General features: G+C 46.2%; 3 protein-coding genes and 2 long non-coding RNA genes across 5 annotated transcripts; 2 read left to right on the top strand and 3 right to left on the bottom strand.

The window, feature by feature from the left end:
* Window positions 1-2,575: 2,575 nt before the first annotated feature.
* On the bottom strand, window positions 2,576-13,483 carry SLC1A5 (solute carrier family 1 member 5). The gene is given in 8 exon segments (NM_001284450.1): window positions 2,576-3,162; window positions 5,095-5,229; window positions 5,368-5,562; window positions 6,330-6,563; window positions 8,720-8,886; window positions 9,792-9,839; window positions 10,294-10,336; window positions 12,813-13,483. Coding segments are annotated over 8 exon segments (1,626 nt in total). The 5' UTR covers window positions 13,382-13,483; the 3' UTR covers window positions 2,576-2,927.
* A 13,237-nt stretch (window positions 13,484-26,720) lies between these two features.
* LOC111090832 lies at window positions 26,721-35,126 on the top strand. Its single transcript, XR_005354556.1, has 3 exons — window positions 26,721-27,250; window positions 29,345-29,429; window positions 34,985-35,126. It is a non-coding gene; the product is annotated as an uncharacterized LOC111090832 (long non-coding RNA).
* A 24,028-nt stretch (window positions 35,127-59,154) lies between these two features.
* Window positions 59,155-70,519, bottom strand: AP2S1 (adaptor related protein complex 2 subunit sigma 1). Its single transcript, XM_038528488.1, has 5 exons — window positions 70,361-70,519; window positions 66,312-66,461; window positions 60,136-60,249; window positions 59,664-59,723; window positions 59,155-59,518 (listed from the first exon to the last, which is right to left on the bottom strand). The coding sequence occupies exons 1-5, from the start codon at window positions 70,361-70,363 to the stop codon at window positions 59,417-59,419; spliced, it is 429 nt and encodes a 142-aa protein (XP_038384416.1). The 5' UTR covers window positions 70,364-70,519; the 3' UTR covers window positions 59,155-59,416.
* Window positions 70,520-83,226: 12,707 nt separating this feature from the next.
* Window positions 83,227-212,180, top strand: ARHGAP35 (Rho GTPase activating protein 35). Its single transcript, NM_001003022.1, is given in 8 exon segments — window positions 83,227-83,318; window positions 130,596-131,400; window positions 131,402-134,473; window positions 147,341-147,485; window positions 200,198-200,275; window positions 202,316-202,447; window positions 210,156-210,261; window positions 211,060-212,180. Coding segments are annotated over 7 exon segments (4,503 nt in total). The 5' UTR covers window positions 83,227-83,318; window positions 130,596-130,788; the 3' UTR covers window positions 211,418-212,180.
* Window positions 192,052-198,962, bottom strand: LOC111097719. Its single transcript, XR_005354555.1, has 3 exons — window positions 198,856-198,962; window positions 193,135-193,309; window positions 192,052-193,011 (listed from the first exon to the last, which is right to left on the bottom strand). It is a non-coding gene; the product is annotated as an uncharacterized LOC111097719 (long non-coding RNA).
* Window positions 212,181-212,480: the final 300 nt, after the last annotated feature.

Below are 212,480 nucleotides of genomic sequence, written 5' to 3'. Positions count from 1 at the left end.
CTAGTGTGAGCACAACCCCCAAGCCAGGCTCTTTTGAAAAAGATAGAAGGGGAGAGGGCTCAAAAAACGGGTGGATGGAGCAATGAAGAAAGGGAGAGAAAGGTGGGAGGAGGGCCCCAGAGGGTGCCATCCAGGTGCTTTTCCTCTTTTTTTTTTTTTTTTTTTTTTTTAAGATTTTATTCATCAATACGTGAGAGAGGCAGAGATATAGGCAGAAGGAGAAGCAGGCTCCCTGTGGGGAGCTGGATACAGACTTGATCCCAGGATCACAACCTGAGCCAAAGGCAGATGATCAACCACTGAGCCACCCAGGTACCCCTCCTTCTGCTCTTATGTAATCTTCACCAGTGGCCTTTGGGTGAGGCATAACAGAGCCATTGTCATGAGACTCCATAGTGCTTATACAAGGCGACATAGCCGGCAGGTAGCAGAAGCAAGATCTCAACCAGGGGAACAACCTCTTCTAGCCAGGCAGCTCTGTGGCTGGAGCTCAGTTCATTCATTCTGCAAATATTTATTGAATGCTTACCCTGTGCTGGGCCCCATGCTGTGCTCTGGGCTTACAGTGGTGAAAAGGACAGACGTGGCTCCCTCATGGGAGTGCGCATCCCAGTGGGGACTGGGTCTGGGAGCCCCTGTCCACACTCATGAGACTTGAAATGGTTCCAGACTATTAATATCACCCAGATCAGCATCTTAGGCAAATTAGTGATATGTACCCAGCAACTTTTAAAAATGAAGTAGAAAAAAAAAGCAGAAATACTGTTCTGTGGAACTTGGCCGAGTTATGGATTTCCTCATATGTATACATTGTGTAATAGCATATGCAATATATTAGATGCGTGTGTGTATCTCCTTAAATAGGCATCCTTCATTATCCAAATCTAATCCATTTCCCAAAAGCATTAAATAGAAAATTTGAGGATAAACAACTATTTTAAGTGGGGAAAATAATGCATTCCCAGCTCCTTCCAAAAATCCCAACCAATATCCCCAAATAACATTAAAACTCTTCAACACTTTTATAACCACCCACCAAGGATTTTGGCATAATAGAAAGCATTGAAAACGCCAATTACTTCATTATTCAACACTTAATGAACTCATTAGTGGTTATGTTTGTGTGCAATACACAACAATTTTACACAGAACCCGATATGAATGATTTCCCCTCCACGCTGCAATGATCATGAGATGGAACTAAACAAACCAAAAAAAAAAAGATGCTGAAGATACTCAAGATATCATCTAGAATTGTGGACTCAGATTGGTGGTGCCTCCAGGCACCTGGCAGTCTACATAGAGCCCTGGGAAGGGCGAGATAATGATCAGTAATGTGCAACATGTCTCAGCAATGTACAGGACAGGATCTAGAGCAGGTGAGCCGCAATTGGTGTCACCCACATCCTGGACTCAAACAGGACTTAGAAGAGGTCATACAGCGTATTTTTATGAAACAGCAAATTCTGGGTTTAAAAGGGGGGAGGGGCAGCCCAGGTGGCTCAGCAGTTTAGCGCCGCCTTCTGCCCAGGGCATGATCCCGGAGACCCAGGTTCGAGTCCCACGTTGGGCTCCCTGCAAGGAGCCTGCTTCTCCCTCTGCCTGTGTCTCCGCTTCTGTCTCTCATGAATAAAAGAGAAGAAATGGAACATTCGCTAGTTCGTGAAGTTTCCCTGTGCTCCTTCCCGGGGAAACTTCCCAGTTTCCCTAAGCCCCCACCCCCCCAGGTCATCTGTTTGGATTTCTCACTATAAACCAGTTTTGCCCATTCCAGACCATCATATAAATGGAACTGTACAGCATGAGCAGTTTCCAGCAACTTTCACTCAAAATATTATCTGTGGGATGCATCCAGATTGAAAGATCAGATTTTTTTTTCCTGAATGGCCATCCATCACAGGAAGGATATATCATCCATCCTGATATATCAATTGACTCATTTCCAAATTTTGGCAATTTGTGGAAAGTGCAGCTATAGACATTTGTGTAGCGGGCTTTGGGTGAGCAGTTTTCTTTTCTTTGGTAAGTGGGACTCTTGAAGCTGTTTAGTAAGTGTAACTATGGTAACTTGATAAAAAACTGCCCAGGGACTTCCCAAAGGGTCTGGACCGTTAAGTATTCCCATCAGCGGTGCATGGGGCTCTGTTCCGCTGCTTGGCTTCCCCGGCCACGCTTTTGTACTTCCTTTTTGCCACTCCAACAGATGGGCGCAGGGCTATCTCATCACGGATTTTTCCCAATGGTGTTTTGGATGAACATTTTATCTCAATGCAGTCCTATTTATCATGTTTGTTTTTTCTGTGTAGCTCATGCTGTTTGTCTTAAAAACATCTGATGAGATATACTTGACAATTTTATTGCTCAAAAATGTCCTTTGGAGTGACAGCAGTCTTTGTCCTTGCGCCTCCACCCCCACCCCAACAGGGTCCCCTGGAGTGTTTGTTACTGTAGAGGGAACAGAGGTCCTGGGGACAGGGTGGGATTACCGTAGAGTCACCAGACACACACACACATACACACACACACACACACACACACACACACTCAGCCACAAAAATGACCAGCAAAGGAGCCAGCTACCCATTGGAATATCCTTTCCCTCAAAGAGGGCAGAAATCCACGTGGTGACCTGTGCCCTGTGCCCTGTAATAATGTCCAGAAGGACATTACTACACTATTTCTCCATCTTTGTTTCCTAGCCTTGGGTGGGAATGGGAATTGAGAACTGGGGAAGATTCGGTGAGAGACACACACATACACATATACCCCAGCACTGAGGCCTCCCAGATCTGATGTTGGTGGAGGGGGCAGGGGGAGAGGCTGGAGCCTCTGGATGTCCTGAGTGTGCAGCAGGGCCTCCAGAGCCCCAGTTTGTGATTGCAATATCCAGAGTGCCCCAATCAGGGTAGGGAAAGTCCCTGTGGGGTTTACATAACTGATTCCTTCTCGCAGGGGTCCGCATCCCCAGCAGGTCTTGGACACTGTTTGAGGAGGGGGTTCCCCTCTTCAGTGGGGACAGGCAGTGGAGACAGGGGTGTCTCACTCTTCACTTGGATCAGCTCTGGCACCGAGCTCCGCAATTCTGTGCGATCCACATAGTTTTGGAGGAGTCCTGCACCAAAGGCATCACCTTCCACGTTGAGGACAGTACAGGACCGGTCTCTGAAGGGGCAGGAGTGACAGGGAAGTGAGTGGGAGGGGAGAAGGTAGTGTCCAATCCCCTACTTCTCCCCCCACAAAACTAGGAGTCCCCATTGCATCTTCCTTCATGGGACGTTGTTCTACTCCTAGACTCAGCTTATCCCTCCATCCTTCCAGGATGCCAGATAACCCTTCTTCTTAGAATCTCAAAGATGGGGATGTCTGGTGGCTCAGTGGTTGAGCGTCTGCCTTTGGCTCAGGTCATGATCCCAGGGTCCTGGGATCGAGACCTGCATCAGGCTTCCCAGAGGGAGCCTGCTTCTCCATCTGCCTATGTCTCTGCCTCTGTCTCATGAATAAAAATAAATAAATAAAATCTTAAAAAAATAAAAACAACACCTCAAAGATCTTTTCACCCAGAATCCAATGAGCCTCCTACCTCTCTTCTTTCCCATGGAATCCCAAAGTATCCCATTATACTCTCTCTTTCTCAGAACCCCAAAGATTTTCTGCTCCAACCTCCCAGGAACCCAAACAATTCTTCCAATAAGACAGAAAATTTGCTTCTCCTGGAACATCAAAAAGTCACTCCACCCTTTTCTTGGGGACTCAGAAGACCTATCCCACTTCTCCTCTTCCCCTCGAAATACTTTCTCACTCGGGCCTTTCTCTTTATAATACAAGATCTCTTTTTGCTTTCTCCTTATACTTTGTGTGTGCCATTTGAGAAAATTGAGCTATAGGGCACATACCATAAAATTCACCCTTTAAAAGTATACAATCCAGAGGCACCTGGGTGGCTCAGTCAGTTGAGCGTCCAACTCTTGATTTCGGCTCAGGTCATGATCTCAGGGTTGTTAGATCGAGCCTGCCTTGGGCTCTGTGCTGGGCGTGGAGCCCGCTTACAATTCTCTCGCCCTCTCCCTCTTCTCCTCCCCCTCCACTCCCCTCCACCCCAGTGGTTTTTAGTATATTCAGAGTTGTACGACCATCACTGCTATTTAATTCCAGGATGTTTTCATCACTCTAAAAACACTCCCACACCCACCAAGCAGTTATCTCCCATTCCCTCCTCTCCAGCCCCTGGCAACTGCTAATCTACTGTCTGTCGATTTGCCTATTCTGGGCATCACATAAAAATGGATTCATATGATATGTGGTCTTTTGTGTCCACATTCTTTCACTTAGCATGAGGTTTTCAAGGGCTCACCATGTGGTAGCGTCTATATATGTGTCTGTGCTTCATTTCACTTTATGGCTGAATAATATTCCATTGTTCTGGATATATGATATTTTATGTATCCATTCATCAGTTGATGGACATTGGGTTGTTTCTACCTTTTTGCTATCACGAATAACACCACTAAGAATGTTCATGTACAAGTTTTTGTGAATATGTTTTCAACTCTCTTGGCATTATACCTAGGAGTGATGTGGCTGAGAAACAGTAACTCTTGTTTTAAACTTGTGAGACCAAACTTTTCCAATCGTTAATGCTCTTAATAGCACAACGGTGATTGCCAACAATGACAGCATTAACTGCTTACCAGGGGCTCTTATAATGGAGTTACATGTTTATGTCATCTGATCCTCAAGGAGAGGCTAGTCCCTCCCCTTTACAGATGGAGAAACTGAGATAAGAGAGATGAAGTACTCAAGCAGGGTCATACGGGCTAGCAGAGGTGGCCCTGGGATTTGAACACAAGCAGCCTGGCCTCCTCCTAAGAGTCTACTCTTCACCTCTAGGGCACACTCTCTCTGGGATTTTTCTTAGATTAAAAAAAAAAAAAAGAGAGAGACCCCCCCAAGATCCCTTCCTTCCCTCTGACTAGAAGGATCAAGATATCACCCCTTCTTCCTCTCCTCTTCTGACTCCCTCTCAATGACCCTCTTGCTCAATCCCCTTTTCCCAGGGATACCATTAGGCTCCCAAAGCCCCAGACCCACACTTACACTAGCCAATCCACAGCCAGGATCAAGGAGATGTCCTGAACGGGCAGACTGACTGCCTCCAGGATGATGGCCAGAGTGAGGACCCCTCCAGCGGGAATGCCGGCGGCACCCACACTGGACGCCGTGGCGGTGACCCTGGGGGAAGCGAGGGGAGGTCAGGGTCAGAAGCCTTGGTAGCTAGCGGGAGAAGCTGTCACGGGAGCCCGGCGTGCACTCTCAGGAGAGGGGGTCAGACGGGCCGGGGGTCCCTATGGCCGCCGCACCCACACTCACAGGATGGTGATGATCTTCACAAAGTCCAGGGATCGCTGGTTGAGCTGTGCAATGAACACTGCGGCCACACACTGGAAGAGCGCCGCACCATCCATGTTGACGGTGGCACCGATGGGTAGGATGAAGCGGCTGATGTGCTTGGCGACACCATTCCTCTCCTCCACGCACTTCATCATCAGAGGCAGCGTGGCCGAGCTGGGGCGGGAGGGGGGTGTGGTGTCAGCGCAGCCCCACCCCCATGAAGCCCGCCCAGCCCACACCCACAGGCCAATCAATGCATGCCCAGGCCCCGCCCACTATCACAAACCCCGCCCCGTGCCGAAGCCCCGCCCAACCACACCCACTGGCTCCACCCACAGCTCTCCCCAGCTCTCCATGCCCTTCTCCTCCCAGAGCCAGGGGCACCCAGGGTCCTGCAGAATGCCTGCATTCCATAATTTATGAGTCTTGGGCCCCTTGGGAGAGTACAGACTGCTGTCCTTCAAAATACACACAAAAATCCCAACCTAATTTCTACAATGCTTAGGAGCTCACTGACCCACACCCCCTCCCTGCTCTACCAATAATGGACCTCCACCAGTAACAGGCTTCTATGGGATGCTGCTGTGCGGGAGGGCCGGGTTCTGAGGACACAGTGGACAAAATACCTAGAAGAGGGTGGAAAGGGCTCCCAGAGGTTGGGTCCAGGGAGCGCTAGACCACTACCCCCGCTCCCCCAAGGCCAGGCCTTGTCGGGGAGGAGAAATTCTCAGGAAGGGAAGAAGAAATCTCTAACCCAGTGGTTTTCTAATGGGAGAGGTGGGGGGATGTTGCTGGACCTTATCAGAAACTCACAAAAGTATGGCCTCTGTATCCAGATCCAGTGTCCCCAAACACAACATTTCAAGGGTCTACAGATATCTGATGCCCACTTCAGGCCCCTTGGTTTAAAAATCCTGGACTAGTCTGCCCCAAGGCCATACCTAGAAGAGGTGCCGAAGGCAGTGGCCAGCGCTGTCATGATGCCCCACAGAAAGCGGTAGGGGTTTTTGCGGGTGAAGAGGAAGTAGATGAGGGGCAGCACGAGGAGCCCATGGATGGCATGGCCCAGCAGGCAGCACAGGATGTATTTGCCGAGACTAGCGAAGAGCATCCCCACATCCTCCATCTCCACAATCTTGCCAGCCACCAGGAACAAGATGCCCACAGGGGCATACCTAATTGCAGGAGACAGATTACAGCCTCTGACCATGTGCCATCCGGGAGGACCAGGCTTTGTGCTCAGTACACAGCCTGATCACAGCCTCCCTCGAGGGCAGGAAACACCCAGACCAGTGTGTGCTGAAGCTCTGGCACATTCCCTGCCACCGTCTCAGCTCTTTCCCCTTGAAAATAGTACAGCAGGGATAAAAGAAGCCTGGAGGCTTCTATCGCCATTTGTCAGATTTGGACTTAACACCTGACCTCCAGGGGCACCTAGGTGGCTCAGTGATTGAGTGTCTGCCTTCAGCTCAGGTCATGATCCTGGGATCGAGTCCCGCATCAGGTTCCCCGCAGAGAGCCTGCTTTTCCCTTTGCCTATGTCTCTGCCTCTCATGAATAAATAAATAAAATCTTAAAAAAAACAAAACAAAATAACCTGACCTCCATGAGTGAGTCATTTACATTTCCCGGGTTTGTTTGTTAAAGCAGCTAGGATGATTTAAACCAATACAATCTCTCACCACATCATGAGAAATGAAGTCTGTGGCTCATGTCTTAATAACAGCCCACAGATATGAAGCATTTATGATGGGCCGAGTGAGCCCTTGAACATGAATGAATCTTTACCACAGTCCCACAAAAGCTCCTCTGTAGCTATAGTTGAATTAAAATCTAATAGGTCTGTAAAACAGGGACTTTAAGGCTACTGGCTTCATAGGAATGTTGGAGGAAATGAAGTGCCAGGTAAAGTGACTTGAAAGCTCTTTGTACACAATAAGTGATTTATAAACTTCTGCTGGAATTATTATCACCCTTTCCTGGAGTAAAGCTCCCAGGGGTGCTCATGTCTCCCAGCTAGGGGGCCTCCCCAGACTGCCTCTCGGTTTGATCATGATGGCTGTCTCCCAAATCCCTTCATCTCTTTGGGTAACAGAAGAAAGGGCCCATTTCCCAGCCACCTGTGCAGCTAGTTTTGGCCAAATGCCCAAGCTCTGGCCAGTGGGTTGTGCCTAGAAGTTATACAAGTGACATACTTGATAAATATTAGCTGATACTATTTATTATAGGCATGCTATAGGTCAGGTGGTGTCCCAAGAACTTTACACTCATTTGTGGCTGGTACTATCAGTCCCATTTTCCAGGTAGGGAAACCAAGGCAGACTGAGATAAGTAACTTGTTCTAGGGCACACAAGTGGGAAGAGGCAAGGGGCCTGCTCTTAACCACTACCCTGACTCTCTGGCAGAGTGCACTCAATTCTGCACAGAAGTTTCTTAGATGTCAGTGACACCAGAACTGGGATGGGGAGGGGGGATAGGATTGGTCAAAAACGCAGCAAAGCTGGCATCTCTCTGACTTCCCACCTTCTAGAACTATGGTAGGTCCTGAGAATCAGCATGGGATGATGTGAAGAGGAGGCTGGGAAAGAGCAGGGTGGAAGCCAGAGGTCTGTGTGTGTGTGTGTGTATGTCCTCGTTATCTGAGGTTTAACAAAACTCTTAATGATAATCAGCTAACATTAAGTAAATGCTCAGGAGGTGCTAAGCATTTAAAACACTTTCTTTACAAGTGCTTTACCTAGACCTCCTATTACTCATGTCATCTTCATGATAACTCAGATGTTTGATCACATGCAAATTTCTTCAATGGAAAAAAAAATAATAATAAAAAATTTTTTTTCTTCAATGGAGATGCATTTGTTAAGCTGTGGCCAAAGCTCAGCTGGCTTCTTGTTACCTTCTAAGAGGACTGAGAGGGGATCCCTGGGTGGCTCAGCAGTTGAGCATCTGCCTTCAGCTCAGGGCATGATCCTGGAGTCCCAGGATCAAGTCCCATGTCGGGCTCCTGCATGGAGCCTGCTTCTCCCTCTGCCTGGGTCTCTCTCTCTCTCTTTCTGTCTCTCATTAATAAATAAATAAAATCTTAAAAAAAAAAAAGAGGATTGAGAAGGTGCTCAATTGGTCTCTGTTCCCCTGTAATACAGCACTGTCCTAGCCTCATCTTCTAATGAAGAAACTGAGGCACAGACAGGGTAGGTCACTTGCTCAAAGTCACACAGCTGGCAATGGGCAACGCTTGGTGTGAATCTAGGCCGTGTGGCTCTGAGGAACAGATGGAGGGTTGTCCTATCCCACATCCTACTGCTCCCCCGCACCCCTCCCACCACCTACCACATGATCCAGGAGACCAGCACCATGGTGGCATCATTAAAGGAGTTGAAGAAGCGGATGAGCAGCTCTCCCTCAGGCCCCAGCTTCCGCAGGGCCACACCAAGGACAATGGCAAATACCACCAGGCCCAGAATGTTCATACTCTCCACCTCCTCCCCAATGGGCACCTTTGGGCAAGGAACAGAGTGGGAAGGAAGGGAGGATGCTCAGTCAACTCGCACAGTCTCTAAGGGTCTGTCTGGGGCCTTGCTGGGACCCTACGCAGACAAGACAGCTCCTGGAGCTCATTTGTCTCTTCCTCCAAAGGCTCTCAGTCTGGGTCCAGGAGAAATAGACCTGTCACCAGAGGCCAGCCAGAGTGACTGGAGAATGGGGAAACCCAGGGGAGTGTGGGAACTGAGGGCGAATGCCAGCTTCGGGGAAGGGGCCAGGAGGAAGGAGTCGGGGAGGGCTTTGCGGAGGAAGAGGCCGAGAGATCTAGAGAACAAGAGGACTGACCAGGCAAAGACAGGTGGCAGAAGGTTCAGGAGAAGGGAAACAATGTGCATCAGTCTGGAAATGAGAGAGCCTTGGGCACTCAAGGGACAGAGAGAAATCCACTGTGGCTGGGATAGGCCAGCCAGAGCTAAAACACGAGGCTGGGTGGGCAGCTGGGCAGAAGCCTGACATCGCAAGGCCTCACGGATTGGAGCAAGGAGCCTGGGCCTTCTTCTGAGGGCTGTGGGGAGCATAAAGGGGCCCTGGGTAGGGGGCGAGACAGGGTCAGGTTTGTGCTTTGGAAAGAATACATTGTGCCAGGTTGAGGGTAGGTGGGTGAGAGGGAGCTGCGGGGGGAAGGTAACTGGACAGGGGGCAGGGGCAGGTGGGGTGGGAGCAGAAGAAAAGCCTGGACCAGGGAGCAGGGGGCAAAACAGAGAAACCAGAAACCAGGCGGTGGCTACTGAGAGTATAAAATAGGTACCACCAAGTGTCAGAAGCCCCAGGGAGCAAACCCAGGCTGGGGTGGGAACAGAATGGAAAAACCCCAAATGGGCCAATGGATGGGGCCCCACCCCCGTTCCCCTGCTCTCACCTTCACCATGGTTCCGTTGATCCATCTGTGTTCGTAGGTGGTACTGTACTGTAGGTGGGGGTGGACAAGAGTCAGTATCAATTGCCACCAAGGCTCCCCCACTCCATCCTGGCACTAACAGTGCTCAAAGCCGGCCCTAAGCACCCCCCAAATACAACCAATCACCTTGCATCCTGCCTGCAACCCTGCTGAGGTAGGATGTTCATACCATATGCCTGTTTTCCAGAGGCGGAAACTGAGGCTCAGAGAGGAAAAGGCACTTGCCCAGGATCACAAAGCCTGAATTAGAACCCGGATGGGGCTCAGAAACCATAGTCTCCTTTCTCAATTAGGGGCATGGATGGTTTCAGAGGCTACCCTAGAACCCTATAATCCCATTCATAAATGCAGGGGCACATCTGCTTTTCCAGGCACCACCCAAAAGCAGGTGCCTAGGGGCTGCCAGGGGCTGTGTCCCTCCCTGCCCGCCCCCACCCCTCGGGACATACCCCCAAGGACTCACTGAGCGGAAGGCTGCGGACACCAGGTTGGAGGGGAAGATATTTCTGTAGAGACAGACAGGGAGGGGGGCATGTTATTAAAAACCACAGGGGGGAGTTGGGGTGTGTGTGTGAGGGACTGAATTGGCCTCTTGGGATGGAAGCAAACTTGGGAGGCCCCATTGGCACCCAAATGTGGTCCCCACCTATACCTCAGGCCAGGTGTGTTCAGGTAGACCTAAGCCCTGACCTGCACACTTTTCCAGGAGGTAGAGAGGCTGGCATGCTAGGCCCAAGGGATTGTGGATTGAAGGTGAGGAATGCTGGCCTCCCAAGGCAGGCTGGGGCAGTCACCGGGGCCTCAGCTCCACCCCAGGGAGCAAACTTAATACCCAGAGCATCTTGCATCAGCCACTTCCTCCTGCAGGGCTGAGAAACCCTTTGGCCCTGGGGGCCTTGGGGCCGGTCTGAGTGGGTCAGAGGGTTTGGGGAAGGTCTGGGTGCCTCCGAAAGAGGTAGAGAGAGAGACAAGGGATGGCTGTGTGTGTCATGAATGTGTATCTGTGCAGCAGCACACATTAAACCCCACTGAGCCGGTCAGGGAGCTGAACAACAGCCTCTTGTGTCTCAACAGCCTCTTGTGTCTGAGTGGGATGAAAGTTACAGCAAATGGGTGTGTAGTCTCCCCTGTGGTACGTGACATAAATCCACTCACTTATTTTTATTTTGTATTTTTTAAATAGGCTCCATGCCCAGCTTGGAGCCCAGAGCAGGGCTTGAACTCACAACCCTGAGATCGAGACCTGACAGATCAACACCAAGGCAGGCGCCCCTAAATCCACCCATTTAATCCTCCTGACAACACCCTTTCCTCCCCATTTTCTAGAAAAGAGAACCAAGGCACAAAAAGGGAAAGAAACTTGCCCAGCCAGGAGATAGCCACCTGGGATTTGAACCCAGCCAGCTGTCTGCGTGGTTCTAACCACGCCGTGTTCTGGTGTCCTCCCTCCCTAGTGATGTGGTGAACAACTGTGTTGTGGGCCTGTATACAGTTTCTCAAGCATTGGTATCCGGTTGGGGGTGCAGGTTCGTGTTCAGATATGTGGGACAGAGTTGGGTATGTTCGTGGTCTTGAGCATGAATGTTTAGGCAACTCTCGCTGCACTGGTGTAGTTATTGGCATCAGTGAGTGGCTGTGTAAAGGGATGTTAGTATACCGCGTGCGTGTGTGTGTGTGTGTGTGTGTGTGTGTGAGAGAGAGAGAGAGAGAGAGAGGTCCCATCTGTGGCTGAGTGTCTGAGTGCCTGTGTCCAGCTGTGTGTCAACTGGCTATAAAGTTGTGTGGCTCTGAGATGTTCCAGCTAAGTCTCCGAGGAGCTGGCCCAGTGTGCGTGTTACTTCTATTTTGGCACAAGGGGAAGCCTGTGCACATAAACAGCCTCCCAGTGGGTGTGTCCATTGGCCAGTAGGCCTGTACCCACCCAGGCCCGGCAGCGCTGGATCAGAACCCAGCTAATCTCCCCCAGCCAACAGGCACCCACCCACTGCAGCTTCTGGACACCAAGCCCTCCCCGAGGGCTCTCATCTCAGCATCTCCGCGGGCACAGATACCCCAGACGGCTGGGAGAACCCAGTTCCGTGACTCATCATTTCCTCTCCCCACTTCCAGGAAGTCCCCTACCAACCTGGAGGCATTGAATCAGCAGGTCCCAAAGGCCAGGCCATGTAAACCCAGGGGTCTGCCCTCCTCAAAATGGGGGGTGGGGGTGTGTGCCATTCTTGGGCAGAGAGCAAAGATCAGAAGAAAAGGAGACTGCTCCTTTTTTAACTGGCCCCCTTCTGTGCAGCCTAGAGGGGTTGTGGGGTGGATGGAGGGAAAGCCCAGACAGGAGGAAATGGAATGGAAAGTCCTTGGAGGTGGTAGGGTTTAGCAGGAACATATAAAAGGGAAGCTGCCAGGGCCCCGCTGAACTGGGCGGGGATGGGAGGCTGAGAAAAGAACCTCGTTAAAACAGGGTGACACGTAGCCTGGGGAGCACTGGGGCTGGGAAATGGGGCCTGTGGAGGTCACCCAGATCTCCTCAGGTCCCCCAGGGGCTCCTTACACAAGGAAACCAAGCCCTCTGACCCTGGATCCAGAACCACCATCCTGAGGCCCTTAACAGCCCCCAAATCCCCTTCCAAGCGCCCTCCCTCCCCCACTCATCCTCTGTCCTCACAGCAGACCCTCTTATGTCCCCTCCCTGCCCCCAAACTCCCCAAGCATAAGACTTCTTGGCCTCTCACCCTCTTTAGGGTACCCACTCATGTCCCCAGGCGCCCACATTAGAAGGCTCCTTCCCCAGGGCTCTGTCCTCACGCGCTGGACTCTGACAAAGGGCCACCATCAGCATCCCTCACCATCCGATCCGGTCTCTCTCAGGCCCTGGGGATGCCCTCCCGCCCTCCCTAACACGTGTCCCCTCCCCACGTGGCTGAGGCACCCCCTTTCCTCCCGCCAACCACCATCCCCGACTCCACCGGGCGGGGAGGGGGCTCTGACCTCACGAGATCCAGGAACGAATCGAGGACTTCCTTGCCGGGGGCCTCTTCCACGCCGCCCGTGGCGGCGGCCGAGGCGTTGATGGCGGCGAAGGCGGCGCCGGGCTGTAGGGCCAGCGCCAAGACCACGCCGAGCGCAGACGCCAGCAGCGTGGTGACCAGGAAAAAGAGCAGCGCCCAGGCGCCCAGGCGGCCGAGCGCGCTCGAGTCCAGGCTGGCGGCGCCCCCGATCAGGCTACACACCACCAGCGGCAAGATGATCATCTTCAGCAGGCGCAGCAGCAGCTCCCCGGGGAAGGCGAAGGCTGCCAGGCGCGCGGGACCCAGAGCGAGCGCACCGCCGGCCCCCGACACCCCCATACCCAGCGCCACGCCGGCCACCACGGCCACCACCGTCAGCAGCACCAGCAGGTTGGCGCGAAGGCAGCGGCGCACCCGGTCCCGGGAGCCGCAGCGGCCGCCTCGGGTCGCGCCAGGGTCCTCCAGGGGGGCCAACGTCGGGGCACCGTTCGCGGTGGGCTCAGCCGCCGCGAGCCCCTTGGGGTCTCCCCGGGGCGGATCGGCCACCATGATGAGCGCCCCGGGGCTCCTGAGCGCCTGGAAGCGGGGCGCGCGCTCGGGGCTCCTTCCCGGCGCGCGGACGTGCGTTCCTTAGAACCGAGAGTTTTGTAACAGGCCTGGAGCCTGGAACTCTGGAGGGTTCCCGGGAGCCGGGAGTTCACGCGCCTTGGTTCCTGGAGAGTCTGAGATCCCAGCCCTTCCAGATTGCGCCCGGCGCCCGGAATCTGGAGCCGCTGGGTTCCTCGGCCCTAGGGATGGGAAAGCAGGAGTTTATCAGGCTGGGACCTGGGGTCCTCGGCTCTGAGGGCTCAAGGCGTGCAAGCGGCAGGGGTCCTCAGGAAGCCAGGTCCTGGTAGCGCAGATCCGGGGGGCGAGGGATCTCGGGGTGCCGGGGTCCTGGAAACGGAGGCTGAATCGGGGGGGCGGGAGACGGAGCTCCGGGAAGAGGAGAGCCGGGCTCTTGAGTCCGGGACGGAGGGGAGATCCAGGCCCCCGGGCGCGCGCGGAAGGCGGCGACGGGGGAGCCCGGGATGGATTAAGAGCCGCGGGTCCGGGGGAAGCTCGCGGGCGCGCCGCGTGGCTCTGAGCCCGCCTGGCGGAAGCTGCCGGGATTAGGGGCAGGGGCGAGGCTTGAGAAGGCGGGGAGCGGACCACGGGCGCCCATTGGCGGAGGCGCGCCCGGAGCCCTCCCGCGAGCGAGAGGTGGGGCTGAGGCCAGAGCCCGGCCCGGTCACCCGTAGAAGGGCCGACTCGCAGTCGGCTACCTCGGGAGCCCCCGGCGCCGAGGGGCGGGGGCGGGGGCGGGGGCGGGGGCGGGGGCGGGGCCCGCTGGGGGCGGGGCGTTGACGGGCCGCGCTTTTTTTCCTTCCCGCCGAAGGAATCCGGACGTGAGTGGGAGCCGGTAACCCACGGCGGTTCTTGACCGTGGGGGTCTCGAGAGTGCAAGGGAGCCGCAGGTGGCTCCCCCGGCCTGCAGCGCCTCCGCCCGGAGTTTGGTCTTTTGCCGCCTCTCGAAACTCACGTAAAATGCAGATTGTTAAAGCCCATCCCACACGTGGTTGGTGTAAGATTTAAATGAGATGGAGCTATTTATTTAATAGTGTTAATAATTTAAAAACTAAATGTTCCCGGGGCGCCTGGCTGGCTCAGTGGGTGGAGAGCGCGACTCTTGATCTCCGGGCTGTAGGTTGGAGCCAGACGGTGGGTGTAGAGGTTACTTAAAAATAAGATCTTAAAAAAAGGGCAGCCAGGGTGGCTCAGCGGTTTGGCGCCGCCTTCGGCCCAGGGCGTGATCCTGGAGACCCGGGATCGAGAGTCCCACGTCGGGCTCCCTGCTTGGAGCCTGCTTCTCCTTCTGCCTGTGTCTCTGCCTGTGTGTGTGTGTGTGTGTGTGTGTGTGTATCTGTCATGAGTAAATAAATAAATCTTAAAAAAAATTTTTTTAGGGTTGCATGTGTGGCTCAGTCGGTTAAGGATCTGCCTTGGGCTCAGGTCATGATCCCAGGGTCCTGGGACTGACCCCAGTGTGGGGGAGGGGGGAGTCCCTGCTCAGTGGGGGGTCTGCTCTTCCCTTTCCCTCCGCCCCTCCCCCATGCTCATGCTCACTCATGCTCTCTCTCAAATAAATAATTCTGAAAAGATTTTATTTACTTATTTGACACAGAGAGCACAAGAAGGCGGAGCAGCAGGCAGAGGGAGACAGACGAGCAGACTCCTCGCTGAGCAAGGAGCTGGATGCGGGGCTCAATCCCAGGACCCTGGAATCATGATCTGAGCCAAAGGCAGACATTTAACCCACTGAGCCACCCAGAAGACCCTCAAATAAATAAAATCTTAAAAAAAATTTTTTTAAATAAATGTTCACTGTCCAGAACCCAACACTCATCCATAACGTCTGTTTTTTTTCTTTTAAAGATTTTTATTTATTTATTCTTGAGAGACACAGAGAGAGAGGCAGAGACATAGGCAAAGGGAGAAGCAAGGCTCCCTGTGGGGAGCCCGATACCGGGACTGGATCCCAGGATCCCGGGATCAGAACCTGAACCAAAGGCAGATGCTCAACTACTGAGCCATCCAGGTACCCCAAAAACAGCTGTTCTTAGGGACCCCTGGTTGGCTCAGTGGTTGAGTGTCTGCCTTCAGTTCAGGGGGCTCAGGGTGTGATCTCAGGGTCCAGGATAGAGTCCCGCATGGGGCTCCTTGCAGGAAGCTGGCTTCTCCTTCTGCCTATGTTTCTGCCTCTCTCTCTCTCTCTCTCTCTCTCTCTCTCTCATGAATAAATAAATAAAATCTTTTAAAAAATAATAATAACAGGCTGTTCTTAGGATTATAATCCACTTACCCTGGTATGTAACTCACAATTCGCCCATTAAAAATTAGAATTCAGTCTAACAACTGTGCTAATGATTTTTTTTTAAGACTTTACCCTTCCATTCATGAGAGACAGAGAGAGAGGCAGAGACACAGGCAGAGGGAGAAGCAGGCTTTCCTCGGGAGCCTGATGTGGGACTCGATCCCTGACCCTGGGATCAAGCCCTGAGCCAAAGGCAGACGCCGAGCCACCTAGGTGTCCCTGTGCTAATAATTTTAGAAATGTTTTCACCAAATACTTACCCATATGTATTTTTTAAGTAGGCTCCACGACTCTGAGATCAAGACCTGAGCTAAGATCAAGAGCCAGTAGCTTAACCAACTGAGCCATCTAGGCACCCCGTTTTTTTTTCTCTTTTAAGGTAAAATGTACCTACGATGAAATGCATAGATTGCAAGTGCATTCACTGATTTTTGACAAATGCATAGCCTGATTTCACTGGAATCCTCATAACTGCTTGGTGAGGTAGGTCTCACTATTATACACATTCTTCAGATGCACAAAATTGGGGCTTACGGCCAAAGGAAGTCATTCACCTTAAGGCTACACCTGGGAAGGCTGGGAGTTGCATGCCTGCCTCCCAAGTTCCTAACCCTACCCATTGGGTTGCCTCCCAGAATTTCTTATTGGAGTTGTTTCCAGTGAATCCCTCACGATTCCCTACTCCTCACAGCAGTGTTGAAATCCTAATTCCTTGGGGCGCCTGGGTGGCGCAGTTGGTTGAGCAACTGACTCTTGGTTTCCACTCAGGTCACGATCTCGGGGTTGTGAGATCGAGTGCTGAGTTGGGCTCTGCACTCAGTATGGAGTCTGATTGAGATTCTCTTTTCCTCTGGCCCTCCTGCTCGTGCTCATGCTCTCTCTCTCTCTCAAATAAATAAATCTTCAAAAAGGAAAAAAAAAAAAAAAGGAAATCCTAATTCCTTCCCCAGCTGTCGTGTTCTCTGAGGACATTTCAGGCATTCACATTTGCTCAAAGACTGTGATAAGCTCAGAAACTTCCTTGTGAGGCAGCTGTGAGGCTCCAGGCAAGTCACAACATCTGTGAGCCTCAGTCCTACAACTATAAAATGGAAGAAGAATAGATCACACCTCCTTGGGTGCCATGAGGATCAAATGTGATCACATGTTTAAAGCATTTAGACAGGATGCAGATTAGCCCTTTAAAAAGTTAACTGGAGCTATTCCTATAATTGCTATTTTTATTATTAAAGAACATGGTTTGGGCTTGGACCAGGTGTGGGTGCTGCTGAACCCCAGTAGTGAGCTCTCTCTCCTGGTCACTGCCAGCCCTAGGCCCAGACTCACTTGGGAAGGAGCTTTGGGAACTTCCAATGACATCCTGCAGGATCTCAGGCATCGGTGCCAGGAGAGCCCAGATCTGCCCAGGCTCTGAAGTCGTGTCACCCAGGCGCCTGTCCACCTGTGTAGACCTCCTTCCTGTGTCTCTCAAACAGTCTCCCCTCGTATATCCTCCCATCCTCAGCTACTTCCAAAAGCCCCAACCCCACCTCACCCTTGTAGGCTGAAGTCGTATTCATTTAACAAACTCCTGCTCAGCTCCTGTGTGCTTGGCTGTGTGGTACAGAGTGTGGGCACTAAAGCTACAGGAGCATGGGTTCAAATCCCGACTCCACCACTTATCAGCTGAGTATTGGGTTTCTCACTTGTCTTGGAGCCCGTGAGCATAAATTTGAGTGTGCACACAGTGACCCTTGATTCAAAACATTTCCTGATGGTCAGCCCCAGTGGCCCAGTGGTTTAGCGCCGCCTTTGGCCCAGGGTGTGATCCTGGAGACCCGGGATCGAGTGCCGCATCAGGCTCCCTGCATGGAGCCTGCTTCTCCCTCTGCCTGTGTCTCTGCCTCTCTCTCTCTCTCTCTCTCTCGTTCTCTGTCATGAATAAATAAATAAAATCTTTAAAAACATTTCCTGAGCCCTTACTAAGGGCCAAGTGCTGTTCAAGTGTGGGGATTTGGCAGTGAGAAAAAGAGAGGAAGGAAGGAAGGAAGGAAGGAAGGAAGGAAGGAAGGAAGGAAGGAAGGAAGGAAGGAAGGAAGGAAACAGAAGACACAACTCCTTGCAAACATTCAAGTGAGGGGAGACAGGAAAATAATCCTGGCCTACCAGAGGGTAGATTCTAGAGAAAACTGAAGCATTGTATGGCAGAGAGGTGGAGTGGTCAGGAGTGGCCACTCTGAGGTGGTGACATTTGCAATGGGACCTGAATGACAAGAAAGAGCCTTCAATCGGGAAAGAACATCTAGAAAAAAGGAAGAACAGGTGCAAAGCCCTGAGGTGGCAGGAGGAGTGGCTTCCACTCTGTTTGAAGTGCTATCAGACCTTATCTTAGCTCCACTAATCCTCAAGACCTCATGGCTCTAGTTTTACTGATTGGGAAGCGGCTGGGGTATTGAGACTTCTTGTGGCCCAAACCCCCTACCTGGACAGGGAATTTGAACTCAGGTGTCTCCGACCCCAGCCTGTGCCCTCAACCCCTATCGGATACCATGACTACCCTTGCAGTTGGCTCCTCCCCAAGCAGAGGCATGTCTTTCAAGGGACCCCCCCATCCATCCTGAGCGCAATGGTTGGCCCTGTGATGAATGGTGCCAGGGACCAATACCTTCCTGGCCCTGTCCTCTGGGGACTCACAGGACAATGGGGTAGAGACCACCCATCCCCAAAAGGTGATGACACAGAGTGAGCAGTGCAGAGATGGGGAGCCCAGAATGGATGCTTGACCCAACCTGGAGGTCAGGGAGGGCTTCCTGGGGGAGGGACATCCCAGCTGGGTAGCAAAGGATTGGACCAAGCCCAAGGAGACACTATTCCAGGCAAAGGAACCCGTACATGCAAAGCCTCGGTGTTGAAAGAGCCTAGAATGTCCTCAAGCATGGATGTAACCTGGGCACCCCACCCTCTGAGTGGCCGCAGTGGCTTCCCTTGGAATAAAGTCCAAATTCTTCAGCTGGAACATCTGTCTATCCAGTAACTCCTTGATTTAGTCAGTCGACAAACACATCCACAGAACGGAATACAGACGTCAAACAGAATGAGGCGGATGAGGAACTGGGTGGAGGGCCAGTTTCAGTAATAAATCAAGTGTCAAGAAAGACCATTAAGGAGAAAACACAAGACGTGGGAGAAGTGTATGAGACAGGGCATACATCCTCTATGGGGTAAAGCAAATATTGAACAGCCTCTGTCTCAAATGTATTGATTATCTCTGCAAGAATCCACACGAGAGCACTCCCTCCCTTTCTCTCTCTCTCTCTCTCTCATCTCTCTATCTCAAATAAATAAATAAATAAAATCTTAAAAAAAAAGAAAAGAAAAGAATCCACAGAAGGTGCTCAAAGTGGTTGCTTTCAGAAACAAAAGCGTGGCTTTGTGGCTCCAGTGTGAGCCCTGTGGTTTGTTCAGCTTCAAAATGGAAATGGTATCTGGCCTCCGAGATCATGGAGGGATGAACCAAGTTCATGTGCACAAAGTGCTTTGGTTCATAGCTGACAAATGACAGCCTCCTGGTATCTTAAGCTGTGGTGACTTCCTGAGATCAATGTGTTATCTAAAGTGAAAGCAAAAAAAGGCTTCAGGGCGCCTGGGTAGCTCAGTGGTTGAGCGTCTCTCTGCCTTCAGCTCAGGTGATCCCAGGGTCCTGGAATAGAGTCCCCCATTGGGGTCCCCGCGGGGAGCCTGCTTCTCCCTCTGCCTGTGTCTCTGCCTCTCTGTGTCTCTCATGAATAAATAAATAAAATATTTTTTTTAAAGGCTTTTTCTGTACTTTCCCCTCAGACACAGACTCACGGGCTGGTGCTCCCACCTCCCCACCTGCCTCCCCCGAAGTGTTCATGCCTTGGGACCACTGGGCAAAGGGAGACTGAGAGGCAGCGGGTGCAACCCTGGCAGCTGGATTTCAGGTGCTGTGGCAGCAGGTGGCCAGGCTGGGGGCAGGGAAGCTTCTGGCAGCCCTCCCAAGAATCAGGGCCCTCAGTATAGAGAAGTGGCCCAGGCTCGTTGGGCCGCAGGGGCCTCTGCAACCAGCCTTCACCTAGTTGCTGCTCTCACATTTCAAGGGGGGGGGGTGCCAGATGGGGAGGCAAGATGGAGGGAGGAGTCTCCAGGTCTCAGGGGAGCTGGGATCCCAGAACTTTCGGGAAGTGTGGTGTGAGTCTGGGCCAAGAGGGGAAGGTTTCAGGGTTTGGTCCAGGATTGGCCAGGAGTGTCCCACCCCCTTCCCTCCTCTGGCTTAGAGAGGCAAGTATACCAACTAGTCTCAGCCAGCCTGCCTTCTGCGGAGCCAAACCTCCTACCCAGATTCAAATTTCATCGTTAGAGAAGAAAAGGCCTGGGGCTCTGGGAAGGAGACGACAGGGGCCAGGAGGAGGCTGGCTGAGCAGTGTGGAATGTGGACAGCACAGAGCAGGGAGGACCTTGGTGGCCTCAGTCCACCATCTATGAAATGGGTATTGTTTGGAATGGTGTCCTCCGTGGGAGGACCGGGTATCAGACAGCAGGTGGGACTAAGTTAACTTCAGGGTGTCAGCCTTCTCCATCAGACCTGTGATCAGAGTTCTCGGAGGACACAGCCTCTGCTCCTCCCTCAGATTTACATTTGTGGGCTCAGCAAACTTCTTCTGGGCACCTACTGTGTGCCTGGCCCTGTACTGAGTGGCACTGGGGTCCCAGCAATGACTGGGACAGGCCTCACTCCTGCCCTCCTGGGCTCCTAGTCCAATGGGCGAGGCAGACCATGATGACCCCAAGTGAGAAGTCCCAGGACACAGGAGCCCAGGACAGAAGCCCAGTCTGGGAACTGAGTTCAGGGAGGGTTTCCTGGAGGAGGGGCCTCTGAGCTGAATTTTGAAAGATGTTAGAGCAAACCAGCAAAGGAAAGAGGGAGCCCGCATAGGCAGAGGACACAGGAAGGGCAAAGGCCTGGAGGTGGGAATTTATGAAACCAAGAACAGTCCCATTGGTTAGAGTGGAAAATTCAAGGAAGAAAGTGCCAAGAAATGACGTGGAGGGGCACTTGGCTGGCTCAGTTGGTCATGAGACTCTCGGTCTTGGGGTCCTGAGTTCGAGTCCCAAGTTGGGTGTAGTGATTAGTTAAAAATAAAATATCCAGGGGGTGCCTGGGTGATTGGGTAAGCACCCATCTTGATCTCAGGGTCATGAGTTCAAGCCCCCACACTTGGGAGTCCCCAAGCAGGGGTGTCCATGCCCAGCATGGAGCCTACTTACAAAGAAATAAAAAAAAATAAAAAAAAAACAGAATAAAATAAAATCTTCAGAAAAAAAAACAACACAGCTTTCATTAAAATCATGCATTTAACAGGGTTTACCCCAAGCTGGGTCCTGCCACAGTCACTGTGGTGGCCAAAGGGGCTCTGTCCTGTCTTATCAGGGGTAACTTGATAAGACTCAAGTTCATCACATGCTTCCTTTGCGTGTTAACATACAGATTCCTGGGCTCTGAGGCAAAAAGGGAAGGAAGTAAAATCCTACCACATACCCCAGAAGGAGAGGGCAACAGGAATATCAGTGACCAGCCAGCCCTGAAGATGATCATACTTGCTGCTTCTAGAATTCTACTCCTCCGGATGCCTGGGTGGCTCAGCAGTTGAGCGCCTGCCTTCAACCCAGGGCTCAATCCTAGGGTCCCGGGATTGAGTCCCCACATCGGGCTCCTGCAGAGAGCCTGCCTCTCCCTCTGCCTGTGTCTCTGACTCTCTCTCTCTCTCTCTCTCTCTGTCTCTCATGAATAAATAAATAAAATCTTAAAAAAAAAATTCCATTCCTCTGATGGGAGCGCATGGCTTCTTAGCAGTCTATACATCTATATTTTCAAACCTCAGGTGTCAACCTATTAGTAAGGTATAAAATAGGGCGTCTCAAGCAGTTAATCAAGGAATATTAAGTAAGAGCAGGGGTGCCTGGGTAGCTCAGTTGGTTAAGCGTCTGCCTTGGGCTCAGACCATGATCCTGGGGTCCTGGGATCAAGCTCCACACCAGGCTCCCTGCCACTCCCTCCCCCTCTGCTACTCTCCCCGCTTGTGCTCTCTGGCTCTATCTCTCTGTTAAATAAAACCTTGAAAAAGAAAAATCAGAGCATAGTGTATAAGTAATTATTGTGTAATTATTGTGTCGTGGCATTTTACTTTATCTGTGTGTGCACACCTGTTCATACACATGCTGGGTTGCAAGTAAAATACGCCTTCTGTTGTGCCTCGAGTGTGTTAAAATTCGAAACATTTTGAAAAACCCTGGTCTGCAGAGATCCTACTCAGTCTGCTCCTTCCTGACCTCAGTGGTCTTTACCCAACTTTTCCTTTTTTTTAGATTTTATTTATTTATTCATGAAACACAGAGATAGACAGGCAGAGACACAGGCAGAGGGAGAAGCAGGCTCCATGCACCGGGAGCCCGACGTGGGATTCAATCCCCGGTCTCCAGGATCGCGCCCTGGGCCAAAGGCAGGCGCCAAACCGCTGCACCACCCAGAGATCCCCCCACCATATTTTTCTCACACGACCTTCTCTTTGTTTAACCTAGATTTTCAGATTTCCACTCAGGGAGTCTTCCAGACGCTCAGGCTGGGTCAGGTGTCCCTCCAAGCTCCTTCAGCTCCTGCCCATTTGGATGGTCATTGCCTAGGGATGGGTGTGTCTGCTCCACCTGGCTGGAGGTGGGGGGCCATCCTGAGTACATCTGAGTCCCCACCATCACCCTGTGGGGGGGGGGGCACAGTAGGGACTCTGGGAATGTGGGTTGACTCCTTCCAGAACAGAAAAGAAAGGAGGAGGTGGGACACTTGGGTACATCAGAACCAAGAGACTCGGGGCTTTAGACATTCAGGCCTGGCTGGGAAGCTGCACCCTGAGACTGGCCCAGACCTTCCCTTCCTACCTTTCTAATTATTTATTTAAGAGCTGGCTGTCGGGGCTGCTCTGTCCCGCCTCCCCCAGCTGCAGGCGGTCAGGCCTCTGCCTGCCGTTTGTGGTACAAGAGTAACTCAGGTTTCTGAGCCTTGAGGCCCCAAGCAGGGGTGCAGGCTCTGCTCTCCTCACCTCTCCTCAGATGCTGTCAAGATCCTGGGAGCTGTTTCCTGGGGCAGCTGCCCCTGCCACCACCCCAGGCCCTGTACCCGGGACCCCACGGCTGCCTCAGGGCCTGGGTGGCCTGGATGGAAAGACATTTGATGCTCCCAGGGAGTCAGAATAGGATAATGGTCAAGGGAAGGTGGGAAGCAGAGAGATAGCCCTTCCGCTTCTTAGCTGACCTTTTATCCCAGAGGTGGCAGGACAATTAAATAAGTCTGCATGACTGAAGCCCCTGCAAGGCACAGGCCTTGGTGATGTAATAAGAGATGAGTTGGGGCACCTGAGTGGCCCAGTAGCTTAGAAGGCTCAGGTCCTGATCCAAGCATCCGGCCATCCAGTCCCAGGTGACCAGATCCCTGCTCATGGGGAGGCTGCTCCTCCCTCTCCTTCTGCCCCTCCCCACCACTCTTGCTCTCTCGCACTCTCTCTCAAATAAACTAATAAAATCTTTCAAAAGGGGGGCTGGGACACCTGGATGGCTCAGTGGTTGAACATCTGCCTTTGGCTCAGGGCCTGATCCTGGGGTCCTCGGATCCAGTCCCACATCAGGCTCCCTACACGGACCCTGCTTCTCCCTCTGCCTGTGTCTCTCAGGAATAAATAAATAAAATCCTTAAAAAAAAAAAAAAAAAAAAAAAGGTTGGGGAGGGGCATCTGAGTGGCTCAGTTGGTTAAGTATCTGCTTTCAGCTCAGGGTCCTGGGACCAAGCCCGCAAGGGGATCCCTGCTCAGTGGGGAGTCTGCTTCTCCCCCTGCCTCCCCTCTCCCCCCAGCTCATGCTCTCACTCACTCTCTCAAATAAATAAATAAAATCTTTAAAAAGAAAAAGATGAGCCTATGAGGTGAGGGGGAGGTATTATTGTGCTTATTAGCTTTTCCCTTTAGAGAGCCCTGGTCGGGTAAGCCAAGCCATCCACACCCTGGGGTGTGCATGCGGGTGAGGGGTGGGTATCTGGAGGGACACAGCCTTGTCAGGAGCCAGTTCTGAGTAAATGATCACACTGCCTGTTCAGGGTGACTCTGTGAGCATCATCTCTGGAGGCAGCCAGCCTGAAGGACCAGGACATTGTGAGTCTGGAGAAACTGCCACCCCAGGGCACCTGAGGCTAGGGGAGCCCTTGAGTAAGGAGTCATTCCCCCCGCCCCCCTCTGCAGCTTGCTGGATCCCAGGAGAAAAGTCCGAAGAGTCACTGCTTTGCTTTCTGAGTGGAGTGTGAGGCCAGCGACCTGGCTTTGAGGGGTGTGAGGATTTGCACTTGAGCCTGAGATGAGGGGACATCTGAGTTAATCTGGTTAACAGGCCCTGGCCAAAGTCCCCAGGGAGCTGGGAAGACAGGCAGCAGTTGTGGGGGGGCTGGATGGATGGGGAAAAGGCATTGCCACCTTGAGCTCAAATAATGTTTCAGGATACAACATATGAGGGCACGTCAGGAACCTATGGGTCCGATCCCCTCTTGGTACATACAAGGAAACTGAGTCACAAATTTCCACGGAAAATTACTGAGTGGGCCAGGGGAGAAGCTGTGAGTGGGGATGGAGATGGAGGTATCAGGCCAGGAAGTGGGGAGGGCATGAAGCATCCAGAACAACAAGAGAAGCCTGAGAAGGACATCAAGACACATTCTACCCAAATTTTTCCCCCAAAGTGCGATTTTTTAAAAAAATTATGTTTGAGGGATCTCTGGGTGGCGCAGCGGTTTGGCGCCTGCCTTTGGCCCAGGGCGCGATCCTGGAGACCCGGGATCGAATCCCACATCAGGCTCCCGGTGCATGGAGCCTGCTTCTCCCTCTGCCTATGTCTCTGCCTCTCTCTCTCTCTCTCTCTCTGTGACTATCATAAATAAATAAAAATTTAAAAAAAATTATGTTTGAGGTGAAATTGACATAACATGAAGATGAATCATTTCCTTTTTTTTTTTTTTAAGATTTTTAAATTTACTCATGAGAGACACAGAGAGGCAGAGACATAGGCAGAGGGAGAAGCAGGCTCCCTGTGGAGAGCCTGATCCAGGGCCCCCGGGACCACTACCTGAGCGGAGGGCAGACACTCAACCACTGAGCCACCCAGGCGTCCTGAAGATGAATCATTTCAAAGCATTTTTGAGCGGTGGCATTTTGGACAATGCTGTGCAACCACCACCTCTGTCAAGTTCCAAAACATTTTCATCACCCCCTGCCAAAGGAAACCCTGTGCCCATTAAGCAGTGACTCCCCATCCCTTTGCCTGGGTGATAGCTGCCACTAACCTGCTTTCTGCCTCTATGGGTTTGCCTCTTCTGGAAAGTTCACATAAATGGAATCCTACAATGTGTGATTGCGAAGGTCCCCCCAAGTTTATATGTTGAAACCTGACCCCCCCCCAGGTGGTGCTATTAGAAGGTGGGGCCTTTGGGAGGGTGAGGCAATCACAGGGTGGAGCCCACAGGAATGGGATCAGTGGCCTTATAAAAGAGGCCCTACGAAAACAAAAGCAAACAAACAAAAGAGGCCCCAGAGAGCACCCTCACCCTTTCTGCTGTGAGAGGATACAAGTCTGTGACCAGAATAGGGCCCTTGGCCGACCATGCTGGCATCTTGACCTCCAATATCCAGCCTCCAGAACTGTGAGCAATACATTTCTATGGTTTCCAAGCCACCCTGTCTGTGGTATTTTGTTAAGGCAGCCCGACCAGACTATGACAGTGACCTCTTGCATTTGACTTCTCTCAATTAGCAATCCACCCAGTGTTTCGCTGTAATTATGCCAACTATTGAACACTTACTAGATCCTGGGTGCTGTTTTCAGCGCTGTGCATGTCTTCACCTGTTTGAGCCTCTCCACGAGCCAGCGAGGTCATCCTACCATCACCCTCATTTCATAGTCCAGGAAACAGGTACAGAGAGGTGACCTGACCTACCCAAGGCCACGCAGCTGGTAAGCAGTAGAGCCAGGATGGTCTTCCTTCTCCTCTTAATTTACATCTCGTTTTATTATATTTTTAGCATCTTCAATCTTACTATTTCTCTACTGGGGCAAAATATACATCTTTTTTAAGATTTTATTTAGGGGCACCTGTGTGGCTCATGGTTGAGCTTCTGCCTTCGGCTCAGGTCATGATCCCAGAGTCCTGGGATCGAGTGTCGCATCAGGCTCCCCAGAGGGAGCCTGCTTCTCCCTCTGCCTATGTCTCTGCCTCTCTCTGTGTGTCTCTCATGAATAAATAAATAAAACTGTTTTGTTGTTGTTGTTTTTAAAGATTTTATTTATTTATTCATGAGAGACACAGAGAGAGAGAGAGAGTGGCAGAGAGATAAGCAGGCTCCCTGCAGGGAGCCCGACGTGGGACTCGATCCCGGGTCTCCAGGATCAGGCAGCGCTAAACCACTGAGACCTGGGCTGCCCAATAAAACCATTTTATTATTTTATTATAATAAATTAAATAAATAATATAATAAAATAAATATTTTATTTATTTAAAATAATAAATAAAAATAAAAATAAATAAATAAAAAATAAATATTTTATTTATTTAAAATAATAAAACGAATATTTTATTATAATAATAATAAAATAAATAATAATATATTATTATTATTTATTATTATTATTTATTTATTTTTATTTTAGAGAGAGAGCCTGGAGGGAGGGGCCAGGGGTAGGGAGGGGCAGGGGGAGAGGGAGTATCTCAAGCATATTCCACACTGAGCTTGGAGCCCGAGGCAAGGTTCGATTCCATGACCCTGAGATCACAACCTGAGCCGAAACCAAGAGTCAACACTTAACTGAGCCATCCAGGTGCCCCTATTTCGATCATTTTAAAGAATACAATCCGGTGGCACTGAGCACATCCACAGCATAACCATAGCACTACCTAGTTCCAAACCTGTTTTCATGCTGCCAAAGACCAGAGGCAGGATTTAAATGCCGATTTTCTGCCTCCAGAGCAGGAACAGCTATTCCCACTCTGCCTCTCAACTGAGGAATTTAGCGAGTGGGCAAGGACTTGTCATCTCTTTGGAGTTAGGCCTGCAGAGTGATATGTAGCTAGTGGGCCGGTCGCCAGGCCCAGCTAGGATCTGGGTTCTGGCACCGGGTCTGGCACACACCAGGGCAGGCTCTCCTCTCTGCCTGGAACCTTATGTCCACCTCTAGCTCTCTCCCTCCCATGACCACGGGAGGATGGGTGTGGGGGGACTTCTAAAGGGCGAGTCTGCCAAAGGGTGCCAGCGTGGAAGAGAACAGATCTGACAGGCCCAGACTGGCCTCATGTGCATCATTCAAGCTCCTGAAGCCAGCTCTGCCTGAAGCCAGCCAACAGGACAATTTTTCACTCCGCTGAGTTCATCAATTCCGATGTTGCTGAAGACAGTTACAGGAAGGATTTCGGTCACCTGAAATAGAAAGGAAGCGAGCAGATCCAGGTGTGTGTGTGGGGGGGAGTTAGTCTGGTGATGGGGCCCTGGGAGTAAGTTCCTGGAGGAGGGCAAGGTAGGAGCAAACACGAGTGGGTGGGAACATGGCCCGTTTCAGGGGACAGCAGATTGTGAAGTGGCTGGTATGTGACTTTTTTTTTTTTTTTTTTGAGGGATCATGGTGCCACTTTTGGTAGCAAGACAAAGGGACCACCTGAGTCAGACTCAGACTTTGACACCCGAGGCCACCACTGAAGGATCTGGGCCTTGGGAGAATCTTGGGGGGTCGGTGGGGAAGGGGCATCAAAGAGCTTAAACAGCAGAACAGCACAGCGAAGTTCACATCTTCAGAAGTCTTTGCACTCTGACCCATTTGCTAGTGGGTGTGGAAATTGGTACAGCCTTCATGGAGAGGCATTAGGCAACAGTCATTAACGTTAGAACTCCCACACCTCTTGCTTTGTTCAAAGAACACAGAAGTTCTTTTTGAGGGGATTTATTATATGGCTACAGCCGCACACACGTGGGAAATCACTGATGTTGTTTGCGTTAGCCTGACACTAGAAACCAGCTAAGGGCCCAGCAGGAAGAGGAAGAGGACAGCAAAATCTCTCACGGCCCATCCATGCAACAAGAAACACTACACAGCCTTACAGGGAGAAAAAAATAACACAAGTAAAAAGAGCCAAATCTCTATGCGTTACAGGGGTGTGTGTGCTGGTAAATATTTAACCACCAGCTCTTTGGGGGAGGAGACAGCCCTGATTTGTAGTGTTGGCCAGTGTCTGTGGTGTAACTACTCCCACCAGGATGGATTTTAAGCCACCAGTTGACACTGTTGAATTGCAACATTGTTGAATGCAGAATATAGAAAAAAAAAAAAAAAAAACAGCCCACCATTAGGTAGTGTTTCTACCAGGCCGAAGAAATAGGTGTAAGGAACCCCTGGAGAAGAGCTAGTGGTTAAATGTAGTACAAGAATTAAGAAGTGATCTTTTCTTCTTTTTTTTTTTTTTTTTTAAGATTTTATTTAGGGACGCCTGGGTGGCTCAGTGGTTGAGTGTCTGCCTTCAGCTCAGGGCGTGATCCTGGAGTCCCGGGCTCCCTGCATGGAGCCTGCTTCTGTCTCTGCCTCTCTGTTTCTGTATCTCTCATGGATAAATGAATAAAATATTTTTAAAGACAGAGGCAGAGACACAGGCAGAAGGAGAAGCAGGCTCCACTCAGGGAGCCCGATGCGGAACTCGATCCCGGGACCCTGGGATCATGCCTTAAGCCAAAGGCAGACACTCAACTGCTGAGCCACCCAGGCGTCCCTGCAAGCGATAAATTTTGACTACTTGCCATCTTTGTGTTTAATGATTTATTTTACTGTAAGTGTGTATAATTTCATTTTTAGTAATGGCCACGTGTAACAGCTGAATTGCAAAATCCCCGAAAGTTTAGCAATCAGCTCTCACAAACTGTTACAAGCCACCCCTCTCACACCAGTGAGACAGCTCCCAGATGAGAAAGCAAAAGCCAACTTTTGGACATGTCTCTAAAAGCTTGGGTCTAGGGCCCACTGTTCTCACACACTCCTCTTCAGCTTCACTGCTCCTTCCTGGATTGGGAGCATTTCAGAGCCTCTCCTACCTCATGGCCTTTGCACTTGCTGTTCCCTCTGCTGTTTGCACCCAGGCCCCCAGATAATCATGTGACGCACTTCCTTAGCTCCTTTGGGGCTTTGCTCAAATATCATCTTTTACTGGGGCCTCCTCTGACCACTTTGAAAAAAAAAAAAAAAACCCGCTTCCTCAATATTCCACCTTCTTTGCCTGCTTTATGGGGTTTTTTTGTTTTGTTTTGTTTTAAGATTTTGTTTATTTACTTGAGAGAGAGAACACAAGCAGGGGGAACAGCAGAGGAAGTAGGGAGCCCGATATGGGCTCAATCCCAAGGCCTTAAGATCATGACTTGAGCAAAAGGCAGGCACTTAAACAACTGAGCCACCCAGGCCCCCCCACCTGCTTAATGTTTTATCAAAAGCACTTACCATGCATTCAACCTACTATGTAATGTTAAAATGTACTTATTTTATGTATCTGTCTATCTCCCCCCTAGAATGTCAGCTCCAAGAGGGCAGAGAATTGTGTCTGTTTTCTTTTCTGCTGTATCCCCAGGGCTGAGAATGCTGCCGGGCATACAGGTAGGTGCTCAACAAAAATGTGTTGAATAAATGAATATACTCTTTTTTTTTTTTTTTTAAGATTTCTTTATTTATTCATGGGAGACACAGACTGAGAGAGAGAGGCAGAGACATAGACAAAGGGAGAAGCAGGCTCCTTGCACAGAGCCCGATGCAGGTCTTGATCCCAGATCCCAGGATCACGACCTGAGCCAAAGGCGGGCACCCAACCGCTGAGCCTCCGAGGCGTCCCGCATATATTCTTTTTTTAAAAGTAGGCTCTATACGGAACGTGGGGCTTGAACTCACAACCCTGAGATCAAGAGTCACAAGCTCCATCGGCTGAGCCGTCCAGGCATCCCTGAATATACTCTTAAATTTTTTTTAAGATTTTATTTATTTATTCATGAGAGAGAGAGAGAGAGAGAGAGAGAGAGAGGCAGAGACACAGGCAGAGAGAGAAGCAGGCTCCATGCAGGAAGCCCGACATGGGACTCGATCCCGAGTCTCCAGGATCAGGCTCTGGGCTGAAGGCGGCACTAAACCACTGAGCCACCTGGGCTGCCCTATACTCTTAAATTAAAAAAAAAAAAAAAAAAAAAAGTGCAGAATCATGTGAATAACCTGAGGAACACTTCGCCATCTGTGCTTCCAGATGATAGACTATCTCCGGGGGAAAACCCAAGAAACTGGTGGCCCCCGTGCCTCCTTTGAGGGGCCCCAGGGGGGCAGGAAGAAGGAAGGCTTTCACTGTGTCCCCTCCTGTGCTTTTAGAAGTCCATGCCATGTGCCTTTAATTACCTATTAATATTTTTTTCAAGTGTTCTATAAAAAGTCCTGCCTCAGGCTGCTGTGGCGAGCAGGGTCTGGAGGAGGGTGAGGAGGCCGGGGCAGTGACCCGAGCACAGGGACTGGACAGGGCTGCCAAGGCATCATGGTCTGTTCCAAAAGGTCCCGCCATGGAATGTTCTGCACGAAGCCCTTAGAGGCTCTGGGAGGCGAGGCCTAACCCTCAGACCCAGCCCTCCGGCCTGGACTCCCCAAGCCACCAACAGAGATCTCCCAAAAGGCCCTTTGGCCACCTCCGTCCCTACACAGAAGGATCCTGACATGATCCCGCCACCCCCAACTGTCCAGTGGCTCAAAGCTCTGGATCCTTCATACCCCATCTGGAAGGGGAGGAGCGGACTCACATCCCTTCCTACTCCTCGGTACTCCTCCTTCCCTCTGACATTCCTCCCTCCTTTGCTCTTTCCTCCCCAGGGCCTGTGAAACGCCCCCAGCGCCCTCTCTGTTCCACGCCTTTGCCCATGCTGTTCCCTCTGCCTGGAACTCCCACCCCCCACTGCTTCACCAGACCGAGGTTTATCCGGGAGACATTGGCTTCCCTCCTTCACAGAACAAAGATTTGACGGGCATCAGCTCTTTGTCCGGCACCCTGCAAGGGACTAGGGCGCAGGAGCTGAGGGGAGGCTACATCCTAGCTGGCAAGGCAGAAAATGAAGGAGTCAACAGAAAGTAAAACAGGGGAATTTCATTTTATTTTATTTTATTATTATTATTTTTAAAGATTTTATTTATTTCCTCATAGAGACAGAGAGAGAGAGGCAGAGACACAGGCAGAGGGAGAAACAGGCCCCATGCAGAGAGCCTGACGTGGGACTCGATCCAGGGTCTCCAGGATCACGCCCTGGGCTGCAGGCGCCACCGGGGCTACCCCTATTTTATTATTTTTTAAAGATTTATTTATTCCTGAGAGACACACACACAGAGAGACAGAAACACAGGCAGAGAAAGAAGCAGACTTTCTGCAGGGAGCCCTATATGGGACTTGATCCCAGGACCCCGGGACCACCACCTGAGCCAAAGGCAGATGCTCAACCACTGAGCCACCCAGCCCCCGAAAGGGGAATTTTAAAGAACAGTTATATGCTGCAAGAACAGTATGTCTGCAGTCTGACTGGGGAGGAGCCCTCCAAGTGAGGAAGCAAAGAGAAGAGAGAAGCAGGCGGGAGGAACACCAAGTACAATGGTTCAGGCTGCACACGAGCTCAGAGAGTTCAGGAATCAGAAAGGAGGCCAGTGCAGCTGGATTTAAGGGAATGAGGGAAAGTGTCACCAGCTGCAGCCAAAAAGATAGGTCTCCATGGATGTCATAGACTCCTCAAGGAGTTTGGTATTCCCTCCTCCGGGAAGCCCTCCTTGACTGCATCAGGCACCCCCACCCCTGCTTCCAACCCTGTTCATTCTAGGACTGTCACTTCCTAGTCACTGGCCTGCCACTGCAATGCCAGGGCAGGACAGGTCACTACTGTGTCCCCAACACTGGGGACACAATAGGTGCTTAGTAAATGCCCCGGGGGGTTACCTTCTCTGCCTCCCAGTCTCCTCTGAGTATTGCCACATCCTGACCCAGCCCTGCATTCCTGAGCTGCCCATCGGGCTACTTTCTTTCATCCCATCCTCAAAGGCTCATCTGGGGAGGGTTCCCAGCTCTAGTGGCCTCTCACAGGGGCTGCAGGCCTGAGGTGAAGGCTCTGAAGTGGTCAGATCAAACACTTGTAGGGCTGGCCTTGGGCTGGGCCAGCGTGGGGAGGCTCAGAGGAGATGGAGGTTCCGAGGCATGGGTGTTCAGGGGAGGAGGATGGACGGGGGATGGGCAGGGTGAGCCCCCATCATCATGACAACACGTGACTTTCAGCTGCTGACTCATTTTGTGCCAGATGCTGGACTAATCTTTAAAAATAATATAATTTGGGATCCCTGGGTGGCGCAGGGGTTTGGCGCCTGCCTTTGGCCCAGGGCGCGATCCTGGAGACCCGGGATCGAATCCTACGTCGGGGTCCGGGTGCATGGAGCCTGCTTCTCCCTCTGCCTGTCTCTGCCTCTCTCTCTCTCTCTCTCTCTGTGTGACTATCATAAATAAAAAAAAATTTTTTTAAATAATATAATTTATTTATTTAAATGAGTAAGATGTAGTCAGAGTGCATCACTCAGATGACTCAAAGGCCTATAGGGAAAAGTAAGTATTTCTATTTTTTTGTTTTATTTTATTTTGAAAGATTTAGTTATTTATTGGGGGGGGTAGGGACAGAGGGAGAGAGAGAATCTCAAGCGGACTCCCCACTGAGTGCAGAGCCTGACCTGGGGCTCTATTTCAGGACTCTGAGAGCATGACCCCGAGATCGAGATTGAGATCGTAACCCGAGCTGAAATCAAGAACCAGACACTTAACCAACTGAGCCACCCAGGTGCCTCTCTATTTTACAATTTTAAAGGGGTGGGAAAAAGCACCTCTCACATTGGGTGCGAGCAGCTCACATTTTTAAAGACTGTATATCTGCTGCCCACACAGTTCTCCTTCCTGGAGGCAACTGTTGTTACCAGTCTTCCTGGAAATACTTGCTTAAAAAGGGCACCTGGGTGGCTTAGTGGTTGAGGGTCTGCCTTTGGCTCAGGTCGTGATCCTGGGGTCCTGGGATTGAGTCCTGTGTCGGGCTCCCTGCAGGGAGCCTGCTTCTCCCTCTGCCTGTGTCTCTGCCTCTCTCTGTCTGTCTCTCATGAATAAATAAACAAAATCTTTAAAAGCAATATTTGCTAAAAAAAATTTTCACTAGGTACCTTCAATGCCAGGCACTGTTCTAAGGACTAAGGATATAACGGTGAGCAACAGATGGGGACTGGGGACTCCGTATTTTTTATAGTAAGGTCAGAGAAGATCAAACAGCAGTTTTGTGCTGGTGGGGTTGATCCAGATTCCTAGATTTCAGAGGAGAAACAGGAGAGAAAGGCTGGAATGCTTTCCACACCTAGGCAACATGGGAAGAGTCCCCAGGCTCAAGAGCATAGTTCACATTAGTAAGGAAGGTGTGTTTTCCAAAGACAGCCACAACAATCTCTCCCAGCCCACAGGCTCTCACAGTGTGACCTTGGCATTCCTCCCATTGGGTATGTTTTGTGTGAGGGTACATTCCCTGCCTCTTGAACCTCAATCAGTAGAACATGCAACTTTGAACAAAATGTTGTGACTGTGTGGACCAATAAAGCACAATGGAGGTGAGGCTTCCAAGGCTCATCATCAGTGTCAGGCACTTCCCACTTCCTGTTAGGGGACTTGCTCTTGGAACCCAGCCACCATGCTCTGATCAAGTAGCCTACTCAGAGAGATCCCATAAAGGTACTCTCGCTGTCAGCTCAGCTGACATCCCAGCCAGCAACTGCCAGCACCAACTGCTGGACAGGAATGAAGACTCCTCCAGCAGATCCCAGCTCCCAGCCTGGAGTCACCCCCCCCCCCCCCCGCCGCTGTCCTTGCTGTGCCTTATTCAAATGCCTGTCCTATGGAATCCATGGATATAATACAGGAGTGTTTAACACTGCTAAGTTTGGGGGTTGTTTGTTACACAGCAGTAGCAGATAACTGGTACACCAAGTAAGAGGAGGAAAGAGGTAGATGGGTGGTGGGGGTCTGGGGAAGTTTTCTTCTGGTGGGTTCTCTTCTTTCAGTGATAGAGGAAGCAACGTCGCCACTGAGAGTGGGTAAGAAGGGAGGAGATGTAGGAGTTCAAGTTGTCTAGGAAACAACTCTAGTCCATCCATGAATGAATGGATAAACCAAATGTGGTATATCCACGCAATGGGACATTTCTCAGCCTCTATCTTTCCACGCCTCCATCAAGCTGGCATGAATGTCCTGGCCGACGCTCTCAAATGCTCAAGAGCATTAACAATGCCAACAAGAGAGGCACCTGCCAAGTTCTTATTAGGCCACGCTCCAAAGTTATTTTCCAGCTTCTAATTGCGATGATGAAGCCTGATTACACTGAAATCGCTGATGATCACGGAGCTGGGGAAATTGCAGTGAAGCTTACAGACCCATCTCATTAGCTTGGTTTCATCGCACTGACAACCACAGCTGGCATCGTGGACCAAGAGAAAGTAGGGCAAAAACATGCAGGAAGGATAGTCCTGGGAGTTTTTTTTTTCTGGGGATGGAATACATACATACAAATAAAATACCTTAATGGGGGAAAAAAGTCAAATGAAATTCTGACACATTGTATGACATGGATGAATCTTGAAAGCACATGCTGGGGATCCCTGGGTGGCTCAGCAGTTTAGCGCCTACCTTCAGCCCAGGGTGTGATCCTGGAGACCCGAGATCGAGTCCCACATGGAGTCCCTGCGTGGAGCCTGCTTCTGTCTCTGCCTCTCTCTCTCTCTCTCTGTGTCTTCATGAATAAATAAATAAAATCAGAAAGAAAGAAAGAAAGAAAGAAAGAAAGAAAGAAAGAAAGAAAGAAAGAAAGAAAGAAAGAAAGAATCATGCTAAGTGAGAGAAACCAGACACCAGAGGCTAAGTATTGTATGGTTCCACGTACGTGAACTACCCAGAATAGACAAACCTGTAGAGACCGAACAATAGTAGGGATGGTTGCACAGCATTGTGAACATGCTTCATGACTTTGAATTTTACACTTTTCAATGGTTAAAGTGATAAATTTTATGTTTGTTTGTTTTTTTGTTTTTTTGGTAACTTCTATACCCAACATGGGGCTTGAACTCATGACCTCAAGAGCAAGAGTTGCATGATCTACCAAAGGAGCCAACCAGGAGCCCCTACATTATATGTCTTTTACCGCAATTTGGAAACATTTTAGGAGTTTTGGAAGAGCAAAGGGACTAAGGCCAGACAACGTTAGAGCCACCTCGAGGTCCAAGGTTTGTTGTTGTTTAAAGATTTTATTTATTTAGGGATCCCTGGGTGGCGCAGCGGTTTGGCGCCTGCCTTTGGCCCAGGGCGCGATCCTGGAGACCCGGTATCGAATCCCATGTCGGGCTCCCGGTGCATGGAGCCTGCTTCTCCCTCTGCCTGTGTCTCTGCCTCTCTCTCTCTCTCTCTCTCTCTGTGACTATCATAAAAATTAAGATTTTATTTATTTATTCATGAAAGACACACAGAGAGAGGCAAAGACATAGGCAGAGGGAGAAGCAGGCTCCCTCCCGGCAAGGAGCCCAATGCAGGACTCCATCCCGAATCCTGGGATCACGCCCCGAGCCTAAGGCAGACCCTCAACCGCTGAGCCACCCAGGCGTCCCTTGGGTCCAAGGTTTGGAAGTTAATGTGAGACCTGGTGTCGTGGTTCTAGATTTTTCTCCAGCCGATCAGCAGAGCAGTTGCAGCCCACGGTAGGCAGATAGCTGGGTGTCTTTCCTATGAGACTAGTGAGTGAGAGGGAGCAAGGGAGTTGAGGGGGGGGACACTGGTTGGCCACAGGCCCTAAGCTGGGTGAGGGCTGGGTGGTCATGAAGGGGCTCAAGTTGGGGCAAAGCAGTCAGGATGATGCAATGGAGGTTCTGGTGAGATTGAAGGAGTTGGGACACTGGATGAAGCGAGACGGAAAGGTCCAAATGGGGGTGCTGGTGTGGGCTGCTAGAAATCAGAATGGTTGAAGAAGCATATGGTTGTCAGTTGTGACAGGTGTCTGCTCTGGCCACAGGATAGAGGGGGGAATGAGGGGTCTGGATGGAAGGCAAGGTCTTTGGAAGAGATGAGGTCAAGGCACTGAGGAGCCAGTGCACTGCAACAGCCATCTCTGTGCATTTTGAATTCAGGACAGGAAGAGTGACAGAAGCCAGAGGACTAAGGGCCAAGGAGCTGCGGGTCTGCTATTGATTGTAACCAGTCGGCATCACGGGTGTGACAGTGCGATTCGTGAGCTTTGACATAGAACGCTTAGCCCTTTCCTGAGCTGCTATTTTTATTCCACATTACTCTAATTCCACCCAAAGGGCATCTGGCTGGAACAGACCTTGCCATCCTGAGGATATCCAGTTGTCATGGCAACCATATCTCCATCACTTTGGGCCAGGGGGTGGGGCCTGAATCCATCTCCATGGAAACAGCCAGACTCACATTCTGAGGCCAGAGTGTCATCATCTGTAAGACCTTTACTGGCCTGGGATTCATTCCTTCTCTTACCAGCCTTGCTCCCTCCTCTAGGAAACCATCCAGGATTGTTTCAACTCTCTCCTCCCCTGCCCAATCTGGCCTCTACCTTGGATCCCTGATCTTGGGAGAGGAGGAGGAAGCCATAGGTTTGGAAGTAGGGGTGTCTGAGGTCATCAGGAAAATCATTCATCATATTTACTCCATTAACAAATATTTACTGAGGGCCCACTATGTGCCAGGAACTGCGCCAGCCCCGGGGACACAGCGGTAAAGAAAATGGAATCCCAGTCTTCTTGGAGCAGACTTCTGCCTGTAGGAGGACACGTGAGGGCACGTTCATCTATCACTGATGACAAGAGAACTGTTACAGCCTTTTTGAAAGGGAATCTGGCACCATCTACCACAATCTATAATCTATGTCCATTAAAAGAAATGCATCTTGCCCTTGACTCAGCAGCCCTACTGCTGGGAAAGCCTCCCATAGAAATCAAATCTCCAGGGACGCCTGGGTGGCTCAGGGGTTGAGTGTCTGCCTTCAGCTCAGGTGGTGATCCCGGGGTCCTGGGATCGAGTCCTGTATTGGGCTCCCCACAGGGAGCCTGTTCTCCTCTCTGTGTCTCTGTCTCTCTCTGTGTGGGTCTGTCATGAATAGATAAATAAAGTCAAAGGAAAGAAAGAAAGAAGAAAGAAGAAAGAAAGAAAGAAAGAAAGAAGAAAGAAAGAAAGAAAGAAAGAGAAAGAAAGAAAGAAAGAAAGAAAGAAAGAAAGAAAGAAAGAAAGAAAGAAAGAAAGAAAGAAAGAAAGAATCTCCAGAGTGATCTGGGCATGTATGGATAGGTCGCTCACTGCATTACTGGAATAGCAAGAAACTGGGAATCAAAGATGAAAAACTATCTTTGGGAGGGTCCTGGATGGCTCAGCGGTTCAGCAGTTCAGCGGTTCAGGGTTAGCCTTTGGCTTAGGGCATGATCCCAGTATTCGGAATCGAGTCCCACATCCGGCTCCCTGTGAGGAGCCTGCCTCTCCCTCTGGCTGTGTCTCTGCCTGTCTCTGTCTCTCATGAATAAATAAATCTTCTTAAAAATTAAAAAAAAAAAGAAAAACTATTTTTAGGTTGAAAAAGTGATGACCCTCCTATGTTGTGAATTCTTTTTTTAAAAAAAGATTTTAGGGAGCACCCTCTCCCCATCGAGTACGTAGGCAAAAAAAAAAAAAAAAAAAGATTTTAGGGCAGCCCGGGTGGCCCAGAGGTTTGGCGCCGCCTTCAGCCTGGGGTGTGATCCTGGAGACCTGGGATTGAGTCCTGCGTGGGGCTCCCTGCATGGAGCCTGCTTCTCCCTCTGCCTGTGTCTCTGCCTCTCTCTCTCTGTGTGTCTCTCATGAATAAATAAATAAAATCTTAAAAAAAAAAAGATTTTATTGGACAGCCCGGTGGCTCAACGGTTTAGTGCCACCTTCAGCCCAGGGCCTGATCCTGGAGACACGGGATAGAGTCCCACGTGGGGCTCCCTGCATAGAACCTCTCTCTCTCTCTCTCTCTCTCTCTCTCATAAATAAATAAAATCTTTAAAAAAAATTAAAAAGAATTTATTTATCTATTTATTTCAGAGAGCACATGCACATGCGTGTGCACCCAAGATGGGGGAGGGGCAAGAGGGAGTCTCCAGCGGACTCCACGCTAGGTGCAGAGCCTGCTGGGGGGCTTCATCTCACGACCGAGACCATGACCCCGAGATCATGATCTGAGCTGAAACCAAGTGTCGGAGGCCTAACCTCCAGAGCCACCCAGTTGTCCCAACTGTGTAAACTCTCTGTACACATACAGCCATTCCATATGGCAAGCCGGGATCGTTCTGGTGGGCTTGCTCCAGTGCTCCGTAACCTCAGCTGTAGGAGGGTTTAAAAACTCTGATCTTCAAGGTGCCTGGGTGGCTCACTTGGTTAAGTGTCTGTCTTCGGTTCAAGTCAGATTCCCGGGTCCTGGGGTTGAGCCCCCCATCAGGCTCCCTGCTCAGCATGGAGTCTGCTTCTTCCTCTGCAGCTTCCCCTGCGTGTCTTCGGTCAAACAAACAAAATCTTTTTAAAAAATTAATAAATAGCGATGCCTGGGTGGCTCAGTCTTTGAGCATCTGCCTTCAGCTCAGGGCATGATCCCAGAACCCCCGGATCGAAGCCCACATCGGGTTCCCTGCAGGGAGCCTGCTTCTCCCTCTGCCTGTGTCTCTGCCTCTCTCTTGTGTGTCTCTTATGAATAAATAAATAAAATCTTTTTAAAAATAAATAAAAATTCCAATCTTCAGATCACACCCCAGAACAGCCAAATCAGAGTCCCTGGAACCAGATCAGTATTTTGTAAAGCTCCCATAAGTGATGCCAAGGTATAGCCACAGTGGAACCTCTGTCTTAGAGGGATTTCCCCATAGCATAAAGTTGAAAAGGAAGATGCAGGGCTGTGAGTATAGTGAGGCCAAAGGAAAAACAACCCCCTATGTGTTGGTTTTTTTTTGTTTTGTTTTGTTTTTTTTTAAGATTTTAAGTTATCTCTATACCCAAAGTGGGGCTTGAACCTACAACCCCAAGATCAAAAGTCACCCAGTCCACCAACTGAGCCAGCCAGGTGCCCCTGTATTCGTTTATTAAGCTACATGCCAGGCACTCTTGGAAGCATGTAATACTTGTAACAACTCAATGACGTGGGACTCTTATCCCCATCCTACAGACAGGAAAACTGAGTCACAGAATAGTTCAGGCATTTGCCCAAAGCCACAGGATATTAAGTGGCAGAGCTGGGATTTGTACTCAGGCTATCTGGCCCCAGAAGCCATGTTGTGCTTTTCCAGTGAAAAGCTAAACTTTCTATGCAGGGGCACCTGGGTGGCTCAGCGGTTGAGCGTCTGCCTTCGGCTCAGGGTGTGATCCCAGGATCCAGCATCAAGTCCCGCATCAGGCTCCCTGCATGGAGCCTGCTTCTCCCTCTGCCTGTGTCTCTGTCTCTCTCTCTGTGTCTCTCATGAATAAATAAATAAAATCTTTGGAAAAAAAACTTTCTATACATATATCTGTATTCAAATATATACCCCTACATTCATGTTTGTAATATTCCTATGTGTGTATTCCTATAACTCTAGTCTTTGTATATTTTCTCTATTTAGTATTTACATAAAATACTCATATATTTTACATATAATATTCTATATATAATATTCGTGTGTATTACTATAATACAGTATTCTTAAATATAATATTCCTGTTTGTTCTTATTAAGTAGAATACTCCTTTTTTTAAAAAAAGATTTTATTTATTTACCCATGAAAGACAAACAGAGAGAGAGGTAGAGACACAGGCAGAGGGAGAAGCAGGCTCCTTGAGGAGAGCCCGATGCAGGACTCGATCCCAGGACCCTGGGATCACGACTCAAACCAAAGGCAGACGCTCCACCACTGAGCCACCCAGATGCCTCTAGGTACCATACTCCTATGTATTTTTTAACCAAATTTATTTACTTATTTGATTTTTAAAAAATATTTTATTTATTTATTCATGAGAGAGAGAGAAAGAGAGAGAGAGAGGCAGAGACACAGGCAGAGGGAGGAGCAGGCTCCATGCAGGGAGCCTGATGTAGGCCTTGATCCTGGGACTCCAGGATCACACCCTGGGCCGAAGGCAGGCACTAAACTGCTGAGCCACCCAGGGATCCCTATTTACTTATTTTAAAGCTTTATTTATTTAAGTAATCTCTATACCCAACATGGAGCATATGACTCATGATCTCAGGGTTGTGGATTCAAGCCCCACATTGGGTGTAGAAATTACTTTTTAAAAAATCTTATTAAAGATACAGATGAACAGCCAGATGAAGAGGTAGAGAGGGAAAGTTCTGGAAGGATCCGGAGCACAGAAGCTTCTATCCCTGTGGACCTGGGTTGAGGTACCCAGAAGGTGGATGGGTTTACCAACCCAGAAGGCTATTGGGTGCCTGGGTGGCTCAGTGGGTTAAGCATCTGCTTTCGGCTCAGGTCATGATCCCAGGGTCCTGGGATGGAGGCCGAAACTGGGCTCCCTGCTCAGTGGGGACTCTGCTTCTCCCTCTCCCTCTACCTCTCTCCACCCTGCTTATGCACTCTCTCTCAAATAAACAAGTAAAGTCTTTTTTTAAAGAAGCCTATCAAATCTTATCATTTGAGAATTTTTTTATAGAAAAGAGGAGAATTTGAGATGAAGAAAATAGAACACATAAAAGGAGCTTTGGATTAAGATGTCACCACATACCTGAAGTGAATAAACGGGCTACAGTTAGATGCAAAATTTTTGTGGCAGAAAAGTCACACAGGGCAACGCACAGGGTCACACCCCTTTTACCATCCAATAAAATTAAACAAGCAAAAGTCCTCGCCAAGAATTTCGGAATCAAAATTCAAGATGCAATTCATCACATGGCTCTCACATAAAGAGCACCGGGAAATAGAGTGGTTGGCAAAACCGCTTTGCCTCCTGGGAAAGAGAAGCCTCCAAGAAGGTGAAAGTTAATGATTTAAATTAACCTTCTACTGCAGCCTTTAGCCATGCTGCGAACAAAATAGAAATCTTTCTGAAGATGCGCCTATAGATCCATAAAGAAGGAAGAATTAAAATTTTAGTTAAATAACCAAAATCACAAGGATGCCTGGGTGGCTCAGTGGTTGAGCATTTGCCTTTGGCTCAGGTAGTGATCCCAGGGTCCTGGGATGGAGTCCCCTGTCGGGCTCCCTGCAGGGAGCCTGCTTCTCCCTCTGCCTGTGTCTCTGTCTCTCTCTGTCTCGCATGAATAAATAAAATCTTTTAAAAAATGACTGAAATCTCCAAAAACTTCGTTACTTTTTAAAAAAAATTTTTAAAGATTTTATTTATTTATTGAGACAGAAAGAGAGAGAGAGGCAGAGACACAGGGAGAGGGAGAAGCAGGCTCCATGCAGGGAGCCCCCACGTGGGACTTGATCCTGGAATTCCAGGATCACACCCTGGGCTGCAGGCGGCGCTAAACCGCTGCACCGTTGGGGCTGCCCTATTTTTTTTTTTATTTACTTTTTTTAATTTTTATTTTTTTTAAGATTTATTCATTCAGAGAGAGCGCGCGAGAGAGGCAGAGACACAGGCAGAGATAGAAGCAGGCATCATACAGCCTGATGTGGGACTCGATCCAGGGTCTCCAGGATCACAACCCGGGCTGCAGGCGGCGTCAAACCGCTGCGCCACCGGGGCTGCCCTGCCCTTTTTTTTTTTTTTTTTTTTTTAATTTTTAAGTCATCTCTACATCCAACGTGGGGTTCAAACTCAAAACCCCGAGATCAAGAGTCAGGCGCTCCACTGACTGAGTCAGCCAGGGGTTCCTACTTTGTTTCTATTTTAAACTCCATGTAATGCTCCACTAATATTGAAATTACTCATTTCTCCTAGACAATGAAAATGAATTCATAATTTTAGTCATGAGATTACTGCCGGCTTTTTTCCCCCAAAATCCTCGGTATAAAATTTTAGAGTATGTTATTTGTGATTAAAAAGGGAAAGCTGGAGCGCCTGGCTGGTTCAGTCGGTGGAGCATGCGACTCTTGATCTGGGGGTCATGAGTTCAAACTTCATGTTGGGCATGGAGCCTACTTAAAAATAATAATAATTAAAAAATTAAAAATAAAAAAGCAGAAACTACCTGATGTAAACTTTGCTTAAATTAAAATGGGAAAGCAGGCGCCTGGCTGTCTCAGTCCTTGGAGGGTGAGACTCTTGATCTTGGAGATCATGAGTTCAACCCTCACGTGGGGTGTAGGGATTATTTAAAAATAAGAATTTCTTTTTAAGATTTTATTTATTTATTCATGAGAGACACACAGAGAGATCCAGACACATAGGCAGGCTCTCCCCCAGGGAGCTCAATGCCGGACTTGATCCCAGGACTCCGGAATCACGACCTGAGCTGAATGCAGATGCTCAACCACTGAGCCACCCGGGCGCCCCTATTTCTTTTCTTTCTTTTTTTTTTTTTTAAGACTTTATTTATTCATAGAGACACACATAGAGAGAGAGAGGGAGGCAGAGACACAGGCAGAGGGAGAAGCAGGCACCATGCAGGGAGCCTGATGTGGGACTTGATCCCAGGACTCCAGGATTGCGCCCTGGGCTGCAAGAGGCGCTAAACCGCTGCGCCACCGGGGCTGCCCTCTTTTTTAAAGTTTATTTATTTAAGCAATCTCTGCACTCAACATGGGGCTCAAACTCAGGACCCCGAGATCAACAGCCGCATGCTCTACTGACTGAGCCTGCCAGGCACCTCCCAAATATACTTATTATACTACAAGGCCCCTCCCTTGTGGGTAGGGGCAGCCTTGAGATGCAGTAAGCCTTCCGCAAGGAGTAGAATATAGCCGAACTAAAGGAACGTCACTTCTGAGGTTGGGTTTATAAAAAGATTTCGCTTTCCATCTTGGGTTCTCCCTCTCTCCCTCATCACTTGTTCTGGAGGAATCCAGCTGCCGCGTGTTAAAAGATAAACTGGGACATATTCAAAATCTTAAGAGTTTACGTGAGCAAAAACAAATGCCAATCAGGCAGTGCCAAACCAGAAGGGGTTAGGAGCCCTCTGGGGACAGGAGCTAGGGAAGGAATTTTGTAGAGAAGACCTGGAAGCTAAGCAAGCAAAGTATGTGACTGGCTGTAGCTGGGCTTTCCCCTTATTTGGAAAAGCAAGCGGTGATTGGGTGTCTTCACCTTGAGGCTTAGGTTTGGGTTCCCTCATCCGGGCTGCTTAGGTGCTCGGGCTGCTAAGGTGCTCGAGCCACTCTAGTCCAATGGCCTCCTTGTGTGATTAAGTGGACACGTGTCATGAGGACCCTAGGAGACGACCAGCGGGCCAGCCAACGGCCACTGAAGAACTGAGCCTCCTGCCCTTAATCACCTGAGTGAACTTGGAAGCAGGTGCTCCAGACTGAGCTGAGTCTTCAAATGATGGTCCCAGCAAACAGCTTCACCTATAACCTCATGACAGACTCTAAGTCCCAAGTGCCAGGCTGAGTCCCTCCTAGGTTCCTTGCCCCCAGAAATGATGTGGGATAGACGTTTATTGTTTTAGGGGCGCCCGGGTGGTAGTTCAGTCAGTTGAGCCACTGCGTCCCGAGATCAGCTCAGGTCTTGATCTCAGGGCTGTGAGTTCAAGCCGCGCATTGAGCTCCACGCTGGGCAGAGAGCCTACTGAAAAATAAGTTTTCGGGGAATCCCTGGGTAGCTCAGCGGTTTAGCAGCTGCCTTTGGCCCAGGGCGTGATCCTGGAGTCCCGGGATCAAGTCCCACATCGGGCTCCCTGCATGGAGCCTGCCTCTCTCTCCTCTGTGTCTTTCATGAATAAATAAAAAATATTAAAAAAAAAAGAAAAAAGTTTTCATTGTTCTAAATTGCTAAATGTGGGGTGCCTGGGTGGCTCAGTGGTTGAGCATCTGCCTTAGGCTCAGGTTATGATTCCGGGATGCCAGGTCCTGGGATGGAGTTCCACATGGGGCTGCCGGCAGGGAGCCTGCTTCTCCCTCAGCCTGCATCTGTGTCTCTCATGAATAAATAAATAGAATTTATATGAAAAAAAGAAAAACAAATTGCCTTGTGTAAGGGTAATTTGTTATGTGGCAGCAGATAACTCATAGGCACCTTCGTGAAAGTTTATTAGGGCAAAAAAACTTTCGGTAGCTCCCCAATTCCTTGGGACAAAGCTCTCGCCTATGGTCTAGGACTCTGCACCCCCCCCGATCCTTCCAGCCCTGCCTCTTCACACATTATTTTTCTATTTTCTTTTCTTTTTTAATTTTGTTTGCTTGACAGAGAGACAGAGCCAGAGAGCACAAGCAGAGGGGCAGAGGGAGAGGGAGAAGCAGGCTCCCCCACCGAACAGGGAGCCCGAGGCAGGCTCCATCCCATGTGCCCCGGGATCATGACCTGAGCCAAAGGCACCGTCCAACCGTCCAACCGACTGAGCCCCCCGGGCGGACCTCCTTAGTGCTTTCTGGAGCCCACGATACTTCAAGGCCAGACTCAAGAGTCAGACGCCTGGGTGTGATTCCATCTGTGACGGGGCGGGGTGGGGGGGTGGGGGGGTCCTGCATGTGTGAACGGAGGTCTCCGGGCCCTGGATTCCCCAAGGGGATTAACGTGGGAAGGAAAAGAGCGAGCACAAAGCAGTTTATTAAAGCGAAAGTGCACCTCGAGGTGGGCGGGCGGGCGGGCAGGTGCTGCGGGTGGAAGCCGCCCCTAGGCTGTTCTGGAACTGGATGTTACTGGGTCTCTCCGCCCGGGAGGAGCTGTGCCGTCCCGCGCGCTGGTCTCTAACCCAGGCTGCTTCCAATCCTTTGGGAAACACTTCCCACAGGTTGGGACGGGGAGGGTTTGACCGAAAGAGGTGTGTCCCGGAGCAGGTCCCGGCAGCCTGGCTCCAGGGGGCGGGGCTGTGCCGCTATGCAAATGTATTATAATGAGCCTAGGGGTTACCCTGGGGCAGCGGTGGGAGAGAAGAGCGCATGCTCTGCACCTGTGGCTCTAGCTGTGTCCGCCCCAAGGTCTTGGGAGGCACGAGGGCAGGATGTGGAGCACCAGGCTCAGAGTGTGTAGCTTCCTTATCACGGGCCTGGCCTCCGGCTCGTGTCTCTAGCACTCCCCTTCTTCAGAGACTTGGGAATCTGCCCCCAGGCGTTCCTTCGCCTGCTCCCCATCTGGCATCTTCTACCCAACAAATCCACTGCGCACAGCGGTGTGACCTTGGTGGTCATTTGCCCTCCCCTGTGTCTCCTATAAACCAGGCCCTCCTCCTAGGGTGATGCGACGGAAGGTTACATCACAGGGTGATGGTGAGGAGCGAATGAGCTGGCTCGTGCAAAGTGCTTCGAAAGCCTGGGACATAGATGCTTTTTAAAAGTCTTGTCTAGGGATCCCTGGGTGGCGCAGTGGTTTAGCGCCTGCCTTTGGCCCAGGGCGCGATCCTGGAGACCTGGGATCGAATCCCATGTCGGCTCCCGGTGCATGGAGCCTGCTTCTCCCTCTGCCTCTCTCTCTCTCTCTCTCTCTCTGTGACTATCATAAATAAATAAAAATTTAAAAATAAAAGTCTTGTCTATTATTGTTCCCATAATGCTCTAGCCACAGAAATATTGTCATTTCCCCCGGGTAGTGTCACTTGACCTTTTCTTCCTGGCCTTTGCACATCTGCTTTCCTCTCCTGTGACTCATGCCTTATCCCTCTTCCTTTTGGCTTGTGTTTATTGATCCTTTTTAGCTCAGATCTCCTCCTGCAGGAAGCCCTCTCTGATTTCTCCCTCTAGGCCAGGTCGATTGCCCACTCTGGGATCCCTCAGCCTTCTGGGATCCCCTCGCCCCTCTCCCTGTCCTACCCAATCCAGGTCATCTCTGTCCAGGGAGGGGTCCATCTCCACCACTGGACTAGGAGCCCCCATGAGGGCAGGGCTTAGAAGTATCTTGGTCACTTCTGTGTCCCACCACTGCCCAGCACAGGGTTAGGCCCAGGGCAAGTACTCAGGAAGCATTTGTTGAAAAATAAATAATCTCCATAATCAGGGTATGTGGGTATGTGTGTGGTTGAGCGATAACAAAAGCTGTTTTCAATATTCAAGGACAGCATGTTTTTTTTTTTATCACCAAAATACTGATATTTTTGTGCCGTGATAATTTTTTGGTAATGTGCCATTAGAATCATTTGGATCATTTTTCTTGAGCTTTCACCCAAAGAGTTACAGACTACCTCATAATTTCATATGGAACCAGGCTCATTCATTCAGAAAGATTTCTGACCACATTTCCTCACCGCTGAAAACCTTACAGGTACCTTACTGGTGAATAGTGCCTCCTCTCTGGCTCACCAGGGGGCCAAGCATTGCTTCCTGTATTTTTTTAAAATTTTTTTATTTTTATTTATTTATGATAGTCACACACACACAGAGAGAGAGAGGCAGAGACATAGGCAGAGGGAGAAGCAGGCTCCATGCACCGGGAGCCCGACGTGGGATTCGATCCCGGGTCTCCAGCATCGTGCCCTGGGCCAAAGGCAGGCGCTAAGTGGCTGAGCCACCCAGGCTGCCCACAGGGTTAGGTTCTGACAGCTTCCGGTTACAACATGTTGATGAAACCATTAATACATAACTTTGTTTCATATATGTTTCCGGTTAAAAACACCTTACATGATATCCCTTGTTGATTCCCTCACATTGAACTCAGGCCAACAGCTCTGTATAACTGGAGCCTGAAAGGAAGCTCATCGTGCACATGTAAAAATCTTACCTACTTTCTCCATAGAGCACATCCCAGCCTTCTTGCGCATTGAGACTCTGGACAGCACTTTGGCACTCCGTTTGGGGGCTATTTGAAACAGCAAAATCACCAACAAAAAGCACAAAAATGTGAAAAATGTGGCACTAAGTAGACCGTGAAAAGGACACTTGTTTACAGCGTGGGAGCTGCAAGGAGAAGGCTGAGCGCTGCCCTGTTCAAACCTCAGCTGGGAATGTGTGTGTCCGGAGAGACAAGTTTTTGGCTGTTCTGTAGGCCTGGGAATGATCAAGAAAGCGCCACCAGTATTGACTTGGGGGTTTTTCCGTATTTGCATTCACAAATACGAAATCAAACGTCCAGTATCACAACCAGGGGTACTGACACGGATAGAGTCAAGATACAGAACATTCCATCACAAGGGTGCCCCCCTCCCCTGCCCTGGTGCATGCATCCTGTTTTTCTCTGCCCACCCCCTTCTGAACCCTTGGTGACCACTGCTCTGTTCTACATTTCTAGAATTTTGTCACATCAAGAATGTTATATAAAGGCAATCACATGACATAACTTTTGAGACAAAAGGGTACAAGTCCGTGGCTTTTAACATATTCAGAGTGTGCAACCGTCATCATGATCAATTTTAGAAAAAATTTCATCACCCCAGAAAGCAGCCCCACGCCCCTTAGCCATCACTCCCCAATCTCTCCATCCTTCCCAGCCCCTGGCAATCGCTGATCTACTTCCTGTCTTTATAGATTTGCTTCTTCCGGAGATTTCGTATAAATGGAATCATACACTATGTGGCTTCTGTGTCTGGCTTTTTTCACTCGGTGAAATGTTTTCAAGGCTCAGCCACGCTGTAGCATGCAGCACTGCTTCACTCCTTGTGGCTGAATGATATTCTGCTGGGTGGACAGACCACATCTCGTTCATCTGTCCACCTGTCGATGGATCAGGGTTGATTCTTAAGGTCTGAAACAGAGGAGAGAAGATGGAGATCAAACACAATAATATAGATATATATTATATATTATATATATATTTATAATATTTATATATTTATATAAACATATTATATATTATATGGTATGTATAATATATATATTATACATATATTGTACTGATAATGGCATTTTGGGATTTTCAAAATACATACCAAAATACTGGTTTAGTAGCACCACTGCCAGATGTGCTCTCTGTGTTAAATGATCACCAGGAGTTTATAGCTCAAGCAAGCAAGGATTTGAAATTTCAAAGATGAATACTAACTACTGGCATTAAGTACAGGTGCTGTTCTAAGTGCCTGACACATCATAACTCATGCAAGCCTCCCTAAGGCTTTGTGAAGCGGGGGGCTGTTTTATCACTCCCCATTTGACAGATGAGTAAACCAAGGCACTCTCTGGAGGCTACGTGGCCCAGGAGCAGGGAAGCTGGATTCAAACCAGGGCCGTTTGGCCTCAGTGGCCTCCCTGTTGGTCAGGACTGTAAGAAATCCCAGAGTGAGTTAGCATCAAGGAGGTCACCTCCAGAGGTCAGCAAGTCTGTAATTTTAAGATTTTTAATTTTTTTAAGATTTTATTTATTTATTCATGAAAGACACAGAGAGAGATAGAGGCAGAGACAAGGCAGAGGGAGAAGCAGGCTGCATGCAGGGAGCCCGATGTGGGACTCGATCCTGGGTCTCCAGGATCATGCCCTGGGTGCTAAACCGCTGAGCCACCCGGGCTGCCCCAATATTTTTAATGTTTATTTTTTTTTAATTTTTTATTTATTTTATGATAGAGAGAGAGAGAGAGGCAGAGACATAGGCAGAGGGAGAAGCAGGCTCCATGCACCGGGAGCCCGACGTGGGATTCGATCCCGGGTCTCCAGGATCGCGCCCTGGGCCCAAGGCAGGCGCCAAACCGCTGCGCCACCCAGGGATCCCTATTTTTAATGTTTAAAGATCCGGAGATTCCAAGGCTGCCAGGCTACCAAGGGATGTGTGGCTGCACGATACAATACGACACCTGGGATTTGCTTCAAAATAAATGCAGGTGTGGGCGCTGGGTGGGGCATGAGGGTACAGGGTTACCCGAGAAGTCGAAGAGGAACAACAAGCAACAACAAATGGAATGAGGATGTTCCGTCTTTTGGCTCAGCTTCTCACACTGACTTGGCAGCAGCTAAAGGTAAAAGGATGGCTCTGACCCCAGACAGCCTTTGATCCCGGACCTGCCACTTCCTGGCTGTGTGCCCCAGCTGTGTTCACCTTTCTGAGTATTGTGGCCTGGCCCTCACCTGCCCAGCGAGGGAGACAATCCAGACCCCCTCGGGGAACCTCCACATCCAGGCCTGGGCACAGAGCCTGCCCGGCAGCACAAACTCAACTCAACTGGATGGTCTTTGCCTCTCTGTGCCTCAGTCTCCTCATCTGCAAAATGGGATAGTCAGAGTCCCTATGTTTTAGAGTTGTGGAGAGGATTCACAAGTTCATTCACGTAATAGTTCTTGAGCATCTACTATATATGATTATTGAGCAACTTACTTTTTAGACATGGGAAGGCCTAAAGCAGCAAACAAGGCAGTTCTCCTTGCCCTATGGAGCTGACAGTCTAGGAGCGAGGTGATACACACACACAATGTGTCAAGGGAGAGAGTACGAGGGGGGTGGGGGAGTGGGGGGGAGAGGGAGAAACAGGCTCCCTGCTGAGCAGGGAGCCAGATGCAGGCCTTGATCCCAGGACCCTGGAACTGTGGCCTGAGCACCCCAGGCACCCCAAGAAATAAACAGATTATGAGACAGAGGCATCTGGGCGGCTCAGTGGTTGAGCATCTGCCTGGAGCATCCTGGAGACGGGGGATCGAGTCCCACATCAGGCTCCCTGCATGAAGCCTGCTTCTCCTTCTGCCTCTGTCTCTGTCTCTGCCTCTGTCTCTCTGTCTCTGTCTCTCTCTCTCTCTCTGTCTCTCATGCATAAACAAATAAAATCTTTTAAAAATAAATAAATAAATCTTTAGAAAAAAGATTATGAGACAGATGGTGATATGTTCTATGAAAAGAAAGATGACTATCTTTTTTTTTTGAAGGATGACTATCTTTTTTTTTTTTTCTTCAGTAGGCTCCAATACGGGAGGCTTGAACTCACAACACAAGACCAAGAATCGGGGATCCCTGGGTGGCGCAGCGGTTTGGCGCCTGCCTTTGGCCCAGGGCGCGATCCTGGAGACCCGGGATCGGGTCCCGCGTCGGGCTCCCGGTGCATGGAGCCTGCTTCTCCCTCTCCCTCTGCCTGTGTCTCTGCCTCTCTCTCTCACTGTGTGCCTATCATAAAAAAAAAAAAAAAAAAAGACCAAGAATCACACGCTCTACTGACTGAACCAGCCAGGCACCCCAGGGATAACTATTTTCTATGGTGAGGTCAGAAAGGCCCTGACTGAGGAGGTGACATTTGAGCAGAGACCTGAGAGAGTGAGAGAATGAGCCACACAAATATCTGGGGGAAGGGGCGCCTGGGTGGCTCATCCGATTGGGCATCTGACTTCAGCTTGGGTCATGATCTTGGAGTTGGGGGATCAAGCCCCTCTCAGGCTCCATACTCCCCAGGGGGTCTGCTTGTCCCTCTTCCTCTGCCTGTCCCCCCCACCCCCACATGCTCTCTGTATCTGTCTCAAATAAATAAATAAGGGCTTAAAAAAATTTACCTGGGGGAAGCGTGTCCCAGGTCAACAGAACAAGTGCAAAGGCCCTGAGGCAGGACAATCCCCATGACGAGGAACAGCAAAGGGGCCAGTGTGCATGGAACAGAGTGAGCAGGTAAGGCAAGAGAGGGGACCAGGGTGTCGTGGGTCACAGAAGGATCCAAAGAGGGAAGTAACATGGGGCACTTACGGTGAACGGATTCTGCTGCCGGGTGAGGACCTTTCTGTTGGGGACTCTCAGCAGCAGCCAGAGAGTGCTTGCAATAGCTAAGTGGGAGGATGAGGGCGCTGGGGGCCAGGGTGGAAGCTGTGGGGGTCAGACTTGGATACATTCTGAAGGTCAAGCCAACAGGATTTCCTGCTGGCAGGGATGCGAGATGTGAGAAGCAGAGATGAGTCATGAATCTCTTCAAAGCTTCCAGCTTGTGTGCCTAGAAGGTTGGTGGTTTCTACGCTGGCCAAGGAAGCAGGCCACCGCATGCAGCCGCACACCACAAGTGCCCTGTCTGCACTATGTTGATCAGAGAGGACGTGTTCGGCCACGTGCAGGCATCACCGGGAAGGAGAGAAAGGCCAACCCGTCCTGGCTAACCTTGACAAGACTCAGGCAATGCCGGGCATGGAGGCAGCCTGGTCCATTGACCACCTCATATTTTCCCCCTTGGGCTGGGCTGGCGTCTCCCTTCTTCGGGTCAGAAAAAAAGGATTTCTCCCATCTTTACCTCGAACTCACTCTCAACCAGGCTAATGAAGCTCCCACACCCTCTAGCCAGGCCTGTCTTCACTCTGGTGGCTGATAGGCTACCTCTCAGATGCTCTGTGTATGGTGTGAGGTAGAGATCTCCCACCTCATGTGCATAGCCTGCCTCCTTTCCCCATCTTCCAGGACTTCTGGAGCCACTTTCCCCTTTCTCTTCTGCCCATTTTTTTTTCCCACTCAGCTGTCTCATTCTTATTGATTGGTAAGAGTTCTTTATATATATTGTGGACATGAATCCCTCTGTCAGTCACCTGGGTTGCAGATACCTTCTCACCATTTGTGGCTCATCTTTTCATTTTGTTTATATAAGGTCTTTTGATTTCCAGAGGGTTTACTTTCTTTTTCTTTTTTTTAAGACTTTATTTATTTATTCATGAGAGACAGAGGGAGAGGCAGAGACATAGGCAGAGGGAGAAGCAGGCTCCCTGTGGGGAGCTTAATGCAGGACTCAATCCGAGGACCCTGGGATCACGACCTGAGCCAAAGGCAGATGCTCAACCACGGAGCCCCCAGGTGCCCCTAGAGGTTTTACCCTCAATGCAGTCTTTTCCAGACAGCCCCATGTGAACAACCCACATCCTTCCCCCACGATCTGAAAGGCGGCTTCTGTCTCCTATGAAATCCCTATGAATATATGGGTCTGTTCTGGGCTGTCTGTCCTTTTTTGTCTGCTTGTCTAATCTTGGGCAGATACCATGGTCTCTTAGTGGGCTAAGGGTGAATAATGATGATCATGATTTCTGGTTAGGCAAGCTCTCCCACACTCCTCCTCAAAACGATCTTGCCTCTTCTTGTAGATTTGTCTTCCCATTAATTTCCTGGGCCTGCTTTATTTTATTTTATTTTATTTTATTTTATTTTATTTTATTTTATTTTATTTTATTTTATTATTTTATTATTTTAGATAGTCACACAGAGAGAGAGGGAGAGAGGCAGAGACATAGGCAGAGGGAGAAGCGGGCTCCATGCACCGGGAGTGGGCCTGCTTTAAGAAAGGCTCATGGAGGGGCACCTGGGTGGCTCCATCCATTAAGCAGCTGACTCTTGGTTTCAGCTCGGGTCATGTTCTCAAGGTGGTGAGTTCTAGTCCCCACATCGGCTATGCGATCAGCCAGGAGTCTGCTTGTCCTTTCTCTCTCTGCTCCTCCTCGCTCCGCCTCCCTACTAGTGCATGTTCTCCCTCTCTTTCAAATAAATAAGTAAAATATTTCTTTAAAGATTTTTATTTATTTATTCATGAGAGACACAGGCAGAGGGAGAAGCAGGCTCCCTGCAGGGAACCCCACGTGGGACTCCATCCCGGGTCTCCAGGATCACACCCTGGGCCAAAGGCGGTGCTAAACCGCTGAGCCACCTGGGCTGCCCCATAAGTAAAATCTTAAAAAAAAAAAAAGGAAAGAAAGAAAAGCCCATAAACCAGGTGGCAGAAACTTAATGTCCTGCGGTTCAGGAGGTCTGAAGTCCAAGATCAAGGTTTTGCAGGATTGGTTCCCTCTGAAGACTGGGAAGAATCTGTTTCAAGCCTTTCTCCTTGGCTTGTAGATGTCTCTCTTCTTCCTGTGTCCTCACTTCATCTTTCTTCTGAGCCTGTCTCTGGATCCAAATTTCCCCTTATTATTTTGTTTTAGATTTTTATTTATTTATTCATGAGAGACACAGAGAGAGAGGCAGAGACACAGGCAGAGGGAGAAGCAGGCTCCATGCAGGGAGCCCGACGCGGGACTTGATCCTGCGATTCCAGGACCACACCCAGTCCAAAGGCAGGCACCAAACCGCTTAGCCATCCAAGGATCCCCCCCTTCCTTTTTTTAAAAGTGAGCTCCACATTCAGCCAACTCAGAGCTCAAACTCACATCCCTGAGATTAAGACCTGAGCTGAGATCAAGAGTCAGACGCTTGAGTAACTGAGCCAACCAGGCACAAACTCCATTTAAAAAATAATCCCTGGGAGGACAGGGTGGCTCAGCGGTTTAGCGCCGCCGTCAGCCCAGGGCGTGATCCTGGAGACCCGGGATCGAGTCCCACGTCAGGTTCCCTGTGTGGAGCCTGCTTCTCCCTTTGCCTGTGTCTCTGCCTCTCTCTCTGTGCGTCTCTCATGATTAAATAAATAAAACCTTTTTAAAAAATAAAAAATAATCCCTGGGAGGATGGGGTGACTCAGTGGTTGAGCATCTGCCTTTGGCTCAGGTAGTGATACTGGGGACCTGGGATAGAGTCCTGCAACGGGCTCCTTGCAAGGAGCCTGCTTCTTCCTCTGCCTGTGTCTCTGCCTCTCTCTTTGTGTCTCTCATGAATGAATAAAATCTTTAAGAAAAAATAATAATCCCCATCTCCCTAATATCACATTCCCCTCCAGCTACCGCACTGTTTTCCTTTATAGCAACACTTCCTCCAAGTGGTTTCTAGCAGCTTTGCCCTGTTCCTCTTTTACAGGCTCTCCAGAAGCCACTCTGATGGGTCTGTGGATCTGGCTTAATCCTCGCCTCCCGCCCCCCCCAACCCCGTTCCCGCTGACTCCACTTTACCAAATCCATCAGCTGAGTCTCTGATCTCCTCTGATGTGACCACTCAGAAGCTTTTCTTCCTTCCTTTTCTTTCTTTCTTTCTTTCTTTCTTTCTTTCTTTCTTTCTTTCTTTCTTTCTTTCTTTCTTTCTTTTTTCTTTCTTTCTCTTTCTTTCTTTCTTCTTTCTTCCTTCCTTCCTTCTCTTTCTTCCTTCCTTTTCTTTCTTTCTCTTTCTTTCTTTTTCTTTCTTTTCCTCATCTTTCCTTCCTTTTAGAAGATTTTACTTTTGAGTATTCTCTACACCGAACGTGGAGCTTGAACTCACAACCCTGAGATCAAGAGTTGTGTGCACTACCAACTGAGCCAGCTGGGCACCCTTCTTTTTTTACTTTTTAAAATTAAGATATATATTCACATACACTAAAATTCACCCTTTTTAAGTGTGCAATTCAGGGGTGTCTGGGTGGTACAGTCAGTTAAGTGTCTGCCTGTGGCTCAGGTCATGATCCCAGAGTTCTGGGATCCAGTCCCGTGTTGGGCTCCCTGCAGGGAGCCTGCTTCTCCCTCTGCCCGTGTCTCTGCCTCTCCCTGTATGTCTTTCATGAATACATAAAATCTTTTTTAAGTTTAAAAAATAAAGGCACAATTCAGTCATTTTTCATATATTCACTAGAGTGTGCAACTACCATTATCACATAGCTCCAGAACATTCCATCACCCCCCAAAAGGAAACCCCCTATGCACTGAGCAGTGACTCTCATTTCTCCCTCCCCCTAGTCTCTGGCAACCACTAATCCACTTTCTATCTCTGTGCACCTGCCTTTTCTGGACATTTCACATACATGGAATCCTACATTCTGTGCTCTTCTCTGGCTTCTCTCACGCAGCGTATTTTCAAGGTTCATCCATGTCATAGCATGTGTTGGGATTTCTTTCTTTTCTGTGGCTGAATAACATTCCATTGTAGGGATACAGGTTTTGTTTGTCCAATCATCAGTTGGCCAACATTTGGCCTTCGGGAGCATCTTTTTTTTTATTTTAGGAGCATTTTTAAAAGTCAGATTAATGAGGTAAGTTGCATACTCTAGAATTCATCCTTTTTAGGGCTATCTGAATGGCACAGTCAATTAAATATCTGACTTTTGTTTTTAACTTTTATTTATTTGAGAGAGAGAGAGAGAGAGAGAAAGAGTAAGAATGAGTGGGGGAGGGGCAGAGGGAGAAGCAGGCTCCCCACTGAGCAGGAAGCCCAACTTGGGGCTCTATCCCAGGACCTTGAGATCATGACCTGAGCCAAAGGCAGACGCTTCACTGACTGAGCCACCCGGGTGCCCCTAAATCTCTGACTCTTGATTTCTGTTTAGGTCATAATTTTAGGGTCCTGGGATAGAGCCCTGCATCGGGCTCTGAGTAGTGGAATCTGCTTCGAATTCTCCATGCTTGCTCTCTCTCTCTCTCTCTCTCTCTTTCTCTCCCCTTCTCTAAAATAAATAAATCTTTTTAAAACTTATTTATTTATTTATTCATGAGAGACACAGAGAGAGGCAGAGACACAGAGGGAGAAGCAGGCTCCATGCAGGGAGTCCAATGCAGGACTTGATCCCAGGACTCCGGGGTCACGACCTGAGCCAAAGGCAGACGCTCCACCACTGAGCCCCCCAGGCGCCCCGGCAGTAGGTATTTTTCCATGAGCCATTCCAATGCTCGCTTGGGCAGCACATATACTAGAAGTGGAATGAAACAGAGATTAGTGTGGCCCCGGCGCAAGGATGACCCGAAAATGAGCCAATCTGATAAGGGTGTAGTGATCTGAACAGCTCTGAACTCAAGGGTACCGTCTCCTCCTGAGGCCCCTTTTCCTTTGATTCAATCACGCTGCACTGGATGGTTTTCCTTCCTTCTCACTGGCTGTTCCTTCTGTTATACTTTGATCTCTGCCTCCCCCACCCCCGCCCATGGCCACCCCCAGTCTGCAAATCTCTTCCCTCTCTCCATGCCGACCCCTTGGTGACCTCAGACCTCCCGGCAGTAAGTAGTATCAGTGTTCCAGAGACTTTCAAATGTCCATCTCCGACCGGGACCTCTCTCCTAAGCTCCAGACCCACATAACCACTGCCCCTCAGTGGAGACCCAAGATCGCAGACTTGACATGTCCTTCCCACTGTCTCTGCGCCCCTGGAAAAGGAGATTCGGGTGGTCCAGATGCTCAGGCTGTAATGGGGAGAGATCCTTGGTTTCTCCCCCAGATTACGTCACATTGTCAGCAGTCCTGATTCTGCCTTCAAAACATGCCCAGAGGGCAGCCCGGGTGGCACAGCGGTTTGGCGCCGCCTTCCGCCCGGGGCCTGATCCTGGAGACCTGGGATCGAGTCCCGTGTTGGGCTCCCTGCATGGAGCTTGCTTCTCCCTCTGCCTGTCTCTGCCTCTCTCTCTCTCTCTCTGTGTCTCTCAAGAATAAATAAATAAAATCTTTAAAAAGAATAAAAAAGGATATTCTACAATCGATAGTGGTGATGGTAACACAAGCCTGTGAATATATCGGAAACTGCTGAATTGTACGTTTTAAGGGGGTGAATTGTATGGTATGTGAATTGTATCTCAGCAAAGCTGTTACTGCCCTCTCCCCAAACCCTCCAAACAAAAACTCCTTCCTGTGGTTCACACAGAACAAACCCAGTGTCCCTACCATGGCTGTTGGCTTGCTGCCGTCTGCCTCCTCCCACCCCCTCACCACAAACCCTCTATTTTCTGAACACATCACCTCTACTCTCCATTTGCTCACTCTGTTCCCGCCAAGCTGGCCTCCTTGCATGTTCTGCCTCAGGGCCTTTGCACCTGCTATTCCTTCTACTTGGAACAGACTTCTTCCCCTAAAATCTCCCACAGTTCATTCATTCCTTCACCCCTTTCACCCTCAGCTCAGTGTCACCTGCTCCAGAGAGGCTTTCCTTTTTTTTTTTTTTTTAAGATTTTATTTATTCATGAGAGACACACACACACACACAGAGAGAGAGAGAGAGAGGCAGAGACACAGGCAGAGGGAGAAGCAGGCTCCATGCAGGGAGCCCGACGTGGGACTCGATCCTCAGTCTCCAGGATCAGGCCCTGGGCTGAAGGTGGTGCTAAACCGCTGAGCCACCCGGGCTGCCCCCAGAGAGGCTTTCCTGACCATCATCTAGAACAGGAGTGCCACCTGCTTCTCTGCCCCCTCGCTGTCTTATTTGCCTCCACAGCAGTCCTTACTTTGTGACATACCAGCTATCGATTTGCTTACTTATCCATCGCCCCATCACCCTCAGGAGACCTGTCCTGCTCACTGTGGTACCCTCCCCGAGGGTTGGGGCGACAGTGCCAACCAGTGTCTGGCACATAGTAGGTGCCCAAGAAACATTTGTCGAATACACAACAAGCAAATGTTCCTTGCATCCCTCCCTCTCTGAACCTCAGGTCTGTGTGTGCAAAAGGGTCCTGATCACCTTTCCTGGATGACCCCGCAGTATCTTCAGACTCTCTAGTGATGGAGGGCGGCCCCCTCCCAAAATATGTCCACGTCCTGGAGCCCGTGATCGTGACCCTTTGGGAAAAAGGACCTTTGCAGATACAGTTAAAGGATCTTGGGATGAGATCATGTGGATTATCCTGGTGGACCCTAAATCCAATGACATGTGGTAAGAAGGCAAGGAGAGGGTGCAGGCACAGAGGAAAGCGCACGTGACAATGAATGCAGAGACTTGGGGGGACGTGGCCCCATTCAGGGCATGTCAGCAGCCTTGAGAAACTGAAAGAGATAAAGGATGATCCTCCCCTAGGGCGTGTGGAGGGACTGTGGCCCTGCTGGCACCTTGATTTCAGACTTCTGGCCCCCAGAAGTGTGAGGGGCTCGATTTCTCGTTTTATGACACCCAGTTTGTGGTCACGTGCTGCTGGGGCTCCAGGACACACACTCACGTGTCCTGATAACCTCAGCACCCTCCCCCTCAAAGCCACCACCGACCTGCCTGTTCCCCATCTCAGGGAGGGCTTTGCCTCCCACCCCCTCGCCCTGGCTGCAAATCCACCCGAGCCTCACTCAAATCTGCCTCCTCCACCCTCACCCCTCCACCACTGGTCACTCAGGTACCTCCTAAACTTTCCTAGGATTAACTTAATTCTCAAGCACACCCTGTGGGATCAAGACTATGATTGGGGACGCCAGGGTGGCTCAGTTGGTTAAATGGCCGACTCTTGGATCTCAGCTCAGATCTTGATCTCAAGGTTGTGAGTTCAAGCCTCGTGTTGGGATCCACATTGGGTGCAGAGTGTAGTTAAAAAACAACAACAATAACAACTATTGTCAACCCATTTTCAAGATGAAGAACTGAGGCAAAAGGTTAAGGGACTTGCCCAAAGGTTACACAGCATGCATATGGCTGAGCTGGGCCAGGGCCACCTCTTGTCATTGGGACGCTGGCACGGGGCTGTGTGATGTTGATAAGAGCAGACCCTGATGCCTGGCGACGTTCTCAGCTTGGCACAAGTGCTGACAAGTGCTGATTGTGGGTGCGGCCAGCAGCCATCCTCAGCTCTCGGTGCAGGGCAGGGGGCAGGAAGGCACTGCCACTCCGGGGGGGCCTAGAAACACGCCATGGCCGTGGCCACGTTGTTACGGTGGCCAGAGGGCTGTTGCTGGTACGTGGTAGGTGGAGGCCAACAGTCCAGGGGCCGCTGGGACAGTGTCACTCAGTGGAAAATGGTCCGACCCCAAGGCCAGCAGGGCTGTTGCTGAGAACCACGAACCATGAGGCCCAGAGCCTGTGGTCCTGACAGCCACCCAGTCTGGGGGTTAAAAATGAGGATTCTGGAGCCAACTGCCTGGGCTTAGGACAAACCTGGCTTAGCCACACTAGTGACATGACCTTGGCCAAGCCTTTTCATGGTCCTGGGATGAGTGATCTCACCTGGAAAATGGGCAGACACTGGTTGTTTCCTCAGGATCTTACGATGAGGGAAGATAATACTTGGGACACTTTGAACAGCACATGGGAGACGCCTGACACTATTAGGTGTTGGCCAGGAGGATTATTATTTTAGTAGCAGGTGCCTGGGGTCTAAATCTATCTCCCCGGGATCCCTGGGTGGCTCAGTGGTTTCGCGCCTGCCTTTGGCCCGGGGCGCGATCCTGGAAATCCGGGATCGAGTCCCACGTCGGGTTCCCGGTGCATGGAGCCTGCTTCTCCCTCTGCCTGTGTCTCTGCCTCTCTCTCTCTCTGTGTCTACCATAAATAAATAAAAATAAATCTTTTAAATAAATAAATAAATAAATAAATAAATAAATAAATAAATAAATAAATAAATCTATCTATCTATCTATCTATCTATCTATCTATCTATCTATCTATCTATCTATCTCCCCTTCCACTCTCAGGAGCCCTCTGTGGGCAGTGGCCTAGATGAACGCATCTGGGCCAACTGCCGCTCTCAGGCCAAGGAGTGTTTGCTGTCAGCCTTGCACACTGATGGGAGGGTGTCCCAAGTGTCCGGGGTCCCCAGGGCAGACCGGCAAGGGCTCCAAGACACAGGCCAGGCGAGACCATGGGTTTATTGGGGGCTCCACACACACGCACTCACAGCGTCACACGACAACGTCACGGTTACTCAGAACACGCGAGATGGCCTCCGCCCCTGGCTGGGCCCAGAGGCAGTGGGGTGCAGTCTCCTCCCTGGTGGCCCAGGCCCAGCTGTGGGCCTTCCTCCTGGGCAGGTGAGGGAGGGCGCCGGGCAGCCCCGGCCTGGAGAGGGGCGAGCAGGGAGTGAGGGGCCGGGGCGCAGGGGCCGGCTGCCCTCACTCCAGTGACTGGAGCATCAGCAATTGTTTCAGCACCTTCGTCTGGCTGGTCTCTCGGATCTCGCCGGCCAGGAACATCTCGTCCACGACCGTGTAAACCTGAGCGAAGGGAGGGCAGGAGACCCCACTGTGAGGGGAGGGCTCTTCCTCTCTCCCCCTCCCTCAACAGGTGCTCGTCTGAACCTCCGATGGAAGCTGGGGGCTCTGACCCCCCCTTACACCCTCATCTTCACCAGGAGCCCACCTTGTAGAAATTGAACACCAGGTCCAGTTCACAGACATTGTGGAAATACTCATTTAAGACCTGGGGGAGAAGGCAGAGATGGTGAGAGCTGGGCAGAGGGAGGCACACAGGGCCACACAGGGCTGCACATGGGAGCCAAGGTCACCCCTCCCCCCGAAAAAGACATGGTAAAAGAGAGACCAAGAGGAAGTGTGGAAGGGGAGGGAAGGAGGGAGGAGGAAGAGACACCAGGACAAAGACAGTTAGAGCCAGAAACAACAAGGACGATCACATAGCAACAGAAAAGGATGGCAGGGAAGACTGACCGGACACATGCGGAGGGAGAAAGAGGAATCACGTGGGCAGAGAGGGGCAGAGGGAGGCTGGCTGTCCACCCGGGGATGTGGGGAGAGGGTTTGTGCACCCCGCCTGGGGAGACCAGGGCTGGTTCTAGGGGCTCCAGGGCCCCTGGGGCCGCAGCCCACCCTCGCACCTCCACGAAGTTGTGGATGGCTTCCAGGTAGGCCAGGTTGTTGTCGTTGACATCCACGCAGATGCAGAAGTAGAGGCCGGCGTAGCGTCGGTAAATGATCTTGAAGTTCCGGAACTGTGGGGCAGAGAGGCTGTCAGCAACTGGGCGGCCCAGAACCCAACAGTGCGGGACAGCTCGGGGCCAGAAGTCAGTCCTTCACCCCATGCCTGGTCCCTGAAGCCCTGCTCTGTCCGGCCCGGTGCGGGGGACACAGCGGTGACTGAGACGGGACCCAGCCCCCGCCACTGGGGCTCACAGTCCACTGCAGAGAGATTCCTCCTCAGTACTCCCCATCGTGGGCAGCTAACCCAGTCTGGAGACCCAGGAGGGCTTCTGGGAGGAGGGGGCATCTGGACCTAGACCTGGAATATGAGCAGGAGTGCTCTGGGCAGAGGGAACAGCTTGTGAGAAAAAGCCCAGAGCCGAGAGGGAGGCTGGGGTGTCCCACGACGTCTACCTCACCTTTCCATGGCTCCCTGCCTGTCGCCTCTGGAGAAAGTCGAATTCCTTAGCCTGGAACTAACTCATGCCATCATTCCACAAACACTACTTGGGGGCGGGCTCTGTGCGGGGCAGTGCAGTCACTGCTTATAACCAACCAAGACCACCCCAGCCTTACCCTGAACTGTAATGTAAAATATAAATATTTCTACGCTAACACATACATACAGCCCAGGAATAAATACATGTGGACCAAGGATACAGACTGTAATCTTATGTGAGGGAAATACAATAAAGAGACAGGTTTAGAGACCAGCGAACTGGTTTGCTAAGCACAAGATCCTTGGGCAAAATTTGGAAAAGTCCCAGCCCTGGGTCTGGTGTGTTCTGTCGCCACCTGCTGGCAACTGCAAAAGCCAACATTAGCCCCTGATTTTTAAACTTTTTTTTAAATAAGATTTTATTTATTCACGAGAGACACAGACAGCGGAAGAAGCAGGCTCCATGCAGGGAGCCCGATGTGGGACTCGATCCGGGGACCCAGGGATCATGACCCGAACCAAAGGCAGATGCTCAACCACTGAGCCACCCAGGCATCCCCTAGACTTTTTCTCCCCCCAGCTAATTCTTTTGTTAATTTCTATACTTTGAGTACATTTTCTAACATCACTGTAGTAATTCCTGCACATAATCCACGGATTAATAAGCACACATCAGGGTAAAACTCTAAACTCTACTTTTTTCTTTTCTTTTCTTTCTTTTTTTTTTTTTTTTTTTCAAAGATTTTATTTTTTTTTATTTTTATTTATTTATGATAGTCACACAGAGAGAGAGAGAGAGAGGCAGAGACACAGGCAGAGGGAGAAGCAGGCTCCATGCACCGGGAGCCCGATGTGGGATTCGATCCCGGGTCTCCAGGATCGCGCCCTGGGCCAAAAGCAGGCGCCAAACCACTGCGCCACCCAGGGATCCCTTTTTTTTTTTTTTTTTTTTTTTAGGTAGTTCCACACCTAACACGGAGCTCAAACTCAGGACCCAGAGGTCAAGAGTTGCACATTCTGCTGACAGAGCCAACCAGGAGCCCCTACTTTTTTTCTTTTTAAACTTGGTATAGGGGCAACCCTGGTGGCTTAGCGATTTAGTGCCGCTTGCAGCCCGGGGTGTGATCCTGGAGACCTGGGATCGAGTCTCACATTGAGCTCCCTGCATGGAGCCTGCTTCTCCCTCTGCCTGTGTCTCTGCCCCCCCCCTCCGTGTGTGTCTCTATGCATAAATAAATAAAATCTTAAAAAAAATAAAAATAGGGAACCCTGGGTGGCGCAGCGGTTTGGTGCCTGCCTTTGGCCCAGGGCGCAATCCTGGAGTCCGGGGATCGAGTTCCACATCAGGCTCCCTACATGGAGCCTGCTTCTCCCTCTGCCTGTGTCTCTGCCTCTCTCTGTGTCTCTCTCATGAATAAATAAATAAAATCTTTTAAAAAAAAAAAGTTAAAAAAAATAAATTTGCAGGCTTCTCAGGGATCTGGCACAGGCCCTCATGGCTTCTCCCCCTATACACTCTCAGATAAGTCTCTTCCTGAAGGCTGGGGTGAGTCACCTGTCTGTACTCCCCTACCCATTGGGCTCCCATCCCCCACCTGACCACTCTGGGCATCACTGTCTGGGACAGGTCTGTCTCATTTGACCCTGAGCTGGTGCTGTGCCTGCTGTGTCCCCAGCATGGCCCTTCACATGAAGAGGTCCACATCCTGACCCCCGGAACCTGTGAACGGGTGACCTTACACGGCAAAAGGGACTGTGGAGGTGTGATTACACTAAGGATCTTGAGCTGGGGGATCCTGGATGATCCAGATGGGCCCAGAGTAATCACAGGGGTCCTTATCAGGGAAAGAGGAGGACAGAAGTGTACGAGTCAGATGGAGTGATTTTAAGGTGAGATGTGGTTGGCTTTGAGGCTGGTGAAGGGGCCACTCTCTGGGGCACGCAGGCTGCCTCCAGAAGCCGGTAAAGGCAAGCAAATGGATTCTCCCCAGGGCCTGCAGAGGGAACCCAGCCCTCCTGACCCGTTTTGGACACCTGACCTCAAGAACTGTTTAAAAAAAAAAAAAGGGATCCCTGGGTGGCGCAGCGGTTTGGCGCCTGCCTTTGGCCCAGGGCGCGATCCTGGAGACCCGGGATCGAATCCCACATCGGGCTCCCAGTGCATGGAGCCTGCTTCTCCCTCTGCCTGTGTCTCTGCCTCTCTCTCTCTCACTGTGTGCCTATCATAAATACATAAATAAATAAATTAATTAAAAAAAAAAGAACTGTTTAAAACAACAAATCATGTTGTTTTGAGCCACTATATTTGTAGGATTTGTTGCCACGGCAATAAGAAACTAACAGAGGTTAAAAAAAAAAACACATACACACACAAAAAAAAGAATGAACATTAATGAACAAACAAGAGGAAGAAAGTTTGGGAGGCCTGGACCTTCTTCACTGGCTATTCAGCTTTTGGTTTTACTCTTACAAGTCCTCCTCCAGGAAGGACTCCTCCTCCTCCTCCTCCTCCTCCTCCAGGACTTGCCCTGACCTCAATCTCATAGGAGAGACATTATTTAGTGTCTCCTCCCCTAGACCCTCCCCAGTGTGTTGGGGGAGGGACCAATTCTCTCTTGTTCCCTACAGCACTCCCTCCTCTGGGAAGTCCTCTCTGACCCCGGTCTGAGGCAGGTGCCCTTGTCCTACTGGGCTGCTCCGTCCCAGCCCTGCAGCCCTGACCCCTCTGGGTAGTCCTCATCTGGGGACAGGTCTGTGTTGCTCACAGGGCTGTCTCAGTCCCCACAGTGCACAGTGGGAGATAAGATGCTGTGCTGGTGGCAGGACAGCCCAGGGGAGTGGGCGTGTGCCCCCTCATTCTGTCCTGCACCTGCTCTGGCCCCATCGCCCTGCTCTCCGCAAGGCCCCCCTCCTGGAAACCCTTTGTTTAAGGCTGCCGGCCTCCCCCCATATCTCCTGGTTCTCCTCTACCTCCTCATCTCCCACCTCTAGATATGGCTTCTCTTCTCTCCTGTGTTCCCCTCTGTCACTCATCCCTCCTCTGGTAAGTCCCGCAGGCTTCCTTGCCCTCTGTGTGCAGAACCTTCCACATTGTGGCATCCTGCCCTCTCTGCACACTGACTCATCACTCCCTCCTGGATTCTCTGTGGGGGTGTGAACAGATACCTCACTCCTGGTCTTCACTCTCAACCTGCTCTTTGCTAAGTTGGCCCACACCTGCCCCCCTCTGCTCAAAACCCTCTCCAGGCTGCCACCTTGGAAGAGGCCCTGCGCCATTTGTCCCTGTTATCTCTCTCCTCTCCTCGGCCCTCCACCCCCCTCGCTGGCTTACATTCCCTCAGAATGCTGGCCTTCTTGCTATTCCAGGAATGTCCCAGCATGTCCTCGCCTCAGGGCCTTTGCACTTGCCATTTCCTGGGTGTGGAGTTCTCCCTTTCAGATATCCTCTCCTTCCACTCTTTCAACTCTTTTAGGTCTTGGTTCCAAAGCTACCTTTTCCAGACTTCCTAAATCATTTACACCTGCATTCCAACCCCCAACGTACACACCCCAGCACTCTCATCTCCTACAGTGGCTGCTTCTTCCCCCTGGCACCTCTCACCTCCTGCTATGCTCTGTCTTTACTATCTGTCTCCCTCCCACCAGAACATCAGCTCTCCCAGGGCAGGGACTCGGGTCTGTCCTGTTCCTGCTCCTAGAATAGTGCCTCCATACAGCAAACCCCTGATAAATATGTGTTGAATTTATAGGACAACTAGCCCAGCTGATGCCATGGAAATTAAAGACAGAGCCTTCTCAATTTAAGGAGACCAAAGAGGGGCACCTGGCTGGCTCAGGCGGTAGAGCGTGTGACCCTTGATCTCAGGGATGTGAGTTAAGGCCCCATGTTGGGTGTGGAGCTGACTTAAAAATAAAAACTTATGGGGCAGCCTGGGTGGCTCAGCGGTTTAGCGCCACCTTCAGCCCAGGGCCTGATCCTGGAGACCCAGGATCGAGTCCTGCATTGGGCTCCCTGCATGGAATCTGCTTCTCCCTCTGCCTGTGTTTCTGCCTCTCTCTCTCTCTCTCTCATGAATAAATAAATACATAAAATCTTTTTAAAAAGTTTAAATAGGTATTTACCCCAAGGATACAAGTGTAGTGATCCAAAGGGGCACCTGCACCCCAACGTGTATAGCAGCAATGTCCACAATAGCCAAACTATGGAAAGAGCCCATGTTGATGGATGAATGGATAAAGAAGATGTGGTGTATATATATATATATACACACACACACACACACACACACACACACACACACGCACACAATGGAATACTACTCAGCCATCAAAAAAATGAAATATTGCCATTTGCAATGATGTGGATGAAACCAGAGGGTATTATGCTAAGTGAAATAGTCAATCAAAGAAAGACAATTATTATACGATCTCACTCATTTGTGGAATTTAAGAAACAAAACAGAGGATCATAGGGGAAGGGAGGAAAAAATAAAACAAGATGAAATCAGAGGGATCCCTGGGTGGCGCAGCGGTTTGGCGCCTGCCTTTGGCCCAGGGCGCGATCCTGGAGACCTGGGATCGATTCCCACATCAGGCTCCCGGTGCATGGAGCCTGCTTCTCTCTCTGCCTGTGTCTCTGCCTCTCTTTCTCTCTCTGTGACTATCATAAATAAATAAAAAAAAAAAAAAAAAAAAAAAAAAGATGAAATCAGAGAGGGAGATAAACCATAAAAGACTCTTAAAACAAACTGAGGGTTGCTAGAGGGAAGTGGGGGGATGGGTAACTGGGTGATGGGTATTAAAGAGAGCACATGGTGTAATGAGCACTGGGTGTTACATAAGATTGACGAACCTCTGACCTCTACCTCTGAAACCAGTAATACAGTATACGTTAATTAACTGAATTTAAATTTAAAAAAAGTTAAATCATAATAAGAGTTAATGTCTAATAAATATCTTCTTTCATAGCTAAATATCCATTAAATTTTTTCTAACCTGTCCAGTTCCTTTAGTTTTTATTACTAAAATGGAAGCTTTTTGAAAGAAAGAAATTTCCAAGGTTGCAAATTCACTAAGAACACGATTATACTATTCTTGTTCTTGTTCTATTCTTGTATAATTCAAGGATTATACTATTCTTGTTCTTAATACAATCCCAATACTAAACATATATAGCTGACACACTGAAGGTTCTAAAGAGGTAGTGACTGTATACAAATTTGTGTCCGTGTGGAATTACATGTTTAAGGAGTATCTTGTATGTTTGAAGGATGTTTCACAAAATAGTGGCTGTTGAATAAATATCACCTGGGTGGTTCGATGGTTGAGCTTCTGCCTTTGGCTCAGGGCGTGATCCCACGGTACTGGGTTCAAGTCCTGCATCAGGCCCCCCACAGGGAGCCTACTTTTCTGTCTGCCTATGTCTCTGCCTCTATCTCTTATAAATAAATAAATAACATATTAAAAAAAAAAAAAAGAAAATGATCACAACGAAAAGGTCTCCCCCTCCCCTCAAAGGAAGGAAGACAGCAGGCCAAAAGCAGGCTGAGGATATGAACATAGGAAGGAAACAGGTCTGGGGGTTACTGCAGTTGGCGGCTGGGCAGGATGGGCAGAGGAACAAGGTGAGTGTGGCAAGCGTGAGGGGAGTATCACCTCCACAAAGTTGGTGTGTTTGGCATCTCGGACGGTGACCACAGCATGCACCTCTTCGATCAACTTCTGTTTCTCATCGTCATCGAACTGCATGTACCACTTGGCCAGGCGCGTCTTGCCCGCCCGGTTCTGGATGAGGATGAAGCGGATCTGCGTAGGGGGAGAGGAGGAGGTGGAGGAGGTGAGGGGGGGGAGGGAGAGCTGGCCAGCACTGGATGGCCCGCCCAACAGCCCCACCCATCCCCACTGGGTAGGGTCCACACCTCCTGCAGCTGTTTAGGCTGCAGCCTGGTCTGGCTGGCCTGGCCACACACTCCCACCCCAGGTCCCAACACCCTAGAGGAATGACTGCTTCCACCGGCCAACTCCCCCGTCAGCCCAAGGATCCACTCCCTTCTCTGCTTGACCTTGGAGCAAGGATCCCCCTGCCCCCCCTCCCCCCTGCAGCCTGTTTCCCCACCCGCAGAATCAGTTTCTTTAGAGGACCCATCTCGTCAGAGTGTTCTGCACTTAAATGTTTTAAACTTAATTCAGTAGCTGGCACACAACAGGCATTCAATAAATGTTTGCGTTGCAGGGCTCCTGGCGGGCACAATGGGAGGCACAGGGCTCAACGGGAGGCGCAGGGACTCTTGATCTTAGGGTTGTGAGTTCAAGCCCCATGTTTGGTGGAGAGAGGACTTAAATAAATAAATACAAATTTCTAAGAAATTTTTGAGTTCCAGACTTCTTTGGTCTGAATCCCAGAGATCTCCCCAATGTTCCTTTTTTCTTTTTACTTACCAAGCCTTAAAAATTCACCCATTTAAGATGTGTACAGTTCGGTGGTTTTTATTTTTTTATTATTTTTTTCATAAAGTTCAGTGGTTTTTAGTATATTCGTATATAATGTTGCCAAAATCACTACTATCTAATTCTACAATATTTTCATCACCCCAAGAAGAAATCTCCACAGGTTAGCAGCCACTGCCCTGCTCCCGGCAACAGATAATCTCCTGTCTCTATGGCTACGCCTCTTCTGGAGGTTTCATATAAACAGAATCATACAATACATGCATGGTCTTTTTGTATTTGGCCTCTTCCCCTTGGCGATGTTTTCTTTTTTGTTTTTAATTTTATTTATTAATGAGAGATACACAGAGGCAGAGACAGGCAGAGGGGAGAAGCAGGCTCTATGCAGGGGCCCCAATGTGGGATTTGATCCCAGGACCCCTGGATATGCCCTGAGGCAAGGCAGACGCTCAACCACTGAGCCACCCAGGCGTCCCTCGGCAATGTTTTCAAAGTTCATCCACACTGTAGTGTGTGTTCACAAGTCCTTTCTTTTTAATGCTGAACTATGTTCCGTTCCACTGTATGGATATATCTTGTTTTGTTGATCCATCCATCAGTTGATGGACATTTGGGTCATTTCCGCTTTTTGGTGATTACAAATAAGGCTGCTATGAACATTCGCACACGAGCTTTTACGTGGACATTTGTTTGGACTGATGTTTCCCCTGGCTATCCCTATACCTAGGAGGGGAATCGCTGGGTTATATGGTAATGCTATGCCTAACTTTTTTGGCCAATGCTGTTTTCCAAAGCATCTGCCACTTCTCAAGTGATGTAACTGCTTGGTGCCTCAGCTTATCCACCTGGAAAATGTATGATGAGATGTAAACAATATATGAAAAGTATCTACGGACACCTGGGTGGCTCAGTGGTTGAGCATCTGCCTTTGGCTCAGGGTGTGATTCTGGGGTCCTGAGATCAAGTTCCGTCATCTGGCTCCCTGAGGGGAATCTGCTTCTCCCTCTGCCTAGGTCTCTGCCACTCTCTCTGTGTTTCTCATGAATAAATAAATAAAATATTAAAAAAAAAAAAAAAGAAAAGAATCTAGAAGAGTGCCTGGCTCAGATCACATGCTTTGTGTCAGCTATGATTATCATCAGTGAGGGCTAGGAAATTTGTTTTTAAGATTCTGAAAGGCCAGGTCAATCCTCCTAGGGCTACTATGAAAACAGAACAAGTTAATGCCAGAAGTGCTTAGCACAGTGCCTATTACATACGGAGCACTCACTACAATGAGCTATGATGATGGAGACAGCTTCATCCAAGTGGCTAAGCACAGACTCCAGAGCCTGAATGAATGCTGGCCCTCTTAGCTGTATGTCCATGGGCAAGTAACCTAGCCTTTCTGGGCCTCAGTTTCTCCTTCTGTCTATTATACAGAGAGCACCTCCCACATAAGACAATCTACGGGTTAATAAACAAAAGGGGTGTAGCACTGTGGCTAGCACATACTAAATGTTACAAAAGTATTAGTTCTTAAATGGTATTATAATTCACCATCATTTGACTTTAAGAAAACCAAGGCCCAAGTTTACCCAGGCAGGAAGCCTGCCTTCAGCCCAGGTCTGTTTGAGATGGGCAGGTGTACACCATTTTATAGATGAAGAAACCAAAGCTCAGAGAAAAGAAGTCTCACAGCCACAAAGCACAGCTGGAAGTCCAAAAGCTTTGCTGTGGACCCCCTGACCCCAGCTTACCCTGTGGGAGCCCCTACTCATTCCAGGGAGTCCATTCTCTTTCCTAAGTCTCATTCTCTGATAGTCTATTCCTCCCTCCCCCAACCAATCAAGCTGTAAAGGAACAGGATATTACACTCTCCTTCCAAGAACTCCATCTGCTGAGCCAGGGAAAACCACTTCCTAGCGCTAGGGGTCCTGAGTAGGAAGGGAAAGGCCATGGGCTTGGCAGGAGGTTGGGAGGAGGGAATTCACTAGGCAGCCACAACCTAGGGGCAGAGCCAGAGATATATGGGGCACGTGGGAGGAGAGCTAAAAGGGCTGAGGGAGAGCCCAGCCTCTTATCCCCAAATTCCCTTATAACACCTCTTCCTGTTTCTCCTCCCAGTCAGAATCTCTCCACCTCTGGGAATCTTTCCTGAGAGGTCCTTTCCCTCCTGCCTCCTCACCCCTCTGACATTCTCTCCAGGTGCCCCCCCCCCATCTTTCCTGTCTCCAAGCCCCCTCCCCTGGAGTTGTTCCCTTTAGACTTCGAATTTCTTCTGGGTTTCAATTCCCTCTCTCAGGCTTCAGAAGGCCTTTTACTTGGGACATCACTTCTCTGATGCCAGGGCCTCCTCCCCAAGTTCCAAACCACACATGTTGCCTCCAAGGACGCTCTTTGTGGAGGAGGCTTCCTCCTCATTCTGACACCCACCTCCATTCATCTTTTTCCGGCTCCCTGCCCAAAGGATCCTTGCTTAAGGTCCAAAGACCCACCCTGAGGGAGGGTAGGCAAATCCAAAGCCCAGTCCTTGCTCCAAAAGCTCCTTCCCCATCTCTCAACACTTCCCTGCCTGCTCCCACTCAAGACCTCTCCTTCTTGGAAAGATCTGGTCCACTCCTCCCCATCCATTTCTAATATTCGCTCCCACCTTCTAAGCCTCCTCCCGCTTTGCAGCACACTTCCCTGGACTCGAAAGCCCCATTCTGCACAGTAGCCGACTTCCCATCTCCAGAGCCCAGTCTCCTCCCCTAGAGATTCTCGCTCTCATCAGGAGTACCCCTCCCGTTTCAACACCCTCTCTGCCTTCATTGTCAGCTTCCGGCTTCTAAAGACTCCTTCTCTCCCATCCCAGTGTCTCCCATTCCCCAACTATCCTGCCACACTCCCAGAGCGCCCTCCTCGTAAGACGCCCCCACCCCACCTCCAATCCCGTCTCCCCACCTCCGAGATCCCGCTTCGCGAGTTCCCTCCCCATTTCAACCTCCACCTCCTCAGTCATCTCCAATGTCTCCCTCCCGCACAGCCCTCTCCCCTCGGCACCCGGCCTCTAATGTCCCCTGGCGTCGAGCCCTCCGGCGCACTCCCGCGCCCAGAATCGCCGCGCAGCTGCCCCCTTGCCCCGGGCCTCGGGTCGGCCCCAATCCCGAGAGCCCGCGCCCGGCCCAAACCAACGCACCGCGGCAGGGGAGGCTTGTCAGTACCCGACCGAGCCTCGAGTACCTGCACGTGGACCCACCCTCCGCCCGGCCCCAACGTGGGCGCGCCGCCGTTACCATGGCGACCCCCGTCCGGACCCCAGCGGCCCCGGTCCCGCGGCTCCTGGGCAGCTCCGGCTCTCGCAGCAGTTAGGGGACCCGGGGCTAGAGCGGACTTCCGGCAGAAGAACTCGCCCGCCCTCTCGCGCACAGCCCACTGGGAAGTGTAGTCTCAAGAATGCCTTCGCTCAGCCAGGCTGCAAACCTGGGAAAAAGGGCCGATCCCGCTTCCCAAAAGGCCGCGCGACTGTCCTTTTCCCACCACGTAGTACTGACCCCGAATGTATACCGGGAGTTGCGGGCGAATGTCTCTGCCGAGGACTACAATTCACGACCTGCGTGTCTGCCAGCAATGGGGACTTGCATTCTGGGGAATGTAGTTCTGGTAGCCCTGCGTCCACCCCCATCCTCCCAAGGCAAGAAGAAGTGCATGCTGGAAATAGTAGTTTTAAGTAAGGAACTCCGCTGTGGGAGCTCGAAATGTAACTCTTTCCGCGCTCACCTAGTGCTTTGTTTAAAATATCTCGAATGTTTCCCTATGGGAGATGGACAGTGGTTTAAGATAATTATTTTGAGAGTCAGAACTGTGTACAAATCCTGTCACTGCATTTCCTACCAGGGGACTTTGGGAGAATGACTTCACCTCTAAATTCAGTTTCTTCATCTGTAAACAGGAGTGATCAAGAGGTCACCACAGTATGGTTGTTTTAAAGCCTCAGTAAGGGGGCACCTGGGTGGCTCAGTGGTTGGGCGTCTACCTTTGACTCAGGTCATGAACCCGGGGTCCTGGAATCGAGTCTGCATCAGGCTCCTCAGAGGGAGCTTGTTTTACCCTCTGCCTATGTCTCTGCCTCTCTGTGTGTCTCTCTTGAATAAATAAAAATCTTTATAAAGCCTCAGTAAGTTTCCAAAGTACTTATCACTGTGTTTGACACCTCGTAAGCGCTCAATACATGCTAGTTAACATCATGAAGGCTCATTGTTAACATATATCGGGTAATAGGGTACAGTTGTCTCCTTTCAGTTACTCAAATGGGTCAAGTTCTTTCCTAACTAAGCGACTTTCCTTTACGCTTGCTATTCCCTACATGGCCTTCCCTCATTCATTCTGTGGTTGGCCTTTTTTCTTCTTTTACCTTAAACACCACTTCCACAGACCTGCATAGAGGACCCTGGGTACAAAGGTCCCCTTCTCCTATCCCCAACAATTCTATAGGTTAGTTTGATTTTTTTTTAGTAATGTCACTGGGGAGACCCCATGGTCCCCTGTAGTTCAGGAAACTCCTAGAAGCTTCTGCCTCTCACTTTCATCCTTAAGAAACTAACTATAGAGGAATCCCTGGGTGGCTCAGCGGTTTGGCACCTGCCTTTGGCCCAGGGCATGATCCTGGAGTCCCGGGATCGAGTCCCATATCGGGCTCCCTGCATGGAGCCTGCTTCTCCCTCTGCCTGTGTCTCTGCCTCTCTCTGTGTGTGTCTCTCATGAATGAATAAATAGAATCTTAAAAAGAAACAAACAGAAAGAAAAGATTCACCCAGTTATTTAAAAAAAAAAAAAAAGAAAGAAAGAAAGAAAAGAAACTAACTATAATGAATTGCTGGAACAGGAAAAGAAATATTGGAGGATAAGATGCCTGTGCAGATGAGTCAAAAAATGCCCAATAGTTACCTCAGCTTCATTATAACGTTAAAATTCCTCTCTGAGTATCTTTTTAAAGATTTTATTTATTTATTCATGAAAGACACACAGATAGGCAGAGACATAGGCAGAGGGAGAAGCAGGATCCCTGCAGGGAGCCTGATTTGGGACCTGATCCAGGACCCAGGGTTCACAACCTGAGCTAAAGGCAGATGCTCAACCACTAAGCCACCCAGGTGCCCCCCTCTCTGAGGGATGAGGAATATTCATCCCAAGCCCCTCATGAAAGGAGGCTGCTTACCCTTGTTTGTGGAGTCACACCTTTGGAAATTATTCCCGTAATCTCCTTATTTGTACAAACAGTGATGACTTTGTGTGGTAACTCCACCTGGTGTAATCTCTGTCTATAACTCACAGAGGAGGGGACCTGCTTTGATCTGGTAACAATAGCCTTTATTACAATTTTTAATGATTTCACTGGGAGCCGTGTTGTCTACATCTCCCGTTAGGTGGTTGAGGGCAGGGACGCTATTAACGTATCTACATCATCTAGAATATGGTGACACTTGGTAAGCACTCAATAAAGTATTACTATAGATACTGAAGAAAGACTCAATCCTAATAGAAACAAAACATATAATAGAACAATGTAAATTAAAAGTATAGTATCAGCAGAAGAACCAACACACCACTATGGAATTATTGCAAGGGCAAAAAAAGGTTAAGGATTGGGATCCCTGGGTGGCTCAGTGGTTTAGCGTCTGCCTGCAGCCCAGGGCATGATCCTGGAGTCCCAGGATCAAATTCTATATCGGACTCCTTGCATGGAGCCTGCTTCTCCCTCTGCCTGTGTCTCTGCTTCGCTCCCTCTCTGTGTGTCTCTCATGAATAAATAAATAAAAATCTTTAAAAAAAAAGGTTAAGGATCATTTCTATCTTGTGCTCTGCTCTATCTCTAATAGAACTGGGACTGAGGGATCCCTGGGTGGCGCAGCGGTTTGGCGCCTGCCTTTGGCCCAGGGCGCGATCCTGGAGACCCGGGATCGAATCCCACGTCGGGCTCCCGGTGCATGGAGCCTGCTTCTCCCTCTGCCTATGTCTCTGCCTCTCTCTCTCTCTCTCTCTCTGTGACTATCATAAAAAAAATAAAAAAAAAAAAAAGGACTGAGATAAGGTAAACAAGGTGCCCAGGGTGTAAATTTTTTTTTTTTTTTTTTTTTATGATAGTCACACAGAGAGAGAGAGAGAGGCAGAGGCATAGGCAGAGGGAGAAGCAGGCTCCATGCACCGGGAGCCCGACGTGGGATTGGATCCCGGGTCTCCAGGATCGTGCCCTGGGCCAAAGGCAGACGCCAAACTGCTGCGCCACCCAGGGATCCCCAGGGTGTAAAATTTAAAAGAGCACTCACTCTTAGGTGTTGACCCAGCCCTTGCACAAGCCTGAAAGTAAGCATCTCCTTGAAGTTTGTACCCTGGATACCTTGCTTGCCTCACCTTATTCCAGCCCTGATTTCCAGGGTTCAGCTCAGAGCCTAGTACAAGTCTGGTGTTAAGTAAACATTTGTCGAATGAATGAATGAACAGGTATCAAGAAAACAGACACTGTCCCCACCCAGACAACATTCATGGTCTGGCAGGGAAAACAGACTTAAAGGACATTATGCAAGTAAATTTTATTTAAAACTCCTTCGCAGGGACGCCTGGGTGGGTCAGGTTGCGTGATCCCAGGGTCCTGGGATCGAGTCCCGCATCAGACTTCCCACAGGGAGCCTGCTTTTCCCTCTGCCTATGTCTCTGCCTTCTCCCTGTGTCTCTCATGAATAAATATATAAAAATCTTTTTAAAAAATCTACTTCGCAAACAATATTTCTTATCTCACTCAGTTTCTGTGGGTCAGTAATTTGGGAGTAGTTTAACTGGGTGGTTCTAGTTTGGAGTCTCTCATGAGGTTGCAATCAAGGCATCAGCTGGTGGGGGTGGGGGCACCTCGGTGGCTCAGACAGTTAAACATCTGCCTTTGCCTCAGGTCATGATCTCAGGGTCCTGGGATGGAGCTGCATTGGGCTCCCTACTCAGCAGGGAGTCTGCTTCTTCCTGTCCCTCTGCCCCTCCCCCTGCTGTCCTCTGGCTCTCTCTCAAAATCTTTAAAAACTAAAATGAAATAAAACCTTAAAAAAAAAAAAAAGACATCAGCTAGGAATGCAGTCATTTGAAAGCTCGATTGGATTCATCCAGATGGGTCACTCCTAGGATTGCCCAATTAATGCTGTCTTTTTTTTTTTTTTTTTTTTTTTTTTTACATTTTATTCATTTATTGACAGAGAGAGTGCCCTAAATGCTGGCTCTTGACAGGAGGACTCAGTTCCTCACCAGATGGACCTTCCCACAAGGACACATGAGTATCCTCATATGGCAGCTATTTTTCCCCTAGAGTGAATGATCCAAGAAAGGGCAAGGCCAAAGCAGCAATGTCTTTTATGACCTTGCCTCAGCCGTCACGCCCTTTCACTTGTGCCATATCTTGTTGGTACACAGATCAACCATATCTTACATAGCAAGGGACAATAATACGTAGTGAGAATTATTGCAATTCATCTGAGGGGCCTGGCTGTCACAACTGCTTATAGCTGAGGCACCTGGCCTAGCTGAAATGTTAGAGACAGCTTCCACAGAGGGAGTGACATTTGAGCTGAGATCAGAAAATGAGTGCATGTTAACCAACCATTGATTAATGTTGCAGGGGCGAGGGTTGGGGGCAGAGTGCATTTACTTTCTGTGTATTTATTTATTGGAGCCAGTTTTTAAAAGATTTTATTTATTGATTTGAGATAGAGAGCATGAGCATGGAGTGGGGGGGCAAAGGGAGAGTGAGAAGCAGGGAACCCCACTCAGGGCTCAATCTCCCCTAGATCATGACCTGAGCCAAAGGCACATGCTTCATTGACTGAGCCACCCAGGTGCCCTGGAACCATTTTTTTTTTTTTAATTTTTAAAATTTATTTTATTATTATTATTATTTTTAAGGTTTTATTTATTTATTCATGAGAGACACACAGAGAGACTGGCAGAGACATAGGCAGAGGGAGAAGCCGGCTCCACACAGGGAGCCCCACGTGGGACTGGATCCCAATCCCTATCCCAATACTGATCCCGGGTCTTCAGGATCACACCCTGGGCCAAAGGCCGCGCTAAACCACTGAGCCACCAGGGCTGCCCCAATATGTTCCTTTCATAAAAGAGGACATCTCCTTAGCCTTCTCCATAACGACACAAAGATCACATGTAGGGAATTTTTACATTAATACTACACTATAATCTAATATAGGCCTATATTAAAATATCCCTTAAAAAATAAAATATCCCTGATCATCCCAGTAATATGCCTTACAGATTTTTACTTTTTTTCTTTTCTTTATTTTTTTTTAAGTAGACTCCATGCTGGGCCTTCAACTCATGACCTTGATATCAAAAACTGAATTAAGATCGAGAGTTGGGGGCAAGCCCCGGCGTCGCAGCGGTTTAGCGCCGCCTGCAGCCCGGGGTGTGATTCTGGGGACCAAGGATCGAGTCCCACATCGGGCTTCCTGCATGGTGCCTGCTTCTCCCTCTGCCTGTGTCTCTGCCCCTCTCTTCGCTCTCTCTGAATGAATAAATAAATAAATCTTAAAAAAAAGGGGGGGAGGGGATCCCTGGGTGGCGCAGCGGTTTAGCGCCTGCCTTTGGCCCAGGACGCGATCCTGGAGACCCGGAATCGAATCCCACATCGGGTTCCCGGTGCATGGAGCCTGCTTCTCCCTCTGCCTATGTCTCTGCCTCTCTCTCTCTCTCTCTCTCTCTCTCTCTCTCTCTCTCTCTCTCTCTCTCTGTGTGACTATAATAAATTAAAAAAAAAAATCAAGAGTTGTACGCTAACCCTCTGAGCCACTCAGGCACCCCTAGGTTTTTTGTTTTGTTTTTTGTTTTATGTTCCAGAATCCAATCCAGGATTTCAGGTGGCATTTTTTTTAAGATTTTATTAATTTATCTACTCATGAAAAACAAACAGAGAGAGGCAGAGACACAGGCAGAGGGAGCCGGATGTGGGACTGGATCCCAGGACTCAGGATCATGACCTGAGCCAAAGGCAGATGCTCAACCACTGAGCCACCCAGGTGCTCCTGAAGGTGGCATTTAATTGTCATGTTCCTTTAGCTTTCTTTGATCCTTAACCAGTTTCCTTGCTTTGTCAGTATTTCAAGACATTTACATTTTTGAATAGTCCACATCAATTATATTGCAAAATGTCCCTTCATTTGGGTTTGTCTGATGTTTCTTCATGATTAGATTCAGGTTTGACATTTTGGGGCAGGAATATCACAGAGAGATCCTGTGTACTTCTCAGAGTATCCCGTGATGGATATGTGATGCTGGTTTGTCTCTTCCTTCGTGTGTGTGATCATTTGGCTAAGGTAATGTCTGCCACATTTTTCTTTTTTAAAAGCTATGCGATCCATCTGATACCAAACTCATAAGCAACATAAGGGAAAAAAACCCTGTGCATCAAAATTAAAAGCTTTTGTGCATCAAAGGACGCTATCAAGAGAGTGCAAAGACAACTCACAGAATGGAAGAAAATTTTTGCAAATCATATATCTGATAAGGGCTTGCTATCCAGAGTATATGGAGAACTCCTACTACTCAACAACCACAAACCTCAATTCAAAAATGGGCAAAGGACTCAAATAGACATTTCTCCAAAGAAGCTATACAAATGGCAAATAAGCATAGCGAAATATGCTCAGCATCGCTAGTGTCTGGAGGAAATGCAAATGAAAGCCACAATGAGATACCACTTCACAACCTTTATGATGGCTACTATCAAAAACAAAAGAAAACAACCACCCATAGCAGTAAGTGTTGGCAAAGATGTAGGAAAACTGGAACCCTTGTACATTGCTGGTAGAAATGGAGAATGGTGCAGCCACTGTGGAAAACAGTTTGGTGGTTCCACAAAAAAGTTAAATGTAGAATTACCACATGATACAGCAGTTTTATGTTTGACCATATATTCCAGGTAACTGAAAACAGGGATTCAAATTCCTGTACGCTAATGTTCCTAGCAGCATTATTCACAGTACCCAAAAGTCCAAATGTCCCTTAACTGATGAATGGCTAAACAAGATGTAATATATACAATGCAATGTTCTTCAACCTTAATAAGAAATTCAATTCAGGGGACATCTGGGTGGCTCAATGGTTGAGCATCTGGCTTCAGCTCAGGTCATGATCCCAGGATCCTGGGATCAAGTCCCACGTCGGGCTCCCTGCATGGAGCCTGCTTCTCCCTCTGCCTGTGTCTCTGCCTCTCTCTCTCTCTCCTGTCTGTGTATTCTAAAGAATAAATAAAAAATCTTTAAAAAAAAAAACCAAAATCTTTAAAAACTAGAAACCTCAAAACAGCCCTGTGATGTAGGTATTAATATTGTCAATCCCATTTTAAATATGAGGAAATTGGGCAGCCCAGGTGGCTCAGCGGTTTAGCACCGCCTTCAGCCCAAGGCCTGATCCTGGACACCTGGGATCGAGTCCCACGTTGGGTTCCCTGCATGGAGCCTGCTTCTCCCTCTGCCTGGGTCTCTGCCTCTTTCTCTCTCTTTGTGTCTCTCATGAATAAATGAATAAAATCTTTAAAAAAATAAATATGAGGAAATTGAGGTACACAGAAGTTGAGCAACTTGCCCCAGTCACGCAACTATTGTAAATGATGGAGTTGAGATTCTAGGCCAAGCATTCTGGTTCCAGAGTCAATGCCTCAAGGCACTATACTATGCTGCATTCATGTAGTGTATAGAGAGGTATAGAAGAAAACACATTTCTGGGGAGGCAAGTATGATGAGTTTGGATTTTCCATGGAGACTGGATTTTATCTGGAGTATTTTCATTTCTTGCAAGGACAAGAAATTCATGTAGTATTACATAACTTAAAATAGTTAAAGAGAGTAATGTATAACAATGGGAAAAATGGGCAAAAGATTTGAACAGACTTCACAAAAGCTGCTATTCAGATGGCTTTCACATCCATGAAAAGATGCTCAACCTCAGGAATCATTGGGGAAAGACAAATTAAGACTACAAAAGATACAACTACACAATCATTAGAATGGCCAAAATTAAATTTAAAAGATAGAAAAGGTGGATCAGCTGAAATTCTTACACATGACTCCTGGGATGAAAATTAGTATATCCGCTTTGGGGAAGGTGAACACACGTGCACTCTGTGACCAGCAGTTTCACTCAGGTACTTAGCTAGCAGAAATGAATACATATGTTTACCAAAAGTCTTTTTAAAAATCAATCTTTCTTTCTTTCTTTCTTTCTTTCTTTCTTTCTTTCTTTCTTTCTTTCTCCCTCTCTCTCTCTTTCTCTTTCTTTCTTTCTTTCTTTCTTTCTTTCTTTCTTTCTTTCTTTCTTTCTTTCTTTCTTTCTTCCTTTCTTCTTTCTTTTCTTTCTTTCTTTCTTCTTTCCTTCCTGAGAGTGAGCATGAGCAGGAGGGACAGAGAGAGAGGGAGAGAGACTCTCAAGCAGACTCCTACTGGGAGCTCCATCTGATAAGATGGAGTCTCCCTGAGACTATGACCAGAGCCAAAACCCAGAGTCATATCCTTAACTGACTACACCACCCACGTGCGCCACTAAAAAACATATTCTATTTTTTTTTTTTTTTTTTTTTTTTTTTTTAAATTTTTATTTATTTATGATAGTCACACACAGAGAGAGAGAGAGAGAGGCAGAGGGAGAAGCAGGCTCCATGCACTGGGAGCCCGACATGGGATTTGATCCTGGGTCTCCAGGATCGCGCCCTGGGCCAAAGGCAGGCGCCAAACCGCTGCGCCACCCAGGGATCCCATATTCTATTTTTTTTTAAAGATTTGATTTATTCATGAGACACAAAGAGAGGGAGGAAGAGGGAGAAGCAGGCTCCATGCAGGGAGCCTGATGCGGGACTCGATCCCAGGACTCCAGGATCACCCCCTGGGCCGGAGGCAGGCGCTAAACCGCTGAGCCACCCAGGGATCCCAAAAAGACATATTCTAGACTGTCATAACAGCAGTGTTCTTAATAGCCCCAAGGTGGAAATTACCCAGATGCTCGCCGAAACTAGAATGGATCAATACATTTTATTTCATTCACATAGTGAAATACTACGCAGCATTGAGAGTGAAAGATCTAGCTATACACAGTAACGTGGATAAGTCTAACAACGTGGATTAAAAGAGTCCACTTGCACACTTTCATTTATATAAGGTATAAAAACGGGCAAAACTAATCTACAGCCCTAGAAATTGGGATAGAGGTTTTCATCGTGAAGGGGAGGAAGTGACTAGAACGGGTTGGGGGGGTTCCTGAGCGATTGGTCACATTCTGTGTTTTTATCTGGGTACAGGTTACGGGGGGGGTGTTTTTGTGAATTATTCATCGGGCTGTACAGTTGTCATTTGTGTCCTTCTCCGTTCCATATTTCAATTTTCAAATCCTATAGAAATGGAGAGATTCGTCATCCATCCTTCCATCAGATATGTAGTCCATGCCCACTGTGTGTCCAATCACTGGCGGGGCGGCGGGATCCAGCAGTGCATCCGAGCATCCCCGCCTTCCGTTCCTTCCCCGCGATTGGCTGCCCTTTCGACCAATGGCGAGAGAGTTCACCTCTCTTTGACATTCCCCCGCGGCCTCAGCTAGACGCAGCTTCCCGGCTTCGGATTGTAGGAGGCGCTGTGAGCTCACTGACTTTTGGACGAGCGCAGACCTGGTCCCCACCCTCTGTCAGATTCTTTTCACGCTCTGAGAAATGTAGAGAGAATTTGCTCCAGCACATTCACCCTCTTTGCAAAACTCTTTTGGGGATTTTTTCTGGCTGTGCGTTTCTCCAATTAGGGTCCAGAACCCCAGGCCCTGCCTTGTACCTACGCTGCTACTTTGGGTGGTGTGACGTCCAGTCCTCGGGGCCTTTCAGGGTGATGCTTGGGAAATCTTGACAGCGGCCCAGGCCAGCAGTCGGCACTTTTCTCTGTCAGCTAATTGTTTACTCGGTTGTTTATTTATCCTGGAGTGGAAGCTAGCCGGGTGTGCGGGGGCGGCTGCCCCCAGGGAAGCCTGCTTCCTGTGGTTGGCTTGCTCAGCTAACACTGGCCCTCCAGCGCACAGGAAAGAATTGGAGAGCTGGGAAGGCGCTCCTTGAGAGTTCTGAACGAACGTTCACTCAAGGAAACACTGCATGAGCCCTTGCCTCGTGCCTGGACCTGTGCTGGACGCATCAACATTGACTCAGCCCCTGCTCTGCGCTCACTGGGTTCGCAGTCTGCTGGGACAGAAGGACCCGTCACTAGACAGGGACAGCCCAGGATGGTCAGGGATTGTATGGAGGATCCAACAGGGCTATGGGAACGTAGAGGGCGTGCCTGACCCAGCCTGTGGATTAGGAGGGCCTCCTGGAAGAGGGGTCATATGAACTAGCGTCTCAAAGATAGGTAGGAGTTACTCATTAGACAAGAACTGTCTTTTCAGCCATCTCCTTTGTTTAGCATGGGATTTATTCATTTATTTATTAATAAGTATTTATTGTGGGCTATTTGCCAGACTGAAGAACTAGCCAGACAGAACTCCTGCCTTCAGAGGGCTCACACACAAAATGGTGATACCAATAGAGAATTTCAAGCCCTGGTGGAGTGCCATGAAGAAGCAATAAGTGTGTAGTCATCTGACCTCCACTGCCTGAGGTTTAATTTCAAATCTGCCACTGACTAGCTGTGTAACTCTGTGCCTTAGTAGAACCATAACCACTATAATCTACTCATAAGATGTTGAGAATTAAGTGAGTTAATATGTTTAAAGTGTTTAAAATGTCGCCTAGCATAAAATACTGTTTTCATCAAATAAGGACTCCAGCCAAATCTGGGAAGCCACTTTGAGGAAGTGATGTTAAGCTGAGCCTTGAAGGACAGGGTAGAGTTGACAGGCTCCAAAAGACAGAGAGGGACATCTAGGTCCAGCGGGAAACCAGTCTTCTTTATTCTAGGTGCTGCCAGTTCACAGTCTTTCTAAGAATTGGATGACCTGAACATGGCATTAGAGTTATAAAGACATATTAATTTGAGGTGGGGAATCCCTCAAGTGTTCCCTTGTTCCCTCAAGTGATCTAAAAATCATTTACAAACTAAGGTTTGTGGTGACAGCCTAAAGAAAACCTGGGCCACACACTTGATTGGTTTGGCTCACAGTACTTAAAAAACAACAACAAAAATACACAACTAAAAACCGGATTATGTACATAAAAAAATGTTAAGTCGGAAAAGTCAAGGGAAAGGACTCTGATCAGTAAAAAAAAAAAAAAAAACTTTATTTAATGGGATACTTTAAAACTTGAGGGCATAAAGGGTACCTGGATGGCTGTCAGTAGAGCATGCGACTTGATCTCTGGGTTGAGTTTGAACCCCACATTGGGTGTAGAGATTATTTTTTAAAGGATTTATTTTTATTTATGATAGACACACACACACACAGAGAGAGAGAGAGGCAGAGACACAGGAGGAGGGAGAAGTAGGCTCCATGCCAGGAGCCGACGTGGGACTCGATCCCAGGACTCCAGGATCGCGCCCTGGGCCAAAGGCAGGCGCCAAACCGCTGAGCCACCCAGGGATCCCCAGTTTTTTTTTTTTTTTAAGATTTATTTATTTTTATTTATGATAGACACAGAGACAGAGATTACTTTAAAAGAATAAATAAAACGTCAGTATTTGTAATTGTGCCTATCAACTTTTCTAAAGTAATACTTTTTAGCACTTTACAAATCTATCTCATTTAATCCTCTCAGCAACCCTAAGAGGGAGGTGCGACGATTATTCCATTTTGTGGATGAAGAGACTGAGAAAAAAAAACACGCAAAATGCAATAGAAAACAGCCTTTCTTCATGCATTCCGTAAATATTGACTCCATGCCCAGAACGCTCATCTTCCACCATGCATACTTCCGGAGGGGTCCCAGAGGAACCCCTCCTCAGTTCAGAAGAACTCAAGGGTTACAGCAGTGCCCCTTCCCATCATTACTGTTTACCCTGCACGGGCCAAAACTGACATTTGATTTGCAGTCATTTGCACAATGCTGACTCGGAGGTCAGGGCTGCGTACAGGAGCGGACCCCTGTCTCGCTCCCGGGCCTGGGCGATCACCGAATCCAGAACAAGTCGTATCAACCGGCGCGCTGCCTGCACATTTTCTTCCCTGCGGAGGGAAAGAGCACGCGCTTCCGAGCCCTGCCCCTCCTTCCGGAACGACAAATTACTAGGCTTGGATTGGGCTGGGGAGGGCCACGCCTCCTCGTGTCCTCCAATCAACTCCCTCGCTGGGTGTTCTCCCTTCCCTTCAGCCCCGCCCCACCGCCCCACGTTACGTCGCTCCATCTCACCTCCTCCGTTATCCCAGGGGCTGAGGCTCGCGCGGCAAACCCACCTCCCCTTACCTCCCATTGGCTGGTCAGGTCCCGCGCGAGCGGGATCGCGCCCTTCGCCCCCGCCCCCAAAGCCGGGCCATGCCTCTCCCCTCCCGCTTTCTCCACGAACCCCCACAAGGAGGGGTCGGCTGCTTCTGGCGCGCGCAAGAGCGCGCGCGACTCCCGCGGGCCACTCCCTCCGCCTTGCGCCAGGCAGTCCCTCCCGCGCACGCGCACTTGCCCGCCCCATTCCCTTTGCCTGCTCGCAGGCTGCCTGGTGCCGTCTCGCGCCGCAGCCACCGCAGTAGCGGCATTTCTTTGGGGCGCACGCGCATTATGGTCTCCGCGCTCGTTCCCAGCCAGAGGCCGCGGTAGTGGCACTGAGCCCCTTGGGCGCATAGCCGCCCTCACTTCGTCTCCTGCCCGGCGCCGGTCATCCTCTGGCGGCGCGCACCCCGGGGCCGTTATCCTCTCGCAACGGTCCGCACGCCACGCACGCGCAGTAGCGAGGAGCGCGCGCGCGCGGGAGCGGCGGCCGCAGGAAGGAGGTGCCGCCGTCGCCATTGCGAAGGAGGGAGGGAGCGAGCGAGCGAGGCTGGTCCGCCCTCCCCTGGTTCCCGCCCCTCCCCCCTTCCCCTCCCCGCCCCCCCGCCCCGAGGGAGAGCCGCGGCGCGGCGGGAGGAGGAGGTGGAGGAGGCGGAGGAGGGAGCCTGCGAGGGAGGGTCCGCCCGGCCCCCCGCCGCCGGAGCCGCCGCCGCCGCCGCCGCCGCCTCAGCCGCCGCTGGACGAGGAGCAGCAGAACATGGCGCCGGGGCCGCCGTCGTCGCTGCTGGGATCCTGGAGGCCGGAGCCGCGCTGAGAGCGCCCAGCTGGTGAGTGCGCGAGCTCGCGGGCCCCGGCGGCGAGGCCGGGCGCCGCCCCGCTGCGGGGTCCAAGGGGAGGCGGGGACCGCGGGGCCCGGAGCCCGCGAACAATGGAGGAGCCGGAGGGGGAGGGGAGGGAGCGGCCCCCCAGGCCCCCCGGGCCCCGCCGTCCCCGCTGCTTCGCGCTGCGGCCCGGCCCGCGGGGCCCGCCCGCCCTTTTGGACCTGTCCCTGCTCGCCCCAGGCCTGCTGTCCCCGCGTCTGCCCCCACCTTCCGACCCCTTTGGGATCTCGGTGTCTGTCGCGGCCACCCCCTCCTCACTTAAGCCACTCTGCTCCCAATTCTGCACCTCCCCCTTCCCTCTTCCGCCCTCGTTAATGCCCTTCGCCCCTCCAGGACTCTGCAGTGCTCTTGGGACCCACCTCCTCAGTGACCCTTCTGCATCCCTGAATTCTGGACCTTCACTTTGGGATTCGTGACCCTCCTGCCCCTCTTCGATTCTACTCTCACCACCTTCCAGATCTGTTGCCTTTTTTGACCCGTTTACTGTTATCCGCCGCCCTCTGTTGCACCCCCAGGAACTGTCCCTTTAGGACCTGCAGTTCCACCTCCTTGGAGATCCATCTGAGACCTTGTTCGTCTTGGCACTGCTTGCCCTTAGGTCTCCTTGGAGTTAATTCCACCTCCCTCTTGGGCTCTACTGCCCACTTGGGGGGCCTGCTGCACCCTAGGGATATTCCTCAGCTCTCCGACCCTTCCATGCCTCAGTTCGGCCCCTTGCCCCCTCTCGGACTCAGATGCACCATGCTTGCCTCCTCCGCTTCTCAGATCTTGCTCCCATTTGCCATTCAGACCTTTATTTCTCTTCCAAACCTTTCTACCTTTCCGATCTGCCCTTTGCCCAATCTCAGATCTTGCTGTGCCCCTAACCTGATTGCTTTTCGACTCTGCCTTCCATGAAGCAGCCTCCTCCCCTCCCGAAACCCTGCAGCTCTCATTTCTGCCATTCACTTCTCTGACCTCCCTAACTCAGCCTGCCCGCAGCCTCCGTGCTGCCCTGCAGGCCCCAGTTCTGCCCAGTGTTCTTGAGGTTTCCTCTTCTCCACCTCCTCGTTGGCACTGTAGAGCTGCCTCATTCATTCGCTCCCCCTTTCTTTGACCTGTTTCCCCTTCACTTGTTCTCTGCTTGAGATCTGCTTCTAGCCTCCTCTTTGCTCTGAGTCCTCTCCTCTCTATTTTGGCTCTTCTTAAACTTGCCCTATACCTCGGTAAATCTTTGATAACTTCCCTGACCCATCACCCCTTTCCTTCCCATTTTGCTGCATCTCACAGACCTGCCCCAGATCCTTTTTTGCATCTGCTCAGCTCTGTCTCATCCGCTCTAACGTTTTCCTCCCAGCTCTGCCCTTTTTGGAGCTGTCCACTTGCCCACCTATCTTTTTGACCCATTTTAACTTTACTATTGCTGTTCCCTCTTGGAATGGCTTCTTTAATCCTGGTCTTCCTGTAATTGCATCCCACCTGTGTTGTCTCTTAATTCTGGTTTTCCACCTGGACCTCCTTCTCCCCCCACCATTTTGATTCAGATCTCAACCTCCACTCTTTCCTTTCTTGTATTTGTTCTCCCTCCTTTGTCCTTTTACCTCCTTTTTGAGTTCTCCTTCTCCCAGTTCTGCCCAATAGTAAAGAGATCTTCTCAACCATTCTTTCCTATCACTGGCTGCCTCCCCACTCCCCAGCTCCCTCTTGGAGCCATCTCAGTTCTTGGATAGATTTTCCCTCTGCTTTTGGTAACCATTTCCCAATTCTGTTCCTTGTTGACTTGTTTCCTCACCTTTTCTTTCCCTTTGTATCCTGTCAAGCATCTTCTTTCCTGTTTGGTTCCTGTCAGGCTTGTTTCTCCCAGCTCCCTACCCTTGACCCGCCCATTCCCACTGAGTGCTTCCCCTCTTGAGGCTTGTGTTCCTCTAGCATCCAGTCTTCAGCATTCAGAGGGGAAGGGTCTGAGTTGAGCCTAGGGTTCTCTAGGCTCTGGTGTAGACTGCAGATTCACTTGGCACCCTCACCCTCAGGGTTTTATTCCCAGAGATCCTGTGAGATCTGGGTAGATAGGTGGGGGTTGGTTGGCTGGTTATTGCTCTCTGGAGTCTTGGGAGTGTCTCCCCCATTTTCCCTACTTCTACCAAGGTTAGTGGTGGTGAGGGGGGTAGATTTCTTTCCATTGCCCCAATTTTTTTTTTTTTCTCCTCTTTTCTATCTTGCTCCCCAGCCCGTTTCAGATCCCTGGACTTTGCATCTTTGTGTCCTTCGAGACAGGAGAGTGCAGCTGCTCACAGGTCATTCTTTTAATTCCCTCCCTCCTTCTCTGAGCTATTGTAAAGAGACAGTTGTACCCTCTCTCTCCTTCCACCTCCAAGGCCTTGGGAGAACTTAGAAGTGTGCTTTTTCCCCCTTCTCCCCCACCCCCACCCCATGACAATCTTATTTTTGTTTTATCTCTGGCTGGGGAAATGCTAGTTCTCAAGTTCTCCCCAATCCCACTGGGGGTTATGGCCACATTTGGTGTTTACTGCTCTGGGGCTGCAAAAGCTGCAGTGTTGCCTTCCCTAATGGCCTCTGGTTTGTAGTGTGATCTTTGGGAGGGTGGGCTTATTTCTTTTCACCTCTGCCCCAGGAAGGCTCCAGCTTCCTGGTCTTAAATAATTAGGGCCTGAGTTTGGAAAGCCCGTTGCGGTTGTTTGTGGAAAGAGAGAGTGCCAAGTGTCACTCAGATTTCTGCCCTCTGGTATTGCAGGCGCTCTCCACCAGGGGAGTTGAATGCCTCTGGGCAGATCCTTGCTGGAGTTGGGGGTGGGGGCGCTCTTTGGTGTAGGAGTATGTGGGTGGGCCCTGACACTCTCCAAGCCTTGTGAGTGACCTGATTTGGTAGAGTGAGGAAAGGGTGCCAGGAACTGGCTGATACGATGAGATTTTTTGGTTTTATTACCTGAGAAATGTACCTTAGCTGTGGAGCTTTTTCTTCAGTGATCTTATGATAGGGGTGGGGTTTAGGAAATTTATTCAGAGAAAGAGGTGTTTTTTTTGCAGAAAAGCCATCTAACCATTTTTTGTCCTTAACTTGGGAAAGAGAACCTTTGTATGTTCTAGGTTTATTTATTTTATTTCTTAAGTAAATCAAAAGCCTGATTCCCTCCCCCCCCCTTTCGCGTGGCCCAGGGCAATTGCATATTAAAACAGCCATCCAGCTGTGAAGGAACATTTACTGGAAGGACTTTATTTCTTAACTGAGCTATGATCAAACTTTGTTTACTTCAGCACTTATTTAGAAATAGTTTTGTGTGAACACTTGAAATAAAAAAGCGTTAACTGTTATCTACAGAATTGGACCATTGACTCCTCAAATGTTAGGGTATTTGTATATGATATAGTAAAAGAGGGACTAGATCATAGATCTAGTAATTCCCGTAGCTTCTGAGTTCTTAGGACTTTAAATTTTTTTTTTGAGATAATATTTATGAGAGAGAGAGAGAGAGAGAGAGAGAGAGGCAGAGACAGAGATACAGGCAGAGAGAGAAGCAGGCTCCATGCAGGGAGCCCAATGTGGGACTCATCCCGGGACTCCAGGATCACGCTCCCAGCCGAAGGCAGGAGCCAAACTGCTGAGCCACTGAGGGATCCCCAGGACTTTAAATTTTCTGACAAGCAGAGTCTGGTGATTTTAATTACCTATAGTGTGTGTCTTCATCATTATTGACTTAAGAATTTCAGTTCATCTGGTCCATTCATTTTTGAATTTTGGCCTTGTGAATCATTATTCATTCTATGAATTTATTTTAGAGTTTATGTTTTCCATGTTGGTATAAATAATTTTCTTCTTTTTTAAAAAAATATTTATTTATTCATGAGAGACATACGGAGAGAGAGAGTCAGAAACACAGGCAGAGAGAGAAGCAGACTCCATACTGGGAGCCCCATGCAGGACTGGATCCCAGTCCTGATCCTGGGACTCCAGGTCATGCCCTTGGCCAAAGGCAGAGACGCTCAACTGCTGAGCCACCCAGGATCCTTTGTTTTTTATTCTTAATGGGGAAGTAATAGCTAATTAAGAAGACAACTGTGTGTGCAGCACTGCTGAAATTTGTGTTTTAGAGTTTTTTAACATCATTGGCAGCATAGAAAGTTTCTTCATAGCCAAAGCCAAAGTTTATATAATTTGAAGAGAGGAGACAGAACAACAAAGGACTGAGTTTTCTTCCTAAACTGGTAATTGCTGTTACAAAGATTGTCATGTTTCTCTAATGGTAGCTGAGACTCCAACCTCAGTGTCAACATTTGCTTTCATGATGGAATTGGGTGCTACAGAAATCTGAGGTGGTAGCCTTGGCCTTCTGGAACAGTTAACATGCCAGTTGGGGGTGGGGTGTGGAGCAGGAGATAGTAGTAGATGACTCTTCAACCAAGTAGCAGATCTTCAGGGGCTCCTGCAGTGCCTAGAAAATCTCTGTAATACTAGTCTGATCAAAGTTTTTCTCTTCCTTTTTTTTTTTTTTTTTTAATTTTTATTTACTTATGATAGTCACACACAGAGAGAGAGAGAGGCAGAGACACAGGCAGAGGGAGAAGCAGGCTCCATGCACTGGGAGCCCGACGTGGGATTCGATCCCGGGTCTCCAGGATCGCGCCCTGGGCCAAAGGCAGGCGCCAAACCGCTGCGCCACCCAGGGATCCCCCTTTTTTTTTTTTTAAACTATTCTTTTGACCATATCCCCCTTTTCTTTTTCTTTTTTCTTTTTCTTTTTTTATATCCCCCTTTTCTTTTCCATCTTCTTGGCACAATAAGGCCAAAGCATTTAGGATAGTTAAAAAATAATCAGAAAATAGTCATTCTTCTCAATACATGTTACTTGGAAGAAGTTGTCCGCGTGTAAATCCATGGGCCTGATGGTAACTTTTGGCAAAGGACAGTCTAGGAGAAGTGAGGGATTCACAGATGACTGTAAAACTGCAGCCTCATAGGTGTTTCTTCAGACTTTGTGTGATAGGGAGATACAGCAGGTCAATATAGAGATTGACATGGTGAGAGAGTGTTTGTCCATCTCCCTCTAGTCTCTTCTGTTTTCACATCTTCAGTTTGTGGGGGCCTTCTGAGAGGTGGTAAGCTTCCTGCAGGGCCTTCCTGTGATCCACTATGACTATTGTCATTCACCACCTGGGTGCCTTAATTTACCCAGTCTGTGTGACATTTTATTGACCATCTAGTCTAGTTGTTTAAAATTTCCTTTTTACACTATATGAAATACATAAGCTTGGAGAGTCTTGAAGAGGAAAGGTGACTAGCAGAAATCCCTTGGATTTGGAGCAACACAGCTTGAAAACCTGTGCCTAGTCTAGCCTCCTGATTTAAGCTGGGAAAATGAACTTGCACGGAGCATGGTAACAGTTTTCCTGTCATAATTGAAGGAATATTGGAAGTAGAGGCAGAAGGCCTTCTGGTCTAGGCCTTAACCTAATTCGTGGGAACCTTGAACAAATCACTTCACCTCTCTGGGTTTCACATTCCTAGTATGAAGTCTAGTGTGCTGTCCAGCTCTGGTTGTAGAGTATTGTCCTGGACCACATACCAAGTTAGAGCTGGGACTGGGACTAGACTCCTGGTCCTGCTCTTTACCCCTCCATCGCCTCCACCCCTCCCCCTCATCTCCACATCGATCCTGTGGCCCAGAATTGGCTCTTTCTCTGGGCTCTTTCTCTGAGGGATGCAGTAAATTGAACTGGATTGCCTTTGTTGTATACTTTTTTCAAACATAAACACCGTCTCTTTTTCAGCCATTCATGTGAAAATTAGTTTATAATTTTTGGGGAAAGGGGCACCCAGATTGTATTCACTACCTAAGTAAAACCATATACCTCTTTTAAAAGCAATATGGAATCTTTCAAGCTGAGTCATTGTTGACCTACACTCTCAAATAGCTGTGTCTGAATAGCACTTGAATTGCTAGTATTAAGAAATGCAAACAAATCATTCATGTTCATCTTCCTGGAAGTTTATTTCTATTTAATTTTTGATACAATGCTTTAATGAGGTTTTGTCTATGAAGAATTCTTGAAAATAACTTTTGGCATCTGTCAGTCGGATTTTCATTTATTTGCTTCTATGGTGCTAAGAAGCACCATTAAGTTGATATATTAGCAGAAAACCAGGTGCTTTCAGCCATGAACCATCATCACAGGAAAGTAATATTTACTTTAGTTGAAAATAGCCAGACTTGCCTATCTCCTTCATCTTCCTTTATTGAAATGAACATTTTCTTTTTTTTCTTTTTTAAATTTTTAAAAAATTTTTTATTTATTTGTGATAGTCACACAGAGAGAGAGAGAGAGAGGCAGAGACATAGGCAGAGGGAGAAGCAGGCTCCATGCACTGGGAGCCCGACGTGGGATTCGATCCTGGGTCTCCAGGATCCCGCCCTGGGCCAAAGGCAGGCGCTAAACCGCTGCGCCACCCAGGGTTCCCTGAACATTTTCATTTATGAAATTTGTGGCAGTTGTGACTGTTGCATTATGCATCTGTGATATTTCATACCTTTTTTGCTCTCCTAGTGTGCATTCTTACCTGGAAAATGTCCTTTTGCTGGTCACTATGGTAATATTTGCACTTAGAAATCAAATTTGAACAACTGAGAGGCAGCTTCCTATGGTGTAAAGAATATTGAATTGATAATGAAGAACCTCTGGTCTAGCTCCAGCTCTGCTGCTTACTAGCTGTATGACTTTGGCCAAATCATTTTCACTTCCCTGGGCTACAGTTTCTTTATTTGAAAACTGAAGGGATTATACTAGTTGGTTCCCATTCTGCCTTATTTTATAGATGATAATACTTGATTGTTTCCACTTTCCAGGTAGTAAACTCCTTGAGGGTGTTTCTTTTATATCTTGTTACACCTAGCAAAATACCTTATATATAGTAGGCCCTACTACATATATGTTGATTGAACCCAAACAAGTGCCAAAGCCCTTTTTTCTCTTTTGTTGGGGTAGGTGGGTGGAGAGATGTGCACCAACGATAATGGCCATTTTTAGGCTTTAAACTCTCAGAGGGCATGCCCTCCTGGTCATCATTTAATTCTCATATATACATAAGAGAAGTATCCTAACCAGGGTTACACAGCTGAGAGTTTGAGAGCTGTGTTATAAATCCGTGTCTGTCTTATTTCAAGATCTGTGTTTATTTTATTAGTGCCTTGTTTCTTTGGGATATAAGAATAAGCTATAGGTTCATCCTCTTAAAGAATTTATAGTCAGTTGTGAATGATTAGCTATATGTAATGTAGGGTGGGTTGAGGGGAGTAAATATTGAATAGAGTATTCTGATGAATTTGTGTTTTTTTGTTTTTTGTTTTTTTTTTAAGATTTTATTTATTCATGAGAGACAGAGAGAGATAGAGGCAGAGACATGGGCAGAGGGAGAAGCAGGCTCCCTGTAAGGAACCCAATGCAGAGGACTCAATCCCAGGGCCTGGGATCATGCCCTAAGTCAAAGGCAGATGCTCAACCGCTGAGCCACACAAGTGTCCCTCAATTGAGAAAACTTTGGGCAACTAGGAATGTATAGGCAAAACTACACCTAGCCCCTTGACTTATTTGTGTAGAACTTACTACAATGCTTTTTTCAAAAACTGGGAATCAGAAAGTTGTTAAATAATGTTAGGGTGAAAATATGCTGGGCAGCTACAGCTAACAGCCCCTTGAAGTATAAAAAACTTAAAAAAAGTTTTTTCCATTTAAAAGAAAGGTCAGAATCATGGCTTCATCTATTGTATGAAGTACTGCAGTACTTAGGAATAAGACAAAAGAAAATGATTACCATTAATTGCCGTGGGCAATTAAAAAGGATTCTTTGTTCGGTAACAAATTGATTGTGTACAAATGGAAGCCAGTACTGCATTAATACAAGATTATTAGATTCTCAAAATCTGTATCTTTAACTAGAGTGGCTTTCACTTCAAGGGAATTATTTCACTGGGAGTAGTATACTTTTAAATGTTTGATGATAAAAGTATCACTAGGTCTTTATTTTCCAAAAATGTTAGGTTTGTAGGTAGAAGCCTGGTGGATGCTACTTTTGTGATATAATTTTTTCTCTCTCTCTCTCTTTTTTTTTAAAGATTTTATTTATCCATGAGAGACCCCCAGAGAGAGGTAGAGACATAGAGAAGCAAGCTCCCTCTGGGTAGCCCAAAGTGGGACTTGATCCTGGAACCCCGGGATCATTCCCTGAGCTGAAGCCAGACACTCAACCACTGAGCCACCCACGTGCCCCTGTGATATCATTTCTTTTTCTTTTTTTTAATATTTTATTTATTTATGATAGACATAGAAACAGAGAGAGAGGGGCAGAGACACAGGCGAAAGGAGAAGCAGGCTCCATGCCGGGAGCCCGACGCGGGACTTGATCCCGGGACTCCAGAATCACCCCTGGGCCAAAGGCAGGCACTAAACCGCTGAGCCACTCAGGGATCCCTGTGATATCATTTCTAATGGCCTGAAATAATTAAATACTTTTTGAATGCTGCTGACTTCTCAGAGATTTTTTTCCTCTGATTGATAAGTCACTAGAGGAATGCAGATAAAACCTTTGGTAAATGAGGAAAAAGGGGAAAGGGCTTCTCAGGGCTTAGTCAGTGAGTGAGTCTCTGCCAGTTGGTGTATGCCCAGCATTAGCCAACATCCATAAAGGCTTAAATGGCAACATTAGCTAACATACTTGTGATTGTGATTTCTTTTTTTTTTTTCCTCCATAGCTGTGATTTCATGTTTTGTGTGAATACAAGGAATACATATAGGGATCCCTGGGTGGCTATATGCGGTTTGGCGCCTGCCTTTGGCCCAGGGCGCGATCCTGGAGACCTGGGATCGAATCCCACATCGGGCTCCCGGTGCATGGAGCCTGCTTCTCCCTCTGCCTGTGTCTCTGCCTCTCTCTCTCTCTGTGACTATCATAAATAAATAAAAATTAAAGAAAAAAAAGTCAACATTTAAAAAAAAAAAGGAATACATATATTTTCTCCCGTACAGATCCTCTTTAAATTTTTTTTTTCAACAATTTTTTTTCAGATTTTTAAAAACTTATTCATGAGAGACACAGAAAGGCATAGAAACAGGCAGAGGGAGAAGCAGGCTCCCTATGGAGAGCCCCATGCAGGACTCGACCCCAGGACCCGGGATCGTGACCTGAGCCAAAAGCAGACGCTTAACCAACTGAGCCACCCAGGCATCCCAAATTTTTAATTTTTATTAAAAAAAAATTAAGGTGCAACTTACATGTAGAAAAGTACATAAATCTGAAAGTGTACCTTTCTGAATTTTCTACATATTGTCCAGACCTCTTTTTTGTATGGGGCATCACTTCCTTTTCTACACACTCCTTAAGTTGAAATTTATTTGAGCATCTCCATGTGTGAGGCATTTTAAGTCTTGATTTTACTAAAGGAATGTGAATTGTATAGAGTGATGTTTGTAACTTTTCCAAGTTTGTTAAGGTTACATATCTGATAAAGAATGGGATTATAGTGGAACACCTGGGTGGCCCAGCAGTTGAGCGTCTGCCTTCAGCTTAGGGTGTGATCCTTGGAGTTTCGGGATCGAGTCCCATATCAGGCTCCATGCATGGAAGCTGCTTCTCCCTCTGCCTGTGTCTCTGCCTTTCTCTATGTCTTTCATGAATAAATAAATAAAATCTTAAAAAAAAAAGAATCGGATAATAGTGATCTGGTACAAATTACCACAAGTGACAAAAGCATTCTTTTAATAACAAATCTTCCCTATTTGTGTTGTAATTCCAGAGTTTTTGGGTCTCTGTTTGCTGGGAATTAAAAGGAAATAGGTAGTGGTCACTGCTGGTGGTATATGATCAGGACTGTCAGGCACAAAAACTTGGTGTGAACTTTCTGGAAAGCATTTTGGCAAGGTTTTATTTAAAATTTTTAAAATATTTTATTTATTCATGAGAGACACACAGAGAGAGAGAAAGAGAGAGGCAGAGACACAGGCAGAGGGAGAAGCAGGCTCCACGCAGGGAGCCTGACATGGGACTCCATCCCTGGTCTCCAGGATCAGGCCCTAGGCTGAAGGTGGTGCTTAAACTGCTGAGCTACCCGGGCTGTCCTTAGCAGGATTTTAAGACATAAAATCCTTGATCAACTTATAGGAATCTAGATGGACCAAGAAATCGAGATGAGGACCAAGATTATATACAAAGATCTTAACTATAGTGATGTGTATAAAAAATAAACAATTTAAATCTTTTAACCTTAGAGGAATGATTGCTTTATTGAAAAGTATGGAGTCATTTTTAAAAAGGATGTTTTTTGGAGAATTCTTGACGTGGGAAAGTACACACAAAATAAAATTAAGTATGAGAAAAAAGCAGGATATAGAACTATAAACAGTATGATTCCAGTTGTTTTAAAATATATATGGGAAAAAGCAAAAGCAACATGCTAAAGTGCTGTTTGTATTTATCTTTGTGTTGTAGAATTTTGAGTGAAATTTTTTCCTGAGTTTTCCACAATGATTTTACTATTTTTTAAACAAAGGTTTTTTTTTTTTTTTCTTTCCTCCCTGTATGGTTATGTTATGTTTGGTGTTTATTATAAACACATGAAGAAAAAATTGAGCTGAAAAGCAAGAAATTAGTCGTTATGAGATCTGGTGGACTCTAGTACCTTTGAAGGTTAAGGCAGTCTCCCTTTCTTAGAACAATAATTGATTATTAGCAGCATTACCAGTTAATAGCAACAGCATGCTCATTGTGTACCAGGAGACTACCAAGTGTTCCCTCTATCCTCCTCACAATAACCCTCTGAGGTAGGTGGTATTTCATTTTGTAGCCAGGGAACTGGGGCTTCCATAGGGGACTTGCCCAAGGTCACGCAGCTGGTATAGCTGAGGCACTGTGGTTCAGAGCCTTGGCTCTATACTGACTCCTGCGGTGTGCTATCCACTTCATAGAATTGAGTGCACCCCAGAGATGAGAAGAACTTTTAAAGTCTGCTTTGTGGCTGATAGGAGAGCTGACCCATCTGTTCTCTTTTCTGAAAGGTGCCCCCCTCCACATGGCTTGTTTTAAGAGAGAGAATCTATTCGTATATTACTTTCTCTTTTCTCAATCAAAATCAAGAATGGACATGGCATACATTAGTTTTATCTTCCCTTTTATGAAACCAAGATTCTTTTAAGATGTAAATAATTTAGGGCTATTAAGCCAAAGAGGGAACAGACTACTTTGTAGTTCCAGAGGATAGAGATCCAGGGAGACAAGTTTCCTTTTTCCTCCCTGTTCAACCAATATTTGGGCGTCTACACTGCTGAAAGTCCTAGTTATATGGAATATGCCTCCTTCTCCCTCAGAGAGTTTATTTATTTATTTTTAATATTTATTTATTTATGATAGTCACAGAGAGAGAGAGAGAGAGGCAGAGACACAGGCAGAGGGAGAAGCAGGCTCCACGCACCGGGAGCCCGACATGGGATTTGATCCCGGGTCTCCAGGATCGCGCCCTGGGCCAAAGACAGGCGCTAAACCACTGCCGCCACCCAGGGATCCCCCTCAGAGAGTTTATATGCCATTTATTAAAACAAAAGCAGGGACACCTGGGTGGCTCAGCAGTTTAGTGCTTGCCTTTGGCCCAGGGCATGATCCTGGAGTCTGGGGATCGAGTCCCACATCAGGCTCCCTGCATGGAGCCTGCTTCTCCCTCTGCCTGTATCTTTGCCTCTCTCTCTCTCTCTGTCTCTCATGAATAAATAAATAAATAAAATAAAAAACAAAAAACAAAAGCAGTTCTTCCCTTACAGGTAACACAAGGAACACCCTGTTTTGGTACCAGAACTTTAAAAATTTAGAAGGCCTATGGCCTGATATATACCCCCCCCCCCCCCCGATCTTATCTTAAAAAATTAGGTGTGACCAAACATTTCAATACAAGAGAGCACGGACGTTTACTTGGAAGATAGATTTCATCTTGTTATGAGAACTTTTTAATAACGTGGTCCAAGTTCATGTTTTATTTCGAATAAGAAGTAATTTGGGAGATGTAAAATTTTACTGTTTTTATTATTGTTAATTAACAAGACGTTCTGCACACACACACAGGCACACACACACAGACACTTATTTATATACTGGTCATTCTTTCCTGAAAGAGAATACCAAAAGACCTGATGTTTAGTTGACATATGAGGGGGTTTACATTCACACATCAGGAAGAAATTGCAAAATAGCTTTGGATTTTTTTTTTTTCTGTTTTGTTCTCCCATTTCTTCTGTGAACCTGCTACATTTATCCTAGAACATGTCCAGAGGAACATAATATTTGTTGAATTAAAGGTATATACATTTGGGCAGTCCGGGTGGCTCAGCAGTTTAGCTGCCGCCTTCAGCCCAGGATGTGATCCTGGAGACCCAGGATCCCGTCCCACGTCAGGCTCCCTGCGCCTGTGTCTCTCACGAATAAATAAATAAAATCTTAAAAATATATATACATGATTTTATTTATTTATTCGTGAGAGACACAGACATAGGCAGAGGGAGAAGCACACACTCCACAGGGAGCCTGATGTGGTACTGGATCCCAGGACCCCAGGATCACACCCTGAGCCGAAGGCAGACGCTCCACTGCTCAACCGCTGAGCCACCCAGGCGTCCCTAAAGGTACACATTTTAGAGAGAAACCGGGGTGTGTGTGTGTATGTGTGTGTTTATGTGTGTGCGTGGGGGGGGGGCAGTCTTTCAGTTCTTTGATTCTTGGGATTCCTCAAGCTATGTAAAGAACCCTTTCTCCTGTCGGTTTTCATTTTGATTCATACCAACTTTGTTACCTTGGACAAGTCATGTATTTTAATTTAAATTCTTGTCCATAAAATGAGCCTCAATACCTGCTCTTGTGTTGTGATTCTAGATTTTTTTGAGAAGTAAATGCCAAGAATGAACGTGGAAGCCCCATAAGGTTGGAAGGCCTTTCAGTTTTCTGGGAGAATGGAAGAGAACAATTTGGTTAATTAAACCGTTTAAGTAACCAGAGTATTATAGCACTACAAAGGCAGCACGCTGGTATTTTGACTCAGCAGAGCAGTGCATGCTATTGATGTGTTATCTTGTAACTTGCCCCCAGGTAGCAGTCAGTTTTAGGGTCTTATCAGTAAGTGTCTCACACGTCTAAATGTTATAGGTCATAGGCCAAATAGCAGTGGTTGAGGTCTGTTTGCTTTCACAATGTTAGGACTGAGGCCTCAGGTATTCTCATCAAGGCACATGGGCCTCCCCTAGAGTCCCCGTCCTACCTCTTCCCAGCTCTGTGCTCTTAGACAAGACACTTAAACTTTAGTGCCTCAGGCACCTCATCTATAAAAAGGGGAATATAGTGGTGTCTACTCTCAGACTCACTGTGCAATTAAAATGGGTGGTATATTTAAGAAGCTTAAAATAATGCCTGGGTCATGGTAAATGCTATGTTAATGTCATTATTAGTGTAGTGGTTCCTGGACTTGGGTTTTATAGACTAGTTGAATACAGTAGTGGGAAAACACATACAAATTTACTAATTTGTAGTTTTTCCAAGGAGGGCATTAAAAAATAAATGAGAAACTCTCCTTTTATTAAAAATGAGATCCATTGTCAGAATAAAAGGTAGTAGCCTTTCTCAAGGAAGTTGGCAACTGTATATGGACATATGTAGGTATATATTTTTATTATTTTTGTTATTTGATTTTTTTAAATTTATTTTTATTTAATTTTTATTTATTTGTGATAGTCACACAGAGAGAGGCAGAGACACAGGCAGAGGGAGAAGCAGGCTCCATGCTTAAAGCAGGAGCCCGACATGGGATTCGATCCCAGGTCCCCAAGATCGCGCCCTGGGCCAAAGGCAGGCGCCAAACCGCTGCGCCACCCAGGGATCCCTGTTATTTTATTTTTAAATATTTATTTATTTATTATTCATGAGAGGCACAGAGAGAGAGAGGCAGAGACACAGGCAGAGGGAGAAGTAGGCTCCATGCAGGGAGCCCGATGTGGGACTGGATCCTGGGTCTCCGGGATCACACCCTGGGCCGAAGGCTGTACTAAACTGCTGAGCCACCCATATATATTTTTAGATCTCATTTTTATGTAGATTGAGGAAAACTTTGCCACAGGCCAGCACCAATAATGTATGATTAGGTATTTAGGCAGACAGACATAAATTCATGACCCACTCCTCCTTTTATTTTGTCACCTTAAATGAGCTGTTGGACTTCCTGAGTTTTCTCCTGTGTAAAATAAAGATACTAATATCTGCTTCACTGGGTTGTTGTGAGAAACTGAGGTAATGAATGATATGTTTGGCATATAATAAGTGCTAAATTGATAGGCATTGTTATTCTCACATAGGAAGTTAAATATTCATTGGGATCCAGTTGAGTGATATCCACAGTGCTGGGTGCCATTGGGAAATTCAAGAAATTAGGTGTTGTGCTTGATTGCAGAAGTCTCTTACAAGGTATCCTCTGCATCTTTTCCTCTCATTTATTCTCTCAACGAGTCATGAAATGAAAACCTGACTGTTGCATTCCCTTGGTTAAAAACCTTTAGTGCTTTTCTATTGCCTTCTAAAGTGCTTGACTTGGGATCCCTGGGTGGCGCAGCGGTTTGGCGCCTGCCTTTGGCCCAGGGCGCGATCCTGGAGACCCGGGATCGAATCCCACGTCGGGCTCACGGTACATGGAGCCTGCTTCTCCCTTTGCCTATGTCTCTGCCTCTCTCTCTCTCTCTCTGTGACTATCATAAATAAATAAAAATTAAAAAAAAAAATAAAGTGCTTGACTTGTCATGGGTGCCTAATTAATGCCTGAATGAAGGATAGAGTAATCTAGCTGTGCAGACCAGAGAGATTTTTTTGGGGAAAAAAAACAAAACAAAACACTGATACACTAAGTAAGCATATTGGGGGTCCACAGCTAGATTAGATCCTGGAACTTGAAGTTCTAGCAGCTGTCCTCTATGGCTTTGGGCATTTGAATAGCCTGTAGGACCGGGTTGGAAGGTGTCTGCAAAAGCTTGCTCAACCTGGAACAGATCAGACTTTTCAAACCGCCCCTCCTCATCATATGACAGTCTGCACAACATCCCTCTTCCCTGTGAGCTCACCCCTAGGGAAATCCTTTTCCTTTCCACCAAGTGAAGCTAGGTCCTCAGAGACTCCTGCAGTAATAACCAGTGTTTCCTTAGTCCTTTCCATACGCCAGGCATTGTTTATGCACCTTATATATAGTAACTCAAGTATCAAGGAATACACATAAATAGCCCTCAGAAATAGGTACTTTCCTTGTATCCATTTTATGGATAAGGAAACTGAGGCAGCACATGTTAGGTAGTGTAGTTAGATCAGAAAATAGAACGTTACACCTCCCCCTTCCACCTGCAAAGGACCAAATTTTTTTTTTTAATTTTATTTATTTATTTGAGAAACAGAGAGACAGAGGGAGAAGTAGGCTCCATGCAGGAAGCCCGACATGGGACTCAATCCTGGGTCTCCAGGATCATGCCCTGGCTGAAGGTGGCGCTAAACTGCTGAGCCACCTGGGCTGCCCTTTTTTTTTTTTTTTTTTTTTTTAAATATTTTATTCATACATTCATGATAGACACACAGAGAGAGGCAGAGACAGGCAGAGGGAGAAGCAGGTTCCATGCAGGGAGCCTGATGTGGAACTTGATCCCGGGACCCCAGGATCACACCCTGGGCCCAAGGCAGGTGCTTAACTGCTGAGCCACCCAGGGATCCCCAGGACCAAATTTTTATACAGTTCTCTACTGGGTTGGTTTTGTGTGTGTGCTTTCTTTTCTCTTTCTCTCTCTTTGGGAGTTAATCACCTTCAATTCACATATTGACCTCGATTATTGGGAAATGTTTCTCCCAATGAAAGTTATTTGGATGAGCATAGTGCATTCTTTGGTTTGTCCCCTGATCCTTAGTTTAGCTTACCTGTTAAAGATTTCCAGGATGATCTGGCAGTGAATTCCAGTTCTGTTTTCCCTTTTCCTTTTTTAGTGAGATCCTAATTGGGCTTCATCATCTGTTTTTCTCATTTTACGGTATTTGCATCTAAGTTTATCTCAGCAAAATACAGATCAAAGCCTATCACCCAATTCATTTTTATAGTGTCTCCTTTAAAGTATCTTGCTTTTGGTTTTTGGGGAATTGCCCTGGAAATTTTGGTATTGCATGATGCAGGGAATGGTCAGTGTCATCTGCTGTCTGTTACCAGCCAGCCCGGAATGCTCACTTTAATACCCATTTCAATATATACGTGTCTTTCTGGAAACCTTCCCCAGATCCTCCCTCTCTGTTTCCCAGGTCTGAATTAGCATTAGGGCTTCTTTGTAGATCAGCCTTAATAGAACCTTCTGCACCATTCTTTATGTATCTACTTGAACTGAGCTAGTGGGACTGAGAAACTGAATTTTAAATATTACTTAATTTTTAAAAAAATATTTTTAAAGATTTATTTTATTTTTATTTATTCATGGAGACAGAGAGAGAGGCAGAGACACAGGCAGAGGGAGAAGCAGGCTCCATGCAGGGAGCCTGATGTGGGACTTGATCTCAGGTCCCCATGATCATGCCCTGGGCTGTAAGGCAGCGCTAAACCTCTGAGCCACCGGGCTGCCCTTAAAAAATATTTTATTTGAGAGAGAACATGAGTGAAAAGGGAGAGGGAGAAGCAGACTCCCCACTGAGCAGGGAGCTGACATGGGGCTCGATCCCAGGACCTGGGGATTATGACCTGAGCTGAAGCTGCCTTCCCTTAACCCACTGAGCTACCCAGGTGCCCCTACTTAATTTTTTAAAAATATATTTTTAAAAATATTTTATTTATTTATCCATGAGAGACCTGGAGAGAGGCAGAGACATAGGCAGAGGGAGAAGCAGGTTCCCTGTGGGGAGCTCAATGCAGAACTTGATCCCAGGACTCTGGGATCATGACCTGAGCCAAAGGCACATGCTCAACCAGTGAGCCACCCAGGTGCCCCTCCTATGTATTTGATGAATGCTTGACAGGCAGCCCTCACTGGCTGAAATAATAAGGAAAATTAAAATATTCCTTAAATTCTTTTTTTTAATTTTTAAAATTTATTTATGATAGAGAGAGAGAGGCAGGCTCCATGCACCGGGAGCCCGACGTGGGATTCGATCCTGGGTCTCCAAGATCTCGCCCTGGGCCAAAGGCAGGCGCCAAACCGCTGCGCCACCCAGGGGTCCCTATTCCTTAAATTCTACCTTCCAGGGATAACCATTGTTTAAAAAAAAAAAAAAGACAACAAACACAATTGTTAAGATCAACTTTTTAAATTTTTATTTGACAGCACAAGCAGAGGGAATGGCAGGCAGAGGGAGAGGGAGCCTGACGTGGGGCTCAATCCCAGGACTCTGGGATTATGACCTGATCCAAAGGCAGATGCTTAACCGACGGAGCCACCCAGGCACCCCCAATTGTGTTTTAATTGTAGAAAAAATTGTCAATTTCATTGACATTGCAGTGATTTCTGCACAGGATTCATCTTTGATTCTAAAAATCAACTTTTTAAAAAAGTTTATTTATTTTAGTAATCTCTACATCCAGTGTGAGGCTTGAGCTCATGACCCTGAGATCAAGAATCGCATGTTCTTCTGACTTAGCTAGCCAGGTCCCCATCTAGAAATCAACTTTAATTAAGGTTGTTGCAGGTTTGGGAATTTTAGGAGATGGAGGCTTAGAATGCAGGTCAGAAACGTAACAGAAATAAGTATGACTAATTTTGGTTAAGTGCCTTTATAAAGACTGTTGTGACATAATGGAATTCTGTCCGGACTCTTAGAGTTCTTAGTGAAAATCTAGGAAAGAGGATGAATCATCCTTCTTTCCTCTTCCATAGCCCAGATGATTTTGCCAGCATTTTGTTTTGAGGATGAGTTGAACGTTCAGGGGATTTTGGCTTGACTCCTTGAGTTGATTAGGGTATCTGGAGCAAAGAAATTAAAGGGATTTATTACTTGCTAGCAAGATTGAAGAAGTAGAAACGGATCTGCTTGAATTTATTTTCCATTGTAAAAGCATTTCCTTAAGACAAATTCTAAATCTAAAGTCATTTCAAAATAAGTTGTTGTTGTTGTGTTATTTAGTTGTGTGTGTGTGTGTGTGTGTGTGTTTTAAGCTAAGAAGAGCAAAAGCATTTGAGGGCTGTGACTTTAGGAAGGGGTAAGCATACATAAATTCGGCTTATATAAGGGCCCTCCAGGAGTTCTGCCTGTCTCTGTCTACTTCCCTCCTTAAATTCAGTGTTCCACCCACATCAAGTGACTGTAGCTCTCCCAGATATCCTGCTTCTGGGCCTTTTGCATATACTGTTTCCTTTTATCTGGGATGTTCTCCTGCTACTCCCATCCCAACCAAACCAACAAAAAAAAAAGCTTAACTAATTTCTTTTAAGTGTTTAGATCTGGCTTAGATTTTATTTCTCTCAGAAAGCCTTCCCTGACTGACCTTTAGTCTAAGTTTGCCCCTGATGTCATGGTACTTATTCTTTTTTTTTTTTTTTTTTAGAGAGAGAGAGAGAGAGAGAGAGAGATAGAGAGAGAGAGACAGGCGGAGGGAGAAGCAGACGCCATGCTGGGAGCCTGACCTGGGACTTGATCCCAGGTCTCCAGGATCATACCCCGGGCTGAAGGCGGCGCTAAACCGCTAAGCCACCAAGGCCGCCCGGTACTTATTATTCTGATTGAATTGCCTGTTTTCTCTTTCTCCAACTACATCTGAAGCTCCTTGAAAGTAGATGCTGTGCTTTTCATTATTTTATCTCTAAGCATGTAATCCACAGGGCACCTGGGTGGCTCAGTCGGTTAAGCATCTGACTTTTGATTTTGACTCAGGGACCTGAACCTGTGTTGAGTTCTGCACTGGGCATGAAATTGGCTTAAGATTCTCTCTCTCCACCTCGCCCACTCTCTTTCTCAAAAACCCCTCCCAAAACAAAAAACCACATATAACCTAGAGATTTAAGTATCTTTGATGTTCAGATGTTCTGTTCTGTTCTTTTCTTTCTTTTCTTTTTCTTTTTTTTTAAGATTTTATTTATTTATTCATGAGACAGAGAGAGGCAGAGACCAGGCAGAGGGAAAAGCAGGCTCCATGCAGGGAGCCCAATCGGGACCCGATCCTGGGACCCCAGGATCATGCCCCGGGCCGAAGGCAGGAGCCAATCGGCTGAGCCACCCAGGGATCCCCTGGAGATGTTTCTTTCTTTATTTTTTAAAAATATTTTATTTATTCATAAGAGACACAGGCAGAGGAAGAACCAGGCTCCTCGAGGGGAGGCTGATGTGGGACTTGATCCTGATCTTTAGTTCTATACCCTGAGCCAAAGGCAGACACTCAACCACTGAGCCACCCAGGTGTCCCCAGGAGATGTTTAAGTAAATAGCTCCACAGTAAGGGCATCTTGCTGGCTCACAGTTGGGGGAGCATGAGACTCTTGATCTCAGGGTTGTGAGTTTGAGTTTCAGCCCCACATTGGGTGTTAAGATTACTTAGAAAAAAAAATCTTTATAAAAAAAAAGCTCCACAACTTTTAAAAGCTTTTTAAAAAGCTTCCACAAGAAGCAAGACTTCTCACATCCTCTCAGGCTCCACTGGCAGTTTTGCTCATGCTTTTAAGGAATGGTGGCTGTCTGTAGTTTACTATAAACCAATATATGTGCCATAGATGGCCAAATCCCTGCCATAAAGAAGACTACAGAGATGAGAAAGCACATTTTTTTTACAGGCTTATTCTTGTATATCAAGCTCCAGGAATCCAATTTAGGTAAATATTTTATTTATTTATTCTTTAAAGATTTTATTTATTCATGAGAGACAGAGAGGCAGAGACACAGGCAGAGGGAGGAGAAGTAGGTTCCATGCAAGGAGCTTGATGCGGCACTCGATCCCAGGAATCCGGGGATCAGGCCCTGAGCCAAAGGCAGGCACTCAACCGCTGAGCCACCCAGGTGTTCCATTAGGTCAATATTTTAAAGTCTGCTAGTTATATAGCATTATCTTTTCCTGTGCTATGTGAATCTATCTCATTTTATCTTAAGTGGTAATGTATAGGTTGTTTTAAATCTATTCATTAGTAAACCAATCAACAATTATATAGAATGTGTACAGCCCTAGGCAGAATACATGATACTATCAGATATGGTCCCTGCTTTTGAATTTTTCTTTTTTTTTTTTTAAGATTTTATTTATTTATTCATAGAGACAGAGAGAGAGGGAGAGGCAGAGAAACAGGCAGAGGGAGAAGCAGGCTCCATGCAGAGAGCCTGACGTGGGACTTGATCCCAGGTCTCCAGGATCACGCCCTGGGCTGCAGGCGGCGCTAAATCACTGCGCCCCCAGGGCTGCCCTGAATTTATTATATTCTAGTTGGGAGAGAGAGAATATCCTCATCCCACAGTTTGTTACTGTGGCTTAATAACATGAATCAGGTAGCAAGAGGAATAGGGGCCCTTGTGGGTCGTAAGATGTTGCAAGTGCTAAAGCTATCACCTGTCTTCAGTTTCCCTTAATGTCAGTATGACCTCTAAAAAGCAAAATGGTGGACAGCCCAGGTGGCTCAGCGGTTTAGCGCTGTCTTTGCCCCAGGGTGTGATCCTGGAGACCCGGGGTCCTAAGTCGGGCTCCCTGCATAGAGCCTGCTTCTCCCTCTGCCTGTGTGTGTGTGTGTGTGTGTGTGTGTGTGTGTGTGTGTGTGTGTCTCAGTGTCTCAGTCTCTGTATGTCTCTGTCTCTCTCTCTGTCTCTCATAATGAATACATAAAATCTTTTAAAAATTTTTTTAAAAGGGCAGCCCCGGGGATCCCTGGGTGGCGCAGCGGTTTGGCGCCTGCCTTTGGCCCAGGGCGCGATCCTGGAGACCCGGGATCGAATCCCACGTCGGGCTCCCGGTGCATGGAGCCTGCTTCTCCCTCTGCCTGTGTCTCTGCCTCTCTCTCTCTCTGTGACATAAATAAAAAAAAAAAAAAAAAACGGCAGCCCCGGTGGCGCAGCAGTTTGGTGCTGCCTGCAGCCCAGGGTGTGATCCTGGAGACCCGGGATCAAGTTCCATATCAGGCTCCTTGCATGGAACCTGCTTCTCCCTCTGCCTGTGTCTCTGCCTCTCTCTCTGTGTGTGTGTCTCTCATGAATAAATAAATAAAATCTTGGGCAGCCCCTGTGGCGCAGCGGTTTAGTGCCGCCTGCAGCCTGGGGTGTGATCCTGGAGACCTGGGATCGAGTCCCACGTCGGGCTCCCTGCATGGAGCCTGCTTCTCCCTCTGCCTGTGTCTCTGAGGCCTCTCCCTGCTTCTCCCTCTGCCTGTGTCTCTGAGGCCTCTCTCTCTCTCTCTCTGCCTCTATGAATAAATAAATAAAAAATCTTAAAAAATAAATAAATAAATAAAATCTTTAAAAAAAATAAAATAAATTTTTAAAAAGTTAAAAGCAAAATGGTGAATTTGGATCCCTTCTAGTTAGATGTGGCTAAAAAATGCAGATTCTAGGCAAAGGCTATGAACTGAGGGTCTGTGGATCCTTAAGGGATTGGGTTGGGGGGAGTATCATGATGCCCTCAAAAGTATATGCTACATTTTGGTTCTGTTTATTTTTTGTGGGGAAAGGATCTGTAGCTTTCACTAAATTCTCAAAGGAATCCATGACCCAAAAAAGATTAGAACCACTGGCTTAGAGTAACACTGAGACTCATGGCCTCCTTTTGTCTTCCTTTATTTCACCGTTTTGTTTTTGTTTTTAAAGATTTTATCTATTCATGAGAAAGAGAGCGAGGCAGAGACACAGGCAGAAGGAGAAGCAGGCTCCCTCCGGGGAGCCTGATGCGGGACTTGATCCCAGGACCCCAGTATCACGACCTGAGCTAAAGGCAGATGCTCAGCCTCTGAGCCCCTATTTCATCGTTTTAGATTGGGCACTGCGTTTTGTTTTTCTGTGATACTTACTTTGAGGACTCCTTATTGCAAGGTACTGTACTGTTGAATATCTAAAGGCAGAATTGTGTAAAATGTTCTTTTTTTGAAGCTTGGTATTGTGACTCTTAAGCTTTCATCTGTTCTCTTATTGTTTAATAAAAACTTCTTCATATTTAAAATCATAATCACTGCTTTCCTAGGTCTAAGTAACTGAATAGTGGTCACATAAAGATGAGGATGACTAGGCCCTGGCCCCAAATAAGTAGGTTTTTGGTAATACACAATGTAAATACTCAGAAATGGTTGCTAGTAGTTTTATGGGAACAACTACCATATTGAATCATGGCTATAGCCTTGAAGGATGTGCAGGATAGGATGTACAGGATGGAAACACAGGGGAAAGATTATATAAACTTTATGTTTTAGTGAAATTCTACTGTTACCTCATTACTTCATTGATATGTTGCAAAACTTTGCATGTGAGGGTGTAACAGATTATGTGCTTAAGGCCATTGCCAAGTGGAGAGGTCCAGTTGGAAACAGTGAGGCCCAAGCTGTGACACATGTATTCTCATGGAACTCTTTTTTTTTTTTTAATATTGTTTATTTATTCATGAGAGAGACACAGAGATAGGCAGAGGTATAGACAGAGGGAGAAGCAGGCTCCTCACAGGGGAGCCTGATGCAGGGCTGGATCTCAGGACTCTGGGATCATGCCCTGAGCCAAAGGCAGACACTCAACTGCTGAGCCACCCAGGCGTCCCTCACATGGAACTCTTAAAAGTCTGTTGGTGTGGGGCACCTGGGTGGTCAAATGGTTAAGGGTCTGCTTTTAGCGCAGGTCATCATCTCTGGGTCCTGGGATCTAACCCCACGTCAGGTTCCTGGTTCAGCGGGGAACCTGCCCATATCTCTCCCCTTGCTCATGTTTTCTCTCTGTATCTGTCTGTCTCAAATGCATAAATAAAATCTTAAAAAAAAAAAAAAAAAAAAAAGACTGTTGGCACCATCTTCCCCCCTCTGGTCAATAGGGTTCTCTTTGCCCTAGTCACTTAACAAGTATTCATTGGACACCCAGAGGGTGTAATTCTGGACTGGACCCTTGGACTTCACTGTTTACATACTAGGAGATGGCAGTATCTTTTGATCTCTTCTACCAATCAATATGGTGACAAGGTCACCTCTGCTTGGAGGCATATAGATGGGCTCCCCCCCCCCCCCCCCCCCCCCGCCAAGATTTTATTTATTCATGAGAGAGAGAAAGGCAGAGATGCATGCAGAGGGAGAAGCAAGCTCCATGCAGGGAGCCCGATGTGGGACTCTATCGTGGGTTCCCAGGATCCACGCCCTGGGCTGAAGGCGGTGCTAAACCGCTAAGCCACCTGGACTGCCCTAGATGAGCTTTGAAAGTCAAAACGCCAGAGTTCCAAACCCAGCTGTTCCGTTTTCCAGCTGGGTCACCTTGAGTCAGGTCAAGGTTGACCCCTCTGAGCTTCGGTTTTCTCTTTTCCCTTCCCCTTCCCCTTCCTCTTTTCTTTTCTTTTTTTCTTTTCTTTCTTTTCTTTCTTTTTTCTTCTTTTTTTTTTATTTCTCTCTCTCTCTTTTTAAAGATTTTATTTATTTATTCATGAGAGACAGAGAGAGAGAGAGGCAGAGACACCGGCAGAGGGAGAAGCAGGCTCCATGCAGGGAGCCTGACGTGGGTCTCCAGGGTCAGGTCCTGGGCTGAAGGCAGCACTAAACTGCTGAGCCACCCGGGCTGTCCCGAGCTTCAGTTTTCTTTTCTTAGGTGTAAACCGGGATATTCATTGCATATAGGACTTTCACATTATATACTACGTATCCACTGCTTTGCAGAGGGCCTGTCACATAGTGGGGCCCAGTAAATGGAAGCTGTATTGTTACTAGTGGGCAAGGATTAGAAGTCTTGGAGAAATTCCCTCATTTTATTTATTCACTAAGGGTAATCACTCAGAAGAAAGAATTCTACTTATGTGAATGGGAAAGTTGTGTACTATTAGTAGTAGAAATAGTAACTGAGTCTCTCTCTTTTTTTTTTTTTGCCGGTCCTATAATTTTTGCTAGGGCAAGAAAGTTCTTAATCTGGGGTTCCTGATTTTTTTTTTGTGTAAGTGCATTTTTCTGAGGGAGAGGGTCCAAATTTCATCAGATTGTCAAAAGGATCCTTAACTGTTAAAGATTGCTTGGTTAATTGACCCATTGAGTGGGTGTAGAGCTATATAGCTGGTACCCTTGATCTTGAAATTGTCCGTCATATAATATAATAAGATACTGCTGAGAAAACTTTTCCAAATAAAAAGAACATAATAAGGATATAGAGTACTCCAAATCTTTTGTGTGCTTTTTCCCCTCCTTTGGCAAAGAGGAAGTGGGACAAATAGAAAAGAAATAGGTGTCAGGAAGGAGTGAGAAACTGCCTGTGGAATGACATGGCAGTTTCTTGTCCTCAAGTTCAGCTCTTTACGCAGGTTGATTCCAGATCATCACTTGGCCTCCTCATCCTGCACTGCAGCTTCCAGTCAGATGCATCACTTACTTTCGCCTAACACAACATGTTCAGGTTTTGTCAGCTCACATTGGTCCCTCTGCTGAGATTGTCTCTTCTCCTGTAATTTGCAGGTCCAGGTCTCCTTCCTGGTATTGCCTATCTTAATTGTCATCAACTTGTAAATCCCTTAGAGCACTGATCCTCATTCATCTTTATCCTCCATAGGCACTGTCCTTTGAATAAACACTGCCTATATACCTAATACGGGGCATGTTATACATAGTAAAGGGTTGTGAAACAAAAGTGAAGACTGATGTATAAGAAGGAACTAAATGCTTGCTTACAAGAGGAATAGGGTATAGATTTATAGAGGAAAAGGGTATAGATTGAAAACGTAAAAAATGATGAGATGCCAGTGTGAATTCTGAGTTCTGAGAGAGAGTTTGGGAAACCCCTAAATAGTCTCAGTAACAACCTGGTTAGGGGGAAGAACCCTCCATGACTTAGGAAATAGGAGTGTAGGGAACAGGTGGCTAGCATTATGGCCCTGGCTGTACCGTAGTACTTCTGGACTGGGGTTATCTCTCTGCAAAGTGGATTGGACTTTTTTTTTTTTTTTTAAGATTTTATTTATTTATTCATGAGAGAGACAGAGACACAGGCAGAGGGAGAAGCAGGCTCAATGCAGGGAGCCTGATGTGGGACTCGATCCCAGGATCTGGGATCACGCCCTGAGCCAAAGGCAAACGCTCAACTGCTGAGCCACCCAGGCGTCCCTTTTTTTTTTTTAAGATTTTATTTTTAAGTAATCACCCAACGTGGGGCTTGAACTCAAAACCCTGAGATCAAGAGTCACATGCTCCACCAACTGAGCCAGGTAGACGCCCCTGGATTGGACTTTTTGAACATGTGATAAAAGTATTGATGAGCATCTGCCATGTACCAGGTGCTCTTCTGGGTCCTGAGGATATAATAGTGAACAACTGGACAAGACCCCCTGCTATTCTAGTGCCGTATATTGGGTGGGATGTTAGTCCCTTCACCAGCATGAAAATTCTGTGATCTGGGCAGTGGGCACCAGTGTCTGCTTGGGATTGTTGTGAGGATTAAATGAGAAAGCACTTTGAAGATTATAAAGTGCTCTTCTCTTATTTATTATGAGTACCGCCCCCACCCTGCCTTTGACCTATAATTTAAATAGATTAAAAATGTTTAAAATGTATGCCAAGGTCACTGCCAGCATTTTTACATTATCCAATCCCCAGTGACGCTTTCAGATCATATTGCAAGCAAATTAGTGTAGGAAGAGGTGAAGCTTTTTGCACCAATAGGAGTATGATCCCGGGGTTTAGGTAGATTCAGGGACTTGATTCCTTCCATTATAAGTGAACCCATTCAACAGGATTGGGATATAGATTTTTGTTTTGTTTTGGTTTTTGTTTTATTTTTTTTTTTAAGATTTTATTTATTCATGAGAGATACACAGAGGGGCAGAGAAGCAGGCCCCATGCAGTGAGCCCGACATGGGACTCGATCCCAGGTCTCCAGGATCATGGCATGGACCGAAGGTGGTGCTAAACCGCTGAGCCACCCAGGCTGCCCTTGTTTTGTTTTTTAAAGGGATATAGATTTGTAATGCCATCTTCAACTGTGAGTGTATTTGAGGAGAGCACGTTTATTTACAAATATTTTTGAAGTGTTTCTGTATTGGGTTTGTTTCTGCTTTACTACTGAGTTCTCCCCCCCCCTTTTTAAAAGATTTTATTTATTTGAGTGAGAGAAAGCATGTGAGAGGGAGAGCACGAGCAGGGGGAGGGGTAGAGGGAGAAGCAGACTCCCTGCTGAGCAGAGAGCCTGATGTGGAGATTGATCCCAGGATGCTGGGACCCAAAGGCAGATGCTTAACTGATGAGCCACCCAGGTGCCCCAAGTTCTTCCCATTTTTTTTTAAATGTTTTTATTTTTTTTTAATGTTTTATTTATTTATTCATGATAGTCACACAGAGAGAGACAGAGAGGCAGAGACACAGGCAGAGGGAGAAGCAGGCTCCATGCAGGGAGCCTGATGTGGGATTCGATCCCGGGTCTCTAGGATCGCGCCCCAGGCCAAAGGCAGGCGCCAAACCGCTGCGCCACCCAGGGATCCCCTCTTCCCATTTTTTTTAAAAAGATTTCAGACTGATCGGCTCTTAAATTTTTACGTACAATTTCACATTGGTGAAGACTGCATGTTGGGAAAAAACAAACTTCTCTACTGATTTGGGCTTTTTTGACCATATAAAGTCAGGATGCGGTTGTTTTCCGTGTGCTTCTACTTTTGATTAGGCTGAGTATTTTTTTTTTAATATTTAAACATTTTTTAGAAGTTTTAATTCCATTTTTTAAAGTAAGCCCAACATTGGGCTTGAACTCATGACCTTAAGATCAGGAGTTTAATGTTCTACTGACTGAGCCAGCCAGGCCCCCCAGGTTGAGTATTTTTAGATACAGCTCCCTTGCCCTTCAGATTTGTCCCCAGCACCCTCAAAACAAAGAGCAAATGATGCAATTAGGATGCAATCTGTTGCCTCTGGATTTCAAGGAAGATTATTTCCACACAACTCAGAAGCTCATGGACAAAGTCAGGTTTTCTTTTAGATTTAACAAATTTATCAAAAATGACCTGAAGTGGGATGCCTGTGGCTCAGCAGTTGAGCATCTGCCTTTGGCTCAGGGCATGATCCCAGAGTCCCGGGATCGAGTCCCACATCGGGCTCCCTGCATGAAGCCTGCTTCTCCCTCTGCCTATGTCTTTGCCTCTCTCTGTGTCTCTCATGAATAAATAAATAAAATCTTAAAAAGAAAAAAAAAACTCCTACTGAAAAGAAATGCTAATTAAAAAAAAAAAAATGACCTGAAGTGAATTTCTTATGCTGAGGTTAGAGATTTTGAGTGTGAAACAGTGATGTGAAATTTCTAAAGCAGCTTTGATTTATGAATAAAATGTCACTTCTGATTCATTCTTTGAGCTCTTGTAGTTTTTTCTTTTACTTTCTTTCTTTTTGAAGATTTTATTTGTTTATTTATGAGAGACACAGAGGGAGGGAGGCCGAGACACAAGCAGAGGGAGAAACAGGCTCCATGCAGGGAACCTGCCATGGGATCACGCCCTGAGCTGAAGGCGGGCTAAACCGCTGAGCCACCTGGGCTGCCCGTAATTTATTCTTTGAAACTTTTTTTTTTTAAAGACTTTATTTATTCATGAGAGACAGAGAGAGAGAGAGAGAGAGAGGCAGAGACACAGGCAGAGGGAGAAGCAGGCTCCATGCAGGGTGCCCGATGTGGGACTCGATCCCAGGATTCCAGGATCACGCCCTGGGCCAAAGGCAGGCACTCAACCGCTGAGCCACCCAGGCATCCCTTCTTTGAAACTTTTAATGGACTTGACTGTTTATACTGTATTCTGGTGATTTTCACTTTTAGTGAATGAAGTCAGGGAGGGGTCTTTTTTCACTGTGTGCTGCATCACATTTTACTCTTTTTCATGAGTTCTTGAGATTGAGATAAAAATACTCAGCCTAATCAAAAGTGGAAGCGCATGGCTCCGGTTGTGATCTCGAGATCCCAGGTCAAGTCCCGCATTGGGCTCCCTGAGAGGAGCCTGCTTCTTCCTCTACCAGTGTCTCTGCCTCACTCTCTCAGTCTGTGTCCTTCATGAATAAATAAGTGAATCTTAAAAAAAAAAAAGGAAAAAAGAGAGAGGTTTTCTGGAGTCCTGAAAGAGTGTTTCAAGAATAGTGAAGTCACATAATTACTTCTTTGGTGATTTCTCAGGCGTACTTTCTCTGTGAGTAGAAATGAATTTTTTGCAAGGGGTGAGGGAAAAAATGAGGTTAAGACTTTACCACATCTTTTCCCTTCCATGATTGGAGAAATGAAAGGTGCAAGTTAGTATTTTCTCATAATTTAATGCATAGACAACTAAAGCTCTATTGATTCTCAATTGTGGATTATACTGGAGTTTAAAGACAACCATTTTCCATTCAGTGCCACTTTGGAAATGGTCTTTGTGTTTCAGACTAAGGCCACATTCTGGTTTCTCTTGTGAGTCTTGGGTGACATCACTGTTCCCATTGAGGAGACAGCATATTGAATCCTTCTGACCTTGGGTGAAGCATATAATCTCTAGAGCTCAGTGTTCTTATCTAGAGAATGAAGGGGATACCTATCCTTCCCAGGTGCGTTTCAGGCATTATAAGGCAAGATATATAATAGTACTTTGAGCAACATAAGGTAATTACATCATTGTTGGGAGTATATTATTCAAGTTTTGTTCCTAGGTAAGGAAGAACCTGCCCCCTCACCCTGCCCTGGAGAGCTGTCCTAGAGCAAATGGATTCTAGCACTAGTATCTTCAATTTTTCTTCAGAAAGTTCAAGCTGCTCAGCTGTTTTTGTCCATCCTGTCTTTGTAGCAGTGCAGTTGGGGTCAAGCTAGGTGTGCCATCTTCAGAAGCAGGCAGGAAGCGTCACATGAAGCTGAGTGGTCTAGAATGAGTCACTTCACCTCTCTGAGCCTATTTTCTCATTTGTAAAATGGGGGGTGTAATAGTACCTACTGCATTGGATTATTGTGAAAAATGAAAGGAAACCACATGTGCAGGGATCCCTGGGTGGCTCAGCGGTTTAGTGCCTGCCTTCAGCCCAGGGTGTGATCCTGGAGTCCCAGGATCGAGTCCCACATCAGGCTTCCTGCATGGAGCCTGCTTCTCTCTCTGCCTGTCTCTGCCTCTCTCTTTCATGAATAAACAAAATCTTGAAAGAAAGGAAGGAAGGAAAGAAAGAAAGCACATGCATATTGTTTATTCGGTGCTGTGCCTGGCTTGTGAGTATTTGTTGGTATTACTTGAATAAAAAAGAGGTGAGAAAACTGGAGGTGTCTGTGTGCACATGTGTGCATGTTTTGTGTGTGTGTATGAAGCCAGTTGTAGGGCATCTTCTTTTCCTTCCCCTTCCCCCACTTAACTGTGTTGGGAGAGGACTTCACACTCACATACCTGCTAGTGTCACTGGCCTTTTATTTCTCATCTGGCCCCAGGAAGGCTCTCAGTTGTCAAATAAGTGATGAACTCCAAGCCCCTCATTGTGAATCACTGGCTTAAGTATCAAATAATATCATTGTCTATAGTAATTGATAGACTTATTTTTCATATATTCCAATTTGTTGAGAGTTTTTTTTTTTTTTTTTTTTTTTGAGAGTCAGTTGTCTATGAAGCATTCAGTAAATTCCATTTTACCGGAACTTTTCATTTACGAGTCTCTGAAAAGAATTTATTCTGCTTAATACTGGGAAAATGCTTGTATTGGGTTGTACGAACTGGCTGAAAATGTTCAAGCATTTGTCTATTAGGCATGTTGGTAAATGAAGTATGAAAGTGACAACAGCTGATGGCTCAGTTCTGGAAATCTTTTTTTTTTAAAGATTTATTTATTTATTTATGATAGACCTAGAGAGAGAGGCAGAGACACAGGAGGAGGGAGAAGCAGGCTCCATGCGGGGAGCCCAGCAGATAATGTGATGAAGGGCCATAGGTATGGTTTTAGTAGTTGATAGCCTCCGGAGTTAGAGTTAGCAGTTCTTACTTAAGCTTTATTATTATTTTTTTAAGATTTTATTTATTTATTCATGAGAGACACAGGCAGAGGGAGAAGCAGGCTCCACTTAGGGAGTCCAATGTGGGACTCGATCCTGGGTCCCCAGGATCACGCCCTGGGCTGAAGGCAGGCACCAAACCACTGAGCCACCAAGGCGTCCCAAATAAATAAAATCTTCAAAAAAAAATAATAATTTGCTGTTCTACAGAATAAGGATTGTAGAAAACAAGCATAGATGTGGGAAGGAGTGCTTGAGGCTGAGGGGATCCAGGTGATCTAGCTACCCTGGCAGCAGATGTATTCTCTCTCTCAGCTGTTGAATTTGAGTGTTTGTTCCAAGGGTAGGGATTGATTGTTATCAGTCTGATTATAATTGTTTGCACTTGGGTTATCATTAGCTCCAAGAGACCTACCTGTCTCCTTGAAGAACATCATTGTCCAGTGATCCCGCTGACGGATGAAAGCTGTCAAGATAACTTGGCTGTGAGATGCCATTTAACTAGTATGTATCTGTGTGTGCCTCCCTGCCACCTCCCTGCAAGATTTAATGACCTAGTTAGGGAGAAAGTCCAGGCCTCTTGGCTTCTCTCCAAGTGTTCTACCACTAAAATGTTAATATTACCTTTTTCAGAATTCTTCTGAATCATTTGCTGGCACTGTAAGTGGCCTTTTAAACTTTGATTTTGCCACTTTTCAGACTGTTTGTACCAGTACTTTCCACTGTAGGAATTTGAGTTGCTTTGGTTACTTGAAGAAGGCCTTTTCACTTGCCTTTGCTTTTTAAAATGGGAGTAGCCTGTGATCGGAATGTTACTGCCTCTTGACATGTTAGTTGGCAAAGTTGTAGAGGCAGCCCTTAATAAAGGTCACTTTGGAAGAATATTAGTTGGTTACTTACCATTCTTCGCATTCTTGTAGAATGATACAGGTTTATGGCCTTTTTATTAAGTTCTTGAAATCCAATGGTCTTTAATTAGAAGCAAGCACATATAAAACTTACTCCAGACAACACTGGCCTTACTGTATTAGATTATAGAGTGAGGTTTGCACCCGTAGGAATATGAGTTTTGGAGGAGGAATGGAGAACGGGTGTGAGAAGGCTATATCGAACACATTCCAGTTCCATCCATGCCATCTGCTCATGGCAGCCTTAACTGTGTGGAATGTGGACATACAGCTTTCAAGCTCAGTTGCCTTTTGATTGTTCCTAACTAGGTTTTTACCTCTCATGATTTAACTGGTTGAATTGGGCTTTCTGTTACATAGTCCGTATGGAAAATGGAGTGGGTAGCCTAAGTTTTGAACTCACGTAATTGTAACACTTGACAAGCCATAATACATAAATTTTAACTGCTGTCTTTGAAATGGCCCACTCTGATATATTAAATGAGACAATGGAGGAATATGTAAATTCAAGGACTACTAGCAAGTTAACAGGAAAAAAAAAAACAAACCAGCAGCAGCAAAAGAACTCCCCACCTTATTGTGTATGATTCTTCACTGGGCAAAAGGGCTCAGGAAAGTGTGTATCATCTCTTCATCTGAGTGTAACCCGGGACATCCCCAATGGAGAAGACAAAAAGAAGCGTTGGTGGTTTGGATAGGGCACTATGATGCAAATAAATTCTTTTTTTTTTTTTTGCAAATAAATTCTTTATGTTTACCAGCTGACACCTGTACTCTTTGAGAGTATTTGATTGCCAGAGGGATTGTGCTCGTATAGAAAAGGGGCAAAATAAATCCCTTTATAGCTCTCTTACACAGTGGGCTGAGCAGAAAGTCAAAATAACAGATAGAGGGATCCCTGGGTGGCGCAGCGGTTTGGCGCCTGCCTTTGGCCCAGGGCGCAATCCTGGAGACCCAGGATCGAGTCCCACGTCGGGCTCCCGGTGCATGGAGCCTGCTTCTCCCTCTGCCTATGTCTCTGCCTCTCTCTCTCTCTGTGTGACTATCATAAATAAATAAAAATTTAAAAAACCCCAAAATAACAGAGTCAGGAGCAGGTCAGTGGTCTGAGGAGTTGAGAAGATGTCCGCAGAAGTGAAGGAGCTGAGTTGAATCATGTTTGTTCATCACCAAATCAATTCTTCTCTTCCTCCTGCAGACTGTAGTAGTCATATCAGCCATGTGATAAAAATTTTCTTTGAATATTTTAATATAGTCAGTGCTGCGGGTAGTCAAAATCAGTCTACTGATAAGGTTTTATAATGCTGGGGTATTTCTCTATTCCACTCTTTCTAATGTGATTTAGAAAGCAGCAGCAATTATTTGTTGTACTTTGCTTTTAAGACTTTTCAAAAGAATGTACCTGCATTATGTTCCCAGGACCGTGTGTTTACCTGGGGAGTGGAAGAGAGGTCACCAAGGAAGACATTTATTGGGTTTATGTTGAGATGAAATAGGACAGGCATTCTGTGCATATGTAACTGAGAAAGGTATGCTGTTTCCTAATATGAATGTATTTGGGGGAATTTTAACTCAGAGACATGGTTTTCTGAACAGTGGCCAAATACATGAGGTCAAGGTGATTTCCTCCAGTAGGAAAACTGTCATGGAAGAGTAGCCTGGGCCTGTTTCCCTTCTTAAGTGTGAGGGCTAAAGTAGTGATAAGAGGTGACTCATTGATCTTCATGAAAATTACTGGCTAATGACTTTCAAGGAATGGTGGTTGATAAGGTGGAACTAGTTACTATTCTGGTCTGTTATCTAAGGGAAAATCATGAAGCTAGCATTTTATAGAAAATGCCATTTATTAAATTCCTTAGATGATCACGAGTGTTTTCTTAGTTATTTTTGGACTCCCCAACAGGACATGTTACTTTTATAGTTTGAAGTTTATCTTGAAGTAATGGGTGGTAGAGAGGTACTATATAGAACATGAAGCAGAAGCTGTTGAAAATATACGTATGGCAAGGGGTGGAACCTGTAGCTGTAATACATGGTACTGGCTGAATGTTACTCCTTTTTGTCCCCTTCCCATTTTGACTTTAGAATTTTTTTTTTTAAGATTTTATTTATTCATGAGAGAAACACACAGAGAGGCAGAGGGAGAGAACCAGGCTCCCTGCAAGGAGCCGGATGCGGTACTGAATCCACAGACCCCAGGATCATGCCCTGAGCTGAAGGCAGACATTCAACCACTGAGCCACCCAAGCATCCTTATTTTATTTTATTTTATTTTATTTTATTTTATTTTATTTTATTTTATTTATTTTATTTTATTTATTTTATTTTATTTTATTTTATTTTATTTTATTTTATTTTATTTTATTTTATTTTTTTTGCATTCCTTGATTTTAGAATCTTGATTAATCTTACCATCTTACGGCTGAGAGTGGTATGTAAAAACCACTCTGGGGTGGGGGGTTTGGGGGTAACGGGGGAGGCCTTGCTTAGTGCATAGGTCTGACAGCAGCTTCTGTGACTTACTTCCTTTCTCTTCCTCAGCTTCCGCATCTGTCACCTGAAAGGGATGGCTGCCAGCTTTCCCCAGCTCTGCCCTTGAGGGGGCTTTCATTTGGAGAAACAGATCAATTAGTTGTCTAGAAGTCCTTTTATTGTTAATCCTCAAAAAGAATCTTAGGAATTTTTTTCAAATTGGCCAGTTTTCTTTAGCTTTTGCTGCTTATTTATCTGCCCTTTCCCTTTGGCAGACTCCCTTGACAGTGAGACACAGGGTCATCGGTTTAAGTATGGGAAGGAAATTATGGCCTTGAGCACAGTCAGAAAGAATCTGGCTCTCAGGCACTTCCTGTGAGCCACCACTAAATTACAAAGACTGGGCCCTGACAAGGCTTTTCAAAGGAGCATCTTACACCACCACTGTGTCAGCGTTTCCATCGTGAGCAGTTGTTTTTCACAGTGCTTATTATGACCAGGTTTGAAGTGGCCTTTACACGGGAAGCATTTACCCACTGGGATGACTGTAAAACGGCAGACAGAAGTATCAGAAGTATGGAGGAAGGGTGAAGAGTATACGGATTGCTCTCAGAATACCCCCTTTTCAACCCAGACCTGACTGTGCTATTCTTGCCCAGAATCCTGGGACTCCCTCAGGATAAAGTCCAGACTCTCTTTAGTGTGAAAATACCCTCAACAGATTGGCTCCCAGCCTCTCCCATCATATATGCCTTATGCCTTCCGATCTTAGGTCCTCTAGCCAGGACAGCATGATACCATGGGAAGACAGGACCTGGTTGGGGAAGGGGTGGGACAGTGTTGGGAGACCTGGGCTGTGGACCAGGCTCCATCTCTCACTAAGTTGTATGTTTATTATTTTTTTAAAGATTATTTATTCATGAGAGAGAGACACAGAGAAAGAAAGAGGCAGAGACACAGGCCGAGGGAGAAGCAGGCTCCCTGCAAGGAGCCCGGTGTGGGACTCGATCCCAGATCCTGGGATCACGCCATGGGCCAAAGACAGACGCTCACCTGCTGAGCCAGCCAAGCATCCCAGTTGTTTCTTTTTCCATGATCTTATTAGTCACTAACCTGGATGAGTTTCCTGAATGAGAAAAAGCAAAGAACAGGTTTGGGGGACAGATCAGGAAGCTCTTTTTGACTGTTGTCTCTTGGCAAAAATCTTGGGAATCAGACCACCAGATACGTGATCGTTATTTTTTTATAGTATTTTATAATAGTATTTACGTTTATTTAATGTATACAGTTTATAGACTCACTATTGAACAAAGTTGGAATGCAAACAAATATATAAATCATTACCAAATAAACTAACTGGCACTAGTTTTTTTTTTTTTTTTTAAAGATTTTATTTATTTATTCATGAGAGACACACAGAGAGAGGGAGAGGCAGAGACACAGGCAGAGGGAGAAGCTGGCTCCATGCAGGGACCCCAACATGGGACTCGATCCCGGGTCTCCAGGATCACGCCCTGGGCTGAAGGCGGCGCTAAACCGCTGAACCACCCAGGCTGCCCCGGCACTAGTGTTATAAGCATATTATTGGACCTGGTGAGAAAAAGTGGTGGAAGAAGACTGTAGCCCATGGCATTTTTCTTTTTCTATTGATTGATTGATTGATTGATTTTATTAATTTATTCATGAGAGACACACAGAGAGACAGAGAGAGGCAGAGACACAGGCCCTCCATACAGGGCCTGACGTGGGACTCGATCCTGGGTCTCCAGAATCACACCCTGGGCTGAAAGCGGCACTAAACCACTGAGCCACCAGGGCTGCCCATCATTTTTCTTTTTATAAGAGAAAACGCTCAGTACTACCATATGATAAAACTTAACAGAAACACATAAGATGGAACATTTCAACTGTCATCATTGAGGTTAACCTGTTTTATTTAAGTGATTTATACAGGAAATTAACAGGACAGGCAGTATTTTGGCCAACTTCTGTTTATGTCAGCTGAACACCTTCCATAAACAAGCAAAAGAAAATAAAGCCAGCCAGCCAAACGTGGGCCCCTTTGTGGGCCCCTTCGCCCCTTCACCCGTCAGTAGTACTTGGTACAAACTCTGCACTGTGCTTTGATTTCATGATTGGAGAAGATACACATGTGTTAAAACTGAAGTTATGTATTCACTACAGCCAGTTGTTTTGGTAGGCAGATACTTTTTCAGCATTTTATGTTATTATTAACATATTTATGTTTATCTATTTTGTATCTGTCTACATAATCTAAGGTGGCTAGAGAGGATCTTATGAAAAAAAATATAGCAAAATCCTCAAGTAGGGCCTTAAAATCCAGTCTATTCCAGAGGCACCAAGAATCAATGGGGTGCAAACTTTCCCTTGGTGGAAGGTGACTCTTTTTTTTTTTTTTTTTTTTTTTATTCATGAGAGAGACACACACACAGAGAGAGGCAGAGACACAGGCAGAGGAAGAAGCAAGCTCTATGCAGGGAGCCTGATGTGGGACTGGATCCTGGGTCTCCAGGATCTCGCCCTGGGCCGAAGGTGGTGCTAAACTGCTGTGAGCCACCCGGGCTGCCCAGGTAACTCTTTTGTAATACTTAAAAATTGATGGAATTTTATTTTGTAGTTTTTTTATTTTTTATTTTTTATTTTTTTATTTTTTATTTTTTTTTTTTGTAGTTTTATCTTATTTGGTGCTTTAAGTATACTTAATCATCTACCTTTTTTTTTTTTTAAAGATTTTTTTTTTTTTTAATTTATATATTCATGATAGAGAGAGAGAGGCAGAGACACAGGCAGAGGGAGAGGCAGGCTCCACGCAGGGAGCCCGACGTGGGACTCGATCCCTCCCCGGACTCCAAGACCACGCCCTGGCCCAAAGGCAGGCGCTAAACCGCCGAGCCACCCAGGGATTCCCCCCTTAATCATCTACCTTTATATTTTGTGTCTAAGATGGCATCAACGATATACAAGACATACAGAGTACCAGGTATTTCTTTTTCAAAATTGTGCAAAAACTGCCACAAACAGATCAAATTTAATTCCTCTGTTTTAAGGCTGAAAGGTCTGATGTGTCACCTGTTCAGCCTTCTCTGTAGCACTGCAGAACTGCCTCTACAGCACTGCTGGTTATATCTGGGGCCCGCCAGGGCTCTGTTTCTCATTTCTTCTGACCTGCTACAGTGAGGATTAGAGTCACCTGTTTGACATGATCCCCGGCAGAGGCCTAGTGCAGAAGGGGAAGAGTGTATTGCAGAGGTTGCTCATAGTGGTTGAGAGAAGGCCATGTTCAAATTGCAGATCAACTTGCTAGCTCGGTGCACTTGTGCTTCTTCATTTCTCTGATTTGTGTACTTTTAAAAAAACTGTAGAGAAAAGTGTATAATGCATGCACAGTATGGACAATTATGAAGTGACTACCCATGTAAGCAACCCAAGTCAAGAAATAGAAGCTCCACTTGTATTCTTTTTCTGCCATATCTCCTCAAAGTAGGCCCTGAAATATGCTTTTCAAATATTGAGGTGATAAATATTTGAATAGGAAGTACTATTTTCCTTAATAACTTTTTGTTATTAAGTGCCTACATGTAACATCTTTCTCCATTCAGCAAATCCAGTTTGTTTTACACATATGAACTCAAATATTCATCTCTTCTAGAAAAAGACAGGGATAAACACCTCAGTTTAGCAGGTTTTTGAATATGAATAATAGACCTAAAAAAAAAAATGGACCTTAGGGCACAAATTAAATTTGTACTGATTCCAGGCTCTTTTGCATGTGTTAATTTGCAAATTGTGTTAATTTTTTTCATCTCCCTTAGACCTCTGTTTCTGGCTTCATTTGAAATAAGGCAAGTGTGTAAGTAAATGTAGAGACCAGAAAGTGGAAAATATGAGTATTGGTCTTGCTAGTGTGAGTCCTAAATTCTTTAATCTGTGGATCCAAATTGTTCATTACTAAAATTTGCTGGATTTAGAAGTTGGTTTTGTTTCTTTGTGAACACTGTCTTTATCTTCAATACAGATGCATTAAGTAAAATAAAACCATTCTTCTTTAAAAATTTTATGCATGTAGTGTGACTTTTGTTACTTCCAGTAGCCGGTTTTAGGACTGGCAATTTATAGAATAATGCAAATGAGTAGTGAGGAATAATTAGAAATAATGGGCTGAAATCCTCATGTCATCTTAGAATGCTACCAAGGGAATAGAAGAGTAAGGCTTACTGTGGACTTGAAAAAAAGCTGACCTATTTTCCCCAATTGACAGAAATGCCTGTTTCTTCAGCACTGTCCTTTGTTTTCAAGGCACATTTGGCTGGACAGTGCCTCATTCTTGCATATTCAGAGAAATTTTTATGGAAACATGGTTTTAAATTTTTTTTTTTTTTTTTTTGCTGAGAAGTTTATAAAAAATGCAGAACACTTGAATAGACCATAAGTGCTCAGAAGCAACTGCTGAAATAATTTTACAGGTTTTTTTTTTTGTTTGTTTTTTTACCATTATAAAACAGTATAAAATTGATTTGATACCAGGAAATTCAAAGGTAAGATTTGGCTGTGTTTTTATTTCTTGGTTTGCTAAGAATCTCCACTTACCACATTAATGGTAAATAGGCTGTGATCCCGAGGCTTATTGGAGTGCATTGGCCTTGGTTTTGCATTTCCTTTGGGTTGGATTATTTTTACAGCTTATCAGAAATCCTGTTTCGTTGTTGTTGTTTTTCTTAGTCTAAGTAACCCAGAGAAATCGTGCTGCATCAGTGAGAAAGATTTCTCAGCCTTGGGTTTTGTCTTTGTTTATTTATAGTTGCTTTGATCAGATAGCTTGATTAGAACTCCAGAGCTACCTGGTAGAAACCTGCTGAGGATAAAGTTTAAGGAAGTTCTTTTGCTGAAAGCAACCCCCTTCATTCACCAGGGGAATCTGATTTCATCCTGTGAATAACTTGGCTTAGAAATTTTATTTCTTTGGGACCTGCTTGTAGAGTTCTGCACACCTCAAAGCATGAGAACTGTGTCAGGATGAAAAGTGGGCTGCTTGCTTTATTCAGTGTGGGCCAGCTAGATGGTAAAGTAGCAGCATAGTTCTGTTTTGTTTTACTGTGGAATTCAGAGATACCTTTACCTGGGCTTGGGGAGAAAATGAATCAAGAGGAATAGGAAGAGAAGTTTGCAAAAATTATAAATGCAGTGGCAAAGAATCTTTCATAGCTGCTCTTCTAAAAGTTACTTTTGGGTCTAAAATATCAGTCCTTTAGAATGACGTTTGATTTTTTTCATCGGGCTCTCTGAAGAGTGCTGTCTATTGGGTTTGCACAGCATATAGTGAGAACTGAATGCCTGTACATACCCAGTGTCCAAGAATAGCCCATCTGTTGCATGAGATTACATGTTTTAAGACCAGATGGTTAAACACTTAAATCAGTCTTTCCAAAGGTCCAGATGACCCATTTCAGAGATTTCCTGTACCCAGAGCCCTGGGGATGTAGCGAGATTTCATTCCACGGCTATGAGGAAATCCTCCTCCTACATTAAACAGAAGTAGGTGTGTGTAGCCTGTACTAGTGGGAGCAACCTCCAGTGCTATTCTAGGTAAATATTTGTTCTTTGGTTCCTTTATAAATCTATGATTTTCTGCCCCCCTGCCCCATTTTATTGTTTGAATTTTGATTGGACTGAATAGAAATAGAATTTGCTATATTCAAATGGAGTTTTCTTTGTTAGATGATCAGCTCCTTAGCCTGTTAGTTTGTTGGATGAGGAATTAAAGTAGTGGTATTACCCACAGTAAATAACATTGGTGAGGTCAAAGATTGTTGTCATACTAGATCCTCACAAGTGAAAATACAGTCTGTTCATAGTCTGAGCCCTGGCCGCCCTTCTCATTTTTCACCTCCCATGCATGAAAATTATTCTAGTTAGTCAGTCCCAGAATGTGTTCGGTGCTTTTCCGTTTGGTCACCATTATTCTTGTCTTTACAACGCCTGGGTCATCTCCAAGCCCTGCTGGTCTTCCATGTAACAATTCACATCTCGCTTCTGCTTTGATGCCTTCCCTTAGCCACCCTAGATCTAAATGATCTCCTCTTCCTTTCTTTGGAACCCAGGAAATGATCTATGCCCTCAGTTGTCTTGTGGCTTCGTTTTTCTTTTTTCTAAGTAAAAATACTATCTGAGGTAAATTATAAGCTTCTCATCAGGAAGGACAGTGATCCATTTCTTCTTTGTTTCTTTGTATTGTGTCAGCTCTATAAATAAGTGATTTGATTGATATGCATAGTTTAGTTCTCAGGTCTAAAGATTAGAGACTAGAGTAATAAAATGGTTAACCCCTCTGAAATACTATGAAGGGAGGAGAGAATTTAGCTGCTCTTGTCACTGGGGCTGTGAAGTGGCTATTTTTCTCTTGCATTTTTTTTTAAGATTTTATTTATTTATTCATCACACACACACACACACACACACACACACACAGACAGGCAGAGAGAGAAGCAGGCTCCTTGCAGGGAGACCGATGTGGGACTCGATCCCAGATTCTGGGATCACGCCCTGCGCTGAAGGCAGACACTCAACTGCTGAGCCATCCAGGTGTCCCTTCTCTTGTATTTTGTATCAGAGGTTGTGTTGTGCTTGTTGGGTTTGATGTAGTCATTTCATAAGGTGCTTCCTCATGTGGTAAAAAGATGAGCAGAATTAAGGGCATTGCTTCACTTTCCAACAGAAATCACAGAGGAAACAAAGACTCCCTCTTGTGTCAGTCACATTCATAAAGTTACATTTCCTGTGTGTAGCTAAATAACCCTGACATATCTTTTGTGTGCATCACTGACTTTTAAGGTTCTGTAAGTTTATCTGGGTTTCACAGATAAATGAATTGGTTGAATAAGGACCTTGGACTTCACTTCCAGCTTTTCTTCCCTGGTTTGTCTAAAGCTTTTCTTTATTTTCTTTATTTTTAAAGTAGACTCTATGCCTGATATGGAGCCCAACGCAGGGCTTGAACTCATGATGCTGAGCTCAAGAGTCAGATGCTTAACCAGCTGAGCCACTCAGGCAGTCTTGTTAAAAGTCTTTTTTTTTTTTTTTTTAAGATTTTATTTATTCGTAAAAGACGCAAAGAGAGAGGCAGAGACCTAGGCAGGCTCCCTGTGGCCTGATGCCGACTCAATCCCAGGACTCCAGGATCACACCTTGAGCCAAAGACAGATGCTCAACCACTGAGCCACCAGGCATGCCTGTCTAAAGCTTTTATTTATTTATTTGTTTGTTTGTTTGTTTGTTTATAGATCTTATTCATGAGGACACAGAGAGAAAGGCAAGAGACACAGGCAGAGGGAGAAGCAGGCTCCATGCACCGGGAGCCCGATGTAGGATTCGATCCCGGGTCTCCAGGATCGCACCCTGGGCCAAAGGCAGGCGCCAAACCACTGCGCCACCCAGGGATCCCTGTCTAAAGCTTTTATTTATTTATTTATTTTTATTTTTATTTTTTTTTGTCTAAAGCTTTTAAAGGAAAAATAAAAACCTTCTGAAAATTCACTCTAACATCTATTAATATAAAAATGGAAACATTTGGGTTTCTAAAGACTACCTTAGATTTTAAAAATCATTTTGTTTTATTTCATCATGCTAAGTGTGTACTTTTTTTTTTTTTTTAAGATTTATTTATTTATTTGAGAGGGGGAAAGGGATCATGAGTGTGAAGAGCAGAAGGAGAGGGAGAAAGAATCTCAAGCAGATTCCATGCTGAATGCAGAGCCTGACACACGGTTCGATCTCATGACCCTGAAATCATGACCCTAGTGGAAAAAGAGTTGGATGCTCGGCTGACTGAGCCATCTGGGTGCCCCTATAAGTGTGTAGTCTTTAATCCCTATCCCCTATTTCCCTTATCCCCCACCCACTTCCTCTCTGGTAACAATTATTCCTTCTCTAGTTAAAAGTCTGTTTCTTGGTTTGTCTCTCTCTTCTTTTTATTTATTTATTTATTTATTTTTTATTTTTTATTTTTTCTCTCTCTTCTTTTTCCTTTGCTCTTTTGTTTCTTAAATTCCACATATGAATGAGATCATAATGTTATTTATCTTTCTCTGACATATTTTGCTAGCATTATACTCTCTAGCTCTATCCATGTTGTTGCAAATGGCAAGATTTCATTATTTTTTATGGCCGAATGTTATTCCATTATGTATATATACCACATCTTTATCCATTCATCTATTGATGGACACTTGGACTGTTCCATTATTTTTCTTAAAAGATTTTATTTATTTATTTGAGAGAGAGATGGAGAGAGCACGAGTGGGGTGCAGGGAGAGGGAGAAGCAGGCTTCTTGCTGAGGAGAGAACCTGATGACGATGACGATGATGATGATGATGGTGATGTGGGGCTCAAATCCAGGACCCTGGCGTCATGACCTGAGCCAGCGGTAGATGCTTACCCAAGTGAGCCACCCAGGCACCCCAGGTTCCATTATTTTGCAATTGTAAATAATATGTGATAAACATAGGGGTGCATATATCCCTTGAATTGATGTTTTTGTAGTTTTCGGGTAAATATTCCAGTAGTGTGATTGCTAGATTGCAGGGTAGTTCTATGTTTAATTTTTTGAGGAACCTCTGTACTGTTTTCCACAATGGCTACACCAGTTTGCATTCCAACCAGCAGTGTGAGAGGGAGCCTTTTTTTCCACATCCTCACTAACACGTATTGTGTCTTGTGTTTTTGTTTTTGTTTTTTTTTTTTTTTTTTTTTTTTTTTGTCTTGTGTTTTTGATTTCAGTTAGTCATTCTGACAGGTATGAAGTGATAGCTCATTGTAGTTTTGAAAGACTGTCTTGTTCAAGTTCAGTAGTTCAGTAGACCATAGATTTGTGTTTTCTTGGGACGCCTGGATGGCTCAGTGGTTGAGTGCCTTCTTTGGCTCAGGGCATGAATCCCAGATCCTGAGATCGAGTCTCACATCGGACTCTCTGTGGAGAGCCTGCTTCTCCCTCTGCTTGAGTCTCTGACTCTCTCTGTGTGTCTCTCATGAATAAATAAATAAATCTTTAAAAAAAGATTTGTATTTTCTTCTAACTGGAGCTTTTATATTCCATCCTTCCTCGTTTGTTTGGAAAAATCTATTCCTCTAGAAAAATTCTCCTTTTGGAGTCTTCTCTTACAGGAAAAATGTTTCCCAGTTAGATCCCTCCCTTTTGCTCTTCCTCTCTCCTGTAGATAGGAGTCTTATCATTTACTTATTTACTTAATGCAAACATCTTAACCAGCTGCTGATGGTAATTCATAGCTTTCAAAACTCATTCAGAAATTTAAGGTGTTCAGAAGTATGAAGTATTAAGGAGGTTTAGAAAATGCTCTTTGCTTTGTTAGTTACAGTGCATATTTCCATTCACTTCCTCTATTGGGATTAAGAAAAATACTGGTCACAAGTACTTTACTTCCTTTTTGCTAGCAGCTCCGTATGAAATTATTTCCTTACTTTATTATTATATATCATAGTGGTGTTAGTTTGGTGGTATTCTCTACATGGTTGTTTGAAACCAAATGCATTTTCAGAATTTGTTGACTGTTGTCAGAGGTAGAGACAGTAGCTTCAGTTATAGGTCACAGTGGTGGATCCATATCTTCCAGGGACATTCCAGATCACAGAGCTCAGAAACATTTCCTTCTAGGAGTGTGATGGGAGGGTGAGACTTAACTGACAGAGCTGGTGACAGTATGAACTTAAGCAGTCATAATAGTGCTGGGTCTCAACGGCATTTCTGTGTCCTGCAAAATGTCTACTATCATGGGAATGTTGCCACTTCTTGCCCTGGGTTTTGTAGAGGTGTTAAAAAGAAAATACCCTCCTACCTTCCAGTTGAAGCACTCTTTGGGGAGCTGGTATGGTGGTTAAGCAAGTCAAATAAACAACTCCGGAAGCTTGGTGACAGGTTCTGAAAAAGCTCTCAGTTGTTGGCATTATGTTGTAGTAAGTACAGCATATATTTGTAGAAAAGAACCGAAGATGTTCCTCAAGTATTTCCTTTCTGAAGGAATTCACTTGTGATGTAAAACTACTAAATATTGAGGTTCAGTTTTTCTAATACAACTAGCTAGGTAAAGCTCAAAGATAAAAGTAGTTACTGTTTAAAGAATTCTTTTTCCCCCTCCATTGTAACTCTTCAGTTTTAAAAGGATTAATATTGGCAAATTATCCGAATGGGCATTCAGATTTTGCTGTTTGAGTTGCTTGGTTGCCCACTAAGAACACCGGTTCCTGTCAGATTTAAACCAAAGGTACTGCAAAGTCTTGGACGTGACTTGCCTTCTACTTTCTCTTTCTTTGTGGTCTTGAGATCATTAAATTTAGTGACTCAGCTAATTTTTTTTTACCCACCTCTTAGAAAAGTTGAACGTGTTTGTGACCAAGCACTTAGGGTTATTTCCTTTAAGCCAAGTGTTTGCAGCGTTTTTAGATTTATAACAGTCTTTGTTTACCATGTAATTCAGTCCAATTGAGGAACTAGCAAAACTGCATTATCCAGACATCAAAGACAGGCATGTAAGAAGAGTGTACTCATACCAGGGAACTGATTAGGTTTCTAACAAGTGGAAAGTTACCAGGTGTCCCCAAATTAACCATTCCCATGCCAGCTAATTCTCATTTTTTTGTAGCTTTTTTTAGTTTAGTCAGTTAGGATTCTGGGTTTAAAATACCAGTTGCTGTGTTCTTGAGAGTTGAGAGTATTGTTTTCTTCAGCATCCTTCAGATTGCTGAGACTTTGACTTGAATACTATGTGTTTAAAAAACTGGGGATGGGGGACGCCTGGTGGCAGTTAAGCTCTGCCTGTGATCCCGGGGTCCTGGGATTGAGCCCTGCATCAGGCTCTCTGCTCAGCAGGGAGTCTGGTTCTTCCTCTCCCCTCCTCCCTGCTTGTGCTTGCACACGCTCTCTCCCTCTCTTTCTCATAAATAAATAAACAAATAAAATCAATCTGAAATTTTTTAAAGTACTTTAAAAAACTGGGGAAACTGTTGAATGGAGAATACATTTTAGCTTATTTCAAAGTTGAGCTGCTGTCTTTATTTCTTGAGGTTGAAGAGCAGGTTGGTGTTTTGTTTTCCTGAGATTTCTGTGAAGAATCGATTATTCAACCCACTTTACAGAGAAGAGGTGGAACAATTTGCTAGCTGCATGCAGCAGTCACTGGAAGTGGGACCTATGTCACCAAGTTGCATTTCAAGATTGGTCAAGTAGGTGGCCTTGAGTCCTGCCAGCCCTGGATTGGGGAATTGATAGAGATGGGCTCTGTTATGAGAGCACCCTTGACTTAAACTTCCATCAACATTCACCTGAGACTCTTGTTAAACCTGAGTCTCCTCAGATGTGGAAACAAAATTGTATGTGTGTACTATAAGTAATGTGCAAAAGCATTTTGATTTTGTACAAATCTTTGCTATTTGGTATTTCAGAGGCTGTATGTTAGTTAGCATTTTATAATTTTTCCTAAGTAAGCAATCACCTAGGGAAGTGGAAGTTGAGGAAGGGTTTTTTTTTTTCTCTTTCCCACGGGTGCCTGCTTGTTTCCTGCTGAAGTCTGGAACTTGGCTTCTTTAGGAGCATGCCAGTAGGTTATCTGGAGTTGATTGCTTATAATCGTTGAGATTTCTCTTTTGAAAATGGTCAAACAATTTTTACATACCACATGTAGCCACATTTTGTTTCCATAGAGGGTTTGGCTTTTTGGGTTATCAAAGAAGATATGGATGTTTGGGTGACCTTTTGAGGTTATCATCAGAGGGGACAACTTTCCTCTCCCATTAGTCTTCCCTTCTTCTTAGAATAATTTGTGGTGGTCTGACTTCCTGTGTTGTTTCTTAGGAGACAGGCTCACAAAACATTAAGGTTGTGAAAATGCTGGTTTCCTACCAGGCATGACTGAGATTCAAGAATAAATTGTTCTCTTTATTTTGAATTCTGAGTTATCTTAGGAGACTTCATTTAGCTACAGGTTGACCAATTGCATGGTCTTATTTGCAAGTGTGAATAGATAGCAGTGCAGTATAAACACTAGTAGCCAGAAGTACTTAGGTAGCCAAAGCCTACATATTTCACTTATGTCAACCGGGAAGTTGCAAAAGATATTGTAAGACATTATCATAACATTTCATTACTTCAGCTCTTTAAACTTTATGTCCTGTAAGGTGCCACTTTTCAGCCACATTCTGTGGTTCCCCATAGCCTTTGGGAAAGAATCCAAGCTCCTTGAAAGTGGCTTAATCCGATCTCTGCATACTTGCTAACACATCTCACCCACCTCCTCCCCACACACACTTGAGGAGCAGGGGAAGGAACCCTGCTTCAGGTTTTCCCTGAGATGGAACTTCCTCCAGACGGGCTTTCTTGAATCAGAAGACTGGGTTTGGGGACTCTTTTATATGCTTTCATAGTCATTCACTTACTAATTCCTTCAGTAGTGTATCAAGCGCTGTTTGTCATAGACTGAGGTTACAGAAGTAAAGAAGGGGTGGCCCTTACCCACATAGAACTTATGTTCTTGTCGGGGAAACCACTCCATACTCACACTTTTTTAAAAAAGGTTTTTATTTGGAAATAATCACAAATCTATAGAAAATTGCAAAAATTAAAATAATACAAAGGAGTATCCTGTACAGATAATGCTTGTTAATATTTAACCTCATTTGCATTCTTCCTCTCCATACATACACATGTTCTTTTTTTTCTGGACCAGTCACATACATCATCTTACACCCTGCCCAATTACTTCAGTGTGTATTTCATAAGAGTAGGGCTATTTGCTCACATGTTGGTTATTAACTTCCTAAATTTACATTAATAAAATACTTCTATCTAGTACTCCATTCAAAGTAGGGTGTGCACTACTTCTCCACCCCACCCCCATAATAGAATATTGCTCATTTTTTGTTTATCTGATGTTTTCTTGTTAACAAGTTAAGGTAATGCATTCTAGGCCATCACACTGGTATCCCCTTGGGGGTACCATATCTGGAGGACCACAGTGTCCTTCTGTCCCTCTTTGGTGGTGATAATTTCCAAAGTGTTAACTCCTTTTCTCTAGTGTATTATTAGTGGGTAGTGGGTTTTTTGTTCCTGTTCCCTTTGAACTAATAAGTAGCATATGAAGAGACACCTCAATTCCATGCAAATATCTTGATCTCATAAAAATCTCCCCCCTAATCTTATCATTGAGCAATGATTCTTTTCTGATCCAGTAGTATGAACTCAAGTTCCTGTTTCTTGCAGTGGGATATAATTCATTCCTGTATTTAATTATCCTGGTGCTCAAACTGCCAGATTTGTCCAGTGGGAGCCCCTTCAAGCTGGCTCCTGTGTCTTTGTGAGGTGCCATATCATTTTTTTCCAAGCACTTTTTTCCTTTCCTGCATTACAGGATGTTCCAGGCTCATCTTGTACCAACTCTGCTCTAGCCCTGGAATCAGCTGCTTGTCCAGGGTGCCCTCAGACCCTTGTTCTAGCACTTAGCACACCACTTGCTTATACATCTTCCTCCATTAGATGTATTGTACCTCCTGAGGGCACATAGATGTCAATCTTACTCTTATATCTTCACTCAGCATAAGGCCTGGCACATTTGATGCTTACTCTTAAGTATTTGTTGAATAATAAAATTGGTTTTTGCTGTATTCAGTGATTATAATTAGATTCCAAAATTACAATGCTGATGGATTTTCTTTTTCTCCCCTCCATCTAGGAAGAAATGTTTACTATTTGGCGATGAGACGTGGTGAAAACTGACCTCGTACTGGTATACAGACACTATGGGACCTGACACCTTAGCTGCGTGGGCAGCTGGCCCCCACTGATGATGTGGGGAAACCATCAGGTCCACTGGAAAACACTAATCTGATCTTGGAAGTGGCTGATTGTGGCAGGATGTGTCGACGATGATGATGGCAAGAAAGCAAGATGTCCGCATTCCCACCTACAACATCAGTGTGGTGGGATTGTCTGGGACCGAGAAGGAGAAGGGCCAGTGCGGCATTGGGAAGTCTTGTCTGTGCAACCGCTTCGTGCGCCCGAGTGCTGATGAGTTTCACTTGGACCATACCTCTGTCCTTAGCACCAGTGACTTTGGTGGGCGAGTGGTCAATAATGACCACTTTCTCTACTGGGGAGAAGTTAGCCGTTCCCTGGAGGATTGTGTGGAATGTAAGATGCACATTGTGGAGCAGACTGAGTTCATTGATGATCAGACTTTTCAACCTCATCGAAGCACGGCCCTGCAGCCCTATATTAAGAGAGCTGCTGCAACCAAGCTCGCATCAGCTGAAAAACTCATGTACTTTTGCACTGACCAGCTGGGGCTGGAGCAGGACTTTGAGCAGAAACAAATGCCAGATGGAAAGCTGCTGATTGATGGTTTTCTTCTTGGTATTGACGTTAGCAGGGGCATGAATAGGAACTTTGATGACCAGCTTAAGTTTGTGTCCAATCTCTACAATCAGCTTGCAAAAACAAAAAAGCCCATAGTGGTGGTCCTGACTAAGTGTGATGAGAGGTGTCGAGCGGTACATTAGAGATGCACATACTTTTGCCTTAAGCAAAAAGAACCTCCAGGTTGTGGAGACCTCAGCAAGATCCAATGTAAATGTGGACTTGGCTTTCAGCACCTTAGTGCAACTCATTGATAAAAGTCGGGGAAAGACAAAAATCATTCCTTATTTTGAGGCTCTCAAGCAGCAGAGTCAGCAGATAGCTACAGCAAAAGACAAATATGAGTGGCTGGTGAGTCGCATCGTGAAGAACCACAATGAGAACTGGCTGAGTGTCAGCCGAAAGATGCAGGCCTCTCCTGAGTACCAGGACTACGTCTATCTGGAAGGGACTCAGAAAGCCAAGAAGCTCTTTCTCCAGCACATTCACCGCCTGAAGCATGAGCACATTGAGCGCAGGAGAAAGCTGTACCTGGCAGCCCTTCCATTAGCTTTTGAAGCTCTTATACCCAATCTAGATGAAATAGACCACCTAAGCTGCATAAAAACCAAAAAGCTCTTGGAGACCAAGCCAGAATTCCTGAAGTGGTTTGTTGTGCTCGAAGAAACACCATGGGATGCCACCAGCCACATTGACAACATGGAGAATGAACGGATTCCCTTTGACTTGATGGATACAGTTCCTGCTGAGCAGCTGTACGAGGCCCACTTAGAGAAGCTGCGGAATGAGAGGAAAAGAGCTGAGATGAGAAGGGCATTTAAAGAAAACCTGGAGACCTCTCCCTTCATAACTCCTGGAAAGCCTTGGGAAGAGGCCCGTAGTTTTATTATGAATGAAGATTTCTACCAGTGGCTAGAAGAATCTGTATACATGGATATTTATGGCAAACACCAAAAGCAAATCATAGACAAAGCAAAGGAAGAGTTTCAGGAGCTGCTTTTGGAATATTCAGAATTGTTTTATGAGCTGGAGCTGGATGCTAAGCCCAGCAAGGAGAAGATGGGTGTCATTCAAGATGTTCTGGGGGAGGAACAGCGATTTAAAGCATTACAGAAGCTCCAAGCGGAGCGTGATGCTCTTATCCTGAAACACATTCATTTTGTGTATCACCCAACAAAGGAGACATGCCCTAGCTGCCCAGCTTGTGTGGATGCTAAGATTGAGCACTTGATTAGTTCTCGGTTTATCCGGCCATCTGACCGGAATCAGAAAAATTCACTCTCTGACCCCAACATTGATAGGATCAACTTGGTTATCTTGGGCAAAGATGGCCTCGCACGTGAGTTGGCTAATGAGATTCGAGCTCTCTGTACAAATGATGACAAGTATGTGATAGATGGTAAAATGTATGAGCTTTCCCTGAGGCCAATAGAAGGGAATGTCAGGCTTCCTGTGAACTCCTTCCAAACACCAACATTTCAGCCCCATGGCTGTCTCTGCCTTTACAATTCAAAGGAATCTCTATCCTATGTGGTAGAGAGTATAGAGAAGAGTAGAGAGTCCACACTTGGCAGGCGAGATAATCATTTAGTCCATCTTCCCCTGACGTTAATCTTGGTTAACAAGAGAGGAGATACCAGTGGAGAGACCCTGCATAGCTTAATACAGCAAGGTCAGCAGATTGCCAGCAAACTGCAGTGTGTCTTTCTTGACCCTGCCTCTGCTGGCATCGGTTATGGACGCAACATTAATGAAAAGCAAATCAGTCAAGTTTTGAAAGGACTCCTGGACTCCAAGCGTAACTTAAACCTGGTCAGTTCTACTGCGAGCATCAAAGATCTGGCTGATGTTGACCTGCGAATTGTCATGTGTCTAATGTGTGGAGATCCTTTCAGTGCAGATGACATACTCTTTCCTGTCCTTCAGTCCCAAACCTGTAAGTCTTCCCATTGTGGAAGCAACAACTCTGTTTTACTTGAACTACCAATCGGACTCCACAAGAAGCGCATTGAACTGTCTATTCTTTCGTACCATTCCTCATTTAGTATCAGAAAAAGCCGGTTGGTCCATGGGTACATTGTTTTTTATTCAGCCAAACGTAAGGCCTCCTTGGCTATGTTACGTGCCTTTCTTTGTGAAGTGCAAGATATTATCCCCATTCAGCTGGTTGCACTCACTGACGGCGCTATAGATGTCCTGGACAATGACTTAAGTCGGGAACAGCTGAGTGAGGGGGAGGAGATTGCTCAAGAGATTGATGGAAGATTCACAAGCATCCCCTGTAGCCAACCCCAGCATAAACTTGAGATCTTCCACCCATTTTTTAAAGATGTGGTGGATAAAAAGAACATAATTGAGGCTACTCATATGTACGATAATGCTGCCGAGGCCTGTAGCACCACGGAAGAAGTGTTTAATTCCCCCCGAGCGGGCTCTCCACTCTGCAACTCAAACCTGCAGGATTCAGAAGAGGATATCGAGCCCCCTTCTTACAGCTTGTTTCGAGAAGACACATCACTGCCCTCTCTGTCCAAAGACCATTCTAAGCTCTCTATGGAACTGGAGGGAAATGATGGGCTGTCTTTCATCATGAGCAATTTTGAGAGTAAACTGAACAACAAAGTACCTCCACCAGTCAAACCAAAGCCTCCTGTCCAATTTGATATTACAAAGGGGGATCTGTCTTATTTAGACCAAGGCCATAGAGATGGACAGAGGAAGTCTGTGTCTTCTAGCACCTGGCTACCTCCGGATGGGTTCGATCCTTCTGATTACGCTGAACCCATGGATGCTGTGGTAAAGCCAAGGAATGAAGAAGAAAACATATACTCAGTGCCCCACGACAGCACCCAAGGCAAAATCATTACCATTCGGAATATCAACAAAGCCCAGTCCAACGGCAGTGGCAATGGCTCTGACAGTGAAATGGACACCAGCTCTCTGGAGCGAGGCCGCAAGGTCTCCATCGTGAGCAAGCCAGTGCTGTACAGGACAAGATGCAGCCGGCTAGGGAGGTTTGCCAGTTACAGAACCAGCTTCAGTGTGGGGAGTGATGATGAGCTGGGGCCCATCCGGAAAAAAGAGGAGGATCAGGCATCTCAAGGTTATAAAGGGGACAATGCTGTCATTCCCTATGAGACAGATGAAGATCCAAGGAGGAGGAATATTCTTCGCAGTCTAAGGAGGAACACTAAGGTAAGAAGCCAGTTTAGGAATGAGTCAGAGCAGTGGCTCGCAGTTTCTCGGTGAGAGCTGATTGATGATGATGATTTTCAAGGACAGCTTATTCTGGTAAAAAAGAAATTGATCTGTGTGTGTATTTATTCTCTGACTTAGCATAAAGTAAGGAGTGTCTCAGATTGCTGCTACTAGCAGCTTACAGGTAGTAAGGACCCTGGATAGACAGCCGGGTTTGAATTGTCTTTGTCTAAAACAATAGTTAGGTAATTACCAAAATGAGCAGATCGTGTAGAACTTGTCGGTATCTGACAAGTTGCCAAGCCAGTGACTATATGCTTGTTCTTCCTTTACGTAAACACCAGAATCTAAAATTGCATGTCAGTCTCTGACTGCTAAACAAACATTTCATCTATACAGCTTGTAAAAGCTCCTGCTTCCCCACACTTCTCCTCACTGACCTTCCCTTTACTTCCCCTTATTTTGTTTTTTAAAGATTTTATTCATTTATTTATTTGAGAGTGAGAGAGCACTCATTCACACAAGCTGGGGAGAGGGGTGGACAGAGGGAGAGGAAGAAGCAGACTCCCTACTGAGCAGGGAGCCCAACATGGGCTTGATTCTGGGATCATGACCTGAGCCAAAGGGAGATGCCTAACCCACTGAGCCACCCAGGCACCCTAAGTTGCTGCATTTTAGATTAGGAAAAATTGAATAATTATTTTATTTGCACACACAAATCAGTGAAGGGACTTAAGTACATAAATGAAAAGTAAGAACCTTGCCACTGCGAGCTATACACTTGTCCCACTAAAAATAAAACAAAATAAAATATACTTGTTCCCTGTTTGTAAAATTGGAGTGCCCTCCAACTGCATTATTTTAAGTGAAATGCTGCTCTTGTCAGTGAGGGCTTCAGATTTGATTTAGGGACCGAAGAGGGATAGGGAGAAAGTAAACCTCATGTATTATGAATGTCAGGCCTGCCATCAGATGTAGGGGAAACGGTCCCAAATGCAACAGCAGATTAAACATCTTTATCTTGTGTAGAATTGCAGTGTACAGAGTAGAGTGCCCTGTCCCCTTGGGCTTAGGTTTTGAGATAGAACAGGAATTTCTCAACTCCCCCACCCCCACCCCCACGAGTAGAAGGAAATATTCTGTTTTTCAGAGAAAGACATCTTGGCGAGACCTGACAACAGAACTGCGTTATGCTAGCCCACAACCAGCCTTGTGATACACAGAATGATTTCTCTGCATTGAAAGCTTTTCCTTTGCTCCCAACCATGAAACAGCAGTGAACAAAGTGACTTGTCTGAAAATGTTTCAGGGAACTTAAGAAGAAAGCTTGCCAAAAGCTTGTGTTATTACAAGACATACCAAATCAGAAGGATCTGGAGTCCAAGCTGTTTTAAGAGTTGACAATTTATTGTAAAATATCACCTGGAGGCTAGTTCTGCAGCTCTTACTGCTTAAGAGGGCCCTTGGAGATGGAAGAACATGGCCCTCACAAGGAAAATGTATTCATTTTGCATTCCCTGATAACATACAGAGTGCTCCCCAATCACCGTTGGCTGAAGCTTCCAGAATTTTTTACCTGTGTAGTTTCAGAAAGGCCAGGGCAGTATCGTTGTGTGTTCTGTTTCCCTCCCACTCTGAATTGAATGTTAGTAAATATCATAGGCATTTGATTTTCTCTTGTTTTGTTTTTCCACTTGGATTCCTTCATCTGCCTTCAATATTTTGTTCTGGAAGGGTTAGTAATGGGCAGACCCATAGAAAACTGTTCTTAGGAAGTCAGAAAGTAGCCTCACCTGGCTCCTAGTATTTCCTCAAAGCTCTCCTGTTTAACGATACTGGAATCCAAACATTTTGAACATTTTGACTTTCTTCTCTTCCTCCTCCACCTCTGATGAAGACTGTTACCAGAATAGCTTATCTAAATGCTGACAGTCTTAATTTGTGGGGGTGTTCACACACCTGGGAATTAGGAAGGTGGTATAATAGCACATTGAGTTATAACTAATTTTCTGGCTTCTAGCTACATTTTTAATACTTGTTGAAGACAGTGCTTTTAAAACACATTCCCAAACAAGCCATGCTTTAAAGAACACACAAGGTAGGCTCAGCAGAACACAGCTGGTGTCCATGTTTTTAAGGAGACACTTCCTAACTTAGAACTTCCTTACACTGGGTTGCTGGGTCAGCATGCAAGAAGTGATCAACTTCCTGTCTGTTAGTTATGTGGGCCACACCTCTGCAAGTCAAATAAAAATGATCTCTGGCCCAAGAGCAATAGCGTGCCAGAAGTAAGTCAGTAGTATCCTTTGGAAAGTGTGAGTAAAAGGTGAAACTGTCTTCCTGCCTTGGAAAATGGTGCTTTGAAATGAATGTAGCTGTTTTATCATCCTAGTGCAGAGATAAGCAGAGCCTTTTATTCTCTTCTCTGTTGAGGCAAACCTCCTATTAAAATTGCTGCCTTAAGAAAGCAGACTAACACTTGTTTTACTGGAAAAGCAAGATACCATGGGGCAGAGAATGCCAAGCCAACCTCTATGTGGGGGATTTGGCCTTTGATTTTTATTGGCATGACAAAGCAATACAGTATTTATTTGAAGTGAGGGGGGAGCCAGTTGGTAATGGAAAACACAGTGCCTCCTGCATGCCAGATACCACTGGGGAAATGGCACAGATCCTTGCCCAGACCATAGCTCCTAGTTGAGGCAGCAAGGCCTGCACAGCTGCTGAAAATAGTTGGTCCGCCCAGGGGGCGCTGTGTCTGGGCAGAATGGAAATCCCATGCCATGGGCACTTAAGGTAGTGTAGTGTGTGGCATGATTAGCAGCTCAGGTTCTGGGAATGGGCGAGGGTGAGGGGCGCTTAAAGTCAAATCCCAACTCCTCTGCTCCCTCACTGGGACTGGGGGCACATGATTCACTTCAAAGAGTAAGTAGGACTGAAGAAGTGGCCGAGGGAAGGAAAAATGTGTATGTCATATTGAAGGAGAGGAGAGTGCTGGCCTGGTCTAGCTGAGGGCTTGGGGGATCAACATTGTCCCTCCCTTTTGTGTAAGTTTTTAACTATGTATATTACTTAGCTGCTCTCAGTACTTACCCTAGCAACAGCCCTAACAACGACAACAAAAGCTATGCTCTGGGTACCAGTGTGATGTGGAGAAAGAGAAATTGCCCGTCTCCCTGGGCTGATTTGCTAGATTAGCTCTTTACTGTAAAATTGGAGCTGGAGTGAGGGAATCGCTTTCATTTCTGTTAATGAAAGTGCAGACTGTAAAGCTTACTGTCAGTCTGGGTCCTTTTCCCAGCTGAACCATTTAGCAACCCACCCTCATAGTGGGAGCCTTCCGCACTCAACTGAATGAAATTGAAAATCTACGATTGCACTTCAGTGGGGCCCATGAATAGATGCTTTGTCTGTAAAGAGTTGGTGTTGCACATGGTCTCTGTCTTTCAGTACCATGCGTTTGCAAAGATGAGATCAGGACCGGCAGGGTCTTATTTTAAAACCAAAAAAACAAGCTGGGGAGTCTTGCTCCACAAAATGTGCCTTTTGGGCAAACTCGAGTTGCTGAATTTAGTGTGTTTGACCATGGATTTAAAGAGAAGACATTATTGGCTATTCACCCATCTATCTGATGTGCTCTTATCTTTGTGTTAAAAAAAAAAAAGACAAAACAGAATAATAAAGAAAATCTTTCACTCACTGTAGCTACCACATGACAAGACAACCTATTGAAAAGCAAACCAATTCAATCACGCATTGTTTGGTCTATAAGGCACCAAGTAACCAGTTTGACAGTTTGTGTCCCCCCCCTAGTGAATTGGCTTATTTCATTGGATTCAGTGAATCGGCTGGTTGTTGTGGCTTTGTGTGGACACAGCTCTCATTTTGTGAGGCCTAGAACGGAGTTAAAGTTTCTAGTGTGAATAAAAACCAGCTGGGGAATTGGACTGCTAGCTCCCTAGGGAGAGATGTTGCATTTTGACAGACAAGCTGAATGGTATGAAATATGAGCTCTTTGTAATCTGCTCAGGAAAGACTCTCAGTGTGTGCTTCAGAAAAGGCTAGTCCTACTCAGTGAGCTATAAGGCCAGATAAATACCGTGGCCTTAAAAATGGGGCAGGGGTGCCTACTTGACCTTGGATTTTCTGATTCCTGAAATAATTGTATGTATGTATGTATTTATTTATTTATCTACCTATTTATTTATTTATTTATTTAAAATATTTTATTTATTTATTCTTGAGAGACACACAGAGAGAGAGGCAGAGACACAGGCAGAGGGAAAAGCAGGCTCCATGCAGGGAGCCCGATGCAGGACTGGATCCCGGGACTCCAGGATCACGCGCTGGGCCAAAAGCAGGCACTAAACCGCTGAGCCACTCAGGGATCCCCCGATTGTTATCTTTTAAAAAGAAGTCCTTTTGCTCCAAAAGCATATGCTCATTCATCCATTTTTGGAAAGAAACGTTCTTTGCACGGGTATGGGCATTTAGAGCATTTGTGCACCTACCTGGCTTTGTGCTGAGTACCGTGTGTGTGTGTGTGTGTGTGTGTGTGTGTGTGTGTGTTTGTTTATCTAGTTTACCACCGTAGGGATGATGGATTTTAGAGGTTTTATTTATTTATTTGACAGAGCGAGCACAAGCAGGGGGAGGAGCAGAAGGGGAGAGGGAGAAGCAGGCTCCCCTCTGAGCAGGGAGCCCAACAAGGGACTTGATCCCAGGACTTTGAGATCATGACATGAGCCAAAGGGAGATGGTTAATGGACTGAGCCCCCCAGGTGCCCCAGGATGATGGATTTTAAACATGTGTTGACATCCATTTTGGATACTGCCAGAGGGGAGGTGCAGAGTACTAAGGCATTGTAGAGCAAGGAGTTTTAACTTCAGCCAGGATAGCTGGGAAAGGTCCCCAAGGAAATAGTATTTGAATAGAGACTTACAGGGTGAGGAGGACAAAGGCAGTGAAGATGGAGGTTTTGTGGGGAGAGCTCTTGAGAAAACAGTATGGAACCTGGAGCATGAGGGAAGAAAAAACTTGAAAGAAATCTAGAGGAGCTACTGCAGAGAGTGAGGTCTGCGAATACCATGGGAAGGGCCTTGTACTTCCCTAAATGTACTGAATACTTACTACTTGCCAGGTATAGTACCATGCATTGTCCTGTTGCCACTGCCCACGTTAGTTGCTAAATGGAGGAGTGGAGATTTTTTAATCTGCTCTTCTGATTTCGACTTCCAGTGGGCTTTTAAAGTCCAGCCTGCAAGAAAGATGGTAATATTCAATAGCCAGGGACACATTTGGACCACTCAATCAATCTAGTTAATTTGTTTTACAGACAAAGGACTGTGATTATTATCTTTAAAAAAATCCATTTCCCCCAGTACCCCCTAAGAATAGCCTGGTGCTGTTTGTTTTTGGCTTCAGAGTCTAGTTGAGTAAAGGACAAAAAAGGCATGGAGACACTGAAATAGCAACTGGAACTTTGAGAAATTGTTTTGAACTGGTGTCACGCATTTTCTCAGTTTATTTAAAGCCCAAAGAGCTGCTGTAGTGTGTTTTTGGTGACAAAAATAGACTATCTTTAACTATGGGCCCTAGCTTATAGCACACCTGTTCTTAAAAAAAGAAAAAAAATTACAATAGGCAACCCATATCTATTTTTCAAAGAGCAGAGAATTGCTCTGATCATCATTGAACCAACTTGTTCTCATCCACCACCTAGTGCTACTGAAATATCTTGCTAGGGACCCAAATTATTTCAGTCAGAGTGAAGAATCACCTCCGCTTCCATAGAAAAAGGTCTTCTGAATGCATTTTTATTCAGTATTTGAGAGGAGGCAAGCAGATAAAAACTGACCTATAACTCTGGGAAATCCAAATCCAGTGAGTGAGTGTTGGATCACGCAGGACGTTTGTAAAAAACTTTCCTAGAACTAGTGGACCCTCCTTTCTAGCTAGCCCCCATGTTCATTTTGAGATAGTGGCAGAGATTGACCCAGATTTGCCAGGCTTCATACCTTTCAAGAGCAAAAAGTTGTGGTCTTACTTTATTTGGGGCCTGTGAGGAGATGACATATCTTTCTTTTCCCATATCATGGCAGAGGATTAGGGATGCTGGGAAGGCCAAGACTTTATGCTATTTCCTGTTCAATCCCTAAATAAAGATGCTCCAGGATGACCCAGTCATAATACATATACTGACTGCCAGTGTAAAGGAGACCGAGTCTAATAAGCATTTGTGCTTTCATAGACTTTGACAGTGAGAACAAGTCCACTCAGGTTTTCTCTTAAACTTGGGCTTAAATTTTTTTTCAGAGCCAGAAGGGGAGCACCAATTAACCAAGAATACATTTGGGGCATGAATGAAGAACTTGATTGAAAAGGTTGTTTTGAAGCTCTGTTGGAAATTATGAGACAATCGTTGCTAATCAGAGAGCTGTAATGTTGAATATAGAATGCAAGAAGGTGCTTGGGGGAAACCTATAGTAATGTACTGTATGGATCTTTTGGTTTTCCTAAAAATCCTACCAGTTATATTTAGTCCAGGGTCTCCCACTACACAATATGACGAACCGTGTGTGTGTGTGTGTGTGTGTGTGTGTGTGACTGACTCTCTGGGGCACTGCTAAGAATTACTCTAGAGAGAGAGAATTGTCCTCATTCAGAGGACACTGTTCCTGTTCTAGACTATATTCAGTATATGACATTCGTCCTTTTGGGGGAGATAGGAGAGGAATCCAATAGCCTGAGTTCTGTTTATTTCCTTTATTAGATGGGTTACCATGCATTTAAAAGATTGTGCTAGGACAGCCCGGTGGCTTAGCGGTTTAGCACTGCCTTCGGCCCAGGGTGTAGTCCTGGAGGCCTGGGATCGAGTCCCACATTAGGCTCCCTGCATGGAGTGGAGCCTGCTTCTCCCCCTGCCCGTGTCTCTGCTTCTCTCTCTCTCTCTCTCTTTCTCTCTTTCATGAATAAATAAAATATTTTTAATAAATAAAAGACTGTGCTAGGTGGTACAACTGTAGTGATCATATTTTCTAACTCTAAAATCTGGATAAGTAATTTTATATGTATTAAGGGTATTTTATAGAGACCAGGAGAGGATATTTTAAGGTTGTCAGCCCAGGGTCACCAAATAAGTACCTGCTCTTCCCACAAAAGATAAAATGTTCTTCATCTGGAAAGAATAGCTGACCTCTCCATTGAAGCTGTGGGAGACTCTTTTTCTTTGTGGCTCAGTTATTACCCATCTCTAGATTGGCTTTGTTTGCTAGGGATGTATCTCTTCGCTTACAAGTTAGAGTGTAAGTTTGTTGAGGGTGAGAGATGACTTTGGTTGCAATATTGGTTCTGCTGCTAGTTTGCTATTTGAGTTTGGACATAATTCGTTAAAAAAGAAAAATGCTAAAAAAAATGCTAAGATGCTTGTTCTCTAGGAACTGAGTCCAATAATAACATAGTTGTATGTGTAATAAATAACTATTCTTTATTCATGGCCACGAAGTGATATAAGGAATTGATCACCTCAGCTGTTTTTTTAAAAGGGAGTCTGGGATGGTCCTGTCAGTATGAATGGTCCTCCTGAGCCTCACCTCCTCACATCTTCCCAAGAGCAGCACTATGTTAGGAGAAGAAAAAGCCTCTGCACATACAGAGATAGTCCTCATCTCAGCTAAACTTGAAAGAATATAAAGAAGTATTGGCCCTCTGCATTGCTGAAAATTGTTTTTGTTCAGGAAATTTATTGAGTGTCTGCTACATGCCAGGCCTTAGAACCCAATCATCTTGCAGCCTGATGAAAAGGGTCCTGCTCTGGGATGCTTCTCATTCTTTGGCTGGCATTCTAACCTTTTTCTTGCCCCTGGACTTGGAGGGGCCATGGACTGGGCTTACCACCCCACAGGCAGGTAACAGATGTTTTTCCAGTCCACCGAAGTTGGGAGTTTCCCTTGATGCTCTCTTTTCCTTGTTTCAAAAGCCAAGGGGCCAGCGGCAAATTCCAGTCACCTTTTCTTTACAGTGACACACTGGTGTAAACTTTGGTTCATTTCTTTGTTTCCTTTGCCACCTGTTATTATCAAAACTAAGAATCAGGCATGTTTTTAAGGAAATTGAAGTAAGGAACAATGGATTATGGTATTCATTCAAAGAATATATCTATCCAAAGGACAAAATGAAGGTGGTTCAAACTGACCCAGTGCTTTGTTTCTGTCATGGCATTTCATCATAGAGTTCACAGTGCTTGCTTCGGCAGCACATATACATTATAGAGTTCACATAGGGAAAAGAGGCCCTTTGGTGTTCACAGATCACTAGTGTCTGGATCCTGGCTCTCCCGGTGCTAGGTGTGAATCTCTCTGAGCCTGTTTTCTCACCTTGAAATGGTGCTAGCTAATAACCGTTACCTAGAAGGTGGTTGTGAGGTTTCAGATAATTGTGCAGAGCACCTAGCAGTGTCCTGCACATGACCACTACTAATTAATCACTGTTTTCCATTTTTAACCCAGTAAGACTCTAAACTTAGAGCCACAGATGTGTGGATTATTCTCAGGGTTTGGTTTCCTCTGGCTAGATGCCTTTTTCAATTCAGCCTGCTATGTGAGTGCCCTCAAAAGAAGATTGATGTTGGGGTGGTGTTACTTTCTCCTCTCCAAGGGCCTGCTGCTCTGAGTGCCCCAGGGACTCCATAATGAGCGACCCATGTCTGACCGGAGACTGAGACAGCTGGCAGGCCACTCACCAGAGTGGCTTTTCCATCTGACATGTGCCTAGTAACCCTTCAGGTGCCTGATGTGTTGCTTGTTATATCAGCAATCTGGCCCACTTCTTGGCATGCACCACAAAGTCTGATTTCCTTACTAGCAAAGTTTAGTATTAGTTGTGCAAGAATGCCTATCCCAATTTTGTGACACTCTACAGACCAATGAGTTACTTATTGGGAGGTGTTTTGACATTAGGTAACCCAGAGTTTGTTTAAATCTGAGAGAGAGAATCCATGTCATTTAGCAAGGGAGATTGATGCTATTGCCACAGTTTACTTTCATTCCCACATCTTGCAAGTTGAAGCACTGAACTAGATCTTGGATTCTTTGGGGTGAAAGGGATAAGGGCAGTTGTCTAATTTAGCCTTCCATCAAGTGACAGAAACTCCTTGACAATGGCTATGGCAGATAGTTTGCTGTCTCCGCTTTGAATATTTACAGAGCAGTCTCTTCCTTTTTAAACAGCTGGGGATTTTTTTTTTTTTTCCTCTTTATATTGGCCGAAATTGTCGGTGTTCTCCTCATCTCTCCCAACATAACCCTTTGGAACCATATAAAATAATCTTTCTTTCCGTGAGATAGTCCTATAGCAATTTGAATTAATTGTCAGAGTGCTCTGTTCTTTCTTTTTCCAGCTTAAAGATCCCTGGTAATTTTATGAGTGGGTCTTCATTACCTTAGAAATTCTCCAGGTTGTCAGTATACCCTTCATCATTTGTACCGTTATCCATTTATTCATTCCGCCTCTCTTGGGAACTTTTCAGAGGAAGGCAATGAATCACAGTGGTAAGAGCACAGGTTTTGCAGTCAGAACTGACCTGGGCAAGTAACTGAATGTTTTTAGGACTCAGCTTCTTCATCTGTAAAATAGGGTTTACACACAGATCTATTGTAAATCTGAAATGAAATAATATATCTGAAGACCTTAAGCAAGGGTCCAGTGCATAGTACTCATCAGTTGATGAAGGGGTAAATTTTCTGGCTAACTTAGGTTGTTAGAACACACATCATCATCATTGAGAAGGTGGAGGAAGTATAAGATTAAAATTTATTATGTCTTTATTAGAACTATGGTTAGAAGGCTTTATGGTGATTAGAAAAGCTGCTTCCTTGCAGCTTCTCTTAAAGTTCCATTTTTTAATTCCTTAAAACTTTATTTAGGAGCATCAGTTTTATCAAAGAACAGTGCTGTTGTTGTGTTAGTTTTGACAGGCAAATTCTGCAGGATTGATAAAAAGAATGTCGCTGAAACCCGGATGGGCTTCCTTCTATATTCAGATTCTGTAGCTAATAATTTGAACTATATGGCATTTTTAAGGGAGAGCATAGCTTGACTCGATGATTATCCAGTTGCAACAATGTGTGACAACAGAAGCACTCCCCCCTCTCTTTCCTGGAATCACTGGATTGCTACTGTATGCTAGGTACTGAGACCACCTTGTGAGGAGGTGCCATCCCAGAAACGTTGCCACTTACCCAGAGTCACAGGACTTGTCTGTCAGGATTCAAACACAGGTCTGTTAAGATATCAACCCTTAGGGAATCCCTGGGTGGCTCAATGGTTTGGTGCCTGCCTTCAGCCCAGGGTGTGATTGTGGGGACCCGGGATCGAGTCCCACATTGGGCTCCCTGCGTGGAGCCTGTTTCTCCCTCTGCCTGTGTCCCTGCCTCTCTGTCTCTCTGTGTCTCTCATGAATAAATAAAATCTTTAAAAAAAAAAAAAAAAAAAAGATTTCAACCCTTAAATTCTTTTTTTTAAAATTTTATTTATTTATTTATTTATTTATTTATTTATTTATTTATTTATTTATTTATTTATGATAGTCACACACACACAGAGAGAGAGAGGCAGAGACATAGGCAGAGGCAGAAGCAGGCTCCATGCACCGGGAGCCCAACGTGGGATTCGATCCTGGGTCTCCAGGATCGCGCCCTGGGCCATAGGCAGGGGCCAAACTGCTGCGCCACCCAGGGATCCCCCTTAAATTCTTTATGTTGTACTTCATGTAAGTAGAAGATGCCAGCAAGAGAGTCTAGATTGGTTAAATTATCTCATGTAAAGACGCATCATAAATTATTACTTTCCTTTTCCTTATTTCTTTGGTGAAAAGTCTAGGTCAGAGCCTAGACATAGCAACAGACACTCCCTGCAACCTGAGAGGCTGTATGGCTAGTTTTATGAGAGGCAGGACAGGGACAAGGGTAAGCTTTGTGGAGGACATGGTTCTCTGGGACCCCAAGATCAATTCACATTGCATTAGAGTCTTTCTGACTAAATCAGTTAGCAGGCTCTATTAAAATTGGATTGTCTGTGCCTTTGGGTGATCATTACAGGTAATATCTGCCAGTAGCCCAGATGGGCTCATTCCTTCTTTGGTGTACATTTTATTCTCAGCTGTTCTTTTTTTTGCCACTTGTTTGCACAGGAAGTCCTCAAAAAATCTCAGACTAAACAGGAAGTGATTTGTTCCCATATAAGTAGAGGTACCAGAAGGAATGAGGATGGGCAGGATAAGGAAAGGAGAATGGTTGACCCTGACCTAGCTAGTTAGTTATCCCCTTTAGTGGATTTTATGCAAAGATCCCTTAAATGCGTTTTAAAAATTATTTATTTGAGAGAGTGCGTGGGTGCCAGCAGGGGAGAGGGGAGGAGCAGAAGGAGAAGGGAAGCAGACCTCCCCTCTGAACGCAAAACCTGCTGATGGGGCTCGATCCCACAACCCCAAGATCACAACCCAAGCCAAAACCAAGAGTCGTTGCCAAACTGACTGAGCCACCCAGGTGCCCCATCCCTAAATACCTTTAAGTATATAGATTGGTACATTTGTAATAAATCTGCCCTGTTAATTTGGTCTCGTTAACTTGGAAATGAAACTGAAATGCTGGAGCTACCCCTGAGTCCATTTACCTTGATTCTCTTTGGTTACCCTCATCCTGAGTAGCTATTTTACCAAAAGGCCACGATTTCAGGTGTATTTTTGTGGCTTTTAGGAAATGTACCATTTGTTTAGAGCATTTTTTCTTCGTGTGAGCATCAAAAGGATTGAATAATTTTGGAGCAGAGTATCTCAGTAGCATTTATGAGGTGAGTTTTGGAGACAAACTCTCCTGGGTTTGAATCCCAGCACTGTCACTTACTAGTTGTGTCATTGAGGCACATGGGACATTTTTCCTTGGTAAAGTGGAATGTCATGAGGTTTAAAAGAAATAATATTTGGGACTTGCTTGGTACCTAGCAAGAGCCCTCAACTAGTTGTTACTCTGCTGCTGCTGCTCCTACTGATGAAGGAGACTGCTGGGAAAGAGAAAGTATTATCTTTTTTGTCCCATTTGATTAGTTTGTTTTACCCTTTCCCAATTCTGAAGCCACTGGAGGATTAACCCCAGGCCAATACAGTGAAGGAAATTCTCACTTGGAGCTTTCAGCCCTAGCAGAATGTATACTCTGTTTCTTTTCTGGAAAGGAGGAAATTACTCATTCTCAATTCTATCTTTTTTTTTTTTTAATTTTTATTTATTTATGATAGTCACACAGAGAGAGGGAGAGAGAGGTAGAGACACAGGCAGAGGGAGAAGCAGGCTCCATGCACCGGGAGCCTGATGTGGGACTCGATCCCGGGTCTCCAGGATCACGCCCTGGGCCAAAGGCAGGCGCCAAACCGCTGCGCCACCCAGGGATCCCCAATTCTGTCTTTTATCTTTTTAAAGATTTTAGCCATCTTTGAGTATATAACATTCATTATCCTTATGGGATATTTGGAAAACTTCCTGTTTACTCCAGGGCACCCCGATAAAGGATGTGGATAGTCATCTCATTGTTATTAATTACACACAGCCTGCTTCTTATAAACACCTTTGTTTTGGTAGTGTAGTCTCACACTCGAGGTGTGACTGTGTGTCAGCTTGCTGGCATGTTGTGTGATATTTGGAGGTTAGAAAATAAAAAATTAGTGAGATGAACAAGTGGGTCTCTATCCTGCTTGGAGTCTTTCCAGCAGTTTCCACACCACCGTGAGTTCCCTTCTGGAAGCCTTACTGATGTTTGAGTTGCATGTTGATACTTACTTTTTTTGTGTGCTTTCTTTTCTCTTTCCTGTGCAGAAACCAAAGCCCAAACCCCGGCCATCCATCACAAAGGCAACCTGGGAGAGTAACTATTTTGGGGTGCCTTTGACAACTGTCGTGACTCCAGAGAAGCCCATCCCTGTTTTTATTGAGAGATGTATTGAGTACATTGAAGCCACAGGTAAGAGTGCTACCTCAGAGTGAACGACCACTTTCACTATATATGGGTTATCTTCCAGCAGGCTGAGTCATCTGGAGACTCTAGGATCATTTCTTCTTAAATGTGAGATGCTTTCTGAGAAGGAGCTGAGCAATCTGGACAGCTGTCAGACTTAGGATCCTCCATCTGTGCGTAGTTTTGAGGCTGTCATATGGGATCTATTAGACCTTACAGTGTATGGAGCATCCTGTTCCCAGGATTGCAGCTATGGCTGGTGTTAGGTGCCTCCTCCGTGCTCCCTCAGACCCCTGTCATGATGTGCAGTCTGTTTGTGTCCTTGTCAGCTGCTTGAGGGCAGGGGAAGGGTCCTATTATCATTGTGTCTGCCACACTGTACTGGACACAAACGGTAGTGTAGTTTGGCTTAATGCAATGAAGGAGTGGTTGTGACTGTTAAGCCCTTGGCCATTGAGCAGGTACCTGAGATTCATTATTGACAATTTTTTTCCTGAGGTTAAAAAACCAGTGAGGATCCTTGGATATTTTCTGGTCAGGCAGCCATATTTCAACTCCACTGTCAACTTGATGTTGTCACAAAGACCAGCAGTCTTAATATTTTCCATATTTTTTTTTTTTTAAGATTTTATTTGTTTGAGATAAAGAGCATGAGCTCTCTCAACAAAAGCTGATGAGTTTGAGGAGAAGGTAGTATAGGAGGCATATGATTGTCCGTTCTTGAGCATTAACAGTTGAGCTCAAGAATATAGGCTTAAACTAATTTAAAACCAAGGTAAGGATTAGAGCCTTCCTCTGTGTTCTTTCGATTCCGGTGTTATCTGTGATGATATTAAGTATTGTGTGGTGTGCACAGCCTACCAGGCTCTACTGATAATTTCAATAGCATCCTATTAAGCTGCGTGACAGTGTTAATATTTACTTAAGATGTGCCAAATCAGGGAAAATAGGTTTCAAGTTGAAGCCTGCTAAAGACTTTGTAGTTATTTCCAGGGTTTTCTCTGCAGCACACCAGGGTTGAATCACGGTAAGCACTTTGCGCAATCATAACAGATCTGTAGCTTTGTTTAGTCCATTCTGTCCCCAAAGCCTTTTCTCAATGTCCATCTCTTTGACACTGGTTTTATATCCGTTTCTTTCTGGCACCTCCCTTGGGCAAGGAGAAAATCTGCACAAAGATTCAATTCAGGTGACTGAAGCCTCTACTTAATGACCTAGCACTCCAGAGAGACAGTTTGTGTTATCTCACAAAGGGGAAGGACACTTTTTCCTGGACTTTTTGTTTTGACATTATTTTAGATTTATTGGAAAGGTACAAAAATTGTAAGTTTAAGCAAATTGAAAGTTACAAAAAGTTCCAGGTTCCTTAAATGCCAGTATTTTACCAGTTTTCCCATACCATTCTTTCTTTGTGTGTGTGTGTGTGTGTGTGTGTGTATCTTTTTTCTGAAATGTTTGAAAGTTTGCAGATCTGATGCACCTTTACTTCTAACTACTTCGGTGGGTATTTTCTTTATTTTTTATTTTCAGTGGGTATTTTCTAAAAATATTCCCTTACATACTACTGAGCAGTTATGAAAATTAAGATGTTAAACACTGACCTACCTAATCTGTGGATGTTTTTATTTCATCAGTTGTCCCAGTAATGTCCTTTATAGGAAAACATAAAAATTGTTTTGGTCTAGGAGCTAACCCTGGACCACATGATAGATTTTTTTTTTGGTCAAGTCTCTAGTCTCTTTTAATCTAGAACAGTTTAGTTGATCTGTTTTTCATGGCCTTGATGGTCTTTTGTTTTTTAAAGATTTTATTTATTTGACAGAGAGAGCAAGCACAAGCAGAGGGTGCAGTAGAGAGAGAGAGAGAGAGAAAAAAAGATTCCCCTCTGAGCAGGAAGCCCAACATGGGGCTCTATCATAGGACCCTGGGATCATGATCTGAGCCTAAGACAGACACTTAACTGATTGAGCCACCCAGGTGCCCCACAGCCTTGATAATTTTAAAGAATACAGATCAGCTATTTTGTAGGAGGTCCCTCCTCAGTTTTGGTGTTTTTGGTTGGTTGGTTGGAGGTTTCCTCATGATTAGGTTCATATTTGCACCTTGGGCAGAGACAGAAGGCAAGTGATGCTGTGTCCTCAGTGCATCACACCATGTGGCACATGATGTCAGTTTGGCCCATCACTGGCAGTGTTCACTTTGATCCTTCTGTTAAGGTGGTGGTGTGTACTAGGCTTTGCCACTGCAAAGCTACTCTTTCCCCGTAGTTTTACTCCTTGATTCCTTCAGCATTTATTAGTTGATTTTCTCTTGTCAGGGAGAGCTTTCTCTTTTCAGGGGACCCTTGTATGAATGGTCTCCTCAAGTGGCTCACCTAGGGTAGCCTGAGGTGCCCAGATGTTACCCACATGCCCTCTAGCTGAGCACGTCAGTGGTCTTGACCTACCCCACCCACCTTGCTTCTGTCACACTTGGACTGTGATGCACTTTTTAATCTCCACTAACAAAATCAAAACTCTCCTTGCCCTTCTACTTGTGAATTCTTTGGGGTATAAGGCTTTACCACCAGCTACTACCAACCTGCTGCTTTCCTTAAAGCTCTGTGAGAATGGACCACTGTCTGCCCTGTCACCAAAAAGCTTGGAGCTTCAGGGTCATCTCCAGTCAGTTCCTAAGTCTGTCACTTCTACTTTGTCATCTCTTGTCTCTCCCCTCCCATCTCATTTCCACTTCCCCACCATCACCCTCCAGAGTCTTATCCTTTTTTTTTTTTTTTAAAGATTTTATTTATTTATTCATGGTAGACCGAGAGAGAGAGAGGCAGAGACACAGGCAGAGAGAGAAGCAGGCTCCATGCCGGGAGCCCGACGTGGGACTCGATCCCGGGACTCCAGGATTGCGCCCTGGGCCAAAGGCAGGTGCTAAACCGCTGAGCCCAGGGATCCCCAGTCCACAGTCTTTCCTGATTACATGATAGTTCCTCTGTTGTAAACCTCCTCTTACTGCCTCATTGCCTACCAACTATGGCCCACAGTCTTGCCTCCTCCCATATGCAGTATCATTATGGCTGTCTGCCTGCTTTCCTGCCTCTGTCCTCTCTCCCTTCGTTCTTTTTCTCTTTCCCCATTTTCTGTTTTATACTACAACAAGCATTAACTTAAATTGTTTTACAAGAATACAAGCAGAACTTCTTTGTATTTCTCTGCTTTTCATGCACCCTTCGTGTGGTGTGAAATGTATCCCACATTCTTCCTTGCTTTTGGAACTTGTCCTTGTTCTTCAAGACTCCCCCACCCCCAGTAGCCCTTTGAATGCAACCTCCCTGGTGGTTCTCAGGCACATTTCAACTTGCTGGGAACAGGATTCTTGGTTCTTGGTCTCCTGAGTGTGGCACACAATATATATTACTTGTTGATTAAATGAGTGGTCTTCATCCTGGAATACCTTAATTCCATTGCTTACTTGCTTCTCTCTCTCCTTCCCTCCAACCCTCCTTCCTTCCTCCTTTTAAATTTTGCTTATATACTTGTTGGCATTAGTTTGTACTTTTGTAGAATTTCAGGAAAAACATTAAACCTTGTATCTATGAATTTAGCGTGTGTCGGGGGGCATTCTGTACTCTTTTCCCTAAAATAATATTTTTCTTCCTCATAAGATTTAGGCATGTTCATTATAGAGGTGACAAAAACTATGAAAACAAATTTAAAGATTCATTGATCTTCCTCTTAGTGAATACCACTATTAATGGTCTGCTGTATTTCCTTATAGCCTTATTCTCTGCATATGTGTGTTGGTTTTTACTTTTACATAATTCAGAGTATGCAGTATGATAGTTCTCGAAAGATTTTTAGTATAACTTAGATGAGGCAAAAGACCCCTGAGTTTACCAGCTTACCTACTCCTGTTTTCCTACAGAAAAAGAATTCAGTAACCAAGAGGTGGATTGGAGGACTATTTTTTGAGAATTACTGTTTTGTTTTTGTTTTTTTGAGACACAGAACACGCAGGCACATATGAGCTGGGGGAGGGGCAGAGAGAGAAGCAGATTCCTCACTGATCAGGGAGCCAGACATGGGGCTCCATCCCAGGACCCCAGGATCATGACCTGAGCTGAAGTCAGATGCTCGACTGACTGAGCACCCAGGTGCCCTGAGAATCACTGCTTTTTTAACCAGAAATTGTTACATGAGTATGCTCCCTGTCATTAAATACTTGTGAAAATAGGACTTTTTTTTTTTAATTTGAAGATCTAACTGGTTTTATTAAGTATTCATGAATCGTGCAGAATCCCACCTAGCAAGCAGAGGGCTCTGCCTCAAAGAATAGGACATTTAATTGCTGCATAATGTTCCAGGAAATAGCTGGATCACAGATTATTTAACCATTCCCCTGTTTGGGGGCTCATGTAGCATTTTCTCCTGATGTACTTAAAGAAGAAGATTAGCTAGGACAGGCATTTTGGAATAGTGATACAGAGCCTCAGATCTGCAGTTAGACCAGGTTTAGCAGTTCTTTTTTTTTTTTTTTTTTAATTTTAATTTATTTATTTATGATAGTCACAGAGAGAGAGAGAGGCAGAGACACAGGCAGAGGGAGAAGCAGGCTCCATGCACCGGGAGCCTGACGTGGGATTCGATCCCGGGTCTCCAGGATCGCACCCTGGGCCAAAGGCAGGCGCCATACCGCTGCACCACCCAGGGATCCCTAGACCAGGTTTAGAATCGTTTTTTTTCCTCATCCATAAACTGAGAGTGGTGATAGGACCTGCCTGCACTGGCTGCCACCCAGATTCCAGGGGACTTGCACCAAGGTGCTGAGTGTGGCACATGTCTTAGGTTCATTGTGTGCTGGTTGTGGCTTTAGCTTCAGCAGTCATACATTTGGTTCTTTCTGCTACCCATTAGACTCTACATTAAATGTAAATATCCATGACTTGACTTTTCTCCCCAGCTTCCTTTAAAAAAAAAAAAAAAGATTTTATTTATTTATTCATGAGAGACAGAGAGACAGGCAGAGACACAGGCAAAGGGAGAAGCAGGCTCCATGCAGGAGCCGGATGTGGGACCCGATCCTGGGACTCTAGGATCACGCCCTGGGCCAAAGGCAGGCGCTAAACCGTTGAGCTACCCAGGGATCCCCTTCTCCCCAGCTTCTAAATTAAATACAGTAAAACCCATTAAAGAGTTAGAAGAGTGGTATGATGATCAGCCAGAATTCACCAGGTGTTAACATTTTGCCACTTTTGCCCTTTCTTACCGTAATTTTTATTGTTATTAAACCATTTGAGAATAAGCCACAGATGCCACATCAGTTCACTCCTAAAAATCTCAGCATATATCCCTAAGCTTTAGGAGTTTCTCTTCCATAACTGCAATAACATTATCACTTTTAAGAATAATAGCATTAATTCAGTAGTATTTTACATATGTTGCATGTTTAAATTTACTCAGTTGACTTATCTCTCATAGCCAAGATTTTGTTCTAAGATCCAAGCAGTATACACAGCACATTTGACTATTGCCTCCTTTGTCTCTTTCAATCCAGAACAGTTCTTTCTGCCTTTGTTTTGTTCTGTTTTGAATGATGACTTTATTTGAAAAGTCTAGACAATTGTCCTGTAGAATGGTCCCCTTCTGTGGCATGCTGTCTGTACCTCTCTATCATCCTCAGCCCCCTTCTGACACCACCCATGGCTACCTCATAGTGTGACTTCTATCCAAGCAGAGGTCTGAGACTAATGAGATTTTGTTGAATGATTGAATGAATTACGGATTAGGTGTTCTCCCAGGTCTAACTTTTACTGAACTTGCACTTGAGGAGAGCCTCTGCTGCCACCTGACTTCTCTATCCGCTTGCTCGCTCGCTCAATATAGAAATCGTCCTATGAGTCGTGTCCATGTGATCATTCAGGCAGTCAGTCTAGCTGATTGGAGAGGACGCTCCAAATGAATTGTGTTTGCCAGGTCTGCCCCAAGTCTCAAAGTCAAAATCCATAGTTTTGTTTTGTTTTGTTTTGTTTTTTTATTTATGATAGTCACACACAGAGAGAGAGAGAGGCAGAGACATAGGCAGAGGGAGAAGCAGGCTCCATGCACCGGAAGCCCGACGTGGGACTCGATCCCGGGTCTCCAGGATCGTGCCCTGGGCCAAAGGCCGGCGCTAAACTGCTGCGCCACCCAGGGATCCCCAAAATCCATAGTTTTTGTATCTGTCTCATACACTTTGGCACTTGGCTTGTCCTGGCAAATAAAATATTGTATCATCACCTTCAAAGACAATGTGCTTAGAAGCTCACACTCCTGCCTACTGTGGTGGGAGAGAAATCCAGTGAGAAACCCAGAAAGCAGCCTCTGTCCTTGTGTGCCTCAGGAACTGGGTTGTTCCCCACCTGCCACTTCACAGCCAGTGTCCCAGGCAGCTGTAGTGCTGAAAACCTACCAATTGAGACCTTGTGTTGGAGAAGCAGTAGCATGACCATTGCGACAACTTGAACCATCCCGTCACCTTACTGTTTTTTCTGATTCCAAGAGTAATAAGCTTGCTTGCAGTAAAAATTATTACAAATACAGATATATCACAGAAAGTGAAAGTCCTTTACAGTCCCAATCTCCGGCAGTAATCTGCATTAATAGTTGGATTATGTTTTCTGTTAATATTACCCCCTCCCCCAAAATGCTTAAAAACAGGAGATCATCTGCATACTGTTCTGCAGCTTATTTTTTAATTTAACACTGTATACACCTTGGGCATTATTATTTTAATTCCATCTTCAGGCCAACTGCATTTTAATCTTTGACCTGAGAAGAGGGTGGCAGGAGTTGGAGGTGAGGTCTAGAGGAGTTTATGGAGAGAAGCTTTGTTTGTAGGCAGCTCCACATTCCAGAGGTGGCCCGTGGCGGGTTCCTGTGACTGCCTTGTTTCCTCCTCCTAGTTTGTGAGTAAATTGCCAGGCCAGCTTCTCTTAGACATAGACCATAGGGAAAGGATCACTGCCTTCTCTCCTCAAAATTTGCTTCCTCTGCTGTCTGTTTCCAGGAGCTCTTCTCCCAAATTCTTAAATCTTCTCCTAACATTCTGCGTTGCACTTGTCATTTTTTTCCCTAGCTTTCTGACCAGTTCACTTATCCTCGTTTCATATTTCCTAAAATTGGAATGTGTTTAAGAAGTGGTCAATAGGGATCCCTGGGTGGCGCAGCGGTTTGGCGCCTGCCTTTGGCCCAGGGCGTGATCCTGGGGACCCGGGATCGAGTCCCACGTCGGGCTCCCGGTGCATGGAGCCTGCTTCTCCCTCTGCCTGTGTCTCTGTCTCTCTCTCTCTCTCTCTCTCTCTCTGTGACTATCATAAATAAATAAAAATTAAAAAAAAAAAAAAAAAAAAAAAGAAGTGGTCAATAAGTAGAATAGCTTTTGGGTTGATTTGCAGATGCTTTGAACCCAACCCAGGCTCAGAGACCACCTCTGTGCTAATAGGATCGCAGCTTTTCACTTTCTGCTATAGTTACATGATCAGGCTGGAAAGGGGCATGGATCTTCTGCAGCTGCTCTGGGGTCACCGCTAGAAGTCAGTAATATTTCTGCCTAGAACACTTAACACTCCCCCTCTTTTTTCCTCTATGTGGAAAATTGTCGGGGGATTGGAGCCTCTACTCCCCTGCTACAGCAGTGTGATTCCTGAGTGAAGAGAGAACATTGGCCAAGCTGATCTGAACTCTCCAGTGCACAACAGGAAGTAGAAATATTCAGTCCTGTCCAGAGTTCATCTTGCTGGAGTTGGGGGTAGTATTTAATTTAGAGCCTACTCACAGTCCTCCTGAGAAGAAATTCTCAAGCTAAGTATGTTCTCTGTACACCTCATTGTAGTCACTAAGTAAGGTTTTAAATCCCAGGTCTCTGGCCCAATTTAGAGCCAAAGTATAGGAAGGGGGAAACATCCATGTCCTACAGTATAGAAACCCCCTGAGGGAGCTTCCAAGCATCACTGTCCCCCACCCCAGAAGGCCTAGTATCCTGGAGGGTGAATGCCTCGTCTTTTAATAAACTGCCAAAAAGTTTTCCAAAGGGAGTCTACCTTTTCATATTCCCATCAGCAGGGCGTGAGGGATCTAACTGTTCCATATCCTCACTTGGTCATCTCATCTAGGCGCTCATCTGGGCGCTGCTGGATGTATTCACCAGGCCGGGGTCTCACTTATCAGCCACTGAACTAAAAATATCATTCTTTAGGAATGATTTTTCTGAATAATGTGTGATACTAGACCTCCTTGCCCCTTCTTTCTGTGATCTTTAACCTTTTTGTTTTGGCAGTGGGAGGGGGTAGGGTGGCAGTAGCAAAAATTATTTCCTATCTAATAGTCCTTTTCTTAATTGCTTTGCTTACTACTACTCTAGCAAGTATCACAGTGGGCTGAGAAAAGAAATTGTCCCAGGGAGAAGCAGTTTCATGTGGGCAGAAAGCCCCTGTTCTACATCTTGAATTCTAATACATTCAGACCATACCATATAAATAACTGGTAGGCCATGCTTTCATTAGTGCATCTTCATTTCAGTTTGTCTCAGTGGAACAAAAAAGTCCCTGCAGTCAAGGAAGCCTGGCAGCTGTTTAAAATAATGACGCCAAAGATGGTCGGCTATCCCATTAACTCTCCCCATTTTCTAATACGCGTTATTGAGTGCCTGCTTGATCCAGGTGTTGCACTGGGTACTTGGCATTTGTGACCTCATTTCACCAGAGATTGTTTTGTTGCTCCAAGAACCCAAATGTGGCAGGAAGCTGGCCATTGGGAGGGGTCAGTGTCTTTTATCAACCATAGGACGACCCTATGGTATCAATAAAGTATAAGGTTAGCTTGGCTGGAGAGACATTGACAATCCACTACTCTCTTGGAAGGACTCTTACCTGGTGACCAGACCAGGGCTTAGCCTTTCAAGGTAACACCTACCTGGGCCCAGTATTGCAGCTGAAATTCTTTTTTTTTTTTTTTTCAAATCTTTATTTAAATTCTAGTTAATTAACATATTTATTTTTTTAAAATTTTTTATTTATTTATGATAGTCACACACAGAGAGAGGCAGAGACACAGGCAGAGGGAGAAGCAGGCTCCATGCACTGGGAGCCCGACGTGGGATTCGATCCAGGGTCTCCCGGATCGCGCCCTGGGCCAAAGGCAGGCGCCAAACCGCTGCGCCACCCAGGGATCCCAACATATTTATTTTCAAACCCCTTTCCTACAGGCCTGGAATTGAACCATAGAGCAGAGCCTTGGGGTTTCAGTGCCTATACTGAGGGGCCTCTTTATTTGCCTTTCCTACAGGGCCTGGAATTGAGCCACACAGCAGAGCCTTGGGGTTTCAGTGCCTACACTGAGGGGCCTCTTTATTTGCTTTCGGGGGCACTGCTTCTCCGTGGGCAGCAGAGATCAGGTCAAGCTTGACCTCTCTGGTTCAGTGGGAGAATGCAGGATATGGCACCAAGTGGTTATAGAAAGATAGAAACTTCCTGATAAGTTATTAGTAGGTCTAAAAATTTTTAGCTTACTGACTTTTTTGTTGGAGTTAGGGAGAAATCTGCAGGTTTCATTTATTCAACAGATATATATCTATAGATATAGATATATATAGATGTATCTATATATATACGTATTTTAAGATTTTATTTATTTATTCATGAGAGATACAGAGAGAGGCAGAGACACACAGAGGGAGAAACAGGCCCCATGCAGTGAGCCCGACGTGGGACTCGATCCCAGGTCTCCAGGATCACACCCTGGGCCGAAGGCGGCATTAAACTGCTGAGCTACCGGGGCTCCCCTTATTCAACAGATATTTATTGACGTGTGTGTGTGTGTGTGTGTGTGTGTGTGTGTGTGTACACATAATTCATTCAACAGATATATACTGACATATATATAATTTTAAAAAAATATTTATTCATGAGAGACACAGAGGGACAGAGACATAGGCAGAGGGAGAAGTAGGCTCCCTGCAGGGAGCCCAATGTAGGACTTGATCCCTGGGATCACGACAGTCAACCACTAAGCCACCCAGGTGCCCCTTTACTGACTATATTAATGAAGCTAGGACCTGGGTTAAACTAAAAGTGTCCCCCATGATGTCCAAGGGTGGGAGAGATAGACATAATCACATAAATGCATAATTGATTCAGGCAAGAAACATTATTGGATTTTAAAATCACTGGGGAAGGGGATCCCTGGGTGGCTCAATGGTTTAACGCCTGCCTTTGGCCCAGGGCGCAATCCTGGAGTCCCGGGATCGAGTCCCACGACAGGCTCCTGGCATGGAGCCTGTCTCTGCCTCTCTCTCTCTCTCTCTGTGTCTATCATAAATAAATGAATCTTAAAAAAAAAAAAAAAAAAAAAAAAAAAGCTAAAATGTACATTTACCATCCTGCTCTTAGGTATTTGCCCAAGAGAAAGGAAAATATATTCACACAAAGACTTCTATTCAGCTCTTTCTAGCAGCTTGGTTCATGAGAGCCAAACTGGAAACCACCCAGTGTCCATCAAAAGGTGAATAAACAAACTGGTCCATCCATCTACTGGAATACTACTCAGGGGCCAAAAGGAAGAATTATAGCTACACACAGCAGCATGGTTGAATCTCAAAAGCATTATATGTTGACAGTGATTCAAGCCAGACACAAAAGACTACCAATTCTGATTCCATTTTTATAAAGCTCTGTAAATGCGAACTAATCTTTAGTAATAGCAAGCAGATTAGTGGTTGCCTGGGTGCAAGGAGGGGCAAGAACTGATTGCAAGGAGGCATGGGAAGAACTTGGGGATGACGGAAATATTCTAGATCTTGATTTTGGTGATAACTTTATTCATGTACACATTCAAAACTATCAAATTGTACACTTTAAATGGATAGAGTTTATCATATAAATTACATATATATCTATATAAATTATATGGCAGTAGTTAATTTTTAAAAACTAAAAAGAAAAAAAAAATCACTAGGGAACAGTCCTAAAGGAACTTGATATTTACAGTCTCAAAATACAACCCAACACATTAATCACCAAGAGGAAATATACCTTTATACTGAAGAGATCTGAGGGTTACCACCTTAACAAAGTGACAAGACCTGGCTTCCCGGCTGGTAGTTCAACTAAACTTTGTATCTCTTTGCTGAAAATATTTAACCTGAATCTTACATGAAGAAGTAATTAGACAAATCCAGAATGTGATAGCTTTCTTTTTTTTTTTAATGTGATAGCTTTTAGAAGACAATTGGCATGGACTCAGTAAAAAGGTTTGTATCACAAAAAAAGAAAGCAGTTTGAGAGCCTAATGCAACTTCTGTGTTTATAACATAAACTTCAGCTTAAATTGGCTAAGCCTTATTTTTCTATTCCTTCTACTTGGGAATAAAAACAGTAGTTCCTTCAGAAAGAGTATTTGAGAATTAAGTGCACTCCGTTTGATATGTTCTTACATTTTGCCTGGTACACAGTAATCATTCAGTTGATGTTAACCATTGTTTTGGTGGCTTCTGTCACTGACTTGCCATGGTTGCAGAAATCCAAACAAGACATCTCCCCCAAAACAGTAATGAATGAGATTGGACAGCATCTATTGGCAGTTTTTAAAACTTCTCATTGGTGCAGCCCCAGTGGCGCAGTGGTTTGGCGCAGCCTGGGGTGTGATCCTGGAGACCCGGAATCGAGGCCCACGTCGGGCTCCCTGCATGGAGTCTGCTTCTCCCTCTGTCTGTGTCTCTGCCTCTCTCTCTCTGTGTCTATGAATAAATAAATAAATCTTTATTAATAAATAAATAAATAAATAAATAAATAAATAAATAAATAAATAAATCTTCTCCTTGAAGTATAGCATCCATTAAAGAAAAGTACTCCCATCATTAAAATACAGCTCAGTAAACCACCACAAACTGAACACAACTGCCTGACCAGTTTAGGAAAGATGAAGATGAGCAGTTCCCCCAGAAACTTTTCACCAGGGATTATCACTATTCTAGCTTCTAACATTATAGAATAATTTTATTTAAAAAAAAAAAAGAAGAATTTTGTTTGTTTTTATGCGTTAACTCATACCACATGTGCAGTTTTGTGCCTGGCTTCTTTTCTCAATGTGATATCTGTGAGATTCATCCCATGGTTGAATTCATAAATTCACCCATGTGATTGGAGATCATTCTCATTGCTGTATACTCTTCCATCACATGAATAATCCACTATTTATTTATTCATTCTGCTCTGCATGGACATTTGGGTACTTTCCAGTTTGGGGCGATTGGAAATAGTGCTGCTGTGAACATTCTTGTACATTAATTTGGGTGCATTTGTGTGTACTCGTGTGCTTCAAGTATATACCCAAGAGTGAAGCAGCTTTTAATAATTAATTTTAGCATGTTGAAGATGATTTAAAAGACCTCTATCAGTCCCTGAAGTGATGATAATATGTGAAGCTTGTGAGCTAAAGCATTAAGGGTTTCTCTTTGCTACATATTCATGGCTTTGTGTTTTGTGTCTTTTAAGGAGTAAGGAGTGGTTCTGGTAAGGGGGTGTGTGGGTACACAAAACAGCCTCACATATTCTTTTAGCAGCTGGATCATTCCTGTTTACAAAGTGTGCCTGGCTGAAAGAATCTTGAATTCTTCCAATACCTTGTGATATAACTGTTTTCTTTGCTGGGGTTCTGTCTGTGGTGTTGAGATTGTGGTTAGCACAGATCTTTATAACCCAATGGTTTTTACTTGTCCATTGTAGGCCATTGCTCTCTGATTAAATTTTGGCTATTTTGCAGCACAGATAAGTAGGTGTTCTTATTAATACCTGCCAGTGAGATTCTAAAATGAAAGGTTCAGCCCCGGGGAGGCTCAGTTGGTGAGGGGAGGAAGGGTGAAGCTTCAGAAGCAGGGGTGTCTTGAGGGTGAGCACCAGGCCCTGTAGCCATGGCTTGAGGGCTGTGGCTGTAATTCAGCTTGTCTGCATCATTCGCAGGTCAGAGGTGGCCCTCATCTCCTCTGTGCAAATGGAAGCCCTCTATAAAAATGGTCTTTGACAGATACTTAGAGCTGTGACCTTCCTCCTGATTTAGCTCATTTGCCTGGGTAAATGAGCAGAGTGCTTTCTGCGTGGCAGATTTAAATTTCACCACTAATTGAGGGTAGTCATCTTTAGGGAGAAATGCTTGCCATTAGATCAGAGGCCTTTGGGAGACAGCCTGGCAACAAACACATCAGGGCAGATTAAGGCAGGAGGTGGAGATGGGTGAGTACAGAGCACAACTGTTAGTAACTGTGGGACAGGCCACAGAGAAGCCGACTGAGGATTTCTGCTACATGCTTGGGAGGACCACACGCACTCACACACATGCACATGCCACATACATGTCATGGAGGTTTTGGTAGCCTTCTTTCCCTATTTGTCTTGCTACTGGATAAATCTGTACAGGATGAACCCAGAGCAAAGTGCCTGGATTCATATCTCACTCTGCTCCTTGTGAACAAATGTTTAACCTGGACATGACTCCGTTTCCTTGACGGTAAAATGGGGATGGTAGTACCTTGAATCATTGAGATGGTTCAGTATGTTCAAGATCTTATGAGAGGGAGGAAAGAAAGAAAGAAAGAAAGAAAGAAAGAAAGAAAGAAAGAAAGAAAGAAAGAAAGAAAGAAAGAAAGAAAGAGAGAGAGAGAGAGAGAGAGAGAGAGAGAGAGAGAGAGAGAGAGAAAGAAAGAAAAGAAAAGAAAAAAGAAAAGAAAAGAAAAGAAAAGAAAAGAAAAGAAAAGATCTTATGAGAGTACTTGGCAGGGTCATCAGGGATAATTAGCGTTTGCTGCGGCTGCTTCTGATGCCACTGTAGATACTGTCCAAGGGGCACCTAGGTGCACTTTCCACTCTAGGTGGACCTCGAGCCTCGCAGGAGTCCTCATTTTCCAAGCCCCTGCTGCCCACTGGGCATTGTGCCCTTCACTAGCAAGGTCTGGTTCAGGCTTCTCTTCTCCTTCAGGGAGAACAGCCCAAGTGACTCACTCTCCCTTCTCAGATCCTGAGGGCCAGAGAGCAGAGCAGCTCAAGCATGGACTTTGGAACCCATCACACTCATTTTAAAATTTCAGCTCTGCTACTTCTCTTGGCTCAACTGCCTCAGCCTTTGAGTTCTGTGCCTTCTGCGTAAAATGCAGCTAATGGTAATACCTACCTTATTAGGATTGTGAGAATTGAATGGAATCATGACATTAGCTGCTTGGCCTGGTACATAGTAAACACTCGGCAAAGGGGAGCCCTTGTTCTTTTGTGGTGAAATTGTCAGTGCTGACTTCTTGTCTTACTTGTCCTCTGATTATTTCATGGGCTGGTTTTGAATCCTAGTTTACATGTTCACACTTCACAGGCAGCCTGTTGTTTTAGATCTTCTCCATGCTTACTTGACCTGTGATAAAGACTTGGGAATCTTTTTTTTCCCACAGAGCTCTCCTTAGCTCCATTTTATCTCATTCTTTAGGTAGGTAGTACTCCTGTGTATTTATTTCTCTGCCTGGTTCCAGAGTTCCAGGAACCTGGGGTACCTAGAATTGTGAGGATGCTATCCTTATTTCATTCATTCAGCTCTTATATACTATGTGTCATGAGCTATTCAAGTTGCTAAGGATGCAGTATTGGACTAAACAGATAAAAATCCTTGTTCTCGGGCAGCCCCGGTGGCGCAGCGGTTTAGCACCGCCTGCAGCCCAGGGCATGATCCTGGAGTCCCGGGATCGAGTCCCGCGTCGGGCTCTCTGCATGGAGACTGCTTCTCCCTTTCCCTGTGTCTCTGCCTCTCTCTCTCTCTCTGCATCTCTATGAATAAATAAATAAAATCTTTAAAAAAAAAAAATCCTTGTTCTCATGCAGCAGACATTTTAATCTAACAGGGGAGGCAGACTGTAATAAATAAAATATATATAAAGAATCTTGGTGATTAGTGCTCAAGAGGATAAAAATGGAGCAGGAAAGTGGGATGTGAAATGTCTGGAGTAAGTGTTAAAATTTTAGATATAGGGAGCGGTGGGGAGAGTCGCTTTTGATGACAGCCTGATGGAAATGAGGGAGGGAACCATTCCATTACCTAGGGAAGAACCTTCCAGACAGAAGAGCCAATGTGAAATTCCTAAGAGTGGAACATTTCTGGTAAGGGCCTTGGCTTTTACTGAGTTGAGGTAAGGAGTCACTGGAGGGTTTTAAGTGGAGGGACTGTATTTGGCCTTTGCTCAATAAAATAACTCTGGCCACTGTATAGAGAATAGTCCTGACCCTTAGGGACTTGAATGCTCTTGATCTCCTTGCATTTCTGCGAATCTTCCTCCATTCTGCCCTTCCTTTCTTTGGATGTGTTACCAGTCCCCCCATATTGCTGGCATGGGTTGACCTAGACCCTTAGTTAAGACCTGAAGCATAGAGGGGTATAACAGAGCAGGGGGTGCCGGAGGAAGCCTGGGTTAGAGCCCAGAACTGGGAGAATGCAAGAAACGGTAAGCAGGTGGGTCAGCCACCAAACCTGGCTTGCCTTGCCTACCTCCTCTTCACAATTTCCAGTTTCACACATCCCCCCACCCCCTGCACCTGGCAAATCCCCACTCTTTCTAAAGCCTTCATACTCTAGATATGCCTCTCTTACAGCACATTTTACTTCGTATTAGGGTTAATAAGGCCATAAAGGTGGGGCCCTTGATCCAAATCGATTCATGTCCTAAGAAGAGACACAAAAGAGCTCTCCCCAGAAACTGAATTGGCCAGTACCTTGATCATCTTGGACTTCCCAGCCTTCAGAACTGTGAGAAAACCTATTTCTGATGTTTAAGCCCTCTACTTTTTGTATGGTATTTTGTCATGGCAGCCTGAGCAGATGCATACCGATGGCTAGGTGTTTGATAGAGGCATCAGAACTCTTAAGATCCTTGAGGTGGGGGCCAGTTCTTTCTTGATTTATGCATCCCGTGGGGCCTGGCTCCCCATGACCTCAGTCAGGGATCTTTGTGTTCACATGGCCAGAAGAAAGCAATTGGGTCAGTAAGAATGGGAATTGAGGCAACAGAAAGTCAGAAGGCCTAAGACTGGTAGAAGGAGACATGGAAGAATGCCACTTGAGAATCCTGGTCTGAAAAGATAAGCTTGCTCTTTTGTGTAGGGCCTGGCTCTCAGGTGGTTTATTTGTTTGAAATGTAAGCTGACTTGGGTATCAGGCAATTGAATCCCACTTTTTCAAACAGAGATGGTGTAAAGGCCCTATGATTTCACCCCTGTTTGCCTTCTTTCACTCCTGGCTGGAATCCTTTGGCTATTTGAATTTGGTGGCCTCCCAGCAGTTTGAAGAAAAACAAACTCACACAATTTATCTTTTCACATAAGCTGCAATTTGGTTGAAATAAGACCTTTCTAGTACGTAGTCCCGAGCTTCTGATAACTGCAACTACAACCAGTGTTTCTGTTTTGTGATCTGGTTCTTTTTTGTGTTTCAAAAGCCACAACAGAAAACTCTTTCTTCTGTTGTGGTTGTCAGGAGTCAGCATTTGGGCCATAGCAGCAAGAGAGTGTTTATGTAGAAACTTGGTCTAGGATGGAGGATTTCATTTCCTAGCCAAAGAATGTGTAAAGGACCCCAAATCTGGGTAAATGCAAAATTCTTCTGAGTCTTGAAAATGTAGGTTATGTATTTGTTGTTGTTGTTTTTAATATCCTTAAGACTAGGATGAGGAAAAAATAAGGTGAAAATACCTGGCCCGAAGTGAACTAAATATAAAAGCCCTTGATTCTAAGAAGCCCTTGATTCTCAGCTGCCCTTCTCCATCCAATACCAGCTTTAGGGGAGGGTCATAGACGGCACATTAAGTAAGGTTTGGGTTTTTTTGTGTTTTTTTGTTTATTTGTTTGTTTTTTAGGATTTTATTTATCCATGAGGGGGACACAGAGAGAGGTAGAGACACAGGCAGAGGGAGAAGCAGGCTCCACACAGGGAGCCTGATGTGGGACTTGATCCCAGGTCTCCAGGATCACTCCCTGGGCTGAATGCGGCGCTAAACCGCTGAGCCACCAGAGCTGCCCACATTAAGTAAGGTTTTTTTTTTTTTTTTTTTTTAAGATTTATTTATTTATTCAGAGAGAGAGAGAGGCAGAGACACAGGCAGAGACACAGGCAGAGGGAGAAGCAGACTCCATGCAGGGAGCCCGATGAGGGATTCGATCCCGGGTCTCCAGGATCACGCCCTGGGCTGCAGGCAGCGCTAAACTGCTGCGCCACCAGGGCTGCCCTAAGTAAGGTATTAATGAAACGTCAATCAGGTCATGATCCCAGTGTCCTAGGATCCAGCCCCGCATTGGACTGCTGCTCTCTTTCTCAAATAAAGCCTTTAAAAAAAATAAGAAAAGTCAGCCTAGTTTGGGAAACATAGTAATGGTCTGAGAAGCACATCATCTGATGGCAAGAATGTGGTAGTAGCAGTTTTTAACAACAATAATGATGAGGATAATTAATATCTCAGAGGCCCAGTCCTGAGCTTTGTGAGTGTGACTTCATTGCATCCTTGCCGGGAGGGTAGATAGAGCCCCAGAGGAGAGCCCTTGCCCACACACAGCTAGCCTTTCAGCAGCCTTCTTAGCAACATTTATTTAAGGTCAACAATATCCTCCTAATCTGAACATCTCTATTTCACATTTCCTGTATTTTAGGTAAGGAAGCTTTATCTTCTGCATGATCTTGGAAGGGAAGGACATATGTATCATTTAAATTATACAAGCAAGATTACAGGGGAGAACCTCTTAAACCATCTGAAAAAATGGTTATCTTTTTTACAAAATGGAAATTGCTGTATTGCTGTCAGACTTTTGTTCTTGAACAATCTGAAGAACAAAGTAAAAATGAGCCTTAATGCTGCCACCCAGTTATAACCATCATTTAACAAGAAAGAGAATAAACAGCAGAGCAGTCAAGAACAACCCACTGAAACCATTCTGCTTAGTGCCAGGCCTGGTTCTGCCACCTCATCAGCTCTGTGACTTGCAGCAAGTAACAACCCTGTCTAAGCCTCAGCTTCCTAGTCTTTTAAATGGGGTTGATGATAAAAACAGTATTTTAATATATTCACATAGCCTTCTAGATTTGACCAGCTATTTCTACGCATTTGACAAATATAGTACTTGTGGATCACTCTCAACACACTAATTACAAAAGATTTTTAGTTCTTAAAAGCAGACCTTTTAATACTGTTGTTCAGATGGTACTGTCCCTCATCTTTTTTTTTTTAAGTCTGATTTAAACTATTAAATGTATGGCTTAGATGATTTGTTCATCCAAATAGATTTTCTCCATTTCTTCAAATTTGTGTGGCAAGGTAATAGATGCAGGTATCAGAACATCTCACTTTCACTTCTGATCTATCATTCACTCAAAAGACAATGAGTGAGCATCTTCGGGACTCCAGAAGTCAGTAAACAGGACATAGTCCCTGCCCTTAGGAGTTAAGAAGTGAGAATGGGTGAATATGTCTGTGTACAAAAGACTGTGAAAACGCAAAAGAGAGATCTAGAGTCATTTCATCTCTCTTAATTCTTCAATGCAGAATAGAGCTAGTGTCTGCCTTACCTAAGCTACATGATGGGTGATATTGAAGATCAAAAGAGACATATGGAGGGGCACCTGGTTGGCTCAGTAGGTAGAACATGTGACTGTTGATCTCAGGGCCATGAGTTCCAACCCTGTATGTGTGGGCTACTTTAAAAAAAAAGATAGAGACTTGTGGACATGTTTATAAATTATAAAACTTTGTAGCTATTCTTGTCTTGAGGTCTGTTGGTCTCCTCTAATTTTAGAAGGAGTAAGGCCTTCATCTGTTCTTGAACAGGTATGTGCTAGGTGCTATAGCTCATCTAATCGTTACAACAGCCCTGTGAGGTAAACCCTGTAATGATGCCATGAAGATAAGAGGTGATTGACAGCCATGCTTTCCCAAGTAAGAAGCTGGATTTACCACAGCTTTGGTCTTATTTCTTGCATATCTTGCCTATTAAGAGGTTGGCAATGTAATCATTACCTGTACTACAGTGGCTCCCAGACTTTTTGATTTAGTGAGCTAGTACAGTCACCCTCAGCATTTTGGGGGTAATATAGGGTTGCCAAGCATACTCCATTCTGCCAGACAAAGATATTAAATTTTGTAAATTATTTATTAAACAAATCACTTGAAACTAATATTATTCTGTATGTTAGCTAACTAGAATTTAAACAAAAACTCAGGGGTACCTGGGTGGATTAGGTGGTGGGGCGTCTGCCTTTGGCTCAGGTCATGATCAGGTCCTGGGATTGAGCCTTGTATCAGGCTCCCTGCTCAGTGGAGAGCCTGCTTCTCCCTCTCTTTCTGCTGCTCCCCCTGCTTGTGTGTGCACACACACTCTCTCTTTCTCTGTGAAATAAATAAAATCTTTTAAATGAATAAAAACTTTTCAAAAACCCACTCTGTGGGATCCCTGGGTGGCTCAGTGGTTTAGCGCCTGCCTTCTGCCCAGGGCGTGATCCTGGAGTCCTGGGATGGAGTCCCACATCAGGCCCTGGATGGAGCCTGCTTCTCCCTCTGCCTGTGTCTCTGCCTCTCTCTCTTTGTGTGTCTCTCATGAATAAATAAATAAAAATCTTTGGGGGAGAAAAAACCCCACTCTATTCGACAATTATTTTGTAAAAGTGAGAATATCAACCCCAAAGTAGTAGAAAAGATGATTTTAGAATACGTGCAAGTACACTTTTAATTTTTTTTATCATATGTTTGGTATGAAATGCAGGACAGTATGCAATGAAAAAACAAGTCTCTGTCTTAGTCTTCTAACTCAGGCCCCCTAAACTAGCACATTCCCTTTCTTTATGTAAGTTACAGGTGGCCCCTGTTCCTTGCTGAACTTTATATTTCTTCCCTACAGAATCTATTCCTATGTTTGTTTTACAGCTGAATTTTCTCTTGTTTCTTTTGGGTTCTGGGCTTTTGATATATTTAGGAAGGGTTACTCCACAAAGGATTATTTTTGAAAGTCTGCCATCATTTTTTCCTATATTTTATGGTATTATTTTTACCTAAAATTTATTTCGTGGAAGATGCAACGTTATTTCATTTGTGACAGCATTGTTGATTACATCATGCATCATCTTTCTTCCTGCCACTGATTTGAAAACCACTTGTAGTTTTCAATATACTTGTAGTATATACCAAATTCTTAATTTATTGGGGGTGTCTTTCTGAACCTGCTCATCTCACTGATCTAACTAGCTAGTTCTTATCCAGTCCATGTGCCAGAAATACATTATTTTATTTACTGTAGTTTTATAGGAAGCCACTTTGGGATTTTCTTGGCTTTTATTGCTTTTGTTTATTTTTCCATATGAACTTTAGAACCTGTTTATTTAGTTTTAAAAATAAACCTTTTGTAATCCTACTGGGATTTTATTAGGTCATACATTAACTGGTTTTGTTTTGTTTTTTTTAAGATTTTGTTTATTTATTTGACAGCACAAGCAGGGGGAGAAGCAGCAAGAGGGAGAGGCAGGTGAGCAGAGAGCAACAATGCACAGCTCCATCCCAGGACCATGGAATCATGACCTGAGCTGAGGGCAGACCCTTAACCACCTGAGCCACCCAGTTGCCCCTGTACATTAACTGTTGATAACTTTATGTTCTGTTGTCTTTCGTGTTCTCAGTTTTAAGTTTTCTTCATATAGTTCTTGCACATTTCTTTTTTGATGCATGTTTAAAAAGGAACTTAAAGGGGGATCCCTGGGTGGCGCAGCGGTTTGGCGCCTGCCTTTGGCCCAGGGTGCGATCCTGGAGACCCGGGATCCAATCCCACGTCGGGCTCCCGGTGCATGGAGCCTGCTTCTCCCTCTGCCTGTGTCTCTGCCTCTTTCTCTCTGACTATCATAAATAAATAGAAATTTTTAAAAAGGAACTTAATAAGTGGGTATTTTAATAGATGAAGGTTTTGAATCTTGCATATTAACTTTGTACCCAAACTCTCTGCTGAGCTTTTTATTGCTTGTAATAATATTTCAAATGATTGATCCTGTTTTATTGAAATATAATTTACATACAATAAAACTCACCTATTTTGGGATGCCTGGGTGGCTCAGCATTTGGGCATTTGCCTTTGGCTCAGGGCATGATCCTGGGACCCCAGGATCAAATCCCGCATCGGGCTCCCTGCATGGAGCCTGCCTGTCCCTCTGCTTGTGTCTCTGCCTCTCTCTGTGTGTCTCTCATGAATAAATAAATAAAATCTTTAAAAAAAAAAAAAAAAACTCACTTTATTTTGAGTATGACTCATAGTGAGTTTTGACAAGTGTATATAGTTATTTAACGATAATTACAATCAAGATAAAGAACTTCTTGGGTTTTTTAGGAAAATAATTTATAACATCTGTAAATAATTATCCTCTGCCTCCTTTTCCCTCTATTCCTCTTATTTTTCCTCCCACTGGACTAATTATAATGACCAAAAGTACCTCAGGACAATATTAAATAATACTAGTAATAGTGGATATTCTTACATTGTTCCTTGTTGATTTTTGGGATGAGATAAATGTGAGAGCTTGTGATCAAATGGGGGCCACCAAATGTGGGGTGACTCGACCAGGCAGTGGTGCAAGTAGTTGAAAGAATTCTCTTCAACAGAGCAAAGGAGATAGAAGTTTATTGAATACACCACAAAAGAGACTGTCTGCCACAGGGCGGGGGTGCGGGCAGTGTTGTAGTGAAAGGGGGGAGATGAGGAAGTATGGGAACATATGGACATGTAGAATTTTCCTTTGTTGGTACCTGTGTCCAGGTTTAAGTAGCCCATTGGTCAGCTGGGGCTTATGGATATTTCGCCTAATGGGCCTGTTTATATTCAGCTGGGGCTTTGGGGCTCACTCTGGGCCCTTTTGCCTTACTTGGGTTTCCATTTGTTTAGGTTGGTTATCTTAAAGCAGCCCCTACAATAAATAAATATTTTTTTTTCTCATTTTGAGGGATTTATTCGTCCACCCTTTTTTTTTCTTTTTTTTTTTAATTTTTATTTATTTATGATAGAAAGAGAGAGAGAGAGAGAGAGAGAGAGAGGCAGACATAGGCAGAGGGAGAAGCAGGCTCCATGCACCAGGAGCCCGACGTGGGATTCGATCCCGGGTCTCCAGGATCGCGCCCTGGGCCAAAGGCAGGTACCAAACCGCTGCGCCACCCAGGGATCCCTCGTCCACCCTTTTTAAAAAGATTATTTATTTGTTTGTTTGTTTATTATTTGAGAGAACAGAGGGAGAATGAGGAGGAGAAGCAGACTACCTGCTGAGCAGAGAGCCCAAAGCTAGGCCCGAGCCCAGGACCTTGAGATCATGAACAGAGCCAAAGGCAGATGCCCAACCAACAGAGCCACCCAGGTGCCCCCATCCATCCTTTTTTATTAATTCTTTGGTTTTATTTTTATCAAGAGTGGAGTTAGATTATATTAAATGCCCTTTGAGCTCTTAAGAAATGGCAGTCATTACCATTTTTCTCCTTTGATCTATTTAGGAATATATTAGGGACGCCTGGGTGATTCAGTGGTTGGGTGTCTGCCTTCGGCTCAGGGCATGATCCCAGAGTCCCAGGATCGAGTCCCACATTGGGCTCCCCGCTAGGAGCCTGCCTCTCCCTCTGTGTCTGTGCTTCTGTGTCTCTTGTGAATAAATAAATAAATTTTTAAAGGAATATATTAAATTAATTTCTGCTTTTGACCCACCCCAGCAGTCCTAGAATCATACTTGTGATATAATGGGAAATAGATGTTTGTTCTCTGTCCCCAGATTCCTGTCACTTAGATCCAAAAACCTTTGGAACTTGGGAGTGATTAATGTCTTTTGTATGTTAATGAGATGACCAGTCACTGGGGTCCCTAGATAGCTTGAAGAAGGAGGCTGGTCACCTGGAAAACCCTATCCTCACCCTCTGGCGAGGAACAAGTAACTGGAGAATGAGTCCACTCACCAGTGGGTGGGTGATTTAATCAGAATTACCAATGTAATGAAGCATCTGAAAAAAAATCTCTAAATGCTGGGATTCATAGAGCTTCCTGGTTAAGATATTGGGAGGGTGGTGCCCTCAGAGAGGTAAGGAAGCTCCATCCGTCTTCCCATATACCTTGGCTTCTCTTCCTTTCAGCAGTTCCTGAGTTGTAGGCTTTATAATAAACCAGTAGTAGTAAAAGGTGTTCCTGAGTTCTCAGAGTTGTTCGCGCAAATTATCAAACTACAGAAGGGGCTGTGGTTTATTTAGAGCTGTCGGTCATAAGTACAGGAGGGCCCCAAGACCTGTGGATGGCCCCTGAAACAAAGGCCGGGCTTGTGGGACTGACCCCTTAACCAGTGGAGTCTCTACTGACTAAGTAGTTAGTGTCAGAATTGAAGTGAACTGTACACCAGCTGGTGTCCAGAGAATTGGTCCCTGTGAGAAAAAACCCACACACGTTTGGTGTTGGAGGTGTTACGAGGAAAAGCAGATCATTTGGTCATTCATGGCATATTATTTTTAATGTGCTGCTGAATGCTATTTGCTAAAAGTTTTTGCATCCGTTTTCATAAATGCAGTTACTCTGTGGAGATTTTTGTTTCCTTTCGAATCGTCAGAAACATTTCTTGTCTTTATATTTCAAATGACAGTTTTATTGGATCTGAAATAATTGAGTTATTCTTTCTTTTGTTGATGACTTCATAGGCACAGTGCTGCTGTCTTCTAGTGTGAACCACGCATTGGGGAAATCTGAGGGAAGCCTCTTTTTTACCTGAACACCTTTTTTTTTTAAAGTTCATTAAATTTATTAGGACGTACCTTACTAATTGAACTAAATCACTTTTTCCTGGAACTTGGTGAGCCCTTTTAATCTGTGGGTTTGAGTCATCTTAACTTCTGTATGTATGTCCCTTACTGGGTTTTCAGCAATGTCTTTTCCTTGTGTTTTTTATTTCTATCATGGAAAAATATTTATATTTCTCTTCTACTTCTTTGAGTTCTGCCTATAAATATTCTATCTACTTTTGTTGCGTCATATCTTTTCTAAGTACTTGTAGCTTTGGTTTATACACTTTCACAGAGGGGATTGCATTTTTCATTTCTTTACAATTCATTGGAATATATTTTTATTTACTATATGGCAACATTTTGTGATCTATATTCTTTGCAGTTTTTCTTTTTTTTTCTTTCTTTCTTTTTTTTTAAGATTTATTTATTTATTCATGAGAGACAGAGAGAGAGAGAGGCAGAGACACAGGCAGAGGGAGAAGCAGGCTCCATGCAGGGAGCCTGATGTGGGACTCGATCCTGGGACTCCAGGATTAGGCCCCGGGGTGAAGGCATTGCTTAAACCGCTGAGCCACCCAGGCTGCCCACTTTGCAGTTTTTCTAGTAACTTCTTTCTGCTGGTAGTCTTTCTGGAGATCTTGGGTACTTTTTTATTTTTTTTTAATTGTGGTAAAATACACATAAAATTTTCTGTCTTGACCATTTTTTTTTTAATTTTTATTTATTTATGATAGTCACAGAGAGCGAGAGAGAGGCGCAGAGACACAGGCAGAGGGAGAAGCAGGCTCCATGCACCGGGAGCCCGATGTGGGATTTGATCCCAGGTCTCCAGGATCGTGCCCTGGGCCAAAGGCAGGCGCCAAACCGCTGCACCACCCAGGGATCCCTGTCTTGACCATTTTTAAATGTACCGTTCATGTATCATCAATGTGCTGGATCCTTTTTTGATTGTCATTCATCTTTGAATGAGGTGATTCCTTTCTTATGTAGAAATTTGTTAAAAAAAAAAAAATCTTTGGAGAGAAGGGCTGGCTTAGCTGGAGTTTTCCTTAAATATTCTGTATGTGAACTCTGCTACTAGCCTTCCTCCCCCTCGATGCCCTCCACATCTGGAATCAGTGGTTGTGATGCCCCAGGCAGATGCCCCAGGCATCTCTCTGTTGCCCTGCCTCCCTAATAGACTGCTTCCTGTAGGTTTGACTTGTGTTACGTGAGTCTTCATGCCAGATGGATCTGCCTCAGTCACCCCATCCCTGAGCCAGTTCCCACTCGTTGAAACAATGGATTGCTGGTTTTGCCCCCTTAGAATGAAGCGATTACTTTTCAGAAATAGGCTTGCACGCTTTGTCCAACATCTGTAACAACAGGCTTTCTCTTTCATCACTTTCCCACACCCTCATCTAACCTTTACAACATTTGGCAGTTCTTACTCCTGTATTGGGGTTTGGGGTCACACATGTCTCTAGTTTTGTCAAAGATGTGATGTTTCTGTTACTCTTCTCCTGGTTGCTTTGTGTGATTCTCTGGTGAAGAAAGGGGTAAAGTCGTCTTTTTCTGCCGTCTTAAGATGAAGTACAGTCTTCTAACTGAAAACAGTTTTAAACTTTTTAGGGGGGACGCCTAGGTGGCTCAGCAGTTGAGCATCTGCCTTTGGCCCAGGGCATGATCCTGGAGTCCCGGGATGGAGTCCCACATTGTGCTGCCTGCATGGGGTTATAGAAGTAAACTTTTGTAAACTTTTGAAAAAGATTTTATTTATTTATTCATGAGTGACACACAGAGAGAGCAAGAGGCAGAGACAGAGAGGAAGCAGGCTCCTTACAGGGAACCTGATGTGGGACTCCACAGGACTCCATCCCAGAACCCCGAGATCACCACTCGAGCCAAAGGCAGACAGACGCTCAACCAGTGAGCCATCTAGGCGTCCCTGAAATCAGTTTAGCATTCTGAAAAACTCATTTTTTTTAAAGATACTTATTTATTTATTCATGAGAGACACACAGAGAGAGGGAGAGGCAGAGACACAGGCATAGGGAGAAGCAGGCTCCATGCAGGGAGCCTGACGCAGGACTCGATCCCGGGTCCTCAGGATCAGGCCCTGGGCCCAAGGTGACGCTAAACCGCTGAGCCACCTGGGCTGCCCTGAAAAACTCATTTTTTAATGGTCTTTATTTTTGCCTACTGATGAGAACTTCCTCAGTACCACTGGTTGGGAAATTGCTGCTTTTGTGTATTGAAAAGTAACCTGATCTTGTTGAGGGAGTGGCTTCGGGGTTTACTGAGAGGGTTATGTTTAGACCCTTTCCTGACTTCTCTCCATTAGCCTGGCTATTTCTGTCTTCCTCTGATTTTATTAGCATTTCAGTTGGATCTTTGTCCTCAAGCACTCATTTCTTCTGTATATATCACTCTGCTGAGAAACTTGAGGAACATGGATCTCCTCTACTACCAGGTGATTCGTTCTGCAGGAGTAAATGCAGACCATTCTCATCACCAAAAGAGGAAGTACTTTGTGAGCTTGTAGGTAACAGACCTGCAGGCCCCTGTGGCTTCCTCAGGTCTTGTAGTATGGAGAAATTCATAGCTTTTCTAAGATTTTATGTATGTATGTATGTATGTATGTGAGAAGAGGAGCAGAGAGAGGGGCAGAGGAAGAAGCAGGGGCTCAATCCCAGGATCCTGGCTGGCGTCATGACCTGAGCTGAAGGCAGATGCTTAATTGCCTGAGCCATCTAGCCACCCCTCTTTTCTTTTTTTAATGCCCCCTTTTTTGTTTGTTTGTTTGTTTGTTTTAAAGACGTATTTGGTTGTTTTAGAGAGAGAGACTGAGCGAGAGCAGGAGCAAGAGAAGGAGAGAGGAAGAGAGAGAGAGAGAGAAGCATATTCCCCCCCACTGAACGTGGAGCCTGAGGCTGGGCTCAATCTCAGGACCCTGAGATCACAACCTGACCCAAAATCAAGAGTCAGACACTCAACCAACTGAGCCACCCAGGCTCCCCTTGTTTGCTTATTTTAAAGTAAATTGCCCCTACTGTGGGCCTCAAACCCATGACCCCAAGGTCAAGGGTCCCACACTCCACCAACTTAGCCAGCCAGACACCCCCGTAGATTCATTCTTTACATAAAGAGAACAAAGTTCCTTTTGAAAGAATAGATTTTCTTTTTTACCACAGCCTTAATTATTACCATTTCTGTAGCTAATTTTTCTTTTGCAGTTGTCCACTAAGTATCAGTTGGGTCAGGCCAGGTTAAAATTTCAGTGGCTTAAAGGAGCAGGCTTTTTTTCTTGCCCATATTTGTCCTGGAGGCTCTGCTCTGCATTTTGTTCACTCAGGGACCCAGATGATAGAGCAGCCACACTCTTGCTGGGTACAAGAAGAAAAGAAACTTGTGGAGGATCTCATTCCAGCCATTAGTGCTTCACTTCTACTCACCTACTCTTAGGGCATTGATCAGAACTGGTCACATGGCTTTGCTCACTACAGAGGGACAAAGGAGTTCACTATTCTTGTTCCCAGGAGAGTGGGATCTTGGGAGAAGCACTAGTGATGATCACAGACACCTGTTAGGTTTTTTTTGTTTTTTGTTTTTTGTTTTTTGTTTTGACACCTGTCAGTTGTATCAGTAGAGTTGGCAGATGTTCCGTTTAGAATTTCTAGTGTTTGGATTTGTACATTTTTCTTTTAGCACAGCAATAGAGTGTAATGTCTTCCCAGTTCTGCATAGAACTTCCTGGGTGATCATGCAGAGTGAAAATATTCTGAGCTAATCTCTTTGCTCTTTTCTGCATGATCTTACTTAATCCTCCTACAGTCCTATGAGGTAGAAACTACTATTTTCATATTGTAATGATGAGCTGGTATTGAGGAAAATTAAATCATTTGCCCAGAAGTGGGTTAACTAATAAGTAGCAGATTCATCTCAATCTTTTTTTTTTTTTTTTTAATTTTTTTTAATTTTTATTTATTTATGATAGTCACACAGAGAGAGAGAGAGAGAGAGAGAGAGGCAGAGACACAGGCAGAGGGAGAAGCAGGCTCCATGCACCGGGAGCCTGATGTGGGATTCGATCCCGGGTCTCCAGGATCACGCCCTGGGCCAAAGGCAGGCGCCAAACCGCTGCGCCACCCAGGGATCCCAGATTCATCTCAATCTTGATCTAATGATCTAATTCCAGAGCTCAAGCTTTTAATCTTATTTATTTGTATCTTAAGGCTTGAGTGTCCCCAACTTTAAAATGAGAGGTTTATTAGACTAGCTCTCTAGACAAGGGGCTTGCTGACTTAAAAATTTGCCCACCTTCTGATAACTAGTGTAGCAGTTGTTTGTCTGTGCTTTGAAATGCTAGCCCTAACAAGATTTGGCCTTTCCTGGAAGCAGGGAACCAGAACCTACTACTGAATAATTTTAAAATGGAGATCTTGATATGGCAGGGAAACATGATATATGGCAATACAAGTTATATTTCTTTGCCCAGTTGTAGCATGGACCTTGACAACCAGACCTCCTGGTAGCTTGTTTCTGATCAAAATGTTCAGAACCAGCATGCTTTGTGAGTGGAGGATATATGCACAGTAATAAATCAGGTGCTTTCTTTGGTCTTCTAAATAAATTCAACAGTTAGGAGACCAGCTTTTTTTTTTTTAAGATTTTATTTATTTATTCATGAGAATACACAGAGAGGAGAGAGAGAAGCAGAGACACAGGTAGAGGGAGAAGTAGGCTCCATGCAGGGAGCCTGATGTGAGACTCGATCCCAGGTCTCCAGGATCACACCCTGGGCTGCAGGCAGAGCTAAACCGCTGAGCCACAGGGGCTGCCCAGGAGACCAGCTTTTAAAATAGGTTAAACTTTGTGGCCCCTGGGTAGCTCAGGCATCTGCCTTTGGCTCAGGTCGTGAGCCTGGGGCCCTGGGATCGAGTTCCACATCGGGTTCCCTGCAAGGAGCCTGTTTCCCCCTCTCCCTCTGCCTATGTCTTTGCCTCTCTCTGTGTCTCTCATGAATAAATAAATCTTTTTTTTTTAAGTGGATTTTTTGCTAGATTTTTATATTCTTTTTAAAGCTTGTGTTGTTTTTGTCGTAAAATGGGTATTCCTTATTAAAAATAATCACAGGTGTATGCGTGTCTAGAAATTGTGTATTCATGTACTGTTGGTAGGTATATAAATAGATATGTCTATTTAAAAAGATAATTTGATAGTAACTGTTAACAATTTTAAATTCTTATGTTCTTGGTCCTAGCCATTGGCCCTTCTGGGAATTTGTCCTATGGAAATGTTTGCCACTGTCCACAGAGTTATGTACAAGAATATCTGTTAACAGCGGAGAATGGTGCTTCCATCTACTGGAGTCTGAGTAGATGTTGAAAAGATGAGACTTAAAAAAAAAAAAAAAAAAAAAAAGATGAGACTTAAAAAAAAAGATACAACTTATATGTATGTACAGTATGGAATTATGTCCACAGTTTGTTGTAAAGTGAGAAAAGCAGGTTATAAAATAAAGTATGTAGGGGTATCCCCGGTGGCTCAGCAGTTTAGTGCCGCATTCGGCCCGGGGTATGGTTCTGGAGTCCCGGGATCGAGTCTCACGTCGGGCTCCCTGCGTGGAGCCTGCTTCTCCCTCTGCCTGTGTCTCTGCCTTTCTCTCTCTGTGTCTCTCATGAATAAATAAATAAAATCTTTAAAAAATAATAATAAAAGAAGTGTGTAGTATGATCCCACGCATAAGGTAGAAGAAACCTTTATGTATGTGTTTATGACATGATGGGAAAATGTGAAGGTGCCTGGCTGGCTCAGTTGGAGGAACATGTGACTTTTTTTTTTTTTTTTTTTTTTTTAAGATTTTTATTTATTTATGAGAGAGAGAGGCAGAGACACAGGCAGAGGGAGAAGCAGGCTCCATGCAGGGAGCCTGATGTGGAACTCGATCCTGGGTCTCCAGGATCAGGCCCTGGGCTGAAGGCAGTGCTAAACCGCTGAGCCACCCGGGCTGCCCCCTGGAATATGTGACTCTTGATCTCAGGGTCGTGAGTTCAAACTTCGGGTTGGGTGTAGAGATCACTAAAAAAGGAAAAGAAAAATGTCTGAAAATAGCAAAGATTTCGAGGGTGTCTTTCCAGGTGCCACTGGCAGAGTTTTGATAGGGATAGTAGTGGAAAATAGGACTTTCGGTATTTATGTATAATTTCTGCTCAGTGGGGAGTCTGTTTCTCCCTCTGCCCTCCCCCCTGCTCGTGCTCTCTCAATCTTTTAAAAAAAAAAAACTGTAAAGTCACTTTCTCATTCCTCAGTGTTATCTGTTGTTAGGAGTTTGAATTGTTCCTTTGTAGAGATTTATTTTCTCTGCATATACATACACATAATATATTGCATATGCTACTTGTTTTGCCACAAAGGGAACAACACCAAATATCACGTTCTATGCCTTGTTTTTTTTCCTCACCTAAAAATACATTGTGGACATTTCCCATAATGGTAGGGAAAATGTCCTTCCTCCTTCTCCTCCTCCATTTCCTCTTCCCCCTTGCCTTCCTCCTCTTGTTCACTGAATGGTGTTTCTTGGTCTGGACAATACGTAATTTATTTACTCAGTCTCCTGTTGAAAAACATGGTTTCCAGCCTTGTGTTCTAAACAGTGGTGGCTGTCTACAGGTGTGTATATACACATATGCACACAGGTGTGCAAATGTGTCTGTAGAATAAATACCTCAGAATAGACTGATGTGTGTACACTTTGTATTTTGATGGACATTGCCAGAATGCTGTCCAGTATGTCACCCCCGTCTGCATCATATAAAGGCAACACCGTGGTTTTATTTATTTATTTTTTAAGGATTTTATTTATTCATGAGAGACACAAAGAGAGAGGCAGAGATACAGGCAGAGGGAGAAGCAGGCTCCATGCAGGGAGCCCGACACAGGACTCGATCCTGGGTCTCCAGGATCACACCCTGGGCTGAAGGCGGCGCTAAACCACTGAGACACCCGGGCTGCCCAAAAATAAAATCTCTTTTTAAAAAAACCTTAGAAATGTGTATTCTACTTCAGTAAAAGGCTGTTTAAAGCATCTAGTCCAACTCTTTCATATTAGATAAAACCCTAAGAGTTGAAAGGTTCTCCTCTCTCTCCCACTATATGCAGCTGAGGCTTCTTGAGAGCCTTGTGTTAAAAGCCAGAGCCCTTGCCTGTCTTGCCAAGACTGGACTAGTGATGCTCTTGGCACCCAGAAGTGCTGTGAATGTGTGATCATGTTTCTCACCCTGAGGCCCTTGAAGAATAGCATGTGTCTGAGCGGCTGCTGATGTTCAAATGGAGTTTCTGGTTTGATAGCTCATACCACTGTGTTTAGGGAAAATCCGCCGCACACTAAGTCTATAGACAGACACCAGAAAGGTTTGCTGACTGCTGAGAAAGGTTGTCTGTTATGCCAGGCCTGCCTTGCACTCGTGATTTCTCCTACTCACTCCATCTTCTCACTGCATCTTAATCTGTACTCTCTGCTGCTGCTTTCTTTCCTTTTTTTTTTTTAAAGATTTATTTATTTATTCATTTATAATAGAGAGAAAGAGAGGCAGAGACACAGGAGGAGGGAGAAGCAGGCTCCATGCCAGGAGCCCGATGCAGGACTTGATCCCGAGACTCCAGGATCACGCCCTGGGCCAGAGGCAGGCGCCAAACTGCTGAGCCACCCAGGGATCCCCTCTGCTGCTGCTTTCTGATCGTTTTTAGGCCAGTCCCTGTTTCACATAATTGTATCCTCTTCAAAATTATTTGCTAACAGTGAAAAGGAAACCGATTTCAATTTAACCTTCCTGGTCTGCTTTGGGAGGATGGTAGAGTGGTGAATTCCAAGGAATTATTTGCATGGTGTGTGGCTCCAAGATGGGAGATTTTCAGCATCCAAGATTCCTTTATTTTGCTGTGGAGATTGTATCTGGAAACCTTCTGGAAGTCAAAGCATAGTTGGATATTTGAACATTTCCTGTGGTCAAAAATTGTTGCCTTTGACTGGAGATTAAGATCTATTCTGAGCATTGCATACACACACTGTTGACTTTGCTAGTGCTGGTGGTAGCACATCTTTGTGGATGCCCTGTTTGATCATGAGTTAAAAATAATGGCTAAATTACAAGAGCCAATCCTCTTAATATAAGATGACCTCATGAACATGGTGTGTTCTGTGTCCTGATAATACCAAGAGATTTGTGTAAACCTCACCTGAGGTAAGTGTGTGAAGTCCAGACTGGCTTCCCCTTAAATCCTAAACATCTCTGACACATGGAGGAAGTGTTAAAGAAAGCTCTTGATCCATTCATTCTAAAGGGACACTGGTAAGTACAGCTCTGGGGGAGGGTTCCCAACATTCCAGATAGAATGTTGGAGTAAGTCCTTATTTTGAACTAGACAGGGCCTCCTGTAGGTGGGCTCTCTTTCCCTAGGGAATTCCCATGTTAGATCTTACTGCAGGGCGCTAGCCCACCTTACCACTTTCTTCCCTTTTGTTTTCCTTTATCCTGTGCCTGCCGCCCTCCCCTCTGGTCTCAGTACATCCATCTGTTATCAGAGGCCCAGTGTGAATCCTGCCTTCTTGCTGACCAACTGTCCTTATTATCTTTAAGTGTGATTTCACTTCTCACGTCTTTACCTTGTCTCCCTAAGGTACCATCACCCAAAAAGACACGGCAGCCCCACTGTACGTGGAATTCAGTAGAGTGTGACCTAGTAGTATGCTTTTGATAATGATTGATTGCTGTGGTACTCTATTGTTCTCATCATGCTATGTCATACCATATCACCAGAGATGAGATTATTACAGATTGAAAATTCAATTTCTGACTTACTTTGTGAACTTGAGCAGGTGACATCTTTGTCTTCTTTATACCATAGGCCACCCTCCACTGAAAAACTGGGATACAACAATTTTCAAGTTCTGACTGACTCAGCTGGTTGTGTCTGCATTTGGGATCGTATTTGCATGACAGGGCAGTTTCATTTCAGCAGAGGGCTTGATGTGGCTTGTTGGAGCTTAGAGGGATAAGATTTTACCTTGGGTTTTAAGGTCAATATGTGAATTGTGTAAGAAGAAAGAATAGGCCTGAGCCAATGTGGACCCATGGTAAGACAGTCTCAAAAACTTGCAGAAATGGACAATCCCGGTGAATCTTTGGTGGCCTGTCCCAATATAAAACATGGATTTAAAGGGATTTATTTCCCCTTCATATTTTCATCCAGTTACCATAATGCCATCTTTTGATATCCTTCCCTTATATTTTGTGTCATTCACTTTACTATTAAATCCTATAAATTCTTTTTAAAGAGTTTTGTTTTATAGATTAATTTTTTTTACCAAAATCGTATTTCCTAAGTTGTTAGTTTATAATGTGTATAGTTAGTCTTTTTCAACTCCACTTCTTATCCCCTCTCCCCCATAGCTCTTTTAACTAGTAAATTCTATAGCTTCGTAATGTTTAGTTTTTCCTATCCTAAGAGAGTAATCAAGGCCTGCCAATTCCCTTAGGTGCTTGGAGGTTCAGAAATGAATAGGACAGTTCAAATTGCCCTAGAAGGGCTCTCAGTCTAGCAAAGATTATAGTCAAGGCCAAGTCAGTAAAGGGAGTAGTTGGTTGGAAACCTTCCATCTTTCTCCAGCCCCCGTGCCCAGCTTCATTTATATACCCAGGAGCCCCCAGGGTCCACCGGGCAATCTTCCAACCTGCCCCTGTGTGATATTTTCTTTTAGATCTTTCAAGGATAGTTTTACTTTTTTTCTTTTTTTTGCCAAATAATCTATGTGGGGTTTTGTGGTGGGTTTTGTTGTTGTTGTTGTTGTTGTTGTTGTTTGTTCAGTGTATTTTAACCATTCCATTGAGATTTTTATTTGGTTTATGTTTAAAATGCAGTTGAACATCTTTGTGATATATGGTCTTTCAATTCAAGATCATGCTATTTGCTTTCTTTCTTTTTCTTTCTTTCTTGAGGATTTATTTATTGATTTGAGAGAGAAGGAGCATATGCATGAGAGGGTGAGGGAGAGAGAGAATCTCCAGTAGATTCCACACTGAGCACAGAGCCCAACATGAGGCTTGATCCTACGACCCTGAGATCACGACCTGAGCAGAAACGAAGAGTTGTTCTATTAATCGACTGAGCCACCCAGGCACCCCCATATTTTCATATTTAGTATCATTGCAATTGTTTGTCTTTACTTTCTAGGGTTGATGGGGTGGAGTGTACACAAATAAGTTAGTTTATCAATTGATAAATATTTGGGGGCCTGTCGAGTACAGGCATTGTTAATGCTGAGGAGATCCTGCAGGAATTAAAGGCTGGGTCCCATTGGAGAGATAACTGCATGGAAGAGAACATTTACAGTAACTAGTTCATGGCAGTGAGTCTGCCCAATGTCCACGAGGCTGAGGCATTAGACAGAAACTAGGGAAAGAAGAAAATATATCCCTCCAGCTGGCTTGGTACATGTCAGGGATGGTGGCCAGACCTGAAAGGTTTCTTGGATCCTGTAACAGACACTGGATGAGGGAGAAATCCTCCAGGCAGGGGACGTGGGCTGCACAAGGGTGTTGGAGTTGAGAGGTGCTGCTGACCATAGAGCTCTGTTGCCCTCGAGTCCTTTGAATGTCAGGCTCTGGCGTTTGGACTTGGCCGGGCCTCTTTGGACCCTCTGTCTGGGATCCCTAGGATCCCAAGGAAGTGCTTCTACGTGGCAGTAGGGGAAGGCAGGCCACCAGGTTTAGTTTCAGATTTCATTTGCAACAGAGATTTTGTTGTTCCCAAGAAAGCTTATCAACCCTTGCTATCACCAATGGGAAGGCAGGGTTTGAAGGTTTTCATCTTAGAGAACTTGCTGAACTGAAACAGCATGGAGCTCTCGGAGTCCTCTCTGTATTGTCCTCTCTGTATTTACCTTCCCGTATGAGTCACTGATTAGTCGGTCCTCAGGGGCTAGATTCTGGTCCCACCTCTGCATTTAGTCTGCCTTCTGGCTGGCTGATGGGTGTGGCCTCTCAGTAACTGGACTTGAAGCTTCTCCGCTTATGTCCTTCTTGGTCCTTTATCCCCACGCTGCTACAAATGGTTGTCAATAATAAATGAGATTGTGTTATCTTGCCCTGTTTAAAATTCTTCAGTCGCTCTCCATTACCTCCTCAACAAAGTTTTAATGCTGTTGCCATCAGGATCCAGTCGTCCCCCACCCCCCATTATCTAGCCTCACCTCTGGCCATTTCTTTCATCTGCAAAGATAAAATTCAGCTGTTCACATTAGAACTATCTGCATTCCTTAAGCTTTTGTGATACCCCTCACGTGCAGTGTCTTCACTTGCCATTCCATTTCAGGAGTCCCTTCCTGGAGTCCTTCTGTGACCTCCCCGCTGAGCCAGGACCCCCCAGCCCACCCACGTTCTATAGGGATCTGTGCAGTCCTCTGTGACCACTCAATCACACTGAACTCCAATTGTTTTCCTTCCTCAATAGATCCTAAGTTCCTTGAGGGAAGGGACTGGGTCTTCATCATTGTATCCAACAACTAAGGACACAGGGCTGTAATACATGGCTATGAATGACTGACTGGTATAAAGACATTCAAAAGACCTCTTTCCTCGGGCAGCCCTGGTGGCTCAGCGGGTTTAGTGCCATCTTTAGTCCAGGGCATGATCCCGGGGACCTGGGATCGAGTCCCACATCGGGCTCCCTGCATGGAGCCTGCTTCTCCCTCTGCCTGTGTCTCTGCATCTCTCTCTCTCTGTGTCTCTATGAATAAATAAATAAAATATTTAAAAAAAAAAAGACCTCTTTCCTCAAAGTTTCCATTCAGTGGAAACACAGAATTGTATGCAATAAGTAGTAAAAAGATGCATAGAATACGAACCTTGAACAAGGTTGTAGTATCGGAGAAGAAACCTGTATTCTTAATGTAAGGGGTGGAGGGGGTACTGCTGAAAGTCCAGGGAACATGGGAAACTTCCGAGTTAAGGTATTTAAGTGGACAGAAAAGGAAGAAAGGGGACTGAGAGTCGGAACAGGGCAAGAAAGCAAACGAATCTGGCTGCCAGGATTAGTAGGAGACGTAGTGTCCTGAGTTCAGGTGCTGGTCATGGAGACTCAGACACATCTTTCCTGGGTTTGGGGAAATGTCTGAAAATCATTTTAGAATTAGGGTTTGAAATAATACGAAGAAGGCAGCATTACTCATTATAGGCAAAGAATGCTAACCACTCAGATGTCTAGTTGACGAATAGATAAAGAAAACACAGGCTCTTCATACAGTGGAATATTATTCGGCCATAAAAAGGAACAGAGTATTCATGCACACTACAACAAGGGTAACTCTTAAAAACAATACGCTAAATCAAAGAAACCAGTCACAGGGACACATATCTGAGGACTCTGCTCTATGATAATGTTCCAAACAGGCGGATCTGTAAACACAAGAGAGTAGACTAGTGGTTACCATGGGCTTTGAGGACAGAGAAATTTGTAGTGACTGCTAAAGGTTGTGGAATTTATTTTTGGGGTTGATGAAAATGTTCTAAAATTGATTGTGATGTTGGTTACACAATTCTGTACATTTACTTAAAAACCTTTCAACAGGGGCACATTGTATGGTATGTGAAATGTACCTCAATAAAGTTGTTATAATATTATAATAACAGTACATGGAGAGGGGCACCTGGGTTGGCTCAGTCTGAAGCATCTGCCTTTGGTTCACGTCCTAGTCCCCAGGTCCTGGGATCAAGCCACGCATTAGGCTCCCTGCTCAGTAGGGAGTCTACTTCTCCCTCTGCCTCTGTTGTTCCCCCCACTTGTTCTCTTTCTCCCTCCGCCCCCCCCTCTCTTTTTAAGATTTTATTTATTCATGAGTGACAAAGAGAGAGACATAGAGAGGCAGAGACACAGGCAGAGGGAGAAGCAGGCTCCATGCAGGGAGCCCAATGTGGGACTCCATCCTGGGTCTCTAGGATCATGCCCTGGGCCAAAGGTGGCACGAAACCGCTGAGCCACCCAGGCTGCCCTCTCACACTCTCTCTCTGTCAAATAAATAAATAAGATCATTAAAAAAAAAAAAGCAATACACAGAGGATAGATGGATGAATAGATGCTCCACTCCAGGTTTGTACTTAACATTCTCAGTCCATAGTGGCCAGTATTAATTTAAAGGTGGGTCCTTGGGCAGCCCTGGTGGCGCAGAGGTTTGGCGCCGCCAGCAGCCTGGGGTGTGATCCTGGGGACCTGGGATCGAGTCCCACATCGGGCTCCCTGCATGGAGCCTGCTTCTCCCTCTGCCTGTGTCTCTGCCTCTCTCTGTGTCTATGAATAAATAAATAAAAATCTAGAAAGAAAGAAAGAAAGAAAGAAAGAAAGAAAGAAAGAAAGAAAGAAAGAAAGAAAGAAAGAAAGAAAGAAAGAAAGAAAGAAAGAAAGAAAGAAAGAAAGAGAAAAAGAAAGAGAGAGAGAGAGAGAAAGAAAGAGAGAGAAACGACCTCCTCTCTCTCCCCTCTCTCTACTCTCTCCCTCTCTCGCATCCCTCCCGTCCCTCCCCTACCTCACTACCTCCGCAAGAAAGAAAGAAAGAAAGAAGAAAAAAAAAAAGAAGAAGAAGGTGGGTCCTTAAAGAAGAGACCTAAAAAAAAAGAAGAAGAAGAAGAGACCTGCCTGACAAAGCTTCCTCACTGCTTGATAATATTTCTGAGTCTCAAGTGCCCTGGTGCTGCTGCTCCATTGTTCTGCCAGTCTAGCAAGCAGGGGCTGAGATGGCATTGGAATCCCTCGCAGTGACTCTGAGTATTTACATGAGCGGCAACATGCAGACCGTTAAAGAACACTCTTCCTTCAAGGATCTAAAGACAGAGAGTTTGACCATCCCATCCTAAATAAGTGCTGGATGAATTGTTTCTGTGGGTGTCCTCTACCTGAGAGAAGCAGTGGATTTTCTATCCTAGCCCTTGGTCTCTGAGCTCATGCCATTGTTAGATCTCTCTTACATCTATTCCTGGGTTGGATCCAGCTTCTGAGATTACCTCCATCCTTGTTTCTCTTTCTGTCCTCTCCATCTTCAGGAATCCTTCCCTGAATACCCATTCTCTCACCTGTTCAAGGCAAGGTGAAGTGTTACTACCAGTAGAACCAGTAGGTTCTCTGCCGCTTCGCTTCTGTGTCCTGCAACACTGCTACCCTGTATGGAACCTTAAGGGCAGGAACTGTCTCTTCTTTGCCATCACGTAGCATAGCACCTGACATGTAGTAGGCACTCGGGTATTTACCAGAGGAGTAAGTGTCTTCCTCCTGTGCACTAAGTTGGCTAGATTAGGGCAGTTAAGGAAATTAAGTCACTAGATGCAACATGAATGCTGGAGGGGATTGATAACTTGAAGATCTCTTACTGGCTAGAGTCGGTGTACACCTTTGGTTTTCTTTCTTTCTTTTTTTTTTTTTTTTTTTAAGATTTTATTTATTTATTCATGAAAGAGAGAGACAGAGAGAGACAGGCAGAGGGAAAAGCAGGCTCCATGCAGGGAGCCGGATGTGGGACTCCATCCTGAGACTCCAGGATCACGTCCTGGGCTGAAGGTGGCACTAAACCGCTGAGCCACCCAGGGATCCCAACTTTTGCTTTTCTTTTTCCTTGCCCAGGCTCTTATAGTGCTTACAAGTTTTGTTTCACCTTTGAAGGCTGTAGGAAGCTCCTACCACAAAGGGCTATCTTTGGAGTTTGCTGAAATATTTGTTGTTGAAGGACTTAGTGCTATTAGAGCAATAACTTCGTAAAATGCAAATCTTCAGATCCCTGGATTCTCTAACTTGAAGGACTGTGTGGGCAGGTGTGTTTTTTACTTAAAGATGCTTAACCTGGGATCTGTGGGTAGGCTCCTGGAGGTCTGTGAACCCCTGAAAATCAGTGCAGAGATTGTGTGTGTGTGCACGCATGCATACTGTGGATAGACCAGAACCTATAGCCTTCTTCATTGGGTTAGCAAAGTGAGGAGAGTCTCCTCCCAAGAGGTTAAAAACAGCTATGCAGCCAAGTGTTTGTGGAATACCTACTATATGACCCAGAGTAAGCAAGGATGACGGCACATCCTTGTCCTCAAGGAGTTTATGGTCCAATAAAAGTAAAAAGATTTGGCCCTAAAGCAGAGCTGACAAAAGAGAGCTTTGTGAAGGCTGGGGAGGTAGAGTTCTGGGACTTAAAGGATAGCAGAAGTAAACTGATTGAGCCTAGACCAAATAGTTTTCTCTTCACAGGGATCCAGGGCAGGAGACTTCATAACTTCCCAGTGATTCCATGCACCCTGGTATCCAAAGTAGGTGTAGTCCACCTCCAGCTCTACTGTGTGCCTGTCCCCTCCCACTGGATCCTTTCCGAATGGAGAGTCACTCACTGATCACATACATATACAGTATGTTCATGACACAATAGCAGTAATGGCAGCTAATAACAGTGTTTTTATGTGGTAAGGTTAACTCCTGGCTTTATTTCCAGTGTCTCACCTCCATGTTGTAGGTTGAAGTAGACAACCGTCAGGAGTTTTATTCCTCCCTGCAGAGAGATGGCCTAGCATGCATCTCTCTGTTGTGTCTTCATAGTGACCATGAGAAAGTCTCCCAGTATTAGAGAGCACTTTGATACATGGTTCCCAGTTCTTCCGAACACACCAACCACATCTTTCCTGGAACTGCCGTGCAAAAAACCCCAACAGGGGCAACCTGGGTGGCTCAGCGGTTTAGCACCACCTTCAGCCCAGGGTGTGATTCTGAAGACCCGGGATCGAGTCCCGCGTCAGACTCCCTGCATGGAGCCTGCTTCTCCTTCTGCCTGTGTCTCTGCTCTCTCTGTGTCTCTCATGAATAAATAAATAAATCTTAAAAAAAAAAAAAATTCACACATGGAAAATGGCTGCTGAGTGTTTGAAATAAGTAATATGCATAGAGTTTTCAGCTTTATAACTGAGAGCAAATTACAGTGTTGCTCTGATGAGAGACAGCAGGACAAAAGGCCAAACTATTACTTGAGCTGATTTCCTACCGCTATTGGTGAACTCTCAGGTTACTTAATCTAATTGGGAAATGCTCTTCATGCAGCGCAGAGATTTTGACAGAGAGGGACCATCTGTAGGTAGTGTGGCAGGTGTGACCCTGAGCAAGCCTCCTCAACTTCTAAGGCTCAGTTTCCTTGACTGTAAAATGAAGATAGAAACCACTCCCTTGCAGGGTGGTTGGTGGGTATTTAGGGAGATAATATGTACGGAGTGCCAATTTGGAGCTTACATTGCCAGGTCCAGTGCTAAGTGCTTCGATGAGTCTTATTTAATTCTCATAGCGGTCCTCTGAGATGAATGTGATATCCAATTTTCTGATCAGGGAAATGAGATTCAGAAAGATGAAGGGGTGCTGGAATTCTCACCCAGAGCCATTACCTTCTTGGCCATATTGCCTCCCTGTACTGGGATAATTTGAAGCCCAAAGAAGACAGTACCCTAGCAACTCCTGGAGCAATGGAGTCAGGCCAACTAATATTGGACTCTGCCGCCCACATCAAATATTCTTCTTCCTCTCTAACTGCATGAGAGGTGTTGTTTTCCTCTCTTTTCCAACACCACTTCTCCAGCTCTCTGACACCAAGTAGATGTTCTCCAATTCAGTTCTGACACTGACTACCTACCCAGAGTTAGTTACTGTCAGACTCTGTAGGTTTAAGGACGTAGTCTCACAAGATTGTCCTCACTTCAGACACCAGTTCCAAGTATTAGATCCTCAAGTTACCCACACTTCTTTCTGACTTAGCCAGAGTCCCTTAATCTCTCCCCAGATTCAATAATTTGGTGGAATGGCTCACAGAACTCTGGACAAAGCTATACTTTTACAGTTGGTTATAAGGGATACAACTCGAGAACAAATGGAAGAGATGCTAAGGCAAGGTATGGGGGATGGGGCATGTGCCCTCTCTGAGCGAGCCACTGCCCCAGCACCTTGATGTGTTCCCCAACCCAGAAGCTTTCCAAATCCTCTTGTTAGGGGTGTTATGGAGGTTCCATTAGTTAGGCATGGTTGATTAAATCATTGGCTGTCGGTGATTGGGCTCCATCTCTAGCCCCTCTCTTGGGGAGGAGGGCTGAAAGTTCTATCTCTTTAATCAAAATTTGATCTTTGTGGAACCAGCTCCTACCCTGAAGTTATATACCACCCGCACCCAGCAAAGTCACCTCATTGTCATAAATTTAGGTAAGGCTGGAAAGGACTTATGAGTAACAAAAGACATTCTTATTTATCTTTAAGGAAATTCCAAGGGTTTTAGGAGTTCTGGGCCAGGAACTGGGGACCAACTCTATATTTCCTATTATCCCACACTGCTCCTGCCTTTCGCACAGAGTTCCTAAATTTCAGAAATTACCAATGGGCTTCCTTTGCCCTTCTGAGGGCACCAAGCACTGAGGAGGCAGCTGTCCTCTGAGACTGGGAAGGAACAACCAGAAGAGCACAGCCCTGGGCCAGCGTGCTTCTTGTCAGTGTGGGGAGAACCCTTTGCTCAGGCTTTTTCTTCCCAGATCACCTTATATACTTTATATAGTATAAATGTCAAAGTACCGCTGATTGCTCTTTATAAGAAAGGAAACAAATCTCGGAATCTTCTGCACAGAGGCCACTCACAGCCCTTTGGAATAGAAAGGACCCACATTCTGCCTCTTTCTTCTGTGCTTCAGGCTGCTGAAGCTGTGAACTTTGTAGCATCTGAACAGATTTGGAATTTTAACCAAGTTCTTAAACACTTGGGAAGCAACTACCCTCCAAAAACCTCCATAGTTCCATCCACATTCATCATAGCCATTTTCTAGAGCTGTCGTGGAGACTTGGTGGGACCAGAGCTGTTAAATCCAGTCAGCTATTTCCCTGCCATCAGCCCAGATCTCTGTGATTCTGTCTTTCAGGGAAGGCAGCTAATTTCAGTATAGATACTCCCATCTATCACTGTAACAATTTAATAGGTGCAGTTACGGCTGGAATACACCAACAGGCTTTATGTGAGTAATTGCCATATTTATACTGCTTTGAATTGATGATAAAGTGCTGAAATAGGTGTGCAGTCTAATCTGCTGTGATTTTTATGGGGGTTTTGTGTTACTTAATCTCTCCCTCCCTCTATAATTCTAGGTTTGTTAGCGAGTTGCTTTCTCATAATCTAAATAGTTGTAAAACAAAGGTTTCTCCACTTCTTTTTTGACTGCTTCCCATGTGTCCATTTCTCACCACCCTCCTATTTTCTGCTCAATTATAAGTCAGACACCAGGGCAGCCCAGGTGGCTCAGCGGTTTAGCACCGCCTTCAGCCCAGGGTGTGGTCTTGGAGTCCCGGGATCAAGTCCCACATCAGGCTCCCTGCATGGAGCCTGCTTCTCCCTCTGCCTGTGTCTCTGCCTCTCTCTTTGTGTCTCTCATGAATAAATAAATAAATAATCTTAAAAAAAAAAAAAAGACACCAGCTGCTTGCATCCTAAAAATGCCCCCCTTGCCACAAAAGCAGGCAGTCAGCTCTACTTTGGCCTGTTGCAGATAAGCAGAATTTGTGTAGCTTGTGACTCGGCATTGCTAGCGGATTTCCTCAGGACCCAGTGCCCTGATCAGAACAGCATGCCCTGGCAAGTTGCCTGGAGCGCCCAGCAGCCAAAAGGAGTAAAGCTTGTTTCACAGAGTAATCCTGCCCTTCCATCCAAGACAGAAATAGTTTGGGTGGAAGCCCAAATCCCCGAGACAGTTCCTGCCAGTCCCTGCCTGGCCTGGTTGTGCTTTCCCTCTCTGAAATGGTGAACTCAGTTAGTAGCCAGGCTGCTCTGCCCTTGGCGAGCTGAGAGAGAAGGGGCTACGCTTGCTCCTACAAGCCTGTCCCTAAGAGCAGCCCTGGGACCTCTGTCTCCACTCTGTGCCTCCCTGGAGCCCGCTCACCTGTGCCGATGAACAGTTCTGAGGGGAGCTCCTTTGGCCCTCACTCACACTCTCTCCTTCATGCACATGTGTGTGCGCGTGTTTTTCTGTCCGGCTTCTGGCAGGGGTGCAGCCCGCTTTGCAGGGGATCCCAGTCAAAGCTGAACTATGGCCATGCCCTGCTAAAGTGAACAACCCAGAGCGAAGCCTCACACAGAACAGCAAATGACTGACCCCAGTGAAATAATGACTTATTACTAAGTCCCCAAGACCTCTGCAGGGAGCATGGACCCTCATCCAGTGCATAAAGGAAGGTAGGAGTTGGGCAAGGTTGTTTCTGAAACCCTTACTCTCTGCCGGTCACCCCTAAGGCTTTCAATCCCCTACATGCCAGGGCCTGGGAAGGCCTGCCAGGATGCCTGGAGGCATGAGGCTAGTTGAGAACACACAACTCCAGTCCATTTCCTCCCTCTCTTCAACAAGAGAAACTGCACTTTTCCTTTTAGGCATTTATTTCTCCTCCCCTCCTTTCCAAGGTAGTTGCTGAAAGACTCCTTCAGGTATGAGCTACTGTAGCAAATCCAGGTACCTAGATGGGTCACCGGAAAATCTTGCCCACTCCCGCGGCCTACTAGGGGGCCAGCATGCAGCAGATAACTTCACAGCTGTCTGGGAACTTTGCAGTGTGCTGGTGCTATGTGAGAACACGCAGAGCCAAAGGAGTGTGGGGATTTGGGGCCAGGCCGCCTGGGTTCAGGTAGAGCCCTGCCTTTCATTAGCCATTCGTCAGCCGTGTGACTCAGTCTCTCCCACTGTAAAATGGGAATTATAATAGTGGTAGTGCACAACTCACAGGTGCTTGTGAGGCCTTGCTGAGATGGTGCATGTCAGATGCCTGGCCCTGAGCCTGGCCCGTGGTAGAAGCACTACATAAATAGAAACAGTTAACCATAACACACTTAACTTAGATCCAGGGGTCAGGGAAGCCCTCACTGAGGGAGTGAGGTTTCACCAGCTAGAAAAATGGAGATAAAAGTAGAAGGAACAACCTGTAAGAAGGCCCTGAGGCAAGAAAGTGCCCCCACTTCCAAGCCAGTGTGATGGAGGTGCGGGGGAGCAGGCTCCGGTGGTGACGCAGGCCACCCCAGGCCATGTGTAGTAGCATTTGTATGTTATCCTAGATTTGGAGCAGAAGGATTGTCAGCCTATGGGGATCACAACTCCTTTTCCTATCTGAGGATTATAGGCCTCTGACCTATGAAAAATGCCCTTCTTAGTGAGGAGAAGGAAGCCAGGAAAGGAAGGATGCTCCACTGTGATTGTGACATCTTTGTTCCTTTTATGGTTCATTAGGAATCAGGAACCTGAGAGAAGTTAACCTCTGCCCTCATTAATGCTTGGGAGGAATCTGCCTTGACCTCAAGGGCCTTTCTACTTGAGAGTATGTTGGAAAGGCAGTTGGCATTATACACACTGGGCTGGTGGTAACACATTGTACCTGTGTGCTATCTGGGGCTGTTTCTTTGTTGGTAGCTCTTTGTTTAACCACTGAGACCCCTCACTATGGCACCATCAACTCGCCTCAGAGTCACACTGCTATCACCCCTGTGCCACTGGGCTTGTGTGAGTGCTGACAAAGTCATGCCCGGAGCCCCAAGGATGCTCGGATTCTTGGCAGAAGGGTCTCCCAGCTGCTCCTGGCTTTGAACAGTGAATGCCGCTCTGCTGGGTACAGTCTGCTCACCTCGATCATGGGTCACACTCTCCTCTCCCTACCATCCCGGCCTGCCCGGAACAGCAACATCAGCTCTACCTGACCTAAAGTTCACTTCACTATGGTTTCCTAAAAACATCTGTTAGGGTATGCATTTTCTTGAAAATCGGGAAAAATACAGAGCCCTTTGTTTGGCTGAGAGCGGAGTCCAGAAGCCCTCTTTCACAGTTAATGGCATTAAATAATGGGTAGCTTATAAGGATCAGCCAGATGCTAGAGCCATATGATGTCCCAGACCTGGTGTGATATTTTCATCTCTTCCCTCCAGATCTCTTCCCTCCCTTCCTCCTCAGCCTCAAGATTCATGACATGACTCTGTGTATATACAATAGCGTTGGAAATTTATAAAGCTACAGTGCCTACTTGTGGGGCTAACACCCGGTCAAGCAGTCATAATAGAGTGTTAGTGGCATTCTGTCATGGGGAGAAAGGAGGTCTGGCATTGCCAGAAACAGATCTTGATTGACGAGGGAATTACCAAGGGAAGACAGCTAACAAAGGGGCACTGGCGGGGCCAAAGTGACCCTAGTGTTCGGGTAATAGAAAAACCAGAAAATCATTCCAGGCACATCCAAAACAGGAAGGCAACAGGGAGATTTGGTGGGGGCTCTTTCAGGTCGTCAATAGTAGAACCACATCATAGGAATAAAGCAAGGATACTTGCCATTGGCTGCTTTTTCTCTGGCAAGGAGGCAGCATTTTTTCTTGAAGCTCTTCCTCCTCGCCCCCCCCCCCCCAATTGACAGAGGAGACCGCTGAATGGGGTGTGAATGAAGAGATGAATGCATAAGACTGCACAAGGGGAACGTTCTCAGAGCCCATACTGGATCTGGCATTTGCAGGATGTATGCTACACACCACAGACAAGAAGGGACAGAGTTAACAGCCAAGGTGGTAGGACTCCTTGTGCAGTCATCTGGGACGGAGCCTGAGAGAGCCGCTTCAGGTCCTGCCTCCACTACTCCCCCAGCTCTGTGGCCTTGGGCAAATGGCTTAGCCTTGCTGAGCCTCCATTCGCTCTCTGTAAAGGGGGAATAAAAACAGTATTTACCTCAAATAATTACTTGGTGGAGTCACTGTGACAGTTCTAATGAAAAGCTAAGAGTGCCTGGCACAGAGTCAGCCCTCAACAAAAGTTACCTACCATCGTTATTTTATCATTGTCACTATTCTTTCAGCATGCCACCTGGCTGGCTTTTCTATGTGCAGCCTCACTCTTTGCAGCATCTCGACAGGAGTCTTTAATACACAACCCCATTTTTGATGAGGAACCCAAGACTCCGAGAGGTAGAGTGATTTGTCCTCAGTCACCCAGCCAGCTGTGAGACAAGAGTCAGCATCAGAATCAAGGTCACTTTAGTGTCAAAGCCCGTGCATGTTTTAAACTATTTTTCTGTCAACTGGCTTGTTTTGGCTGAGCCCTCAAAACAAGCCATGCCTTCAGGCAGGCACTGCTGTTGAGGCTTGTTGAGAGTATGGAGAGGGTGGGGGCGGGTGGCAAGCATTAGACTGTGGGCTTTATTTTGGGTAGATTTCTCAGCTATCCTTCGCAGCAGCCTAAGAAAGTAGGTGTTCATCCATTCTGTGATCAGGTGTACCGCAGTCAGGGGCGGGATTTGAACCTGTGTCACCCGGACAGCAAAACTCAGGTGCTCTTCCACTTGCCAGCTTGCTTTCCACTCAGATCATGTGGGTAAGGGGATCCCTGGGTGGCTCAGCGGTTCAGCGCCTGCCTTCAGCCCAGGGCATGATCCTGAAGTCCCAGGATCGAGTCCCGCATCAGGCTCCCTGCGTGGAGCCTGCTTCTCCCTCTGCCTGTGTCTCTGCCTCTCTCTCTCTCTCTCTCTCTCTCTCTCACTTTCTAATTCTCTCATTCTCTGTGTCTCTCATGAATAAATAAATAAATAAAATCTTTAAAAAGGGGGGAGGAATCCTTGGGTGGCTCAGTGGTTTAACACCTGCCTTTGGCCCAAGGTGTGATCCTGGAGTCCCAGGATCGAGTCCCACATCGGGCTCCCTGCATGGAGCCTGCTTCTCTCTCTGCCTGTGTCTCTGTCTGCGTCTTTCTCTCTGTGTCTCTCATGAATAAATAAATAAAATCTTTAAAAAAAAAAAAAAAAAGATCATGCAGGTGAGAGCAACTCCCTTAGCCCTGTGCTCTGGTTTCCTGAAAGATGCACCACTAGACCATGGAGCGGGGACTGTTCTGTCATGAGAGGGAAACCCAGCTGCACAGGGTCTTAGAGCTAACAAGTAAGTAGCTTCTGCTTCTGACCTCAGCACCCTACTGCCCCCGAGCCCTTTCATCCTGCGTTGAGGTGGGAGTGCCGTACTACAGGGCTCAAAAGGAGAGCCTACATGTACTGCTGCTGGCCTTTGACTCCTCCCCAGAGGTCAACTCTCTTCAAGACAGTTTCAATTTTATGGTGGAGGGAGTTTCTTCTCTCCCTGAGTTCTCGGCACCCCTCTGGCCTTGAAATGTAGCCCACCTGAGACTTCTTAGATGAATAAAAGAGAAGAATGCTCTATTAGATTTCAGCCCCCAGAAAAGTCAACAAAAGTTGTTTCATAGTTAAGACCTATCTGGTGTGGGCCATTTTAGAGCACCGGCACCAATTATGTTTTTTTTTTTTTTTTTAAAGGACTAAAGTGCTGAGTTTTTATATCTAAATATAGAATATAAAAACTAAACAAGTCAGTTTGTCTTGGAAGAGGTATCGATGTGTTGCTAAAAGGAAACTGAGGAGGAACGAGTCCTGGTGTGAATGAGCAGAGGCCAAGCCTGACTGACCCAGGCTGACTGTGGAAAGGCTCCTGGCCACAAACACTGGTGCTGAGAAGTGGTGTTTGGGATCCAGGAATAAAAACGTGTTTGGACATTTCAGAAAATCAGACACATGCCCCAGCAGGAGGTGATTCTCCTTGGTTTCCAAGCTCCCAGGGCCCCTAGTGTGCCAAGTGCTGGGGAGGCGCCGGGGTGGTAGGCAGCAGCAGCTCTTACAGGGAAGTCAGGACTCACATGTGCCAGTTTTTGGCCCATGGGGAATGGCTCAGGGCCAGTGGCAGTGGGCCATCTAGCCTTCTGAGATCATCAAAAGAGGTTTGAGGAAGACAACACCTGAAAGGCTCTGGAAAGGCACTTATCTGCCATGTAGGGGCTCGGTAACATGTAGTGAAGGAAAGAATGAGGCCTTGAAAATGCTTTATTCCTGACATATCTGGTATCTGTTTCTCCTAGTATGTATCTTCCCCCTCCCACCATTCCAATTGTATTAAACACAGAACTTAGGAATCAGAGATCTGAGAAGTCTGGTCCATCGCTTCTCGGCCTTTTGGCTAAGATCAAGTGTGGAGAAGTCTGGTCCATCTTCTAGAATAGCAGTTATTAAAAAGTATGGTTGGTTCTCTGGTCAGTGGCATTGGGGGCATCTGGGAATATGCTGGAAATGCACATCCTTGGGCCTCACTCCAAACTGACAGTATCAGAATTCTCTGCAGGTAGAACCCTAGCACCTGTATTACAGTAGCAAGCCTTGGTGAGTCCAACACATGCTCGGGCTTGAGAGCTGATCTAGAACATAGTAAAAGAACAGACTCTAAAGTCAGATGGAGTTCAAGTCATAACTGCGCAGCTCTCTGACCTTGTGCCTCTTACTTTGCCTCTCTATCTCTGCATTCCTATCCGAAAAGTGGGGTTAATAATAACCTCTCTAAAGAGGCTGTTGTGAGACCTAATGTAAAAACGCATAGTAAGCACTTGTCATTATGTGCCTCTCACATGGTAAGCATTCCATGATTTATAATTGTTGTTAGCCATCTTCCTAGACCAGGTAGTAATATTTTTAAACAGCAACCCTTAACAAATGGGAATCTGGCGAAGAGGGAGTTCTGAAGCTCTGCTCCCATGCAAGGAGTGACAGCTGAGGCTACTGATAGGTCACATATTGAGGGAATGCTGCCTTTCTTACAGATTCTGTTCTTTGTCACAGCTCTGTTTTCTAGAGCCATTGGAACAAGACTGTTCTACATGGTAGTTGTTCGGGTATTTGAAGAGTGTGACCTTGGCCGTGCTAAACTTTTTCTTGTTCTATTCCAAAAGATTAACATAGAAGATATTTGAAGGGCTTTTACAGATAGGGCTTTTTGAAAAAAGGAAAGGAAAAAAGGCTTAGAGCCAAGGCTCTGCTTTGGTAGTGGGTCATTGGTGTGTAGAGATGCCTCAGAGTTTGGTTGAAGTTTCTTCAGTGGACTTGTGGACATGGAATAGATCTGTAGTCACAGGGCAGTGGCGCTACTGGCAAGGCCTTTATGTTAGGCTGGCAGGTGTGAGCCAGAGTCACTCCTGGGGTGCTTCTGTGTGGGTCCCAGGATGCATAGCCCTTGGAAGCCAGTCTTGCTCTGTCAGGCACCCTAGTTCTCAGCTCTGTTGCTATCCCTCTGCCCTGCTTCAGCAACAGTCTTCGTGGTGTTTGCAGTCTGCTGTAATGTAAGGCTTTTGTTTTTTTTTAATTGATGTCTGATTAGTAGCTGTGAAAAATGGTACTGGCCTAGCAAATGATACCTTTCCCAAATTATGCCATGGCGTTGTGTAGGGCAGCAGCAGAATTGCTATTTTAAAATGGAATTTCGTAAAATAAACATGTGTCCCGATTACAGGAAATACTAAGTTGATGATTAATTAATGCTATGGAACTGGCCTTGTGCTTTTAAATGCTTTGACTCTTGTGATCATCCATCTAGTGAAGTTTCAGTAGGCCCACGCCTCAGATAATTTCCAGAGAGCTGATTTGCAGCTTGTATTCTGCTCTCTGGTACTGCTGGGACAGGTGGCCACGAAGAGAAGGTGCAGAGGACTCCTCCTCTCCAAGCTGCAGGTCAGAGTTGCAAAAGGCTGGTGAATGACCTGAGGCTGTCAAGATCTTCTACCTGTCGGTCACTCAGGGTCTCTCCACACTGGGACTCAGACATTGCAGCCATTGCTACATTCTAAGGACTTAAACTCCTGCCATTTGTGCCTTTGTTATCTCTGTGCTGGAGGGGACCAATACTCAGATAAAGGGAAGGCTATGTTTATTTCCAGGCCAGAGGGTGAAGCTTTGCGCCTGCTAACACATACCCACGGCTTGCCAAAATGGGAATGATTTCGTGTGTGTGATATGTGTTACCTGGGATATCAAATAGGTGGAAAGTTTAAATATGTCTGAGCCCAATTTGGAAAAGTCACTGAGAAAAGAGACCATTATAAAATTACTAGGTCCGTTCCTGACCTCCTACTTTTGGGGGTTGGCAGCAACCAGCAGCAGTGTCATCTCAGAAGCAACCTAAAATGCTGAGTGCCAGGGGGCTTCACTCAAGTGTGGCATTTCTTCTGGGGGCAGCCTGTGGTCCTGATCCCACCCTGTAGGGTAGATGTCAGACATCTTCCAGAACAACACTGAGGCACGAGAGCGTCCAAGGCCCTAGACTTAGAATTTAACGTCTGTGGACAGCCCCTGTGGCCCAGCGGTTTAGTGCCACCTTCAGCCTGGGGTGTGATCCTGGAGACCCTGGAACGAGTCCCACGTCAGGCTTCCTGCATGGAGCCTGCTTCTCCCTCTGCCTATGTGCCTGCCTCTCTCTCTCTCTGTGTGTATCTATCATGAATAAATAAATTTTTAAAAATTTAAAAAAGAATTTAACGTCTGTGCAGTTTGGGGTAAGGGTTGCACCTTTCAGATACTTGCTTTTTCTCATCTGTGTCCTCTCTACCCTGGAGCTCCTCACAAACAAGGCTGAGGAGGGCAAGCCCCGGTGGCACAGCGGTTTAGTGCCGCCTGCAGCCCAGGGCGTGATCCTGAAGACCCTGGATCGAGTCCCACATCGGGCTCCCTGCATGGAGCCTGCTTCTCCCTCTGCCTGTGTCTCTGCCTCTCATTCTCTCTCTGTGTCTCTATGAATAAATAAATAAATAAAATCTTTAAAAAAAAAAAACAAGGCTGAGGATTCAGTGGCATCATCATTCATTTGATGAGTGAATGAGTGGTAGGTGGCTGTGGGAAAGCACCTAGCTCAGTGCACAGCATAGACACACTCAGGAAATGTTAACTCCAAAACAGAAGCAGGGCGCATCCGGGGCCTCAGATTTGGCAAGTATACGCACTTCTCCCTTCTTCCACATGAAGTGAGGGCAGCTCCTTTGTAGCTGGGCATTACCCCATAAGGTGTCCTCGGGGCTGTCCTGTTAAACCCTTGTCTTGGGGGCAAAAGGCCCATGTGCAGTTAACAGCTTTTAAGCAGAAGAATTGATGACTTTGGCTTAGATGTTCTTTAAAGGTTCACCTGCCACTATTCTGGGGCCCCAGAAATAGACTGCTTTGATCATGCCATGCCTTATGGGTGCCTCTCCAGAGGCACTAATCACAGTGATAACGGACAATGAGACACTGGGCTCCAGGATACAACCTCGGTGGCCCTTCAGCTAGCCAGGGTTGGTTTGGCCCGGAGATCCCACGCTGAGCTTCAGTGTGAACTTCATCGTCCTTTATTTTTTAAGATTTTTTTTAAAATTTATTTATTTATGATAGTCACAGAGAGAGAGAGAGAAAGAGGCAGAGACACAGGCAGAGGGAGAAGCAGGCTCCATGCACCGGGAGCCCAATGTGGGATTGGATCCCGGGTCTCCAGGATCGCGCCCTGGGCCAAAGGCAGGCGCCAAACCACTGCGCCACCCAGGGATCCCTCATCATCCTTTAGAAGTGGGATCTTAGGGGCACAGCCATAGACTGTGCTGAGGGTGAAGGGGGATGGCCAGTATCTCACCTGATACTGTATTATTTTGTATTACTTAAATTTTAATATTGTTTTTAAGTGTTATTTTTTTACTTACCTACCACTGTATGCCAAATCTGTTACGGAAGGATCACAGAGCTAAGAAGGGGAAAAATTTGTAAAAGAACAAGAAAGAAGTGGAATGTATCTGTTCTAAGAATAGGAAAATCTGTTCAAAGATAAAAACAAAGGGTGACATCATAAAGAAACTGACTGGGGCTCCTGGGTGGCTCAGTCAGTTAAATGTGTGCCTTCAGCTCGGGTCATGATTTCAGGGTCCTGGAAAGAACCCCCACATCATCGGGTTCCCTACTCAGCAGAGAGTCTGTTTCTCCCTCTCTCCCTTCTCCCTACACCATGCATGCTCACTCTCTATTAAGATTCTATTTATTTGACAGACAAGAAAGAACACAGGTAGCTGGAGGAGCAGAGGGAGGGAAAGAAGCAGACTTCCTGCTGAGCAGGGAGCCCAGCGAGACAGGGCTCCTTCCCAGGACCCTGAGATCATGACCTCAGCCAAAGGCAGATGCTTAACCAACTGAGCCACCCAGGTACCCCGTTGCCCTGCTCTCTCTTAAATAAATACATAAAAATCTTTAAAACAAACAAAAAAACTAGTCTTGAAAACCTAAAATTTTTAAATTATGTGCTTCACAAAATTCAATAACCAGAATTAGAAGGCAGATAACAAAAAAGGGAAAAATGTAAACGTACATAATGTTAACATAGTGAGATCCTTACTATTCAGAGGCCTCTTTCAAGTATACAATGAGAGGGACCACTCATAGGGAAATGAACAAGAATGACAAGAAAATGAAAAGGAAATTCACAGAGTAAGAAACACACACTGCCAAGAATCTGTTAAACTTACAAGCTATCCAAAAAACCTAAGAAACGTAATTGTGGGGTACTTTAACAGAGAAAACTCAGGGAAACCTAAATGATTAACAATAGGACTATTTTTAAAGTTATTATATACTTTGATGTCTCTAAAATCGTGTTGTAAAGAATATTTAATGATTAGAATAAGTGCAGAACATACTTTGTAAGTGAAAAGGGCGCGTTAAAACACAGTATTATATCCATTAAAAAACAAAATTTAAAATTCAAGGAGCCCCTGGCTGGCTCAGTCTGTAGAACAAGTGGCATGGGGTCGTGGGCTCAAACCCTTTGTTGGTCATGGAGCTACAATTCAAAAGTGTACAGTAAAATGTAGGCAAAAATTAACTGAGGTACTTACTTAATACATTATTTTAATTTTTACCAAAAAAAAATATTTTAAAATATTGAAGTGGAAAAGAAAACGGGGGGAGAGTGGGTTGAAGCACACAGAAAAGTCAAGAGTGCTTCACCCTGCTCTGCAGTCCCTTCTCCTAAGAAACCTGCTTGTTTCTCCTCAGGATTGAGCACTGAAGGCATCTACCGGGTCAGCGGGAATAAGTCTGAGATGGAGAGTCTGCAGAGACAGTTCGATCAAGGTGAGGTTATAGGCTGGCTGAGCGTTGGAGGCTGGAGCTGGTCGAGGCGGTCAGGCCAACCAAATTGCTGGGGCTGCCCCTTAATGGAGCTGCACTTCTGGCCGGTGGGGCCCTAGGGTGCTGCTGCCACACACAGCCCCAGAGCTAAGAGGTGCTGACCTGATGACTAAGAAAGGGAAAGCATGGGATCCCTGGGTGGCTCAGCGGTTTGGCACCTGCCTTTGGCCCAGGGCATGATCCTGGAGTCCCGGGATCGGGTCCCACATAGGGCTCCCTGCATGGAGTCTGCTTCTCCCTCTGCCTATGTCTCTGCCTCTCTCTGTGTGTCTCTCATGAATAAATTAATAAAATCTTAGAAAGAGACAGAAAGCATTTGGCCCCAGTCAGCCTTGCCTCCATGGTCACACTGCCATGTGAAGGAGGGGGCACAGGCCCTATCAGCAAACAGAAGCCTCGTCCCTACCAAACCCATGTCAGCCAGCTGCTCCCCCATATCACCGTCCACCCCTGCTGCTTCAGGTCACCCCAGCCTGCACCTCGGACACCTCTGAGGGCTTTACCTTCCTTACACTGGGCCCTACAGGGGTAATTGCGGCACATAATAGGAAATTGGGTTGCTATCATAGTCCTATTTTGCCAGGGCCCCAGGAATACATGACCCCCTGCTCACAAAATCCTTGCACAAGAGAGACAATGAGGGAACGTTTATGATCAGCTGAGCATGGGGACCCAGATTCCCAAAGCTGAAATCTCGTGAGTTAGACTGGCTCTTGGCAGGGACTCCTGTCTCCTGAGTGAGGTCTCAGAGGTCTAGAGCCAAAGAGCCAAACTCTCTTAAAGTCTTAACTGAGCACACCTACAGTATAAGTCACACCCACTAGTGCCAGAATCAAACGAGCCAAACCAATAAAAGTAAGCCAAGGATCACATTGGAGTCCAACTCAGCATGTGGCTGGGCCTGAGGAGACCAAGCCAGACTCTGAAGCCAGGCAGCCTATGTAGGCCTCCAGGACAGAGCTGCAGCCAGGAACGGGCACCATACCCCTAAGCTCTCTGGGAGCCATAGCACTTTGCAGACGCCAGGCTCAATCTCTGTTAGCTGGCAGTGGGGGGAGGGCATACACTAGGGAAGGGAAACACCTGTTTATCTTGCAGGATAGGAAGCATGAGGTCAAAATGAGGGTGTAGCCACACACTTGGGTATGTACTTGTGTATATGCAAGAATCTGTTAACAGTTTATACCCCCCCTGCGCAGCCCCAGTGGCCCAGCAGTTTAGCGCCACCTTCAGCCCAGGCTGTGATCCTGGAGATCCAGGATCAAGTCCCACGTCAGGCTCCCTGCATGGAGCCTGCTTCTCCCTCTGCCTGTGTCTCTGCCTCTCAACTATCTCTGTGTCTGTCATGAATAAATAAATAAAATCTTTAAAAAAAAAAAAAGTTTATACCCACCTAAAATGGAAACAGTTCATGTCTAACAGTAGATAATTTTTTTGTAAATCAGGAATATACAATAAAGTATTCAAAGAAAAGTGAAGACACAGAGGTCAGTGGTGTCACAGGCTGGGAGGGGCCAGAGGGAGAAAGATGATGAATCTGCTCATCCTGGCACCTTAAGGAGGGAGACACCAGTTAAGATTGTTGGTGGTAACGTTCTGTAACCCACCGTGAAAAGTGAGCTAACCTTTTAGAAGAGTCCTTTGTTTTTTCTGGAGGGGAGGGTGTAAGGAAAAGGTAGCACCACATCCCAGCCAGACAAGGGGAGTTGGGTAGGGTGGCACAGAATGAAGGGGTACAGCTGCTCAATTCAAAAGATGATCTTGGAAGGAGGCATGGGGTGTCAGCCTCTGTCTGCACATCTCAGGGATTCCACCTCATGTTCAGTCTGTGACAATCCCAAGTGCCGGCCCAGGCTCCAGGCCAGCCCTGGGCAGCATCCCAGGGTCTTTGAGGTTTCTCTGACACACACACCCCCAAGCACTGAGTTTTCCTTTTGTTTCTGTCCAGCTTATACTGCCCTGACTCTCCCAACTTCCTTTTAGATCACAACCTGGACTTGGCAGAAAAAGATTTTACAGTGAATACCGTGGCTGGTGCCATGAAGAGCTTTTTCTCAGAGCTGCCAGACCCCCTGGTCCCATACAACATGCAGATTGATCTGGTGGAGGCACACAGTGAGTACTGCCAACCCAGCCTGACTCGTGCGCCCCAGGCTGACTTTGTGGGGGAATGGAGGGAGAGGGGTTGCAGCACCATTGAGGATGGGTTCTGCACTCAGGGAACAGATACTCTGGCCCTTAAAGTTGGTGTTGGAAGGACATCGGGACAGGGAACTAAGGATGACACTGTAGGGGCTTGCAGATCAGGCCTCTGTAGACCAGAGGTGCTTTTCTGAGGGCTCTCTCAAGAGAGTTGCAGGTTCCCCCAGAACTCATGTGTGAAGGGTCTGGTTTTATATCAGACTTAGGTCACATTCCTGCTCCTTTGCTTGTTCACAGTATAAGCACAGCCAGCACAACCTTCCCTGGCCCTTAGTTTCCTACAACAGTGGCCCTGCTCGTATTTATGAATTATTAGGAGACGTCTAAAGGCAGAGCTATAACAGGCCTCTTAGAAGGGGGTGGGCATTTCTTCTCCCCTCCACTCAGCCATCCCTTGTACACAAAAGTCAGCATGTGATCTGGGGCCAGCCTGCCTCTGCCTTGGAAGCAGCCAGCCTCTGGAGGGAAAGGGACAGCTCTAATTGCCCTGACCAGATGATCACTCAGGGCTGTAGCCAGTTAGCACCTCTGCTTTTACTGGCAACCTTTGTGTGCCATCCTCCTGGCCCCGACAGCTGTTTCTGCTCTGACCTGCTTCTCTTGGGGGATGGGGGGGCATTTGTCCACCATATTGGGAGCCTTCCCAGTGGGCATTTGCCAGACTTGGTGCAGTGCTGCAGCTTCCCACCTTGTGGCACTTTTTACCTTTTTTAGTCAAAGGCGGCCTTCGTACTGTGCAACCCTGGTGGGCCAAAACCCCCAGAAGGAGCCATTGCTGTGCAGCTGTAGAATGGAGTGTCTTGGCCAGTGACCAAGGAGGTGGAGAAGAGGAAAGGGAGCTGTGTTTCTTCGACCACAGGACCTTAGTCTCATCTCATCACTACCCGACTCAGAAGAGGGAGTTTTAAGCCAGCATTTTACTCACAAGGCTGATGGCATGGGCAGGAATTCAGGAGAAGTCACAAATCAGGGTTTTTTAAGTCTTGGGTCACAGGCTCTTAGTGACTTCAGGAAGTGGAGGTGCTGAAAGAAGCCCACACCTGAACTGTGGTAGTAGATGCCCCTGTCAGAACCTGGCTGCTGCCAGGACAGCAGGGCAGCTGGAGTCCCCTTTCCGTGATCTACATTTCACGTGATGTTTGTTTCTGCAAGCTGGGTCCACCTTTGCCATACTTTATCCCCGTGGCTTGGCAGATTGAAATCTCTCACAGTTCCTGAGTTTATCCTAGCCCATCAGGGATGGAGTAGAAGCACAGAATTCTGGGACTGTCATAGAGTTACCTGGCCTTCTTTTCCATCTGCCTTCTCTAGACAGGAGTCCCAGGTTTCTTCAGACAAGTTGGGTGTGGACAGGTGCCAGCTTCCGCTCTGCTCCTGCTGTCCAAAGATAGAGCTCTCCCAGCAATCACTCCTCCAGCAAGCTCCAGGCTGGCCCAGATGTGAAACACATAGGAAATCTCCATCGGGAGCTAGCTTTCTTTCCACCTAAACTCGTCTCTGGGCGGAAGTTAGGAAGAAAAGGTGTGGGCTGGTCCTTCACGCCCTGGAGGATTCCTGTCAGCATTTGTCTTGACTTGGCGCCATCTAGAGGCTCGTAGAGTCCTGGCACCCAACAGAATCCCATTGTTTCTGCAGGAACTGCTGACCTGGCACCTTTTTGTTTTTGGAGGGGCACGGGATGGGGGGGGTGCGCCACAGGGAGGGGGGTCTTATTGATAGGGAATCAGCTGCCCTTCCAACAGCGGCGTCCCTGGCTTCCACTGCTGAGGAAGGGAGCTTCTTGCTGCTCCTGCAGTCTGGAAAAGGGTGGAGATTTCTGCTTCCTCTTCCCATTGTGTGTTTCCTGTGCCTGAGCAAGTCAGCTGAAGCTACTCAGCTGGGGCTCCGATTGAACTTGGGGGCGGGCGGGAGGTGGGAGGTGGGGGGAGGATCTCGCTGACTGAGCACCTTCCAAGGCCACTGGGGCCGAGTCTCTGGGGGGGGGGGGGGGTTCAACTGAGCCAGGGACACCAATGAGGCAGTATCAGCTTTAGTGTTAAGGGATATTAGGAAACGAAGATTCTTCAGCCCAAAAGTAGGTATTCCTAGCCTGGCTGGGTTTCCATGGCAACATCAACTTGACCAGCTCTTCCACTTGATACCTAAGAGCTGTTGTGTCTGTGTGTGTTCAGGGCTTGGGAACGGTTTCAGATCCCATCACAACAAATAGCAAGGTCACTGTCAAATTGTTTTGTTAGCTCCAGAGTTTCACAATATTGAACATCGCTGAAAATATGCCCACAAAGAGAGATTTCTGTGATTATTCACCAATTATCTTCCTACCACACTCGAGGTGATGTGTGGTGATTCAGAAGTGACTAACGACAGCTGCCGACGCCCATACCACTTAGGGGGTGGCGTGCCGGGGCTTGACCTATGCAGAGACCTTGTTCCTGCCCTCCCAGAGTATGTACTTGAGCTGCCTGCCAGAGTGAAGCCCTTCCAGCTGAGCTAAAAGTGCAGAAAATGCAGTGAGGGGGGTACTGGGGTTGAGGGCTTCATGGAAGAGGTAGTACCTGAGCTGTGGATTTCAGGAGGAGAGAAAAGGGCTTTGAGTTCCCGGTTTCATCTCACCCACACACCTCACCTCAGCCTTCACAAACTACTACCATTTATTTTTTCCCCACATCTTCTCCTCTGACGACAGCCCCAACCCTACCACCTGAGTGGAATCACTCCAGTCCAGCCAGTCCCCCCCACCCCCGCCAGGCCCCATCCTATGTCTTTTGTGCCTGAAGGGGTCCCAGAGCTCACTCTGTCTCAGTCCAGAGGTCCTGAGCCTAAGGACCTTTGACTCCAGGGCCTCATTAGCCCCATAGCTGCATATCTAGCTCCATATATGCAGTTTAGTCCACAGAGAAGACCAGTAGCTTTCATCAGCTTGTCAAAGGGATATGTGACCCAAGTGGTTCAGGTTACCAGCTCACCAGCTTACCATTCCCACTGAGAGGTGGGAAACCTTACAGCTAGATGTGATAAACTAATTCTGGGATCCTGCTTCCATTTGTCTGTCGAGGTAACTGCTTAAGGTCACGGGAGTGTTCATCACTCCCATGCTGATATGTACCAGGCCTTTTATTGGACAGGGCAGGTGACAGTGGACAAATGAGTGTGTGCTCCTTGCCTCAGTCTGGTGGGGTAAAAGGCAAAGAATGGGTTAGTGCAAGGTCATGCCTCCCTCGAAAGACACCCAGAATCTTCCATTCCAGGCCCAGCAGAGTGAAATCTTGGCCTTGGACTCTTTTAGCACCTGAGGGAGAGGTGGGAGGTGCATGCTGTGTCTGCCAGCATGCATCACTGAGAGGGTAATGTGACCTTGACCCAGGCTTTTCCTTTTCTGGTGGTCCATGTGTGTGAGATAGTCAAAGGCCATCAGAGGTTTTCCTCCAGGCACTGAGTTAGGTGGCAGCAGATCCTAGCCTGAGTCTGATGTCTTGAGCTAAAGGTGGCAGCAGAGTGGCACAGCCAGGGCAAAAAATAGTGTTTCAGATCAAGAACCCTGACGGCAACTTGCCTGTTTATCTGTATGCTGTGAGGGGTGAGGCAAGCTGATTTCTAAGTTCTGGCCTCCCCTTCATCCTGAGTTCTTGGCGTATTTGTTCTGAATGAGTTCTGAGTTGCCTGGTCCGTATCTAGGTTTTGTCTTGGTTCGGCTGGCCTGCAAATGCCTTTCCCGAACCTGTTTTGCTATCTCAGTTGACTGAGACCTAATTTCACAACTACGGTGTGTTAGCTGGAGAGGCCCTGGCTCTCTAGAGGTGCCCTCGCCATTCCACCAGTTCCTTCAAAGAAGATCACTGGAGCTGGAGAGCCCCACAGCGTGACAGGAGGCAGGGGACCCAGAGCAGATGTGCTGGACCAGCCTGTGCCCACCTGCCTTCCCCCTCACCCATCTTTCATCCTTGGCACTGCCTCCTGGCATTCTCTCACCCAGCATGTAGGATGAGCCCAGTGTGGTGAGGGCTGTAAAAAGAACAACTCTGAAGTTGTCCCCTGAGTGCTCTGGCACTGTCCAGAGGTAAGAAATCGCTGTTGTCCCAAGTACCCAAGAGAGGGTTTGCTTGCTTGAGGGAGGAGGTGAGCGAAGTCCAGTCAATAAGATGGGCCATGTTTTTCATGAGGCAGAGGGAAGGTTGGCCTCACTGAGAAGCTTCCTCTTGCTCTCCTGGGGTTCCTCCCCTGCCCCGCCCCCTCAGGCCAAACTTATGCTCCTCAGCATTCCTGAGCATCTTGAGCTCAAAGCTGGCTGCAGAAAGGAGGGAGAGACATAACATCCAGGTCCTGGCGCTGGGCACCTGGCTGCAGCACCACGTGGAGAGGCAGACCAGCATCCGTGAGGACAGCGTGTGAGCAATATCCACATGGTCCTGGTGCTCCCATCTCTGATCCCTCCTCCTCCTCTCAAGGAAGACAGAGGCAGCAAGCATTCTTGTGGCTCCATGGAGGACAGGCCCTGGTCATTGCCAGCCCCACTTCCTGCCTCTAGCCAGGAGGATGAGGTAGGCCCACTTTTGGGTGCAGGCGCCCCAGGGGTCGAATGCCTGATGAAGACGCACAGCCTGGGAGAGACCTGTGCCCCTGTGCCGAGCTCACATCTGGGAGGGGTTGTGATTACTAAGGGAGATTCTGAGCCTGCCACATGATTCTCAGGTGCCAAAGACAGTCACTCCTCCTGATGAGAGCAGTGTACACTTATTTCAAGTAAACTGTACTGAAGTTTAACAGTAAAAATCTTTGAAACTCAAGGCCTGGGAGAAAGTGTATTCTCCGAGGTTGAATCCTTAAAATAAACCTTGGGTGCAGAGCAGTGAAGGTGATAATGGCCCCACCTAATGAGTTCTTGTGGTTTTTTAGTCATTTTCTACTAGACAGCTGTTACTGAAACGCTATTTTTATCAATTCCCACTTTTTTTTTTTTTTTTTTTTTTTTTTTTTTAAGATTTTATTTCTTTCGGGCAGCCCAGGTGGCTCAGAGATTTAGCGCCACCTTTGATCCAGGGCGTGATCCTGGAGACCTGGGATCAAGTCCTACGTCAGGCTCCCTGCGTGGATTCTGCTTCTCCCTCTGCCTGTGTCTGTGTCTCTCATGAATAAATAAATAAAATCTTTAAAAAGGGAGGGGGGGCAGCCCAGGTGGCTCAGTGGTTTAGTGCCGCTTTCAGCCCAGGGAGTGATCCTGGAGTCCCAGGATCGAGTCCCACGTCAGGCTCCCTGCATGGAGCCTGTTTCTCCCTTTGCCTCTGTCTCTGCCTCTCTCTCTCTCTCTCTCTCTCTCTCTCTCATGAATAAATAAATAAAATCTTTTTAAAAAGGGGGGGCACCCGGTGGCTCAGCGGTTTAGCACCGCCTTCAGCCCAGGGCCTGATCCTGGAGACCCCGGATCGAGTCCCACATCGGGCTCCCTGCATGGAGCCCGTTCTCCCTCTGCCTGTGTCTCTGCCTCCCTCTCTCTCTCTCTCTCTCTCTCTCTCTCTCTCTCTCTCCTTGTGTCTCATGAATAAGTAAATAAAATCTTTAAAAAAAAAATCTATCTCTTTCTTTGACAGAAAGAGAGTGGGGAGCAGGGGAAGCAGCAGAGGGAGAGAGAGACTCAGACTCCCTGCTGACCTGGGAGCCCGATGCAGGGCTCCATTCCAGGACCCTGAGCCCAAGGCAGATGCTTAACTGACTGAGCCACTGAGGCACCCTCAGGCCCCACTCTTGAGTCAAAAGATTCACTAGGTGGGCAGCCCGGGTGGCTCAGCAGTTTAGCACCGCCTTCAGTCCAGGGCGTGATCTTGGAGACCCAGGATCCAGTCCCATGTCGGGCTCCTTGCATGGAGCCTGCTTCTCCCTCTGCCTGTGCCTCTGCCTCTCTCCATCTCTCTCTCTGTCTCTCATGAACAAATAAATAAAATCTTAAAAAAAAAAAAAAAAGATTCACTAGGTTTTGTGCCCATGAGCCTGCCAGCAAAAGCTCCAGGTGGCTCCAACCCTACCCATCTCTGTGGCCTCCCTTCCCACTGCTTCCTGCCCCTCAGACTGCCTCCAGGTGCTGACTGTGTGTCCACTTGTGAGCTTCTTCTCTCACCATGTGATATCACCGACACCAGCCCCTTAGACAGACCAGAGCATACACTCTGGATCACACAGCTAGCTGGTGTCCAAGACAGAATTCGGACCCAGGACCACATGGGTAGAGGTTGGGCTTGGGCTCTGACCTGCCGCACAGCCTTTCCTCCCTGCACTTTGCCATCCCTCCCTGGCCATTCAAGCTCTGCCTGTCCTTCCTAGTCTAGCTCAGCCAGGCTCCTGTGCTTCCCCAGACCATGACTCTAGAGGCACGTTGCCTACTGTAGAGGTTTTTTTTTTTTTTTTACTCTAGAGGTTCTTAACTTGGAAGCCATAGGCTTTCTAAGGAACATTATGAGTTTTGGGTAACTCGCAAACCTCCGGAAGTTGTAGCCAGAGTTGTGCGCAGCATATTTGGGGAGAGGCTCTAGCGCTTATATCCACTGCAAAGAAGTCTGTGCCCCCAAATCAATAGGAAACCTTCATAATTTTTTTTTTAGCAATCCACCATCCTCCCACCCCCACAACCATAAGTGTGGGATAGCTGTTATCTCTTCCTGGATCCTACTGCGGCTTTTCTGGGTCCTAGGTACCACCTTCAGCTCTAAGAAGTAGCCATAGGAAGATCTTTCTCGCTTATAGGAATCTGGGCTGGCTCTTCCAGCCAAGACAAGTTAAGGGAAAGGGCAGCTGACACCCCAGAGAGCAAGTACGGTGGTCCCCAGTCACGCTCTGCAGCCAATCAGTGGGGTTTGATTCAAGCTCTGCTACCTCTCTGGGACTCACATTCCTTATCTCCCAATAGGGGGAGAAGCCCCTGCCTCATAGGATGGCAAAGACTAACTGAACCAGGCCTGCTGTGGATAAGCACTTATTCGAGATAGCTTGTTTTCATGCTCCAGCTACATTAGGATTCCATGATGGACAATGTGTGGGCGGTAGTGGGGGAAGGGGATGCGTAGTCCCTTTGATGAACTGCATGAGAATTCCTTCACTGTTTCCATCAGCTCCTCCAATGGGGAGATGTGTAGAGGGTCCTTGTATCTCTAGGAAAAGGACAGAGCCCTGGTCTTGTGACAAACTCCCTCCCTAGACAGTCTGTTGGCGTGGGCGGGTGGCAGCGCTCACTCATCTGGTCAGGAAGCACGCAGGCTTTCTGCATTGGGATGCCTGTCTCCACGGGCAACCGGATGAGCAAAGAATGGTGTTCTTTATGGCGGTGTCTTTGTGGATCCTTGAGTCTCGGGTGGTGGGGGCCAGGAAGCCCGAGGCACACAGAGCTCCCCTTCAGCAGGAGCCTGGGATCCAGAGGTAGGTCTGGCTCTGGGTTGGTGCCACCGCCAGGTGTGTCCGCCTTGGGCACCGGCTTTGGGGGGAAAGACTGGGTTGACCTTGTCTGAAAGCCCTGGGCTGCGCCCCTAGTCTCACCACCTCACTAGTCTCACCACCTGTCCAGGACCAGTATCTGTCTTGAACCCATAACATCCACCAGCCATGGCCACAAGAATCTTTGGTTTTTCTCTTTCCTCAGAAATCAATGACCGGGAGCAGAAGTTACATGCCCTTAAGGAGGTACTCAAGAAATTTCCAAAGGAAAACCACGAAGTCTTCAAATACGTCATCTCTCACCTGAACAAGTATGTTGCAGGGCTTGCTATTTGGTCTTCCCTCTTTCCAAAACTGCCAGTGAGGGCCAGCTAACAGCAGAATGCAACTGCTCCAGGCTGTGTTCTCAGCCTGGCCCTCGAAGGGATGCTGGTCCACCTCCTCAGTGGGGGCACACCTGGCTCACCAAGGAGTATCCTGGCCTCTTGGCTTCTCCTCATTTCCATGCTGGTTCTATCCGAGGGGTCCAAGTGGCCCTGAGCATGCCCAGAGTCCTCTTCTGTCTGTAACAAAACACTGGGCAAGACAGGTGTGTGGTGAAGAAACTCAAACTGTTCAGTAAGTACAGGAGCTGTGGGCAGGAAGCCTGTTAACAGACCGTATCCTGGATTTCTGCACAGACAGAATAGGTTGGTTTTCTAGGCAGACCTATTCCTCTCAGCAGAGTGGTGTTTTGTGGAGTTCTAGTTCAGGATATCCTCACTGCCTCTGTGTACACCCAGAGCAGCATCACACATTTCACTGGATGAGAGTCCCTGAGCCAGACGGTCTACCCACTGGGTTTGTGGAGGGCATCCCATGAGCCAAGACCTCGGGCTGGCCCGGTGGCAACACTGGAGCAGAGGACTGGCCATAGAGGGTCTCAGGCCTCAACTTCCAGGCTGGACCTTTTCTATTTTCAGGTTGTGAATGGGCAGGCAGGGAAAGCAGTTGGGATGACATTGGCCATGAGCACACATGGGACAGAGCAGGGGCCCTGCTGGCCGAGAGCCTCATCCAGAGCCGTCCGCCCTATGGAGCTCTGACCCTGAGTTTGGTGTCCCCCACAGAGTCAGCCACAACAACAAGGTGAATCTCATGACCAGTGAGAACCTCTCCATCTGCTTCTGGCCCACCTTGATGAGACCCGACTTCAGCACCATGGATGCCCTCACAGCCACGCGGACCTACCAGACAATCATTGAGCTCTTCATCCAGCAGTGCCCCTTCTTCTTCCACAATCGGCCCATCAGTGAGCCTCCCGGGGCCACGCCCAGCTCCCCCTCTGCCGTGGCTTCCACTGTCCCCTTCCTCACCTCCACACCTGTCACGAGTCAGCCATCACCTCCCCAGTCACCACCACCCACCCCCCAGTCCCCCATGCAGGCCCTGCTCCCCTCCCAGCTTCAAGCTGAACACACGCTGTGAGCCACCAAGGCCTGGGGCAAAAGGAGACCTTCTCTCTTCCATGGGGCAACATTTGGCTTTGAGCAAAACCAGGTCCACTGGGGTGTGGGTGGGGAGAGTGACCCCTCTCCCCTGTTACCTTCTCAAGACCTCAGCAGTAACATCAGCCCCAGTCCACCGTGGGCTGGGCTATCAGGCTCCCTGAACCCAACGCTGCAGACCTGGAGCTATTTGCAGGCAGCAGCCAGGGAACACCCTGCCCTTTGACTTGGACCCTTTTGAGGACTGAACTGGCCAGGCAGTGGCCCTCCACATGCTCATAGCTCCCCAGATCACCTGCCCACGCACAGCAGCCTCAGGGCATCCAGGGGCATCTAACCACTGCTGGGACAGAGCCCTAGCCTCTGCCAATGGGAGGAGGTTCTGAGATTTGGGCCGCCCCAGGGGCGGGGCCACGGCCCCTACAGAGAACAGTTCCCATCCCTGTTGTCTGTCTCCTCCCACCTTCCATATCTGCACCCCCACCCCCTCTAGGGGAGCCTCTGTCCAGCAGCCTCCTCGGAAACACACAGGCCACAGCTCTGTCGACCCAAGGTACAGTGCTGAGGGGGCTGGCCCAGCAGGTCGGGGCAGGGAGGGCAGCTCTGTGCCTGGACCAAGAGTGTGTGGCTCCCCACCTACTTCCCACATACCCCCTCCTACTTCCCAGGCTTTGGGGATAACATGCCCTTTAAAACAACACTGGAAGAAACATGGGGAAAAAACCCTCCAGTAATTTACAAAAGAAAGAAGAAGAAACTACAGACCTCAAGATTGAGCCCTCCTCCCACCTCAGAGAGGCAAGCAAGTGGCACATGGCCCTTGTCTCTGTAACAGCGAAACAAGGATGCCCACCAGTGCTTGCCAGAGAGGCTGTTGGGGTCCCACTCCTGTCTTGTCACCAGATCCCCTTTCCCCAAGAAGACACTTGAAGCCCTTGGTGGAAAGAGCTTGGGAGACCAGCCTGGATCCTGGCCTGCCTTGGAACACACTACAGTGCTATGGAAACACTACTCTGGGTGGGTGGGTATGTGTGTGTGCGTGC

This window comes from Canis lupus, chromosome 1 (genome assembly GCF_011100685.1).
Source record: "Canis lupus familiaris isolate Mischka breed German Shepherd chromosome 1, alternate assembly UU_Cfam_GSD_1.0, whole genome shotgun sequence".
NCBI lineage: Eukaryota > Metazoa > Chordata > Mammalia > Carnivora > Canidae > Canis > Canis lupus.
Note: the sequence above shows the minus strand (reverse complement) of the source record. Positions and strands in the feature narration are given on the sequence as shown.

Coding starts and splice junctions, on each gene's coding strand:
- AP2S1 (XM_038528488.1), bottom strand. Junction 60,250..66,311: donor AACACACCAACTTTGTGGAG/GTGATACTCCCC, acceptor TCTGCCCCACAG/TTCCGGAACTTCAAGATCAT. Junction 59,724..60,135: donor CCATCCACAACTTCGTGGAG/GTGCGAGGGTGG, acceptor CTTCTCCCCCAG/GTCTTAAATGAGTATTTCCA.